Source organism: Pinus tabuliformis, chromosome 8, assembly GCF_031772625.1.
Source record: "Pinus tabuliformis cultivar Carrire ecotype Pingquan chromosome 8, CPIR1, whole genome shotgun sequence".
Classification (NCBI taxonomy): domain Eukaryota; kingdom Viridiplantae; phylum Streptophyta; class Pinopsida; order Pinales; family Pinaceae; genus Pinus; species Pinus tabuliformis.
Window position 1 is genome coordinate 419,470,651 of NC_142294.1, and position 288,358 is coordinate 419,759,008.

The 288,358-nt window shown below is 38.7% G+C and overlaps 1 protein-coding gene across 3 annotated transcripts; it reads left to right on the top strand.

The window, feature by feature from the left end:
- Positions 1-6,732: 6,732 nt before the first annotated feature.
- Positions 6,733-184,020, top strand: LOC149235846 (FAD synthetase, chloroplastic-like). Of its 3 annotated transcripts, none has more exons than XM_089372253.1 (6): positions 6,733-7,009; positions 59,844-59,923; positions 135,707-135,882; positions 137,488-137,670; positions 182,762-182,937; positions 183,170-184,020. In XM_089372253.1, exons 3-6 carry the CDS (start codon positions 135,872-135,874, stop codon positions 183,697-183,699), a joined length of 900 nt encoding a protein of 299 aa, XP_089228379.1. In that variant the 5' UTR covers positions 6,733-7,009; positions 59,844-59,923; positions 135,707-135,871; the 3' UTR covers positions 183,700-184,020. The 3 variants fall into 3 exon arrangements, with proteins under 3 accessions (XP_089228379.1, XP_089228378.1, XP_089228377.1); XM_089372252.1 differs by having other exon boundaries at positions 6,734-7,009; positions 137,535-137,670; XM_089372251.1 differs by having other exon boundaries at positions 6,734-7,009; positions 59,844-59,904; positions 137,535-137,670.
- Positions 184,021-288,358: the final 104,338 nt, after the last annotated feature.

A 288,358-nucleotide genomic window follows, 5' to 3' on the forward strand; every position in this document is an offset into this window, starting at 1 on the left:
AATAAGGCTCTACGTCCGAGGCTTAGAGAAACCTGGCTTCTTAAAGAGCTAGTGTATGTACGAGATGATGATAGACTCTCCCATTTAAAAAATTTTGTTATATAAAAAAATAATTAATTAATAGTTATTAGGCAAAGGGCATGATCAAATATCATGCCCATTCACCAAGAGGCACCCAAGGCAGTATAAAGTCAAGGGCCTCCTACAAATTGTAATCATCTTCTATCTTTTCTAATAATAATAAATATGAATTTTCCGAATATTTAAGTTGTTTGTGCCATCTGGTATCAGAGCCATCGAATCCTCCCTGCGTTGGTTTCACTCACCATGGGAAGCTCTGTGTTTCACTCACCACCTGTCCTTCTTAATTGATTCATTTCTCCTTATTGATCTGTTGCTTCCTGTCCTCAACCCTGTCCACTGTGTAACCCCATCCCTGTGTGTCACGTGCCTTCCGTCCTCCCAAGAATCGTTGAACATCACTCTGTCCCACCACCATCCCACATCACACCTGTCCCTGCAGCCCTATCCGTAGCCCCGCACCTATCACATTCCTTCCGTCGTTTCACCGTTCTCTGATAGGCTCCAACTCCATCGCATTCCTTCTGTTGTTCCACCACCGTCTGACAGGCTCCGACTCTACGTGCCTTATTCCGTTCATCCATTTGTTTCGTTGACTTCGATAAGTCACGTCCCATTAAAAATCGATTCGGCAACGTATATTTATTTGATTTTCATGGTGGCTTATATATTAGTGACTTATATAATTGATATACGGGTATATTAAGTTTGTTATACAGTTGCTATATATAAAATAAAATTAAAAAAGAAACAATCAAATTCATCTATATATATATATATATAGTTCAAGGAAATAAAGTTAAGCTGGCAGATAAATATACACCCCCACAAACCTATTCAATGTCGTCGATGACAATGACCAATTTCAACAAAAAATTGATTGATCTTGAGAATATGATTACTAGCCACTCCGATGATTTCAACCAAAAATTAGTCGATCTTGAGAGTAAGGTTATCGAACATTCTGACGATATCAAAAAGCTTCAGGATACGACAAATCGGATAGAACAACAGCTCGGGCAGAACCATATCAAATCTGAAATTAATCATAATCAGACAATGTCAATGTTGAGCATTTTGTGTGACAGGATGAAGGTTACACCCGAACAACTACTCCAAGATGATGGAAATAATCAACAGCACAATTCATCAGATTCAACAAATTCTATAGATTCTCATGAAAAAACGGAGTCTCCAAAAAAATCATCCACACACCATCAAGGAAATATTAATGTGACTTTTTGAAATAAGCAGCTTTGGAATACATTCACCAATCAATACCCACTTTTCGCTCCACTGTTGGAGACGTATCAACGAAGAGCAAAAATTGAGCTACCCAAATTCGATGGTAATGAATAATGCAGCGTTGCGTGGCTGAATAAAGAAGAAGAATATTTCGAGATTTACGATATTGACAATGATGACGAAAAGATTAGACACGCTTCCATGAAAATGGAAGGCAAAGCATATAATTGGTATATGTGGTGGAAGAAGATGACACTCGCTATTAGTTGGAGAAAATTTAAGGATGCATTCTTTAAAAGATTCCAAGGTGTAAAGGAAGAAGAGTTCTTTTCAACATTCATCAACTTGTGACAAAAGGAAATGTGGATGAATACACTCGAGAATGGGAGACCTTAGCAACATGAGTACCTGGGTTATCAGAATCTCATCTAATTCAATCATACATCTCCGGACTTAAAACTCATCTACGAGTAGAACTTAAGCTTCATGACATTACGTCAATAGAAGTAGCAAGACAAAAAGAAAAAGCTGCTAGAAAGAAATTTGAACAGATGCTGTGGTCAAAACCGAAAAAAGTATATTCGAGACGAAGAATTCCCCAGTCTGTGGATACAGATAATACAAGATTTGTTCCACCACATCTTTGTGAAGGCGAAAAATCCAACGTGGAAATACAAAGGATAAAATAAGGCAAGTGCAAATGTTGTGGCAAGAAATGGGACCCTAAAAATAGGTGTGCTAAAGGAAAAGAGTCAAAGAACCTATATAACTGTGAAGCAACTAATGATTCAAACATTGATGAATCATACATAGAAGGAATAGAAGATACCCCTGAATTCTCTCCAAAATTAGATGACATAAGTATTCTGCAAGTGTCACTATTAGCTATGACAGGTGTATCACAACCACAGACTTTAAAATTAAAATGACATATAAAAGAACAACGTAGTGGTTCTTATCGACTCCGGTAGCACCCACAATTTTTTAGATGCAGCCATGGCAAAGAGACTCAACATTTTCACATTCCCCTTGCCCAACATGAAGGTAATGGTAGCCGACGGTGAGAAGATTGAAAAGGTAGGGAAATGCCATAAGGTTAATTTGCAGATTCAAGACTTTAATTTAGAATCCCTATTCTACACTATACCATTAGAAGGAGTAGATGTGGTCTTAGGTATCCAATGGCTACAAACCCTAGGCACTTACTTTGCCAAGAATCAAGAGTAGTTCATAAGCTTTAACTGGGAAGGGTAGAGGTACAAGTTATATGGATTCTAAGCACCAAAAAATCAAATCGTGTCATCATCCCAGATGATGAAAATGATTCAAAAAGGAGCACCAACTTATGTAGTACAAGTCACCAATTAGAAATGTTATCTGCAAAAGTGATTAGCGAAGAGTCACTAGAAGTACAAGAGCAAATTCAGAAGCATGAAAAAGTATTCCAAGACTTGCCCATGAAAATGCCTTCTAATAGGGAAATCGAGCATACAATATAAGTCAAAGCAGGATCAGAGCCCGTCAACGTCAAGCCATATCAATATCCACATCACCAAAAGATCGAAATTGAGAGATTAATCCAAGACCTTTTAAAATGTGGGATCATCTCGAAAAGTAAGAGTCTGTATGCTGCTCCAGTGGTATTAGTAAGGAAGAAGGATGAATCATTCAAGCTATGGCATTGATTATAGAGGATTAAAAAAAAATGATTAAGAACAAATTCCCAATTCCCTTTATCGATGAAATGTTGGATGAACTACATGGCGCAAAATACTTCTCAAAACTGGACTTAAGGTCAGGCTATTACCAAATCCGAATCAGGTTGGAAGACATACCAAAAACTGTGTTCCGAACACACGAAGGTCACTACGAATTTAAAGTAATGCCCTTTGTGTTAACCAATGCACCAACAACATTCCAAGCCACTATAAACGCGTTATTCCGTCTATATCTTAGGAAGTTTGTATTAGTATTCTTTGATGATATTTTAATTTACAATAAAACTTGGAAGGAGCACCCACAACATCTGGATAAAGTTCTTACACTATTGAAAGAGCATCAGTTCTACGCCAAAAAATCCAAATGAACCTTTGGGAAGGAAGAAGTAGAATATCTCAGACACATAATATCCCATGAAGGAGTAAAAGTGGACCCTAACAAAATCAAAGCTATAAAGAAATGGACCAAACCAATTAATATATCCAAGCTAAGAGGGTTCTTAGGATTGATTGGATATTACCGAAGATTTATTAAAAACTATGTACATATAGCTGCACCTCTAACAAACCTTTTAAAGAAGAACTAATTTCAATGGAATGAGGAAGCCAAAAGGTGTTTTGAAGAATTGAAGGAAGTTATGTCTAACGCCCCGGTATTGGCAACTCTAAATTTCTCTAAACCATTTATCATTGAGTGTGATGCTTACGGATTCGGTATAGGTGCAACGTTAATGCAAGAAGGGAATCCAATAGTTTTTGAAAGTAGGAAGCTCAATAAAAGAGAACGTCTTAAGTCCACATACAACAAGGAAACGCTCGCTATTATGCACGCACTGGCTAAGTGGAGACAATATCTTTTGGGAAAAGTTCTCCATTCGAACAGACCATAACAGTCTCCAACACCTCCTTCAACAAAAAACACTTTTCGAAGAACAATAAAAATGGATTGAAAAAATTGCCTCCTTTGACATGGAGATACTACATAAAAGGGGAAAGGACAATGTAGTAGCAAATGCCCTATCTAGGAAGGACGAAGAACCAGCGTTATTTGTAGTCTCGGTTGTTGTTCTTGAATGGCTTAATGAGATTCGTAGTGAGTATGCCAAGGATCTAGAAATAACTGCGATAATCAATAACCTTCCAAACAACTCAAAATTTGAATGGAAGAATGATATTCTATGGTACAAAGGAAGAATCTATCTAAATTCAAACTCCAAGTTTAAATCCAAGGTACTCAAGGAGTCACATGATTCACTGTCAGCTAGACATGTAAGGTTCTTTAAAACTTATTACAATGCATGACAATCATTCTTCTAGAAGGGGATGAGTTGGGATATTCAGAAATATGTAGCAGAATGCGACAAATGTCAAAGAAATAAAAGTGAAAATATTACAACACCTAGATTACTTCCCCCCTTAAACATTTCGAATAAAAAATGGGAAGAAATATTGATGGAATTTATTGAGCGATTACCTATATCTGAAGGCAAGGATAAAATTTTCGTAGTAGTCGACAGGCTCACCAAGTCGCTGAGATATTTTGCAAAAATATTTATAAATTACACGGTTTTCCGAAAGTCGTTGTGAGTGATAGAGATGCCAAATTTAAGGGTAATTTTTGGAAGGAATTGTTCAACCATATAGGAACCTACCTAAATATGAGTTCCGCTTACCACCCTCAAATAGATGGACAAACAGAAGTTGTCAATAAATGTTTGGAAGCCTACCTACGTTGTTATGCTACAAAAAAACAAAATAAGTGGGTTCAATGGTTGCATCTCGCTGAATAGTGGTATAATTCTACTTATCATATGACATCAAAAATGACTCCATTCCAAGCTTTGTATGGGTATGAACCTCCAAAATGGAAGGATCTAGCTACCCTCCAAACAAATTCACCGGCTGTTAAAAACCAACTAGAAGAAGCCCAAAAAATCATCTAAACCCTAAAAGAAAATTTAAATAATGCAAGAAACCATATGAAACAACAAGCTGACCGAAACAAAACCGAGAGAGAATTTGAGGTTGAAGAACGGGTATTTGTCAAGCTCCAACCATACAAACAGTTGTCCTTGAAACAAAAAGGAAAAAATAAATTGACATCGAAGTTCTATGGAACATACCAAATCAACAAAAAGATCAACGAAGTTGCATACAGTTTAAGCCTTCCGGATAAAAGTCGGGTTCACAACGTCTTCCAAGTATCTTGCCTTAAAAGGGAACTTGGTGACCACCAATCAACACAAACAATGCTTCCATCCTTAGATGATGAAGGAAGGGTCATTTTAGAACCAGAATGTATCATATCCACGAGGAAAAGAAGCTTCGATCTTGTGTAATCAAGGAATACTTGATCAAGGGGAAGGATTTACCAGAAGAAGAAGCTTCTTGGGAGACTGAAGCATTTTGTCAACAACATCTGTCGTTACGTATGCTTTAAGGATAAAGCATTTTTTTGGGAAGAAGGCAATGTTATATAAAAAAAAATAATTAATTAATAGTTATTAGGCAAAGGCCATTCACCAAGAGGCACCCAAGGCAGTATAAAGGGAAGGGCCTCCCACAAATTGTAATCATCTTCTATCTTTTCTAATAATAATAAATATGAATTTGCCGAATATTTAAGTTGTTTGTGCCAATTTTTAGCTTGGTAGCCTTTAATGTCCTTAGCTTTTCCATTAACAAGTTGTTTAACCCCAAACTCAACGTCTTCTAAATAAAAGATGTCATCCTCTACAAGGACATTCAAAATCATGTCCATGGCATTAGGAGATTATTAAGATAAGTATTCAAATTCTTCAAGGGAATCAAATAATTTTCTTATAATTTTCTTTAGCCTTACGGATCAAAATTTTCTAGAGTCAACTTTGAGAAGTGCACTATCTTTTTTTTCTTCTAATAAAAACTTTATACATATTTATTTTATAAAATTTTATTTGAAACATTCCTAATTACTTTTCTAACAAATTCACAATGAATATAATAAGAGTTAATAATTCTATAATTCTTTTCATACGACACTTTGTTAGAGAATTGACTAATAATTACAATATTTTTTATAATATAGTAAAATTATAATACAAATACATAAACTAAAAAAACCCATTTTCTCCGTACAAAACAAAAATAAAAAAATAAAAATGCTTCCATTATATATATTTAATTTTTTTCCATTAACGTATTAAAATAAAATAAAATATATATTATCATAAATTTTCTATAAATAAAGCCACGAAAATAATTAATTTGATAAAGCTATATCTTATATTATCGTTGTACTCGCAATAAAAAAACGAAATTGTACTCGCCTTCAACATCGTAAACATTGACTTTAATTTTGAGGGATAATAATTATTGCTCGACGTAAAATAAAATATTAAAAATGTTTTTAATAAGTAAATAAAATATGTGTAACAATCATTTATTTCAAAACATATATTTAAAAAATTATTTTTTTTCCTTTAATTGAAAATTAATAAAAAAAACGAAATTGTACTCGCCTTCAACATCGTAAATTGACTTTAATTTTGAGGGATAATAATTTATGGTCAACATAAAATAAAATATTAAAAATGTTTTTAATAAATAAAAATGTGTAATAATCATTTATTTCAAAACATATATTTGAAAAATTATATTTTAATTATATTTTTCCCTTTAATTGAAAATTAATGATCCGAGTGAACAATCATGTCCACAAAATTGAGACTTGAACCTCAAAGGATCCACGATTCACTTCAGGTCTATCACTGGAATATGCCTTTTTTTGGGGTCGATTACAGTAACGGGTCTCTTTGAAAGCCATCGCCGGTTCTGTTTTGTCATCAGATGAATTCCTGCACACCAGGAGTTTACTTTTAATGATGAAAATTTAAGTGCTGGTTGATCCTATAACAGGAAACGGGAAACCCTGTCTAGCCAATGCCGATGATTGCTACCCGGAGGTGATTTTGGAGGGAGCCAAGGTACTGTATCACTGTTAATTCTTCTGGTTTTCCTTCCATTTTGTTGATTTTCTGAAACGTATGTTCATCTTCAAATTTATGTATTAAGATGTTTAAGCGATGGATTCCTGCGGTTTTTGTAATATATTTATATCAGGGTTAGTTTTTGGAACACTGAGTCAAAATTCTGATATCGTGGAATTTGGATTTTATAAAATGGTTTGTTAATTCAATAGTGAAATCACTTTTTTTCTTGTTCTTTTAGATTCAGATATTAGAAAACTCATTATTGAGAATCAGAATATTCCATAGTTTCGAGAAACAATAAAACAATAGAATTTTGCTCTCGCTTGGATTGTGGTCTAGCAGCAAGTTGGAGCACTTATTGTAAAGAATGATTTAGGTTTGGCCAGGTTTTGGTCAAAAGATAGAGTCTTTGCACTCTTTGGGTTGTGGTCAAAAGCTAAAGTCTTTGCACTGCTTTGGGTTGTGGTCTACTAGCAAAGGTGGAACACTCGTTATAAAGATGATTTAGCTTTGAACAGGCTTATCCTTATTTAGGTTTGGGCAGGCTTTGGTAGAGAATTACATAATTGAAAATCCGTGTACTTTAAAGTCTTTGCAGTCCTCTGGTTGTGGTCTACCAGCAAGGTGGAACACTCTTTGTAAAGACGATTTAGGTTTGAACAGGCTTATCCTTATTTAGGTTTGGGCAGGCTTTGGTAGAGAATTACATAATTGAAAATCCTTGTACTCCTTTGGTCTGTGGCCTAGCTACAACTTGGAATACTCGCTGTAAAGTTGATTTAGATTTGAGCAGGCTTTGGTAGAAAACTACATAAGTGAAAGTCCTATTGACCTTGACGTTCCACACATGGAACACATTAAATGTAACGAGGCCCTGTTTACCGGTGTGGTTGTCCAAATTTTGTTCTTAGAAAACATAGAAAAAATACACTTCTCCAGAGTAACAAAGTAGCAGAAAAACAACTAAATTGATTACCGTGGGAAAATTGATGGGTCGTGTGACGCTCAGAGAAGAACTTGGTCAGTGGTCTTATTAATGAAGATGCTTTTACTGCGACTTGACAAGCTTGTTTGATATCCAGTTGACATGTGCAGTTGTTTATGTAGCTGTCAACATGTTATTTATGAGCTTGCTGGTTTAATGCTTGACTGTTGCTCAACAACAAATTAACAGCGCCGACGAGATTATGTGAGAATTTCTTCCTTTGTTTTGAAAGAGTGGTGCTCCCTCAGAGTTTACAGCCCAAGTAAAAGTGGAACTCTATGCACTGAAAACCCTCTTGTGATTGTAAACTAATGACTCATAAACATACCCTTATTCTTTGGGTAGCACATATATGAGCCATGTCATGGAAACATTGAAAGGTGTATCATTCATCTCACAGAAAAGAACAGAACTGAAGGGACTTGTAGGAAATAAAATGCTACAAACATTTCTTCCTAATGGACAATGAAACGGAAGTGCTCACATCAAATAAGTGTGCAGAAAGTAACCATCCTACGTACAATAACGTTATAGAGACCCGATGAATTAAACATGAATTCAACCATTGTTTATATTTGGGAGTGATAACAAAAGAATGAGGAAGATACAAGTAAGACATATGTAACAGATATGAATTTAACAATTTGAAAAAAAAGTTTTCATTAATAATGGAATAAGTCCCATGCAGTAGCAATTCATCTGGCATCCTCTTCAAAACAAAGGAGCAATTTTGTTTCATATCTATAAATGATAATCTTATAAGATGAAAGCAAATGAAACAAAATGTATCTCCTAAACGTCTTAAAGATTTTGTTAAATTATGGCATGTTCTATGCTTAGAGCAGTTTACTTATTTTATTTAATATTATCCAATCATATGTGCATAAAGTAAAGTGCAGATAGAACACTAAACGATCAACAGAAAACAAGCCAAGGCAAGAGACAAAAAATGCGGTGGCTAGCCAGGGACAAACCCCAATATGGGGAAACCCTTTGATCAAATCTTCTTTTATCTTCAATAGTTCAGCAGAGAGAAATAGTACAAAATCTGATTTCTGAAATTTTATATCAGCAGCAGCAAACCCTAGATCAGCAAAGTCAAACTTAGTCAAATGAGTGGAAATTGACCTCCAATATGCTTGGTCAATTTCCAGTCAACTTGCCCTTGAACAGCCTGAAGAAGCAGCCCTAGAACAGCCCCAAAAATTCAGTCAAAGTGCAGATTTCTGAAGTTGACTGCAGCCCTAAACTAGGGCAGTCAATACCGGTCAAATCTGAGGTCAGATCACCTCGATTTTTGTGCCAAAAATTGCGGCCTGCCTAGGAGAGGCAACCACACCTAATCCGCACTCCTTGGAGGGTCAATGCTGGTCAACGCTGGTCAAAGATGCTTGCTGTCCTATTTCTATGTCCTTTTTGCCCTAGAATGACTTCCTTTTCATCCACACGTGTGAGAGAGAGAGACTCTTTCTGCGTAGGAGAGAGAGAGAGATGTGTGTAAGAGTGAAGTGTCCAAATGAGGAAAAGAGCTCCTTGTATTTATATGCAAAACGTTGAGGTTGAATAGACATGACTGTTGGGCTTCTGAGCCTACATAAGTCGCTGGCTGACTTTGACAATTTTTCCATAATCAAAATAAATTCATATCTCCATAAATACTTATCAGAATCGGATAATATTTAAATCAATCCTACACCTCTCGATAAGAGGAATCTAGGAAAAATATCAGTAGTCACAAATAAGATGATCCACATGGAGTTTGGCCCTAGTTGCCAATTTTAACACTCCCTCTCAACTAGGGATAACTGCATCAACAATCCATCTGATTGTTGCTACTAATCATCCATCAAATGCACTGCCCTGTACAGCTTGTTCCTTGCTCTGCTTTGTTCTGTTTTGCTCTGCTCTGCTTTGCTCTGCTCGGCTCTTGCTCGATCTATGAAGAAGAAGAAATGACCGAGGATGTATCATACCATCCTCCACTGACCCAAAGTCAGTTTCAAAGTGTGTACCACTCACTGATCCCAGATCAGTATCATTGATCCCAGATCAATGGAGCTCATCCTAGCATAGGGAGTACGGTAGATACAGCGATGCGTCCGTCGATAGTACTACTATGGTCCCTATCCTCATTTCCCTGCTCATTGATCAGATGAGAGGTACTTCCCATGAGTCCCAGGCTGCATGGGTAGGATGCATCGATAGGAGAACGAATCATCCTGTCAGTGTATGCCACAGAGAACGAATCATCCCGGCCCACAAGAGAACGAATCATCCTGGCCCACAGGAGAACGAATCATCCTGTTCCACAGTCGCCATGGAGAACGAATCATCCTGGCCCACAGGAGAACGAATCATCATGTTCCACAATCACCACGGGGTGTCATAGGGGAAGGTTGACCCTTTACCTTGTACATAGTGCACCACCAAGGGATGGAGAGTCGCCCTGTGGTTACATGTTGCTCCAAGAAGTACCCTGCGCCCCCCCTGGAGCTCTCAGAGCTCAATTCATCATACTCGACCCTCATCAGAAGGTCTCTGAATGACACCAAGTCGTTCTCGGCAAGTCAGGAATTTGACCTTTCCTAGGGGCTTTGTCAGAATGTCGGCAACCTATTCATCTGTACCGATATGTTGGAGCCTTATTGCTCCTCGCTCCACCATATCTCGAATATAATGATACCTGATATCGATATGCTTGGAGCGATCATGGAATACGGGATTCTTTGATAAACGAATCCTGCTCTGGTTGTTACGCAGGATCACGGTGGTATCCAATGTAAATCCAAACAGCTCACTGAAGAGCTTTCGCAACCAGACTGCCTTGCAGGAGGCCATACTGGCAGCAATGTACTCTGCCTCGGCGGTGCTCAAAGCTACCGACTTCTGCTTCCTGCTCATCCAGGATATCGAGGCAGATCCCAAAGAGAAACAGCACCCGGAGGTGCTCTTACGGTCCACCACACTGCCTGCCCAATCAACATCAGTATATCCAAGTAGTCTCACATTTCCGGCAGTGTATCTTAACCCATGAGTAATTGTGCCATGAAGATATCTCAACAGATTCTTGGCACCAATCCAATGTATGTGGTGAGGTTCAACCATATGTTGACTCAATGTGTTGACTACAAAGCATATATTCGGACGGGAGTTCACCAAGAACATTAATGCTCCGATGAGTTGACGATACTCGGTAGCATTTCGTAACACAGGTCCAACAACACTAGCGCTTAACTTCTTGAAGTCAAGTTCCATTGGGGTAGTTACGGGCTTGCAGTCCACCATACCAAATCTTTCCAATATCTTCACCACATATTTTCCTTGAGATAGGAAAATCTCCCCTGGCTTCTGCCAGACTTCTAGTCCTAGGAAGTAGTGCATAAGTCCTAGGTCTTTCATCTCGAACTCAAAAGCTAGCTCCCTCTTACATTTGTGAATGAGAGGGTTTGCACCTGTTAGAAAGAGGTCATCAACATAAAGCACCAGTATGAGAGGCTTGTCATCTTCAACCTTAAAGTAAAGGTTAGGGTTGGCTTCACTCCTAGTGAATCCTAGCTTCATCAAGTAGCTATCGATCCTCTCATACCATGCTCGGGGTGCTCGCTTCAGCCCATAGAGGTCCTTCTTCAACCTGCACACATGAGATTCTCGATCATGAATCTCAAATCCTTTGGGTTGCTCCACATAGACTTCCTCTTTGATCGAACCATGTAAGAATGCAGTCTTGACATCCATTTGATGTAGATTCCATCCTTGCGAAGCAACAAGGGCTATGATGGAGTGGATGGTGGTATATCGGGCAACAGGTGCAAATATTTCGTCATAGTCTATACCCTCCTTCTGGGAGAAGCCACGAGTGACAAAACGAGCCTTATATTTTTCTGCACTTCCATCAACTGCATGCTTTATCTTGTAAAGCCATTTTGAGGTGACAACAACTTTGTCCAGAGGTTGGGGGACCACATCCCAAACATCGTTTTTCATGATGGACTCATATTCTTCGGTCATAGCATCCTTCCATACTTGATGCTTGACGACATCAGTGAATGATGAAGGCTCATTTTGGATGATCATGCTCATGATGGTCAGGTATCCCTGATACCTGTTCGGCTTCTTACTTTCACGGAAGGTTCCTCGGGGTGCAATGTGTCCTTCAGCATCATCAAGTGTCCCCCCAAGCCATGAAGGCCTCTTCCTAGAAGAGGAAGGTTCAGGCAGAGGGAGATCAATAGGATCCATAGGTTCTTCCACATCGGGCATTGTCTCATCTTCCTTTTCCTTTGGTTCCCTGTTGTCAGCTTCTTTAGATCCCCTTAGAGTAGGAAGATTGTCAACTTTGCTAAGAGCCATATCTTCGTCAAAGGTGACACCATGGCTAATCTCGACTTCCCTTTGACAAGCCACATAGATTCTATAGCCCTTAATATTTTCGCTATAGCCCACGAAGATTCCTTTCTTTCCAGATGCACCCAATTTATTCCTTTTCTCCTTGGGCACATGAAAATATACAGGACTTCCAAAAATTCTAAAATGAGATACGTCAGGTTTCTTACCAGTGAACATTTCTTCAGGAGTCTTGGAACCCAATGCTTGATGAGGGCATCGGTTTTGTACATATATGGCGATGTTTGTAGCTTCGGCCCATAGAAACTTCGGAAGTCTTTGATCATGGAGCATAGCACGAACAACTTCCACAATTGTGCGATTCTTCCTTTCCGCCACACCATTTTGCTCAGGAGTATATGGTGTAGTAGTCTCCCTCTTAATGCCAGCCTCTTTACAAAAGTCATGAAACTCATTGGATTCATATTCAGTCCCATTATCAGTTCTTAAGACCTTGATCTTCTTCTCGGTTTGATTTTCGATCAAGGCTTTGAAGTGTCGAAACCAGGAGAACACTTCATCCTTCTTTTTCAAGAAGTATATCCAAGACTTGCGAGAATAATCATCTGTAAAAGTGAGATAATATGAATATCCTCCCAAGGAGTTCACAGTGAACCAACTGCAATATATTGGAGGTCTTGCTTTGGCTTGAGGGGAATGGTCCCCTTTTGAGCTTTCCTTCGACACATCCCGGACATACACCTTCTTGTTCTACTCGGAATTCGGGCATCCCTGTCACCATCTTTCTTACATCGGGTAGAGCTTTATAATGAAGGTGAGCAAACCTCTGATGCCATAGTTCGGACTGAAGAGTTGTGTCACAAGACATGACACCTAGCGGACTTCCTCCGACCTGATATAATGAATCAACTCGAAACCCAAGAGTGAAAGCATCTTTAATATTCTTTTTCCATACATGTACCTTACCATCGCTGAAGGTCACCTTGTAGCCTTTGTCTTCCATTGCCGAAATGGACACCAGGTTCTTTTTGAGATCAGGTACATATAACACATCTTGTAGATGAATTGTATTTCCCTGATTCAATTGAAGAGTGACATTTCCAACGCCTTTCATGGGATATTTTGTATTATCTCCAAGAACAATTTCCAGGTTGGTTTCCTTCTCTATCAGATCATGGAGAGCTTCTTTGTAACCAGTGAAGTGCCTTGAGGCACCACTATCAATAAGCCAATTTCCCAGCGAGTCCAGGGGAGCAGTAGTAGATAGAGCTACTGGTAGATAATATTCATCTTGCTTATTGTTCACGATGTTAGATTCATACCTAGAATTTCTTGCCTTCTTGAATGGTTGTCCTCTTCCTTGATTTCCGACACTTCTTTTACCTCTTCCTTTCGTCCTGTCATTCCTTTGATTACCTTGAGAGGGATTTTGATCATCGTCCCGATGAGAGTCCCTTTTATCAGGGCACTCCCTTGAATAGTGACCTATTTTATTGCAATTATAACATCGTCCTTTTCTTCCACCCTTTGGTCCAACCTTTCCTTTGAATTTAGCCCCGGAATTGTTTCTTCTTTTAGTATGAGAAGAAAAGGCAGAGGGATGACCCTTAAGTATGGGCATTTCTTGTTCTTCCATCCTTGTTTCTTCTTGAACGCATATGGCCATTAATTCCTCGAATCCAAGAATTACGTTGTTGTTGAGGGGAGTAGTCCTGAATACATACCATTTGGATGGTAGTCCTCCAAGAGTTGTGAGTGTCATCTCCCTGTCAGGAATTACTTCCCCAATAGATAGGAGATCATTCTTGATCTCGGTGATCCTTAAGAAGTATGCTTGCATACTCTCATCTTTGCCCTTCTTAATTTCTTTCAGCTTATTTCTAAGAAACAAGACTTGATTTGCATCATTAACTTTAAATAAACTCACCAGTCTATCTTAGATTTCCTTGGAGGTGTTCAGGTCGGAAACATAGGCCACCAAGCGCTTGTTGATAGGCTCCCGGATGATCTTCCTTGCTTTGACTTCTCCCTTGGTCCATTTGTTCCTAGCAGCAGTGGATGCATTTGATGGAGGCTCAACAATTTTGCCTCTCACATGGTCCAACACTTTCTGTTCTTCTAATGTTAGATCGAGAGACATCTTCCATCCGTGGTAGTCAGACTTCTCATGGAGTTTGTCTTCAGCAGGGAAGTGTGTTGAGGACCCCATGATTTCTTTCAGATAGCCTTGCCAACCTTCTCTTCGGTGATTGCTCTTGCTCTTGCTTGGGCTTTGTCTTCACCTCAGCTCTGATACCATGTTAAATTATGATATGTTCTATGTTTAGAGCAGTTTACTTATTTTCTTTAATATTATCCAATCACATGTGCATAAAGTAAAGTGCAGATAGAACATCAAACGATCAACAGAAAACAAGCCAAGACAAGAGACACAAGACGTGGCGGCTAGCCAGGGACAAACCCCAATATGGGGAAACCCTTTGATCAAATCTTTTTTTATCTTCAATACTTCAGTAGAGAGAAATAGTACAAAATCTGATTTCTGAAATTTTATATCGGCAGCAGTGAACCCTAGATCAACAAAGTCAAACTTAGTCAAATGAGTGGAAATTGACCTCCAATATGCTTGGTCAATTTCCAGTCAACTTGCCCTTGAACAGCCTGAAGAAGCAGCCTTAGAACAGCCTCAAAAATTCAGTCAAAATGCAGATTTCTGAAGTTGACTGCAGCCCTAAACTAGGGCAGTCAATACCGGTCAAATCTGAGGTCAGATCACCTCGATTTTTGTGCCAAAATTTGCGGCCTGCCTAGGAGAGTCATCCACACTAATCTGCACTCCTTGGAAGGTTAATGTTGGTCAACGCTGGTCAAAGATGCTTGCTGTCCTGTTTCTGCGTCCTTTTTGCCCTAGAATGACTTCCTTTTCATCCACACGTGTGAGAGAGAGAGAGACTCTTTCTGTGCAGGAGAGAGAGAGAGATGTGTGTGAGAGTGAAGTGTCCAAATGAGGAAAAGAGCTCCTTGTATTTATATGCAAAACGTTGAGGTTGAATAGACATGACTGTTGGGCTTCTGAGCCTACATAAGTTGCTGGCCGACTTTGACAATTTTTCCATAATCAAAATAAATTCATATCTCCATAAATACTTATCGGAATCGGATGATCTTTAGATCAATCCTACACCTCTCGATGAGAGGAATCTAGGAAAAATATCAGTAGTCACAAATAAGGTGATCCACATGGAGTTTGGTCCTAGTTGCCAATTTTAACAGATTTTTGCTCCATCAGTCCACAAGAAGGGAAATGAATGGCATTTGTGCACAAACTAAATATCACTTAACAAAATCACTGTCAAAAGCAGATATCTTCTCTCTGGAATTGATAGTGTTATTGATCAATTGCAAGAAGCTAATTTTGAGTAAAAGCGACCTTGCTTTTGGCTACCATCTAATCAGAATAAAGCTTTCCAACTTGGGAAAACTGCTTTTAAGACTAAATATGGCATTTTTGAATGGCTGGGATTGCCTTTCAGCTTGATCAATGCTTTTGCTACTTTTATGATAATCATTAATGTCATTTTTTGAACCTACCTAAGCAAATCTGGTGTAGTTTATCTTGATGACATCTTGATCTTGTTAACAATAAGACAACGGAGGATCTTTTGTAGCAAGTTTAGGTTGTGCTATAATTTTCTTCGAAAGAATAAATGACTGGCAAACTCAATAAATTTTCCTTCAGGTAAAAATCCATGTCCTATCTTAGATTTGTTATATATTTTGAGGCGGTGCATGTTGATTATACAAGAACACGGGTGGGACTACTTGCAAATCGATTCCAAACACCAAAACTCTAGAGGTCAGAGTTGTTGATGGGACTTGCTTTCATATTGTTTAGAATTCTCATTGAGGAGATGGTGTTATGGATGATTTTGCTACTTTTATGGATTTTCATGGCTAGGGTTTATGATTGATCTTGATTTCTTGAGTAAGTGGTCTCTATAATCTTGTTGGATTTGTTTATGGATGATTATTAAGTGTAATTGTAGTTTTATAGTGGAGAGGGTGCATTCTCTTGGTTTCTTCTTGGATAAATCCCTTTTTGAAAACCCTAGGAACATTTTTAGTGGAGAGTCTTCTCTTGAATTTCTTGGATTTTGTAAGATACTAGGTGGATCTTCTAGGGTTAGTAGTGGACATCCCTAGGTATTACCCTAGACCCACTTACACTCTCGCAAGGGAGTTCTTAGTTGATCCATATGCCCAATGGAAAGACACTAGTCTCTCATCCTCCCATCAAATTCCAAATTCTAAAACTCTTTCAAAACCATTTTGTTGGATTTACTCTTCTTATCACCTTGAAACTTATTGCTCTAAATCCCAACAATGTGAACCTAGGGAAGTCCCCCTTGAGTTGGAGGAGAGCTAGCCTGAAGTGAAGAAGAGGGTTGATGAGGTGACAATGGCCTCCTCTTAGTTGCACTCAAACCGCACTTGAGATTTTGGACTTTATCTCAAGAAGTTTGAGTTTGTGTGATTAACATTTTGGCATTGTTGCTGAGGATAAAGTCCATTTCCCTGAATACATTTGTAGAGAAGCTATAACTTTGATGAAGGTTTCATTATTGAAGATTTATTCTCATATTGTTGATTCCTTTGGGAGAACGAAGATCTCAGCTTTTACAGATTTTGAAGACTTTGTGCTTGTGAGGTGGGACAAGCATAATTGTGAAGGCATTGGTGGCTCACCTTGGTGACTCTATTGTAATAAGGCACAAAATTACATTTATTATCAAATTTGAGCCTTCATATTGGGAAATTGTATGCGATAAAGGATGGTCCCATGGAATTTCATGAAATATATAAAGCTCTTGATGTGAAGAGTATCATGGGTACCCTAATTAGTGTCCACCACATTGGTGGGAAGATTGTCCAAAATTTGATGGCAACCAATCATTGGCCATTTTTCATGTGGTAGATGTCTTGAAGTATGTTTCAAAACTCAATGTGGTACACGAAGATGTGATGATGAGGTCTTTTTGCTTGTTGTTTGGAGGCAAAAAGGGATTGGCTTAAATATTCTCTCAAACCAAAGAGTATATCATCCATTGCAGTTTTCATTGAAGAATTTCTCAAGCGTTGGGGTCCCAGATTTCAAAGGTATGAAGATACCTATGTGGACTTGATGACAGCTCTACAACATGAAGCCCTTCTTGACCCCCCTCACATTGATCAAGATCACACAGAAGATCATGGGCTTCTTGATGAAGAGTTTTCCCATGCTCCCATGCTGAAGCTAGAACCATCTCAAAATTGCTTTGAAGAACAAGAATTGGATGAAGATAGTGAGTTTTGTGAGCATCTGGTTGAAGCCTGCTGCGATGTGAATTTCTTGATTGGGCTTTGTATTGAAAGAAGAAAGGAATTTGATGTTGTATTGCAAGCTTATCAAAGTGATCCTATGGATGTGCTTATCTTAGAGCTTGCTAAAAGGTACAAGGCAGTGAATTTTCCATGTGCTGTTATAGAAAGAAGTATGGCAGTAAGAAAGACTCCCCAAGCTTGGATCAACCCTTCATCTTGTCTAGGGAACTGCTGGAGCTTGACATAGCAGAAGAAGAATGGGGAGACGTTGAGAAAAATGTCCAAACACACTAAAAGAGCAACCCTATGCCCTTGTTGTGGAAGCTGATCAGGAAAGCATGCTGGATCAGTCCTTTGATGAAGTGTTTGATGAAAAGCCTGACCTCATAACATAGCCAAAGCTTCATCAGTCAGAGTTTCTTTGGAGGAAGATGTTTGTGCCTTAAAAGAACAAAGTGAAAGCCATTTATCTCAGATTGAGTCTCAAAAAATTGACGTCCAGAAACTTCATGACCATTTGCAGAGACAATTCCACCATAAAGTGTAATATCCAAGTGATGCAAAAATTCTTTTGAGGGTGGGATTCTTGGAATAGAATGATGAAGTGCACATGGTATTAACCTGTAGTGTATTAAGAAGAATTATCAATTTTTAAACCATTTAATATATTATTTAATTTGTTTTTGGTGTGTTATAACAATTAAACAAATATTTCTGTTTCAAATGGACATAAGCAAAATTTTTCAAAATATTTCAGAATGCGCAATCACTTTAAAATGACAATACCATAATCAAAGGTGTGTGTTAATTTCTAATTGTTTTCCAGACAATAAGGAATCTGTCATGAAGTAGAAACTCAAGATCCTGAATTAGATATTCCTACAACATGTCAATCTGTAAATGAGGAAAAAGAAAATAATTGGTTAGTACTCAAGATCCTGAATTAGATATTCCTACAACATGTCAATCTGTAAATGAGGAAAAATAAAATAATCGGTTAGTTAAAGATTAGTGCCAGGACAGAATTAAGAAACTCTATGATGCCCCAGCCAGATTAGAGGATACAAAAAATGATAAAATGCAGTAGCCGGATAACCTTTGTCCTTGAAATAGAGCAGAAGTATTTGAAAATTTCATCTTGCTAATTATTCTACTGAAGTTTGAAGTCCTGTTCTGGAGCAATGAGAAATTGTCAACCCCTGTGATTCCAAATATCACTCTATTGAAATCCCAGGTGAAAACACTGATATTTCAGAATAAATTTGTTGCACTAAGTCTGGACAGGATAGATCGTTCCCTCGAACCCTCACATTGGCTCCCTACAACATCAGTATTTTGTATTTTCTGGAAAGGCCATTAATTCATTTGGTGAGGGTGATCCACTGTGTCTCCAAGAGAAGAGGAAGAATTCATAGCTAAAACTTTGAATTTTGTTGGCAGTATGTGGAGCCAGAGAAAGGATACATGTTATATCATTCCTACATCAAAGGCTCAGTCTTTTGCCTTAGGACGTGGACCAGATTTTTAGCAACAGATACATGGACAGTTTCATACACTCACAGGTGGTAGTAAGGGTTAGATTTCAGATCTGGAGGATGCTCTTGATGATATTTTTGGTCTGCAAATGCCTAGAATTTATTTTAGACTAGCAACAAAGGAAGTTCTAGCCTACTAGCATCGTGATTTCGATGTCACTGTTTTGCATGATGGTCAGGCACAGAGGAAAGGGTCACTGTACTTGTCAGCTTTGATGGTGTTTTAACTGGTAAAGTGGTCATTCTCACGATTACATGATGAGATGCTGGAGTTCTCATGCACTCTCATGAGAAGCACATGTCCCCAAGTAGGAGCCTAATGTTACCCATTAACCTAGCATAGGGGGGATATATATGCCAGATTCAATTCTAGACTTTTTGGGAAGAAATTGTTTTTAGAACAGATAGAGTGAGGAAGAGAACATTCGAGTAATTGCACACCAGAAACCAGCATCATTTGTTGCTTGGAGCCCTGATGATAAACTGTTGCTTACATGTGGTATTGAGGAGGTTGTTAAGCTTAGGAATGTTGAGGCTGGTGAATGTAAACTGACCTATGGTGAAGCCAACAGTGGGTTCATTTCCTGTGGTTGGTTTCAGAGGATAAACAGTTTATGTTTCACTGAGTTGATAATGCACCCACATATGGAATCTTAAGGGAAAGGACAGGAATGCTAAAAATGGTCTAATCTGGGTATCACATTTGGTGGCAAAGATATAATCAACATTTATGGGGACAATGCTATTGTCATGTACAACTCGTATACAAAAAATGAGAGGTTAATTAATAGAAAGAATCATGTTGGTGTCTTTTACTGAAGGCAAAGGGGTTGGACAGACTGTTCAGAAGGCAGTCTATGCAAGATTTGGGAGATGTTTACTTGAGCTTAATGGACACAATGCCATTATAGTTATGGAAGATGAAGTGTTAGCCATGGATGAGTAAGCTCTTTTGTTTGTTGCAGTTGATACTGCAGGATAAAGGTGCACTAGCTGTGAAAGAAGAATCTTTTAAGCTTGTTACCCCTCTTGTTAGCAGGGGTACATACATTTTTCAGTGCAACATTCATCACCATTGTAAACCCAAGGTCACAAGTCTGAAGCCGTGTAAAAACCATGTGAGGCTCTGTATTAGGCATCCTAGACCAATGTCTTGTTACTTTTGAGTCTATATTCAGTGGTTTGGTTGGAACATGCCCTGTCTCTTGAAAGCTTCACCTAAGTACTCTCGTCCCTAACTGGATTGGATGGCTTCATATGGACTCTCTTAAGGACTCATGGTTTTATGGGAGCCTACATTTGTAGGGGTGATCACTGGTGTAAGGGCCAGTCCAACTTGCATCAAGGTGCATCTATGTCATTCCACATGGTTAGGGCCTTATCGAGTCTATAGGTGACCTTGGCCTTGGTGCAGTATCCCTCATGACAACTCTCATAGCATAGCGGTCTCATATGACAATTTTCACATTTCTCAAGGTAGTTCATAGTTCCCTATTCAAAGTGGTCCCAGTGGTCAAAAGGTCAATCCAGTCTCATATTGTATAGCATGATGAGAGGATTCCATACCATGTGGAATTTTTCCGATTTGTGCATTTGGTGGCTAGTTACAGCTTGATCAAACTTGGTCAATAGGTCAAAACAAGTTTCCAGGTGATGAAACAGGGGCAACATTGGGTGGTTTGTAACATGCATTATGTTAAAAGTGGTCAACTCAATGAGAGGAACAAAACTCATGTTTCATATTTTGCAAATCCTCAAGGGCATTAGAGATCATGCACTTGGGCGTGATGATGTGGTAGGGCAAGTTTCCAAGAGGCTTAATAGGGGTAAATATTGACATGTAATATGTCAAAATTGGTCTATAGAACGAGAGGAAGAAAACCCATGTATCAATTTCTCTAAATTTCCAAGGGTTAGAGCTCTGACAAGGCATGATGATGTGGCAAACAGGGATGATGTGGTAACATTGGGCAAGATATGAAGATTCTAAGAGATACCTAGTTTAGATTCAGGTTGGTTTCAACATACCTAGGTAACATAATTGTCAGAAAGTCAAGGGTGTTGGAGATCCAACTTCCATGTGGCTAAGTCGAATTACTAAAGGGAAATTCAAGTAAAAAATAGCCATTGGTGAAGTCAACTAGCCGTTGGAGACTTGATGGACCAATTAGTTGAGCAATGGACCATGAGCAAAGATAATCTTGAGCTAAATTGTGGAAATTTGTCCAAGTCAACCCCTAGTGGGTGAATTAAAAATTATATTGTAATATTTTATGAATTAATTTACTAAGTCTCCAACATGTGGATGACTAGTAAATATTTTATTGAGGAAGAGTCAAACTAGCCATTAGCTAGTTGTTAGAAAATTTTCTATAAAGGCTAGGCTCTCCTCATTTGCAAATTGTTGTTGTTCATTTGAGACAAGTGTTATCACAAATAAAGAGCTCATTTTCATTGCAAACACTTGTATAATTTCTTGTGCATTGGTGGAGTGGCTTTTGTTCTATTTTTTTTTCTTGCTATATGTATTGAGCATTATAATTCTAATTCTTATTGTTGATGATTAAAATTATCTTGAGACCTAAGTCACCTTGTTCGTGTTCATGTTCAAGTTTGACAGTTAGATAAAGTTCGACATACAAAAAAATTTGAACACACACACATATATATATATATATATTTTGAAGGAAACCATCCTCTCATTCAACACAAGGGTGAGAGTGAGGGTCTATACAACACTATTCATAGGCTCCAAGCCATTATAACTATATTTCTCATCATCATGTCACTTGTAGGGAATTGAACCTGGGTGGTGCAGAATCTAGATAACAACCATTCTACCCAACCACCCGAGATAACCCCAATTGATATATATATATATATATATATATATATATATATATATATATATATATATATATATATATATATATATATATATGAGATTAAAATTGAAATTTTTTAAGATTAAAATATTTTTTTAGATATAATTTAATATACATATGTTTCATTAATATTTTGTTTCTATATTTTATTGAAATGTTTATACAAATATAAATTTATATGGTTAAATTTTGTATTAGATATATAAATTTATATAATATAAGTATGTATGATATGAATAAAAAAATAATATATCAAAATAGTGAAGTTAAAGATAAATTTAAATAAATAGAGATGAAAAATATTATAAAAAATAAGTTGTGTTCTATGTAAAATGACAATAATAACAATTTATAAGTTGCGTAGCTCATTTTTATTCCGATTGTTGCTCAGGTTCTACAAACACGACTCTTGGCATCACACGAAGTGTCCTTAATAGGAATACAAGTGATAACAAGAAAATAATACATGCAACAAATTACAAAAACGAAATATTAAGCAAACACCCATATAAAAGCTGCAAATGGAGAACTTTTGAGCCATTTTATTATATTTATGCAAGTCAAATACAATAGATGATGGAATGGTGCACTTGGGCTTGTCTAAAAGGACAAGCAGGACCAAACCCAGGTAGGAAAATGGCTGAGCTGAAGGCTGCCCAGCTGTTGCACCAATCTGCATTACGCTGCCCAGAAACCACTGCTTTGCTGAAGTTCGAATGGATGGAAGGTGCACTGAAACTGTTCGGAAATTTATATGCTTTTAACCCCGGACTCCTTGGCCAAAACCCTCAAAAACCCAGAAATGGTTTGGCTCGATTTGGACTTCCCAAAATCAAGCCCCAAAGGTACTATTCAATCCCCAACAATTCTACACTGCCTGCTGCAAAGATACGACTTAAAACCCCACCTCTGGTGCTCATAAAATTATGAAACTTTAGATTTGAGATCCTTGTCAAAAACCCAGAAAAACCCAGAAGGGAATTTCTCTGGTTTTGACTTTGGATTTTCGGCCTCCTTGGAGCCTCTCCCCAGCTGCTACAACCAAATTCGACTTGCAGGAAATAGCTTGCCAAGCCCTCTGAAAATACCCCTAGAACGCTGGGTCCACCTGTACTGACTAACTCCTTGCTTCCTGGATGACCCTTGGTCTGGATGACTGCTCTCCCAGCACCACGAGTTTGCTGCTACAGTGGCCTCTGCGCTGACTGCTGCGCTGGTCTAGCTGGCTGCTACTCCAGCAGAGTTGCCCTTTCTATGCTGCCTCCTCAACTCCCGGCTCTCCCAACAAGCTGTGAATCCCTTTGTTGGTCTATTCCTGACTCTCCCAGCAAGCTGTGAATCCCCCTTGTTGATTTCTAACCCTTCCTGCGTGTTCTCTGGCTGCCCAGGAATACGCAGTTCCTCCCTGTGCTGATGACTGAAGTGTGTGACTGTACCAGACTCCCTGGAAACTCCTGTGTAATAACCTCCCTAGGGCGGGCACGGATGGTCCCCCGAAGAAGAGGTTGAATCTTCCCTGCGGAAGACTCGTGGCTAAACAACCGGTAGACTCGCTGAACAATAGAGCGTACAAAATGAGTTTGTTTGTCAAAATAATCAGAATGCTCGAAAATGAGAGCTCCATCCCCTTTTATCACCTTGGGCTCCCTTAGCCTCTTGTGGGCCCCTCCTTCCACTAACTCGAATTCCCTCCAACGTCCTCCTTGGCCAAATTCGAATTATGCATGGGTGGCCTCCACATTCCACTAGCTGCCAAAAATAATTCGAACTGCCTATAGTTCCTAAGTTTCTGTGTGTGGGGTTCTCCTCTTAAACCAAAATTGCTGCCAAAATTGTGTAGCAACACCCTGTTACAAATGGGTTTGAGAAGGGACATGACAGTCCTCCCCTCCCAAATGTTGCTTGCCCTCAAGCAACCTCAAAGCTGGGTGCTCCAATATGGGCTCACCCTCCCAGGTGGCATCCTCATCCGGCAAGTTCTTCCAACACCCCAAAAATTGCTTGTCCTCAAGCAATGCCTGAACGAGCATCCTCTCTAATTGTTGCTCCCCACTGTCACTGTAACATGTGCCAGGGTCCCAGATGTGCCACTGAATCGTCCCTGGCCTCAACACTGTCATGATATGAAAGAATCCTTCAATACCAGGATCCCAGGCCATCCTGTCCAACATGAAGCTCCCCTCGCTCCACTCACTATCTTACCCGGTGCAAGTACTAGAAGTCCCTTGCTCCATCAGTGACTCGCTAAATCCAAATGGAAGATCTGTATGATCTCCCCCTGCAGTATCCGGTGCATCCCTAAAGGTTATTGAGCTGTGAAGAGTTGTGATGCCCCAGTTCCCTGCTAGTCCCAGAGTGGTGCCACCATGCTGATGTTGCGCTACTTTGACTATGTCATACTCCCCATCATGCGCAGACAGTATCCTACTCTCCTGGAACTCGATGGTGGAATACTGAAAGATGCGAGACACATCCTTCCTGGGCATCTCCATGGCACCAAGGCCTACCCATCCAAATCTAACTCTGAACCTGTGCAGCAATAGAGAATGTCTGCCTCCCCATATGATGAAACCCTCTATGAACCCCCATGTGTCATCCCAAGAGCGAACTATATCACTCTCTGCCACGACTCCGCTCATCATGAGTGATCTATCGATCAACTGAATCCCTGCATACCATAGGCAAACCTGCTGTGGCATAGCCCTGACAACCGATGGAATCCCTTTGGCCCTCATCTCTAGTCCATGCATGCCACCCATATATAGGCTCCATACATCATGAACTAATCTGAGGCATGCTAAATTGTTCGGTGCCTACCATTGTGTAGTACTGATGACCACTAGAAACCATGTGTGCCAAATAGCTACCCCCTGAATGCAACCAATAGATGGGTATCTGATACGCACAATCGACTCAGTGTATGTGGATCCATCCTGCTCCTGCCAACCATTGCCACTGGTTCAACTACCCGCCCCCTGGAGAATATGTCGATACAATGTCGGGATCCTGGATACATGATGGACAACTATCTCAGCTGCACACAGTATCCTCTGCTCATGCATGGTCCAAACATGCCCTATGGAAAGAGTGAAACATGTTTCCCCCGTGACCATCTCCCCAGGCATAGGATCAATGATGAATGATATGCCATCCCTATCGGTGATCACCTCATCCCTCGACCTGTGGCTGTCAACTTGCGCAATGAATCGATGCCCCCTATGAGAAGTCTCCCCTCTATCGCACCAAGTGTCATCCAAATATCTTGGGTAAGCTTCCCGTCCCCTGCTGCTCGTGCCCAAAGTGTTAAAGGACAACAAGCAGATTGCCCATTCCTGTAAGTGTTGTAGAAGAGGGTCAGGAGTGTGAGTCCCCGTGGATACCATCAAGTATTGCTCATCTGTGTCCCCATCGATCCTGGGTGAACTACACCCAAAGGTATGCCTGGTATCTCCATCCATGGGTGTCCTTGGAGGCAGCACTCCAAGACCTCATTGTGCAGCACCATATGCCTCTGCATACCACCAATCATCCTAGTACTCCTGGACATGCCACTGTACACTGCGGCCTACCCCTGTACACTGCGGGATACCCTTGGCTGCAACTATGCCATCTTGTATCGTCCTACTTCCTACCTATGTCATTGCACCTATCACTCCCTGCATGTACTCACTGCGATGTGAGGCACTCCCACTCCGCAACGCAGTGCAACACACTACAACACACCACCATGCATCTCCATGCCCACCTGTAGACCATTGCTTAACATTATATGCTCCCACACATCCCTGGATATGATGGCCTAGATCTATGTCTGTATGTGTCAGGCCACACCCGATCAGTATCATCACCTCCACCATCGCATCATTATCCCCGCCGATGAATGGATCTTCCCTCCAAATCCCCCCTGAGGGATCCGAGAAGTGACTCTCCCTATGTGTCAGCAATGATGCCACCACTGCTCCACTCCTCTGTGTCCTCTGTGCCCTGCACAAAAGTGAAGAGCCCCCAGCTCCATGCAAGGCATTGTCTGGTGGCCTGCCAATGCCACCTCCTCCAACAAACTCCTGCCAGAGTATGCTGATCACCTAGTGATCCTGTGTACAAATGCCATACCAAGAAAACCAAAAGAATCTGTCCATAAATTGGTCGGCCACTGGTGTTGACTGAGACTACCCTAGCAAAAGTGCATGCTCAATTACTAGGTCAACTGCACCAACCTGTTTGTAGTCTACCGACATACATGGGAAATGATAGGTAGTCCCTCTCGGATCCCAATGCCAGTCGCAGCTTCCAGCATCTCTAGCGCCTGGAAACTCCTGTTGAGCTCCACTTGGGTCCAATACCATCTCCATAGTCCACTCCACTAGGTACCAACTCAGAATCTCTCGCCATCTAACCCTAAGAGAGGGATCGAATGCACGAACTCCCGCACATAGAACAACCCCACCATGAGGGTGTTTCACCTTGTGCAACTCAAGTCATCTCATCTCGCTATCCTGGTCAATACTTACAATTTGATTAGGTAGCTCTGTCTCCCTCTGCCCAATGGGCCATGGTAACCTAACAGTGTTGCCAGCCCCGTCTATGTATGTCCGAAGAGGGCTGCTCTCACACTCCAACATGCACTCTAGCTGCACTAGTAGGGAATCCAACTTCTCCCCAATGTGAGTCAATTTGGTCATGGACTCGGCACAAACTGCTCTCATGCCCTCCAACTCCTCGTTCTGCTGCAGAATCGCCTCTCGCACTAACGCGGCCTTCCTTTTTAATGCTAGAAGGTCGACCTGAAACTGATGGAACTATCGTGGGCATCTATCACCTGTAAACTCGGTCACGACTCCAGATACCTCAGCAACTGTTGGTATCTTGTCCAGGGATGGCACCCCCTCAACAAATGGTTCTATGTGAGTAGGCTCTATCCTCTCCACTAGGGTGTCAACTGGGGCTATCAAAGAGGTCTCTAATAAAGGTGACTCCTGCGCCACACCAGGTATATCGATGTGCTCCTCACCATCCTGTGGGCTCTCAGCATCATGCTCAACCTCCTCCTTAGGCTCCTGATATCTAAAGCCAAGTCTCCGCCAGCAAAAGCGCCCCTTGGTCTCACCCTCTAATCGTCTTTGTCCTATCTACTCCTTTTCAGGAGATCTGGTGCCCTGATCTGGTCGAATTTCCCCACACGATGCAGATGGCTGCACCCCCACGACCTGCTCACCTCTAACGTCTTTGTTGTAAGGGTGAGGATGGGTTTGGTCTGTCACCCTCCTCAACTAGGCCAACCTCTCATTGTCCCAATGAATTCTACCCCAAAATTTTTGCATACTGGATTTCCCTTGAGCCATGGGTTTGTCTCCGGTTTCACCCGTCACTGTGCACTCATACCCAAAGCTTCCATGATCTTCTGGCTAATTTCCCACAACTAGGCCAAGATCATGCTCTGATACCACTGTAATGATCCTTAATAGGAATACAAGTGATAACAAGCAAATAATACATGTAGCAAATTACAAAAACGAAATATTCAGCAAACACCCATATAAAAGCTGCAAATGGAGAACTTCTGAGCCATTTTATTATATTTATGCAAGTCAAATACAATAGATGATGGAATGGTGCACCTGGGCTTGTTTAAAAGGATAAGCAGGACCAAACCTAGGTAGGAAAATGGCTGAGCTGAAGGCTGCCCAGCTGTTGCACCAATCTGCACTGTGTTGCTTAGAAACCACTGCTTTGCTGAAGTTCGAATGGATGGAAGGTGCACTGAAACTGCCCAAAAATTTATATGCTTTTAACCTTGGACTCCTTGGCTGAAACCCACAAAAACCCAGAAATGGTTTGGCCCGATTTAGACTTCCCAAAATCAACCTCCAAAGGCATTATTCAATCCCCAACAATTCTACACTGCCTGCTGCAAAGATACGACTTAAAACCCCACCTTTGGTGCTCAGAAAATTATGATACTTTAGATTTGGGATCCTTGTCAAAAATCCAGAAAAACCCAGAAGGGAATTTCTTTGGTTTTGACTTTGGATTTTCGGCCTCCTTGGAGCCTCTCCCCAACTGCTACAACCAAATTCGACTTGCAGGAAATAGCTTGCCAAACCCTCTGAAAATGCCCCTAGAACACTGGGTACACCTGTACTGACTAACTCCTTGCTTCTCGGATGACCTTTGGTTCGGATGACTGCTCTCCCAGCACCACGAGTTTGCTACTACATTGGCCTCTGCACTAACTACTGCGCTGGTCTAGTTGGCCGCTACTCCAGTAGAGTTTCCCTTTCTACGCTGCCTACTTAACTCCCGGCTCTCACAGCAAGCTGTGAATCCCTTTGTTGGTCTATTACTGACTCTCCCAGCAAGCTGTGAATCCCCCTTGCTTATTTCTAATCCTTCCTGCGTGTTCTCTGGCTGCCCAAGAATACACAGTTCCTCCCTGCGCTCATGACTGAAGTGTGTGACTGTACTAGACTCCCTGTAAACTCTTGTGTAACAGCCTCCCTAGGGTGGGCATGGATGGTCCCTCGAAGAAGAGGTTGAATCTTCCCTGCGGAAGACTCGTGGCTAAACAGCCGGTAGACTCACTGAACAACAGAGCGTACAAAATGAGTTTGTTTGTCAAAATAATCAGAATGCTCGAAAATGAGAGCTCCATCCCCTTTTATCACCTTGGGCTCCCTTAGCCTCTTGTGAGCCCCTCCTTCCACTAACTCGAATTCCCTCCAACGTCCTCCTTGGCCAAATTCGAATGACACATGGGTGGTCTGCACATTCCATTAGCTGCTAAAAATAATTCGAACTGCCTATATTTCCTAAGTTTCTGCGTGCGGGGTTCTCCTCTTAAACCAAAATTGCTGCCAAAATTGTGTAGCAACACCCTGTTACAAATGGGTTTGAGAAGGGATATGACACGAAGCTAACGTAACCCATCTCTCCCATGTGGTCATAGTTTGACATTCAGAGACAACATCCCCATTAGTGTAGGGCACCTTGGATATATATATTTTTTAAAGTGGGTAGGTTTTAAGGTTTTCATTGTTTTTTATTTATTTTTGTTATGAACCCTCTTGCGTTTCTTGTGATTCGAGACGGACTTCAAACAAATTTTAATAAAATTTTAGGTGAATTTTATTGCTCCGTTTGTGTTCGACTTGAGGTGCAGCAACACTCATCGAATAAATTTGGCTAGCAATGAAATTTGGCGAACTTCTAATTTAATTGATTTTGTTCGCAGAACCTGGTGACTTAGCTTGAGACTAATGTCCTTTGCCATTGAGGAACTACATAGTTACATGGAAGAGAACAATTAGGGGGAGAACCCCACTTGTTTTTTGTTTTTGTTTTGCAGGTATAATCAATCTGAGGTCTTGGACTACTTCATGAGAAGGCTTCTTTGCGATTTTGTATTTTATTGCACGTAGAGGATGAAGGTTGGGGACACCACCAAGTGAAGAGGCTGCTCCTAGGGGGATTCGAAAATCTTCAACAAGATTATGCAAAAGTGAGGGCGATCTATGGAAGGACCAAACCCATTCCCTTGACCAAAGCCATGTATAGCGATTTAAGAGAATAACACGTCACACTCTAGCAAGAGGTGATACTCCAAGGGCATGGATATTATTGCAACAACCATAAAATTAAAAAGTATTTCAATTTATTTATTTTTTGTAGTTAGTTTAGGAAAAATCACTTGTTGGTTTTTATTTCCATATCTATTTAGCAAGTTATAATCTTGAGAAAAGTGCCAAAATTGTTAGATCTAGTTAAGATTTGATACAAGTCCCTATCACTCTATACTTTACACTTGTATTTAGCCATTTATGTTGCAGACTTACACATTTACAAAGTTGTACTTCATTAGATCTGCAATTTATGGCCACTTACAACAAGTTCTACAAACTTCCAAGTAAGTCATCATACCCTAGAACTTAGCAAATAGCTCTAAATTTTTTCAGAATTCATATTTTATCACCTAGATCCATTTTTATTTGATTTCCATCCATTATTAATAACATAAATCAAATTTGGAATTTTCTGGGTGTACAAACATATTTTATTTAACCCAGAATTCTGAAATTCAATCTTTTCAATTATATTGGTGGAGGGGTGGCCCTAAAAGGCCTCTACATAAATCCTCTTACCATTCCACCCCCTAGATTAATTGTATGGGAGCATTCTAACACTAGTTGGGTGACTGTTTGGATTAAATGAGGTTGTTGTCCCTGCATTTTACGTAGACTTTACGGTTGCTAGGGGATGGAGAGGCTCCAATCCAGCGTGATCAGACTTAGATTTCTCCAGTGACAGGGTGAGAGCATCTCACTATTTGTTTTGTCCAGTTTCTCTCTGTATTAGATTGCTAGTTGAGCATCCAAGGAATTGTACTCAAATTTACCACTGCGTAATAATAAAACGCTCAGATCTGTTGCACCAATTTTCCTTCATTGGGTTTTTTTAGGGACATTTGTCCAAGAATAACGATGTCCTGTGTGATGTTTTTTTTATGCTTAGTTTCTTGTTTCCGCATATAATTTAATAAAGTGAAGGTTGCAATGTAGGTATTTCGATATTTGCCGTAGGAAATTGCAAGTAATTTGTTTAAAGGAATTTAACAAATAGGAGAAATATCATTAGTTGCTGCAGTAGGGATTCCGGTTTAGGAATTTTCACATGGTATCAGAGCAGTGCAGGTGAAACAAGAAGAGCAGTGCCAGAGAACCCAGCGCTGAGCAGAGAAGGAGATCGAATAGCTGCAGGAGGCAGCAGTTCGAATCCCCAGAGGGATTGCGCAGTCCAAGCCAAGAGGGCTGAATTTTCGAGGAAAGTCTCTCTCTAAGTGAGTCGATAGAGAGGAAGGGCTTCTAGTATGAAATCTTGCCTTGCTAGAGCGAGCAATGCAGCAACCTCAGTGTGAGGAAAGAGCTCGTGGGACACAATTTTTTAGCAGGCAGATTGCTGTGCTGAAAATACAATAGAAGAAAGAGGAGAAGCACGGTGAGGGAATTTTTCCTCAGTAGACTTCCTGCCAACATGTCTGTTTTCTAATTGGTTGAGCAACAATAGTAAGTAACAAAGAGGAGTAGTTCGACATTTTTGTGGTAGAGATGGCGACTAGTGGGTTGAGAGATCAGGATAGGTTGGATGGGGCATCCAACTATGTCATCTGGAAGGCAAGGATGTCGTTTCTTCTAGATGAGCATTCTCTCAAGACCTATGTCGATAGCATGGTGGTTGAGCCTGCAGATGCAGATTCGCTAAAGAAGTACAAGGCAGAAATGGCGAAGGCCAAGAGGAGGATCCTTGATGGAGTAAAGCATCACGTGGTTTGTGACATCGTTAGCAGAGGGACCGCTAAGGAGATGTGGGATGCCTTGGCAACACTATATCAAGGATCTTCCGAGCCACTGAAGATGTACTTAGAGCAGAAACTGAGATCTGCACAGATGCAGAAGGGGGAGCGCATAGATCCATTCCTCACGAGGCTTCAGGAAACTCGGGATGAGTTAGCAGTTGTGGGGTCTACACCTCAAGGTTCCGAGATAGTGAGACTGGCCCTAAACTTAGTCTCAGAAGAGTGGAAAGTCTTTGTCTAGAGCATCTTAGGTAGGGCAACTTTACCAGACTGGGATAGTATGTGGGCAGCGCTCAAGCAGGAAGAGTTGAGGAGAGATCTAGTCAAGTGCAAGCTTGACGGAAGCAATTGCAGTGGGTCGAAGCCCAAGGAGGATAAGAATGCAACCCTTGCTTAAAAGGGGCGACAGGAGCAGCGGAGGCGGAAGAAGGATGTCTCGAAGATCAAATGCTTCAGGTGTGGTGAAATGGGTCACTACGCAACACAGTGTCCTCTGAGGAAGAAGGGCAAAGATGAGAAGCATGATCCGAAGGCTTCACCCACGAAGATCGAGGAGGAGTTCGTCATGACAGTCGAGATACCTCCAGGAGGGAGGTGGGTTGGTCTAGAGCTGTAGTTCGAAAGGACTACAGATGGGCTGGATCCTTGAGGAGTCCACCTCTCGGATCAATACCTTGTTATGGGAGCCGAGATCAGAAGTAGCAGGATGGACCAGTGTCAGTTGGTGCAGAGGAGTGTTGGAGCGACAGATGCAGTGGCTAGAACGCCAAGTCTGAGTAGCGTAGTGCAAAGTTGTAGCAATGCAAGGAGGCACAATGCAGTAGAAGCAACAACGCAGTGGCTTCAGAGGGATATCATGGGACTAGCAGCAGTCAAATATTCAACATTGAGGTGCATCTATGCTGAACACTTGTTCAGTAATTTGGGATGTTTTTACGTTGATGATGCAGTAGCAGCAACAGTTTGCAGTGCAGGAGAAGTAGGTAGTGGCAGTGCTAGCAGCAACACAGGTGCAAAAATTCAGAGGGAGTTGTATTACAGATGCAATGTTGACAGTGGCAGTGTTAGCAACAGTACAGTTGCAGCAACAACAACGTAGTAGTTGGTGGACAACATATCAGACATCAATAACGCAGAGGACGATGTTATGAAGTCAAGGTGATGCTTCAGTGGGAGGCATTGCTAGAGCACATTCCTTGCTAAGAGGGAGTGTTGATTTCTAGTAGCATCAGATGTGCTCTAAGTCTCAAATTTTGCAGGGAGGCTTGGGCACATGTATTCCAATGAACCTAGAAAGCGTTTTGGGAAATTCCACCCGAAGACAGTTTTTAATTATTTTTAATGGGACCCTAAGTCTAAACTTTGGAAATTAAAATAATTAATGGGTATTAATCTAATTGTGGGTGTAACTTCTAGAAGAAGATGAGGATCAAGCAGAAATGATCTTAGCCATTGATTAGCTTTTAATCTGGGCTGTTGAATGTCAATGAGAAGATTATCTAAGGAGGCTTGAGGGTCATTTGTAAGCCACACCGAGAGAGATCAAGAAGATCAAATTTCTCAGAGAGGGTAGTGTAACAGTTGCTAGAGGAGTGATCGAAGTGATCTTTTGCAGTGAGAGGCAGAGATAGTATTCGAAAAAGGGAAGTTTTCCTGGGCCGGAGAGTACAAGGCAGAGAGGGCAGAATGACGTCTAGAGAGAGGCAGACGTTGGCCCACGTAGAGCTGACGCAGTGGCAATGCAAGCCTTAGAGGGACATCGAATTCCTGTTGAGGAAATCGAGTTTCAGAAGCTGGGAGCCAAAAATTTGGAATTTCCAGCCAACAGAGGGTCAGAAGGAGCAACGTGATTCCCAACAGGGGTGATGCAGAGACTGTGTGAGGCTTATGCAGTTCTGCGCAGAGGCCACATAGAGGGGACGCAGAGGCTTCAGTCCAGTGTGATTAGACTTAAATTCTTCCAGTGACAGGGTGAGAGCATCTCACTATTTGTTTTGTCTAGTTTCTCTCTGTATCAGATTGCTAGTTGAGCATCCAAGGAATTGTACTCAGATTTACTACTGCATAATAATAAAACCCTCAGATCTGTTGCACTGGTTTTCCCGCATTGGGTTTTTTCGGGGACATTTGTCCAAAAATAACGGGTGTCCTGTGTGATTTTTTTCTCTTATGCTCAGTTTCTTGTTTCCGCATATAATTTAATTAAGTGAAGTCTGCAGTGTATGTATTTCGATATTTGCCATGGGAAACTGCAAGTAATTTGTTTAAAGGAATTTACCAAATAGGAGAAATATCATCAGTTGCTGCAGTAGGGATTCCGGTTTAGGAATTTTCATAGTTTGAAATATTAATATGCCCTCAACATATAACTTTGGTCCACTTAGATGCTTATATGATCTTAGTCTCTAATGAATGGTTGCTTTCTTTGGAGTTTAAGTTGGTATTGCAAGGTGGCCCATAGTAACATAGGCGTTGAGGACCCCCACTCCACAGGTACCCAGGCCTTACAACGAGGTTAATGACTTTAGCAAATGCAACATTGCCCATCTACATTAGATCGTTGGGTAGCATGATGACTTGAGCAGCTGATACACATCCCATAGTACCTCCAAGACCCAAGATGCTGATCTTCTTTAGCCTAGCACAAAGGATTCTTGATGATTGCACCATTGGACTCAACATGCCCCCAAGCTATCCTTGACACTACCTGATGGGCAAGCCATGATTCAAAGCGCAGATGAGGATGGTCTTGCATGAGAGGACAAGGGAGGGCTTGTTGCACTTGATGGAACACTAACGCTGGAGGAAGAAAGCAATACGTTGACCATTGGAAACCCATGGACATGACTTGGGGGCACCCCAACTTGATTTGGGACCCTTGGAGCTGCTTTGAAGTTGGATTTGAGGACTATTGCTCAAACAATGGATGATCATGATGCTTGGAGACACCTTTAGCCTTCTCTTCATCATCACCTGGCATTTGGAGCCCAAAAAGGGCATGGCGCCATCATACTAGAGGCTTACGGCTCACACATGTGGCTATATTTTGGCATTATTTTGTGTTGAGCTAGTGGGTTGGCTTGTAACCCAAGGTTACTTGTTTTTATTCATTATCAAACTTGTTTGAGGGGCTTCTTAGCTAAAATTAGGTGAGGTAGACCTCATAGAAATCGAAGGTTACCTCAATCTTCATTTCATCATCACTTGTGGACTCGTTCTTTGTATCTCGCTACTCTTGTGTGGATGTGATATTTGTGGATATTTTTCTATTGGAGACTAGTCCTTGTTGTGGAAGTGTCATCTTGGGATAATAAAGGATTGTTCATTGATATCTTGTGAGTACTTTTATTGTTGAATATCTTTTATGGTTATTATTGTAGAAATTTACAGGGTAAGTTCCTCAGAAAGAACACCAAAAGGACACCGCTCACAACCAGATCTCAAATCAATACACCAGTATTTTTGACGTGGTTAAAACCCTCAAAGTGCAAGGAGGGAAACAGTCCATGGCCTGTCCCAACGTGGGTACTACAGGCAATTTATTAATCAAAGAATGAAAATTTACATAAGCTTCTCTCATGCACGGATTACCCGAACAAAGACCCTCCATGCGCTTTAAATAGAACTCATGGACCAATCGGGTGTCAAGCCACGGATCAAGTGTCGGTAATACCGAGGAGAGAATGAACCGTCGGATCACTACATATCGTGACCGTCGGATTGTAAGTTACAAAATGTACAACGGTAAAGAAACACACTTTACCTAACTCTATACCTAACTCTACACTAGACCAAGTTGAACTTAACTATATCTTATGTGTCGGAATATCCTAACATCCCCCCTTAAGAACAACTTGGGATAGGATTGAAGGATTTACAAATATGACACAATAGGAGAAGGAAGGAGGCACTAGAGCCTATCCCCCCTTAGTGACAACTTCCTGAACTCCAAGCATATATCGAAGTTTAGTGAACTTCGCCTCTGTGAGAGCCTTTGTGAAGATGTCTGCAACCTGATCATCTGTTGGACAATATTGCACTTCAAGAACATGGTCATGAATGAGCTTTCTGATGAAGTGCATGTGTAGTTCAATGTGTTTGCTGCGTTGATGCTGGACTGGATCTTTGCATAGCTGAATGGCACTTTGATTATCACACCAAAGTGTGGTTGGATGCTGCTGCTCAAAGCCAAACTCTGATAGGATCTGACGAAGCCACAAGGCTTCCTTACTAGCTTCCACGGCACCACGATACTCTGCTTCTGCTGACGAAAGAGAAATGGCAGCCTGTTTCTTACAAGCCCATGTAATAGGTCCTGAACCAAGAGTGAAGACATAACCGACAGTAGACTTCCGATCATCAGGGTCACCAGCCCAATCAGAATCAGTGAAACCAACTAATAGAGGAGCTGCTTTGGCACTGTAATGAATCCCAAACTGAACTGTACCTCGAACATAACGAAGTATTCTTTTAGCTGCTTTCCAATGACTTTCACGGGGGTTTTGCATAAAACGAGCAACAAGGCCAACAGCAAAGGAAAGATCAGGACGAGTATGGGTTAAATACAAGAGTTTTCCTACAAGTTGACGGTATAAGGTAGCATCAACTTCAGGAGAAGTACAAGAGACTGAAAGTTTGACTCCAGACTGAAAGGGAGAAGGGGCTGGCTTACAGTCTTCCATGTGAAAATGACGAAGAATATCACAAGCATACTTGGACTGGAAAGGAAAATACCCTCCGTGGATTGCAAGACTTGAAGACCGAGAAAATAGTGTAAGTGTCCTAAGTCTGTCATTTCAAATTTCTTTTTAAGGCTGGTTTTCACATGGTTTATAAGGTTGGGATCACTACCAGTAAGAATAAGATCATCAACATAAAGAACAAGGATGATAAGAGAGTTGCCCACTTTCTTGGTGTAGACAGTATTGTCAGAATGACACCTAGAAAAGCCAGATTCTAAAAGAAAGCTATCCATTTTGGCATACCAAGCCCGAGGAGCTTGCTTGAGGCCATAAAGGGATTTCTTAAGTCGACAAACAAGGCTGGAGTCTGTTTGTATGAAGCCAATGGGTTGTTCCATATAGATTTCTTCCTGCAAGTCCCCATGCAAGAAGGCAGATTTAACATCCATCTGATGGACTTCCCATTTTAAAGAGGCAGCAAGGGAAAGAACAAGGCGGATAGAGTTCATTTTGGCAACAGGGGAGAAGGTTTCAGTGTAGTCAATGCCTTCAACCTGTGAAAAGCCCTTAGCAACGAGACGAGCTTTATGTTTATCAACTTTCCCATCTGGTCCATACTTGGTTCTGTAAACCCATTTACATCTAACAAGTTTGCGTCCCTTTGGTAGAGGAACAAGATCCCATGTATCATTTGTCATCAATGAATGATATTCTTCATTCATAGCTGCTTCCCAATGTGGATGGCCTGAAGCTTCTGCAAAAGTGTCAGGATCATGATTTACTGGAGCTTGAGCCAGTAAAGAAGAGGCTCTTTCAAACTGAGAACGTGTACGTCGCTGATCTGTAGGATCACCGGCAAGATCACCTGCTGCATCCCGAGTAGCACGGACCCATCTTGGAAGTTGAGGATCCTGAGAAGGTGGGGGAGGATTATCATCCTCGCTTTCATCATCTGAAGAAGAAATGTTTTCAAAAGTAGAAGAGATAGGAAGAGGTGGCACATCCGCCGGACTAGGCTCGCAGGCCGATTTATTTTCATCAAATTTTACATCTCTTCTAATGATAACATTTTTGGACTTAAATGGAATAAGTCTATAACCTTTTACATCTTCAGAATATCCAACAAAAGTACATTTCTCACTCTTAGGTTCTAAAGCTTTATGCTTTTCATCTGGAATATGGGCCCATGCTTCACTTCCAAACACACGAAAGTGACTTACATCTGGTTTAATGGAACTCCAAGCTTCTTCTGGAGTGATATTCTCTAGAACCTTAGTAGGAGTGCGATTGATTATATAATTTGCACAATTAATTGCTTCGGCCCAAAAACTAAGACTGAGTCCTTTAGATTGCAGCATACAATTAGCCATTTCCTTTAAGGTGCGATTTTTCCTTTCAGCTACACCATTTTGTTGTGGAGTGTATGGAACAGTATGTTGCATTTGAATTCCATTTTCGGTGCAAAAGTTGATGAATGTGTTTTTAACATATTCTCCACCATTATCAGTTCTTAGCTTAAGAATTTGATGTCCAGATTGTTTTTCAACAAAGGCTTTGAAGGCCAAAAATGTGTTAAATACTTCGCTCTTGAGTTTTAAGAAGTATACCCAAGTGCGTCTGGAGAAATCATCAATGAAAGTTAAGAAGTACTTGCAGCCAGAGAATGAAGCAACAGGAAGAGGACCACATAAATCACTGTGCACAAGCTGTAAAGGGGCTGAGGCGTGCCAAGAGGCACGTTTGTCAAAACTGTCCCGATGATGTTTTCCGAGTACACATCCGGAACAAACACCATCTCTGCAAGATACCATAGGAAGACCTGTCACCATATTTTCTTTACATAGATGCTGAAGGGAGCGATAGTTTAAGTGACCAAATCGCTCATGCCAAAGTTTGCTCACTTCATCATTATGAGCAACAAATACTGAGGGAAGATTTGATGACCCAAAGTTGTGAAACTTATACAACCTTGTGGAATCATCAGCAAGACCAGTAGCTAGAATCTGTTTAGGATCTTTTAGATCCTTGATTACAACATCATGAGGTGAAAATTCAACAATTTTACCTTCACCTGAATGAGTTATCTGATAGACAGATAGAAGGTTGCAGGATAAGGTTGGAACACATAATACATCATTAAACTGACCATTGTCTAGATGAACAGTTCCAGTCCCTACAACATTAAGAGATCTATCATCACCAACATATATATTTTTGGTGTTACAATCATTTAAAGAAGAAAACATGGCTTGGTTTTTGGCCATGTGATAAGAGGCTCCAGAATCAATGAGCCACTCATGAGAATGAGAAGAAGAAGAAGATACATTTAATGCATAACCAGACTGAGATGATTGACAACGACATGCAGAAAGTGCCATTCCGGAAGTTGAAGTTGAAGTAGGCTCCACATGGATGTTATGTTTCTTCATTGCGGCTTCCAAGGCTTCCATCTTCTTAAAGCATTTAGATTCTAAGTGGCCATCTCGATTACAAAAGTTACAATGTCTATCAGTCTTCTTCCATTTGTTTTTATTGGTCTTATCATTTTGCTGAAATGATCTTTCATTTTGAGGCTGAGTTGGTTTAGGACCATTCTTTTGAGGATATGACTTCTTAGGATTCTTTGAATTTGGTTGCTGCTGGGCGGCTAACGCTTTCGTGGAAGAGTTTCCAAGATTAAGAAGACCAAGGTGTAAGAGTTTTTCTTGTTCTCTTATTAAGGAATCACAAAAGGAGTCAAAGGAAGGGGCCTTGTAGTCTTTTCCTTGACAAATGAAAGCTTCCCTTGTAGAATGGAAAGTGGAAACAAATACAGAGTAGGTTGGTCCCAACTTAGTAAGGATGGAATAAATAAGGTTACCATCTTCTTTCTTAACTTTAACACCTTCCAAGAGATATCTAAGGGTCTTGAATTTGGACAAGAAATCTTCAATGCAAGAAAAATTATTAGGATCCAAAGTAAGCAATTCATTTTCAAGTTGATGGGCTCTAATTTCATTTTTAATCCCAAAAACTTTAGCGAGTTTTTCTAATGCTTCATGAGGAGTCTCAAGGTCTGCAATGTGGAATCTAAGATCAGGAGAAATAGACATCCCTATCAAACCACGTGCTTGATCTTGTCTATTTTCCCATTTTGCAACCTTGTCTTCATCTTTTGGTTTCTTCTCTTGGTCTGTGGCTATTCTGAAGAGACCTTTACTTCTAAGTAAATCTTCCATGTAGGCTACCCATTGGAAGTAGTTAGTGCTGTCAAGAATGACTTGGCATGGAATTTCCATTTTTAAAAAAACTGAAGCTGAAGATGCTGAAAGTAAGTGTTCCAATGGATAGATCTCGAAAAAATAGGCGGTTTTAAAAAAAACGGCTCTAAAAAAGGCTTCCGGATGAAGAAGTTATGGCTTTTTGAAAAAAAAATTGTTGAAGTTGCCGGCAAAATGCGCGAATGTGCGGGAATGAAAAAATCCGCCCCCACAAAATGGAGACTTGAACCCAAGACCTCTACTCTCTTAAAATAGCTTTGAACCAATTGAACTATACAAAAAATTTGAGAGAGAGAGAGAGAGAGAGAGAGAGGGGGGGGGGCCTTGGTTTGCGTGCTTGCCTTGAGAAATCTCTTTTTCCCTACAAAACACAAAACCCAACACGAATATGCAAAGAAAAACGAACCTTGCGGCTCGAAGTTAGCTTTAGCCAAAAAACTAGAAATTTAAAAAAAAAAATCTCAAAGTTAGCTTTAGCCAAAAAACTAAATATTTTTCTCAATGTTTCTGATTTTCCGAGATCACACTAAGGTGCAGGGAAAAGAGCATACGCATGAGAAAAATCCTTCCTTTCTGTTTCTGATTTGCCCAGATCGCACAGAGTCGCAGGGCAAAGAGCATACGCAGAAATGAAAGGTATAGATCCGGTTAAAAAAAGGGCTAAATAAACCGAAACCGAAATAAGCAGAGAGAAAATAACAGTAAACTGCAAAAAAAACACTGTATACCTTCCGATCTGAAAAATGACGCAGCTAGGGCTACCGGAAACCTTTTCGCGTGAAACGAAAGGGGTTCCTCACTGGAACAGATGCTCCGAACGCAACAGAGCAGTCCTCTCGGCCCGAAAGCAGTCAGAAACAGCAGATCTAGGAAACGACAGCCGCATGCAGTTCTACCGGCTTCAGATTTGGATCACCAACGGACACGGCCCTCAAATAGCTCCGATACCATGTAGAAATTTACAGGGTAAGTTCCTCAGAAAGAAAACCAAAAGGACACCGCTCACAACCAGATCTCAAATCAATACACCAGTATTTTTGACGTGGTTAAAACCCTCAAAGTGCAAGGAGGGAAACAGTCCACGGCCTGTCCCAACGTGGGTACTACAGGCAATTTATTAATCAAAGAATGAAAATTTACATAAGCTTCTCTCATGCACGGATTACCCGAACAAAGACCCTCCATGCGCTTTAAATAGAACTCATGGACCAATCGGGTGTCAAGCCACGGATCAAGTGTCGGTAATACTGAGGAGAGAATGAACCGTCGGATCACTACATATCGTGACCGTCGGATTGTAAGTTACAAAATGTACAACGGTAAAGAAACACACTTTACCTAACTCTATACCTAACTCTACACTAGACCAAGTTGAACTTAACTATATCCTATGTGTCGGAATATCCTAACATCCCCCCTAAGAACAACTTGGGATAGGATTGAAGGATTTACAAATATGACACAATAGGAGAAGGAAGGAGGCACTAGAGCCTATTATGCAATATTTTGCTAGGGTTTCTATATTCCATGTCTAAATGCATATCTTTATATGAAATTTTTGGGGAAATGTTGCATGGTTTAATTAAGAATTTTTAACATCCCTTGAGAACCTCCTAGAGAGCTTTCTCTTTCTTTTATCCTTGTATTGAATGATAGCTAGGGTTTTAAATGTGGAAACCTGGGGTTTCCCCCCTTACTCCTATCAAGGGTTTGATATTTCCATAGTAATTTTCCTTAGACTACATCACCCAAGTAGTTAGTAGGCACTGGCATCCATGTAGATTGTCAAAACCATAAAATTTTTATTTTTCTCTTTCCTCTCACCTAATTTGGCTCTTTAAGGCAAGCCGCTAGGGCTAGGGCATAGGGCCTAATTCAACTAAGGTTGAAATGTTAGCTTGTTTTTAGGTTTTTCTTGTTGATTGGACCTTATCACATCAAAATATTCCATTTTGCAAGGTTGGAGTAGCCTCCATAGGGCTGACGTCACCAACCCTGGGCAATTCTAGCCTATGAACCCCCAAACAACATTAAGGATTCAACTTAGGGTTTGTTGAAGGCTTTTTGCTCCTCCTTGTTGATCATATCTTTCTTGCAAGCCTTTTCTTGGTCTTGTGTGCTTAAGTGTGCTATTTGTGTATCATATTACCCAAACCCTGGGCTATAAACACTTCCTTTGTAGGTTCTTAGTAGGGTACACTATTCCTTGTTGGATTGAGCCTTGTTCTTAGCTTGATTTCCCTATTTGAGCCTATTGAAGTTGTCACCTTTGAGCTATCGACGTAGAATGTCCTTTAGGTGACTTATACCAGGAAGCCTCTCTTGTGATGAAATTCCCCTAAAGAGTAGGAGGTGGAGTGCTGAGGTGGTAGTGGCCTCCACCTCCACCCCATTGTTGTATCTTGTTCCAACCCTTGTCTTGCAAGGCCTCTCACAAGCCTGCTAGATTTTGAGGCAACATGGACTATACCTAATGTTAAGGGCACAAAAATACCTCGCAAAAACCTCCCCTTCAAATGTCTAACTAGATCAAGTCCCTTAAATAAGTTAGCTCCTGATATTAGGGATAATTAGGTCAATAACCCTATTAGGTGTTTCCAGAATCCAGCCCCCAAAGAGATGTGACTTGTCCAAGGTTAGCCCATCTATTTGTAGGTGTGTGTGAAAAGTGATGGTTGCAGAGTGGGAAGGACTTCCGGGCAAAGTGCCATAGCTATGTGACCAACTAATGGAGGTCCAACGTCTTGAGTGTATAGATATAAGGAGGGAGCAATCATGGAGGCATGAGTTAGCCCTTTCCTCCACTTGCTTTTTCCACCTCTCTAGTGTGCGTTTACTTCTTTATGATTTGCCTTTATTTGGGTGCATAACTCAGGGGCTCGAGCTTGCTTTTGATATTCTCCACTAGCCCTTTAAGATGAGTCAGTTTATCGTTGATCAAGGTTGGGACAATACAAGAGTTCCTTGTTACGGGTGAAGCATCATGTGCTTGAGGAACTAGGTGATGACTAATGAGTGGGGTAGAGCTCATGCTAGGCTTTTCCTTTCATGCTAAACAAATGTCCCAACCATTTTTTCCATTTTATCTTTTTCTTTCGTTGTGGCTTTCTTATGCTTTTATATTTCTTTTCGCTGCATCAACCTCCAAGGCTAAGTTTTTTGGGCCAAGACTCTAGGATGAGGATGAAAAAGGTGCCAATGCCAATGACCAATGATCACTATCTTGAAGAATGGAAATGAATAATAGGGAAAGAGGGAAAGTGGCAAGTATGTAATATCTTGGACACGCTACTTCAATCAGTGCCTCCCTAGTAATGCCCTTCCTAAAACCCTAAGGCCTCAGAGGAGGTCCCACTAGAATAGAGTGAAAGACTAACCTCCTAGGTGAAGTGAGAGAACAAGAATACAATCAAGATCAGTCAGTTATGCATTTTCCCCTTGATCCATATTAGTATGCCCATAACATTAAGTGAAAGCACATGGTTGCAAAATGGTTGAAGTAATTGCTGATAGATGACCCACATTCCTTTAACAAGGAATGTAAGATGGGAGAGAGAAATCTGGTCAGAGCAAGAAGTGGAGGATCATGGGATTTTAGTATGTGCTGATCATATAGGGTTGTTGGTTGGCTGGTTGTCCAAGGAGGAGAAAAGTTTTCTTATGTGTTACCCACATTTTTATGGATAACGGGGGGGATGAGATTTTAGGAAAGGTGGCATGGCTTAAGCTTTATAATATGCAATTTTGACTTTTTATTTGATTGCATCAACCTTGAGCTTTCTAGCTCTTTTGATTTGTTTAGGGTTTTCATACATGGGATCTTTCCTTTCTTTGCTTTGGACCTAGATGACATACAATAAGTCAACCATGAGCGGGAAAATGATGAATGAGTATGGAAATGATGGGAAGATGATAAAGTGTGAACATAATGGTTAGGGAAGCTGGGCATGCTACACCTACCTAGGTATATAGCAGTATGACTTGACTCAAAAAGTGACAACATTTATCTAAAGGAGAATTATGACCCACCAGTGTATCACTAAGCAAAAGAGATGATTAGAGTGTTATGAAAAGTTATTAGATTACATCAATTTTCACAACGGTCATGGCCAATATAGAAAACAATATCATCACACACAAGCAAGAACCAATACATAAAGCATCATCATGAAATCATAGTAAGCAACTGAAACAATGAGGTGCTATCATCATGTGTGAGCTCTTAATGTACCTTTTGCATGTCACATAATCAATAGAACTGTGCACAAAATCTCTGGTGACAATCTGATATATCATTGTGGAGTCAACTGGGCAAGTCCATTGTGTGAAGGAGAACATGCTGTAGCAAAAATCTTTGAAAGATGCCATCAACCATGTGTTCTAAACAATGTTGCACGAAGCAGAGACAAAACGGGGACGCGGAAGCGTCATTTTCCAAAAATCTAGGAAGCAAAGGGTCTGCGGAAGCGTCTGCTATATATATATATATATATTTTAATATTTTTTTGCATTTATACTCAAAACAAACATCCCAAATACCAAATTAGTTGTAGAAGACATGAAAACATGCATATTTTTGCATAAATCAAGATAGATATGGCATCCATGATTCCATTGTAGTTACCAGTATGTACATCAATGAATTATTCGAACATCAACCATCTATATTCTAGCAATTACAAACATACATCAAATTTTTAAGCATATTATAAAACATAAAACATTTAAGCATATTAAAAAACATAAAACATAGAGCATATTATGATTTATCTAGCAAGTGAGCAACTGTCAACATTTGTCATGTCCAAAATTCAAATAATAATGTTTACAAAATATGTCACTTGGTCACGGCCAAGACAAAAAAGGTTCAAATTCACAATCCTACAAGTCTAATGATTAATCTATGACAAAAGTAGTAAATTGTGAATATATCTACTAATCTCTCCTCCTTCCACCACGAAGAGAATGTGGCAGCGGGCCTCCACGTGGTGGCAATGAAGAAGATGGTGCCTGTGGAAGTTGTGGCACTGAAATTGATGAAGACGAACCCCCTGCTGTTGGTGTTGAACCATGGAACCTAAGAACTAAGGGACCAGATGGGGGTGGCATCTCAACACGATCATCATCATCCTGGAATCACTCAAAAAATTCATGCAAAAAAAAAACACTGGTTAACAAAAAAAAAGTAAAAACATGAATTAGAGAAATGCTTTATAAGGAAAATTGATACCACAATGGACATACCTGGATAAGAGCATCCTCTAATTGCTCTATTCGCAACACTCCATCCTCCAAATTGGGCTCCTCTAGATTCTGTCACAAATCTTAAGGTCTTTATTAGTCTTTGCATCATCATAGTAATGGGACAACAATTGCAAGTTGTAATGAACATAAACCAAGCTCTTTGCTCGGTCTAAACTCAACCTGTTCCTTTTAACACTGTGGATGAAAGAATAAGAGCTCCAATACCTCTCTGCAGAAGAAGTGTTTACCACCTATGATAGCATCTGCAATGCCAAAGTCTGTAGAAGTGGAGTAGCCCCTCCATGCATGTTCCACCACTCAAGAGAAGAAAAAGTCTCTCAATCTCTAATTAAATGCATGCTCCCAAATGGACCAATGTTAAGCGTATAGTTGCTCAACTGTTTCCGTACCATGGCAGCCTCCTCCTCATTAGGGACTAATTTACTCAATGCAATCATATATTTTTTGTGAACCTCTTGATCTTGGTGTGGTTTTCTCCTGCTTCCCCCCCAGGTGCTGGTGTTGAAACCCATGATGGATGATTGTATTTAGGTGTCAAAACATATGCTAATGCATGCAATGGAACATTTAGCATTTCCCATCGGTTTTCCACCTCCGCACGAATATAATTGTACAAGGTGATATCTCTAGGCTCAACAATGTCTTTAATCTGCCCCAACATGCTATCCATTTGCTCATACACCTCCCCAATTATTGGTTGATCTAAATCTCCAAACTTGATCATGTAATAAATTGGTTTGGTGAATTGCAAAACATACTTCACCTGTGACCAAAAGTACATGTCAAGAATAGTGTCCTTGGCTGCATTAGCACCATCTCTATCAGTGTTAATTCCATCCCATGTTTCAGCATACACCATATTAGTTAAAGCTTGTCTCACCTTCACTAGCCACTTAAAGGTGAGGTAATAACTGGCAAATCTTGTCTTTGCAAGTTTAAGCAACTGCAACTTGGAGCAAGTGCCATAGAAGTAGTTTACCCTTGTATGCCTTGTGATGAATTAATGAGTTGCTTCCCTCTCCTGTAAAGCTCATTAATCCACCCACATTATTTATGCTTCACAATATCATGCATCAAAAGGTTCAATGTGTGAACTAGGCACCTAGACCAAAAGATGTGTGGATGAGTATGCTTAATAATTTTTCCTGCTGCCTTACAATTTGTTGCATTATCTGTGATCACTTGAACCACATTATTTGGACCAACATCTTTGATTGATTGGAATAGGAGATCTGCACCACTAGCAGAAACACCAAGAACATTTATCAGATGTTGGTTTCTAATATTTGTCCACCCATCTGATACAATGGATACCCCACAATCTACCCACTCATTTGTAAAACGTGTCAAAGCTCTTTGAACCTTCGCTTTTTCTCTTTCTAATAACACTGTTCTAGCTTTCTCATAGTTGGGGGACTTGTATCCTTTTGGGGCTTCATTGGTGGCCTTTACCATTTCATGCCAATAGGGAGAGCGAAGCACATTGAATGGTACACCGCAAGCACAAAGAAATCGGACTATCTTTCTATCCACATCATCCCTCCCAGCAACATTAAGGAAATCCCCTATTGTTCTTTTACCTCCAGAGCTTCTAGAAGTACCATGAGGAGATGAGCTACCAAATCTAGAGGTTGCACTTGATTCAGAATGAGTTTTTTGTTTCTTGCTTTTTTGTTGTGCAACCTCCTCTATTTGGATGTATTTTCTTCTTTGTTCAGAAGAAACGTTTGGGCAAATTTGTATCCCCACAACACCCTTTTTATCATCACTGTCCATCACCCCACAAAGATGCCTCCTCACACGGGTATATGAACCACTAAATGGTTTTCCTCCATGACAACCATGAGGGCACAAAAATTTGTAGCTTCCACCACCCTTTCCCCCTTCAAGTTTGGTCACATAGTTCCACAAGGGTGTTAATGCAGCTTTCCCCTCTAGTGTTTCAGTTTCCCCTTCAGGTTCAACTTCATCCCCTTCCTCTTCAAACCCTTCCTCCTCATCATACATTGGGTCACTCATATTGGGACCACTGTCCTCTTGTGCTTCTTCCCTTCTATTCCTACTCCCCCTTGCCATCATTAAAACCAAAAGTGGAATGATACATAGAAGCCAAAAGAACACCATCTTGGAATATGGATATAGGTGGTGGACAACCTGCAATTAAATGAGCAAGTAGAAACAATGGGAAAGAGTAGGAGAGGGAGGAGAAAAATACAAAAAAAAATGTCAAAAAAATAAGGGAGTTTGGGGTTTGCACTTACCTCTTTAGCTCTTGTAGATGAAGTCCTCCAAGCTCCTACTCCAAGCTCCTCCTCCTTCACTCTCTTCTCTTCTCCAACTTTCATAAACTCAAAGTGAGAAAATGAGAGATGAATGGGGGCTTAAATTCCTTCATTCCTCACCCTAACCCAAGGTGGACCCACCCCCAACAAGTCAAAATACAAAAAAATAAAAAACATTAAAAAAATTAAAAAAACAACGTTTTTTTGGCCACATGGCGGAAATGGAGGAAGCGTGTATGGAATCATACGTGATCTGTACGCTTCGTACTCCGAAGCGCGGCACTTCGTATGGCCGAAGCACGACACTTCATACGGCCGAAGCGCAGTTTTTTCCGAAATGCATTTCGGTCACACGCTTCTTGAATTTCCAGGAAGCGTGTTTATCAGTTCGAAACACGTTTCGGTTTTTTTGAAGCGCGTTTTGGACGACGCTTCCCCCATGCATCCGTACAGATTGCGGATTGCGGTTTAGATCCTGGGGGGGGCGTTTCCTGCAACACTGGTTCTAAATGACCAAATAGAAGAGTTCACATCAAGAGTGAAGTAGAACATCATGCCATTGGAAGAGTGGTGCTTGTATTGAAAGTCCTGTCATATGATGAGAATCATGAGAATACCCTTCATATCAAGAGTGAATGAGAACATCATGCCATTAGAAGAGTGGTACTTGTATTGAAAGTCCTGTCTTGTGATGAGAATCATTGTAGTACTCCTCATACAATATGAGGGGTAACAAGTGTCAATACTCATACTCTTGGCTACCATCTTCTTCCTCAAGTAATGGGGTAAGCACATGTGAAACTAAGGTGATTTTCTACACAATCTGTTGATTTTTCATAGTGTCTTATATACTGATAATTACTTCTAATGATCTAATTCTTTTTCACTTTCTTATCCATTATTCCATCATTAAGCAATTACATAGAAGATCTTGCCCATATGTAGCTCTTTCAAACTACAACTGTAAATTAGCCCACCTCCCACCTGGAGGTATCTCGGCTGTCATGTCGAACTCCTCCTCGATCTTTGCGAGTGCAGCCTTCAGATCGTGCTTCTCATCTTTATCCTTCTTTCCGAGAGGACACTGTGTTGCGTAGTGACCCATCTTACCACACCTGAAGCATTTTATCTTCGAGACGTCCTTCTGCCTCCGCTGCTCCTGCTGCCTCTTGGATGCAAGGGCTACATTCTCATCCTCCTCCTTGGGCTTCGACCCACTGTTGTTGCTTTCGTCAAGCTTGCACTTGACTAGATCTCTCCTCAAATCTTCTTGCTTAAGAGCTGCCTACATACTATCCTAGTCTGGCAAAGCTGCCCTGCCTAGGATACTCTGGACAAAGACTTGCCGCTCTTCTGAGACTGAGTTTAGGGCCAGTCTCACCATCTCGGAACCTTGAGGTGTAGACCCCATAACTTCTAACTCATCCCGGTCTCTTGAAGCTTCGTGAGGAACTGATCTATGCGCTCCCCCTTCTGCATCTGTGCAGATCTCAGTTTCTGCTCTAGGTACATCTTCCGTTGCTCGAAAGATCCCTGATATAACGTAGACAACGCATCCCACATCTCCTTAGTAGTCCCTCTGCTAGCGATGTGACAAACTACATGATCCTTCACTCCATTGAGGATCATTCTCTTTGCCTTCGCCATTTGTGCCTTGTACTTCTTCAACGGATCTAGATCTACAAGTTCAGCCACCACGCTATCGACATATGTCTTGAGGGAATGCTCATCTAGAAGGAATGACATTCTTGCCTTCCAGATGACATAGTTGGATGCTCCATCCAATCTATCCTGATCCCTCAAACCATTGGTTGTTATCTCTGCCACGAAAAAACTGTCGAATTGCTGCTCTCTGCTCTTACTGCGGCTGCTCAGCCAATAAGAGAACGAACTTCTTGGCGAGAAGTCTACTGAGGAAAAATTCCCTCACTGTGCTTCTCCTCTCTCTTTTGATGTCTTTTAGCCCAGCAATTTGCCTGCTAAAAATCTGCGTCCCACTAGCTCTTCCTCACGCTGAGGCTCAATGCTGCTCCCTCGACCATGTCAAGATTTTGATCTGGAAGCCCTTCCTCTCTGTCGACTCACTCAGAGAGAGACTTCACCTGCACTGCTCTGATACCATGTGAAAATTCCTTAAACCTGGGAATTCCCACTGCATCACTGATGATATTTCTTCTACTTGTTAGATTTACATGAACAAGTTATTTGCAGTTTCCTATGACAAACATTGAAATACATACACTGCAGCCTACACCATTTAAATATTATGTTGAAACAAGAAACTGAACAATAGAGAAAGATACACACAAATGACACAGTTGTTTTTGGACAAATGTCCTCAGAAAAACCCAATGCGGGAAAACCGGTGCAACAGATTTGAGGGTTTTTATTATTAAGCTTAATTATTTCTTAATACAACTACTGGATGCCCTCTCAACAATCCAGTTACAAAGAAAATCACTTAGCATAAGAAACTAGCAAGATTACCTCACTCTACACTGCAAGTCCCCGCTGATCCCGCAGCTGAACCACGAGTTCCCTAGCTACTTTTGCGCTGCCCTTGCGTGGGCCTTGTCAGCCTCTAAGTGTTGGAAATAATATTGAGAGGGGGGGTGAATCAATATTATTTAGTCAATTATTTTTCATTTCACAATCATATTTGTATATGCTACTTCAGTTAGTGAAAACTGTGTATATACGCAACTGCAGTTAAGGAAACTCGTGTATAACCTGCAGACTTATAATTTAATTTATTCTTTAGATGTTGATCATTAATCTGTGTGTCAGAACCATATAAACAATAACCAGGAATAGTAAAACAGAGCAGACAATCACACACAAGAACACAAGATATAAGGTGGAAACCCAATTTGGGTGAAAACCACCTGCTGCAATTCGTCTCTATCTTCTTTCAATTAGAAACTTCTTTTTACAATGTTTCTGTACTGGTGCAGTCTTATACCAGTACGCAGGCTTCTACCTGCAGAAGGCTACAACCTTCTTTTGTTCTCCAGCTTCTCCTGGAAGGGAGTTACAACCCCCTTAGCTCTTGTACTAGCTGAAGTACTGGTACATAGGTGCTGACCTACAGAAGGCTACAACCTTCTCTTTTCTTCTAGGGACCACGTTTCATAAATTTTCAGACTGGATCCATCAATAACATTAATCAAGCATCAAATACATCTGCATCAACCAATCTCCTTTGCACCAACCAAAACTGAATCAAACAATCACTTCTTTGAATGCTGTAACCAGAATACATTAACAGTAACCAGAAACCAATCCTGAACCTAGAACACTGCAGCAATAAACAGAAGTACCTAAAACATATTTCATGAGACGTATGCTACTTCAATATGCAGAACTTGCGTGCATACGCCGCTGTATTAAGGCCAACCTACGTATACGCTATTTTGAATTATTGAACCAGCGTGTATACGCGCCTTTGCTACGCTGAACCTGCGTACAGATCTATAAAAGATAATCTTACCCTTTTCAGTTATTCAGACATCAATAATACCCAGATCATCACTTTTATAGATCAAGACATGCGCCAAATATAACAGATCAAAATCACACAAAGATACTTCTCTTCAAACCTTAAGATCTTGACCCATCAATAGAACTTATCCTTCTCCTTGCGCTTAGGTTCCTCCTTGATTCAGCTCCAGCTATGCGCCATAACCCGATGACCAGTATTCTAGATCTTTCTTTTCATAAGATATTCAATCCTTGAGTGAATGCATTTGCCTAATGATCTCCTTCCCCTTTTATAGTCTTAGGCCTTACTCAATACCATGGTCCAAAACCATAGAGAATCAATACCATGGGCCTAATACCTGGGTTCAACACTTCGGACGAGATACCATGGTCCAAAACCATAGGTCCAAATACCATGGACCAAAAAATAAGTTTTCCCACATGTACGCACTTTTCCTTGCATGAAAGTGTGTGCATATGTATACGCGCCTTTTGATTGTAGATCCCGCGTGTATACGCAACCTAGTTAAGAGGAACCTGCGTATATCTCTTTTTCCTTCATTCTGAGAGCCTAAACTGTGATCTGTCATTTGAGTGAGTTGCCATCAAGGACAACATCTGTGTCATAGCGCCAAACTTGTGTCATAATGCCAACACTAGGGCCCTGCGTCAGCTCAACTGGGAATCGATTTGCCTTGAAAAGCCTTTTCCTGCGCTCTCGGCTTAGAAACATCAGCCTCCTCAACAAACTCAGACTTCTGCGTTGGAGGCCTCCACCCTGCTCTACGTGGGGCCTACGTGAGGCCTTCCTGGCTTTGCGTCACCCTCTCTGCCCTCTGCGTTGCCTCCTTTGTGTGTCTCTCTGCCTCTCTGCTGAGTATTCTTGGCTCCAGAGAAGATCCTCTAGCCAAAACTTCATTTGCTTCTCTCTGCGTGATCACTACAAATCACTACGCTGCCTATAGCTTCAACAATTCGATCTGACTGATCAACTCTCTGTATGTCTTCCAAATGACCCTCAAGCCTCCTTAAATAATCTTCTCGTTGACATTCAATGACCCATATTAGAAGCCAATAAATGGCTAAGATCATTTCTGCTTGATCCTCGTCTTCTTCTAGAAGTTACACCCACAGTTAGATTAGTACCCATTAATTATTTTATTTTCCTAAGTTTAGACTTAGGGCCCTATTAAAAATAATTAATTATTTTAATAAAACTGTTTCTGGTTGGAGTTTCCCAAAACGCTTTCTGGGTTCTTTGGAATACATGTGCCTAAGCCTCCTTGCAAAGTTTGAGACTTAGAGCACATTCGATGCTACCAGAAATCAAGATAATGTTCCACTATTGGGCCTAGTGGCTGTCAATGGTGTATGTATGGATGGAACTTTCACTTAATAATATAACTGAGCCATCACGTTTTCATGCATATGTTGTTATTGTAGTTCGACTATTCTGGTTACTTTAGCAATGTATGTTATTTCACTTACGCATTTGTGTATGAACTATTTTGTATACGATTGTACAAATCTTGTTGAAGACGTGTTGTTGTATTAACCCGTCACTTTGGATTGTGGACTATTCCGCTTCCATCTTGTGATGTCATTCCACTCGTGTGTTCCTTTTAGGCTGTGTACTATTACAGGCTTCTAAGGGGCACACTTTCCTTTTCCCCTCTGCGTTAGAACCCCCATGCATCTCACTTGACTCGCTGCAAGATCACACACTTGCTTCCGACAAAGTTATCATACTTACCTCTGCATGCTACCGCAGTCAAGGCACTACTGTACTACCCATTGCAGGGACTTCTACTCCAAACGGTCTGAGGTCTAGTTGGAACTTCTTACCGGGGAGATCCCCTGACATGTTGGTGGGTCCAACACCGTCAACATATAAAACGAGGCTCTCTGACTACTCCATTTGATACAGAGGCAATTCCTTCTACAACAATTGCTCCCTCTGAGTCCTTCAGCTTTTGTCAGAGACAAATCAAATAAGATCAACCAAGCCCAATGTGTCTGCTTGTGATAGCCTTCTTTAATCATGAGACTTCTTCTCATGTACCTCAAAGCCCTGAGGTAGCTTCATGTACACTTCTTTTTCTTCACTGAGAGAAACAATCTCTACATCCACTTGGTACAATTTCAAAGCAATGAGAATAATTCTAACATAAGTGTACCTTACAATTGGAGCAAATACTTTGTCATGATCCTCCCCCTCTTTCTGGGAGAACCTTCTATTCTTAATTCTTACTTTGTATTTGTCTATACTGTTAACTGCTGCATGCAAGATCTTGAAGATCCATTTGGAAGTTACTACTGACTTCCCTTTGACACAATCCTGGTATACTTCAAACTTGCTGATCTACTTGCTCCCTCTAAGCTCAAATCTCATCTAGTACAATATCTCTCAACACAAAACAAGATTCTGGGAAAGTCCTCTTGTCGCACGCTTTGCTTTGTTCTTCCACTTCTTCCATTTGGCACCAGAGCCTTGACAACCTTCAACACGTACCTGCAATCCTCACTAGGAGGCCATGGAAGAACAATTACGACCAAGCAAAGGATACAAAGACGAGATTAACTAAGGGTAAAAACAATAACAATAGTAATAATCAATGAAGAGAGATATATAATACTTATCTTTTGAGGGGTATAGGGAAATGTTAGCTCCCTCTTGATCCTAGCTTTCTTGCATCCATCTTGCAACTTTATGATGTCATTCCTTCCTTGCATAGGCTAGGGTTTCTTCTTCCAACGGAAACATTGATTTATTTCTAGGGTTTTGTCCAGAAACCCTAAAGCTTTCTTATTCAAGCACTTTTTAACTAGCTGGGGTTTTCAAACCCTAGATATCCAAATGTCCAAAACCCTAGAATTTTCACATTCAAGACTCTCAGTCTTTCAAACCCTAACTTTTCACAAATCCATTTTACACCTCTTGTGAATTCAACAGACTTTGCATTGTGTAAAATTCTTCTTCCCATATGCCATTGTTCAATCATACTTGAGCACTACTAGCAATTCAGCTAAACATTGATTTTTGAGCCTTTCAACCCAAGTAGCCTATACACATCGAGCTCTGCAAATCATTCATCTTCCTTGAGAGAACTTTTACTCAACAAATGGCTTCACAATGCCCTGCTTCCGAATATACACTGCAACATCTTCAAAGAAAAGCACAGGTTCGTGACATATATTCCAAACATTCAGCATGTGTATAGATCACATATTTCCTTTGAGTGGCTTTGTCTTGCCACAATCCGAATTGATACTGTCATTACTCCTTGAAGTATCAAGATTACTTTTTATGCTTTGGATTTCTTGAAAAAGGATTCCTTTAACATTCACAGTTATTATGACTGTCTTTCTTTAAGAATTTGTTTATGACTGTTGTAAGACAACAGACAAGATCTTTGCACAGTCCCATGGATTGATTGAGAAGTAGATTATAGTTACTGATCCTTGTATTCCAAGCATTTGAACCACAGACTTCTAGCTTCGCTGGTCTCTGTGTTCCAACTCATTGTTGTAGTGTGCTTGTATAGAAACAAATGCTTGCTTAGATCTCCAATGCTTGCTTAGATCAGTCCAATCCCTTCATTTTAGTACAGTGCCTTCCACAGTCCAAAGATTAAAAGTAGATCTCATGCTTATCTTTCAAAAACTTCCTTTTGGTTGCTTCCTTCAAGGTGACACTGCCTTGGCTACCATGTTGTCTTCTTAAGAAACCAGGAGATTGTTTATGACTTCTTCAGCCCTGTCTCAAAGCAATAATGGCTTTTGCAATTGTCTTATTCCTCATCATGTCAAGTTTTGCTTGACCACCTTCTTAGACCTTTTAGAACCACAGTATTAATTAGTACAATGATATTTCCAGTTCTGAGATAACTCGATTAAAGGGATCATCACAATTTTGAACCTAAGAAAAATGAATCTTCAAATGCTTCGGCCCTGATCAATCTTTCTGAGGATAATTCAGAGATTTTTCGGCCTCATGTACCCAAATATATTCTCTGAAGTATTTTAGTCATTCTAAGATAACTAGATTTGTCCACGAGGATTACAAACTCAATTAAGTTGCTAGGTATTCTGGCAAACAACATGACTTCTTTTAGGGCCTCCTTCAGATTCTACAAGAACTGTAGCTAATCCGAGGTGCTTCAACCCTTCCGGAATTTCGACAACCAGTCCAGAGACAAGAAAGGGTGGTCTAAGGTCATTCAATCCTATGACACAGGCTTCAGCCTTTTTAACAAGGTTTAAACTTCTTCTAAACAAGGTATATTCCAATGCTGGTCTTTGATCAAATCACAAACGCATCAAAACAAAATGTAGTTAGGCCTTTCAAGTGACTGAATTAATTCAGGATTCTCTGAGATCATTTGTGAAGTTACTTGGCCTCTATCATTAGCTCTAAGGTCTTTGGTCGTTTAATAAATGGTCTGAGGCTTTTCGGCCTATCTGAGGCAGACCTTAGGCCTTTTCGGATCTCCTTAAAAAAATGACCTTGACCTTCTTCAGAATTTCGGATTAGGGCTTATGCCTTCTCCATAGATGTAAAATAAAAATGCTTTGACCTTAAAAGCTGGATCACGGTCCTTCCTTCTATGAAGCTTGGCTTCATAAACAGAGGTATTATTTCCAGCATAGATGAACTTGGTCCATCTGAGATTAGGGCTTCTTTTAAAATCATGGACAATACGGCAGATCTAGGTTTCTTTTTAAGGCTGCTCTCTCACCCATGCTCTGATACCATGTTGATTTTTCACAATGTCTTCTATACTGATAATTACTTCTAATGATTTAGTTCTTTTTCACATTCTTATCCATTATTCCATCATTACGCAATTACACAGAAGATATCAACAATCACGAAGAGACAGTCAAACAAAGAACAATAGAGTTTAGCTTGGGAAAACCCACATGGGGGAAAAACCCAGCAATCTTTTCCTTAGAGAAATTGTTCACTTTAACAAGAGACACACCTAGACATTCTAGTCATTTACAAGGTCAAACTGACCAACAGAATAAGCATGGTCAAACCTGGTCCATCAGCCTCCTAGTCAAGTCAACTGGCTGCCCAACAACTTCGGTCTGGTCTGCTCTGCTAGGGCATAATTTTGGCCTCATAACCCTGGATAAACTCAGTCCTGCTGCCTTTCACAGAGATTTCTTCCTCAGAAATTCGGTATTTCCACAGAGATTGCTTCCTCAGAAATTTGGTTTTTTCACAGAGTATTACTTCAGAGATTCAGTCCTCCAACAGAGATTTGTTCTTCAACAGAAATTCGTCCTTCAACAGAATGCTACCACAAAGATTCTGTACTTAAACAAGAGTTAGATTTGTCGTTCTTTCTCCTTAGATTCTTCCGTATCTTCTTGCCTCAGACTCGACTTTTGCCTTAGAAGGTCTTGAACAGATGATCCGAATTGTGTACTTGGAGGGAGGTCGAATGCCTCATACATATAGTCTTTTGCTGGGCCGAATGGGTGCCTCTTAGGTTGGAGCCGACTTGACTGGGAGGAGGGCCGAGATGGCTAATTTGGAGCCAATAAATTTAATTTTCAAAATTCAAACTTTTCTCTTTTACAAAGGAAATGAAGAACATGCCTTTAATATTTCTTTTGACATGAGCATGAAGAACATGCTTTACATTCATCATTATATATATATATATATATATATATATATATATATATATATATATCAAGACCAAAAATATAAATTATGAAGACCGACCATAGCTATAAAATTCAACACAATCAACCCTCTACATCATTAAACTCATAATTGTGAAGAGGCAAACAACTTAACAACCCTTGCCTTTAAAAGAGGGTGAAATGGATGCTTGAGTGCCTTGATTTCACCTTTCATCTTTTTCATGGGAATGTGCAGTAAGATTTTCAGTGGCTTCTTCCTTTGGATCTGAAATATATCCTTGATTCCACCATTTCTCATTTGCAAAATCTAGCTCTAACAAGTCTGTCAATAAAATAATAAGTTGGTCATCATCATGTAATTCATCTCCTAGCTTCTCTTGGCTTAACATATTCAAAAAACAAAAATAATGCTTCCCTTTTATCATTCATTTTATCTAAGAGAGCCCGTGAAATATTCTTTTCATATGCAAGCATACAAATCTCAGCCCAAACATATGCATCATATGAGCCTATAAAGCATTTTTCTTCACTGAAACCACAAACCCAAAATTCATGAAAGCCTTGATGAAATGCAGAAAGGAAGATATCCCTTTTGGGGTGTGGTTACAAAACCATGTCTATGTTTTTTTCCTCTATAAAAATGCAAATATCCTCAAGGACAATATGTTAAAGTCTGCGATAAACTCAATGAATGATTTTATATGCTGTTAAGCTAGATAAGAATGCCCATAAAATACTGGAACATGTTTCAGCACCTTTTGATCAGGGACCTCGTGGATATCCGTCAATATATGCTAAATCCAAACATCTTTCCCATGGACCAAGTAAGCTTTGACCATGCAAAGCAACTTCTTGTGCCATGATTCTTGTTTCAAATCTGCAATACAAAAAGCTGATATGAAATCTAGAATACACAATCATCATACTTGACAGCAATATTGTCGAGTTGCCAAGGTGAGCCTTCAAATGCCTTCAATCTTGCAGAATGTCCTCACATTTACAAACAGCAATATCTTCAATAATCTTCAAGGAACAAGGGATTCATTCCTTCATGGAGTTGCCAGGTGAGCATGAAATTTTTAATTATACACTCCCATATAGTAGTGTGCCCCAGAGGAGTGTGCCATAGTGGTAAGAGCCTCACATCAACAAAAAGCTGCTATAACCAACCAGGAGGAGTGGAATGATCTCAATAAATGTCCCAAAGTGGCTAGGTCTTGTCAATAGATGTGCCAAACATAGATCAATATGCATGCATATCCAACCAAACCAACTCCCAAATAATAGTGTGTTAATTTTAGATAACAATGGTATGTTCCATGTATGCTTAAGAGCAATTTACTTCAATTTTTCTTATTAGCCCAATATCAATTTCCAGATTAACCATCACATTAACATGACAGTAAATGCAGATAGAACATAAATAAAAACAGTAGAAGACAAGCCAAGGCAAGAGGACACAAGATGTGGCGCATGCCAGGGACAAACCCCAATGTGGGGAACCCCTTTGATCAATTCTTCTTATTATTCTTCAAAAGTTCAGCAGAGAGAGAGTACAATATACAAAATTCACTTGCCCAATCACAGTCAAATCTGTCCAGTCAAACTGCAGTCAACAGGATGCCCTAACCAGAAAGTCAACGCTGGTCAAATCAGCAGAATTACACCTCCAAATCAGCTCGGTCAAACCCAGTCAAATTGGCCTCCAACAGCAGTCCAAATCAGCCCAAAACAGTCCCGAAAATATCAGTCAAACTCGGTCAACGCAGAGTCAAACCTGCGGTCAACTTCCCTGCAGTCAATGCTGGTCAAACAGCTCAGATTGCCTCAATTTCTGTGCCCATAAATGCGGCCTGCCCAAACAGAATTTCTCCAAGGAAAAACGCAGTCAAACAATGTCAACTGCTTGGTCAACGCTGGTCAACCCTTCTGCAATTTGGTCAACCCAGACAACTGACAATTACAGATTTGTCCTTTGCATGCGTGGAGGAGAGAGGCTGCCCAGAAATTCATACACCCAATCAGATGAGGAGAGAGAGAGAAATGTGTGTGATGAATGATGTCCAAAAGAGATAGATGCTCCTTCTATTTATATGCAACATTGAGGGTGAAGAGACGTGTCTGTTGGGCTTCTGAGCCTACATTAGATTGCTGGCCGACCTTGACAATTTTTCCATAGAAGAAATAAATTCATAATTCCATTTATACATGTCAGAATGAGATGATCCTACACCTCTCAGAAAGAGGAATCCAATAAAAATATTAGCTGCATCATATGAACTGTCCCAGGTGGAGTTTGGCCCTAGTTGCCAAATTTAACATAGTGCAACCTAGAGAAGTGTGCCAAAGTGGTTAGAGCTTCACATCAACAAATAATATAATAGCCCCCAAATAGAGTGCACCCTAGATAAATGTGCCAAGGTAGTTGCATCAACGAATGTGACAAGATACCAACAAGGGGAGTGCACTACCACTTAATGAGACAATCACTTCAATAAACATGTCCAAGATGGTTAAATGCACATAGACCAACACCATACCTCCAAATATTTGCCAGAAATAGGATGAAGAGTGGGCACAATCACCAAGACTTTCAAGCTTGCCCATCAAGAGAAATCCATATAAACACATACAAAGAGGTCCACATGGATGCTAAAACCTCCTTAAAGAAGTGGGCAACCTCAATCAACGTGCTAGGGTATAGATGTGTATGTGAATACCAACACCCTCTCCCAAGATAGTGTCATGAAGAGTACGCCCTAGGAAGATTTACGAAGGAGGTGGGAGAATCTTATATGAAGATAAGGAGGTCTCCAAACCACATGCAACCTTATGAAACTCCGTGAATAAAGGCATGCACAATCTTATGAAACCTAAGTGTGTGAATAAAGCGAACACTCTTTGAGAAAATAAGCATATTATTTCCATGGTGCAAGATTAGGAGATATATAAATGATAGTTTCCCATGTAAAGTACAAGTGAAGTGTACTTTAAAGATGGCCCATGAATGCAAATGCATTTGGTGGATGGGCAAGTAGATAATCATCTCTGTTTGAAACTCCAAATTAAAACCCGAAGGAATGCATGGGAGGTATGCAATTCCATCAAACTATGTAATATATTAATCTATCTCTAAATGTTAGTTCTGGAAAAGGCGTTTGGGTATCTTGAACTTTGTGTCATTTAATTGATTAGGTCTCATGGAATTCAGCTGCTTTTTGGTGGATTTGGTTGGTTTTTCTCTCAAGTGAGAAGCTTCCTCCTTTGTAGCTAGTGTTGCCTTCCTGTAAAATCTATGTGATGGATACTATATATGCTTATTTGCAGTGTTCAAGTTTTCTCCCATAAACAGGCCTTTCTGTAAAATGGTAATTTATTACGACTTTTATCTGTCTTTGGTAACTTGAATGGTCTGGAAGAATAGGCTTTGAATTCATCACATGTTCTCCTAATAAGGGGTAATGGCAGAAGCAAGCAAGTCTTATTTGAATTTCGAAAATATAAAATGGTTTACACCTAAAAGCTTTAACAATTTCCTTGAACTACATATCCAGTTCAAAAATGAATTCTGACATAGTGTTATTCCTGGACTGTTCTTAAAATTACTACATGCAAATTTTCCTTGGTATTTGCCCATTGGGTCATTCCAAATGTATGGTTAGTAGGAGCTTAAGAAATTATGCTTTGCAAAAAGGGGTAGTGTTTGAACTTTGCCACTGACTGCTTGCTTCCAATGCAGCAATGGGGATTGCATTTCAATCATTGACAGCACTGACAGAACTGCTTGGTTGGGAAAAGCAGTAAGTCACAATTTCATTGGTTAGTTCCATGCACTTTTGTTATTTTATTTTATTGTACTTGCTGTTGGTATATTTCACTCGTACTAATATAAACCTACATATCATGGTGAGCCAAGGCAACTGGATGGTTAAAGTCATGTTCATCCAAACTCCAAACTTTAGAAGTGACAACATATAAAATTCTTGGTAATGAGGGTGCTCTCAAATAAAATATTACCTTATAATTGTCATTCATCTTAGAGCAGGAAAAATTGGGAGATGAAGTTACACATGATATTATTCAGAAAGGAATCAGTTGACTGTAGTGCGGACTTATAAGTTCAAGATGTAGATTTGTGTTTAGCAGTGACCTTATCTACTTGAAATTTTTTCCAGATCCAAACTGTCACAAGATTCATGCACATTCCCTATGGGTGATTTCATCGAAGGGAAGTTAGAAACCAATTTGTCCATTTGAGTAAAGAACATTATCAAATTCATGAATATATATGGTTGTTTAAACATCAATGGTTGTCTTAATCAAGGTGAAAAACAGCTTTGGTTCACTTATTTGGTACAGGGAAATATAAAGCATTTTATTGGCCTTTAAGGGAAGGAACTCTGTATTGAGGGGCCTATTGTTAGAATATGGCTGCACAGGTTCACCTTATTATCAGAGTGTAGGTCATTTTAAATGTATGGTTGATGATGTGCCAGATTTTAAAGATACCTGGTTGCATGGTAGCTAGTCTCCTTCAGCAGCATGCTTCAGTAGTCCTCATAATATTGATCTATGTGTAGCAGAGATAGAGTTGGGATAGGGGCTTCTTCAGTTCCTGTCTCATTTCTTACAGTTACATGGAGACTAAGGTTGTAGAGCCTATTGATCCTGTGTGGTTGGCAGAATATAACAAGATGTCCAAGAAAGAGGGAGTAGACTATGAGGAGACCTTTGCTAAGTTTCTAGCTAGATGGAATCATTATTTCTTTAGCATCAATATTTGATTGGTCTTTATATCATGGATTTAAGAAAACTTTTCATAATGGTTTGATTGAGGAAGAAGTATACATTAATCATCCAAGAGGTTTTGAGGTGCATGGTGGGGATACCCATTTGTGCAAGTTGAATAAGGCCTTTTATGTACTGAAGTAGGCACCACGTGTTTGGTGCTCACGAATTGATGAGTACCCATGGAGTTTGGGCTTTACTAAGATTGTCAGAGTTCCTAACTTGTATTATCTGTTTGACAAATTTTTTCTACTTATCTTAGTGTTGTATGTTGATGACTTGGTCTTGAAAGTTAGTTTAGAAAAACTCATAGCATGTTGTAAGAAAAAACTGGCAGTTCTTGTCTCGTATCTTAAAGTTAAGATTCATAAATGCCTCTTTTAGGTGCTATTTTTATCCTTTAATTGTTGTTCTTAATTTAGAGGAAAAGTGCATGGTAAATGAGGTTTCTAGTTTTAGAATAGGGTACGATGACCTATTCTAAACTCTAGGCAAGTTCTACATGTAGCATGGGAGTACTTCCCTACAATAGAATTAGGGTTTTTATTAAGTAGGATGCACTAGGAGAGGAGTCTTGCTTTTGTTGTTCATTCAATTTATGAGATTATGTTCATTGTGCTTGGTTTACTTTCCTTATTTAATAAAGAAAACATAGATGATTTTCTGTTCATTTTCTTGCGAACCTAGCACCCATCAATTCATTGACCTAGAAGATTACAAATATACTGAATGAAAGCACGACTATGTTTTTAACTTAACTAGCAGAAGCAAATTTCACATTAGCCAATCTTAATCACAATGACACAAACAGATTTTGCCCAATCAAAAGCTCTTCATTAACTTCAAAACTTACTTGGGCTCTCATATTGGGATAATGGCCCAACTAAAAAAATTACATATTGCAATATACCTTGGATCTGATACGATAGATCAAGCCCTAGATCGGTTCTTGATTCCGTTGGCTGATCTGGATCTCCAAGTTGCCTTGCTGCACTTCCTCAGACCTGGCACACTAGAGTATCGCACTCGTCACTGAGGTGCCTCTCTCAATATCTCATGTTGTTGTACGATCTGTCTTCTCCTCTCCTTAGCCTTGCTTTTATAACTTTACATTAAGATAAATCCCTAATCCTAATCTCCAAAGTGATTGATGACTGAGATTATATCTTGTCTCACTTGAGATCAAGGGCTAACATTAAAATATAATCATTAAAGTAATTATTTCACTTTTCATAAGTTTACTTTATCTCAACTAGCCAACATAATAATTGTGTGCTTTTCCCAAGTCAAAACTTAGGCTAAGTTACAAAAACAATCTTACTCACACTAGAGCACGCTTAGACACTTAGGCCTGTGCAAAAGTGCTTTTCTGAGCTACAAACTTCAACACTCCCTCTTAGCAAGGGAGCTACTTCTCCCCCTAGAACTGACTTTGATCCCGGAACTGCATCCGTTGCATTCGTTGCTCGCTTTGAACTGGAAGCTTTCCCTGCCACTTGTACTAGAAGCATCCTCAAAGTCCTGCTCCCCATGGACTGGTTCCCAGATGCCTCTTGCTCCTTTAATCGTTTTATTTGCATCTGCGCATTGTCTTGATGTGCTCTGTACTAAATAATCTGCCACATCATGGACAACATAAATTGCATTTTTTTTGAATATATGTATATCCAATTTCGTCTAGACAACTTGGACATTTAGTCCAAAATAATGATTGTTGCGTGGGACTCATCTTGACTACTTCTTTCATTATTTTCGAATTAGGCTCCATTTTCCCTGACTTGATAACCTTCCTTGGTAATTTAATTTAATTTTTCAATTTTTATTTTATTTATATATATATATATATATATATATATATATTATTTTTTTGTTTTTTTATATTCAACAACTCTCTTCTTTTCTTTATAAATTTCTTTTTCTTTTTCTTTATTTTTGTTTTATAAACTTTTTTTCTTTTTTCTTTTTGAAAAGTTACAACCCTAGTGAAACGTGGCTTTCACCACTTTGGAGTATAATATAAAATATATGTCCCTTTATGTGCCTTTGACTCGGCTAATTTTCTCCACGTAAAAAGTAAAGATTACCATTTACATAAAGATATTTTGTATACCTTTTGTTTTTCTTTTACCTTGAAAATACCATGGGCAATTACCATGGGTTGCTAAAACCACGAGCTTGTAAACGACTTAATGAAGAATCAAGATAATCTTATCTACTCTTCCTTCTCTTACGTATAGTTCTAAAAATATTTGGAAAGTTTTCCTTTTGACTTTATCATGTAATTTTTATCAATAATGTAGAACCTTTTTATATATATGAATGTTCTCCTTCAAAATTTACATCTGACTATTTTTTTTACTAGAATCATTGAAATGTCAATGGCCAAAGGCCTTTTTTTAAATGAAATATATATTTTTTTAAACTCTTTTATTCTATAACTTTTTTTTCCAATTTTTTTTAACACTTTTTTTTTAAGTGGCCAAGGGCTTGACCGAAAATGAAGAAACATCAAACTCTGAGCGAAACACTTCAATTACACAACAACAAAGTTGACAAGAGGTTGATGGCCAAGGGCTTGGTAATCAGCCAATGTGGCTCTCACAACAATGTAACAAACAAAGTTCGTATACTTAGAGGAATTCTCTGATACCAATGTAACGAACAATGTTTGTATACTCAAACAAATGTTTTGATACCAATGTAATGAATAAGGTTCATATATTTTAGTGGTATGCTCTGATACCAATGTAACAACCAAAAGTCATATACGCAGCGAAAATCTTTAGAATACTTCAAAGACGTAAATGTCCATTGTAAGACATGTAACTGTATATTGAATTGATGTAAGATATGAGATGATTACAAATGAGAATGAGGGCCTGCTTATATACCCTAGGCAGGTGCCCTTTCATGAATGGTCATGCCTCTAAAACATGCCTCTTCATTACTAACTAACTAACCATTAGTTAATTAATTATTAATTATTATTATTATATTTATATTTATTATTTTTATATGAATTATATTCATAACAGAGATCTTCTTGACAGACATGGAAGAATTTTTCGACTACTCCCCCCCACCTAAACCTAAAGGTTGACTCCCTCTAAGTTGCTCAACCTTCAGAGCTTCTCGCTCCTTGTTCTCTATCATTGCTTTTCTTGTTTCTTTTGCTCGAATACGCTGGCCCTTTATCCTATATAGGTTGCTCTCTCTAACTCCTATGACCTGGCCCTCATTAAAGCTAGATCCAATGGGTCTGATCAATGTCTGTCCATCTAGGAACACTAGACACAACCCCTTCTTTTCAATCATAGAGATTGAAAGCAAACTCCACCTGAGTTTTGGCACCTATAACACGAGCTTTACTTCTAGCCTACCTCCTCACTCACGCTGGAATATCACTATTCCAACCCCTTCACTGCATCTTTGGAATCAACTCCAAACTCTACATGCAGTTCTAAGTCCTAATCGATTAAGTTGTCAAATAGCTCACGCGCCTTTGTCATATGTCATGTGGCTCCACTATTTAGGAACCATGCACCGACTGGTAATTTGCCTGAGGTAAGTTAGGAAATAAGTGAGAACTCAATTTCAAAATTCTTGACAAATTCCTCTCGAGCTTTTGTCGATGTAACAACTGTTGACTCTGTGTCCTTTCCCCCTTGCTTCTGTCGATGCAACAAATTCCTCTCGAGCTTCTGTCGATGCAACAACTGTTGACTCTGTGTCCTTTCCCCCTTGCTTCCTCTCTGGATACTATGAAGCATACTGTCCTGTGTTATGACAGACAAAGCACTTGACCTTGGTTAAGCACTTGACCTTGGTCAAGCCCTTGACCTTCTTTTTCTTGGGTTGTGAGTTTCACTTCTCACCCCTGCTACTCAAACCTTTTCTCCTCGTTTCCTGACTGAACCAAGCAAGATTCTCATCATCGCCACTCTTTTTTTGTCCTGCAAACAATGATTTCTCCTAGATCTCCTTCCAAGTGAAGTCATCCCACAATTTGCTCCAATCTGGTAGTTTTTATCATGCTAGAACACCTGTCACAAATGTAGCCCAAGGTTTTGTGAACTCGCTCAAGGCTATCTTACAAGCTCCTCATCTAACATGACTACCCCATAGCTCCAAGCTCATCTTTAACTTGCGAATCATAGTGAGCTATGATGCCACTGTGTCTGATTCAATCATCTTACTGTTCTTGAGCTTTTCCCTCAACATCATATTATGATTATGGCTATCACTCTGATATAGGTTCATAAGAGCGACCAACAACTCATGGGCACTATTCTTTCTTGAGGTGTGAGGGATCACATGATCCTTCACCCCATCCATGATGATATGTCTAGCTTTCACATCTTTCAAATTGTGGGCTATTAGAGCTGTAGCATCTGAAGGAGCTGTAACTTGGGTTTTTACAAAATCCCACAAGTCATTCTCCATGGGAACCAACACTATTCTCTCCTTCCATGGACTGAAACTATAAGCACCCTCCAACCTGTTCTCGAACATTGGACTAGTTCCCGCCATCTCAAAATCAGAAATCAGTTGAAAAATTTGATTAGTACAATCTTCCTCTCTACCTTGAAAGACTGTTGTAATCATGTAACTTTGTAGGAAAATCTAGTAGCCTTAACACGTTGTACTCTGTTGACTATGCGTTGTTGGGGTGATATGTGGTATTGCACGGCCATGTATAGACACCCCTGCGCTTCTTTAGCTGACTGTACTTGCGGCTTTGACGCCACTGTAATCTAATCTATGCCTTTTTTCACTTGTGTCAGCCATCACCTTTGCCCTTGTTGTCTCAACTGCCCTACATGTTCTGTACTAGCATTCTGCTTCGTGTAAGTGGTCTCCTCTAGAAATAATGCCCATCGACTTTTAAGTGGTTAGTTAATACGATCTGTCTTGGCCACTGCCTTCTCCGTCTTGTCGTTAGCTACAATGCTTGATCTTGCTGCCACCCTTGCTTTCTTCATCGCTGATCCCTGGGTTTTGGCTGGTTGACATTCTGAGTGCTTTGTGACCTTTTTGTCATTGTTTTCTTGTAGTCTTCTCGACCCCTGTGGCCTATAGCCTGCTTAACAAAATTGTGCTTATTGTCTGTTGGCCGCCTTCGTTTAGTCTTTGTCGCTGTTGTTGGCCTCTACCTTGTTGTCACCCTCTTGATAGATCCCTACTGCTGCCGGTCGCTCTGAGTGCTTCCACCATTGGTCGACCTACTTTTCTCCTTGTCGCGGCTATACTCTATTTATGCTGGTGGCATGCCCGACTTCTCTGTCGCTCCCTATAACTAGTCTTTACTCTGAGGCCCTAGATTATTCTACTTGTGCACGACCAATTAGCCACTGTTGTGTCTCGTTTGCTGTTGCCAATAACCTCAGATTGTCACTTATCAACTTTTGCAAGTGACTTGTCTACTGTGTGTGGCTGTGTGGTCGGGCTAGCGATTGGGTTGTTGGCCACCACCAATTGTTACCTTTTTGTTGTTGTTGTTTTATTTCCTTAAAAATTCGGGCAATACTTTTTTTTATATTCGGCCCTCGTGCAAACTAATTAAGTTCTCATCCACACGACCAAATTTTTTTCGCCTTTTTAAAAAAATTCCTTCTCCTATGATTGCAATCGAACTTGGCCATAACGATCCTGTACGAACTTGGCTTCTGCATGATTCAAAGATTAGTTTTCAAAGTTTCTTGCTTTGATACCATGTTAATTTCCTTACAAACCTAGCACCTGACAATTCATTGACCTAGTAGATTACATATTTATTGAATGAAAGCACATCTAGATTCTTAACTTAATTAGCGGAAGCAAATTTCACGTTAGCCAATCTCAATCACAATGACACAAATAGATTTTAACCAATCAACAACTATTCATTAACTTTAAAACTTACTTGGGCTCCCGTCTTGGGATAATGTTTGTTGCCCCCTGAATCCACACCTGGGATATCGTGGAGAAAATCTTTAACTCCACTTGGTGTGGGCTTGGGGGCAAGTTTCGAGTTGAATTGGTGTCACTCATATCTCAACTCCTTTGTCGAGGTTAACTCCTAGTGAAGCCAAGGGGGATGGACCCTATACAAATAAGTTAATAACTAAGGCTTAACAAATCTATGTTAGACAAGTTAAGTTCTAGGATTTAATTATAATGATCAAAGATACATCGAAATCAAATTAATATATAAATTGCAGCAAATGAATTCAAAGCATCAATTTCATGAGCATGATAACAATAATCATTCACAAGTAGAGATATTGCAATAATGGACAAGATGGAGCAAAAGAGACCAGCGCCAAATATAAAGTACTTGCAAAAGTAATTATTCCAAATGAAGAAGATGATTTGAAAGTAATGCTTGGAAGTAGATACTCAAAAGATAAATGCCCAAATGTAAATGCTTTAAAAGTAGACATGGCAATAAAATACAAGTAATTACAAGAATGCATAATATGGAGTGCTTAGAAATGTAAATACTTGAAAGGAAGAATACTTGTAACAATATGTTTTTTTAAACAAAATGTATGTACTTGAAATAATGACAATCACCCAAAATAGATAAACTTTGTAAAATAAGAGGGCAAATGAGATACAAATCCAAGTGCCATTGTTACAAGATAAATGTAGATGAATGTATCCTTGGTTTATTTAAAGTTAAGTTAGTTTGCAAATTAGTTAGTTGCAAGATTGAACAAATTTTAATTCAACTCTTTCCTCAGGCCTTATCCTCGGCGAGACCCCGATTTCAGAATAAGAAGTCTTAGGGGAAGAGGGTCCCAAAGTTACTACTTCAACAACAAAGCTATAGGTAGATTAATTATTGCAAAAGACAAATCTAACTGTTGAGAAATTAAATCTAATCTAGAGAATTGATTGAAATGAAAATCAACCAACTATTTTAGTGTGATTAGGCTACTCTACTTTAGTTTAGCAAAAATTGAAAATCATTCAAGCAGCACAAGAGACTCCCCCAAATGTGGAAGGGGGGATGCTTAGGGGAAAAATCCCAACTCCCCAAAAAATAATCTATTTATTAGATCCCTCTTATAGAATGAGGCATGGAGAAAAAGAGAAGTTACAATGGATCCCTTTGGAAAAGGAACTGAAACATGTTTTGGAGAGATCTTACAAGAAGATTTCCTCAAAGGGATCAAATGATCTTCCCCAAACATTGCATGTTAAGAGAAATTTTGACTTGTTACAAGGGATCTTTTGGCAAACCCAAAAGAGAACCTCCTTTACAAAATTAAAATGGTTTGCTTGGAAAATCCTTGGGTGAACAAAGCCCTTTGAATGGGTTTTACAAGGCACAAATGGTGGTTTTAAAATCATCGATCCAAAGGTATTCTTTTTTAGGTTTTGTAGCATCGGATGTGTTCTAGCCTTGAAATTTTGGTGGAGAGGCTAGAATGCATGAGATCTCCAAAACCCAGAACTCGTTTTTGGAAATTCAGCATAGAAATGACTTAATTAGATTATTAGTCAGTTTTTAAATATTTCCCAAGTCTAAACTTAGGGAATATGACTAATTAATCAGAAATAATTAAGTTATTGTGTGAATATTCTAGAAACTCACACTGATTGAATTCAAGTTAATCCTAGCCATCAATTAAGATCTAATCTTGGCTGTTGAAGTCTCAATAGAGAATTATAAGAGGAATTCGATGGGGCTTAGAGAAATCACTTGTGCAGTTCGATTTCATGAGCAGATCGATTTCCTGAGTAGCAGCATTTAGTTGTCGGAGAGAGAGCTAGAGAAATCAAAGTAGTGAGAGAGGGGCAGGGACAGTGAAGTTAGAGGAAGGATTCCAGTTCCAGTGAGTGCATTTGTAGAGAGGTAGAGATGCCATAGTGAGGCTGATGCAGAGTGATGCAGTAGCCTCTAGAGGCAAAGTCAAATTGCTGGGGAGAAGCAAAATTTCAGTGCCAGAAGCTAGGCAGAGGTTCTAGAGGCTAGGAGAGATGTTTTCCCAGACAACAACTAGTCAGACGGCTTGAGGAGAAGATGTTCCAAGCTAAGAGTAGCAACAACTGCGCTAGGGTGACATAGTGACTGCGTAGAGGCAATTTGGACGGCTCAATTTGAGCTGAGGTCAGTGCTGAGATTTGCCTGTGGAGTGAAGAATTTCTCCTCACTGGATTTTTCTTGCCAATATTTCTATGTAGGATTCCCAGTTTCAACATCTAGTTGTACTCAATTTATTTCATTGCTGAATAATAATAAAACCCTCAGCTGCTACACTGGTTTTCCCAATTTGGGTTTTTCTGGGGACATTAGTCCAAAAATAACTGTGTCATTTTATGTGTGTGTGCTAGTATTTCTTCCGCAATTTATTTGTGTAGGTTGTAGTGTGATTGATTCAGTATTTACTGTAGTAAACAATAAATAAATTGTTAAGAATTAATTTAACAATTAAGAGAATTATTTCCAGCTGCTGCTATAGGATTCGGGTTTCCAAATTTTCACATGGTATCAAAGGGCAGATGAGCCGCTGGAGAACTCAGTAGTGAAGGAAGAGGGAGTTTCACTATTCATTGAGGGGCATCATATCGAAACCCCTAAGGCAGCGCAATCACCTTGGCCAAGAGGTCGAATTCTTGAGGAGAATCGATTTTTCTGAGAGGGACATAAAAATTCGATTTCTCCAGATTGAGGGATTCCAGAGGCGGATGGAGCATCTAGTATTTTTTCGGGCAGTAGGTCTCTAGTTGGACGCAACAATTTTGCAGCAACAGAACTAGCAACGGGTGGAAGAACACACACTGAGGGAAAATTTTCCTCAGGGAATTTCTAGTCTCAAGAAGTTTGAATTCCCTTGCAGATTAGCAGTCGTTGTGAGAAGTTTTTCTCACTCCAGAAGGGAGTGCAAATAACCTAGCAACAGCTAAGTAGAAGGGAAGAGGAGATTTTCGACAATATCTGAGATGGCCACTGTCGAACTACGAGATCAGGACAGGTTGGATGGTTCTTCCAACTATGTCATCTGGAAGGGAAGGATGTCCTTCCTTCTGGATGAAAATGGCCTGAAGCCATACATAGATGTAGCGGTAGCTATCCCCACAGATGTAGATCAGCTGAAGGAGTACAAAAAGGAGATGGCGTGGGCAAAGAGATTGATCTTAGATGGTGTTCGGGATGATGTTGTATCACACATAGCGGCCAAGGGAACGACCAAAGAGATGTGGGATACACTTTCCACGTTGTACCAGGGCACTTTCGAGTAGTGGAAGATGTACTTGGAGGGGAAGCTGAGATGCACTAGGATGTAAAAAGGGGAACGCATAAACCCCTTCCTCATTAGGATTCAGGAGATTCAGGACCAGTGGTTAGCTGTTGGGGCAGTGCCTCAACCCACAGAGCTAGTGCGATTGGCATGAAACAGTGTCTCTGAGGAGTGGCAGGTATTCGTCCAAAGCATTTTGGGTAGAGAAACCTTGCCAAGGTGGGACAGGATGTGGGCCGATTTGCAATAGGAGTTGATGTGAAAATTCCTAAACCGTAATCCCTACTGCAACAATTGATGATATTTCTCCTACTTATTAGATTTACACGAACAAGTTATTTGCAGTTTCCTACGACAAATATTGAAATACATACACTGTGACCTTCACTTAATTAATTTATATGCGGAAATAAGAGACTGAGCAAGAAAGAAAATACAACACAATAACACTGTTCTTTTGGACAAATGTCCCTGAAAAACCCAATGTGGGAAAACCAGTGCAACAAATCTGAGGGTTTATTATTATTAAGCAGTAGCAAATTCTGAATACATCTTTGAATGCCTTAAGGGTTATTCAGTTACAGAGAGTGAAATACTGGCAAAAATATTTGTGAGATTACCTCACACAATCACTGAGAAAAATCCCGGCTGATTCGGTCACTGGATGAGGTGCCTTTGGTAGGCCTTGTGCTGCCTCTGCGCAGTCCTCATGCAGTCCCTGCGTCAGTACCTCTAGGCACTGCGTTACCCAACCAACTGATTGATTTGTTGCTCGGAGTCACTGCTCTCAGCCTCTTAGTCTCACACCCCGATTCTCGGCTTCTGAAACTAACTCTGCTGCAAAATTTAGGACTTTCTTTCACCCTCTGCGTTGCCTCTGTGTAGCCCTGCGTCAGCCTCTGCGTGAGAGCTGTTGGATCACAACACTCTGCCTCTCTCTGCTGATGATTCTCTGGCTGAGAAAATCTCTCTCTCTTCGGATGCTATCTCTGCCCCTCAACTGTAAGAAATCTACTCAATCATAATTTCCTCCTGAGAACTTCTCATTTCAGAAATTTGATCTCTTGATCTCTTGGTGTGTCTTCCAAATGACCCTCAAGCTTCCTTAAATAATCTTCTCGTTGACATTCAACCACCCAGATTAAAAGCTAATCAATGGCTAAGATCATTTTAGCTTGATCCTCGTTTTCTTCTATAAGTTACACCCACAATTAGATTAATACCCATCAATATTTTTAATTTCCTAAGTTTAGACTTAGGGGCTCTTTAAAAAATATTAATTATTTTAATAAAATTGTTTTTGGGTGGAATTTCCCAAAACGCTTTATGGGTTCTTTGGAATACATGTGCCCAAGCCTCCCTGCAAAATTTGAGGCCTAGAGCACATCTGATGCTACCTCAAATCAACACTTCCTCTTAGTGAAAATGTGCTCTAGCAATATACGCTGCTACATACGACTTTGACTCTGAAGCATCGTCCTCTGCGCTGTGAATGTCTGACATGCTGTCCACCAACCACTACGCTGCGGCTGCAACTGTACTATTGCTTACACTGTCACTGTTAACACTGCATTCGTACTACAACTCCCTCTCAAGTGCTGCATCTGTGCTGCTGCTAGCATTGCCACTGCCAACTGCCACTGCACTGTAAACTGTTGCTGCTACTCCATGTTGATTTGGGGTAGCATCGGATGTGCTCTAGCCTTAAAAATTGGTGGAGAGGCTAAAGCACATGAGATCTCCAAGACCTAGAAATGGTTTGGGTAGATTCTAACCGGTATGGGAGATATTAAAATAATTAGTATTTTTAATGGAGTTCCTAAGTCTAAACTTATTAGGGAAAATAAAATATTAATGGGTATTAGTATAAAATTGGGTTAGAAGGTTCCAAAAGTCATGGGTCAAGCCAAATCTAATCTTAGCCGTTGATTAGAGATTTAATCTCGGCCGTTGAAGGAGCAACAGGAAAAGTATAAGAGGAGGCTTGATGGTTAGTTGCTAGATACACCAGAGTGATCAGTGATTCATTTTGCTAGAGCGGGGTTGCTAAGCAAAGTTGAATCAATGATCAACAGCGAGGGGCAGTGAGTACGAGGCAGAGAGGTAGGGACAATATTGGGAGACCAACACAAAAGCGGAGTGTTGATTTGGGGTAGCATCATATGTGCTCTGGCCTCGAAACTTGGTGGAGAGGCTGAAGCACATGAGATCTCCAATACCTAGAAATGGTTTGGGTAGATTCTTAACAGTTTGAGAGATATTAAAATAATTAATATTTTTAATGGAGTCCCTAAGTCTAAACTTAGGGAAAATAAAATATTAATGTGAATTAATATAAAACTGTGTTAGAAGGGTCCAAAAGTCATGGATCAAGCTAGAGTTAATCTTAGCCATTGATTAGGGACTTAATCTCGGCCGTTGAATTGTCAACGAGAAAAGTATAAGAGGAGGCTTGAGGGTCACTTGGAGAACACATTGAGTTGATCAAGATTTTGATTCGCTGGGGTAAGGTTTGCTGAGGAAGTCGGAAGAGTGATCAAAGTTGCAACTGAGGGGCAGTGAATACAGAAGCAGAGAGGCAGAGATAGTACCAGGAGGATCAGCAAGAAGCCGGGAGAGAGGGACGTAGAGCCAGCCAGAGGTTCACGCAGAGGCAGCCATTTGCTGCGCAGTGCCTCAGAGAGCCAGCGTGGGTGACACGGAGGCTTTAAGGGTTGACGTAGTGCCTCCAGAGGTTGACACAGGGCAAGCTAGGGTGACGTTGGGCAGACGCTGGGGTTTCCTGGGGAAGATTGGAGTTGGGAGCTGTCGGAGTGTTTATCCAGGGTTTTAGACGGAACATCTGTCTCCGACTGAGAGGTACTACTGTCGAGATTATTCTCTGTTGGGTGAGTTGGTTTTGGCACCCAGATTGTATTCTGAAACTGCTTAATAATTAAAACCCTCAGATAGCTGCACCAGTTTTCCTGCATTGGGTTTTTCCGGGGACATTGGTCCAAAAACAACAGTGTCACTTGTGTGCTTGTTTTGTTTACTTCAGTTGATGATTTGTAATGTGTTAAACATGTACTTGTATTTATTTTCAGTATACATGGTAAATAACTTGTTAGTTAATCAGAACAAGTAGGAAGAAATAAATAAGAAAAATACATGAAGGGTTTCTAACAGTTAGACTTAGAAATTCCAACACGGAGAGAGCTAGAGCAGCAGTCAGTCCAAGCTATGCAGATCCTAGAGAGACTGCGTCATCTACGTAGAGGGCAGAGAGAGTGACGCAGAGGCTCCCAGAGGCTTCACAGTGCCTCGGAGGGCTGACGCAAAGGCCAAGAGGGCCAATGCTGAGCTTTAGTTGTGCCGGAGAGGGTTTCGTGGGACAGGTTTTTTGAATACCTATTTCCGGATATGGAGGTATTGTTGCCGTGTATTTTTCTCTGTCGGGTGAGTCGGTTTAGGCACCCAGTTGTACTCAGATAAATTGCATAATAATATATCCCTCTGAATAACTGCACCGGTTTTCCGCATTGTGTTTTCTGGGGACATTGGTCCAAATTAACGGTGTCGCTTGTGTGCTTGTTTTCTTTCAGTCGATGATTTGTAGATGTTGATACTGTACTTGTGTTTATTTTCAGTATTTACATGGTAAATAACTTGTTAAGTAATTAAACAAGTTGGTGAAATAAACCAGATAGTACAGGAAGAATTTCTAACGGGTTAGATTTAGAAATTCCAACACTCCATCAGCAACGAAAAAACATCCCAAATTACTGAACTAACTATGTTCAGTATGATACCACGTGAATGCTGAAGCTTGATTGTTGCTAGTCTCTGCGCTGACCCTCTGAATCTACAGCGTTGCTGCCGACCTTTGCTTTATGCCATCTGCACTGCTGCCAACTCTGCTCTGTGCTGCTCAGACTCTGGTGCTCCTTGCCACTGCAACTCTCTTCGACACTCCTCGGCACCATCCGACACTAGTCTATCTTGCTACTTCTGATCTGGGCTCCTGTAGCAAGGAATGATCCAAGAGGTGGGCTCCTCAAGCATCTTGCCCATCTGTAGCTCCTTTGAACTACAACTCCAAGTTAGCCCACCTCCCTCTTGGAGGTATCTCGACTGTCATGGCGAACTCCTCTTCGATCTTCGCGGTTGCAGCCTTTGGATCATGTTTCTCATCCTTGTCCTTCTTCCTGAGAGGACATTGTGTAGCATAGTGACCCATCTCACCGCACTTGAAACACTTGATCTTAGAGAAGTCCTTCTTACGTCTCCTCTGCTTCTGCTGTCCCTTCGATGCAAGGGATGCATTCTCCTCCTCCTCCTTCGGCTTCGACCCATTGCTGCTGCTTTCGTCAATTTTAACCTTGACTAAGTCTCTCCTCAGCTCCTCTTGTTTTAGAGCTGACCACATCTCATCCCAAATCGACAAAGTTGCTCTGCCCAGGTTACTCTGGACAAAGACTTGCCACTCATCTGAGACAAAATTGAGGGCCAGTCTAACAAACTCTTGAGGTGTATGCCCCACAACAAACAATTCATCACAGGTCTCCTGAAGCTTCGTGAGGAATGGATCCAGATGCTCCCCCTTCTGCATCTGAGCAGATCTTAGCTTCTGTTCAAGGTATATCTTTTGCTGCTCGGAAGATCCCTGATACAACATAGACAATGTGTCCCACATCTCCTTAGCAACCCCTCTACTAGCGATGTGACAGACCACATGATCCTTCACTTCGTCGAGGATCATCCTTTTTGCCTTCACCATTTCAGCCTTGTATTTCTTCAACGGATTTGCATTTGCAGGCACAACTGTGAACAAATTATGCTATAGTGGTTGATTTATTTCTGCTACTTATTTACAATAATAAGTTATTTGCCAATGCTTTAGCTAATATCAAAATAAATTCAATTACAGACTTCACAAATTATGAACTGAGAAAAGCAAGAGAAACACCAGCACATGAACAATCACATTGACACTTGTTTTTGGACAATAGTCCCTGGAAAAACCCAATGCGGGAAAACCGGTGCAACAAATCTGAGGGTTTCTATTATTGGCAGTAAATTTCTGAATACAATCTGGATGCCCCAGAGAAATGTCAATCCACTCAGAGAAGATAACTCTTAGAAAAATAGTGAGAATTTTCTCACATTGAATGTGGAGATTTTGCACTGGCCCTAGCTCCTGGTTGACCCACTGCGCAGTCTTTGTGTGGAGACTCCCTCTGATTGCGTCACCCTTGCTGTTGCTGCATTTGTTTCTGAGAATTCGAGATTTCATTTGTCAATCACCCACAGTGATTCTTGACACTGATCTCTAATATCCCCTAGCAGTTCTGTGTCAACCTCCTACAGTTGCTGCGCTATCCCTCCTTGGCACTACACTGCCTCTCTGATCCTTCACTGTCTTCTGTGAAGTATAGTCACTAGAACTGGAAATTGCTTCCTTCCAGTACTGCCTCTGATCCTCACTGCATGATCACTTGTTTGAACTCCTTAGCCAACCCTGCCCTAGGAATATCGAATTGACTGATCAACCCTCTGTGTATTTTCAAATGAACCCCAAGCCTCCTTCTTATACTTCTCTGATTGAGACTTTAACAGTCGAGATTAAGTCTCTAATCAACGGCTAAGATAAAACTTGACTTGATCTGTCTTCTAGAACATTCTCACCCATATTTTGATTAATACTCATTAATATTTTAATTTATTAAAAATATTAATTATTTTAATAAAATACAATTTGGCTGGAATTTTACCAAACGGTTTCTGGGTTCTTTAGAACTCATGTGCTTTAGCCTCTCCACCAATTTTCATGGCTAGAGCACATCCGATGCTACCAAAAACTAACTATAGCCACCACGTTGTCGACATATGTCTTGAGGGCATGCTCATCTAGAAGGAGTGTCATCCTTGCCTTTCCAGATGACATAGTTAGATGCCCCATCCAACCTATCTTGATCCCTCAAGCCACTGGTTGCCATTTTTGCCACAAATGTTGAAAATATCCTCTCTCCTTTGCACTGCTGTTGGGCTAGCATATGCACTCCTTGCTAGAGCTAGTAAAACTGCTACCCCTTGCTGTTGCTCAGCTCTAGAGAATTCAAATTCCTTGGCTAGGAATTCTTTGAGGAAGAAATTCCCTCAACCGTGCTTCTCCTCTCTCTTCTGACGATTTTCTGCCTAGCAAACTGCCTGCAGAAAAATCTGCATCCCACCAGCTCTCCTCACGCTGAGGCTTTTGTGCTGCTCCCTCTGCCCTGACAAAAATTCGATCTGGAAGCCCTTCTCTCTGTCGACTCACTTGGAGAGAGACTGCCTCGAAATTTCAGCCCTCCAGCTAAGAACTGCGCAAACCTTCTTGGATTTCGAATTGCTGTCTCCTGCAGCTTTTTGATTTCCCTCTTTTGCTCAGCACTAGGTTCTTTGGCACTGCTCTTCTTGTTCCACCTACAACTCTGATACCATGTGAAAATTCCTAAATTGGAATCCCTACTGCAACAACTGATGATATTTCTCCTACTTGTTAGATTTACATGAACAAGTTATTTGCAGTTTCCTACGACAAATATTGAAATACATACATTGCAGCCTTCACTTAATTAATTTATATGTGGAAACAAGAGATTGAGCAAGAAAGAAAATACAACACAATAACACTGTTATTTTTGGATAAATATCCCCAAAAAAACCCAATGTGGGAAAACTAATGCAACAGATTTGAGGGTTTATTATTATTAAGCAGTAGCAAATTCTGAATACATCTCCGAATACCTCAAGGGTTATTTAGTTACAGAGAGTGAAATAGTGGCAGAAAGATCTGTGAGATTACCTCACACAATCATTGAGAAAAATCCCGTCTGATCCTGTCACTAGGTGAGGTGCCTCTGGCAGACCTTCCGCTGCCTTTGCGCAGTCCTCACGTAGTCCCAGCGTCAGCCCCTCTAGGCACTGCATCACCCAACCAACTGATCGTTTTGCTGCTCGGAGTCACTGCTCTCACCCTCCTGGTAGCACACCCGGGCTCTCGGCTTCTGAAACTGACTTCGCTGCCAAATTTCGGACCCTCTGTCACCCTCTGTGTTGCCTCTGCGTGAGAGCTTTTGGATCACTGTCTGCCTATCTGCTGACGATTCTCCGATTGGGAAAAAACTCTCTCTGGATGCTATATCTACCCCTCAACTGCAAGAAATCTACTCGATTAGAATTTCCTCCTGAGAACTTCTCACTTCAAAAATTCGATCTCTTGATCTCTCGGTGTGTCTTCCAAATGACCCTCAAGCTTCCTTAAATGATCTTCTCATTGACATTCAACCACCCAGATTAAAAGCTAATCAATGGCTAAGATCATTTTAGCTTGATCCTCGTCTTATTTTAGAAGTTACTGTTGGAATTTCTAATTCTAACCCATTAGAAATTCTTCCTGTACTATCTGGTTTATTTCACCTACTTGTTTAATTACTTAACAAGTTATTTAACCATATAAATACTGAAAATAAACACAAGTACAGTCTCAACATCTACAGATCATCAACTAAAAGAAAACAAGCACACAAGTGACACCGTTATTTTTGGACAAATGTCCTCGGAAAAACCTAATACGGGAAAATCAGTGCAGCTATTCAGAGGGTTATATTATTATGTAGTCTTTCTGAGTACAACTGGGTGTCTAACTGGCTCACTCGACAGAGAAAAATACACGGCAACAATACCTCTATATTGAAAAACAGGTATTCAGAAAACTTGTCCCACGAAACCCTCTGGCCTCTGTGTCAGCCTTTCGCTGACATGTGTCAGCCCCAAGACCCTTTGTGTCAGCCTTCTGAGGCACTGCGTAGCCTCTCGGACCCTTTGCGTCACTCCAACAGCCTTTGCGTGGATGACGCAATCTCTCTAGGCTCTCCGCTGCCTCTGTTGGGCTTTGCGTGGCCTGGACTGACTGCTGCTCTGGCTCTCACCGCTTCTGTGCTGGTCTCCCAATATTGTCCCTGCCTCTCTGCATCGTACTCACTGCCCCTCGCTGTTGATAACTGATTTACTTTTGCTTAGCAACCCTGCTCTAGCAAAATGAATGACTGATCATTCTAGTGTATCTTCCAACTGACCCTCAAGCCTCCTCTTATACTTTTCTCGTTGGTCCTTCAACGACCGAGATTAAATTTCTAATCAATGGCTAATATTAGATTTGGCTTGATCCATGAATTTTGGAACCTTTTAACCCAGTTTTATATTAATACCTATTAATATTTTATTTTTCCTAAGTTTAGACTTAGGAACTCCATTAAAAATATTAATTATTTTAATATTTCCCAAACCGAGTACAATCTGTCCAAACCATTTATGGGTCTTGGAGATCTCACGTGTTTTAGCCTCTCCATCAATTTTCATGGTTAGAGCACATCCGATGCTACCCCAAATCAACAGTTACACCCACAATTAGATTAATACCCATTAATATTTTTAATTTCCTAAGTTTAGACTTTGGGACCCATTAAAAAATATTAATTATTTTAATAAAATTGTTTCTGGGTGTAATTTCCCAAAACGTTTTCTGGGTTCTTTGGAATACATGAGCCCAAGCCTCCTCGCAAAATTTGAGGCCTAGAGCACATTTGATGTTATCCCAAATCAATAGTTGAGATGAGACCTAGTGAAGAACTCCATCAGTGGTAGCAACAACAAATCAAAGTAGGTAAACGAGGAGGAGGATGTGGCCCCTCGCATCGAAGGGTCCCAATCAGGGACCGGGGGAGCAACGAAAGAAGAAGAAGGACCTGTCAAAGGTCAAGTGCTTTAGATATGGTGAGTTTGGTCACTACAGTACCTAGTGTCCTCTTAGGAAGAAGGACAAGGAGGAGAAGTAGGTAGCAAGAAAGATCGATAGGTTGTTCTTCAGGGTGGATATACCCCCGTGAGTTAAGTGATGTGACTTGGTGCTGTAACCCTAGAGTGCTATAGATGGGAAGGGTTCTTGAGGAGGTCCACCTCTTGAATTAATACCTTGCTACAGGGGCCCATAGTATTTTGTAGCAAGGTGGATCAGTGACAATAGATGCAGTTAGATGCCAAAGTGACAGATGCAGAGTCTAGTTGCAGTGAAATGCTGGGGAGCGTAGTGCAGTGTTGGCAACAGTGCAGAGTTAGCAGCAACACAAATGCCTCAGTGACAACGCAAATACTAGCAATAGTCAGAGACTCAGGCGACAGATGCATTATACTTATCACAGTTGATTCAATATTTAGGATGCTTTTCAGTTGCAACAATAATAGATGAAAAGGGAGTTGCAGTGCAGATGCGGTGTTGGCGGCAGTTCAGTAGCAGCATAGATGCCTCGGATATCGGAGTTGCGCAGTGGTTGGTGGGCAGTAGTAGCTAGACATCAACAACATGATAGGAGATGATGCAGAGACAAGGTGTTGCTACTGGAGGCAGCAACTCTAGAACACATTCCTCGCTAAGAGGGAGTGTTAGTTTTTTAAGCATCAGATGTGTTCTAGCCTTGAAATTTTGTGGAGAAGCTAGAATGCATGAGATCTCCAAAACCCAGAAATCGTTTATGGAAATTCCACCTAGAAATGACTTAATTAGATTATTAGTCAATTTTTAAATATTTCCTAAGTCTAAACTTAGGGAATATGACTAATTAATCAGAATTAATTAAGTTATGGTGTGAATATTCTAGAAACTCACACGGATTGACTTCAAGTTAATCCTAGCCATCGATTAAGATCTAACCTTGGCCGATGAAGTCACAACGAAGGATTATAAGAAGAAGTCGATGGGGCTTGGAGAAATCACTTGTGCAGTTCGATTTCATGAGCAGATCGATTTCCTGAGTAGCAACATTCAGTTGCTGGAGAGAGAGATAGAGAAATCGAAGCAGTGAGAGAGGGGCAGGGACAGTGAAGCCGAAGGAAGGATTCCAGTTTCGGTGAGTGCATTTGCAAAGAGGCAGAGAAGCCACCGTGACGTTGACATAGAGCAACGCAGTAGCCTCTAGAGGCAAAGTCAAATTGCTGGGGAGAAGCAGAATTTCAGTGCCAGAAGCTGGGCAGAGGTTCCAAAGGCCAGGAGAGACGTTTTCCCAGACAACAACTGGTTAGATGGCTTGAGGAGAAGTTGTTCGAAGCTGAGAGCAATAACAGTTGTGCTAGGGTGATGCAGTGACTACACAAAGGCTGTTTGGATGGCTCAATTTGAGCTGAGGTCAGTGTTGGGATTTCCCTATGGAGTGAGAATTTCTCCTCACTAGATTTTTCTTGCCAATAATTCTTTGTAGGATTGCCAGTTTCGGCATTCAGTTGTGCTCGGTTTATTTCACTGCTGCATAATAATAAAACTCTCAGCTGTTGCACCGTTTTCCCAAGTTGGGTTTTTTTGGGGACATTGGTCCAAAAATAACTGTCATTTTATGTGTGTGTGCTAGTATTTCTTCCAACGTTTATTTCTTCTGTAGTTTATTTGTGTAGGTTGCAGTGTGATTGATTCAGTGTTTATTGTAGCAAACAGTAACTAAATTGTTAAGAATTAATTTAACAATTAAGAGAATTATTTCTAGTTGCTGCAATAGGATTTGGGTTTCCGAATTTTCATAGTCTTTTGGGTTTTTAATCTTCGACCAATACTCCTCTTAGACTGTCACATGTTTGCAAGAGATCAGCAATATAATCAGTTTGGAAAATGTTCAAAAATGATGAAAACTACTTAAGGTCACTACCATATAAAAAAGAAAAAAATTCTAAGTTTAAAAGATTAGATTCCTATGATATTTTGCGAAGGAATGACCAAGTAAAATTGGTCTTTCTTAGCAAAATGGATTTTTGTTAAGACAACAATCCAAGTAGAGGCCTAATTGCTTGATTTTCAATGAAGGGCAAAGAGAAAAATCAAGAAATTTGAAGTTGTAGGTGAAGGAAAGAATGGTGAGTCTTGGTGACTCTTGAATTAATTTTTTTTTCTTGCACTCTATGGGCCTGCAAAACAATTCAATAAACATACAAAATGAATGATGCCAAAACAAACTTTGGACATTCGTAATGTTCACACAAAATCATGATAAAAAATTTCAAAGCAAATCTGAAATTAAATAAATGAAATTCCTACTCTAAAACAGCCAAAAAGAGCTGATATCAATCAGCTCTTTTTGGCTGATTTGTGACTGTTAGGACAACTAACAATACAAGCCTTTAGTTTGTTAAATTAAACAATACAGGACTTGAGAATGGAACCAAGAATGATAATAGAATTTTATGAGAAAGAAGTGAGAGATAGGGTGTTCTTTGAAAGCCCTTTTTGAAGCCTTTGAGAGTCCTTGGTCCAAGTGGGACTAATGCCTCTTAGGATGGCTGAAAGTGGATGGTTCAACCAAGAAACTTTCCCACTTCAAGCTTTGAGGTACTTGTAAACCACACTTAAGATCTTGCCCACAAGATTAGCAAAATAGGTGAAATTTTGCACAATGATCAATTAAACATGTTATTCAACCTAGAAAGACATGTAATAGTTAATCTAGAATGCAAAAAATTCAAGAGAATAGCAAGCAATTGCTATTCTCTCCCTTTCGACAACAAGGTCCTTATCAAGGCTCTTTAAAGGACATCTTTGAAATCTTTTGAAGGTTCTTGAAAGCTTCAAAATAGTTGAAGGCATCATCTAGAAGGACACTCATTTGACAAGTAAGTACCATATTGTTCTCCATGTCTCAGTCTACAAATCAAATGACTTCATTTTGCAAGGAAAGAAACAAGCTCGTTGGATCAACAAACTTCATAGCATGGAAGAAAAGGATTGATTTGGTGCTCACAAAAAATGAAGTCATGGAATATGTTCTTGGAGAAATTACTCAACCAGACAAAGAGAAGACTCAAGAATTAGCAAGATACAAGAAGGGAGAAGTGAGGGCACAAAGGATTCTTATTGAATCCATAAAAGATCATCTCATTCCCTTTGTTGCTGATTTGAGTACATCTAAAGCAATCTATGATAAGTTGGTGAAATTGTACTCCATAAGTACATCAGGTCAAAAAATATCCTTGAGGAATCAACTATATAAAATAAGGATGTCAAAGGATGAAGATATGTCCACATATCTTATGAAGATCTCACAATTAAGGGACCAGTTGCAAGGGCTTGGGGAAGTCATTTCTGATTCAGAAATGACCACTTGTGTACTAAATGCTTTGCCACTTGAATGGAGTAGTTTTGCAACTAGTGTCTACTCAAGAAAAGATACTACTCCCTTTGATGAACTATGGGCTCAATGTATCTTGGAAGAAACAAGGATAAAGGCAAAGGATGACATCGAATCAAATGAAAAGTCTCAAGCTTTTGTTGTAAAATCCAAGAAGAAGAAAGGGAAGTTTGGAAAGTCTAAAGGAAAACTAGATATGTCCAAGATACAATGCTTTGGATGCAATGAGTATGGACATTTCAAGAGGGATTGCCCAAACAAGAAAAACATCAAAAGGAAGGAATGGAGTGGAGCTCAAATAGTCGAGAAAAAGGAAGAACCTGAGAAGAAGCCAAAAAATGAAGATACCAAGGATCTATACTACTGAAGGAAGCTCTGTCTCTATCAGGTTCATTTGCAGTTTGTCTTTCTTTTATTAGAAAGTAGAAGTTAGAGTAGCATGCATTGTTGCATTCTCTTGAAGAGTCTTGGCTTTTGTGGCATCATGATGTTAGTTTTTGTAGCATTGGATGTGTTCTAGCCTTGAAATTTGGTGGAGAGGCTAGAATACATGAGATCTCCAAAACCCAAAAATTGTTTCTGGAAATTCCGCCTAGAAATGACTTAATTAGATTATTAACCAATCTTTTAATGTTTCTTAAGTCTAAACTTAGGAAAGCTGCTTAATTAATTAGTATTAATTAAGTCAAGGCGAGAATCATCTAGAAACTCACACGGATCGATCTAGAGATGATCTTAGCCATTGATTAAGTTTTAATCTTGGATGTTGGTGCTCCAATAGAGGATTATAAGAGGAGGTCGATGTGGTGATGGAGGATACAGTTGAGAGGTTCGACTTCTGAGCAGATTGATTTCCATAGTAGTAGCAGTCAGTTGTCGGAGAGAGAGGTAGAGATCGAAGCTGTGTGAGAGGGGCAGGGACAGTGATCCGGAGGAAAGATTTCCAGATCCAGAGAGGTAGTAGCAAGAGGGCCGAGTTATCTTAGAGAGGCAGTGCGGAGGATCTGTGCAGTAGCTTCAATAGGTAGATCGATTTGCTAGTGAGCAAAATCGTTCTCAGTTCCAGAGGCTAGGCAGAGGTTCCAAAAGCCTGGAGTGACGATTTCCTCAGTGGCTAGAGGCAGAACGACTTCATCAGTGGCAGTTTCAAGCCACATGTGTGGTAGACAACGGAGAGGCAATGCAGAAGAGGCTCACACTGAGGTTTGGACGACCAATTTTCTGAAGGCAAGTCGTGCCAGTGATTGCCTATGGGAGAAGGGAAATGCCCTTCAGTGTTTTGCCCAGATTTTCTTGTTGTGGATTGCCAGTTTCAGGCATCCAGATTGCACTCAATTTTTTCACTATTGCATAATAATAAAACCTCATTTGCTGCACTAGTTTTCCCAAGTTGGGTTTTTCCGGGGACTTATGTCCAAAAACAACTATGTTATTTTTTATGTGTGTGCTAGCATTTTTGAGTTTTAGCGTTTATTCTTCCGCAGTTTATTTGTGTAGGTTTCAGTGTGAGTTATTCATTTTGTGTTTGCTATAGGAAATAATAAATAAATTGTTAAATTAACATAACAATTAGGAGAATAATTTCTAGTCACTGCAATAGGGTTCCAGTTTGGAATTTTCACATGGTATCATAGCGCAGTTGATCAATCAGGGAGCTCAGAGGCGAAAAGAGAAGGAATTTCGCTGCTCATTGTGGGCAGCAGGCCAAAATTCCCAAGAGCAACACAGTCATTCTGCAAGGAGGCTGAGCTGCTTGTGGAGGTTCAATTTTTCTGAGTGGGGCAGAAAAATTCGATCTTACCAGATCGAGTGATTCCAGAAGTAGAGGGAGCAACCCAAATTTTTTCATTGAGCAAATCTCTAGCTGGATGTAGTGGCTTTTGCATAAGGTTGCTAGAGCAAAGCCAACGTCGGGTGGAAGGAAGAAGAGCACACATGGAGGGAAATTTTTCCTCGCGGAACTTCTAGTCTCAAGAAGTTCAATTTTTCCTTGTAGATCAACATTTGTTGTGAGCAGATCTTCTCACTCCAGAAAGGAGTGTGAATAGCAGAGCAACAATTGAGTAGAAGGAAATAGGAAGTTTTCGACATTTTGTTGAGATGGCCACTGTTGGGCTTTGTGATCAGGACAGGTTGGATGGAGCTTCCAACTATGTCATCTGGAAGGCAAGGATGCCCTTCCTTCTAGATGAATATGGCCTGAAGACATATATTGATGCTGTGGTAGCAATTCCCACAGATGCGGATCAACAAAAGGAGTACAAGAAGGAGATGGCATAGGCGACGAGGTTGATCCTAGACGGAGTTCAGGATTGTTGATTTTGGGTAGCATCGAATGTGCTCTAGCTTCGAAATTTTGTGGAGGGGCTAGAACACATGAGATCTCCAAAACCCAGAAATCATTTGGAGAAATTCCACCTGGATGAGGAGTTATTAAAATAATTAATATTTTTAATGGGTTCCTAAGTCTAAACTTTGGAAAATAAAAATATTAATGGGTACTAATAAGAATATGGGTGAGAAACTTCTAAATGACTAGGATCAAGTCTGTTTTAATCTTAGCCGTTGATTAGGGACTTAATCTCCGTCGTTGATTCATCAACAAGAAAAGTATAAGAGGAGGCTTGAGGGTTAGTTGGAGATACACTTGAGAGATCAGTCAGTGCGATTTTCGTGGGGCGAGGTTTGCTGAGAAAATCGAACAAGTGATCTATTGCAGCAGAGGGGCACGGATAGTTGAGGTTGGAGGCTCTTTTGCAGGATCTCGAATACACAACATAGAGAGGCAGAGAGACACTAGAGGAGGCAGCGCAGACCCAGGGAGACTGACGCTGGGCTAGGAAGGGCCCACGCATTTCCAGTGTTGGGGTAGAGCCACCCTCTAACAGAAATCCGAATTCAGCCGGGGAGCAGTAGGATCAGTCGAGAAGGCTGATGTCAGAGCTCCAGGAGGCAGTGCAGTGCTGACGCAGTGTCCCAGTGTGCTCCATGTAGGCCCACACATCTAATGCGAAGGGGTAGTGTAGTTGTAGCCGGGGACAACCAATCCAATTGCTGGAACAGAGAGATTTTGCTGGGTGAAGTGAGATGATCTCACTTAGGTTTCTGCCAGTATATTTTATCTCTGTAACTGGATTGTTGAGAGGGCATCCAGAGTTGTATTCAGAACTACTGCTTAATAATAGAAAACCCTTAGAGTTGCTGCACCAATGTTCCTGCATTGGGTTTTTCTGGGGATGTTTGTCCAAAAATAACAGTGTCCCTTGTGTATTTGTCTCGTTCTATTTTCAGTTCATGATTTGTATGGATGTGTAGTCTGAAATAGTGTTTTTCATCGCTGTTTAATAATTAAATAACTTGTTGAATGTAAAAACAAGTAGGAGATGATAAACCAGTGATTGCAGTAGGATTTCTGATGTGTAGATTCAGAAATTTTCACATGGTATCAGAGCATTGCAGATCATAGGAGACTGAAGACACCAGCCAGGAGATCTAGAGAATTTGCTACAGAAAAACAACTGTCCCGAGTGACAGCGCTGTTTCAGAGGTAGAGGACAAGCTGCAGGAGTGATGCATAGGCTCACACACTACTTGCGTAAGCATTCTAAGCCTGTAGAAGATGACGCAGTACCCGAGAGGAGCTCACGTAGTGGTTGCGTCAGCTCTCTGGGCTAGTGCAGAGCCTGAGAGGCTCAATTCTGTCAATTGTCGGGGTTGGAGAAGCAGTGCAGATTCAATCAGTGGACTTGGTGGGACGTTGTTGCTATTGGTGCAGAACAGTGTTTGTGGAGACAAAGCCGAGGTAGAGGGAGTCACACTGCCTTGACAGATTTCTAGCCAAAGAAATATAGATTTGGGTTGCAACAACAAAGGAGGATTGGAGAGGAGTGATTCGACATTTGGCCAGAGGATTTCCGTGAAGGAAATCAGGACTCAAACGGAGTCTAGAGGAGCTTATTCCTTAGAGGGTTTCTTGCGCCAAAGAAATCTAGATCCAAGTCTTGTTGGATTAGCAGCAGGATAGGGAGAAGAGAACCAATCCTATTTTTTGAGCAGATATGGCGGTCAATGCACTAAGGGATCAAGACAGATTGGATGGAGCATCCAATTTTGTCATTTGGAAGGCCAGGATCCTGGCAATCCTAGACAAACATTGCATCAAGGACTATGCCTTGAAAGTAGTTGCTGTTCTGGTCGACGCTGATCCGTTAAAGAAGTACGAGGAGGCCCAGGCGAAGGCTAAGTGCATGATCCTAAATGGGGTCAAAGATCATGTAGTACCACACATTGCTGAGAAGGAAACAACAAGGGAGATGTGGGAGGCGCTGACCACCTTGTACCAGGGCACTTCTGTCCAATGGAAGATGCTATTAGAAAATCAACTGAGACAGTACCAGATGCAGAAGGGAGAAGAGATCGATCCCTTCCTCCTCAGGTTGCAAGGGATTTGCGACCAGTTGACTTTCGTGGGGTCTACACTAGATCCTGAGTTCATGGTTAGGACTGCCCTGAATGTAGTCACCGAGGACTGGGAGACATTTTTCCAAAGTATCTTGGGCAGAGTGACTCTCCCCAGTTGGGAGGAGATGTGGGCAGCTCTTCGACAAGAAGAGATCAAGAGGTTGACCAAGGCAGGGAGTAGCGACAAAGGAGCCCGGGTCAAGGAGGAGGAGGAGGATGCAACTCTTGCATCATCGAGACAACAAGGGCAGCAAAAGAGAAAGAAGAAGGATATTTCCAAGGTCAAATGCTTCAAGTGTGGGGAACTTGGACATTTCACCACTCAGTGGCCCCGGAAGATGGGCAAGGAGGAGGTTTTTGACTCGAAGGCTGCTCCAACGAAAGCTGAGAGGGAAGGCGAGGATGATGATTGTGCCATGTGCTCATGCGCCTCTGGAGAGGAGGTGGGGCGACATGGAGTTATAGTCGAGAGGACTACATGAAGGGTAGGATCCTTGAGGTTCCCAAACTTTTGGATCACATACGGCTACAGGAGCCCTTAACGACAGTGGCAAAATGACGGGTGTCGGTTGGAGCAAGGTGTGATGGAGTGATAGTGGCAGAGCTAGAGTCCCAAAGTCTGAGGCAACACAATGCATGTTGTAGTAGTGCAAGAGGCATAGAGCAATTTGCAGCAGTGCAGTAGCAGCAGAGGGTCAGCACAGATTAGCAGCAGAGGTATCTTCAGCATCACGAGGCGTCCAAACTGACCAACATGTCAGTTTTTGGGTGAAGTTTCAGTTGCTTACTTCTCAGCAGCTGAGTTGTAGTGCATCAGTTAGCAGTGGCAGTGTTATGCGCAACATGAGGCAACGTTTTGAGAGGGAGTTGTAGTACAGATGTAGCAGTGACGGTGGCAGTGTCATGGCAACAGTACAGGTTGCAGCAGTGCAGTGGATGAAGGGCATCAGGCCAAGCATTAGCAACACAGAGGACATATGCAGTGGATCAGTGTAGTACTTATGTTGAGAAGTGTTACTAGAGCACATTCCTTGGTAAGAGGGAGTGTTGATTTTGGGTAGCATCGGATGTGCTCTAGCTCCAAAATTTTGTGGAGGGGCTAGAACACATGAGACCTCCAAAACCCAGAAATCATTTGGAGAAATTCCACTCGGATGAGGTGTTATTAAAATAATTAATATTTTTAATGGGTTCCTATGTTTAAACTTAGGAAAATAAAAATATTAACAGGTATTAATAAGAATATGGGTGAGAAACTTGTAAATGACGAGGATCAAGTCTGTTTTAATCTTAGTCGTTGATTAGGGACTTAATCTCAGCCGTTGATTCATGAAAAGGAAAAGTATAAGAGGAGGCTTGAGGGTCAGTTGAAGATACACTTGAGAGATCAGTCAGTTCGATTTTTTTGGGGTGAGGTTTGTTGAGAAAATCGAACAAGTGATTTGTTGCAGCAGAGTGGCAGGGATAGTTGAGGTTGGAGGATCTTTTTTAGGACCTCGAATACACAGCAGAGAGAGGCAGAGAGACGCCAGAGGAGGCAACGCAGACCCAGGGAGACTGACGTTGGACCAGGAAGGGCCCACACATTTCTAGTGCTAGGGTAGAGCTACCATTCAGCAGAAATCCAAATTCAGCCGGGGAGCAGCAGGATTAGCCGAGAAGGTTGACGTCAGAGCTCCAGGAGGCAGTGCAGTGCTGATGCAGTGTCCCAGTGTGCTCCACGCAGCTACTGCGAAGGGGCAGCACAGTTGTAGCCGGGGACAGCTAGTCCAGTTGCTAGAACGGAGAGAATTTGTCGGGGTGAAGTGAGATAATCTCATTTAGGTTTCTGCCAGAATATTTTATCTCTGTAACTAGATTGCTGTGCAGGCATCCAGATTTTTATTCAGAACTACTGCTTAATAATAGAAAACCCTTAGAGTTGTTGCATCGGTTTTCCTACATTGGGTTTTTTCGGGGATGCTTGTCCAAAAATAACAGTGTCCCTTGTGTATTTGTCTTGTTCTTTTTTCAGTTCACGATCTGTATGGATGTGTAGTCTGCAATATTGTTTTTCATCACTATTTAATAATTAAATAACTTGTTGAATGTAAAAACAAGTAGGAGATGATAAACCAGTGGTTGCAGTAGGATTTCTGATGTGTAGATTCATAAATTTTCACAAGGATCATATCGTCTCACATATCGCAGCCAAGGGAACGACCAAAGAGATGTGGGAGACTCTTTCCATGCTATACCAGGGTACTTCTGAGCAGCGGAAGATGTACTTAGAGGAGAAGCTGAGATGCACTAGGATGCAGAAAGGGGAAGGCATAAACCTCTTCCTCACCAAGATTTAGGAGATCCGGGACCAGTTGTCAACTGTTGGGGCAGTGCCTCAACCTACAGAGCTTGTGAGATTGGCACTCAATAGTGTCTCTGAGGACTCACAATTCTTTGTCCAAAGCATATTGGGCAGAGACAAGTTACCAGAATGGGACAAAATGTGGGTTGACTTGCAGAAGGAGGAATTGAGGCAAGCTCTACTAAAGAGCTCCAATAGTAGTAGCGGACCGAATGAAGTGAAGGAGGAGGAGAATGTAGCCCTTACATCTAAGGGTCCCAGTTAGGGACATGGGGAACATAAGAAGAAGAAGAAGGACCTATAGAAGCTCAGGTGCTTTAGGTGTTGTGAAGTCTGTCACTACAGTACCTAGTGTCCTCTCAAAAAGAAGGACAAAGAGGAGAAGCAGGACCAAGCTGCAACACATGCTGAGATCGATAGACTATCCTCTAGGTTGGAGGAAGACTTCGCTATGATTGCCGACATACCTCCAGGTGTGAGGTGGGGTGATTTAGAGTTGTAGCCCCAGAGCTACAAATGCGCAAAATGCTTGAGAAGTCCACCTCATGGATCAATACCTTGCTACGGGGGCCCACAATTTTCAGTAATATGATGGATCAGTGACAATTGATGCAGTCAAATGGCAGAGAGACAGTTACAGAGACTAGTAGCAGTGAGAAGCTGGGGAGCGCAGTGCAGAGTTGGTAGCAATGGAGTTGGCGCAGTGCAGATACTAGCAGCAGCGAGAGACTTGGGTGACAGATGCATTATACTAATCACAATTGATTCAATATTTTGGATGCTTTTCAATTGCAGATGTTGCAGCTGCAGCAACAACAGATGAAGAGGGAGTTGTAGTACATATGCAGTAATGGTAGTGTCAACAACAACACAGAATCAACGTATATCAAAGTTGCGTAGTGGTTAGTGGGTAGTATGGCAAGACATCAGCAACGTGACAGGAGATGATGCAGAGAGGGTTTGTAGTAGCACTAGAACACATTCCTCGCTAAGAGGGAGTGTTAGTTTTTGTAGCATCGGATGTGTTCTAACCTTGAAATTTGGTGGAGAGGTTAGAATACATGAGATCTCAAAAACCCATAAATTGTTTCTGGAAATTTCGCCTAGAAATGACTTAATTAGGTTATTAATGATTTTTTTAATGTTTCTTAAGTCTAAACTTAGGAAAATTGGTTAATTAATCAGTATTAATTAAGTCAAGGCAAGAATAATCTAGAAACTTACACAGATCGATCAAGAGATGATCCTAGCCATTGATTAAGTTTTAATCTTGGCTATTAGTGCTCCAACAGAGGAATATAAGAGGAGGTCGATGTGGTGATGGAGGATACACTTGAGAGGTTCGATTTTTGAGCAGATCGATTTCCAGAGTAGTAGTAGTTAGTTGCCGGAGAGAGAGCTAGAGATCAAAGTAGTGTGAGAGGGGCAGGGACAGTGATCCGGAGGAAAGATTTCTAGATCCAAAGAGGCAGCAACAAGAGGGCTGAGTTATCCCAGAGAGGCAGTGTAGAGGCTCTGCGCAGTAGCTTCAACAAGCGGATCTGATTTGTTGGTGAGGAAAATCGTTCTTAGTTCTAGAGGCCAGGCAGAGGTTCCAGAAGGCCAGAGAGACGATTTCCTCAGCAGCTGGAGGCAGAATGACTTCATTAGTGGTAGTTTCGAGCCACACGTGTGGCAGACAGCACAGAGGCAACGCAGAAGAGGCTCACGCTGGGGTTTGGATGGCCAGTTTTTTGAAGGCAAGTTGTGCCAGAGATTGCCTGTGGGAGAAGGGAAATTCCCTTCAGTATTTTGCCCAGATTTTCTTGTTGTGGATTGCCAGTTTCAGGCATCTAGATTGTACTCATATTTTTCACTGCTGCATAATATTAAAACCCTCATCTGCTACACCAGTTTTCCCAAGTTGGGTTTTTCCCGGGGACTTTTGTCCAAAAACTACTGTGTTATTTTTTGTGTGTGTGCTAGCATTTTTGAGTTTCCAGCATTTATTCTTCCACAATTTTATTTGTGTAAGTTACAAGATGAATTGTTAAGTATTTGTTGTAGGAAACAATAAATAAATTATTAAATTAAAATAACAATTAGGAGAATAATTTCCAATTGCTGCAATAGGGTTCCAGTTTGGAATTTTCACATATGAAAGGAAGCATGGCATCATAGAAGGAAGCATATGATAGTGGAAGAATTAGAGTCTACATGATCAAATTGGTTTGGAAAGAAGTCATCTAGCTAACAAGAATGAAAAGATTTGGAACATCTTGCACATCATAGTTCATCCAAGTATTTTCTAACATAATGTTAAAAGTAGTCGTCTTGTAGAAAGGATCATCAAGATCCTCCAATAAGATTTATCATTTAGGGAAGGTTATTTGAAAGATGCATTATGACATGACTGATATATGTTCCATTTAGTATGGAAACAATAGTATTGAAGGATGAAGGCATGTAGATGGCCGAGTTGCAGTATGAAAGGCATAAGAGAATTCTTTCTCCTCTTAAAAGGGAACCTTATCTTCGATAAGGATAGAAGCAAGCTCATTCAAAGGAAGGATGGCTAGATGGTTATACGAAAGAAAAGGTATGCATGTCTTTAGTAACTCTTCTCTAGAAGGTAGAATTCATGTCTACAAGAATCTTGCAGAAAGAGTTGGTTGTAAGAATGTGCTTAGTAACATGAGCATAAGAGGTCTTCCATGTGGTTACTCGATGTTTGGAAAAAGAAGTTTTGGTATGCTTTGGAAAGGATCAAGACTCTTCCATAAGATAGCATGACTTAGACATGATGATATTGATCAACATCAAATATGGTCTCCTGAAGAAAGAAAGAGAGTTGACAATGACAACTCCAAGGAAGAAGATATTGTAGTTTGCAGATTATTTCCATGGGCACTTTGGTTAAAAGTGAAAACATTGAAAGGGATTCTTGTACAATATGGAGATAGACCATACAGAAGGATGCTGATCTGAAAAAGAACAAGTAAGCAAAATCTGACAAAAGGCCATCATGTTGAGGTAATTATGATATTAATGTTTTGGTATTGGTTATCTAGTTGGTATATGGTTTTGCTACTTGGAAGAATGTTGCAGAAATGCATAATGGCAATTGAGGCTAGTGTATCTACAACTATTTGTTTTGAACTCAATTCGAAGTGTACATGGATTGAGTGGATGACTTTGGTAATTTTTGGAGGATTATATGGCCAAGATGTCTACACCATCCTGGGATTGAAAGGTAACAATACAAAAGGATAACCTGATGTTTATGTTTTGATGAAAATGAAGATCACTTTCATGATTAGAGGGAGCTATGATTAGCTCTATTTCAATTGGCTCAATATAATGCCTTTGTTGATGATGACTAGAGGAAAGTGATATGAAAGGTTGATGGCCTGAACCTTGTCACAGACTGAAGAAAGTTTGGCTCCATTACAAAAGCTCAATATGATGAGATGCAAAGGGAAGGAGGAGCCATGCAACTACTACTTGAAGATCTCCATGAAAAAACAGTGGTTGATAAAGACATGATTATGACTTCCCAATTGAAAGGAAGTAAGGAATCTCCTCTATGTTTGAGAGGGAATAAGAAGTCTCCTTAAAATGTTTAAGAAGGAGCAAGGATCTATTCCCTGATCAAGAGGGAATGAGGATCTCTTCTCTGGTTGAGAGGGAGTTGTTGAGAAATCTAAGTGGGGGAGGCAAGTGAAGGTGATTTCTCTTTCTTTGATAACTCTTTGTGATGTATTTTTTCTTTACTTGATTAATTTCTTCTTTCCTTTATTATTATTAGTGTTCTCTATCATCAAATAGCTACCAAATCATAAAGAACAATGAGACAATAAGACACAAGATATAGGTGATTATCCAGGGACAAAACCTCTCAAACTGAGAGGAAAACCCACCATAGTTCTTTTCTTCTTATATAACTTCAATTAACGAATTCCAAGACCTATGACCCTTGACCAATACCCTCCAAGACCAAGTCAACTTTCCTTCTTGAACAACTTCCAACAACAAACTTCGACCTTCCAGCAACTTCGACCCCAACAACAATTTTTGCAACTTCGACCCCAAGAACAATTTCTGCAACTTCGACCTAGCAGCTTCACCAACTTTGACCTAGCAACTTCACAACTTCGACCTTGCAGCTTCACAACTTCGATGCAACTTCACAGCTTCGACCTTGCAGCTACACAACTTCGATGCAACTTCAAAACTTCGTCTTGCCCAATAATTGTAGAAACCCTAACCAAAGAGAGAAAGAGAGAGGCCCAAAAACTTCGAACTTGTTCTTCTTCTCCTTCTTCGTCCTTTTCTAGCTTCTTTCTTGAGGAGATCGAACTTGCTTGAGAGTATGTCAAAATGAGGTCGAATTCCTTATTATATATATAGGATTCTAAGGGGTACGAATTGCTATCTTTAGGCCGACTTGATCTTTGTGCCACGACGAAGTCTTGGAGGGTCTTTTGACTTGATTTTGACTCAATAAATTTTTCTTTACAATATGTAATATGCCCAAATGGGTCTTCAATACATGACAATGACTCAATTGACTTTATGACAAACCTAGAAGCACTCATTGGGTGCTTGACCTATAAATAAATTTCCTTGAGCATGAAACCCATGTGTCAAGAATAACAATAATAAATTTACTCCTCTTTCCATTAAACACATAAAATCATGATTACGTATGTCATTATGCAGACCGAACCTAGTTATGTATTTCAACACTCCCTCTTAACTAAGGAGGTATTCATAATTCATACAAGGTACTTGGACGTTCTCAATATGAAGAATTATCATAAGAAGAGTCGGATTGGTAATCCATATCTTTAACATCATATCATCTAGCATTGTCACATAGCAAGGCCTTGACTAACAACTCTATCTCTCGACAAGATTAGAGCACAATGCTGGCGAGACCAATGATTTATAGACACCATCATCATTGTCTCTCAAGGAACATACCCCACTCGAGTGTTCACAGGGTATGTCCTTCCAGTACTATTCTTTGGATTCCTAGTCCTCAAAGAATATCGGTCCTCTACAACTACTCTTATCTTGGATGCCCTTCCACATACTCAACGAGTATTAGATGCTAGATGCTTACCCAATCCTCCATTCTTTTTTCCCAAAGTGAGGACAAGAATGATGTGTCTATCTCTCCCTCTCAACTAAAGAGGATATGCCCATTCCTATTAGAGAGGATGTACCCATTACTAAAAAAGGAATGTACCCAAGTTCACTCTTATCCAAGGACTTGTCCAAGCTCCCTCTTAACCAGGGACTTCTTTCTAGCAAAAAAAATCTTCTTTATTTGAGATCATGGGACCTTTCACTACTTGTTGAGCTCCTCCTTTCGATGTCATGAATTTCATCTTCATTATTATGGAGCCTTCATTTTGTAGGGCATCGGCCATCCATCACTTTCCTCAAGTCAGTCATGTCGTCCTTCCCCTTATCAGAAAGTGATCTTCTAATCCACATCTGGCTTTCCTTCATACAACTACCTCTTCCACGTCATGTTTCCTTCAGGATCTTCCATCCAACCACATGAGTGCTTAGTTGTAGATGACATCTACAACTTTCTTCCGGTAGCCCTGTATCAATCCATCCAGATGTTTTTCAAAAATTAGAAATGAACATCAAATCAAAGTTACCTTTTGTGATGGCCTTTCATCATGACATCTTGTTTGTAGCAACATCAACATCCTGCATACATATTGACACATCTCCAAGATATTCAATGTCAAGGGTCTCCTTTCTTTCCAGACTTCATCAGAGTCTTCAAACCTTTTCTAGGGAGATGTCATGGTCAATTCTCCTAGTCATCGGATGTTGATTTCCTTTTTCTACGTGCTCATAGTTGCATCTTTCACGATCTCTTCTTTCTTTCTTCACATATTTCTCCTCAGAAACTCTCATCCATAGTTCCTTTGTCTTTGTCAACCACCTCATATTCCATAGAAAGACATATTATGTTGATTTCATCTAGTCAATATGTGAACCATGCCCTCATGCATCATTCCAAAAGAGGAGTCATATCCTAATTGGGCCAAAAAATTGTTTGTGGATATTTAAACAAAATAGGTTATTGATGGAATTCGACATAATAGGAGAAACGGAAAAGGGGACAAGAATATCCATTCATTGATCATTTTCTATTAGATTGGGTAAAATATTGTATGTATGAAAGAATCATCCCTTCCAACCTTAAGTCTGGTCAAACTTGCTGATCCATTTTCTTTGATCATGCTTATGAGATAGAACATTTACCCATGCAACTATATGATGACATGACTCAATTAAATACATGCATACATACCTCTTTCCTTCTTTTGGTCATCTAGGCTTCCTTCAACAACTTCCTTTCCTTGATTGAGAGTACTTCAACCATCTTGACATGTTGCATTCCTTTGTCATCATACCATCATTCTTCCAAACAATGAATCCCATACAAGGTGGAATTCTCAGCAAGGCACTTGCTTCTTCCAAGAGGTGAACCTTCAAATGAAGATTCCAATAGAGGATCTTGATTATCCTCATCCTGCAAATGCTTCTTCCTAATGATGTATGATGAGCTCTACACTAGATGAATTTCTTCTAACCATAAGTACTACTTATGTTTTTCAATGAGGTTACCAAGAGCTACTTCCTTCTATGATGACTGCTACAACCATGTAGACTTCTACTTCAGCTATCTTTCAAGATTTTATAAGGATGTCTCAAGCTCTTGCTTTAATCGTATGCTTCTAATATGATGCCATCTTCTACTAAGATGCATCTCGTCATAATGCTTCTCATCTTGACTGCCATGGTGGAAGTCTTTTCACCTTCCACTTCTCCTTGCTATGTATTGGAGAAACCCTAATAGTGAAGATCTATCCCTTTGGATTTCTTCTCATCAAGTTCTTCCACTTCTTTAGTGATATGAGCCTCATTTCTTTCTTTCCTCTTGTTGTCCTTCTTAAACTTTGACAATCTCTCTTGTAGTGCCCATATTCTTGACAACCATAGCATTGGATCTTTTCCATATTCTTCTTCTTTTTCTGAGGACCAAACTTCCCAAACTTTCCTTTTCTCTTAGCCATGGCAGCAAATGCTTGAACTTGTTCATTTGATCCCACATCACTTTTTGCCTTCAATCTGGTTTCTTCAATCTTACATAATGACCAAAGTTCATTGAACATAGATGCATGTTGTAAAGTTGCCCCATTCCTCTGGTAGTGCATTGAGCACTGTGGTGGTCATTTCTTTATTGGACATTTGTTCTCCCAACTCTTGTAGTTAGTCTCTTATTTTTGATACCCTCATAAAGTATGAGGCTATTCCATCTTCCTTTGATATCTTCATCTTGTAGAGTTCTTGTCTTAATGATATCACTTCTCCAGCAGTACTTACGAAGAACAATTCTACTAGCTTCTCGTATATTTCTTTTGATGTCTCCAACTTTGATACATATGGTATGAGGGGATCTTTGATGGATTCTATAAGGATCCTTTGAGCCCTTACTTCCCCTTTCATGTACTTCGCTAGAGCTTGAGCTTCTTCCTTTGGAGGTTTAGTGATTGAACCCTTAACATGATCAATGACTTCGTTTTCTATGAGGATCAAATCTGTCCTCTTCTTCCATGCAAGAAAGTTTGATGACCCAACCAATTTGTTGCTTTCCTTGCAAAATGAAGTCATTTTGATAGATTCAAATGTGGACATAAAGATACTTGTGAAGATACTTCTTGATGACAATATCTTCAACTTGATGCCTTCTTGATTTTGATGATGATGTTGATAGTAGAAGATGTCTTCCTTCAAAAGTGATCCTTCAAAGAGAGGGAGATCACCTTGGTTCCTTGATGATGATGACAACGCCTTCTCCTTGATGAGCTTCCCTTTCTCAAAGTCAACTTCAGTCAATTTTTCCTTCCAATAGTTGCAGCTTCTTATTTGACCTCTTTTTCGACCCCTGCAATTTGACTGCAATTTTTGGTCACTGCAGAAACCCTAGTTTCTGCACGTGTGGGAGAAAGACAGAGATTTTATCCTTCTCTCTTCTTCGCTTGGATAAAGGCTTCTTCTTTTGCAACTCAGATTGTAAGATGGCTTTGTGAAAATTCCTAAACCGGAATCCCTTCTGCAGCAACTGATGATATTTCTCCTACTTGTTAGATTTACATGAACAAGTTATTTGTAGTTTCCTACTGCAAACATTGAAATATATACACTGCAACCTAGACCATTTAAAATAATATGCCGAAACAAGAAACTGAACAATAGAGAGATACAACACAAATGACAATTATTTTTGGACAAATGTCCCAGGAAAAACCCAATGCGGGAAAACCGGTGCAGCAACTCTAAGGGTTTTACTATTATGTATTAGTAAATCTGAGTACAATTCGTTGGAAGCCCAACTGGCTATCCGATACAGAGAGAAACTGGACAAAACAAATAGTGAGATGGTCTCACCCTGTCACTGGAAGAATCTAACCCTGATCCCATTAGAAGGAGGCTCTATGCCCCTTCTGCGTCAGCCTTTGCGCAGATCTGCGTCAACCCTATGCAGTCTCTGTGTCACCTTAGCTGGGGATTGCACTGCTCTTCCTCCGGATCCTCTGCTACCCAGAAACTTCGATTTCCAGCCTCCCGGTCTCACACCTCGATTCCCGGCTTCTAAAACTCGATTTCCTTAGCAGGAATTCGATAGCTTTGCGCTGCCACTGTGTTAGCTTTGCATGGGCTAGTGTCAGCCTCTCTCTGGATGTCGTTCTGCCCTCTCTGCCTTGTACTCTCCAGCACAGGAAAACTTCCCTCTTCTGGATACTATCTCTGCCCCTCACTGCAAAAGATTACTATCAAAAATCTCTCCTGCCGTTGCTCTACTTCAGAAAATCGAACTTCTGGTCTCTCTCTGTGTGTCTTCCAAATGACCCTCAAGCCTCCTTAAATAATCTTCTCGTTGACATTCAATGACCTAGATTAGAAGCTAATGAATGGCTAATATCATTTATGCTTGATCCTCGTCTTCTTCTAGAAGTTACAACCATAGTTAGATTAATACTCATTAATTTGTTTTAATTTCCTAAGTTTAGACTTAGGGTCCTATTAAAAATAATTAGTTATTTTAATAAAATTGTCTCCGGGTGGAATTTCCCAAAACGCTTTTTGGGTTCTTTGGAATACATGTTTTTAAGCCTCCCTACAAAATTTGAGATTTAGAGCACATCCATTGCTACCAGAAAGCAACACTCCCTCTTAGCAAGGAATGTGCTCTAGCAATGCCTCCCACTGAAGCTTCACCTTGACTTCATTTCATCGTCCTTTGCGTTGCTAATGTCTGACATGCTGTCCACCAACTACTGCGTTGCTGCTGACACTACCACTATCAACACTGCAACCATACTACAACTCCTTCTTAAGTGCTGCATCTGTGCTGCTACTGGCACTGCCACTTCCAACTGCTCTTGCACTGCAAACTACTGCTGCTCCTGCAACAACGACGGTAAAAACATCCAAATTATTGAACAAGTGTTCAACGTAGATGCATCTTGATGCTGAAGATTTGACTTCTGCTAGTCCTACGCTATCCTTATGAAGCCACTGCACTGCTGTTGCTACTGCACTGTGCCTCCCTGCATTGCTGCAACTTTGCACTACGCTGCTCAGACTTGGCGTTATAGCCACTGCATCTGTCGCTCCAACACTCCTCTGCACCATCTGACACTTAGTCCATCCTGTTACTACTAATCTGGGCTTCTGTAGCAAGGTATTGATCCAAGAGGTGGACTCCTCAAGGATCCTGCCCATTTATAGCTCTTTCGAACTACAACTCCAAATCAGCCCACCTCCCTCCTAGAGGTATCTTGGCTGTCATGGCAAATTCCTCCTCCTCGATCTCGCAGGTGCAGCCTTCAGATCATGCTTCTCATCTTTGTCCTTCTTTTTGAGAGGACACTGTGTTGCGTAGTGACCCATTTCATCACACCTGAAGCATTTGACCTTTGAGATGTCCTCCTTTCGCTTCCACTGCGCCTGCTGCCCCTTGGATGCAAGGGCTGCATTCTCATCCTCCTCCTTGGGCTTCGACCCACTGCTGTTGCTTTTGTCAAGCTTACACTTGACTAGATCTCTCCTCAACTCTTCCTGCTTGAGAGCTGCCCACATACTATCCTAGTCTGGAAAAGCTTCCCTGCCCAGGATGCTCTGGACAAAGACTTGCCACTCTTCTGAGACTGAGTTTAGGGCCAGTATCACCATCTCGGAACCTTGAGGTGTAGACCCCACAACTGCTAACTCATCCCGGGTCCCCTGAAGCGTTGTAAAGAACGGATTTATGCTTTCCCCCTTTTGCATCTGTGCATATCTCATTTTCTGCTCTATGTACATCTTCTGCTGCTCGGAAGATCCTTGATACAACATTGCCAAGGCATCCCACATCTCTTTAATAGTCCCTCTGTTAGCGACGTGACAGACCACGTGATCCTTTACTCCATCAAGGATCATCCTCTTGGCCTTCACCATTTCTGCCTAGTACTTCTTCAGTGGATCTGCATCTGCGAGCACAACCACCACGTTGTCAACATAGGTCTTGAGGGAATGCTCATCTAGAATGAATGACATCCTTGCCTTCCAAATGACATAGATGGATGCCCCATCCAACCTGTCCTGATCTCTCAGCCCACTGGTTGCCATCTCTGCCACAAAAATGTCGAACTGCTCCTTTTTGTTTCTTACTATTGCTGCTAAGCCAATAAGAAAATGGACTTCATGGCAGGAAGTCTACTGAAGAAAAATTTCCTCACTGTGCTTCTCCTCTCTCTTATGACGTCTTTTAGCACAACAATCTACCTCTGAAAAAATTGCGTCCCACCAGCTCTTCCTCACTGTGAGGCTCCTACTGCGCTGCTCCCTCTGCCGTTGATAGATTTTGATCTGGAAATCTTACCTCTCTGTTGACTCACTCAGAGAGAGACTTTCTTCGAAAATTCAGCCGTCCTGGCTTGGAGTGCGCAATACCTCTAGGGATTCGAACTGTTGCCACTTGCAGCTATTCGATCTCCTTCTTTGCTCAGCGCTGGGTTCTCTGGCATTGCTCTTCTTGTTTTACTTGCTGCTTTGATACCATATGAAAATTCCTAAACCAGAATCCCTACTACAACAATTAATGATATTTCTCCTACTTGTTAGATTTACACGAACAAGTTATTTGCAGTTTCCTACGACAAACATTGAAATACATACACTGCAACTTACACCATTTAAAATAATATGCCGAAACAAGAAACCGAACAATAGAGAGATACAACACAAATGACACAGTTATTTTTGGACAAATGTCCTTGGAAAAACCTAGTGCGAGAAAACCGGTGCAGCAACTTTGAGGGTTTTTGTTACTATGCAATAGTGAATCTTAGTACAATTCGTTGGAAGCCTAACTGACTATCCGATATAGAGAGAAACTGGACAAAACAAACAGTGAGATGATCTCACCCTGTCACTGGAAGAATCTGACCCTGATCTCGTTGGAAGGAGGCTCTGCATCCCTTCTGCGTTAGCCTCTGCGCAGATCTGCATCAACCCTACACATTCTCTACATCACCTTAGCTGGGGACTACGCTCCTCTTCCTTCGGATCTTCTGCTCTCAATAAACTTCAATTTCCAGCCTCCCGTTCTCACACCCCGGCTCTCGGCTTCTGAAACTCGATTTCCTTAGCAGGAATTCGATCTTCCTCTAGGCTCTGCGTGGGCACTGCGCCAGCTTTGCGTGGGCCAACGTCAGCCTCTCTCTGGACGTCGTTCTGCCCTCTCTGCCTTGTACTCTTCGGCCCAGGAAAACTTCCCTCTTCTAGATACTATCTTTGCCCCTCACTGCAAAAGATCACTATCGAAAATCTCTCTGGCAGCTGCTCTGCTTCAGAAAATTGAACTTCTGATATCTCTCTGTGTCTTCCAAATGACCCTCAAGCCTTCTTAAATAATTTTCTCGTTGACATTCAACGACCCAGATTAGAAGTTAATGAATGGCTGAGATCATTTCTGCTTGATCCTCATCTTCTTCTAAAAGTTACACCCATAGTTAGATTAATACTAATTAATTATTTTAATTTCCTAAGTTTAGGCTTAGGGTCCCATTAAAAATAATTAATTATTTTAATAAAACTGTCTCCGGGTGGAATTTCCCAAAACACTTTCTGGGTTCTTTGGAATACATGTGCCCAAGCCTCCCTGCAAAATTTGAGACTTAGAGCACATTTGATGCTACCAGAAATCAACAGGCTTGTCTTCCCCTTATTTTCGACCTCCTCAGGTGACTGTAATAATTTTGTTTCTACTGCAACAAATGAGCCCTAATCTCATCATAAGTGTGAACAAGAATAGCCCAAAACAGACCCAAAATTACTTCGATCCTTTTATCTTTGAGATGTGATGATCCTTAATATGAATGGTCCTTCTTGATGATTGATACTCTTGATGATCTTTTAGTACTTCGGCCCTCGAGTGTCCTTTTTTTAAGCTGCCTTTCCTTGCCTTGTTACCTTAGCTCTGATACCATGTTGAGAATTCTGGGGGGGGGCAACAAGTGAAGGTGATTTCTCTTACTTTGATAACTGCTTCTGATGTATTTTTACTTTACTTGATTAACTTCTTCTTTCCTTTATTATTACTAGTGTTCTCTACCATCAAACATCTGCAAAATTATAAAGAACAATGAGACAATAAGACACAAGATATAGGCAATCAACTCGGGCCAAAACCTCTTAAACTGAGAGGGAAACCCACCAGGATTCTTCTCTTCTTATAGAACTTCAATTGATGAATTTTAAAACCTATGACCCTTTGACCAAGACCCCCAAAGACCAAGTCAACTTTCCTTCTTGAACAACTTCTAGCAACAAACTTTGACTTTCCAACAACTTCGATCCCATCAACAATTTCTGCAACTTCGACCTAGCAACTTTAGCTACTTTGACCTTGATGCAACTTCAACAACTTTGACCTAGCAACTTCACAACTTCGACCTAGAAGCAGCTTCACAACTCTGACCTAGAAGCAGCTTCACAACTTCGACCTTGCAGCTTCACAACTTTGATGCAGCTTCACAACTTCGATGCTACTTCAAAATTTCGTCTTGCCCAGTAACTGTAGAAATCCTAACAAAAGAGAGAAAGAGAGAGGCCCAAAACTTCGAACTTGTTCTTCTTCTCCTTCTTCGTCTTTTTCCAGCTTCTATCTTGAGGATATCGAACTTGCTTGAGAGTATGTCCAAATGAGGTCGAGTTCCTTCTTATATATAGGCTTTTGAGGGGTACAAATTGCTATCTTTAAGCCAACTTGTCCCTTCATGTAGGCCAACTTGATGTTTGTGCCATGATGAGGTCTTGGAAGGTCTTTTGACTCTATTTTGACTCAATAAATTTTTCTTTACTATATGTAACATGCCCAAATGGGTCTTCAATGTATGACAATGGCTCAATTGATTTTATGATAAACCTAGAAGAACTCAATGGGTGATTGACCTATAAAATAAATTTCCTTGAGCATGAAATCCATGCCTCAAGAATAACAATAATAAATATATTTTTCTCTTTCCATTAAACACATAAAATCATGATTACATATGTCATTATGAAGACCAAACCTAGTTGCATATTTCAACAGGAGTGATGTTAAACATGAAATTCCCCATGTATTAAAATTGGCAACTAGGGCCAAATTCCACTTTAGACAGCTCATTTGATGGAGATGATGGTTGCTTGAAATTCCTCTTTTCAAGAGGACCAAAATCGACCTAAAGATCAGCAAATTTCGTTAAGGAAAAATTATGGTTTTGAAATTAAACCCACACATGTGCTAATTGTCAAGGTCGGCTTGGGGTAAATTAATCAATTGGAACCCCTCTCCAAATCCTATAAAAGGAAGTGCCCTCCAACCTCATTGGACACATCTAATCACACATTTCTCTCTCTGAAATGGCCACAGAAGGAAGGATAGCTCCAACAAAGGAGGAAGGGAAAGATTGATGTCTTGGTTGGGCTACTTGATGGACTGAGTTTCTTAGTCAGGAGGCCGAGCCTCTTAAAGGCAAGTTTGGGCTTGTTTGAGTACTGTTCTAGTCTCTTCTATCTCTTATTGGAGGTCTGAGTTATCATAGAGGTTGACCACAAGCATAAGGAGGGTTTGGGTGTGAGTTTGTGGTGTGAAAATTCTCTTGCTGGGCCGCATCTTTAAGGATCCTACCTCATGCTAGCCGCAGGCATTAGCTTGTGGATCAATGGGCCGAGAGGATAAACATCCAGGTTGGCCGCAAACCAGTGTTACTTGGGAGCGGGAGTGGCATTTTGAAAAGCTCCCGGTTTGGGAGCGAATCTCGGAGCGTTTTTACTATAATATATATATATATATATATATTGATACATATATGTCAACAAAAACATGTAGATAATGAATTAGATATAAAAAACATAAAAAAACATAGATTGAGCCATATAAAAACAATCATCTAGAAGTTATAATCTTCATCAACCACGTCCACAAGTTAGTAACATAGTAACATACAACATATTGAGTCTCATGATTCATCAATCTTAAAGTTTCAAGCTTTCAAAATTCAATATATAACATTTATCATCATTGATCACCAAAGTTGTACTTGTAAGCTAAGTGTAACCATTACAACAAATAATATCTAACATGAAATGAAATGTTATAAAATGAAATGAAATGAAACAACTTTCAACTTTCAAGAAGCATCATATTCATAATTCATTACTAATGAGTTATAATTGCCAACTTCAAACTTAAATTGTCATATATATTGTTTCAAAAAATATCATAATAAATATGAAAGAGTCAATAGTTATAAAAGCTACTAGAAACTAGAAAAGAGAAGTAAATCTATCATCTATTTCTTATGTTTGGGCCTCTTGCCACCACGAGAAATGTCTAATTTTTTAGTCTTGTTGGAAAATCAGGATCTTTGTGATTAATATCACCCTCTAAGCATTAATATCCAGAGGTATCTTTGTCATTACCTATGTATCTGTATAAGGATCTTTGTCATTAATATCACCCTCTAAGCATTAACATAAGATAGAAAAAACATAGCATGTCAAGTCAAGATTTTGTTTGAGTGATGCGTACATTTTTAGGAGGGTCATGATAGAGGAGTTCGACAACCATTGTCACTAACATCAAGGTACATAGAGGGATTGGTGCTCTTGATTAAATACGAGTTCCATACCCTAATACATGACAAAATTCAATGGAAACATTGCAATCCCCCAATCTTGAAATCCCGAAAAACTGATAAGTCTGCTGGATTTTGAATGAAATCTAAAATTCTACTTTCTCCATATGAAATCCAATGAAGCCGGAACCACTCTCAAACATCTTGAGTCATTTGATGGTAATGTTAAGAATTTAAGTAAAAGGATGAAAATGAAGATTAAGGAGAATTACCATGAATAACATATCAATACTAGGGCCTAGACTTGATCATCAAGCTGCCCCACTCAAAAATTATTTGTTTCTTTCAAAACAAATTGCATTTCGAACATTACTACAAAAAAAAATTGCAAAAAAGGCAAAACGCTCCCGAAAAGGCAGGGAGTGAAAATTCTTTTCGGGAGCGATTTCGGGAGTGTGCTCTTGACCCGCTCCCGAGTCGCTCCCACTCGGAGCGCGGATTGGGAGTGGGATCGAGGGGGGAGGGGTGCTCCCCCGCAACACTGCTGCAGACCCATCTTGATGAAGGCAGGTTGGTATGAAGGCCTGTTTGAGGTCTGAATTAAGTGCAAATTTGTACCAGAGGGAAGTCAAATTATCTTGAAGAGAGGCCGCAACAATGGAAGGATGTTTTGGATGTATTTGTGAGGGCTGTTGCAGTATGTCACATGCCCTAACCAGGAGCAGTAAACAACAAAAATAATCTCCAACAATTGTGATTATAAGGCATGTGCAGAGATGATGTGTTTGGATAGTTTTGATGTTTGTTGGATGGTTGTCTAAATTGGACAACTTTCAGTAGATCCTTGATGATTTGCAAGTAACCCTAACCAGTCCAAGCCTCTTCAGTTGTATGACATCAGGAACAACTTGACTGCTCCAGAATTTCAATTTCGATTGGGGCATCTACTTATCTAAGGGCTGTGCTTCCGGATGTTCAAATTGGCAAGTCAATCTTGACCTTGAATTATTGTACTCTCTCATTGCTGAACATTTGATATTAATAATAAGAAGAATTGATCAAGGGTTTTGCCCATATTGGGGTTTTTCCCTGGCTTGAGCCATATGCTTGTGTTCTCTTGTCTTGGCTTGTCTTCAGCATTTATCATTTATGTTCTTTCTTCAGTTATTGTCAGTCTGATAATGATTTATGTGATTGCTTATGGAAATAATATGGATTGTTAAAAGGGCTATTATGGAACATCGATGTAACTGTCCTATGCAAAGACATGTTAACAAATTTAACATGGTATCAGAGCTAGGAGAGGACATGCCCAAGCAAGAGTAAAAGAAAAAGCAATCACAGGAGAAGTTTATTGACAAGTCTCCTCCCTCTGCCAGTCTGAAAATAAGACAACATGAAATGGACTATGAGTGCACATTTGCTGTGTCTATGTTGCTAGAAGAAAAGGGCCTCGAAATCTTCAAAATAGGAAGAATGGAAGCAGAGGGAGATACCTTTTGGGAAGCCCGAACCAGTAAAGATCAAAGTACCCATGATCTATGTGCTAGAAGTCGAAGAGGATAGTCAAATTGCCATTTAAGGTTGAGCATCTTATCAATGGAAGGATCTAAGGTCATCTCTTTGAAAAAGATACGAATGTATGTTTATGGGATCGTTTGACTACAAGATCATGTCTATTTCTTTTGTGCTTACGTTACAGTGGCCCATGGATCTTATGGTTCGCTTTACACTTGGGAATCACGCTTGTGATTCACATATCTCTCTTTTGATCATATTTTGGATCTCCGCAGTTCACAGTTCAATTAGTTACTATATGATCTGATATCGCATCACATTAGTTTGTCACTTACTATTGAGATCAGTGTTGCGGGGGAGCGCCCCCCCCCCCTCGCTCCCGCTCCCGATCCGCGCTCCGGGCGGGAGCGGGTCGGGAGCGCGCTCCCTAAAAAAAATTTCGCTCCCTGCCTTTTCGGGAGCGTTTTCGGGAGCGTTTTGCCTTTTTTGCATTTTTTTTTTTGTAGTAATGTTCGAAATGCAATTTTTTTTGAAAGAAACAAATAGTTTTTAAGTGGGGCAACTTAATGATCAAGTCTAGGCCCTAGTATTGATATGCTATTCATGGTAATGTTAAATTCTTAAAGTAAAAGTGACATTTTCTTTAATTTTCATTTTCATCCTTTTACTTAAATTTTTAACATTACCATGAAATGACTCAGGATGTTTGAGAGTGGTTTCGTCCTCATTGGATTTCATATGGAGAAAGTAGAATTTTAGATTTCATTCAAAATCCAGCAGACTTATCAGTTTTTCAGGATTTCAGGATTGGGGGATTGCAATGTTTCCATTGAATTTTGTCATGTATTAGGGTATGGAACTCATATTTAATCAAGAGTACCAATCCCTCTATGTACCTTGATGTTAGTGACATTGGTTGTCGAACTCCTCTATCATGACCCTTCTAAAAATGTACGCATCACTCAAACAAAATCTTGACTTGACATGCTATGCTTTTTCTATCTTATGTTAATGCTTAGAGGGTGATCTTAATGACAAAGATCCCTATACAGATACAAAGGTAATGACAAAGATACCTCTGGATATTAATGCTTGGAGGGTGATATTAATGACAAAGATCCTGATTTTGCAACAAGACTAAAAAATTAGACATTTCTCGTGGTGGCAAGAGGCCCAAGCATAAGAAATAGATAATAGATTTACTTCTCTTCTCTAGTTTCTAGTAGCTTTTATAACTATTGACTCTTTCATATTTATTATGATATTTTTTTAAACAATATATGACAATTTAAGTTTGAAGTTGGCAATTATAACTCATTAGTAATGAATTATGAATATGATGCTTCATGAAAGTTGAAAGTTGTTTCATTTCGTTTCATTTTATAACATTTCATTTCATGTTAGATATTATTTGTTGTAATGGTTACACTTAGCTTACAAGTACAACTTTGGTGATCAATGATGATAAATGTTATATATTGAATTTTGAAAGCTTGAAACTTTAAGATTGATGAATCATGAGACTCAATATGTTGTATGTTACTATGTTACTAACTTGCGGACGTGGTTGATGAAGATTATAACTTCTAGATGATTGTTGTTATATGGTTCAATCTATGCTTTTTTATGTTTTTTATATCTAATTCATCATTCTACATGTTTTTGTTGACATATATGTATCAAAAATTAAAAAATATAAAAAATATATATATTTTTAAAAAATCGCTCCGGGATTCGCTCCCAAACCGGGAGCTTCTGAAAATGGTCGCTCCCGCTCCCGCTTCCGCTCCCGCTCCCCGCTTCCGCTCCCCGCTTCCGCTCCCGCTCCCAAGTAACATTGATTGAGATTAAAGGCAATATATTTATATCTAAGGCATTGCTCCATGCAGCAGTGACATGGTTCATATCACAGTGGCATTAACTACAGTAGCATTGAGGGTATTAATACAATATGGGCATCACTTCAGTGAGGGGATGCTTCAAATAAGCATCACTCAGTATGGGCATTATTACACACAGTCAGTCACCACTTTACTGTGACTCGTATTGACATTTCAGTATTATATTATGATTTGCGCTCCATTATGGTATGATTTTGCCCTCTCTGTACGGTCTCTCATAATTCAGTGATCATCTATTATTACAATATGTGATAACCCGTTAGGGTTCTTCAGAATCATTAACCCTTGACATTACTATAAATTTAATATCACAGTAAGTTTGTTGTATGTCAATATTTAATAGGCCATTTTCAGATTTGATGTCTCTGACTCGGTCTAGAGATCAGTCTTGGTACACTTCATTCTCAAAGATCATTTAGGGTTTGAAAGTAATATTTGTGAAAGTCATCCTTTATTAGTAACAACAGACCTGCAAACATCTCTTGGTCTTGACATCTTACGAAGATTCTCTCCAAGCAGTGAACCTGAGGCAACGAGCATTGGAAGAATTTTTCTCTTTCAGTTTTGAGAAGAAACGTTTTGCTCAATCCTCGTGTTATATCTACAGCCTGAGAAATCTCAGTGATCTTAACATGCCTCTATGATCTCGTGCACAGGGATCATAAGAAGAGTTAGGGCTCATTTTATTTTAAGGTTCATCTACTAATCACCTTGTAAGAAGATCGAAGGTTCAATGAAGTCCTGTCTATGGAAAAGCAAAGGTTTGGAGAATGCCAAATACAAGCTCTTCACTGACAGACACTCGGTCCTTATCCATCATCAAATACTTCAGATCAATTTGGTTGATAGAGTAAAAGCCTGTTCCGGAGTAGTTACATCTGCAGCATATTCATCTCAGTTCTCTATGTAATGACTGGGTTAATTCTGAGCATAAACCTACAAAATCTATCCAATTACGGAACCTCTATGAATCATCTCAGACCTGCATATAATCAATTCTTCAAGGTGAAAATTCATGACTTTTGAGGTGCATCAAACAATGATGGCTCTATCCATATTCATATACGTATGAGCTCTTTTGAAGCCGACCTGATTCAAGAATTGTAAGGTGTATTATGCTGCAAGAAAATTACCAACATTCAAGGAATTTTTCTCTTACAAAGATTTGATAGTGGTCCATTGTTTTGATATACAGTCATCAAGAGTTGTTAACAGTATTATCACCTGCTGTAGAAGAACAGGGTCATAATCAAGAAAGTGTGACAGTAAAGGTTTCGCTTATTGACAATTAACCTACTTCCTTAGAAATAGTTTCAAATAGAAACAATGTATGTCATCTTCTCTTATAGCAGGCATCAAATCTATTGATATACTATTTTTGAAGTTTGTCAGTTGAACAGGCAGACTATGTAATTAGAAATTTATTGAAACAAGATTTCAGAGGGAGCTATAGAATCCATGTCAAAATAACTAGATGACCTTGCCTCGATGGACGAGATATTGTAAATATGCAGTTATTGGAGATATCTGCCTAACAGATGATAACCCTCTCATTTATCAAAGTAAGAGGAAGTTGACTTTTAAAGTCAAGATGGAAGACCTAGCCTTGATGCACTTAAAGGTTTGATGAGATGGAGAAGTTGCTGGTCTGCATATGTATATCTTATGAGGATCCCTGGTGTTCTTGATAAACTCCCTATCAATCATATGCCTCGCTATGAAGGCTCTGGGTCAATCCAGGGATAAGCTTCATATTTTGGTTAACTGTTCATTGAGATATCCCTGTGATACAAGTACACTGCTAAGAATTCAGGATTCCATGAATAATCTGATACTGGTTCGGATGGCAGTATGATAGATGGAAAATAGCACATTCAGTGCTATGTCTCTTGATTCAGTTGCTCTGGAAGCACTATTGAGGCTGAATGTATATAGCAGCAAGTATGGCTTATTATGAAGCCAGTTGGTTGAGGAAGCTCTTCTATAAGCCATTTGAGCACGTGTTGGAAACAGCTGTTGTATATCGCAATATTCTTGAGTGGGATTCATTTTTGAGAATTCATGCTCCCTGACAGCTCCAAGTATTGGGTAGTTCCTTGGATATGGTACAACAGAGAGCAATCAAACTCTATCATTTCTGGTTGGAAGTGCAGATCACTGACATCCGTGCATAGCCTCTTTGTAAGGTCAAGATTATTCTTCTTTAGAAAAACGCTGGGAGTCATGGATAGACTTTATCAAGAAGGTCCCAGTTGAGCATTGAACTCTGGGAGTTCTTGGGGGCTTGGGGTGCTTCTTGGAGCTATGAGCGACCATAGGGTGAGTGGTTCACCTTCATCTATAGATGTGTGGTATACAAGGTGAGTGGTTCACCTTCCCATGTGATACCCCATGATGGTTGACAGGTGTGTAGGGTGAGTGGTTCACCTTCCCCTACGATTGATGACACGTGTGTAGGGTGAGTGGTTCACCTTCCCCTACTATTGATGACATATGCATACGATGAGTAGTTCACCTTCTCCTATGGATACCCCATTGAGAGATGTATATAGGCATCTGCTGGTTATCACATGTGGACATGTTAGTGGGATGTGGTTCATCCTTTCCCCACTTGTAGGATGATCATTCCCTATGTTTGGTGGTTAACATGTCAGTGGGATGTGTTTCATCTTTTCCCCACGTGTAGGATCTTTCCTACAATTGTTAGTTGGCATGCATGTAGGACATGGTTCATCCTTTTCCTACTCTCGGTGATTTGCATGCGCGTAGGATGTGGTTTATTCTTTCCCTACAATGGTTGTGACATGTGACTATAGGATGTGGTTCATCCTTTCCCTATGTGTGGTTGTAAGCAATATCTGAAATACTCTTTCCCTGCTGCTGCCCCAATATCATCCTACCCATGTAGTCAGTGACATATGGGAAGTACCTCTCATCTAGCCAATGAGTTGGGAAAAGTGGATAGGGACCATAGCACTACCGATGGATGTGAAAATTCTATTACTGCAGCAACTGATTTATTTTACGTACTTATTTTCCAATAAGTTATTTATAAAAGCCCTTTAGTAAATATTAAAATAAATTCTACTGCAGATATCACACCATAATACATAAACAAATACATGCACAAGAATCAAACACATCAACATAGATATTTTTGGACAATTGTCCCCGGAAAAACCCAATGCGGGAAAACCGGTGCAACAGAGGAGGATTTTATTATTAAGCTTTTCTCGAGTACAACTAGGGTGCCAAACTGGCTCACCCAATAGAGACAAATCCTCCAGTGCCTCCCCTAGGCTCAGCGTCTGTCCAGCTAGCCTCTGCGCAGCTCCTAGACCCTCTGCGTCAGCATCTACCTCACTGCGTCAGCACTTGGGCTCTCTGTGTCACCCACGCAGGCCCTCTAGTGACTGTGCAGTCCAGCTGCCTCTGCGTCTTCCTAAGTAGCTCTGCGTCTGCCTCTCTGAACTCTGCGTTGGTCCTCCGGCACTGTTCCTGCCTCTCTGTTATGTACTCGCTACCTCTTGCTGCAATCCAGACCTCTAGTTCGAATTTCTCAGCAAGCCCCGCTCCAGAAATCGAACTGACTGGTCTCCCTCAGTATATCTCCAACTGACCCTCAAGCCTTCTCTTATACTTTTCCTGTTGATGAATCAACGGCCGAGATTAAGTCCCTAATCAACGGCTAAGATTAAAATAGACTTGATCTTCGTCTCTTAGAAGCTTCTCATCCTTATCTTTATTAATACCCATTAATATTTTTATTTTCCTAAGTTTAGACTTAGGAACTCATTAAAAATATTAATTATTTTAATAACTCTTCATCTAGATGGAATTTTCCAAAACGATTTTTGGGTCTTGGAGATCTCATGTGCTTTAGCCTCTCCACCAATTTTCATGGCTAGAGCACATCCAATGCTACCCCAAATCAACACTCCCTCTTAGCGAGGAATGTGCTCTAGTAATACTCCACAACTGAGCATCACCCTAATCATCTGACACTAGTACCTGTGCTGATGTTTGGCCTTCCTGCCCAACATCCTCTGCACTGTTGCATCCTGTACTGTTGCCCATGGCTCTACCACTGCCACTGCTACATCTGTACTGCAACTCCCTCTGCATCTGTGTTGCTGCTGGTCCTTCCTACCAACACTACATCTGCGCTGCAACATCCTACCCATTTCTGATATTGAAATGGATTCGTTATCATCCCAATCTTTTCCCTGAAATAATCAAACTTTGTTCTTCCAAGGGCCTTGGTAAGGATGTCTGCCACCTGTTCTCCTATAGGAGTGTAGCTCAACTGTACAATTCCTCGTTGGACACAGTCTCTGACAAAGTGACATCGAATATCAATGTGATTTGACTGATCATGAAATACTGGATTCTCAGAGAGCTTGATACAACTCTGATTATCACACATGATCCTGGTCGCTTCCATCCTTCCTCTAAATAGGTTCACAAGCAGTTTTCTAAGCCATATGGCTTCACATGAAGTTGTGCTAGCGGCCATATATTCTGCTTTAGCTGAACTCAGAGCTACGGATTTCTGTTTCTTACTGTACCAGGAGGTCATTCCTGACCCAATGTTGAAACAGTACCCGGAGGTACTTTTCCTATCCACTGAACTTCCAGCCCAATCTACATCAGTAAACCAACTCAATCTGATATCCTTACTTCTGGTGTACAAGAGTCCATAATCGACTATTCCTTGTAAATATCTAAGAACATGTTTGGCTGCTACCCAATGAGCGCTCTTTGGTTCCACCATGAACTAACTGAGGGTGTTGACAACGTACAAATGTCTGGCCTGGTATTGACCATATACATCAGGGACCTTATGAGCTGTCTGTATAAGGTGGGATCAACATCTTTGTCTTCTGATGCATCAATTTTCTTCCGGTTGGTGATCATTGGAGTAGCCATCGGCCTATAGTCCTGCATCTTGAATCTCTTCAAGATCTCTGTAGCATATCTCCCTTGTCCAAGGAAGATTTTATCCTTCTGCTGCCAAACTTCCAACCCTAGGAAATAATGCATCTGTCCCAAATCCTTCATGTCAAATTCTGTGGCTAGATTCTTCTTGCAGTCCTCGATGAGCCTAGATGACCCTGTCAGAAAGAGATCATCCACATATAATTTTAGTATTAGAGGCTCACCTTCTACAACCGGATAATAGAGATTAGGATCAACATCACTCTTGACGAACCCCATTTTTTGCAAGTAGCCATCAATTTGACCATACCACGCTCTAGGTGCCTGTTTGAGCTCATACAAGGCTTTCTTTAATCTGCATACATGAGACTTCTTCTCATGTGTCTCAAAGCCTTCTGACTATTCAATGTATGCTTCCTCTTCTATTACCCCGTTCAAGTATGTCGTTTTGACATCCATCTGATGAATCTCCCATCCCATCTGAGCTGCAAGAGATATCACGGTTCTAATAGATGTATAGCTGGCTACTGGGGCGAATGTCTCTTCGTAATCAATTCCTTCTGTCTCTTCGTAATCAATTCCTTCCTTCTTAGCATACCCCTTAGTCACAAACATAACTTTGTATTTTTCTACACTGCCGTCTGCAGTGTATTTAATCTTGTAGATCCATCTCAAACCTACCACTGATATGTCTTGAGGCCTAGGCACTACTTCCCATACATCATTCACCATTATAAAGTTGTATTCCTCTACCATCGCATCCAACCAAAATTGATGTTGAGCGGCCTCTCGAAGACTGGAAGGCTCCCCATCCTGAGCTACTAATGCCTGATATCTGTCTGGCTGTTTTCGCTCCCTTTTATTGTTTCTTGGTGCACTAATGAAATCTTTTGTATCCCGTAGAATCTGTCGAAGTTCCCTGCTATTTCTTCCTCTGGCAGCAGGTGCTTCTGTTAGCTCCTCCTCTTCGTGTGATTTTTCTTGTTTTGAGGAAGAATTCATGGCGTTCGTTGGTTGAAGTGGTTTGATCAACGACTCATCTTTTGACTGCTTCTTGGAAGACATTTCTCGAGATTTTCTGAAGGCCCTATCTTCTATGAACTTCACATCTCGTCAAACTACTACCTTCCTGCTCCCTGGAAGATAGATTCTATATGCCTTAGCGTTCTCGCTATATCCCACTAGATATCCTTTCTTTGTAGTTTGATCTAACTTCTTCCTTTTCTCCTTGGGTATACGACAATATGCTAAATTCCCAAATATCTTGAAATGGCTGACTTCAGGAGTCTTTCTTGTGAAGACTTTCTCTAGAGTAATCTTGCCCAATGCCTTATGAGGAGTTCTATTCTGGACATAGACTGCTGTGTTGCATGCTTCTGCCCATGAGAATTTTGGCATATCCTGATCATACATCATGGCCCTAGCTGCTTCCATGATAGTCCTGTTCTTCCTTTCTGCTACTCCATTCTGCTCCGGATTGTATGGAGCTGTCCACTTTCTTCTAATGCCCTCGTTAGTGCAAAAATCAGTGATGTCCTTATCGACATATTCTCCAACATTATCTGAGCGCAAAATTTTAATTTTCTTCCCCCTCAGGTTCTCCACTAGAGCCTTGAACTCTTTGAATTGACATAAAACCTCATCCTTGGTTTTTAGAAAATAAATCCAAGTTTTCCTTGAGTGGTCATCAATGAAGGTGACAAAGTATTCGGCACCACTAAGAGCTTTAGTGGACATAGGTTTGCAGATATCTGAGCGTATCAATCCTAGTACACTCTTGGCCTTGTTTTTACTTCTAGGAAATGTTGCCTTGGCATACTTGCCCAGAGCACATCCTCTGCATACATCATCTCGTTTTGTACTAAGATTTGGAAGTCCTGTTACCGTTTTCCTGAGAATTCTCAGAGCCCCATGGTGCAAATGTCCCATTCTTCTGTGCCATAGTTCATTCAAATCCTTGTCTCCATTACTGCCTATCAGTGCCATTGGTGATTCTAGCTGTAACCTGTACAACCAGTTACTTTTGATTCCAATTTGTACTTTCTTTTTCCAGCTCGGGTTTTTGACGTATACTTTCTCCTTAATGAAGAAAACGTCATAACCCTTGCCTTGAAGTTGCGATACGGAAAGTAAGTTCATCCCTAGTCCTGGCACATGCAACACATTGGTAGCACGGAACCGCTCTCCTGTTTCTGTTTGAAAAACTATGGTACCTTTCCCTACTGGAGTACACTGTCTTATTCCCTATGGTGATTTGAAAATTCATCCTTTCCTCCTGATAATTTGAGAAACATTCTCGTATTCCTGTCATATGCCAGGAGGGTCCACTGTCTATATACCAATCTCTGATGGTGCAGAGCTCGTCTCACAAGCGACTTCTTCTTCCAATCTGGAAGCCAGCATAGAGAAATCGAAATTACTATCTCTTGTGCAATTTTCTGAAAATTTGCGCGAGTCTCCTGACGTGGATGTCTCTGCATCATGATCTCAACCCATAATTGATTTTCCCTTCCTGTCTCTGATTACTTGCTCTGATACCATATGAAAATTCTATTACTGCAACAATTGATTTATTTTACCTACTTATTTTCTAATAAGTTATTTACGAAAACCATTCAGTAAATATTAAAATAAATTCTATTGTAGATATCACACCATAATACAGAAACAAATACATGCACAAGAATCAAACACATCAGTGCATATATTTTTTGGACAATTGTCCCATTAAAAACCCAATGCGGGAAAACCGGTGCAGTAGAGGAGGATTTTATTATTAAGCTTTTCTCGAGTACAACTAGGGTGCCAAACTGGCTCACCCAACAGAGACAAATCCTCCGATGCCTCCCTTAGGCTCAACGTCTGTCCATCTAGCCTTTGCGCAACTCCTAGACCCTCTACATCAACCTCTACCTCACTGCGTCAACACTCGGGCTCTCTGCGTCACCCACGCAGGCCCTCCAGTGACTGCGTAGTCCAGCTAACTCTGCGTCTTCCTAAGTAGCTCTGCGTTTGCCTCTTTGAACTCTACGCGGGTCCTTCGGCACTGTTCCTGCCTCTTTGTTATGTACTCGCTACCTCTTGCTGCAATCCATACCTCTAGTTCGAATTTCTCAGCAAGCCCCGCTCCAGAAATCGAACTAACTGGTCTCCCTCAGTATATCTCCAACTGACCCTCAAGTCTTCTCTTATACTTTTCCTGTTGATGAATCAACGACCGAGATTAAGTCCCTAATCAACGGCTAAAATTAAAATAGACTTGATCTTCGTCTCTTAGAAGCTTCTCATCCTTATCTTTATTAATACCCATTAATATTTTTATTTTCCTAAATTTAGATTTAGGAACTCATTAAAAATATTAATTATTTTAATAACTCTTCATCTGGATGGAATTTTCCAAAATGATTTCTGGGTCTTGCAGATCTCATGTGCTTTAGCCTCTCCACCAAATTTCATGGCTAGAGCACATTCGATGCTACCCCAAATCAACAATGGATGTATTATGTACTGTCGTACTTCCTATGTCTAGGATGCATGGTGTTCAACAACTTGATCACTTAGGATCAAGTCTGATTACGGTTCTACACCTGGTTATGTGGTCTGACTTTTGTCACTGGAGAGTGGCAAGGTCTTGTGACTCACTATCAAACAATTCTTCTTCATTATTCATATCAGTGTTCAAGAGAGCAAAGAGGAGATGAGATACATAGATGGTACATGATGACAAGATGGCATGATGATCGATGATGATGGATGGATTGGCAGGTGGAATCCTCCCTAGTTGAGAGGGAGTGTTAAAATTGGCAACTAGAGCCAAATTCCACGTTAGACAACACATTTGATGGAGATGATGATTGCATTAAATTTCTCTTTTCAAGAGGACCAAAATCGACCTAAAGATCATCAAATTTGGTCAAGGAAAAATATGGTTTTGAATTTAAACCCGCACATGTGCTAATTGTCAAGGTCGGCTTGGGGTAAATTAATCAATTGGAACCCCTCTCCAAATCCTATAAAAGGAAGTGTCCTCCAACCTCATTAGACACATCTAATCACACATTTCTCTATTTGAAATGGTTGCAGAAGGAAGGATAGCTCCAACGAAGGAGGAAGGGAAAGATTGACATCTTGGTTGGGCTACTTGATGTACCGATTTCCTTAAGTAGGAGGCCGAGCCTATTAAAGGCAAGTTTGGGCTTGTTTGAGGATTGTTATGGGCTCTTCTATCTCCTATTGTAGGTCCGAGCTATCATACAGGCTGACCGCAAGCATATAGAGGGTTTGGGTGTATGTTTGTTGTGTGAAAACCCTCTCCTTGGCGGGACACATCTTCAAGGATCCTACCTCATACTAGCTACATGGATTAGCTTGTTGATCAATGGGCCGTGTTGGTTGCAGACCCGTCTTAACGAAGGTAGGTTGGTATGAAGGCCTGTTTGAGCTCTGAATTAAGTGTAGACTTGTACCAGAGGGAGGTCAGATTATCTTGAAGAGAGGCCATATCAATAGAAGGATGTTTTGGATGTATTTGTGAGGGTTGTTGCAGTATGTCACGTGCCCAAACCAGGAGCAACAAACAACAACAATAAACTCCAACAATTGTGATTATAAGGCATGCGCAGAGATGATGTGATTGGATAGTTTTGATGTTTGTTGGATGGTTGTCTAGATTGGACAACTTTCAGTAGCTCCTTGATGGTTTGCAAGTAACCCTAACCAGTCCAAGCCTCTTTAGTTGTATGAGATCAGGAACAACTTGACTGCTCCAAAATTTCAATTTTTATTGGGCCATCTATTTATATAAGGGCTGTGCTTCTAAATGTTCAAATTGGCAAGTCAATATTGACCTTGAATAATTGTACTCTCTCATTGCTGAGCATTTGATATTAATAATAAGAAGAATTCATCCAGGGTTTTGCCCATCTTGGGGTTTTTTTTCCCTAACTTGAGCCATATGCTTGTGTTCTCTTGTCTTGGCTTGTCTTCAGCATTTATCATTTATGTTCTTTCTTCAGTTACCGCTAATTTGATAATGATTTATGTGATTGCTTATGGGAATAATATGGATTGTTAAAAGGGCTAATATGGAACATCGATGTAACCCCCTCATTTGACTAATTTGGCAACTATTTTGGTGGGATTTGGTCCCCCTAACTACTAATTGAAGGCAATAATTTGCCCTTAGCTTAAGTGGCCTCCCAATCAACAATTAACTCAGCGTTTTGATGTGACATCACTCAAGTGCTAGTCACACTCCTTTTACTTGGTACATGACTTTAATATGCCCCCACTCATTAATTTTTACAATTTTCTTGCCTTTTTATCCTCAATTTTTGGTAAAAGTGGGTTTTCATGGGGAAATAACTATTTTTTGACCCCCAAAGTGGGTACGAGGATAATGTTGGTGCTTTGAGCTTGAATATTCAGCACCCACATGCCACCAACATTTCCTACTATCACTTATTTACATTATTACATAGAAAATTAATTAAAATCTTGTCTCGCAGGAATTTTTAATCATTTACAAAATCCTAGAAAGACTTAGTCAAATTCCGTAAGACTTTGGATATGACTTAGCATGGTAATATACATTGACCCTAGACATTAGGACATATCCAAGGCTTAGTTATTAAGTCACACTCCAGCTTTGGAGGTATATGAGTGAAAAAACTCGACTAGTTATTTATTGCTAAAAAGCAAAAATAATTAGTCAAGTGAAAAAAACACTCTAGAGTGGACTCACTTAGTAACCAGGCCCCAAGTTGCCTAAGATTGTTAGATAAGTTCATCATGCTAGCATTCATTTATACAATTCCCTCGTGAAGGTATAAAATTTAAGAGAAGAAGTAGAAGAGGAGAGAAAAGAAGGGGTAGAAATGCCCTGTTGGACTTCTAATCTTCAAAAGATTTGATAAGTGCCTCGTCCATTGGGCAATGGGATCTTTGTTCGCTGAATTGTGCATATGAGTAGGTAACAATGGTCTAATTGATAAATTTACAGATTACATATAACTTGGATCTGATGTAATAGATCAGGCTTTAGATCGGTCCTCGATCCCCTTGGTTGATCTGGATCGCCAAGCTCCCCTTCTGCACTTCCTCGGACTTGACACACTAGAGTATTGTTATCGCTCAAATTAGCAAGGGGCCCTATGAGAGGATCCTAAAGGGACAACTACTAGGTTGTGAGGTAACATTTTGACGTCGTTGTTGGGGACACGAGACATGTGTTCTAGTTCTTCATTGAACTTTAAGGTCGATGCTTGTAGTGTGAATCAAGCATTTTTTAGGCATCTTTAAATTCACCCTGGCGACCCCTACATAATTTAAATGCATATCTCAAATAGGTCGTCTTTCTTTGATGATTATCCCACTTTGGACATTGCTAGTGTGCCTGGCTACCCTAATCATGTCTTAGGAAGGATGGTATGTGGGGTACCCGTGTTTGATGGTGATCCACTTTACGCAATAGACCATGTAGAAAGATTTAATGCACATGCTTCAAAAGAGAAAGTGGTTCACTAGGATGTCCTTATGTTGTTATTCATGGGATCCCTTGGTGGTCATAACTCATGGTTGCATGATCATGAACCTGAGAGCATCTCATCTATTGAGGAGTTTGTTGATGGCTTTCTTAGACACTTTCAAGTATACCTTGCATTACGCATCCAAGAGGAAGCCTTCATCGAGCATCATCAAGACATTGAGAATCTAAGTAATGAGCAGGAAGACAAGTCATCATTGGGTCCACACAATGAAAAAGATGATTCTAACAACATGTGTGTAGGAAAGAATGAGTCTATGGAAAGTGAAGTTGAGACTAACCTTACCTTTCTCAAGGATAGTACTCTTGATGATTCTCCTTTTGAGAACCTTGAGGAAGGTGATCCCATTAGCCCCTTGGAAAGTGACATTGGAGATTATTTCTATATTGAAAAGGAGAAATGGGAAATTGTTGGTCCTCAATTTGACTGTGCTCCCATTTATGACACCGACAAGGAGGATGAGGTTGAGAGTGGTCCTCCCTTTCTCCCGGCATTGTTTATGATGACATATCCATTGATACCCTTGGGAAGGAGAATTATCATTTTCCCTTGCATGAAAGGGAGCAATTGGAGATGATTAATTCTCCTTTTTGGGAAGACCCTATCTTTGATACCAACAATGATAGGATTGATAAGGCCCTTGCTCATACCTACCTCCCTTGTGATTCTGGGAGTATATTCAAATCTCTAGAGTTGGATTTTCAGGAAAAGGATCTTGTTGAGACTTCACGTTCCCCTTTGCCCTTTCCTATTGTTTATCATCTTGAGTCTTCATCAAATGATTCACTCACCCCTTGTCATATGATCGCGAGTGACCGCGAGCCCTTCCCCCTTCCGAGTATAGTGTCAAGGAAGAGCCCATCATTGATTATACTTTACCTCCTTGGAAACGCCCTCAATGTTTTGATCACTCCATGACCTCCCCTCTCTAATGTGACCAACGCCTTGAGCAACCTATTTGTTGCACTCCTTTCCCTCACCCTTCGTTCCCCTCTCATCACAACCTTGTGGCAACTACAAAGCACAATATTATGAGTAATGATCGCGATAAAAGGTTCTTAGGGATAATCATTCATTCCACCATTGTGTACTTAGAGGGAAGGCTCCACATTTCTAGATTGACTCGTGTTCCTTCTCTTAGGGATTCCTCTTACCTCACATGGAAACCATATTTTCCCACCTCCCGCCCACAACATCCTCCATGTGTTTGGGTTTGCATTCGCTTTGGGATTTGCTGCATGAGTAATCATATAGGCAAACATATTTAGATTGATTTTATGATATGTCGGTTGCACTGACTTTATATGTTAGGGTAGGATGCGTTGCATGCTCATTTTCTCATTAGTACTAATATCATATGATATTTTTCATGGTAGATTAGATGCATTTAGATTAAATTTGCATTATATTTACATTCTTGTTGATTTTATGGCCTAACACTATGCATGGGTGATCATAAGACACCATAGAAACATGCTGCCCCGTGCTTTTAGCCTTTGATTTGTGCAGATAACAGGTCTACGATAACCAAGAGATTGCTGGTGTTCTCATGATCTCTCGTTAGAGTAGCTTTGCCCATTTGTCCGAGAGCTCATGTCCCAGTTGGAGCCCGATGTTATCCACCATTTTGTGGGTGATATCCCTAGGAGAAAATTTTTCTCCATGATGGTCCTCCGCCAATAACCAACATCGCCTTACCAGCTGGCTCATTGTGTGATTTCTTCGCCATCGAAGCCAGCCATGTGGTCCCTCACCCATCTGTCATGATCGCATGTTTGAAGGTGGGCCTCCCAAACCTTCAGGTATGCCTTGTCATTTGGTGATTGAGTATTTTAGTTTACTTATCATGGAAACTCTTGGCCATGGATTATTGGGGGGATTTGGCGAAAATAGTGGACTAGGTCTGTGCTCTTGTCCCTTAGGTCTCTTTTGGATGTTAACCTTGGACTCTAGTCTCGTGGAATCTCTTTTACTGACCTTTGGGCTTTAGGGATGGTACTACATGGGAAACCCTGATTTTGGTTTCGTGGAACCACTCCCCGATCCACATATATCACCCCCTTCCACTCATTATAATCCCATTCATCACTCCTCCCCTTTGCCCACACCTTTGATTGGGCCTGGAACGATGCTCGAAGGTTGATGCAAAAGAAAAGAAAAGAAAAAGAAAAATCGGCCACATTCAATGGGAAATTGTACCACAAAATACAAAAGGTAGCCGAGACAAACACATTTAGCACGTGGGAAAAAGCCAATACATGAGCTCTACCCCCTTCCATGGCCATCACCCTGGTTCCTATAGGCCTTAGATGAGCCTCCTCTATCATTTAGGAACCCATGATTGTCCCAACCCTTGGTGGGCAATGAACTGCCCCACCTTAAAGGGGGTATCCACGGTTGTACTTTACACATCATCCTCTCATTCCCTTCAGCCTTGAGCAGTTAACCAAAGAAAAATCATAAAAGGCAAAAGGCATATGAAGAAGGGTGGAAAAATCAAGGCCGGGGTAACTCATGTACCACGATTGCTCCCTCCTACACATCATTTACCCAAGTATGGGCTTCCCTTTCATTAGCTACCCTTGTACCATGGCATGTGACCCAAGTTTTCCCCTTCATCCCCTACTCTGTTCCATCACTTTATCACATGCCACCACCATTTGAAGGATGTACCATGGACATACCACCCCCTTTAGAAGCAAAACCCCTAATAGGGTGCTTGGTTAACCCCCCTTTGAGCTTGGAGACATTTGCACATGCCAAAGCCCACTATGGAAGGGCATGCCATTATGAAGTGCCCACCTATTTTCCATGGTTTGTAAACTCTTTTACTTGATTTCTTTAATGACTTGGTGTACTAGAGGGCAAGGGGATGCATTGGATCTTATGCAGGATTACAGATGGTCTCCATTTTGGGTTTGGTCTCCCTATATGGGGTCCTAACCCTCTAGAGGGCTACATTGGCACATGTAGAGTGTGTGTAGAGAGTCATGGGTCTCCACAACAACAGGCAACATTCCATGGACCCCCAAAGTCATTCAGATATTGCTCGTGGTTCACCCATTGGAAAAAGAAAATGCACCCGGTTCATCATGCCGAGCCGACTCCACAGTTGCACCATACACTTGGTAGATGATCCAGGATCTATATGATGATGTTATATCATCATCCTAGCCCTTGCAGATGGTCTACAAGCATCTTCGATCTGTTTTGGGGACCCATGAGGACATTTGTGTGCCCCCACATCCATTTGGGAGCACCAAAGGTTTATTACTTGGAGGACAAGGGGCCAACCCCTTGTCCACTATTTTTGGAGTCCTATTTCACATTATGGCACGTATGGACTTCATTAGGCCTTCTCTAAGGCCCAACGACACCTCTTGAGAGGCTGACTCCTTTGTTATTGAGCTAGTTTGGTGGGCTTGTCACCAAAGGTACTTGTTATTTTGCACATTATTTTATTCTCAGGGCTAAATTAGGCCAAAATAAGCTAAATCAAATTCATTAGACATTGTATAAATAGATGACGAGTTGATTCATTCTCTCATCATCACTTGGATTGGATCATATCTTCTTGTGAGATTTTTGCTATCTTTTGAGGATGATATTTTTGGGATGAATGGATGAATTTTGATGTTTGGATAATCTTATTTGTCTTGGAGCTTCTATGATTGGCATATCTTGGTGATTGGATATATTCTTCTTACATGTAAGTACTATTTCGATGCTATTCTTGTTATTTATTGTGTTACATTCATGATGCTAGGATTTTCGCTATTCTAGGGTTAATTTGTTGTTTTTCTTGGAACGAAATTGTGGAAATTGAATCTCTAAATAGTGTTGTATCATGTATGGGCCATGTTTGAATGAATGAATGTTCCTAGAGACAATCTTGTTGAATTTGTCTTGATAAGTCACCAAATATTCCTAAACGAAGTGTAAATGACCTTGAAGTTGCTTCCATTAAGCCCTAATGCCTAGCGAAGTTGCTTTTTAGGCCTCCTTGACAAGTGGAAATCAATCCAAACTCTAAATCTTCCATGACTCCATCTCTCCCAAAGGACAAAGCACTGGTCCTCCTCTGGTGATCACTTTAAAGTTCATTTTTCTTTTTCACCTCCCTCCTTTTCTAGGTCTAGCCCCATTAGGTCTCCTAGGGCGTCAATTTACCAATGTTCCACCAAGACTCCGAGACGGGGAGACGCACAAAGGGGACGTGCGGGAGTACCCTCAAATTTTAGGGAAATTTAGGGGGGACGGGGGGACATTGGGGTATATAATTTTTTTCCTTTTTAATATATATATATCAAATTCATATTCTATAATGAAAGCATAAATACAATAATACATACATATTTGAATTAAATAATGAAATACATTGATCCATACTCATCATCCTTACTAATACATACATGATTCATCCATAGACCACGAGATTCAATAATGAAATACTCTGATCCATATTCATTATTCATTATTCACCATTCTAGAATCTACATTGATTTAAAAATTAAATTCATCATTCTAGATTCTAAATTGATTTAAAATTTAAATTCATCATTCATCATTCTAGAATCTAATTAGTACTAAGAAAAATAGACTATAATAGATACTGAAATCTAAAGTCTGGAATAGTAAATTGATATAGCTAAAACTCAAAAACAATGGAGTGATGAGTCTAAAAGTCACTCTAAAATACACAAAGGGCTTGGTGCTCTTGATTAAATACTAATTCCATACCCTTGTACATGAAAAAATGCAATGGAAACATTGCAATCCATCGAATCCTGAATTCCTGAAAAACTGTTAAGTCTGTTGGATTTTGAGTGAGATCTAAAATTCTACTTTCTCCATATGAAATCCAATGAGGTCGGAACCACTCTCAAACATCCTGAGTCATTTCATGGTAATGTTAAAAATTTAAGTAAAAGGATGAAAATGAAAGATAAAGGAGAATGTCACTTTTACTTTAAGAATTTAACATTACCATGAATTGCATAGCATTAGTAGGGAAATATGGTCAAATACTAGGTTTTCCCTGTCATAAATCATTGTTTACAAGCAAATTTAAGGGGGGACGCATAGCCCATTTTGAGGGGGGACGCCTAGGCATGGGGAGTTGCGTCCCCCACACTGGGGAAACGTCCCCCTTGTGTCTCCCCGCGTCTCCCCAAAAGGGGGATGTGGGGAAACGTTTCCCCAGACATTCCCTCATCCCAGGTGCGTGGGGTGCGAGGGGTGTGTGCACCCGACCCTGGGGGACGCGTCCCCATGGGACACTGTAATTTACTTGCAAACCATGCACTCAAAAAATTCGATCTCTTGGCAACTATTGTGCTTGTGAGTCTCCTAGGTGTCCTCCAAATTTAAAGCCATTCTGATGGTTAGATCCTGAGGCATCCCAAGCCTTAGTCCTGAGACCAAATGTTACCTTTGGTTTCCTTAGGCTAGTAACCTCATTGGGATCATTGAATTGACTTTCATTGAAAATTCTTTCTTTGATCCCCTTCTCCTCCCTAATTAGGTCAAGTACATAATTGGTTGCTCAAACCTATCCCCTTGACCTAACCTGGGGTCCACTTGGTCTTGTGTGGTCCCATAACTTTTGGAAGGTGATTCTTCAAAGACCATTGGGAAACCAAGTCTTCATAAGGGTTTGTAGGACTAGGTCCCTCCTTAAGAAGTTTCATTCCCAAAACCTAGCCCCTAGGACCCTCTTGGCCCTTCTTAGAGATCCTTTCATCTTGCCTCTTAGGCAAGAAAGCCATATAATGAGGCTCTCTTGTGAATAGGCCTCTTCAGGAGTCACTCTTTTCCCTTTATTGACCCACTTATCTAGGTGATTCCCTTCATACCGGGTCTCCTCCCATCAGTGAAAGTTTGTAAAGAGTAGGGAGCTTTGGCTGAGGTGAGAGTGGACTATTGCTCCATTATTGCCCTTGACCTAGCAGTTGCCCTTCTAGGATCTCCTTCTAGGACCCTTACTAGTTTGAGTGGTAACAAGTATCACACTCATTGAGATGCCTCTCTCAATGTGTTGTGCTGCTGTATGGTGTGTCTTCTCCTCTTCTTAGCCTTGCTTTTATAACTTTACACTGAGCTAAATCCCTAGCCCCCTCTTCTCCAAAGTGATTGACAGTCAAGATTAGATCTCACCTCAATTGAGATTAAGGGCTGATATTAAAACATAAACATTAAAGTAATTATTTCACTTTTCCTCAATTTACTTTAACTCAATTAGCGAACATAATAATTATGTGCTTTTCCCAAGTCAAACTTAGGCTAAGTTACGAAAGCAATCTTTCTCACACTAGAGCAAGTGTCCTGAGGACATCTATGGGTGACTTTTGCATGCCTAAAGACTTAGGCCTGTATAGAAGTACTTGGTTGAGCTACAAACATCATCATTGTCTAAGTGCGTATTAGTTTTTGTCCGTTAGCTTATGTGTGTTTGAATTTAGCTAATAGAAGTAGTTTTATGAGATTCTTAAGTTTTCCTAGTTTTCTAAGTTTAACAATTTGTAGGTGTGTTAAGGATGTATTGAAATTTAACACCGGATCCAAAATGGAGATACGACCTTTGTAATACCACTAGTAGTGTAAAAGTGGTCCTACAAAGAAATTCTAATTCCTTTGTATTTCTCTCTGAGGTTTCAATCTTTGCTACTATTTCACTACCTATAGTTGAAAAAGTCTTTGAGTCATTTGACTATTCCCAAGCCAAACTTTGCTTGATAGGTTAAGTCAGTCCCAAGTCCAACTATTTGTTGGCAAGTTGAAATAACTAGCAGTGAGTCAAACCCACAAGTAGTCATGGGTCTATGCCTGACCTGCGAGAAACTTGTTGGTTATTCACTATTTGACAAGTGCAACTCTTTGACAAATGAGAAAACCTACAAATGTCAAATCGAAATGCGAAAAATCAAAGTAAAAATCCTCATTTTGAATAATTTATGTTGCCAAGTTCGAGTTTTTACCAAGTCTGAGTTGAAGTCTTACACTCTTGCCTCGCTGATTGATTTGCCATTTTTTTTTCAATTGAAGAAATCGTGCATGGAGCAACCCTTAGGCGTGCATAATCTTTCCCGAGATTGGACCGTGGGACTTGTGGGGACCAAACCTCAACATGTAACCGTTGGACCACAACCTCGAGATTGTGCCAAGCCATTTGTTTGCTAACCCAAGTTTTAACATTCTCAACATTGCTCTATAGAGATGTCATGGTTAGTACTTTATGGTATGTTGGAGATATTGACAATGTGAAAATTACTTGAAATGCAACAACTGGAATTAATTTTCATAACTGATTATTCAATTTATTAATTTTTTGGTTAATACCGAATTAATCACATTGCAATTTCTTCACAAATAAAAATAAACGCCGTCGAAATAAAAATGTTGGAAACTGAGAAATGGTAGCACACAAAAAAATTACGACACCGTTATTTTTGGACAAATGTCCCCAGAAAAACACAATGTGGGAAAACCAGTGCAACAATGAGAGTTTTTATTATTATGCAGCAACAAAATTTCTTAGTACAATAAAATGTCGCCAAATTGGTGATTCTACTCAAGAGAAATACTAGCAAAAATATACTAAGTGATTTTACCCTCTCTCCGAGCAATCCTGACACCTGACTACCTTTGAAAATCTAGCCGTCCAACCTGCTCTGCACAGGCCCTGCGTCACTCTTGCACAGACCCTCTCACATCCAGCCTAGAACTTCTGCAAATCAAGCCTTCCTACCTGCTGCTCACTGGGAAACTGTCTCTCCAGCACTGGAAAATATTCCCGACCTCTAGAATTGAAAACAAGCTTCTCCACAACTAAATCGAATTGCTCTGCTGAAGCAACTACGCAGTCCATGCGCTACTTCCTAGAGAAAATTTTGACCTCCTCTTTCTCACTCTCCAGAACTAGAAACTCCTCCGGAATACTGCTATGTTGCCCGTCTGCCACCTGCCACTGACCCACTGGCTCCGACTCCACTGCTGAATCACTCCTCCTACTAGGAATTCAAACTTCCTAGGGAACTGAGTATTTGCACTTGGCGTGTTCTCCATCTACCCATCAACCTCTTCTTATAATTTCCAATTGGGACTCCAATGACCAAGTTTAAAACTTAATCAATGGCTGAGATCATCTCCAAGTCGATCCGTGTGAGTTTCTAGAGAATTTTCACCTTTCTCAATTAATTACTATTAATTAACCATTTTCCTAAGTTAGATTTAAGAGTTTTTTAATTATGGTCAATTAATTTAATTGAGTCATCTCTAGGTGGAATTTCTAGAAAAAATTTCTGGGTTTTGGAGAACTCATGTATTTTAGCATCTCCATAAAGGTTCGAGACTAGAACACCATCCGATGCTACAAAAACTAGCACTCCCTCTTAGCGAGGAAGGTGTTCTCTCCAACTAGTGCTGCATAACTGTCACAACATCCTGTCTTTGCAACATCCTCTAACCACGCTGCTGATGTCTGACAATTGTAGTTGCCTTCCACTGTCCTCCAACTACAGTGCTAACTCTGATTCATCTACCACTGACTGTAGCTGAACAAGACTACTACATTTGTGCTGCTGCTGACGCTGCACTGTACATCTTGTACTGCTGTTGACGCTGCGATGTACATCCTATACTACTGTTGACGCTGCACTCTACATCCTGTACTGCTGCCAACTCTGCATTTGCATTGCAATTCAACGCAATGACTGCAACTGAGAAGCATCCAAAATACTGAATCAACTGTATCTTTGTGTTGCAACTGTCTCCTGAGCATCTGACTGCTACTAGCCTCTGCACTGTCAACTGAGAAATCTGCGTCGCTGCTGATTCTGCATTGAGCCTCTTGATCTGCTACCAACACTACTCTGTGCTTCTCAGCATCTGATTGCCACTAGTTTGCAACTATCACTCTGGAATTTGACTGCATCAACTGACACTCATCCTCTTGCTACTGAATATTGTATTGTTGATTTGGGGTAGCATCGGATGTGCTTTAGCCACGAAATTTGGTGGAGAGGTTGGGGCACATGAGATCTCCAATACCCAAAAAGGGTTTGGGCAGATTCTAAACAGTTCAGGAGATAGTAAAATAATTAATATTTTTAATGGAGTCGCTAAGTCTAAACTTAGGGAAAATAAAATATTAATGTGTATTAATATGAAACTGTGTTAGAATGGTCCAAAAGACATGGATCAAGCCAGATCTAATCTTAGCCGTTGATTAGGGACTTAATCTTGGCTGTTGATATGTCAACAGGAAAAGTATAAGAGGAGGCTTGAGGGTCACTTGGAGAACACACCAGAGTGATCAGTCATTCTATTCTCTAGAGCGGGGTTTGCTAAGAGTGATAGAATTAGTGATCGAGAGATGCAGTTGAGGGGCATTTGAGTACAGAGAGACAGAGAGGTGTGAAAATTCTATCACTGCAGCAACTGATTTACTTTTCCTACTTATTTCACCATAAGTTATTCATGAAATTATTTCAATAAACATTAAAATAAATACTGTTGCAGATATCACACCGTAATACAGAAACAAATATATGCAGAAGAATCAACACATTGACACAGTTATTTTGGACTAATGTCCCCGGAAAAACCCAATGTGGGAAAACTGGTGCAGCAAGGGAGGATTTTATTATTCAGCAATTTTCTGGTACAACAGGGTGCCAAATTGGCTTACACACAGATAGACAAATTTTCCAGCACTTCTTTTGAACCCAACGTCAGCTCTACTGACCTTTGCGTGACCTGAAACCAGTGTTGCACTAATCGTGATTATATCGTAAAATCGCGAGTTTTTGAAATCGGCGATATTATCGGCCGATAAATACATGTATTTTTTTCAGTGATTTTTATGAAAAAAATCGCGAAAAAATAAAATAAAATTATTATTATTATTATTTTTTTTATGAGGAGGAGGTGATACAGCCTGCCCAAGCTACCCTTATCACCAGTAGAGGACGTGGTCTACCTCCTGTAGCTCCTAGTTCTTCAGCTTCTAGAGCACAGCAGAGTCCATTGCCAACTCCACCGGCATCTACATCTAGAAGGGAAAAGGAAATCAATAGTATTAGACTTTAGTTATTTGGTTCATTTCATTGTATATGACATTATGACTCATGATATGAAATACATTATTATATTTTTGTTGATATTTTGAGGCTGAGTTGGGAGTCATGAGTCAGGACTTACTATTTAGGACATGATTCACTGTTATGTGTGATTTGGCACTAGAAATGATATTAAACATCTTATATATTAGTTCTTTTATCATATTTATGTGTCAATGTATTTATTTTATGTTGTAGATGCTTTAGATATTAAAAAAATTGAAAAAAAATGAAATTTTTGTATGTTACGATTTTTTCCCGATTTTTACCCTTTTTTTCTCGATTTTTACGATTTTTTCCTATTTTTTCTCTGCACCAATTTAATCCCGATAACGATTAATGCAACATCGCCTGAAACCCTCTGCGTTAGCTTGTTGAGACTCCGCGCAGCCTCTTTGGCCTCTTGTGTCACTCCTGCAGCCTCTGCGTGGATGACGCAGGCCTTGCTGGCTCTGCGTAGTCTCTGCTGCCTTTGTGTGGCTTCCTCTGGTCCTGCGTCTGCCTTTTCTGCCTCTGTGCTGATCTCCCATCTCTCTGTTCCTTACTTGCTGCCTCCTGACTGCTCTCCAGACCACTGGTTCAATTTTTCAGCTAACCTCGCTCTAGAAATTGAACTGACTGGTCTCCCTCAGTATGTTCTCCAAGTGACCCTCAAGCGTCCTCTTATACTTTTCTCGTTGACAAATCAACGGCCAAGATTAAGTCCCTAATCAACGGCTAAGATTAGATCTGGCTTGATCCGTGACTTTTGGACCCTTCTAACACAGTTTTATATTAATACACATTAATATTTTATTTTCCCTAAGTTTAGACTTAGGGACTCAATTAAAAATATTAATTATTTTAATATCTCCCAAACTATTTAGAATCTGCCAAAACCCTTTTTGGGTATTGGAGATCTCATGTGCTTTAGCCTCTCTACCAATTTTCGTGGCTAGAGCACATCCGATGCTACCCCAAATCAACAAGAGGCGGAGATAGTGCCGGGAGAGTAGCGCAGTAGCCAAGGAGAGTGATGCAGAGCTAGCCAGGGCTCACGCAGGGCCACGCAAAGGCAGCTGGGAGCTGCGCAGAGCCTCAGAGAGATTAGCGTTGCTGATGCAGAGGGCCAGAGGGCTGACGCAGTGCCTCCCAGGGCTGACACAGACCCATCCGGGGTGACGCAAGGCAATCGTGAGGCAGAGAGGGGTTGACGCAGTCCAGAGAGAGGTTGATGCTAGGGTTTCTGGGACAGATTTGTGCTGAGTAGCTGCTGGAAGGATTATCCGAGTTTTCAGCTAGAAGATTTGTCAGAAACTAAGAGGTATTACTGCCAAGGAAATTCTCTGTTGGGTAGGCCAGTTTCGGCACCCAGATTGTACTCTGATATTGCTTAATAAGAAAACCCTCAGATAGCTGCACCGATTTTCCTACATTGTGTTTTTCCGGGGACATTAGTCCAAAGATAATGGTGTCATATGGTGTGTTTGTTTCTGTTTCTTTTAGTTGTTGATCTGTAGTATGTTGAGCATGCACTAGTGTTTATTTTCAGTATTTACATTGTAAATAATTTGTTAAGGAAAATAACAAGTAGGTAGGAATAAATCAGATAAAGTGCATGGAGGGTTTCTAACTAAGTAAACTTAGAAACTTTAACATGTATGCCCCCGTAGCAAGGTAATGATCCATGAGGAAACACCATTCGATGCTAGCCTCACTAGACCCTACCCAAATCTTTGCGCTACTCTGGGACTAAAGCTCTATGTTGCCCACCTCACTCTTGGAGGTATAGTTGCAAACATGGCGAAATCTTCCTCCAGCCTGGAGGACAACTTGTCTATCTTTGCAGACGCTGCTGCTTGATCCTGCTTCTCCTGCCTGTCCTTTTTCCTTTGAGGACATTGAGTACTGTAGTGGCCAAACTCGCCACACCTGAAGCACTTGATCTTAGATAGATCCTTTTTCTTCTTCTCTCCCTACGAGCCTTGTCCCTTATTGGGACCTCTTGCTTTCCCCTTTGATGCAAGGGCCATATTGTCTTCCTCCTTCACACCTTTCGATCCCTAGTTGCTACTGCCGCTGATGGAGATCTTTGCTAAGGTTTGCCTCATCCCTTCCTGATGGAGGTCTGACCACACTCTGTCCCATCCTGGTAATGTATCTTGTCTCAAAATGCCTTGGATGAATATTTCCCATTCCTCAGACACACTGTTCAAGGCCAAATGTACTAGCTCTGTGTCTTGAGGTGCTTCTCCTATTGTTGCAAGCTCATTCCAGATATCTTGAACTCTGGTGAGAAAGGGATCAATGCCTTCACCCTTCTGCATCCAGGTGTTCCTCAGCTTTTCCTTCAGGAACATCTTTTGCTGCTCGGAAGGATTCCGATATAGCCATGCGAGAGCATCCCACATTTCTTTGGCTGAATTATTGGCTGATATGTGTGAGACTATATGGTCCCGAACTCCATCTAGGATCATTTGCCTTGCCTTGGCTATTTCTTTCCTATATTCTTTCACTGACCTACATTAGTAGGTACAACCACAACGTTATTTGCCTAGGTCTTCAGGCCTTGTTGATGTAGCAGGAAGGACATCCTAACCTTCCAGATGATATAGTTGGAAGCTCCCTCCAACCTATCCTGATCTCTAAGCTCGATTATGGCCATTTCTGCAAAAAATTGAACTGGGATGGAAATCTCCTTTCTCCTGCTCGGCTGCTAGCTCTACTATTTGCACCCCCTTTTGGAATGAGAAAAACTCCCTGTTGCTACTGCCCGCTGCAATTGGAAATATTGGATTTTTGAACTAGAAACCCTCAGAGAGAAATCTCCTTCTGTGTGTGCACTTTCTCTTCCACCCGATGCTGATTCTACTCCAGCAATCTACTGAAAAACTCTTCTGCACCCAAGCAAGAAATCTGCTAAGTGAAAATACTGATTTGCTTCACCGGAATTGCTTCTTGGCTTCACTATTGCCTACTAGAACTGCTACTGAGCTCTGCGAATTTTTCTACCACTTGCACTAGAAAAATCGAACCCTCTGCCTAGTAGTTCGAACTGGCTGGCCAACCTCAGCGCAAATATGGAAATCGAACTACAGACTCCCTCTGAGGTGCTTCTCCTATGGTTGCAAGCTCATTCCAGATATCTTGAACTCCGGTGAGAAAGAGATCAATGCCTTCACCCTTCTGCATCGTTGTGTTCCTCAACTTTTCCTTAAGGAACATTTTCTGCTGCTCGGAATTCTGATATAGCCATGCGAGAGCATCCCACATCTCTTTGGCCAAATTATTGGCTGATATGTGTGAGACTATATGGTCCTGAACTCCATCTAGGATCATCCGCTTTGCCTTGGCCATCTCTTTCCTATATTCTTTCAGCTGACTTGCATTAGTAGGTACAACCACAATGTTATCTGCATAGGTCTTCAGGCCTTGCTGATGTAATAGGAAGGACATCCTAACCTTCCAGATGATATAGTTGGAAGCTCCCTCCAACCTATGTTGATCTCTAAGCCCGATTATGGTCATTTCTGCAAAAAATTGAACTGGGATGGAAATCTCCTTTCTCCTGCTCGGCTGCTAGCTCTGCTATTCGCACCCCCTTTTGGAGTGAGAAAAACTACCTGTTGCTACTGCCCGCTGCAACTGGAAATATTGGATTTTTGAACTAGAAACCCTCTGAGAGAAATCTTCCTCTTTGTGTGCACTTTCTCTTCCACCGGACACTGATTCCACTCTAGCAATCTACTGAAAAACTCTTCTGCACCCGGCAAGAAATCTGCTAAGAGAAAATACTGATCTGCTTCACCGAAATTGCTTCTCGGCTTCACTATTGCCTGCTAGAACTGCTACTGAGCTCTGCGAATTTTTCTACCACCTGCACTAGAAAAATCGAACCCTCTGCCTAGCAGTTCGGATTGGCTGGCCAACCTCAGTGCAAATATGGAAATCAAACTACAGACTCCCTCTGAATTTGGAATATTTCTTCCTTCTGCTTCTGAGCTTTCTATTTGATCAAACTTGCTCTAATTCCATGTGAAAATTCCTTGAAATGCAGCAACTGGAATTAATTCTCCTAACTAATTATTCAGTTTATTAATTTTCTGATTAATACTGAATTAATCACACTGTAACTTCTTCACAAATAAAAATAAATGTTGCAGAAATAAAAATGTTGGAAATTGAGAAATGCTAACACACAAAAATTATGAGCCGATCTGTAGCTTCTTGCTGACGTGAGAAATGGGCACCATGTAATTGCTAGTAGAATTTTATGATGTAAACTGTATACAGAGCCTACATAAGAAAGTGGCACTTGAAGCTTGAAACAGAGCATTCCTGTCCCTTCCCTTTCCTTTTTTTTTTTAAACAGTAACTGATGGATTATACTAGTAAAATCTGTGCAAATACACAGCAGAGTTACAGATTGGAGTCTGCAGCACCAACTTTTCCAAAAGCTTTCTTATAGAGGGCCTGTATTTGACATGCTCTCTTATCCAGGACAAAAAACAAAATAATGTAGAGGTCTATGGTACACTCATTTTGACTATTCATGTTGATACATCTCGTGCATTTGAGAGTTATATCTTGCTGGTTGTAAGTTTTTTCTGCATTTTTTAACACACAAACCAGTGGGTCAAGTTACAACAAATAATTAAGTCCTCCACCTCATCCATAGACTTCATTTATAGCACTAGTCTTCATTTGGTTGGGTAAGGTATTAAATTGGAATCCTTCCATATCCTTTTTGGAGGAAGTTGGGCTTAAAGAGTGGGGATTTGGGCTATGATGACAGTGTGCCCTCATCCTGTGTATGGCAATCATAGTAGGTTGCACGTGCCTTAACAATCCTGCTAAATTGATAGGTAATAGGTAGGATCATATCATCAATGCTTTTTGACTTCATGGTTAACCACCATTGTCCAGGCTTTGATTGTCGTCAATGGCTTTTGACTGTAGCCGACCAGGGAAATTATGTAAATATCTGATTGTGGATTTTTTTTTTTTGTTTTTTGTTTAACTAGGCTATTTTTGGTCATATGTAACTTCAAATGTGAAACAAATTCAAGTCAAGAAAATGGTTCACAAATGTGTGCAAATAATAATAATAATAATCTAATTTTAAGGTCACGGCCAAGCTAGGCACCAAGTTGGTGTATGCGATTGTCTTGTTTGTGGGACAAGGGACCTGCCTCCATGCAGCGATTTGACTGCTAAAGTCTACGAATCAGTGTGCTCAAATTAGGATTATAATAATAATGGTAATAATAATAATAATCTAATTTTAAGGTGATGGCCAAGCTTGACACCAAGTTGGTGTATGAGACCCCCTTCTTTGTGGGACAAGGGACCTGTTTCCGCACAACGATTTGACTGCTAAAGTCTATGAAGGTGTACATACTCTACATCCTCTAGATTTGAACATGTGACCTTATATGAGGGAACACATGTTCTTAACTATTAGGTCCACTCAAGCTATTGAGTGAAAAATGTATGCTTGTTAGAAAGGTAATTGTTATATTAATATATTACCATCGTTTTGATTAGCGAATATTAGTTAAGTTAGCATGCTAATAACTTATTTAACAAATATATTGCAATTAATTTTATAGTGGAATTTACAATGTCTAGACTCTTTAAAGGTTCTAAAACATATTTATGGCTCTGAATACAAATTGGATGATTCCAAACTGCATGAAATCAAGTCATTTTGGCCCCTTTAAAGGTTCAATTTTTTAGGTTCAGAGAGTTCAAGCCAGTAGATATGTTTGAGTCAAAATTCTGGTTTATTTTCAAATGCTCAATCAGAGACAGTAAATGATTTTGAGATGAAGTTGCAACTTCCTTCTTACACGGGTTTTTAGCAGATAGGAAAATTATTACTCTAGTTGGAGGGCATTAAACCACCTTTTACTGAAGGCATGTGTTGACAATATAGTCAAACTTAGATTTTTCAGCAAACTCTGCACTGGTGGCTGCATTCCCTCATGATTCATGAATGTTCAATCGTAGTATCATTTGAGGGCTGAAAGTAGCCTTAATCTCCTGCTTGCATTGTTGATTGGCATGCACCTTACCCACTTACTTTTATCCTTCATTATTGTGTTATATTATCGTTTTGTGCTGGGAGTATTTGAAATTGAAAAATATAGGATTAAAAAAATAGTTATTACAGGGAATGGGTGCACATCCAGTGGACTGCATTTAAATACAATAACCTTTTGTGGATTTTATTCCAATTGTTTAATGCAGTATCATATGCCCAAAGACAGAAACAAAAGAAAAACAGCTGTACTAAAATCTGATTTCATGTCTTTGCCATTGTTTTGGGTTTAATTTGTGTTATCTTGTTGCTGACATCATGAGCTTCATCATATTTGTTATTACCTAAAGTCCCTTTTCTTCTTTTTTAGGGCTCACTACAATTTACATTGGCAAAGACCTGTTCGAGTCTCAAAAACCTTGAAAGGGTCATGCAATATCACAAAAGTAAGAAATTCATCTGGAGCACAAGAAGCAAATATGGAGACAAAAGTTGGTAAAGAAAAATTTCTCGTTGACTGTGGACCTGATCAGCAATGTGTCCTTGGTAGGTTTTGGAAATATTCTACTATTATGATTCCTCTTTCTTACAGTTTCTTTGTAGTTTATATTGCAATGTAAAGAACATTTCATCATCATTTGTTGCCAGAAACGACAAGCTCTGGATTTATTTGAGAAAATAATGTTCTTATGATGTCTCTGTTTGAGATTTTGAAGAAGAATCGCCTCCTGAACTTTGAATTGTTTTAATAGTCATGACCCATTCTTTTAGCAATTCTCTACTGCGATCTTGGGGTGTGTTCTTTTCATCTGTGTTCTGCAACCCATAACGCCTTAACACTATATTATTTTCCTATAATATGCACTGAGGAAGTGGATAGGAGGAATGTGCAGTAAATCTTATCCTAACTGCACAGCTCATATTCTTGGTTGTTTATTATCCTCTGACAGGTTTGCATTTGATCAACAGAGGAGGAGATTTCCTGCCATCCCTCATCTGCTGTTTCTGTCCCCGAGTTTTCTTCCTTCTCTTCATTTCCAAGTTTCAATTTAGCATTTGTTTTGAATATTGTAACATTATTAATCAGAACAATATGAATGGAATTATTATAAGCCATGCCCTACACAATCAACTAAGCTCATTTAACGTCTGTATTGCAATGCATGCCCCATTCAATCCGTCAAGGTCATTGAACGTCTCTATTGCAATACATGCCCCATTCAATCAGTCAAGGTCATTTATATTTCTTTCCTGCAATCTTTATCCCATGCACTATGCAGTTGAGGAAACTAGACAGGCTGCCATTATGATGATGTCATGAATGCAATACTTTGCATCTGTCTTTGCACACTTGCATGGTGAAGTTATCGCCCAGATAAGATAAGATAATTATAATAAGCACAACCACGTTAGAAATTGGGGTTAATGTATGCCTATCAATTTATTTTCCCCCTTTTAAAATTAATGGCTCTAGCACAACCATTCATTTTATAAACGCACGTATTCACACGATGCCATTTGTTATTTGATAATTTGCATGCTAATTTCATAACTATATTAGGCAAATGCAAAAAGGTAAACATTTATTGACATGATACCATTGGTTACTTGATAATTTGCATGGTAATTTCATAATTGTATTAGGTAAATGTGAAAAGGTAAACATATATTTAGAGATGCAAGCTAGTTAATATTTGAAATTCCATCCATTTATGTAGAGGAGACGACAATAATATGCGAGCATCTTTGATTTATGACCATAAGATAAAAATTTGGATTAAGAGAGAGATTAATCTGTCAATGTTCAATAGGAGGGACGCCTATTGGCATAATTAATGTCTGATGAATGACCACAAAAGTAGGTCAATTGGATTGAAGAATACACCTAGTATGAATACAATGTGGGAGTGCAAGCACAACTCGTGGAACTGTTGAAAATATATAAAGAAGGAAACTGACATAGCTAATCTATAAAATAATTCACGACAGACAGATCTTAGTTCAGAAAAGCTTTCAGTAGATATCTAGTCTTCAGGCCACTTCATCCAAACTTTGTTTGATAGAGCACATAAAAAAAATACCTATTTCCTAAAAAGAAGGTTTCACCTTAACTTGCAGAGTTCTGATTGTATTTGCTGTATATATGTACAGGTTTATTGTTCTGGTTATAACAAGTGGACAGACTCTAATATTGGCAGGGGGTATTGTGGCACTTGGAAAATTTGATGCTCTGCACGTTGGCCACCGTGAACTGGCAATACAGGCTGCAAAAATAGGGGTGCCTTTCCTTTTGTCTTTTGTAGGAATTGCTGAAGTGCTTGGCTGGGAGAATAGGTAATCGTCATGCCTGTTTGATGTGTTTTATTTTTATTTTTGAAATTCATTCAGTCTGTTTTGAATTCCATAGAATACAATGTGCCAATTTCATATAACAGAAACTAAGAAAATTTTTCAATGCCTATTGATAAAATATATCAATGCCCATGGATGATGAAGTGCAGTCAATGCTCCATGTTGAATTTCCACGACCTTGGGTCTAGGTTAGAGTCTTAAAACCACTGATGCTACCAAACCAAGAATCTCAACCATAAACTACTTTGCACAGCAGAAATGTAAAGCAGTAAATCACATGTGCACAAGTATACACAATTTATTAACAAAATTGTACAATTACCAATTTTCGTTATATAAAACCAAATCTGAATAATACAACAGTCTATGGTATACAAGATACAATGACAAACTTCGCTGCAGCTTCTATGTTGTATCTTGTCCTGCGGATTCTTCGCTTCCGTACTGCTCACTAGCTGCCCCTTAGCCCCATCGAGACTCCAGGAGGGCTGCCACCTAACACTGCTGCATGTCACTTCTGCTGCATGTACACGGACTCATAAATATCCTCTCTGGGTGGGCCTCATTCCCGAGCTTCAATCTGCCTTCTAGTAGCCTCTTTCGTCCATCAAAGAGCTACTCATAAGGCTACAATCTTCACCCAATCACGCACCAAACAACATCCTTCTTGTATGCTGCTCTAGGGCTACTTTGGATAGCCAACACACTGCCCTCCAATCAGATCAATGACACCCAATCCAATTGTTGGAATTTCTAAGTCTGACTCGTTGGAAACCCTTCATGCACTTTCTGATTTATTCCTACCTACTTGTTTTGTTAATTAACAAGTTATTTACCATGTAAATACTGGAAATAAATACAAGTACATGATCAACACATTACAGATCATCAACCGAAGGAAACATAAACAAGCACACAAGTGACACTGTTGTTTTTGGACTAATGTCCCCGGAAATACCCAATGCGAGAAAACCGGTGCAACTATCTGAGGGTTTGATTTATTAAGCAGTTTTAGAATACAATCTGGGTGCCAAATCCGCTCACTCAACAGAGAAAAATCTTGGCAGTGGTACCTCTCTACTTGAAAGCATATATTCCGGCTGAAACCTCGGATAAACACTCCGGCAGCTCCACAACTCCAATCTGCTCCACAAAACTCCAGTGTCAGCCTCTCTCCGGCCCAACATTAGCCCAACATCACTCTGGCTTCGCCTGCGTCAGCCTCTGGAGGCATTGCGTCAGTGCTCTGGCCCTTTGCATCACCCACGTTGGCCCTCTGAGGCACTGCGCAGCTCCTGGCTAGCTCTACGTGAGCCCTGGCTAGCTCTGCATGAACCCTTGGCTGCTTTTGCGTCCCTCTCTCTGGCTATTGCGCTGATCCTCCCGATGCTATCTCTGCCTCTCTGCTTTTGTATTCACTACCCCTCAGCTACAACTCTAATTACTCTCTCAACTTTCTCAGCAAACCCAGCCCCAAAAAGTTGAAATCTTGATCTCTTGGTGTGTTCTCCAAGTGACCCTCAAGCCTCCTCTTATACCTTTCTCGTTGACAATTCAACGACTGAGATTAAGTGCCTAATCAACGACTAATATTAACTCTGGTTTGATCCATGACTTTTGGATCCTTCTAACACAGTTTTATATTAATTCACATTAATACTTTATTTTCCCTAAGTTTAGACTTAGGGACTCCATTAAAAATATTAATTATTTTAATATCTCCTAAACTGTTTAGAATTTGCCCAAACCATTTCTGAGTATTGAAGATCTTACGTGCTTTAGCCTCTCCACCAATTTTCGTGGCTAGAGCACATCCGATGCTACCCCAAATCAACACTCCCTCTTAGTGAGGATTGTGCTCTAGTAATACTCTTTACTAAGCATCACCTTGATCATTCGGCATTGGTTCCTGTGCTAATGCTAGGCCTGCTGCCCAACATCCCCTGCACTGCTGCATCATGTACAGCTACCCATGGCCCTGCCATTGATACTGTTGCATCTGTACGACATCCCCTCTCATCATATGCTGCCCATAGCACTGCCACTGCTAACTGCTACACTGCAGCTCAGTTACTGAGAATTAAGTCACTGATCTATCAACTCTGACATCTCTGTCAGGCTAGAGACACCCTCGATGCTGAAACTCCCTCTGTCGCTGACAAGTGCCCCTTCTCTGACCTCTGCGCTGCTGCAACAACTCCATTCATCTCGCACTGCTGCCTCACGCTGTCCTGGGACTCCTGCACTGTAGCTCCCTCTGTCGCTCCATTCGCATCCGTCTCTACCGACATCCACTAGTCCTACTACTCCTCTTCGGGGCTCCCATAGCAAGGTATAATCCAAGAGGTTGGGTACCTCAAGGATCCTACCCCTCATCGCCTATAGTGCATCTGATTACAACTCGATTTCTGCCCACTTTCGCTCAAGTGACGTGTGAGCACTCATGGCACAGTCATCATCTGTCTCCACTTCCTTCTCCGCCCTTGCTGGTGGTGCAACCTTGGTTTCGGAAGCCTCTCCCTTGCTCTTCTTCCTTGGACACTAGGTCGCATAATGACCCAGTTCCCCACAGTGGAAGCATTTGAACTTGGAGAGGTCCTTCTTCTTTTGTTTCTCCTGCTTTCCCTCATATGCTAGGGCAACATCCACCTCCTCCTTCTTGATTTTGACCCCCTTGCCACTGCTTCCTGCCTTGGTCAGCCTTCTGATCTCTTCTTGGTGAAAATCCACCCACATTTCCTCCCAATCTGGAAGGGTTGCCCTACCCAGTATGCTCTGGGCAAACACCTCCCAGTCTTCAGAGACTACGTTCAGGGTTGTTCTCACCATCAATTCTTGATCCGACATGGCCCCTATGGAAGTTAGCTGATCCCGGATCTCCTTTAATCGACCGCGGAAGGCGCTGATTTGTTCTCCCTTCTGCATTTGGTATGACCACAACTGATTTTCTAGTAGCATCTTCCTCTGCACGGAAGTATGCTGATACAATTTCTTTAGGGCCTCCCACCTCTCATTTGCGGTGTCCTTTTCAACAAATATGTGGTACTACATGGTCCTTGACCTCGTCAAGGTTGATGCTCTTGGCCCTCGCCATTGCCTCCTTGTACTTGTCTTTCTCAGCTGGGTCAACTGAGATCGCTATCGTCTTCAAGGTGAAGTGCTTGACACGATTCCTGTCTTGAACGAACAAGATTCTGGCCTTCCAGACTATGAAGTTTGAGGCTCTGTCTAGTCTGTCTTGGTCTCTTACTCCGTTCACTACCATCTCGCTGCTCCTCTACTTCCCTCCTGAAAGTTTTCAGTGTGAGTCCCTCTGAGCCTCGATTTCCCTCTTGGAAACCCCTTTGCCAATGTCGAGATGCCCCCACTCCGATCTTTAATGTAGCTGCACCACTGATCTAGATTTCTTGGCTAGAAATCCTTGGTAGCAACTCCCTCCTCCTTGGTCTTGCCCTGTTAGGTATTGTTCTGACTACAGTACCCCACAAGCTTCACTCTGCAACTTACCCAAAGCCTCCTAAGCTCCAACAAACTGAAGGTTAGAGCTTCTAGGCTCTGCGCAATCCTGGCACCATCAAAATCCGCACCTCCTGGCCACAGGCGTCAATCCTTCCTGACTAAGAAAGATGACCGGGCACTGCGTAGGTCGAGTCTACTCCCCTCTGCCACTGTGCTGATCCTCTTCCCAGCTCAAACTGGATGGCGCAAGCACTGCATCACCCCTTCCTTGTTGCTTCTCTTCTATAGGAACAACTTCTGTCACTCGGGACAATTGTTTTTTGCTACTGCTGCTTTGCTCGGTTGATGTCCTCAGTTCTCTTGTGATCTGCAACCATGCTTCGATACCATGTTGGAATTTCTAAGTCTGAATCGTTAGAAACCCTTCATGCACTTTCTGATTTATTCCTACCTACTTGTTCTGTTAATTAACAAGTTATTTACCATGTAAATACTGGAAATAAATACAAGTACATGTTCAACACATTAAAAATCATCAACTGAAGGAAACAGAAACAAGCACACAAGTGACACCGTTGTTTTTGGACTAATATCCCCGGAAAAACCCAATGCGGGAAAACTGGTGCAGCTATTTGAGGGTTTGATTTATTAAGCAGTTTCAAATACAATCTGGGTGCCAAATCCGGCTAACCCAACAAAGAAAAATCTCGGCAGTAATACCTCTTTATTTGAAAGCAAATATTTTCGCTGAAACCCCATATAAACACTCCGACAGCTCCACAGCTCCAATCTGCCCCACTAAACCCTAACGTCAGCCTCTCTCTGGCCCAGCGTTAGCCCAACGTCACTTTGGCTTGGCCTGCGTCAGCCTCTAGAGGCACTACGTTAGTCCTCTGGCCCTCTACGTCACCCACGCTGGCCCTCTAAAGCACTGCGGAGCTCCTGGCTGGCTCTGCGTGAGCTCTCGCTGGCTCTACATGAACCCTTCGCTGCTTCTGCGTCCCTCTCTCCGGCTACTGTGCTGATCTTCTCGGTGCTATCTCTGCCTCTCTGCTTCTGTATTCACTGCCCCTCAGCTGCAACTCTGATCACTCTCTCAACTTTCTCAACAAAACCAGCCCCAGAAAGTCGAAATCTTGTTCTCTTGGTGTGTTCTCCAAGTGACCCTCAAGCCTCCTCTTATACCTTTCTCGTTGACAATTCAACGGCCAAGATTAAGTCCCTAATCAACGACTAAGATTAACTTTGGCTTGATCCATGACTTTTTGATCCTTCTAACGCAGTTTTATGTTAATTCACATTAATACATTATTTTCCCTAAGTTTAGACTTAGGGACTCCATTAAAAATATTATTTATTTTAATATCTCCCAAACTGTTTAGAATCTGCCCAAACCATTTTTGGGTATTGGAGATTTCATGTGCTTTAGCCTCTCCACCAATTTTCGTGGCTAGAGCACATCCGATGCAACCCCAAATCAACACCAATCACTGCAAGATTTGCTCCTAGTTGGAGTTTCTTCACATCCAAGACAACTCTAACACTTGGCTCACACAGGCTGCTAGAAAAACCGATCCAAAACAAGTCAAATCTTTGACCCAACACAAGACACAAATGCTGCTCCAAGTCTGTAGTATTGTTGTTATGACAATGACTAGTTAGGGCATCATAGGCACACTGCAACAACCCTAATCAAGCACCCAAACAACCCTTAATCTCTGCGGCCCTACTAAGGAAGAGTCCTCCACATACGTACTGCTGTTCTAGGCACAAATCTGCCCCAAAACTTCTCCACGTTGTCCCTATTTTGAAGTGGTTAGGCCTGCGGCCTACCACAGTCCCATGCTGTCACCTACAACCCACTCAAAACAAAGTTCCCTTACCTCGTTTGTTGCCCAACAAACCTGCGTTGACCTCTGTTGAAACTCGACCCTCTAATAGCAGCTCGGATGCCCTTGAACGAGCCCTAAAACAGTGCCCAACTGCCTCGCTGTCCTTGCCTCTTTGCTGCGTCCTCAACAAAACCTGTTGCTCCCTTGACCGAGTTCTTGTTCACCTTAAACAAGCTCTTGTATTGCACTTTTGGATGCTAAAAGGAATCTCATTCACCCTTTATTTATACACCAATAAAGGGGCTCCACGAATTCATGAAGATGTGAAAATTCTATCACTGTAACAACTGATTTATTTTACCTACTTATTTCCCGATGAGTTATTTATGAAAATCCTTCAGTAAGCATTAAAATAAATTCTGCTGCAGATATCACATCATAATACAGAAACAAACACAATGACACATGCACAAGAGTTAACACATCAACACAAATATTTTGGACAATCAGTTCTCGGAAAAACCCAATGTGGAAAAACCGGTGCAACAAGGGAGAATTTTATTATTCATCAATTCTTCAGTACAACTGGGTGCCAAACTGGCTTACCCAACAGAGAGAAAGTTCTTCAGCACTTCCCCCAGTCTCAACATCAGCCTGGCTGACCTCTGTGTAGCTCGCAGACCCTCTGCATCAACCCCTGCCTCTCTACATCAGCACTGGTTCTCTCTGCGTCACCCACATAGGCCCTCCAGTGACTGCGCAGTCTGCAGCCTCGGCCTCTGCTTGAGAGGCTCTGCGTCTTCCTCTCCAACCTCTGCACTGTTCCCCTGGTGCTGTTCCTGACTCTCTATTCTGTACTTTCTGCCTCCTGCTGCTCTCTAGACCACTAGTTCAAATTTTTCAACTAACCCCGCTCCAGAAATCGAACTGACTTGTCTCCCTCAGTATGTTCTCCAACTGACCCTCAAGCCTCTTCTTATACTTTTCTTGTTGGTCCTTCAACGATCGAGATTAAATCTCTAATCAACGGTTAAGATTAGATTTGGCTTAATGCATGACTTTTGGAACTTTCTAACCCAGTTTTATATTAATACCCATTAACCCATTAATATTTTATTTTTCCTAAGTTGAGACTTAGGAACTCCTTTAAAAATATTAATTATTTTAATATCTCCCAAACTGGTTAGAATCTACCCAAACCATTTATGGGCCTTGGATATCTCATGTGCTTTAGCCTCTCCACCAATTTTCATGGTTAGAGCACATCCGATGCTACCCCAAATCAACACTACCTCTTACCAAGGACTGTGCTCTACTAATACTCCACATTGAGCATTACTTTGATCATACGACATCGGTACCTGTGCTGATGCTAAGCCTCCCTACCCAACATCCCTGCACTGTTGCATCCTGTACTGTTGCCCATGGCCCTGCCACTGCCACTGCTGCATCTGTACGGCAGTTCCCTCTGCATCCGTGCTGCTACTGGTCCTTCTTTCCAACAATGCATCTGCACTGCAAACTCCTCATCATTTGCATCGTGCTACTGTTGACTGCTACTGCACTGCAACATCATACCCATTTTTGCTACTGAAATGGATTCTTTATCATCCCCATCTTCTCCCTGAAATAATCAAACTTGGTTCTTCCAAGGGCCTTGGTAAGGATGTCTGCCACTTGTTCTCCTGTAGGAGTGTAGCTCAACTGTATAGCCCCTCGTTGGACACAGTCTCTGAAAAAGTGACACCAGATATCAATATGCTTTGACCGATTGTGAAACACTGGATTCTTAGAGAGCTTGATGCAACTCTGATTATCACACATGATCTTGGTCGCCTCCATCTTTCTTCTGAATAGGTTCACAAGCAGTTTTCTAAGACATATGGCCTTGCACGAAGCTGTGCTGGCAGCCATATATTCTGCCTCAGTTGAGCTCAGAGCCACGGATTTCTGTTTCCTACTACACCAGGAGGTCATTCCTGATCCAATGTTGAAATAGTACCCAGAGGTACTTTTCCGATCCACTGAACTTCCTGCCCAATCTCCATCAGTAAACCCACTCAATTTGATATCCTTACCCCTGGTGTACAAGAGTCCATAATCGACTGTTCCTTGTAAATAACTGAGAACATGTTTGGCTACTGCACAATGTGCCCTCTTCGACTCCACCATGAACTGACTAAGGGTGTTGACATTGTAGCAAATGTTTGGCCTGGTATTGACCAGATACATCAGGGACCCTATGAGCTGCTTGTATAAGTTGGAATCAACATCTTTGTCTTCTGATGCATCAATCTTCTTCCATTTGGTTATCATTGGAGTAGCCATAGGTCTACAGTGCTCCATCCTGAATCTCTTCAGGATTTTTGTAGCATATCTCCCACGCCTAAGGAAGATCTCCCCCTTTTGTTGCCAAACTTCCAACCCCAAGAAATAATGCATTCGTCCCAAATCCTTCATGTTGAACTCCGTGGCTAGGTTCTTTTTGCAGTCTCCTATGAGCCTGGATGATCCTATCAGGAAGAGATCATCCACATATAATACTAAGATTAGAGGCTCATCCTCTACAACCACATAGTAGAGATTTGGATCTGCGTCACTCTTGACAAATCCCATTTTCTGCAAGTAGCCATCGATTCGCCCATACCATGCTCTAGGTGCTTGTTTCAGCCCATACAAGGCTTTCTTCAATTTGCATACATGAGACTTCTTCTCATGTGTCTCAAAGCCCTCTGGTTGTTCAATGTATACCTCTTTTTCTATCACACCATTCGGAAATGCTGTTTTGACATCTATCTGATGAATCTCCCACCCCATCTGTGCTGCAAGGGATAGCCACAAACCCGACTTTATATTTCTCAACACTGCCGTCTGCAATGTATTTAATCTTGTAGATCCATTTCGAACCTACCACTGATCTGTCTTGAGGCCTTGGCACTACCTCCCAGACATCATTCACCATTATGGAGTTGTACTCCTCTACCATCGCATCCAACCAAACCTGATGTTGAGCTGCCTCTTGAAAACTGACAGGCTCCCCATCCTGAGCTACTAATGCCTAATATCTATCTGGCTGTTTTCACTCCCTCTTATTGTTCCTTGGCACACCGATGAAGTCCTTTGCATCTCTTAGACTCTGACGAAGTTCCCTGCTCGTTCTTCCTCTGCCAACAGGTGCTTCTGTTAGCTCCTCCTCATCCTGTGATTCTTCCTGACTCGAGGAAGAATTCTTTTCTTCTGTTGGTTGAAGAGGTTTGACCAACGGTTCCTCTTTTGGTTGCTCCTCGGAAGGCATTTCTTGAGATTTTCTGAAAGCCCTGTCTTCCATGAACTTCACATCTTGTCAAACTACTACCTTCCTGCTCCCTGGAAGATAGATTATGTATGCCTTAGCGTTCTCGCTATATCCCACTAGATATCCTTTCTTTGCAGTTTGATCCAGCTTCTTCCTCTTTTCCTCGGGTATGCGGCAATATGCTAAGCTCCCAAATATCCTAGAATGATTGACTTCAGGCGTCTTCCCTGTGAAGACTTCCTCTGGAGTAATCTTGCCGAATGCCCAATGAGGAGTTCTATTTTGAACATAGATCACTGTGTTGCATGCTTTTGCCCACAAGAATTTTGGCATATCCTGATCATACATCATGGCACTAGCTGCTTCTACAATAGTTCTGTTCTTTCTTTTTGCTACACCCTTCTGCTTCGGATTGTAAGGAGCTGTCCACTCTCTTCTGATGCCCTCCTTAGCGTAAAAATCAGTGAAGTCCTTATTGACATACTCTCCACCATTATCTGAGCGCAAAACTTTTATTTTCTTGCTAGTCAGATTCTCCACTAGAGCCTTGAACTCTTTGAATCGATAGAAAACCTCGTCCTTGGTTTTCAGAAAATAAATCCAAGTTTTCCTTGAGTGGTCATCAATGAAGGTAAGGAAGTACTCGACACCACTAAGAGCTTTAGTGGACATGGGTCTGCAAATATCTGAGTGTATCAATCCTAGTACACTCTTGGCCCTGTTTTTACTTCTAGGAAATGCTACCTTGGCATACTTTCCTAGAGCACATCCTCTGCATACATCATCTCGTTCCATACTAAGATCCGGAACTCTTGTTACAATGCTCCTGAGAATTCTCAGAGCCCCATGGTGCAAATGTCCCATTCTTCTGTGTCATAGTTCGTTCAAATCCTTGTCTCCATGACTACCTATTAGTGCCATTGGTGATTCTAGTTGTAGTCTGTACAACCTGTTACTTTTGATCCCGATCTGCACTTTCTTTTTCCAGCTCGGGTGTTTGACGTATACTTTCTCCTTGATGAAGAAAACGTCATAGCCTTTGCCTTGAAGTTGCGACACGGAAAGTAAGTTCATCCCCAATCCTGGTACATGCAGCACATTGGTAGCACAGACCGCTCTCCCATTTCTGTTTGAAAAACTATGGTACCCCTCCCTACTGGAGTACATTTTGTCTTGTTCCCCATGGTGATCTGAAAGTTCATATTCTCCTCCCGATAATCTGAGAAACATTCCCGGATTCCCGTCATATGCCAAGAGGTCCCACTGTCTATATACCATACCTCTGATGATGCAGAGCTAGTCACACAAGCCACTTCTTCTTCCAGCCTGGAAGCCAACATAGAGAAATCGAAATCACTTTCTCTTGTGCAATTTTCTGAAAATCTATGCGAGTCTCCTGACATAGATGCCTCTGCATCATGGTCTCAACCCATAATTGATTTTCCCTTCCTGTCTCTGATTATTTGCTCTGATACCATGTGAAAATTCTATCACTACAACAACTGATTTATTTTACCGACTTATTTCCCGATAAGTTATTTATGAAAATCCTTCAGTAAACATTAAAATAAATTCTATGACAGATATCACATCATAATACAAAAACAAACACATGCACCATAATTAACACATCGACACAAATATTTTGGACAATCAGTCCCCAGAAAAACCCAATGTGGGAGAACTGGTGCAGCAAGGGAGGATTTTATTATTTAGCAATTCTTCAGTACAACTGGGTGCCAAACTGGCTTACCCAATAGAGAGAAAATTCTTTAGCACTTCCCCCAGTCTCAATGTCAACTTGGCTGACCTCTTCGTAGCTCCTATACCCTCTGCGTCAGCGCTTGCCTCTCTACGTCAGCATTGGGCCTCTCTGCATCACCCATGCAGGCCCTCCAATGATTGCACAGTCTGCAGCCTCTACGTCTGCCTGAGAGGCTCTATGTCTGCCTTTACAACCTTTGCGCTATTCCCTTGGTGTTGTTCCCGACTCTCTATTCCGTGCTTTCTACCTCCAGTTGCTCTCCAGACCACTAGTTCAAATTTCTCAGCTATCCCCGCTCCAAAAATCGAGCTAACTGGTCTCCCTTAGTGTGTTCTCCAACTGATCCTCAAGCCTCTTCTTATACTTTTCTTGTTGGTCCTTCAACCGCTGAGATTAAATCTCTAATCAACGACTAAGATTATATTTGGCTTGATCCATGACTTTTGGAACCTTCTAATCCAGTTTTATATTAATACTCATTAATATTTTATTTTTCCTAAGTTTAGATTTAGGAACTCCATTAAAAATATTAATTATTTTAATATCTCCCAAACTGGCTAGAATCTGCCCAAACCATTTCTGGGTCTTGGAGATCTCATGTGCTTTAGCCTCTCCACCAATTATCATGGCTAGAGCACATCCGATTCTACCCCAAATTAACAGAAGAGACACATCTATTTGATAATTTTTTTCAAGCCTACATGACTTGAATACCAACAATCAATTGTCAACTTCAAAAGTTCATTTCTCCACTTGTACAACTCGAAATTCGATGATTCTCGAAGTGTTGGATTCTCCTTTCTACCCTCTATCGTCTCATGCCATCACATGTAGAAATGTGCTCCCGGAAATGCCCAAAACACGATTTGGCACAAAACCCCATACTTGGGTTCCAAGCCCACAAGTGACCCTTGTGGTGATTTGCCATCCAAACCCCAAACACTAGGGCTTGGAGTACCTCCCAAGCTACACAAATCAACACTCCAGTGTAAGTCTAAAGCAAAGTCATCAGGTCGGTGAACATTATTTTCGATGTTTGAAAATCCTCGAACCTAATCAGGATTCTAACAAATTTGTTAAGGTTCGATCCATTTTTTTAATAAAGGTTAAAACACCTGTTAGAGTCGGTCTGTTCAGCCCTCCGTCAGAGATCAAAATCTCTTTTGTTGCATTTCATTTTAGGTGTCTCATTCAGCTCGATCATCTGCATTCCATTAGGAGCATTGATCTTCTGACGAAAGGGTCTTGTCTCCATACTTCCCTCATGTCATGTACCTGCTGGTTTGTGTCTGATCATCAAAGTTCATCAAATCAATTTTACAGTGATTATGGATGGTCTTTTGGTCAGCCAAGAGTCATTTCAGTGATTAGGTCTAGGGTTTCGCAAATTTTGTCTTCAAAGTGTCCAATAATGCCATCAGGATGTCTCCAATAAGTTTTCATTCCAAAATTTTCATTATCAATAATGCTTGAGAATGATTCTTCTTCAAAACTCTGTTTTGAAGAAGAAATCGTCAAATGTATTTTTTCTAATAAATATGTAATTTTTAAGGTTTTTCAAGTTCTACAGTTCTTCAGTGTAGCCTTGGTCATCCTTTGCCGAAATCCAAGGCCATCATCCCTGCAAAAAATTGCCAAGAGTTTCATCATTTCAGTCAAAAGTTAAAGGAAACAACAAAAAACAGATTTTGTATTAAAAAGTGGAAAGTGCCAAATTCCAAACATAAGAAAGTGGGTTTTTGCAAAATAAAAATCAAATCCATGACTATACAAGATATTTTCACCATTCAAATGTCATTTGCACACAAGAGGTTGTCAAAGACCCAAAGGAAAATCGTGGAGGAGCGAATTTTGTGTTTGAGGCCGGGACTGTGTGTTGGAATGTTGCGCGGCACATTGGGAGGTCGTCGCGGCGCACTAGGAGGTCGCGGCGCATAGAGCCGCTGTTCACAGTGTTGTTTTGAACATATACGGGTCGCGACGCACAGAGCCAACAACTGAAATTTATCATGCCTTCAATGAAAATTCAACTCTTTCCTCCCATTTGCATAGAGTAAGTCTGATTAACGTTGCACTTGTTGTTGAAGAGTGTTTGGTATGGTTCTAAACTTGATTTGGAGAAATTTGAGTGTTAAAATTTAAACCCTATCCTCTCATGAAACACTGCTCTTAAGGTTTGAATTTGAGTATTAAAAATTGCCTTTGGTGTTGCAATAATCTAAACCCTGTTTCCCTTTCCCATCACTGTAATCACATCGTCATTTCAATCCCCTATTCCCCCATTTATTCCTATCCCTATCCCTAAACCCTACAATATCCTATCCCTATCACTTTCCATGTCATTTGCAAAATCCCTAAATCCCCAATTCCCAACAGTTAAGTGATTGTTATTGCGCACCTTAATTTCACTTGACAAACTCCACTTTTCCCACTGTTTCATATTCTTCACAGTCCTTCATTTCCCTTTGGCACAGTTGGCATTGAAAACAAAGGCACCAATTAGTCATTCTCAACAAACCAAACATACACCTTGCTTGAAACATTATGGAAATGAAGACTGATTCATCATATGAACAAGAAAATGATTCTACCACAGAGCTTCATGCACCGAGGAGGCCTCGTAAGGGTGGCAGACATGTTAGAGAAGAGCCCACCTCTTTGACTGAACTGCAAGCCTGCCCACTTGCCATGGCATGTTTCCAACAATAGTCATGCTTTCAGTATTGCGAAATGATTGCTCAGATTCAGCATCATCAGGAGTTGGCTCGGTTATTTGTTTTGCATTTGCATGATGGTCAGGTAACTCTTGCTAGTGTAAATTTCACCTTGACACCAGAGACCATTTCTCAAGCAACAGGAATAGCGAATGTAGGTGAGGAGTGGGACAAAGAATGCAGGTAGAAAGAGTACATTATGAACCATATATCAGGCCTAGCTATGTGAGATAGCTCAGCAGGGTGTTCCCATTCCGGTTTTTGAAAGAATCCTATGCGCCGTTGATGAGACTCATTATCAGATATTTCAGTTGTGAAGGCCGCTTCTCACGCCTCTATGCATACCATATCAGGTTATTGATGCATTTCACGAGAGTGAAGATGATGAACATTCCATATTTCATGTGCCGAAACATCGAGAGGATGACTACTCTTGTGCAAAAGAAGACTCCTGAACAGCAGTACAACAACATTTATCACTATGCGCTCATCAAGATCATTGTTGTGCATCAGCTTGGTTTGCAGGGTATCACATGGGAAGACTTCATTTCCCGTGAGTTCTTCACAGCTTCAGTAGCTCATCAGGAGGTTGTCCATCATACAGGTGAACCTTCATATCAGCATGGAGGTCGGGAGGCAGAGACTACTAGTGTGCCGACATATGTCACCTATCAGAGAGGCATGAGAGGATTGTTTGCAGCAGCCCGATGAGTACTATCTCCACCTGGGGTGGAAGGGGTCTCGTTGTCGTCATTAGCAGCATAGGTACAGGTACAGGACAGAGGCAAGAGGCCTATGCAGGATGAGGGCCCTTCAGGAGGCCTAGACACTGATTTCATACTCATCGATGATGATGTGAGCTCTCCTAGCTCAAAGCTGAGGGAGGTCATTCAGGAGCAGAAAGCCGAGATAGATGCATTGACCAACAAGTTGCAGAGAGCTCAATGGGTCATAAACTATTTGGAGCAGCGAAACAAACAACTGGAGGATCAGCATACAATCATGGAGTTACAAAACATTCGGCAAAACCGCCAAGTTGCCCAAAGGAGGAGGATAGAGTTCACTTCATTGGAGCAGGAGATAGAGGCTGATCAAGAGACTTGGCTTGAGAGGGTCAATATTCATCTTGAGAAGCTGTTGGTGAAGGCAAACAAAGACAAGGACATGCTCAGGCACATGAAAAATCATTATTGGGCACGAACTCATGTTTGCAACGCAAGGATCAAAATCCTGAAGGCAAGACTAAGGAGGGCACTAAAACGACGCAAAAGGCATGATAGGCTCCAAATCTTGGCTGAAGCTTCTTTGGCTGAGCATGATACTTGATGATGGACCTTCAGTCCAAATTTCAACAAATTTGGAGAAAATTTTGTCAATTTTGATTTTTTTTGGCTTCAAAACAGATTTTTCTGCCCAACGCGTAGCGCCACTTGGCGCACTCTTATAATTGGGAGATCCTATGGAGGAAAACTTTGCATTTCTGGATTTGTTATGAAAAGTTATGCATGCTTATGAATTACCTAAGGATTTCATCAAGTTCTGGGTTGCCTAAAGGGTCAAAAACACATAAAAAATGACCTCTTTGCCACCTTTTGCACCCACAGGAAGCAGTCTTGGGAGATTGAAGTTTTGGAGGGGCAAATGACATCCAAATCCAGAAATTCCACTTGGGTTGGAAAGTAGATAGGCAGGGCTTTCCAACGAGCTATCATGAGCTCAATTTGGACTTCGGGAAGGGCCTCAAAATCAGCCTCAAAGTTGTGCTACGCATACAGGTTTTGGGCGCGGCGCATAGAGAATTTTGGCTTATTTTTCACTCTTCAGCTCAGAATTTCGGCCAGTTTTAACTAGTTTTACTTTTTGATGTTACTCTTGATCTAACTTGATGTAATTTCATGACCATGATGTAATTTTGGCACATTTTTACTTGTCTTAGTAGATTCATTCACCAAAAGGTGAAATGTGAGTGAATGAATCAGTTTCCTAACATATAGAGGCAAGTTGTTTCATTGCCTATTTTTCAGTTCCTTGTTTAGATATGGTTGAAACAACTCCTAGAATGATGAGCTCGACCCCTAGAGGCATGGGAAGGAGTTAGGCTTGTCTATATCATGTAATTTCTCAGTCATTTTCAGGGTTGGACACTTGGGATTGCTTGGCACTCCATTGTAAATTTGATTTCTGCATTTTTGCAAAGGAAAGACCAGGGTTTGCAATGCTTTTTTGGATTCCTGTGGCTCTGTGTTTTGATGGTGTTCCTCTCTATGTAATTTGTGAGTTCACTGATATTTATGTGCATCATTTCCTTTTCTCTTTGTTTCTGAAATTAAACAAATGAGTGATAAAGGTAGAATTCATTAGCTTGCTATGCTCTGCCTGTTAGTTTTGTTTAATTTTCAATTTTTTCTTCAGTTTGAAGAGGATTCTTGGTACCCTCTCGCCCTTTTCAACTTCTCACCAGTCTGAGCCCTCCATCTTTACAAATCAAAGCATCAAAACGATTGCCTTTCTTGCCCCAATCAGAACTCTGCAAAACTGGCCTTCATCCCCAGACCCAAATTTGCCTTTCCCTTGATTCCAACAAAACTCCAAAAAAATCAAATCAAATCCTTGCACTTCATACCTAGCCTAATATTAGAAGATATTTCAGTGATCTCAAGCTCCATAGATCATCATTTGCTGAGATTGACCCGAAGAGAGCCCTCTCCTGTCCTCGTAGGGCTAGCTGCGAGGCTGAGCATGGTTTGGTGTTGGCCTTGGATCCTACCTTTTCAGCCTGAGGTAAATTTAGGCACTAACAACACCAAAGTCATGACTGTCGACGTTCATTCTGCATGTTGAGTGGCTCCAACTGTTGGTAACTTTAAATGATAGATAACAATGGCATGTTCTATGCTTTAGCACAATGTACTTCAATGTTCTTTATTAGCCCAATGACAATTTCCAATTATTTCCAATAGCAATCACATTAACTTAAACACATTGATAATAAATGCAGATAGAACATAAAAACATGTCAAAACATTAACTTAAACACATTGATAGTAAATGCAGATAGAATATAAAAGCATGTGCAAAAGACAAGCCAAGACAAGAGGACACAAGATTTGGTGGATGTCAGGGAAAAACCCCAATGTGGGGAAAACCCTTTGATCAAATCTTCTTATTATTATTCAATAGTTCAACGGAGAGAGAGTACAAATATCAAATTTACTTGCCCAAAACGGCCCTGTCAAAATTAGTAGTCAACTGCTGCTGTAACCAGAAAGTCAACGCTGGGAAAAGCAACACTAAAATGTCCTCTAAGTAGCTCAACAATAGTCCAATTCGGCCTTCTAGGAGAGTCAAAGTCAACCCAAAACAGTTTGGTCAAACCCAGTCAAAAGAGAGAAACACTGCTGTAATTTTTGCGGTCAAACCTGAAGTCAACACTAGTCAAACTGTCCCAATCACCTTGATTTTTGTGCCAATAAATGTGGCCTCCAAAGATCAAACTTTTGTCTTCAAAATCGAAGTCAATGGAGGTCAAATGAGCCCTGGTCAACGCTGGTCTGTTTTCCTGAAATTCGACTTGTTCTAGACCCCAACCAAGGTCAAAATGGCACAGGAAGAATGTTAGTCTGTCGGACCATTCTTCAACCAAGGTCTAAAAGAAACAAGAAGAATATTAGTCCATGATGCTATCTAATCTGTCAAACCATTCTCCAACCAAGGGCATAATGACATAGGGAGAATGTGGGACCATTCTCCAACCAAGGACACAAGGAGAATCTCTGTCCAAGATGGTGTCTCATCAACTCATTGAGAGGGGCATACTCCACAAGTCTAAGCTTGTCCTTGAAGTACACGAACTTCACTTTGGACAAAGGCTTCGTAAGAATATCATCTGCTCATCAATGGTGATATACTGGAACTTCTCTGCTCCCTTCTGCACCATGTCTTGAATGAAGTGGTACTTGATCCCAATTTGCTCCAACTTGTCATCATGGTCGTCGCCTACACTTGATCAGGATAATCTTGCAAGTAGCCTTAGAAGCCATACTACTTCTGAACTTGTTAAACCAACTGCAATATACTCGATCACTGAGTGCAACAGATGTCTGCTTCCAGGTCATCCAATGAAATCATAACAGAGCCCAAACTTAAGCGATATCTTCGTAAACTCTTTCTGTCTTTAGCACCCCTAGCCCAATCTGAATTTGTAGTTGTGCATCATTGTTTGAGACAAATCTCAAATCATGATCGAGTTTGCCATAACCAACTGTACCATACCGATACTCCAACACATGTTGAGCAACATATCTTGGCTCAATCATAAAGTGATATGCTCCCTTCATTATATCATAGACGCTTTCCGGTCACCCTGACTGGGTGCTCAATCTAAGACATATTCTGTTGTGGTAACTCAGACTGCTCCCTTTGCCACTGTTATCTTTCAGTGTATCAGCGACCAGTGATAGTCCATCATCTCAAACACAGAGGTCAGCTCCCTCTGAAGTTAACATAGGATTCCTGAGGAAGTTTTGACTTCTCCCTCTAAAGCAATTCTTTTGGTCAATGCTACTCCTTCTGACACATGAGTTCTTCTATTTTTGTCAAAAAACAAATCATATAGGATCACCTTGATTCACCAATCCAAGTGTATCAAATCCAAGGATCTTGTACAAAACCTTCTTTTTGCTTGCAAGTATAAGACTTCTTCATGTACCTCACAAGCTTGAGGTAGCTCATATGTACACTTCTTTCATCGAGGAAGATGATCTTTGCATCCAACAAAAATTATAGAAATAGATTTTAATAGAAGTGTACTTGATTTCATTATCTTCTCCCTCTTACTGAGATAATCCTTTGCTTTATACTTCTTGTCATCTATTCAAACTCGACTTGGATGTCATCACTGACTTTTTAGCATAGATCAAAGGCATACTTCAATCTTTGTTGATCTCTCTGCTCCTTCTGAGCTCATATTTCATCTAATACAACATCTCTCAACATAAACCATGATTTTGGGAAAGTCCTCTTGTCACATGCTTTGGTTTGTTCTTCCATTTCTTCCATCTCCTTCTAGAGCATCAACAACCTTCAACACGTAACTGCAATCCTCATTAGGAGGCCATGGAAGAACAATTATAACCACACAAAAGATACAAAGACAAGAGACTAGTTGCTAGTAAAAACAACAATAGTAATAATCAAGGAAGAAAGATATAAAATACTTATCTTTTGAGAAAAATGTTAGCTCCCTCTTGATCTAATCCTTCTCACAACTATGTGCTTATGATGTCATTACTTCCTTTCACGAGCTAGGGTTACTTCTTTCAGCAGAAACGTTGATATAGGTCTAATTCTAGGGTTTTGTCCACAAATGCTAAGGCTTCCTTATCAAGAATTCTATATTTCTAGGGTGTACAAATAATTTCTAACAAGGGCTCAATACATAAGCGATATGATTTCTCTTTTTATGTGAGAGACCCCTTCAACTCCCTCTTGCTTCTAGCTTGGAGCAATTCTAGTAAAAGAAGTCCTTATCATGAGTTGCTAAAGCTTTTGTAGTATCATTCTTGGATTTCTTTTGATGAGGATGCTCATCATCATCATTGCCCTTCCTCTTCTTATCATTTGATGCTTCAGGACAATTATTTCTATAATGTCCAAATTTGTGACATCCAAAACATTGGACTTTTGACAAGTCTCTCTTTCCTTGTGAATTGGGTCTTCTATTTGCATTTTTATTTTGAGAGCCAAACTTCTTCCTTCCATTATTCCTTCTAGATCTTGCAGCAAAAGCTTGAGATTCTTCTTCATCAGGACTTTGGATCTTTCCTTTAGCTATAAGCCTAGATTCCTCTTGAGAACAAGAGGTCCACAATTCTTCAAAACTTGGAGTATCCTTTCTAGCATAGATGCCAATGACAAATGCATCCCATAATTCTGGTAGTCCATTGATTGTTGTAGTGATCAATTCAGATTCAGAAATGACTTCACCAATGCTTTGGAGCTGATCTCTTATGTGTGCTATCTTCATGAAGTAGGAGGCCATAGGTTCATATTTTGACCAATGTTGTTGATTGAATACAAATTAACAAGAACATCATAGACCAATGTGGCACGAAGCAGGGACATTTTTTGGAAGCAGGGACACGGAAGCGTAATTTTCCAAAAATCTAGGAAGCGAAGCATCTACTATATATATATATATATTTATATTTTTTTTGCATTTATATTCAAAACAAACATCCCAAATACCAAACTAGTTGTAGAAGACATGAAAACATGCATATTTTTACATAAATCAAGATAGATATGGCATCCATGATTCCATTGTACATCAATGATTAATTATTCAGGCATCAACCATTTATATTATAGCAATTACAAACATACATCAAATTTTTAAGCATATTATAAAACAAAAATCATAGAGCATATTATGATTTATCTAGCAAGTGAGCAATTGTCAACATTTGTCATGTCCAAAATTCAAATAATAATGTTTACAAAATAGGTCACTTGGTCACCGCCAAGACAAAAAGGTTCAAATTCACAACAAGCCTACAAAGTCTAATGATTAATCTATGACAAAAGTAGTAAATTGTGAATATATCTACTAAACTCTCCTCCTTCCACCACAAAGAGAACGTGGCGTTGGGTCTCCACGAGGTGGCAATGAAGAAGATGGTGCTCGTGGAAGTTGTGGCATTGAAACTGATGAAGACGAACTCCCTGCTGTTGGTGTTGAACCATGGAACCTAGGAACCAAGGGACCAGTGGGGGTGGCATTCTCAACTCGATCATCATCATCCTGGAATCGCTCAAAAAATTCGTACCAAAAAAAACCACTAGTTAGCAAAAAAAATTAAAAATGGGAATTAGAGAAATGCTTTATAAGAAAAATTCATACCACAATGGACATGCCTGGATAAGAGCATCCTCTAATTGCTCTAATCGCAACACTCCATCATCCAAATTGGGCTCCTCTGGATTCTTGTCCCAAACCTTAAGGTCTTTATTAGTCTTTGCATCATCGCCGTAATGGGACATCAATCGCAAGTTGTAATGAACATAAACCTAGCTCTCTGCCTAGTGTAAACTCAACCTATTCCTTTTAACACAATGGATGGAAGAATAAGATCTCCAGCACCTCTCTGCAAAAGAAGTGTTTACCACTTTTGATAGCACCCACAATGCCAAAGTCTGTAGAAGTGGAGTAGCACCTCCATGCATGTTCCACCACTCAAGAGAAGAAAAAGTCTGTCGATCTCTAATTGCATGCATGCTCCCAAATGGTCCAGTGCTAAGCGTATAGTTGCTCAACTGTCTCCGTACCATGGCAATCTCCTCCTCATCAGGGACTAATTTACTCAATGCAATCATATATTTTTTGTGAACCTCTTGATCTTGGTGTGGTTTTCTCCTGCGCCCCTCCCCAGGTGCTGGTGTTGAAAGCCATGATGGATGATAGTATTTAGGTGTCAAAACATATGCTAATGCATGCAATAGAACGTTTAGCATTTCCCATCAGTTTTCCACCTTTGCACGAATATAATTGTACAAGGTGATATCTCTAGGCTCAACAATGTCTTTAATCTGCCCCAACATGCTATCCATTTGCTCATACACCTCCCCAATTATTGGTCGATCTGAATCTCCAAACTTGATCATGTAATAAATTGGTTTGTTGAATTGCAAAACATATTTAACCTATGACCAAAATTACATGTCAAGAATAGTGTCCTTGGCTACATTAGCACCATCTCTATCAGTGTTAATTTCCTCCCATGATTCGACGCATACCATATTAGTTAAAGCTTGTCTCACCTTCACTAGCCGCCTAAAGGTGAGGTAATAACTGACAAATCTTGTTTTTGCAAGTTTAAGCAATTGCAGCTTGGAGTAAGTGCCATAGAAGTAGTTTACCCTTGTATGCCCTGTGATGAATTTAATGAGTTGCTTCCCTCTTCTGTAAAACTCATTAATCCACCCACATTCTTTATGCTTCACAATATCATGCATCAAAAGGTTCAATGTGTGAACTAGACACCCAAACCAAAAGATGTGTAGATGAGTACGCTCCAACCTTTTCTGCTGCCTTACAATTTGCTGCATTATTTGTGATCACTTGAACCACATTATTCGGACCAACATTTCTGATTGATTGCAATAGGGGATTTGCAATGTTTTGGGAAGATGCATTGATGGAGGAGACATGACATGTAATAAATACTGCACCACTAGCAGAAACACCAAGAACATATATCAATTGTTGGTTTCTAATATTTGTCCACCCATCTGATATAATGGACACCACACAATCTATCCACTCATCTGTAAAATGTGTCAAAGCTCTTTGAAACTTTGCTTTTTCACTTTCTAATAACATTGTTCTAGCTTTCTCATAGTTGGGGGACTTGTATCCTTTCGGGGCTTCATTGATGGCCTTTAACATTTCATGCCAATAGGGAGAGCGAAGCAAATTGAATGGTACACTGCAAGCACAAAGAAATCAGACTATCTTTCCATACACATCATCCCTCCCAGCAACATTCAACAAATCTCCTATTGTTCTTTTACCTCCAGAGCTTGCAGAAATACCATGAGGACATGAGCTACCAAATCTAGAGGTTGCACTCGATTCAAAAGGAGTTTTTTGTTTCTTGCTTTTTTGTTGTGCAACCTCCTCTATTTGGATGTATTTTCTTCTTTGTTCAGCTGAAATGTTTGGGCAAATTTGTATCCCAACAACACCCTTTTTATCATCACTGTCCTTCACCCCACAAAGATGCCTTCTCACACCAGTATTTGAACCACTAAATGGTTTTCCTCCATGACAACCATGAGGGCACAAAAAGCTGTAGCTTCCACCACCCTTTCCCCCTTAAAGTTTGGTCACATAGTTCCACAAGGGTGTTAATGCAGCTTTCCCTTCTAGTGTTTTAGTGTTCCCTTCAGGTTCATCCCCTTCCTCTTCAAACCCTTCCTCCTCATCATACATTGGGTCACTCATATGGGAACCACTATCCACTTGTTCTTCTTCCCTTCTATTCCTACTCTCCCTTGCCATCATTAAAACCAAAAGTGGAATGATACATAGAAGCCAAAATAACACCATCTTGGAATATGGATTAGGTGGTGGACAACTTGCAATTAAATGAGCAAGTAGAAAGAATGAGAAAGAGTAGGAGAGGGAGGAGAAAAATACAAAAAACAATGTGAAAAACATAAGGGAGTTTGGGGTTTGCACTTACCTCTTTAGCTCTTGTAGATGGAAGTCCTCTAAGCTCCTCCTTCTCCTAGCTCTTCTTCCTTCACTTCTTGAAGCTCTCCTCTCTTTTTCCTCTCTTCTCCTCTCCTCTCTTCTCCAAGTTCTCTGCGATTCATACGAATCTGACCTGGAAACGCTGTGGATTGTACAACCGATCCACTGTACGAAACACGTTTCGAAAAAACCGAAATGTGGATCGGGCTGTACGGTTCCGAAATGGCGGGAACCGTATTTTCAGCCCAATCCGCATTTCGGTTTTCCCGAAATGCGTTTCGGAGGACGGATCACCCACGGATCCGTACAAATCGCATTTTGGGCTTTTCATCTGGGGACCGAAACGCGTTTCAGAGGGCAGATCACCCACAGATCTGTACAGATCGCGTTTCGGGCTTTTGATCCGGGGGACGGGGGGGGACGTTTCCTGCAACACTATCATAGACTTCCTTTGATGTAGCTTGTTCTGAAACAAATGGGATTAAATGGTCCTTGAGAGATTCAAATTGAATTCTTTGAGCCTTGACCTTACCCTTCCTAAACTTTGATTTTTCTTCATCATCATCTTTATCTGGTTGAGCCTTGAGGTACTTTGCCTTGGACATATTGCAAAATGTCATGTTCTTCCTGGACAGGATCAATCCTTTTTTTCCGTGCCTTGAAGTTAGATGCTCTTTCAAGTTTGTTGCATTCCTTGCAAGTGGGAGCCATTTGCTCAGAAGTCTTGGACATAGAGATAAAAGATTTCTTCCTTGAGAGAGATAGAAATTCAACAAGGTGTGATCTTCAACTTTCTTTCTTCACCAAACTTTGATACTAGCACTTGTTTCTGAACATTGATAATTATTTGTGATGATTATATATCTTCTTTTACCATTTACAACTACTTCGTCAAGCAATTATACTTCATAAATTCAACCATACAAGAATAAGAAAAGCAGAGATCACAATGTACATAATCAACACAATGTTTACCTTGGGAAAACCCACTTGTGGTAAAAGCCCAACAATTCTTTCCTTAGAGAATCAATTCAATAGGAGATATCAAAGTCATAGAGAAACTGACCAGCATGATTGCAAGATGATAGGTCAACAAATACCGAGTCGATCCTCCACAAAATTTCAAGTCAAATCGTCCACAAACTGTCCACTAAAGCTCTTGGTCAAGGTCAGCTACAGGTCTGTACTAGGGTCAGATTTCGACTTCTTTCTCTGCCACAGAAAGCTTTCACGTCACATCAGAAACTTCGGATTCCACCTCAGAAAATCAACACAGAAACTCAGACTGATCTCGGTCTTCTGTAGTCACTTGAGCGAGGGCAGATAGATGACTTGTTCTTCTTCTTTTTGGCCTCCTTATCTTCTAGTCTTCCTTTGCTAGAGAACAAAGATATGCTAGTAATGCTTTTGATCTGAAGTGCCTCTTGGATGGAGGACAAATGAGCTACCTATAGGCTTCTTGAAGGACGAATGGATGTCTCCTTGGGCAGGCCGACATGATCATAGGAGGGCCGACTTGTACAACTTGCGGAGCCATAAATCATCAATGATAAATTCAAATTTTCTTTTCTTTTGATAAATACATGAATAATATAATTTTATTTTGAGCACGAAGAACATGCTTTACATAAACAAGTACGACAATGATAAAAATATTTTAATACGAAGACCGACCATAGCTACAAACTTCAACATAAATACTGTGTACATGTGTGTTGATGCTTGTTTGTCTTCAGATTTATTTACCTTCTACTGTGCATGCAAGTTAGGAAACTCAACATAACATCGAATTAAGTTAAAGTTTTAGTTTCAGTTGCTTTACCTTGGAAATTCAGTGTTTAGGTTCTGGGATTTAAAAACTAATAATCATTTTTGTCAAGCTCAATAAGTTTCTCAGTTTCTTGCTGTTAGGGGTTTAATGCTTATACACAAATGCATTCAAAAACTGAATTTATGAAAGAATACACATTGAATCATTTACTGCAAATGCTGAGCAGAAGCTAGGGAAACCAAGCACATTAAATGACACAATTTTTTGGGAAATGTCGCTAGAAAAATTTCGAAGTGAAAACCAGCAGAGATAATTTTTGTGATGAACCCACAGAAAAATAAAATGAGTTTACAACAAATTTCTTTTCCAACAACAATTGACTGTACTTATTTCAAATTCTGAGCCACTTCACTACCTCGAAAACTATGCCAAGACTTGATTTCTGTGCAGAAGAATCTTGAAATCAGTGTCAAAACCCTTGATTTTTGTGCAGAAAATGCTACCTCGAAATTTGTGCCAAAACCCTTTATTTTTGTGCAAAAATATTGCCTCAAAATCTGTGCCAAAACCCTTGAATTTTGTGCAAAAATATTGCCTCAAAATATGTACCCAACTTCCTCGTTTTATGTGTAGAAATACTGCCTTAAAATCTATGCCAAACTTTCCCGATTTATGTGTAGAAATACTGCCTTGAAATCTATGCCAAACTTTCACGATTTTCTGTGCAGAAATACTGCCTCAAACTATGCCAAACTTTCTCGATTTCTATGCAAAAATACTGCCTTGAAATCTATGCATTGACCCTTGATTTCCTGCCTCAAAATCTATGCAATGACTACAATAAATGCCGTGCATTCTCCTTGGTTTGTGTGCTCCTTCTCTCCTCTTTCTTCAACTCTTCTTCTTCTCTCTCTCTCTCTCCCGTTCAAAAAAAATGAATTGAATAATAATGTGTCTTTCCCTAGACACTCCTTTTATGTCTCATCATAACGAATTTTACCTAACCCGTATATTGGCTCAGATTAAATTCTTGGCCAATGAGATCTATGGTTGTGATATAATCTCTCATTGTCACTACTTAAGTAATTTTAAAAACATTTTATTCATTAATAATGCACAAAAGTTACTTTAACTTTATAAGATAAAGTTAATGTCATAGGGACCACTTTTGGACATTCTCCCACATGCTAGACACCAAGCCAATGTGGAAGACACTTGTCCGAGCTAAAAACTTGAACACTCCCTCTTAGTGAGGAAGGTGTTCTTCACCACCCCCAACTTGTCTCTGGAAAACAAAAACTTGCCTTTCACCTAAGTTGCACGAAACGGGGAAACGGGAAGCGATACGAAACGCGACCTCCCCAAATTTTGGAAACGGGGAAATGCGAATATATATATATATATATATATCTATATATATATATATATATATTGAAAATATTTAAATATATATATGTGCAATCATAAAGCATAAATGATACATTATAATTTATTACACTTAAACATTAAGATTTAATTTACATCACATTTACTCATGAATGATCACATAATGAAAATAAAAATATCGGAATATCCAAAAGCAACGTTTATTATATATCCAAATCTCAAAATCAGCCTTTATTTATATTAATATATGAGGCTGCAAGTACAATAAAGACTATAAGGCTGCAAGAGAGAGATCCAAATCGGGATTTTCTACATCCACATCCCATTCTTTAGAAGGACCACTGTTGTATTGGGAGTTTCCTCCTACATAGTTGAACGACCTTAGTGCTCTTGATTAAATACACGTTTCATACCCTAGTACCCTACATGATCTTGATTATTGGGAGTTTCCCCTGCATAGAGGGCTTGATTCTCTTGATTAAATACAAGTTCCATACCTTAGTACATGATAAAATCCAATGGAAACATTGCAATCCCCCCAATCCTGAAATCCTGAAAAACAAATAAGTCTGCTGGATTTTGAGTGAGATCTAAAATTCTACTTTCTCCATATGAAATCCAATGAGGGCGAAACCACTCTCAAACATCCTGAGTCATTTCATGGTAATGTTAAAAATTTAAGTAAAAGGATGAAAATGAAAAATAAAGGAGAATATCACTTTTACTTTAAGAATTTAACATTACCATGAACTGCATATGCCTCAAACTTCCTGATGAACTGCATATCAACACTAGGGAAAAAATTCACTTTTATAACTTTAGACACACATCTAGAAGTCACTAACATACCCTAAAAGTAAATTAAAAAACAAATTAAAAAATAAAAAAACACAAGTTAATGAGGAAACGTGGGTCGTACGGCCCTGAAACGCGTTTCCGGCCGTACTGGCCACGTTTCCGTTTCGGGAAACGTGGCAGTACGGCCGGAAACGCGTTTCACGGCCGTACCAAACGCGTTTCCGCGTTTCGTACCCGTTTCCATACGGAAACGGACCTCTATGCCACGTTTCCTGCAACATAGCCTTTCACCAACGACTTCGTAAGAATTTCCGCAACTTGCTCATCTGTGGATATGTATCGAAGCTCAACTGCCCCTCTTTGAACATAATCCTGGATGAAGTGGTATCTAATCTCAATATATTTTGACCTGTCATGAAATACCAGATTTTTTGAGAGTTTAATGCAACTTTGATTATCACAGTAAGTCACCGTAGGCTACCATTGCTGACGAAATAAGCCAACTAGTAACTTGCGAAGCCATATGGCCTCACAATTTGCATAAATAGTTGACATATACTTTGCTTTTGTAGAACTCTGTCCTACTACCTTTTGTTTCCTGTTGAGCCATGAGACAATTGCCGAGCCCAAACTGAAACAACACCCTGAACTTCCTTTCCTATCCACTACACTGCCTACCTAGTTTGAGTCTGTGTAACTAGTCAAATTGATTCCATCTCCTCTCACATAGCCCATTTGAAAATCCACTGTACCTCGTAGATACCTGAGCACATGTTTTGCCACCACCTAGTGCACTCTTCTTGGCTCAACCATATAATGGCTGAGAGTGTTGACAACAAAACACAACTCTGGCTTGGTGTTGACTAGATACATCAATTATCCTATCAACTGACAATACAAGGTGGGATCCACCAACTCACCCTCATAAGCATTCAACTTCTTCCAATTAGTTATCATTGGTATTGACATAGGCTTGCAATCCTCCATCTGAAATCTCTTCAAGATGTCAAATGCATACTTCCCTTGTCCCATAAAAATATGTCCTGGTTCTTGCCAAACCTCTAATCCCAAAAATTAATGCATCAACCCGATATGTTTCATTTTAAACTTTGAAGTAAGATCTTGCTTGCAACTAGCTACGATCCTCTCTAACCCTGTAATAAAGAGATCATCCACATATAGCACGAGAACAAGAGAATCTACACCAACCACTATGTAGTGTAGGTTGGGATCCACCTCACTCTTCTCAAAACCCATCTGCTGCAAGTAGGTATCAATCCTTGAGTACTAAGCTTTGGGAGCTTGCTTCAGTCCATATAAGGCCTTTTTCACCCTGGACACATGAGACTCTCTCCCATGTACCTCAAAGTCCTGTGGCTGCTCGATGTACACTTTCTCCTATATAATTTCATTCAAAAAAGCTATCATTACATACAGTTGGTGTATCCTCTAACCCATCTCTGCTGCAATGGAAATGATTGCGCCTAAGTCACCTGACACGGGGATTCGGGACACGTAGGATTCGAGATTCGTGGTGTCGGATTCGGACACGCTGACCCCTCGGAACAGGACACGTTATATATTATTTTATTAAATATATATATATATATATATATTAAAAATTAGATATTATCATATTTCTTACACAAATTTTAATTAATGATACAAATTTATTGATTTCAAACAAAGATCTTCATCTATAGCTATTAGCATGCATAGTACATACAAAATTCAAATAAATGTCAGTGGTACTGGTCACATAAATGATAAATATATTAAAAATTTAAATCATGATTCGTAATTCATAACTGAAAGACAACTTACAACTACAAGATAGTAAGATAAACACACTGACAACTGTAGTTTTCTCATTAAGTCATCAAATCAAAATGTGTTACATAGGTAGTGTTGGTGCAATGCCAATGGCAAATAGAAATAGAAAATATAAAACAACTACAGCCTACAGGTATACAAGCCTCAAGGCATCAATCAACATCAGAATCAGCATCACTGTCCCCATCATCATGGTCCCCACTGCTCTCCTCTGCATCCTCCTCCTCCCCTGTATCCATAGTCGCCTCTGCATCTGCTGGTATGGAGGTTGACCCCTCTAAGTCATCAAAACTAACAGGGTCTAGCACTGGATCACTGAGATCCATGTTGGCCAATGCCAACTCAACAGTGGTGTGCAGACCCATATCATCAGGAAAGACATCCCATATCTTTGTCTTTCCCCTCAACCACTCTTCCCTCTGCCTGTAAATAAGACGAAGGTTGGTGTGCAAATACACCATTGTCTCTGCCCTGGACTGCTCAAGCCTGCTCTTCTTCACATTATGCAAATTCCCATATGTGCTCCAATTCCTCTCGCAACAAGAGGATGAAGTCACCTGAGAGAGGACCCTCATGGCTAACTGCTGAAGAGGAGGGCTTGTTGCTCCATGATTTGCCCACCAAGAATAGGGTTTCTTAAGCCCCCTGTCTCTAATCACATCATAACCTCCAAATCGACCAGTGCCAGTGGAAAACTCTGCAAAGGCATCCTCCACCTCAGCAAGCAATGCATTATCCTGATAAATCCGCCTGAATGCCTCTTTCCTCCCCTGTGAGATTTCACCATCCATGTGAGGAGGGAATTTGCGGGAAGGTCCACCATTCAGCCACTCATGGCTGTAGTATTTGGGGTTCAATGAGTGAGCCAAACAATGTAAATGTGTACAATTCTTGTCCCATTTGCTGACAAGAATATCATGTATGGTATCGCAGAAGGCCTCTGGTGATGTCTCATACTCGGGGCACTCACTCTATAGAATAATGCTCCTCACAGACTCAATCATGGAATCCCATCCCTCATAAACCTCTCCTAGGATGGGTTTGTCTGTATCTGCAACTCGAAGCAAAGAAATGATAGGGTCCATGATCTGAATAATTAGATCTACCCTCTCCCACCAAGCATCATCTAGTACCGTGTCCTTCACTCTTTTAGAGGCTGCCTGATCTGTCTTTCTCCAAAAAGACCAAAACTCAGAAATAACCATGGACCCAAGAGCGGTCTTGACCTCCCTCAACCTCTTCAACATCATGAATGAAGATGCAAACCGTGTATCAACAATCTTCAACAATGATAGATTGCTGTACTCCTTGTAGATAGTGAGGGCATTTGTATGATTTTGCACAAAGTTACGGATATGTCTCGCATCCTCAATAATGCTTACAATCCAAAGCACATCAGAAGCAATGGATTTCAGTGCTAAGTTCAATGAATGGACAATGCAAGGTGTCCAAAACACTTGTGGATATTTAGCTTCCACAATCATGCCAGCAGCCTTGCAAACAGGTGCATTATTTGTAATGATTTGCACACAAGATTCAACACCTACATCGTCAACAACTTTAATAAATAACTCACCCATAAATTGTGCATCCTTGTATTCGCCAAGTGTATCCATTGCTTTCATGAAAACTGGACCATTCAAGGAAGACACCATGAAGTTGATGATTGGGTGTCGTGCTGGATCTGTCCATCCATCAGAAACAATGCTAACCCTAGATGTTGGCCATGATGCCATAATAGGCTCAAGCATTTTTTGCACCTCTTTTTTTGCCTTCGTCAACAATGTGGTTCTCAGCTTCTCTGACCCAAGAGGCACTTACCCCTGCTGGAGCCCCTTGAGTTAGAGCTCGGCACATCTCAACAAATAAAGGTGAACGTGCAACATTAAATGATATGAAGTTTTGATAGAAGAAGAAGGCAATGGTGAGATCAAGCTCTTCCCGTCTCTCTTTTTGGAAAATCTTGTCCATTGGACCAAGTGATCTTCTTTTTGATGCTTGTCCCCCAGTAGAAGTAGAACTCTCAAATGGAAATTTGGTGGTGGCTTTCCTCAAAAATGGAAGGGGGTCTTCATTCTTGGGTTTTTTTGATTTTGAAGCCAGTGCCACATGTTCCATACCAACATTGGCCTCCTTTTCCAATTCTTTTCTCTTTTGTGAAGTAATAGCTCTACAAGATCCAATCCCACAACCAGGTAAAGCCAACAAATGTGTTTTCACACGGTAATATGTGCTTTTGAAAAAAATGTTACAAGAGTTGCATTTCCATTGCACATTGCCTCCTCCCTTTCCCTTGTTGTTTGGCCCATCCTCTCTTGTGACATATTTCCACAATGGATATTTATCATTGTCTTTAAGTCCTCTTCCCTCAACATTACTTGCAGCAGACTCTGATGATATTGGGGGAGGAAGGGCATCTCTACCCATGACATTCTTGCCCTTCCTTTGCCCCCTAACTGCTGCCTTTGATTGAGCCATGAACACTGTTACCTCAACCTGTAAAAAAAATGAACAAACTGCTGTAAAAAATTTAAAAATGCAAAAAAATGAACAAACTGCTGTAAAAAATGAACAAACTGCTGAAATGCCAGTCTTAGAACAGAGACAATACACATAAATTCAAGGTTACAATACACATAATTTCATAAATTATAATTAAATTATTAAATAGATTCCACTGTTCACCTAACAGAGGGTTGGCCTCACACATCTCATTGCTACGTTTCCATTAAAATTTAAAAATAATCTGAAGAGTGAAGACTGAAGGGTTAATAAATCCTCTATGTTGCATTTAAAGTTTCAACTTTCAAGCCAACTTTCAACATGACCTTGATAGAAGAGATATCCATGGTCATTGGTGGGTATCCTTGTAAGTTGTAATATGAATACATCACTGCCAACTGGAGGGTTGGATTTCAGATTTATCATTTAAGTCATCCTCTAGTGAACTGTGAAACTGAAATAGCTTCCAGTTCCACGGTTTCTCCAACCTTCAACAGTGAACAGTGAACACTAATTTGAAAGTCTAGTACCAATAAACATAAATTTATGCTTTAAAAATTAAATCAAACAGCCAAGCAAGCTCCATCTCCTAAGAGTCCAACTAATGAAGTTCAACCAACTCCATGTAATCTTGTCAATGGAAGGATGGACATTGGATAGACATCTGTCATCTATGAAACTCTGAATAAACTACGTTCTTCCTTGAGATGAAATTCCAAAGATGAAGTTCAATGAAGGACCAAGGTAGAAGAATAATAAGTTGAGAAAAGCAAGGCCACATAAAGAGGTTTATCAGTTTATGTAAATATTCAAAAGAAGAGGGAGTATATTTTCAAGATAGAGATGAATGTAACTGCAAAACATTATTATTCAGGACCCCTCGTATGACTACGCACGTCAATAATCATTTCATCAAACAGTGGCACATTTCATCAAACAGTTTATAAACACACTGCTGTAGGTGCTCTTCTTGTATTTATTTCAATGTATTACACGCAGTACCACAAGAATGAAGCGTGTTTGTCACTGACTCACTCCGTTTTATGACTCCATTTTATGAGTTACCTGTCAGTCCGTTTTATGACACTGTTCTGCTACATATACAATATTCACATGCTATTGCTAACTTAGGGTGAGAATATATGAGAAACGGATTTATTATTAAGTTATTAACACATAAAATAGGCACAGTCGCACACATTATGAACTCCCAACATGTATAATACTGATACATAAGTTACGGCGTCCGTTTCAGATGTAATAGAAAGGGACATCCTTGCTGTAGCAGTGTAGCGTAATAGGTAGGTTACGTAGGTAAACAGTGAACAATACCAACTTACCTGGTGGACTGTGGACAATGCAACGGTGTTCTGAGAGTCTGCTCCTCGCTGCTACAGCACAATCGCTTGCCAATCACTTGCAAAATGAAACTATCAAGCAGCAAACACGCCCTTTTAACCCGCGCTGGGCGCTTAGCGAGTCCTGGAAACAGGACTCGTTTTTCAAAATCGTGACACGCTCAGCCAAATTGTGACACGTGCCAAGACACGACGTGTCATAAAGGGACACGATGTGTCATAAAAATTGGACATGAATCCGTACCGAATCGTGTCGGATTCGCTGGATTCGCGATTCGAGGGGCCTTTAGGGCGAATCTGGTGATCTAGGTTGCACCCAATCATCATGATGGACCTCATTACCATGCTGCACACATCATACTGCTGCACCTTATCATCATGCTGCACTTCCCTGTACTGCATCATCATGCTGTACCTATGCTGCACCTTCCTGTACTGCATCATCAAGCTGTACCTTACTGTGCCCATCATGTTGCATCTCATTGTAGCATTTATTATCACTGTGCTGCACTTTGTAACCAAGTGCTGCACACAACATGCTATACTACACTTCATCATGATGCCCATCATTATGTAGCAGCATTCAACATCATGCTGCACCTTGCTGTCACATCTTATCATGGACTGCATTAGTTCACTGTTTAGGGTCTCTATTTGCTGCATTGGATGGTAGATTGGACAGCCTTCATCATGGACTGTTTAGGCCATCAAGACAGTCCTACCAACCCTCACACATTGGCAGCAATATCAAACTGATCCATGCTGCTCCAACCTTGTTTGCTATGACTGTTTGTGACTGTCTGGTTAGGGCATATTGCTGTAGCCTTAGACTTCTCCAACAGACTCCCAAACAGCCCTTGAAAGACTGCGGCATACTTTAGGATAGCCCCTCCTTTGCTACGTTGCTACCTTTGGACATATGACAGTCCTTAGCTTCCCTACGCAAGCCCAGCTGTGGTGCTATGGCCTGCGGCCTAGCACAACAGCAACTTAACATGTCCAAAACAACAACGTTTAGCCTTCCTACTACAGCTCTCCTCCTGTACCTACGGCCCACACAAACACATAGATAACCTACCTTAAAACTGCCCCACAGACCTGCGTTATCCTCTGTTGAAACTCGGCCCTCAAGCCAGCTCTGTGGCCATCTAAACAACAGCTTGGATATCCTTCAGTGTGCACTAAAACAGTCCCCAAACTGCCTTGCTGTCTTTGCCTCTTTGCTGCATCTAAGGGCTGTCCTCCATGACAGTGTAGAGTATTAGGAACCCTTCCATAACAGCGTATAGGATTAGGGCATTCCTTCCATGACTGTGTTTTAGGTGGCATCTTCATGACTGCGTTTTAGGGCATCATCTCCAAGACTGCGTTTAGCTAGGGCATCCTCTCCATAGCTGCGTTTTAGGGCATCATCTCCAAGACTGTGTTTAGCTAGGGCATCCTCTCCATAGCTGCATAGTCTCTTAGGATCTCTTCCCTTCCACTAAAACCTAAACAGTGGAGAGAAGATATCACAAGAGGCGAGTGCTAAATGACTTTCAAGGCACCTCTATTTATGCTAAAACGTGGAGGACAAGTGGGGTTTATTTGGTCGCTGGCCGACCTTGACGAATTGTCCCATAACACAAATAAATTCATATCTCCATGAATACTTGTCAGAATTGGATGATCTTTAGATCAATCCTACACCTTTCAATGAGAGGAATCCAATAAAAATATCAGCTGCGACAAATAGGATGACCCACATGGAGTTTGGCCCTAGTTGCCAATTTTAACATAAAGTAATGGGCCAGCTTTTAGTGCTGGCAGGATGGCATAAAGCCGTAAAGGTTATAGATATTTTTTGCCATTTGTAGATTGTTTTGGACTCCATTATTTTGTATTTTTAAATTGATTTAAACCCAATTTTTTTTTGGAACAACCTTAAAAGCCAGAGGAAACATTGGTTGAGATTCCATCTCCATTCTGGCCAAATCATCCTGTTTTTGCAGGTTATTAACCTCTAAACAAACTTGTTTTTAAGTATAACCATAACCGTATTTATCTGGCTTTTTGCTACAGCTGAACATAGATAAACGTTAATGTTTTAACTTTTCATAGGTTCATCTCCAAGCAGTGCCCAAGAATAAAAGTTTTTATGAAAGTACATTATGAGGCTCAGGTCATTCTGCAATAGATGAATCTGATTCAGCTTAAGATTTCAGAGTAGTTAACTAGCTAGTAGTTGCCAGCATCATTTGCTCGACCTATTAATTATTGTATAAATTTTCCTTATCAAGTATTAGTTGGAAGAAAAAGAAAGTAGATGCCTTCTGGTTGCTTGATATTGACTTGGTGCATCCTGTGTCTATTTAGTATTGATCCATTGCACTTGGCTCCCATTTTACAAACTGAGATAGTGGTCATAGACTATCTTGGATTATGAAGTGTTCATGCATTAAGAGGAGGAACATCAAACAGTCACCACCTTTCATAACCTGGACATCTTAATCCTCAAACTACACCACCTCATTCACACTCAGGCATCTCATCATATAAAAGATGCGATTGTAAGATTGTAAGTTCCATCATATAATTGATAACTGAAATGGAAAAGATTCTACATTGTAAGATTGTAAGTTCCATCATATAATTGATAACTGAAATGGAAAAGATTCTACATTTAGGCAACCCTGAATAGTATAGTGCACATAATTTTTCATATAATTATACGAAACAAACAAGTCTTGCTATGATAAGATCTCAAATGTAGTAATCAGCATGTATGGCTGCAGTATTATAACAATGAATGTAAGGACCTCCAGCTTGGTACTGTAAGGTAGATTTCACAGATCAAATTCCTAAAGATCGAATAAATAAATTGACAATGCCTTTAGCATTTCACCATTCTTATTTAATGCTTAATTCGACATGCACATCCACAGTTTTGAATAATCTTAATGATTATTCTTTTTCTCTTGGTATTTGACCAAATTTATGGGCCAATTCCTAATGTTTATACTAATTTTTACAAGAAGCATGTACGAGTAAGCTCATGAATCTACTAGAAGGTGAAATGCATAAAAAGGGCATGTAGTTTCATCCTTGACACAACTGACATGATATGGTGAATACTTTGTAGTGACAAAAGAACTGAAATACCATCTATTGTATCATATTGCTAATAGAAGTTCTAAATTGTATTAAATATGCCATGTTGATAATTCAAGTTACAATTTTGTTAACAACGTGAACTTGTTGATTTGTGGTAGCATCGGATGTGCTCTAGCCATGAAAATTGGTGGAGAAGCTAAAACACATGAGATTTCCAAGACCCAGAAATGGCTTGGACAGATTGTCCCCGGTTTGAGAGATTTTAAAATAATTAATATTTTTAATGGAGTTCCTAAGTCTAAACTTAGGAAAAATAAAATATTAATGGGTATTAATCTAGATCATTGGATTCGCCCTAAAGGCCCCTCGAATCGCGAATCCAACGAATCCGACACGATTCGGTACGGATTCGTGTCCAATTTTTATGACACGTCGTGTCCCTTTATGACACGTCGTGTCCTGGCACGTGTCACAATTTGGCTGAGCGTGTCACGATTTTGAAAAACGAGTCCTGTTTCCAGGACTCGCTAAGCGCCCAGTGCGGGTTAAAAGGGCATGTTCGCTGCTTGATAGTTTCATTTTGCAAGTGATTGTGCTGTAGCAGCGAGGAGCAGACTCTCAGACCACCGTTGCATTGTCCACAGTCCACCAGGTAAGTTGGTATTGTTCACTGTTTACCTACGTAACCTACCTATTACGCTACACTGCTACAGCAAGGATGTCCCTTTCTATTACATCTGAAACGGACGCCGTAACTTATGTATCAGTATTATACATGTTGGGAGTTCATAATGTATGCGGCTGTGCCTATTTTATGTGTTAATAACTTAATAATATATCCGTTTCTCATATATTCTCACCCTAAGTTAGCAATAGCATGTGAATATTGTATATGTAGCAGAACAGTGTCATAAAACGGACTGACAGGTAACTCATAAAACGGAGTGAGTCAGTGACAAACACGCTTCATTCTTGTGGTACTGTGTGTAATACATTGAAATAAATACAAGAAGAGCACCTACAGCAGTGTGTTTATAAACTGTTTGATGAAATGTGCCACTGTTTGATGAAATGATTATTGACGTGCGTAGTAATACGAAGGGTCCTGAATAATAATGTTTTGCAGTTACATTAATCTCTATCTTGAAAATATACCCCCTCTTCTTTTGAATATTTACATAAACTGATAAACCTCTTTATGTGGCCTTGCTTTTCTCAACTTATTATTCTTCTACCTTGGTCCTTCATTGAACTTCATCTTTGGAATTTCATCTCAAGGAAGAACGTAGTTTATTCAGAGTTTCATAGATGACAGATGTCTATCCAATGTCCATCCTTCCATTGACAAGATTACATGGAGTTGGTTGAACTTCATTAGTTGGACTCTTAGGAGATGGAGCTTGCTTGGCTGTTTGATTTAATTTTTAAAGCATAAATTTATGTTTATTGGTACTGGACTTTCAAATTAGTGTTCACTGTTCACTGTTGAAGGTTGGAGAAACTGTGGAACTGGAAGCTATTTCAGTTTCACAGTTCACTAGAGGATGACTTAAATGATAAATCTGAAATCCAACCCTCCAGTTGGCAATGATGTATTCATATTACAACTTACAAGGATACCCACCAATGACCATGGATATCTCTTCTATCAAGGTCATGTTGAAAGTTGGCTTGAAAGTTGAAACTTTAAATGCAACATAGAGGATTTATTAACCCTTCAGTCTTCACTCTTCAGATTATTTTTAAATTTTAATGGAAACGTAGCAATGAGATGTGTGAGGCCAACCCTCTGTTAGGTGAACAGTGGAATCTATTTAATAATTTAATTATAATTTATGAAATTATGTGTATTGTAACCTTGAATTTATGTGTATTGTCTCTGTTCTAAGACTGGCATTTCAGCAGTTTGTTCATTTTTTACTGCAGTTTGTTCATTTTTTTGCATTTTTAATTTTTTTACAGCAGTTTGTTCATTTTTTTTACAGGTTGAGGTAACAGTGTTCATGGCTCAATCAAAGGCAGCAGTTAGGGGGCAAAGGAAGGGCAAGAATGTCATGGGTAGAGATGCCCTTCCTCCCCCAATATCATCAGAGTCTGCTGCAAGTAATGTTGAGGGAAGAGGACTTAAAGACAATGATAAATATCCATTGTGGAAATATGTCAGAAGAGAGGATGGGCCAAACAACAAGGGAAAGGGAGGAGGCAATGTGCAATGGAAATGCAACTTTTGTAACATTTCTTTCAAAAGCACATATTACCGTGTGAAATCACATTTGTTGGCTTTATCTGGTTGTGGGATTGGATCTTGTAGAGCTATTACTTCACAAAAGAGAAAAGAATTGGAAAAGGAGGCCAATGTTGGTATGGAACATGTGGCACTGGCTTCAAAATAAAAAAAACCCAAGAATGAAGACCCCCTTCCATTTTTGAGGAAAACCACCACCAAATTTCCATTTGAGAGTTCTACTTCTACTGGGGGACAAGCATAAAAAAGAAGATCACTTGGTCCAATGGAAAAGATTTTCCAAAAAGAGAGACAGGAAGAGCTTGATCTCACCATTGCCTTCTTCTTCTATCAAAACTTCATATCATTTAATGTTGCACGTTCACCTTTATTTGTTGAGGTGTGCCGAGCTCTAACTCAAGGGGCTCCAACAGGGGTATGTGCCTCTTGGGTCAAAGAAGTTGAGAACCACATTGTTGACGAAGGCAAAAAAAGAGGTGCAAAAAATGCTTGAGCCTATTATGGCATCATGGCCAACATCTGGGGTTAGCATTGTTTCTGATGGATGGACAGATCCGACACGTCACACGACACCCAATCATCAACTTCATGGTGTTTTCCTTGAATGGTCCAGTTTTCAAAAGCAATGGATACACTTGGCGAATACAAGGATGCACAATTTATGGGTGAGTTATTTATTAAAGTTGTTGAAGATGTAGGTGTTGAATCTTGTGTGCAAATCATTACAAATAATGCACCTGTTTGCAAGGCTGCTAGCATGATTGTGGAAGCTAAATATCCACAAGTGTTTTGGACACCTTGCATTGTCCATTCATTGAACTTAGCACTGAAATCCATTGCTTCTGATGTGCTTTGGATTGGAAGCATTATTGAGGATGCAAGACATATCTGTAACTTTGTGCAAAATCATACAAATGCCCTTACTATCTAAAAGGAGTACAACAATCTATCATTGTTGAAGATTGCTGATACATGGTTTGCATCTTCATTCATGATGTTGAAGAGGTTGAGGGAGGTCAAGACCGCTCTTGGGTCCATGGTTATTTCTGAGTTTTGGTCTTTTTGGAGAAAGACAGATCAGGCAGCCTCTAAAAGAGTGAAGGACACGGTACTAGATGATGCTTGGTGGGAGAGGGTAGATCTAATTATTCGGATCATGGACCCTATCATTTCTTTGCTTCGAGTTGCAGATACAGACAAATCCATCCTAGGGGAGGTTTATGAGGGATGGGATTCCATGATTGAGTCTGTGAGGAGCATTATTCTATAGAGTGAGTGCCTCGAGTATGAGACATCACCAGAGGCCTTCTGCGATACCATACATGATATTCTTGTCAGCAGATGGGACAAGAATTGTACACCTTTACAATGTTTGGCTCACTCATTGAACCCCAAATACTACAGCCATGAGTGGCTGAATGGTGGACCTTCCCGCAGATTCCCTCCTCACATGGATGGTGAAATCTCACAGGGGAGGAAAGAGGCATTCAGGCGGATTTATTAGGATAATGCATTGCTTGCTGAGGTGGAGGATGCCTTTGCAGAGTTTTCCACTGGCACTGGTCGATTTGGAGGTTATGATGTGATTAGAGACAGGGGGCTTAAGAAGCCCTATTCTTGGTGGGCAAATCATGGGGCAACAAGCCCTCCTCTTCAGCAGTTAGCCATGAGGGTCCTCTCTCAGGTGACTTCATCCTCTTGTTGCGAGAGGAATTGGAGCACATATGGGAATTTGCATAATGTGAAGAAGAGCAGGCTTGAGCAGTCTAGGGTAGAGACAATGGTGTATGTGCACACCAACCTTCGTCTTATTTACAGGCAGAGGGAAGAGTGGTTGAGGGGAAAGACAAAGATGTGGGATGTCTTTCCTGATGATATGGGTCTGGACACCACTGTTGAGTTGGCATTGGCCAACATGGATCTCAGTGATCCAGTGCTAGACCCTGTTAGTTTTGATGACTTAGAGGGGTCAACCTCCATACCAGCAGATGCAGAGGCGACTATGGATACAGGGGAGGAGGAGGATGCAGAGGAGAGCAGTGGGGACCATGATGATGGGGACAGTGATGCTGATTCTGATGCTGATTGATGCCTTGAGGCTTGTATACCTGTAGGTTGTAGTTGTTTTATATTTTCTATTTCTATTTGCCATTGGCATTGCACCAACAGTAGCTATGTAACACATTTTGATTTGATGACTTAATGAGAAAACTACAGTTGTCAGTGTGTTTATCTTACTATCTTGTAGTTGTAAGTTGTCTTTCAGTTATGAATTACGAATCATGATTTAAATTTTTAACAGATTTATCATTTATGTGACCAGTACCACTGACATTTATTTGAATTTTGTATGTACTATGCATGCTAATAGGTATAGATGAAGATCTATGTTTGAAATCAATAAATTTGTGTCGTTAATTAAAATTTGTGTAAGAAATATGATAATCTCTAATTTTTAATATATATATATATATATATATATATATATATATTTTTTTTTTTTAATAAAATAATATATAACGTGTCCTAACGTGCCCTGTTCCGGGGGGTCAGTGTGTCCGAATCCGACACCACGAATCTCGAATCCTACGTGTCCCGAATCCCCGTGTCAGGTGACTTAGGTATTAATATAAAGCTGGGTTAGAAGGTTCCAAAGTCATGGATCAAGCCAAACCTAATCTTAGCCATTGATTAGAGATTTAATCTCGGCTGTTGAAGGACCAACGAGAAAAGTATAAGAAGAGGCTTGAGGGTTAGTTGAAGAATACACCAGAATGATCAGTCATTTGATTTGCTAGAGCGGGGTTGCTAAGCAAAGTCGAATCAATGATCAGTAGCGAGGGGCAGTGAGTACTAGGCAAAGAGACAGAGACAGTACCAAGAGACCAGCGCAGAAGCAGAGAGCGGGATGCAGCAACTGGTTCAAGCCATGTAGAGTCCAGCAGAGACAACGAAGAGGCCAGAGGGACTGCGTCATCCACACAGAGGATGCAGGAGTGACGCAGAGGGTTCGAGAGGCTGCGCAGTCTCTCAGAGGGCTGACACAGAGAGGTTTGATGCTGACGCAAGGTAGCAAGAGGCTGACGCAGAGGCCAGAAGGGCCAGCACAGAGCTTCAGAGACGCTGGAGAGGGTTTCGTGGGACAGGTTTTCTGAATACCTGTTTCCGAATAGAGAGGTATTGCTGCCGTGTATTTTTTCTCTGTCGGGTGAGCCGGTTAGGCACTCAGTTGTACTCAAGGAAATACCGCATAATAATAAACCCTCAAAATAACTGCACTGGTTTTCCCGCATTGAGTTTTTCCGGGGACATTTGTCCAAAAATAACGGTGTCACTTGTGTGTTTGTTTTCTTTCAGTTGATGATTTATAGATTTTGTTACTGTATTGTGTTTATTTTGGTGTTTAAATGTTTTAAATTACTTGTTCAGAATTTACAATTAGAAGAAATAAACTAGCAGAATACAGATTAATTTTCTAACAGATAGACTTAGAAAATTCAACATGGTATCAGAGTGTGGTTGCAGATTACAGGGACGCTAAAGGCATCAGTTGAGCAGAGCATTTGCAGTAGATTCAACTGTCCCGAGTGACAGATATGATCATTGCAGAAATCGACAGAGGAAGGGTTGACGCAGAGGGATGGCGTCATCAGTTCGGGCCTGAGAGAGGCCAGCGCAGAGGCTGAGGAGGGCAGAAACAAGCTCATGCAGAGGCTAGGAGGGTTGACGCAGTTGGCTGAGGGAGCTGTTTTGCTAGTGCTAGGATTGCGCAGAGCCAGGAGGCTCAATCCTTCAGTGGTTGGGGCAAAGGAAGCTGTGGGCAGTTTGCGGGAGCGAAGCTGGTGGGGTACTGTGGTCAGAATAGTACCTAGCAGGGCAAAACCAAGGTAGAGGGAGTTGCTATCGAGACAGATTTCTAGGTAAGGAATTTAGATCAATGTTGTAGTTGCATAGACGATCAGAGAGGGGCAACTTGACGGTTGGCAGAAGGATTTCCAGGAGGGAAATTGGGACTCAGAGGGAGTCCAGAAGAGAACTTCCAGACGGGAAGTAGAGAGACTTGGAGGAGTCGAACCGAGAACTTCCAGACGGGAAGTAGAGAGACTCAGCAGGAGTCGAACCGAGAACTTCCAGGAAGTAGAGAGACTCGGAGGAGTTGACAGAGAAGAGCAGGGAGATGACCGTGAATGCGCTAAGGGATTAGGATAGGCTGGACGGAGTGTCCAACTTTGTGGTCTGGAAGGCCAGTATCTTGTCCATTCTATACAGACGTCGCATCAAGGGCTTCGCTTTGAGAGTAATGGCTATCCCAGTTGACCCGATAGCTAATGAAAGGTACGAGGAGGCAGTGGCCAAGGCAAAATGCATCATCCTTGATGGGGTCAAGGATCATGTGGTCCAACATATTGCCGAGAAGGAGACGACAAAGGAAATGTGGGATACCTTGAAGATGTTGTACCAGCATACTTCTGTGTAGAGGAAGATGCTACTTAAGAATCGGCTACGGTCATACCAGATGCAGAAGGGAGAGCAGATAGATCTCTTCCTCGGTCGTTTGAAGGAGATCCAAGACCAATTGATTTCCATAGGGGCCACGTTGGATCAGGTGTTGAGGGTAAAAACTGCACTAAATGCAGTCTCCGAGGAGTGGGAGACATTTGTCCAGAGCATACTGGGCAGGGCGATTTCCATAGGGGTCATGTCGGATCAGGTGTTGAGGGTAAAAACTGCACTAAATGCAGTCTCCGAGGAGTGGGAGACATTTGTCCAGAGCATACTGGGCAGGGCGAATCTTCCAGATTGGGAAGAATTGTGTGTGACTCTTCGTCAAGAAGAGATCAAACGGCTGACCAAGACGGGAAGTAGCAGCAAAGGAGTCTGAATCAAGAAAGAAGAAGAAGAGGATGCAGCTCTGGCATCTGCGGGAAAGCAGGAGAAGAGGAAGAAGAAGGACCTCTCCAAGGTCAAGTGCTTCCATTGTGGGGAACTGGGTCATTATGCGAACCAGTGTTCGAGGAAGAAGAACAAGGGAGAGGTGTCTGAGTCTAAGGCAACGCCAACGAAAGTGGAGAAAGAAGTCAAGGAGGATGACGATTGTGCCATGAGTACTCATGTGTCACTAGAGAAGAAGTGGGGAGACATCGAGCTGTAGTCAGGAGGACTACAGGCGATGAGGGGCAGGATCCTTGAAGTACCCAACCTCTTGGATTATACCTTGCTACAGGAGCCCTGAAGAAAGAGTAGCAAGACTGGCGGATGTCGGTAGAGACAGATGCAGATGAAGCGACATAGAGTGCTACAGTGCAGGAGTCCCTAGACAACGCAAGGCTAGTAGGTTGCAATAGTGTGACAAGCACGGGAGTGTTGCAACGGTGCGAGATGCAGGGAGTTGTTGCAGCAGCGCAGAGGTCAGTAGAGGGAGCACTTATTAGTGGCAGAGAGAGCTTCAGCATTGGGTGTGTTTCTAGCTTGACAGGGATGTCAGAAGTTGGGTGGATCAGTTACTTACTTCTCAGTAACTGAGTTGCTGTGCAGTAGTAGTTTGTAGTAGCACGATGCAACATGATGAGAGGGGGATGCAGTGCAGATGCAGTGTTGGGAGGATGGACTAGCAGCAGCGCAGATGCAGTGTTGGGAGGATGGACTAGCAGCAGTGCAGATGCAGTGTTGGGAGGATGGACTAGCAGCAGCGCAGATGCAGAGGGAGCTGTCGTACGAATGCAACAGTGGTAGTGGGAGGGCCATGGGCAGTAGTACAGGATGCAACAATGCAGAGGATGTTGGGCGGGGAGGCCTAGCATCAGCATAGGTACCGGTGCCAGATAATCAGAGTGATGCTTAGTGAGGAGTATTACTAGAGCACAATCCTTGCTAAGAGGGAGTGTTGATTTGTGTAGCATCAAATGTGCTCTAGCCATGAAAATTGGTGGAGAGGCTAAAGCACATGAGATCTCCAAGACTTAGAAATGGTTTGGACAGATTGTATCCGGTTTGGGAGATATTAAAATAATTAATATTTTTAATGGAGTTCCTATGTCTAAACTTAGGAAAAATAAAATATTAATGGGTATTAATATAAAACTGGGTTAGAAGGTTCCAAAAGTCATGGATCAAGCCAAATCTAATCTTCGTTGTTGATTAGAGATTTAATCTCGGTCGTTGAAGGACCAATGAGAAAAGTATAAGAAGAGGCTTGAGGGTTAGTTAGAGAATACACTAGAGTGATCAGTCATTCGATTTGCTAGAGTGGGGTTGCTAAGCAAAGTCGAATTAGTGATCAACAATGAGGGGCAGTGAGTACTGGGTAGAGAGGCAGAGACAGTGCCAAGAGACCAGCGCAGAAGCAGAGAGCAAGAGGCAGTAGCCTGTTTAGGCCACACAAAGTCCAACAGAGACAGCGCAGAGGCTAGAGGGACTGCGTCATCCACACAGAGGTTGCAGGAGTGACGTAGAGGGTCCCAGAGGCTGCGCAGTGCCTTAGAGGGCTGACATAGAGAGGTTTGAGGCTAACGCAGAGGCCAGAAGGGCTAGCGCAGAGCTTTAGAGACGCTGGAGAGGGTTTCGTGGGATAGGTTTTTTGAATACCTGTTTCCGAATAGAGAGTTATTGTTACCGTGTATTTTTTCTCTGTCAGGTGAGCCGTTTAGACACCCAATTGTACTTAAGGAAATACTGCATAATAATAAACCCTCAGAATAGCTGCACCAGTTTTCCCGCATTGGGGTTTTCCGGGGACATTTGTTCAAAAATAACGGTGTCACTTGTGTGTTTGTTTTCTTTCAACTGATGATTTGTAGATGTTTTGACTTTATTGTGTTTATTTTGGTATTTAAATGTTTTAAATAACTTGTTCAGAATTTACAAGTAGAAGAAATAAACCAGCAGAATACAGATTAATTTTTTAACGGATAGACTAAGAAAATTCAACAGAGCTTGGCTTCAACATATTGATATGATTGCCTTCGTAAGATTCCTAATTGAAGTTTATGTTGTGTTTTTACTTTTAATCAGCCTCTTGGAAATAGATTCATTTTAGTATCTAGTATCTACTGAAGAGGTTACATCATCAATCGTCTACTACTACAAATTTTTGTCCGTTCCTCTTAAACATTGTGTTCCATTTGTAACTGCTGCTTATTCGTTCAAGGGCATCATTACCACCTAGATGATCAGACATCCAACTCATAATTGAAACGACCCAATTGCAAGAGCAAAGCTCTGCCAACTGAGCTATATCCCCGTACCCAGACCAAGTGTAGCATACATGAACAAATAAGATGCTTTTGCTTTTTCTTCCTAAGATTTTCCTGGCACATCTGGGCTGTCCTGGACTTGAACCAGAGACCTCGCCTGTGAAATAAATCCTCGCAGCTGTGATACTATGCAATCAACTAATTGGAGAAAATCAATAGATTCTTCTTTAACGTGTCATTCAGCAGGTTTTGTAAGATATGCTTATTTGTATAGGGTACAATAAAGTTTGAGAATCGGATACACAGTTTCCATATTGATACTTGAGCAACACATAGTGAAGCCCTATTGAAGCATTCCATTTTCTGTGCAGATAAGTACTTTATATTGACATGAAATACCACAATTGTGTGTATATTATTAACAGCAGCTTTTCATGATTTCTCCCGGTACCTTTGTTCTATATGTCTGCGTTTGTTTAAATTGAATATCTTCTGTCATCTGTTCCATCTAGTTGGCAGTACTGTTAGTTGAGTTTTTGTTTCTGTGAGGTTTATTGTTACTTATTTATGCAGGTTGCCGATTGTTGCCAAATGTGATAGAAAGCGTGTACTTTCTCTGTGGGCACCTTTATGTGGTGGTGTGGTTCCACATGAATACCATGTTCAGTTTTCTCAAGTGCGTTATTTGAGTCCTCGCCAATTTGTAGAGAGACTATCAAAGGAATTAGGAGTAGAGGGAGTGGTAGCAGGTAAGTTTTGTCCTCACGTTTATGCTATTTGCAAAGCAGATTGTTCTCTTTTTTTAAATTTGGATCAGTTATTTGACAATGCTATGGTCCAGAGAAAGTGCAAACTTGCCTTTTATTCTGCAGTGCAGCAGTACACTTAAAAGAATAATTTATACTCTCTCTTGGTTCCATTGTTACAGCCGTTGCATGTACAGTATATATTTTTAAAGTGGCTTAAGTTGCAACTTTGCAGGTGCAAATTACAGATTTGGGTACAAGGCTTCGGGTGATGCATCCGATTTGGTCCATTTGTGTGGGGAATATGGTCTTAAGGCTTACATTGTAGATCCTGTTATGGATAAGTTTGATAGATCAAGTTTGGAACAAGGAAATACAGGAACAGATTTGCGAGAGAAAGGGCAGGTCTCTTCAACTCTTGTCCGTAAAGCTCTAGCTGCTGGCAATATCAAACGCGTTGAACAATTACTCGGTAGGAAGCATCGATTGGTGTTAACAACAGATAATTGCATTGTTAGAAAAAACACAATCGTTTCTGGCAGGTCAAGTGTGCTCAATCAACCACCTAGGGAGGGACAATATGGTTGCATGATAATGATCCGAGGAAATGATGATGTGGACAGAAACAGTAATGGCAATGAAAATATTATAGGCTATGGTGATTTAAAAATAAATTCTACACAAATAGAAGTCACATTACATGAAGGTAGCTTTTGGGCACACTTAAATGGAAAGTCTTTTATTGACCTTGAATTTGAATGCTGAAGATAATGTTGAGTTGGATGCTTTTGAAAATTATGTTTATTGTGTTCATCTCATTCCGAGGAAATGATATGAATGTCTGATAAGCATGGAATTACGTTTGAGCCTTGAGTTTCTCCAGCTCAATAAATAAATAAATAAATGCCTTAGTAGTCAGCATCCTTTAGGGTCTATATTACAATATATAGGAGTCTGATTTAGGGGAATTTATATTTTCCATGGGTACATTTAACAAATGAGCAATTGAATGGATGCCAAGAATATACATTACCTGCATTCGAGCCAAATTATTTGAGTTTACAGTATGTCGTGGCTTTCTTTTTCCTCCGTTTCATCTCTTAATTTGGATTTGTGATGATAGTTCATTCTTAAAAGTTAAGGTAGGATGACCATTTTGAAAGTTTAGATGATTGAATTTGCAGAAAGAAAGAAAGAACTTTGTAGGATAAACCTTCAATAGTTCATTTTTCAAAGACCCATAATTTGTGTGTGTATGTTAATATGAACTTGTAAAATAACACTTGGAAAACTTCATTGGGAATCTTGGGAAATTATGTTCTTATTAGGTACCATCGTTTTCAATGTGGCTTGGGAACCCTGTATTGACCTACCTCTTGCATTTTATTTTAAAATATCATTAGCACTTAACATTTTCTCACAGCAGTCTTAGTGAGCTAAGATATTGTTCAAATCACCTCACCTCCCCTTATACAAGGGAGTGAATGATAAAATCCCATATTTAAAGCTCAAAATGACTTTTACATAATTCAAGTGTTCAAATTGTTTCCTCTTACACAAGGGAGTGAATGATAAAATCCCATATTTAAAGCTCAAAATGACTTTTATATAATTCAAGAGTTCAACTTGTTTCAATTGAGCAACGTTTCATTAACTATAAAGTTAGAAAGACAAATACATCACAACTCTATTATCTATATATTATGATCCGCTTTGTCATGGATATTATGTTACAACATAAAAGGAACTTGTTTGAACTTTCAAAATCCGTGTAAACTTTTTAATACTTAAAATGACCAATGAATATAAGGAAATGTTTATTAAATCCACATTCTCTGTTCTGCAAAAATGTTAATGTCCAGGTATAGTAAACCTCACATGTTTTCACTTTACATTAATGTTTTGCTGAAAATGTTATATATATATATATATATATATTTTGAGGTTTACAGGTTCCTAAGATCAGTGACCACTACGTCTACAAAATATTTGTTCTAGGCAGATCTATCGAAGGGATCACTTCATGTTGGCTCAACCACAGAGCTTAACCTTGAAAGTGTCGAGAGAATTGAACCCGTGACCTCTCAATAGCAAAGGTGCTTTAACAACAAGGATTCGACCAATTGAGCTAACCTTCAGAGGCTACATTTCTTCTAATATATTTAATAGAGCAATAGGGTTTATTTTATTAACTTATAATTATCTTCATTGGAAGCTCCCTTAATGTTTAATAGATCTTTAACCAAATATATTTTCAATCAAAATATATATTTATGCTTAAAACAATAACTTTGTGAAAAGAAACTTTCATCAAATTTGGGACAATAAATTAATTTATAAAGATAGTTATAATGCTCCTAATTTTATAGCCATTGACATTCTCTACCCTAACTCATTTTATTTACATGAAAGTTTTATGAAATATCATTTTTTTGGATCTTTTACCATAGAAATATACTGTCTTGCACATCTGTAGAATCAAATAAATGTACTTTTTTTTTGGGTCAAAGGTGTTTTAAATTTTACTTATAAAATCTTTACCCAGAACGATTATATTTCTAACTGCTATTTAGTAATTGTGTAACTATAAGTATCCTGTTTCCCTTGGATGGGCATATTCTATTGGCTATCTTTGTATGTATTTTGTCGTCTTTGTGAAAATTACATTAACACGTTGCTTGTGTTTGTATCCATTTTACTGCTTTGGTGTTTGATAATTATTCTCCAGCCACTCCTATGATTTTACCTCTTTCTAGCGAATAAAACTACAATCCTATTCCTAAGTTTCATGCTATCTAGCATCAATAACCATTTGAAGGCTTGAATTGTCCCTCAAAAAAGTATTCAATGTATGATATGATGGAGAGTATTTTAGTAAAGTTAGTACATATTGAGATTTTGGGATTTTCCAATCATCACTTATGATTAGTTGATAATTTAAATATAGTTACAATTCTATGCTCATTAATATTACTGCTTTTAATGTTTTTTAACAATTGGAGTTGCGCGTGGATGTATTTAAATTCAAAAGCAGTCTTTTCAAATTTGTTAATAGAGTATTCCAAGATTACCTCTCAATTTACAATTGAGCATGTCCAACAATATTAGGTTTGAAGTGAAATTCAATTAATGGACATCTGAGTCACATGACATGAGGACACATGACATGGAAGACACACGACATGGAAGACACGAAAATACGAGTATCTGGCACATGACACAATGATTATGTGGAACATGACATAGGGGACATGTTATGTATCATATATTAAAAAATATTACAAATTAGTAAATTACACAAAGTATGAAATATGTAAAGCATTTACATGATGATGATACAAATTCAATCATACTGCTAACACATATAACCAAAATAACATTGAATGTAATCCATCTTTGAACAAAAAATACATCAACAAAGATGCCCAAAATGGCTTGTAGAGTCCATAAAAAATCACACTACAACAAATGACTAGTACCACATGTCATCAATATCATTGCATATATTGGGATTCTCATCATCAATATCACCCTCTAAGCATTAAAATAAGAGAAAAAATTAACATGTCAAATAGAGATTTTGTTTGAGAGATGGGTACATTTTTACGAGGGTCATGATAGAGGAGTTCAACAATCAATGCCACCAACATCGAGGTATATAGAGGGCGTGGTCCTCTTTATTAAATGCTAGTTCCATAACTTCATACATTATAAATTCCAATAGAAAAATTGCAATCCCCCCAATCTTGAAATATTGAAAACTGTTAAGTTTGTTGGATTTTGAGTGGGATATAAAATTCTAATTTCTTCATATGAAATCTGAAGAGGTTGGAACCACTCTTAAAAATCTAGAGTAATGATAATGTTAAAAATTTAAGTAAAGGGATGAAAATGAAAGATGAAGGAAAATGCCACTTTTACTTTAAGAATTTAATATTACCATTAAATGCATAACATTAGTATAGCTTGGACAAATCCACTTACCAATGCTTGGAATCCTTCTAACATTGCTTAATTGCCCTTAACTACTCTCCAAATCCTTTTAGAGCTCCAAACCCGTGACTAAATTATGTGAGAATGAGACAATAATTCAATTTTAAAATGTTTTTCATTAGACATGTGTCCAAATTTCATGACACCATTAGGGCTTGTGTTTGACACGAGTCAAACTTGTGTTGGACATGTGTCACCCATGTGTCGTATTTGACACTTGAAATATGTGACACTGGGGGGAGAGGGGGTGAGATGTGTCATGTGACTTAGATGGACATGCATTTTTCTCTCGTTTTTGTCAAGCCTTAAAACCTTAATTTTTTGGTATTAGATTTTGTTTTTTCTTGTAATTGACAATGATTATGCTATATGCACTTTCTCCATTCAAAATTATATCCATTTTCGTTCTTACATGGCAACTCTTTTCCATCAAGGTGTTCACAATCTTAGCCATCTTTTTTGCTTGAGAGCTCCACAACTATACTTTGTATGCTAGTGGCAAGTATATCTATATTTTCTACAAAAAAATATTTTTTAACAACCATAGGTTGCCTACAATCTCATAATTTTGCTTTCCCTAGATTGAGAATTTCATCTCAGTTATACAATTTCATTAAGATTCATTATGTTCCTAGTGCGTTTATATGATAAAGGGACAATTTTAGAAATAAATGAATGCAACATGTGCATGTACAAAGACAAAAAAAATCATCGCAAACATTGAGGCCCCTCCCTTGCCATTGCCAAAGGTATACCCAAAGACAATGTTCTCCTTTCTTTTGCTTGAGGATGATATTGATTGTATAGATTGCAAAGAGAGATAATAATTTGAGATGATAAAAGAACCCTTAAGTATATGCATTTTTGTTTGATTTTAGTAAATCCTACAAATTAAAATACTATTAGGAATAATATAAACTCATATATTTGATGAGGATTCTCTTGGAGAGTGTGTCCTCTTAATTGCAATGTTTTATTTGATCGTAGACCCTATATGTTTCAAACAAGCATTTAATATTTAATTAGGATGATAAACTAAATTTAATTTTTGAAATCAATAGTGTCTTATACTTTTTGATTCCCCCAAGGAAAAATGGTGAAATATAAGAGATTGGGTCTCTTGGTTTTGTATAAGATTTGTGTACTTAACATCCCACTGCAATTGATCCTCGACAATATATTTCTTAGAGGAAACAAATTGTTTATATATATATATATATATATATATATATATATATATATATATAACCCCTATCGAAGTAGGAGGTGAATGTCTAGTGATAGACTATAATGATGTGTCAAACCTATTATATTCACATAAAACCATGAAAAACAACCATAACAAGGATAACTTATTGTCAGTGAACCAAATTAACTTGCCACAATACTTGAGTGTGGAGCATACAAAAAACTTATCATATATACTACATTGATAGTGGTAGATTTTGTTGTTGGAATCATGATTGTTGTTAGTCCAAAACCCACAGGCATTAGTCTCTTCTACATTCACTAGAGTTAAAATCCACGAGAAGCGGTTAGTCCATGTTGTGAAACACACAGGCAGCATTGAAACCAATGTCCAACAATCTCCCCCCAGAACAAGCCGGGGGAGTTTCGAACTCGGGACCTGTTTCTCTGATGCCACTTGTTGGAATCACGATTGCCATTAGACCAAAACCCATAGGCACTAGTCTTTGCTACAATTGCTAGAGTTAGGATCCATGAGAGGCAGTTCGTCCATGTCACAAAATACACAAGGAGCACTAAACCCAATATCCAATAATGGCAAACAATATATGTAACCTTGATAGAGGTGAAATATGAGGGTCTCCAGTGATTGATGTAAACATGAATTTCAAACCACTAAGATATAAAATAATGAAAAAATAACCATAATATAAATGCACTATCATCATTAAGCTAAATTAATCTTCCACAATACTTTGAGTCCAAGGCATGCCAAAAAAATATGTTACATAAAGCACTACATTCACTTTAGTAGAGGCAACAAAGGATATTTGCAACTTTGGTGAAGGTGGTGCATGAAGGTTCTAGAAACATACAATGATTAAACTAGTTTGATTCAAATAAACCACAATAAGAATAACTTATTATCATTACACCATAAAAATATTGAAATAATACTAGAATGTGAGGCGTGTTGATAGAACATTCAACTTTGACTCCTATGTTAGTAAAGGGAAACATTGTCACATTTTTTTTGATATAAAGTATAAACTTGAAGCATCTAGCATGCAAACAATTAGTTAATTAAAAACCATATCAAGTAATTCTATATAAACCATCTGTTCAAATTACATAAAATTAATGAAAATATAAAAGTAGATTTCAACTTTCATCTACAAGGAAGTGATCATAAACAATTTCCCACACAAACACATAACTTGTCTTCTTGTAACTTGAACATCGATGAGGAGATCAAAATATGTGCCCAATACATTGTACCTTTCCAAAGGTCATTGCATATCTATAATCTACTTCCTATATAGAAGAATACCCTCTCATGCTCAAGTTGCACATTATTTGATGTAGTGGTTCATTGCAACAAACATTCCATGATACAACAAATTATGGGTCAAGGTCAGTAAAGCAATTTGGGTCTAGAGAACATGCTAAGAAATATGAGTAAACGATGTAGGGAAATTAGGCCAATACCTAAGAAGGAATTTGACATGTTATTTTTAACACATGATGCCATGTTGGTCTTGTGTCAATCTCTCACATGCCTCCTATAATTTCCTCTAATTATGTAATTGACAACGACACAATAAAACAAAATCAACATATAATATCTAGAAAAATTATATTGGAACCTTCTTCTTATTGACATTTATTCAAAAACCATAAATCACATACAACCCATTGTAGATAAATGTTGGGTCCCTATAATACTAGTGATTACCCCATTACTATTGTAGTTATACCCCTTATTTATATTGTTGTGCCCCTATTACCCCCATATTGTTATTTCTGTGCCCCATAGAATCCCTCTATTGTTATTTTTGTGGCTTTATATTATTATTGTTAGCTCGGCTGGATTATATTGTGACTCCTTAGACTCCTATATATAGAAAGGAGGTTTTGTCATTTGTATCATCCAAGAATTGTTCATTTATGTAATGTAAAGGAGGTTGCCCCCTCGAAGAGGTTGAATTCTAAGGCGTTGATCTTTCTTTTCTATCTTTTCTTGAGCTGGTTTCATAACATTTGGTATCAGAGCTTTGGATTCTAGGGTTTCGCTGCTCCAAACAGGTCATCGTGGCATTTTCGCTATAACTTTTTTTTTCTGTGACGTTTCAGAAGTCGCAAAAAAAACCCATTTGAGACGAAATCGCGCTAAACCTTGGGTCCGAATTTCAGATCTTTTCGCGCGATATTTGCGGAGATATGCTCTGAGGAAGTTGGTCTTTTTGCAGACTCCTGAATTACATTCAAAACAAGCGACCTAGGGAAAATCGTCATAACTTTCTCTCTGGGGATCGGATTGAAATTTCGTAAGAAGGTACAGAAAGAGGACGGACTGTAGTTTCTTGTATATGTTTTTCAGAACCAAAGGTCGAAAATTGTACACGTGGCACTTCATACAAGTTCACTCTTCTGGAAAGGTCTATAATCAGGTAATCTTGGGAGATTGTGCATAACTCTTTCTTGGAGAATCCAATTTGGATCAGACTGGTGGCATTGGAAAGAGGACACAGAGAGCTACTACAGGTCACAATTTAAGAACTAGATGATTGGAAAGTACAAAGATACATCAGAGGCAATATCAAGCTCCTACAAAGTGAAAAAAGGTGTGTAGATTTTTTTAAATTTTTGCTTAAGCTTGGTTTGAAAATTTATTTTGAAGGAATTCAAAGGGCATAGTAGAGCATTATTATCGGTAACTGATGCCCCGAGGAAAGAAAATGCAAACACCTAGTAAGGAACCTGAAAGCTCTAGCATGACTCATGAAGAAGAGGAAGAAATGCAACATGATATATCAAAATTACAAGACCAAGTGCAACAACTGTCCCTTGCACAAAAAGGAACAGAATCTAAGATGGATGGTTTAAAGAAAGATGTAGAAGCTAAGATGGATGGTTTAAAGAAAGGTGTAGAAGCTAAGATGGACTTTTTAAAGAAAGGCGTAGAAGCTAAGATGGATGGCATGGAAGTTAAGGTGAATGGCATGGACGCTAAAATTGATGGCATGGATGATAAGATGGAAGAATTGAAGATAAATATGAATAAGTTGCTACAAGAAATGGTCACTAAGGGTGAAAGAGTACTAAAGGAAACTCATGATGAGAACAAAAGAAATGTTAATCATGATTCCATAGACTCTAATGTTGGATCGAAGACTCACCATGTTCCAAAAATCGATATGAGGAAGTTTGATGGCAAGGATCCCGCCACATGGATATTACAGATGGAGCAATTCTTCGATCTCAATAATGTGCAAAACACACAAAAGGTACGTATGGCAACTTTATATTTGGAACCAAATCAGTTTGTATGGTATCAATGGCTTTGTTCTCGTAAACAATTTATCACTTGGGCAATTTTTACGGAAGAATTGATAGCACATTATGAGGATACAAAAAGCAACACTTTTTTTAGCCAATTGATAAGTCTCAAACAAAAGGGTTCAATAATGGAGCACATTGAGGAGTTCCAAAAATTGAACATAAGGGTAAAAGATATTCCAGAGGAGCATAGGATTGATGTGTTCATAGGGTCTTTAAAGGATAATATCCAACATGATGTGCGCCTTTGGGAACCTGATTCATTAGAGAAGGCATTCAGGTTAGCAAGAAAAATGGAAAGCAAAATTATGGCAACTAGGAAGCATACCATTCACAACTATAAAGACGGAAGTGTTGTTGCCCATAGTCTTCCACAACCTACAAGGTTGACACCACAACAATTGGAAGAAAAAAGAGCAAAAGGGCTTTGTTACAATTGTGATAGCAAATACACAAAGGGTCATAAGTGTGCTGAGAAGAAATTATTCTACATAGATTGTGAAGAGGAAGAAGAAAAGGAGCAAGAAAGGTCAAAAGAAGAGGATATATTCCAGGAACAAAGCCTAGATGAAGAACAAATAAATCCGACCATATCTTGTAATGCATTGGCGGGAATTACCACTCCTCAAACCATCAAGATAGAAGGACAAATCAAGAAGAAAAAGGTAATAGTGTTGATTGATTCAGGAAGCACCCACAATTTTATTCATTGTAGGGTAGCAAAAGAATTGAATTGCTTCCTATATCCAGCACCAGAGTGTCAAGTGATGATTGCAAATGGAGGAACAATAAATTGTTCTGGAAAGTGCCATAATATCAAGCTATCCATGGGAGAATATGTATTGACTAGCCCAATGCTTTCCATTCCAATGGGAGGTGCTGATGTTGTACTAGGAGTCCAATGGCTACAATCCTTGGGTACAATAGCTTTTAATTTTCAAGAACTTTTCATGAAATTTTCTGTGGAAGGAAAGGAAGTTGAATTAAGGGGTATTGCAGGGAAACCAGGAAAGATAATCAGCTCTAATGGCATGACAAAGCTTCTAAAAAAGGAGCAAAGAGGTGTAATTGCACAATTATGTTCGCTAGATGTTTCCACATTGGAATCATCTATTTCTCCAGATCTCCAAAAAGTCTTGGACAATCATTCCAAGGTATTTGAGACTCCCAAAGGTCTCCCACCTATGCGTGATCATGATCATGCTATTCATCTGATTCCAGGAAGTGTTCCTCCAAACATCAGGCCGTACAGATATCCCTATGTCCAAAAAAGTGAAATTGAACGTATGGTTGCAGAAATGCTAGAGGCTGGTATAATTCAACCGAGTCAAAGTTCTTTCTCTGCTCCAGTAGTATTGGTGCACAAGAAGGATGGATCATGGCGCATGTGTCCGGATTATAGGGAGCTCAACAAGCTCACTATTAAAGATAAGTTCCCCATTCCTGTCATTGATGAATTACTGGATGAATTGCATGGATCAATTTACTTCACCAAGTTGGATCTTCGTTCGGGATATCATCAAATCAGAATGAAGATTGAAGACATTCCGAAAACGGCATTTAGAACTCATGAGGGTCATTATGAATTTTTGGTCATGCCTTTTGGCCTTACCAATGCACCTTCAACATTTCAAGGTTTGATGAATTCAATTTTCAAACCATTCCTTAGAAAATTTGTGTTAGTATTTTTTGATGATATACTAATCTACAACAAGTCTTGGAAGGATCATGTTGAACATGTTGACAAGGTGCTACAACTATTGGAGGAGAAACAATTATATGCAAAAAGATCCAAATGTTTCTTTGGAGTCCAGGAGGTGGAATATTTGGGTCATATTGTATCTCATGAAGGAGTTAAGGTAGACCCTAGCAAAATTAAAGCCATTAAGGAATGGAAAATCCCCACATCCATAAAGCATCTGCGAGGATTTCTTGGGTTGACAGGGTATTATCGCAAGTTTGTTAAGAATTATGGGAGAATAGCAGCACCTCTAACAACATTATTGAAGAAAGATTCATTTTCATGGACTCCGGAAGCAACAAAGGCCTTTAAACATCTTAAAGAGGCAATGTGCCAAGCACCGGTCTTAGCTACACCGGACTTCACAAAAACCTTTATTGTGGAATGTGATGCTTCAGGAAATGGAATTGGTGCTGTTCTAATGCAAGATGAAAGACCCATTGCTTTTGAAAGTCGTCCAATCAAGGGAAAGTTTTTAAGCAAAGCTATTTATGAGAAGGAAATGTTGGCAATACTCCATGCACTTAAGAAATGGCGACCCTACCTAATGGGAAGACACTTCAAGGTAAAAACGGATCATGATAGCCTTAAATACTTTTTAGAACAAAGATTATCCTCTGAAGAGCAACAAAAGTGGGTCACAAAGATGTTGGGTTATGACTTTGAAATCATCTACAAAAAAGGGAAGCAAAATGTGGTGGCAGATGCACTCTCAAGAAAGGATGAGGATGTGGAAGCATTGTTGTGTGCCATTTCTATTATCCAACCAGATTGGATAAACGAAGCAAAGGAGGAATGGAAGAATGACGAAGAAGTGTGGGCACTTATTCGAAAGCTACAACAAGATTCCAGTACTTCTGATACATTTAGCTGGCAAAATGATTCGTTATGGTACAAAGATCGCTTATACCTCTGTAAGAATTCCCAGCTAAAACAAAAGATTCTTATGGAATTGCACACTTCTCCCTTAGGAGGGCACTCAGGATTTTTAAAAACTTACCACAGGGTTAAGAAGGAATTTTTTTGGGATGGCCTTAAATCAGATATTCAAAAGTTTGTGGCGGAATGTTTGGTTTGCCAACAAAATAAAGTTGAAACAATTAAGACACCGGGTCTATTACAACCTTTATCCATTCCAAGCCAACGTTGGGAGGAGGTTTCAATGGATTTTATCACAGGTTTACCCAAGTCTGAGGGAAAGAGTGTCATCATGGTGGTAGTTGACAGACTTACCAAGTATGCACACTTTTGTGCATTATCACATCCATTTAAAGCCAGTACAGTTTCTACTGCATTTATGGAAACATTTCAAAAGCTACATGGAAACCCAAAGATTATTGTAAGTGACAGAGATCCCATTTTCACTGGAAATTTTTGGACAAAATTATTTTCTTGTCTTGGTACTCAGTTAGCTCATAGCTCATCTTATCATCCTCAATCTGATGGGCAAACTGAGATAGTAAACAAATGTTTGGAAGGATATCTTCGTTGCTTTGTATCTGATAAACAGACACAATGGGTCAAATGGTTGCCTCTGGCTGAATGGTGGTATAACACTTCCTTCCATACAGCAACAAAAATGACCCCATTTATGGCACTTTATGGGTATCAACCACCATCAATCACATCATATTTAAGAGAAAATTCTAAGGTTCAGGCAGTGGAACATCACATCGAACATCAACAACAAGTCCTCCAACTCTTAAAGGATAACCTCGTGTTGGCACAAAATAGAATGAAACAACAGGCAGATCAACATCGCAGTGAAAGAAGTTTTGATGTAGGTGATTGGGTATTCCTACGGCTACAACCATATAAGCAAATGTCCCTAAAGCAAGCTAAGAAGGATAATAAATTATCACCAAAGTATTATGGTCCGTACAAGGTGTTGGAAAAGATTGGTACTATGGCATACAAATTGGAGCTTCCTGCAGCTTCTCGATTGCACCCAGTTTTCCATGTTTCATGTTTAAAGAAGGTTATAGGCGACAAGCTCCCAGTTCAAACAATATTGCCAGAACTTGACGAGGAAGGAAAAATTATATTGGAACCAGAAGCAGTCACAGAAACAAGAACTCGACAGCTACGAAATCGATCAATTTCAGAGTATCTTATCAAGTGGAAGAACTTATCCGCTGAAGATTCCACATGGGAGGATGAGAATTTTATGCAGAAGTATCCAGAACTGCTCAAGCATTGAGGACAACACTTTTTTGAAGGAGAGGGGCATGTTGGGTCCCTATAATACTAGTGATTACCCCATTACTATTGTAGTTATACCCCTTATTTATATTGTTGTGCCCCTATTACCCCCATATTGTTATTTCTGTGCCCCATAGAATCCCTCTATTGTTATTTTTGTGGCTTTATATTATTATTGTTAGGTCGGCTGGATTATATTGTGACTCCTTAGACTCCTATATATAGAAAGGAGGTTTTGTCATTTGTATCATCCAAGAATTGTTCATTTATGTAATGTAAAGGAGGTTGCCCCCTCGAAGAGGTTGAATTCTAAGGCGTTATTCTTTCTTTTCTTGAGCTGGTTTCATAACAATAAATGGTTGATTTTTGTACCAATAAATACAAATTCATTTATTGTGGGGAAAATGATGCTAATTAGTTGTAGGGTTGACAAACATTCTCATGAGAATTTATTTTCTTCAAATATTTGACTTGGTCATAACTTAAACTCATTTTTCAATCCTGCATATATGTCATTAGTGGTCATATTAGTGAATTGGTTGTGTGCTAAGGTAAATAATAATTGTCTCCTCTTATGTGCTATGGGAAGGATATGCATTCTACATCTAGTGTACAAATGAAATGTACCCTATTTAGACCATTGACAATCTCTATGTTTGCATCTGGAGGTGGTGCAACATCTAGTTTGGGATTCGAGTTTAGATTATCTACAACTAGTTGTGGATTCATGTTTATATTATCTTCAATTGGTTGGAAATTTAGGTTTGGAAATGGAGGTTGTTTCATATAAATAAAACTATGTGTATTTAGTTACATTAAATAATTAAAAAAATATTCCATAAATAAAAATAAGTTTTTTAAAATTTAACAAAAATAAATAAAAACCCAACCTAGGTACTAAATGATATAATGAATAAAAATACCCATGAAACTTGACTTCTAGAGATTTCTAGTCTACTATGATTCCAAACTTCCACATCCTCAATTAAATGAATTCTATTGACTATGGAGATGACATATGTGAGAAAATAATGCTTGGTGAATAGTAAAACATATGCATATTATATAACATGTGCACAGGTTGGAAGAGGGCGATCTTGTTTGCTAGGGTTTTCTTGTGCAAAGCTATGCAAAGTGTCATTGTCGCACACATGCAAGATTCATGCATTAATGGAGTTTTTTAGTGTGAGGTTGCATGGATCTGTTCTATTCATGGAGGAGATTGTCGATTGTATCTATTTTTGCAGGACGCAAATTTCCCTATTCGCAACTCTGTGCTTTGGGCTCATGATTGTAGTAGATCTTCATTCATAGAGAGGTTATGGCGGGATCAAAATCATGGATGACTGGCAAAACCTTTTTTTCGATAAGGTCTAGCCCATGACATGATCACTGTAATGATGGGAAGTTGGATCGAGGAGGAGTCACAATTTTCATGTGTTGAGAGGGTTTCATGACATGCGAAGCCATGACAACTTGATCCTTTCTCTATCCCAGATCTAGTTGAGGAAAGAGTCGAGAAGGTTTCGTGGAATGTGATGTCATGGTGGCTCGAACTTTTCACCCTTGCAGATATGGACAAATTTTGCTAGGGGGATAAATGTGATTCTTTTCTAGCTCCGTGCCTTCTTTCCCCATAATTCCTAGATCCCTTTAGATATGATCGAAAGGAAGGTGAAGAGGGATATTGTCAGATATTTTTAAAGAATCTAAATAGGGAGAACTGTTAGTCCCTGGATTGGGGGCGCATGTATAGTTTGAGATCTGAAACAAAGAATTCAAAAAATCCTTGGAATAATAGCTCCTCAAAATCTATTATTTGAGGGGAAAATATTATAGGACGTTATGACAACGAATGAATATGTTATTGTATGAGATTGCACCATTTAATCTTAAATATGAGGTTATGAGGTGGAGTACAAAGTTTCATAAACCTTAGTGGATCAACGTCATAAAGGATGTTGTTTGATCCAAAATCCCTAGTGGATCAGGGTCTTCCCAAGAAGCATCACATGGGAAGACAAAGTTCATCTCAGTTCATCTATGCAAATCCAAAATATCCCAAGCCCTTACATTGTTGAACACATGGAACAAGCTGCAACTATGACATCTAATCTTCTAGAGGTTAATGATCTTTTCAATGTCCTCCAATTTCAAGCTATTATTTGTAGATTTAATGGGTTCAGGCCCAAATCATAGGACCTACATCAATGGGTATTCTCCACCTGTACCCTCAACTGCAATATTCACTCATGTTCCAAGGGATTTTTATTGTACAATTTGATATACAAAAGGATATGGACTTCAACTTAAATGAGGGGCTATGGTTTTGGTGTAGAGAAACTCTTTTCATAACCCCATGGTTTCTGGGTTTTGACACCAACACAATATTGGTTTCCAAAATGTTGGTTTGGGTGAGATTACATAACCTCCCTCTTCCTTTTTGGCACTACCAAATATTAGAGGGAATTGGAAATACACTAGGAAAGTTCATGAAGACTAATCTGGAAAGACCTGAAAAAGGAATTTTCATCTTTTCCATAATATGTGTAGAGGTGTACCTTATTAAAGGTTTACTTGATCACATTCATTTGATTCATGACAATTTTAGTGATCCCAACCATTAGATTTTGAAAACATGATATTCAGGTGCCATATTTGTTTTCAAACAGGGCATTTACAAAACACATGTCCACAAGCAAAGAAAGCTCCAAAAAAGGAAAAATAAACAACCTCGAAAGCCAAAGGGATGACAGGTTTCAACTCCGCATCTCTTAGAAGAAGAGGACAAAGAAACAATGGAGACTCATATAAACGTGGATGTTCAAAATCAATAAGGCACATCCGTGGGCATAGGGGTAGAGCAAGTAGGAACAATAGTTTAAAGCTAGAGGGGTATTGAATAAGCAAAGACTATAGTTACAACACAATAGACAGATGAAACACGCCGAAAATGAGTTAGGGAGCATAAAAGATCCCATGTATTAGAGAGCTGAGACTCAAATAGAAAAGTCCCCTTGAAGGCAAATGACAATCAACTAACAATTGTAACCGCCGCTCCCATCCAAGGAGTTTGGTACAAAGTTGAAAAAAAGAAAGGTAGAATGGGGTAGCTAAGTGACTTTTATCACACTTAGCCCTGAAAAATATAATTTTTAGAGTTCATTTCTTTTATATGTGCATTAGTTGATAGACTGGCATGACCAAATACTTATTAGTAAATGCAAAATGTAATTTTATTCTTTATTTTATGGTCGAATAAAATTACAATTTTTCCTTTGGAATAAAAAAAAACACATACATATTTTAGAACACATTTCATGAAATAAACATGCAGTGCCACATTTGTACTTAAATGTCCATAAAAATAAGTAATTGTTTTCAAATTAGCACTATAAGGTTATTTAAACTTATTATATAAATAATTTTTGTAAATAAATAATAAAAATATATTTATAAATTTATCTTCTCATCAATTTTTTTATAATTAAATAATTATAATAAATTTGTTGAAAATTACAACAAAGCCTCAAAAGGCACATGAAATATGTGGCAAAGCCTCAAAAGGCACATAGAATATGTGGCAAAGGCTACATAATTGGGCCCTAAGCTCGATAACAATAAACTCTGCACTTTGTTTTGAAGTTTGTGTGAGAGAGAGTAATTAGGCAAATTGTAATATCACCTTATACAATATAAAACCTTAGCTTGCTTAGATATTTACCGACAAAATTTTAAGTAAATAGAGTAACTATTTTTTAAATGCATATATTATGCTCAATGATTGCAAATAATTTAGTAAGATTTTAAAAACTATATATTTATTAATATTTATATTTTATAATTATACATTTTAAATTATTATTATTTATGTAATATAATTCGGAGAAAATTCCATTCCATTTTATTTTTAAATGTCATTATTTATTAATTTATATTTTATAATTATACATTTTAAATTATTATTATTCAGGTAATATAGTTGGGAGAAAATTCTATTTCATTTTATTTTGAAAATGACATTATAAAGTAAATCTTACTTAAGTTAAATGATTACACATAATTTAATAAAATTTTAAAAACATATATTTTTAAATATTAATATTTTATAAATATATATTTTAAATTATTATTATTTATTATAAATATATTTTAAATTATTATTATTTATGTAATATAATTTGGAGATTTTTTTTAGCATTTTATTTTAAAAATAACATTTAAAGTAGATTTTAAAAATTTATAAAGATATCCGTTACAACAATATATTCATTATAAACTCAATACTCAATATGTTATAGGAATAGAATATGAGTGATAAAGATAAGTTACAACATCTTATAATTATTCGAGCTAGACCTGCGATACAATTATAAATTTTAAATGTTATATATTTTATTGTCAATAAAGTTTAAATTAATTTCATAAAGGTAATATTTTGACCAAACGTTCATCTAAAACATATGAAAGAAAATTTAACCTTGAACTCTTACAATGAATATTTGAACTTGATATTGAAAAACATAAACAATACATTACTAACACAATTTTTTTTCACACAAAAATAATGTCCTGCTATATATTGTTGGTGAGTGTTGAATCACATTGAACCTTTATAATGAAAATTTGAACATGACATTGAAGAGCATAATCAATTTGAGTGTATAGCTAACACGAATAATTCAGTTTCACACAGAATTAAAGTGATGCTATGTGTTGTTGGAGATTGATTAAATCACCTTGAACTCTTACAATGAATATTTTAACACGACATTGAAAAGCATAAGTAGTTTGAGTGTACAACTAACATGAAGATTTAAATTTTCATATAGAAGTAGTATCATCCTATGTATTGTTGGAGATTGATTAAACCTCTTAATCAATTGATCCCTACTACAACAAAATTTAAGGCAAAGCCTTACTAGGTGAGCTAGACAAGGAGCAACAATGAGAGTGTCATCATTATAACCTTAGCAACTAATCCCATAATTTTAAGTGTGTTAATAAGAATAATTCTACTAGGGTTTCTCCAACCAAGTTCATCCTAAGTTACACAAAGGTTTGTGGCTTTCACTGTCAAGGCCTTTCTTTTGTGATCAACTAAGTGAGGGACACATGATAAAGTTTTTAAGTAATAAACAATCTCAATGTACCAATCATAATTCTACAATTCACATAAGGTAGCACAAATATGATCACTTTGTTCTAATTCAAAGACCTTTTCATTTCCTTCAGTTAACATTTTAGCTAATCCTTTCCCTTTGATAATGTTCTTTTTGTCTAATATCAAGGTCATATTCTTGGATCTTAGAGATCTACTTCCCCTAGTACCCAAACAATCTTGTTGAGTTAGGACATCTTTAATGGTGAGATAACGGATATGTGCCATTATTTTGTTATAGCCAATATAGGCCCGAAAATGTTTGAGACTTTACAAGGGCATAGGATTGTTTTCCAACAATTGTGTATCTTAGTTTTGAATCTGGAAGGACTTTGCTCATGAATGCAATATATTTCACATTTTCATCCATGTATTTTTTTAAGAATATAATGGCAACTGTTTATTCCAAAGTAAATGAGTAAATGATAAATCTTTTAGAAAAATATGGGATAACTAGAACGAGTGCATATAAAGTTTTGTCTTTTATATCATCAAATAACTTCTTACTTTGTTCATACCATACAAGCAAAACCTTCACTGGTTTAAAAGTTTCTACAAAATTTGGGATGAATTTTCTTATGAAAATTATCTTACCACAGAAAGACAATAATAATTTCTTATCTTTGGGGAGACATGTCATTTTGATAGATTTAATTATGTTTGGATCTATGAAAATACCATATTTAGAAACATTATATCCAAGCAACTTCCCACGATCTACCCTGAAGATGAATCCTTTCGGATTAAGGGAAATCCCATACTTCCTACATAAATAAAAAATCTAAAATGTTGCATATGGGCATCTCTCTCTTTAGAGACTATAGTCATGTAATCTTGGTATATCTCAACTATTTTGCAATGAAGTCTTGAAAATCAAAATCCATTGCTCTCTAAAGGGTTGAGACGACATTTAAAATACCAAGAGACATCCTTAATTATTGATAGGTTCCCCAGGGGGTGGTGAAGGATGTATTTAGTTTATGTTATTCCTTAACCAAGACTTGATTATATCTACATAAGCCATTAACATAAACAATATTCCATCCCTAGGAACTCTTTGCAAATTATTTTTCATGTTGGAAAAGGGGTATTTATCCTTTAGGAAAACTTGGTTCAAATCCCTGAAGTCAACACACAATCTAAAATCACCTCTTTTTTTTTGAATCACCATGTAGGTTTTAACCTTGTACATAAATTACCTGCAAATGAATTCTTAAAAAACATAAAAATATACAATGGTGAGTGTCAGACCAGGAGGTAACTCCTAAAATGTAATCATATTATTCATTCAGGTTGTTTATTATTATATACAAGAGGGAGTGACTGTTCTGTTCATCTCCCGATGACTCTCCATTTCCATTATTATTTATTTCCACTAATTATAGTTGTTCACCCAATCCCTATGATTAGGTGTCAACATTACCCCCCTTAATTTGAAGGGATATTGGTGAGTCCAAGCATTGTTCTAAATCTTTCAAGCTTTTCTCTTCCAAGCACTTTGGTGAGGATGTCTGCAATCGGCTCATTAGTGGAACAATGGTGAAGATGGATTGTTTTGGCCTCAACATGATGTCGAATCAGATGATATTTTGTATTGATGTGCTTCGTTCTATCATGGAACGTTGGGTTCTTAGCCAACTTTATTGCCGAGGTATTGTCAATCATGAGTGGAGTCGATTATACTTGTTTTACTTGCAAATATTCAAGAATTTTCCTAAACCACACAATTCCTTTTGTTCCCTTAGCTGCTGCCACATATTCTGCCTCTATTGTGGAATATGTTGGAACTGATTTTTTGCGCGATCTCTAGGAGACAGCTCCTGATCCAAGACTCATAGCATAACCCAAAGTAGATACACCAGTTTCTTTGTCTCCATCGAAGTCTGAATCAGAGTATCCAATCAAGCTGAAGTCGCCCACTTGTGTATACTTGATTCCAAAGTCTTGAGTTCCCTTCAAGTACTTTAGAACTCTTTTTGCAGCAGACCAATTTCCCTCATAAGGCTTTTTTCATAAACCTGGAGAGGATTCAAACAACAAACGAAATATCTAGTCTGGTAGTAGTTAGGTAGTTGAGACTTCCTACAAGCTGTCTATACTTTGTTGCATCCTCAAATTCTTTTCCTTCAATGGATGTGAGCTTTAAGTTTTGTTCCATTGGAGTAGTCAGAGGGTTGCATTCAGTCATGCCAAATCTGTTCAACGGATCTCCAATGTACTTCTTTTGAGAAAGGAATATGGACTTCGGATGTTGAGTTACTTCAATACCAAGATAGTAATGAACATAGCCCAAATCAGTCATTTCAAAACCTTTCCTCAATTCCTTCTTTATGGATGCAATGTAGCTCTCATTATTCCCTGTCATCAAAAGATCATCTACATATACCACAAGATATACAACTATTTTTCCAACCTTCTTGATAAACAAAGTTGCATCATCAAGATCATAATGTTTGAAATTGAGTTTCAGAAGATGCTCAGTTAGTTTTTCATACTAGGCTCGCGGTGTTTGTTTGAGGCCGTACAAGGATTTCACAAGTTTGCATACTTTATGTTCATGTCCTTTTACAACAAATCCTTCAGGATGGGACATAAAAACATTCTCTTTTAGATCTCCATTCAAGAAAGCATTTTTTACATCCATTTGATGGACTTTCCAACTGTTCTGAGCTGCCAGGGCAAAGAGTGTCTGGATGGTAGCCCATTTTGCTGTGGGGGCAAAAGTATCTTCATAATCGACCCCTTTCTTTTGTGCAAAACCTTTTGCCACAAGCCTGGCTTTGTGCTTTTCAAGTGAGCCATCAGCTTTATAATTGTTCTTGTAGACCCACTTGCAGCCAATTGGTTTGGTTCCCAATGGAGGATCAACTAGCTTCCAAGTGCCATTCTTTATCAAGGCATCATACTCCTTTCTCATTGCTTCTTTCCATTCATCACAAGAAGCAACTTCTTTGAAGGAAGTTGGTTCAAAATCTATAGACAAATTAAACTCACAATCATAAGAAACATCCATATCAACAGGTGAATCAGAGTCATCTACATCACCTCCATTTTGCCGGGTTGAATTTCTAGTTCCTGTCTTTCCAACCTCATCAGGATGAACACTTTCAAGTGTCTTTGTCAGCCACTTTGGGGGACCTTTTTGAGATGGTGCAGGCTACTTCGTTGATTGAGTTGGGACTGAATCAAGATTGAGTCTCCCAATTCTGTCAATCACATCACTCAAAGTATCATATGTTGTTGGAGTTTCATGCAGGGGAGAGAGTGCTTCAGAAGAGGATTCCATAGGTTGATATAGTATAGGAATCCTCCCTTCAAGATGTGGAATCTGATTATCAAATTCTTGAAATTATTTTTCATTTGCGAATCTATCCAAGCGATCAAGTTGTTGCTCAACAACATTGTCAGTTTTGGATGATTCAAGAAATATTACATCTCTAGATACAACAAAATTTTTATTGACTTCATCATATAGACGGTATGCTTTGGAGGTGTTTGAATACCCCAGGAAGATACACTTACGACTTCTTGCACCAAGTTTGTTTCTATGTACCTTTGGTATCAAGGCATAACATGTGGAACCAAAGACCGTGAGATGCTTTACCGAAGGAATGTGCCCATACCAAATTTCATAAGGAGTCTTGTTTCTAATAGCATTAGATGGACATTTATTCTTTACATATACAGCACATAGAATTACATTAGCCCAAGACATCAATTTTACATTTTTGAAAAACATCACGGAGCACACCATATTTAAGATTGTCCTATTCATTCTTTCAGCTACTCTGTTTTGTTGGGGATTATAAGGCACAATTGTTTGATGTTTGATCCCATTTTGGCAAAGATAGTTTTCAAGTTCATTTGAAGTGTATTCTTTTCCATTATCAGTGCGAATAGAGCCAATATGAGATTGTGCATCATTTTCAATCCATGTATGAAAGTTCTTGAATGTTTTAAAAGCATCGGATTTGTTCTTCAATAAATAAACCCAACACATTCTGGTGTAGTCATCAATAAATGTCATCATATATTTATTTCCATTTGTAGAAGGAATAGGCATTGGACCACATAAATCTAAATGAATGAGTTCAAGTTTTCTATGTGCTCTAGAATGCGAATCATGAAAAGATTGTTTGCTATGCTTTCCTAGAATGAAAGCATCACATCGCTTAAGTTTCTTAGGAATTGTAGGCAAACTAGTAACACCATTTTTCTCCAACAAGCAGAGGCTGTCATAGTTCAAGTGTCCAAATCTAGCATGCCATAATAAACTTGATGGAAATGTACCTTCTTCATAATGAGAACTATATGAGAAATTTTGTGCACGAGCAGAGGTACCCTGTAGCTTGAGAAGCCTTTCTTCTTCTATCCCCATCATGACAAGTGAGTGGTCTGATGCTTTTCTCACCTCAAGATTGCCATCAAACATATGAATGAAGTGTCCTTGCTGGTAGATGTGGACCAAGGGCAACAAGTTTCTCCTCAGCTGTGGGAGATATAAAACATGATGCAGAAGAAAGTCTGGAAGACCAGGCAATTTAAGCCTGATTGTACCAAGCCTTGATGGCTTGAGTTTTGATTTGTCGACAAAGTATACTACTCCATCAACATTGTCAGTAAATTCTTCAAAAGAATCTCTTCTAAAAGTCATGTGGCAAGTTGCTCCTGAATCAAGCAATCGATCACTTTTCCAAGAAGCAAGTGAAACATTAAATAAGTCTTCATTTACTCTAATATTATAGTGTGCCACAACATAGTGAGCGGATTCAGGTGATTTACCTTTCTATTTGTCATTAGTTTTACCTTTGGGTTGGTTTCTTTCATGCTCAATTTTGTCCCAAGGTAACTTGCATGTGGATGCATCATGTGATCCATCTCTTTTGCAGCGCATGCAGTGCAAATATGACTTTTCTCCTTGAAAGTGTCTGCCCCCCCTGCCTCTAAAATTTCTTCCTCTTCCTCTTCGACCACCTCTTCCTTTGGAAGAATATTGAGTAAGATTCTTCTCTCTATGTGCAAGGCACACAACCTCTTCAGAAGATTGAGGAGCTGTCTTCTTCCCAAAAGCTTTCTCTCTTTCAACAAATTTTTTCACAAGGGAGTCAAAGGTAATATCTTTGAGGTTTCCATTTTCTTGCAATGACTCAAGATAATTTGAGTAAGTGGGATAAAGTGCCTTCAGAAAAGTTATAAGAGGAATGTCCAGTTCAACATTAGTGACTTTGATATCATGCATAACAAATTTTACTTATGATGCAAGAGCAAGAGGATCATCATTTTGTAATTCAAGGGTGAACAATTTAATCATGAGTTGAACAACTTCAAGTGCAGAGTGTGAGTCATAGAGTTCCTTCAGTTTTTGTAAGGCTTCGAAAGCATTTGAAAATGGCAAAATATGGTGACTCACCTCTTCATTTACTGATGCTGCAATCAATGCATAAGCCTTTCTATTCTTATTTTCCCAAATGCTGAATTCCTTGTCTGAGGTAGGCTATTCTGGCTCTTTATCTCCTTTTCCAACACACACTCCTTTCCACAACTCATTAAAAATGAGAGTGTGTTTGATTTTCCGAGACCACTCAGGATAATTTTCCTTCCCATTGAGGACCACTCCCACAATAGATATTAATGAGTGCATTTAATATATATATATATATATATATATATATATATATATATATATATATATATATATATATATATATATATATATATATCTATATATATCTATATATATATATATATATATACTTCTACTGCCAATAAGCTGTAAGAAATTGCACTTCTGCTTGTAAAAAAAGCTACAATTTTAATGTATATAATAGAGGTATGGATATGCTAACAAAACCTAATAGGTGAGTACAAATGTAAGGCTTCCACTTCAGAAGGTTCGATTTAGAGATGGCCCTCACAAAAATTGAACCTCAATGTCTAACTATCAACAAAGCACACATTCAGGACCTGTATCTCTCATGAAAACAAGCACATTTTTGACAAAATAAAATTTCCCTTTCAAAATTCACCATTTAATCCCACTTAAAAACATCATATACAAGAAATAAAATTCCTCTTTCAAAATTCACCAGTACATCCCACTTAAAAACGTACTAGAATAGATAATAAGGCATGTAATCTACAGGTTTTCTTCACGGTCAATCTAAGAGTCACAGTCTAAAACCCTGTGTCAAAGAAAGTACCCATGAATTATTTTTAGGGAAGGCGAAGGGCCAATACCATGGAGCATTTTCCTCACATAACCAGCCAAACGTCTACAACAGTTTCCAGAGAGGGGAAAACCTGCAGAACAATTATCAAATTCTTGACAGAGGCACACCTGTGGAGTGGTTGCAAGAGGTCAGTTCTGCAAAATAGGCAGAACATAGGCAAAATAGGAAGAAGGGAGTTACAAAGTAGAGAGGGAAGCCAAAAATGGCGCTGGCTCTGATACCATGTCAGACCAGGAGGTAACTCCTCAAATGTAATCGTATTATTCATTCAGGTTGTTTATTATTATATACAAGAGGGAGTGACTATTCAGTTCATCTCTCGATGACTCTCCATTTCCTCTATTATTTATTTACACTAATTACAGTTGTTCACCCAATCCCTATGATTAGGTGTCAACAATGAGAACATAAAAATATACACAAAGATTTTCCCCTGGAACCCAAAATCAGGAAAACGAAATTGATTTTTCATTATATTCCTTTCAATTGATTCCCTTTTCTCCTACATTTTTTACTTTTATATTAAAAAAGGGTAAAAGATAATTGTGATCCCTTAGGATTGGGAGATCCTGAGGGATTCACAACTGAATGCTATCTTTTGACATTCTTCTTGTTTAGCATTGATCCTCCTGATTCGTCCTCTGGCCTGACTGCAACTGACGTGCCTTATTCCTCCTTTGTTAGTTTACATTGTTCTGTATCTAGGGAACAAAAACTGTTCCTTTCGTCGTTTTTCTGCATAAAAAGGATTAAGAGTTATTTATGGTGGCTAAATCTTAATCAACAATAGTTCATTCATTTCTTATCATAATCCATCAATATGTTAGCGTATCAAGGTATGAAAGAGATAAGAAAAGAGGAAAAAGGCACTGTAATTGAGAGTAAATACATACCCATTGCATAACTCAACATACTCCCCTACTTACCCTATTTCATGTCCTCATGAAAAGTAAATAGTTCTTATGCAATGCAGTTAAAGAGTAGGCTGGAGAGAAAGCTTCAAAAATTGGCCTAAAGCCATGATGTTGAGCCAGGAGTGCAAAGGCAGGCCTTTCTTTTCCTTTAGGCAACTCGTAGTTAGATCGATACCCTTCAGGAGGATACCAAATAATGGGACTCTGAAACCGGCATCCCAACCAATAAGGTCCTTCTCTCAAAATAAGATTGTTGTAGGTGATCATCCGGGCCGCAACAACTTTAAAATTCCTGTAATTAAATGGTTCCCTTTCTTTCACACTAATAGTGGAGGTCATCCATCTGAGCTTAGATGCAATCAGGGATCTTTCTTGAATGGAGAGGAAATATGTTATTCCTTTCCACACAATCTCCTTATGTATGGGCCCTAAAGTTTTAATCACGCCCTCTTGTGTCATCGGCTTTTTATGGTTGGAAAACATTTGCAAAGGGTTTTTAGGTTCACTCCTCACCCAAAGATCCAATCCATGTTCCTATCTTTGAAATGATTATAAGCTTTAAACCATTTGAGTTGGTTAACTGCAAACGAGATAAAAGGTTGGAATTGAACGTCTCCAACAAAAGGATTAAGGTTCCTTTCCACCTCGTTTTCTAATATGAAATTGTGTAGGTAGAACTCACAAAGAAGCCTCTGGACCTTTACACCATTTTTCTTGCAACAATTTATAAAATCTTCAGTTGTCCCTGATTCAATTGGTTTACCAGCTCTTACAACTTTGATTTTCAATAACAGGTACCATTCTAATAAAGAAAAGGCATAATTGGTGGCGGGAGACCTACATGTCAGGACATCTGAATACAGTGAGAAGATGGTGTTTGCCTAACTCATGACTCTGTCTAGCTTGAATTTTTCCTTCTCCAACCTTTTTTCCGCCTTTCTATACCTGTCAAAGGTCTCCCTCTCTGTTATAGTTAGTTCCCTAAGCTGTTTCTGCAGCTCTTGATATCTATGTAGGGAAATTGTTTCTTGTTCATATCGTTCCAAAGTGTGCCAGGCTTGTGCCAACTCCTCCTGAAGGTTTAGTAAAATAAGGTCGTGGTGCGTCAGAATGTCTTTGGCTTGTATGTCCATCTGAGTGCCTATGCTACAAGAGGGGATATCCCGTGTCTACACTTCTTTATTGTGGGAGGTCCAAACCTCCGTTTGAGCGGCTACATCTACTAAATCTACCTACAATCCTGCTTGAGTGGCGAGTGCTCGAGTAGGTATGAGATTAGTTTGAGTCCCTGTAGCCCTACCTTCGCATAATTCCGTTTGCACGACCACATTGGCTACCTCAGGGGTATTTTTCGGAGTTTTTCCCATTGTAATTTCCTTTATCTCTCGTCAGAGCCTCTTGACCGTCTTACGAAGCTTCTGGTGTTCTTTTCTTAGCTTCTTCAATTTCGTTCTGGCTCCGTGCTTCTTCTAAGGAGTAACTGGTCTACTACTAGTCTCGTTAATAGCCTTTGTCTCTAAAGAGCCTGGTTGTTCACCCTGGCTTTGCTCCAATAAGACCGTGTCTCCAGATTGATTATCGGACTCCCGAATAACCTCTGTGTCTACTTCCTCTTCTTGGCCTGTGACCTCTGCGTCTAGACCTTCTTGTTGTTGATCATGGTTGCTTTCCACTGGGAGTGTGTCACCAGATTGGTTCTCTGACCCCTGAATGGCCTCCGTATCTTCCTCTTCCTGGTTCGCATATTTTGGGGAAGGCAAAATTCTGGTATAACCAAAATTCCTTGGAGATTGGGCTTCTCCTAAGTTAGGATTAAGCGGTTCTTTAGGCTGCATGTAGATGTTCATATTGGCCAGGACCTGGGCCATCCCTGCCTCGAAGTCCTGCAAAAGATCGTCTTGAGAACTCATATTTGGTGTTGGAGGAGGGCCCCCTTCATTTTCTCGTTCATCATCGGAATGCCTTGCTCCTTCTTGCACTGAGTCGGGTCTATCTCCTCCCTCAGGTTCTGATTCAGGCTTATTTTGTCTTTCTGACTCTGGTTGCAAGTCCTGCATATTTATCGGGCTAGATGATTCTGTCGGTTGACTAGCATTGCCTTGAGGATTTTCAGACGTTCCCTTGTCTGGATTCAACCTTGCAGATCATCTACGCTTGTGAGGTCTGCTACCTGATGGGGCAGTCCTTTTTCTTTTTGGAATAGGGTTAGGTGCTGGCAGGTTTTCACCTCTTTCGAGGGCCGAAATGAGATCCTCCCATGTTGATTGTTGTTGGGCAAGGTTGTGAATAACTATTAATATGATCAAACAATGGTGGCTAACTACTGCCTCTAGGTGTTTAGATCATCTCAGCCTCTCGGCAATGTCATGAAATAATGAATTCAGCAGTGGAGGCAAATTAACAGAGCATTTTTGTTTTAATACTACTAAAAGTTTGAGTTGTTGCGGCCTTACCACGTCTCGACACCCATCGCAGGTAATATAGTTCTGGAAAATTCGTGCCAATTATCCCCATGGTGCTCTGAGAGAAGATGGCCAAATGCCTTTGCCTTTCTTGATTAGCTCTTTTCCTTCATCCCTAAAAATATCCATAGTGTCGTGCAACTTTAGTTGCTTGTCAGCCCATACAAGTCCTTCTGCCGGCAGACTAGACACTTCTGCTATCACAACATCTGTTACGATGACTTGTCTACCTCTCACCAAGGATTTTACATTATGTAGATGCTGTAGAAATTCAATGGCGATTTCCTCATTGGGGGTTGAAATCCTGTAAAATATGCTGTCCATCCTACATGAGCTAGAATTTCCCTGGCTCCATCGGAGATAGTGAGTATTAAAGGTTCTCGTCACACTGTTTGACCTCCCATGATGCTTGAGTTCTTCCTACTCCTATAAACGATTAGTGTAGTGGAGAAAACACAACAACGAGTAGAGCTGAGAGATGGAACAACAAGTAGTTGTAACAACTCTTTTAGATGATGTTTTATAAAAATAAATACCGTTAAATCGAGGACTGTTATAATGCCACATGCTCTATGATTATGGGATGTCGTATTATCCTAAAACATCCAATAAAAGGATGACAACGCATGCATGAGTGTACTGGAGGTCCATGCCCCCTCTTGAAATTACAGGTCGCCTACGACCGAATGGACGAAAAGATGACGTTCTTGCGGTGAAGTACAGGGGTGATGGATTGGGTAGTAAAGGTGGCAGAGTACATATATTAATGAAAGGACCATAAACGGATATTGGAGTAATGAAGATGAGGCATGTAATGAGAATTATTAATGAGTGATAAGATGTTGTGAGGTGATGCGATAAGCAAAAAGGACATCATGCAATGTTGGGTTGTGTTATATTCTTTCCACGTAGTTAACAGGGGGTTTGAAGGGCACCCATAACCCCACTTTATGGGGTCCAGGGCAAAATTTTGGTTTTGGATCCTATGTTAGGTTGGGCGGACCCACCTATGGTTTTGTGCATGATTTTCACACATGTTTTTTGGAAGTGATGGTTTGCGGTCCATGGTATTGAATGCGATGGTTTTCGGTCCATGGTATTGGACACGATGGATTTCGGTCCATGGTATTGGATGCTTTGGCATGTATAAATATGCATTGTAACATTGAAAGGAACATAATGAAAAATCAAGCTGGTAGTCCCAGTTTTGGGATCCAAGGGAAAAATCTTTGTGTATATGTGTTTTATGTGTTCTGCTCTTGCATTATTTATTTTCTGTGTTTTAGAATTCATATGCAGGTAATTTTTGTACAGGGTTAAAACCTACATTTGGTATCAGAGCATATTTGGCTTCAAGGGGATGCCTTTGTTGGTGAGGGGTTTCACTCGGGCCTGTGGTAGACCCCGTTCAATGGGATATCTGCGAGATCGATTCTGGTGGTGAAAGAAGATGGTGATCAATGGAAAGATATAGATCGAGAAATTTAATGGTCAGAGTTTTTAGTTGTGGAAACTCAAGATGGAGGATCTGTTGGTGGATAAAGATCAGTGGATCGCGGTAGATCTAGGTACTAAACCAATAGGAGTGTCCGATGAAGAATGGAAGAAGTTGGATCGGAAGGCAAAGAGAACAATATGATTGTGTGTCTCAGATTCAGTATTGCTGAATGTATGAGGGGAAGCTACAACAAAGGCTTTGTGGGACAAGTTAGGGACTTTGTAACAATCTAAGTCTCTGGTGAATAAACTGTTCCTGCGGAAAAAGCTGTATAACCTGAGGATGAAAGATGGAGACTCGGTGACAGAGCATCTGAACGCATTTAATACTGTGGTAAGTCAGTTAGCATCTGTTGATATTAAAATTTCAGATGAAGATAAGTGCATCAGTTTGTTGTGTTCTCTACCAGATTCATGGGATAGTCTGGTTATTGCAATAGGTAGCAATGAAACTGCCTTGCAGTTTGATGAAATAATCTCAGCCTTGCTGACGGAGGAGATGAGACGGAAAAATATGGAGAGCCAAAATGGTGATGCCTTGTTTGTATGAGGACGGTCCCAGAAAAGAAATAAAAATAAGTCATCGAGTGGGAGATCTAAATCTAGAGGGAGATCTAAATCTCTAGGAAAACTTTTAAAGGTGGTGTGTTGGAAATGCGGAAAGGAAGGCCACTTCAAAAGGGACTGTAAATCTAAAGCTCCTGACAAAGGAAAGGGGTCTGATGAGGCTCCTTTTGCAGAGGCGAAAACCACCTCAGATGAAGGTGGGGATGTGTACTTGGCTTCTTCAAGTACACATGTAGATCATGAGGCATGGTTGATTGACTCAGGTGCATCCTTTCACTTCACTCCCCATAGAGAGTGGTTCTGTGAGTATGAGAAATATGATGGTGGTGATGTCTTCTTGGGGGATGACAGGAAGGCTAGAATCATTGGTTGTGGAAAAGTAAAGTTGAAGCTGCAAGGCGAAAGGGTTAGAAAACTTCCGGGTGTTCTGCGTATTCCTGCATTAGCCATAAATCTGATTTCTGTTAGTAAGCTGGATGATGCAGGTGTAAAAACAGTGTTCGAAAAGGATACCTACAAGATGGTTTGGGAAGAACTGGTATTGATGCGGGGAGTTCGGGTTGGAACTCTGTACAACTTGCAAGGTAGCACTGTTGTTGATGGATGCAATAGTTTCGTGGTTCCTGAAAGTGGAGCAGAAAATCTAGTGGTCTCTGGAGAAAAGTCCATGCTGTGGCATCAATGGCTTGGACATATTGGAGAGAAGGGCCTTCAAATACTTCATGGTAAATGTATGGTAGAAGGTATGAGTAATAGCTCTCTGGATTTTGATTTCTGTGAAAATTGTGTATACAGGAAGCAGAATCAGGTGAGTTTCCCTTCTGGTGGTAAGAGGGCGAAACATATATTAGAGCTTGTGCATAGTGATGTGTTTGGACCTGTGAAGGTTCCATCATTGGGTAAGTCTGTGTACTATGTATCATTTATTGATGAATTCTCAAAGAATACATGGATATATGTCCTTAAGAAGAAATCTGAAGTTTTTGAGGGGTTTAAAGAATTTAAGGCTCTAGTGGAAAACCAGACAGAGAAAAAGATAAAGGTGCTGCAGACAAATAATGGTGGAGAGTTTTGCAGTAAGGAATTTGAAGAATTCTGCAAGAAGTGTGGTATAGCATGGCAGAAGACTACTCCATATACACCTCAACAAAATGGAGTTGCAGAAAGAATGAACAAGACGTTGATGGAAAGGGCAAGAAGCATGCTCAGTGGTGCCAGGTTAGGACATGAATTCTGGGAAGAGGCGGTGGATACTGCATGTTACCTGGTCAACAAGTCACCTTCATCAGCGTTGGAGGATAAGACTCCACAAGAGGTATAGACTGGTAAGAAACCCTCTCTTTCACATCTGAGGGTATTTGGATGTGATGCATATGTACATGTTCCAAAGGAGAAAAGAACAAAGTTGGATAGTAAATCTGAAAAGTGCATCTTTATTGGGTATAAGGATGGTTTAAAGGGTTATAAGCTTTGGAACCCAGTAACAAGGAAGGTTATGTACAACTGCGATGTGGTGTTCAGAGAGGTGAAAGATGTTATTAAACATGAAGTCCAACCAAAGGAACTTGAGAAGATAGAGTTTGAGATAAAGGAGGAAGAATCAAAATCTACAATAGACGAGGAATCAAAAGATGAAGAGCCTTAAACTCTAGCTGTGAGAAGATCAGTTCGAGAAAGAAGGTAGCTAGAAAGGTATAGTCCATTTGCTTTCTGTTCAAATTTTGCTTTGTCTGTTACTGATGATGATCCCAGAACTATGAAGGAAGCAGTGGATTCAGAGAATGGAAAACTCTGGAAAGAGGCCATGGTTGATGAAATGGCATATTTGCACAAAAATGAGGCTTGGGATCTGGTGGAGTTGCCAACTAGAAGGAAACCCATTGGCAGCAAATGGGTGTTCAAAAAGAAGACAAATGCAGAAGGAAAAGTGGAGAAATACAAAGCTCGGTTGGTAGCAAAAGGTTATTCCCAAGTTCCGGGAATTAATTTTGGTGATATTTTTTATCCTGTTGCTAAGGTGGCTTCTATTAGATTACTTTTATTTGTTGCTGTTTCTTTTGATTTTGAGGTAGAACAGATGGATGTGATGACAACATTTCTTCACGGGGATCTGGAAGACGAGATCTACATGAAGCAACCTGAAGGCTTTGCGGTAAAGGGTAAGAAAGAACCGGTATGCAAGTTAAAGAAGTCTCTGTATGGGTTAAAACAGTCACCAAGGATGTGGTATCAGAAATTTGATACATTTATACGGGGACTTGGATTCACCAGAAGCAAAGCAGATCATTATGTGTATTTTAAATTAATTGGTGACCGTTTTATTTATCTGGTCTTGTATGTGGATGGTATGTTGCTGGTTGGAAATGACAAAGAAGTTATCTAGGATTTGAAGACCCAATTGTCCTCCAAATTCGACATGAAAGATCTTGGTGTTCCAAACTATATTTTGGGCCTAGAAATTAAAACAGATCGGGCAAAGAGGAAGCTCTGGTTAAACTAGAGGAAGTATGTCGAGACAATACTGCAGAGGTTTAATATGTAGGATAGTAAATCGGTGAAGGTTCCTATTCCTGTAGGTGTGAGGTTATTTGCTGAACAGTGTCCCAAGACACAAGAAGAGGAAGAGGACATGTCATGTGTTCCATATGCAAGTGCAGTCGATAGCCTGATGTATTCAATGGTCTGTACTAGACCAAACATTGCACATGCAGTGGGAGTATTGAGCAGGTTTATGTCAAAACCAGGAAAGGAGCATTGGACAGCAATGAAGCGGGTTTTCAGGTATTTGTGTGGCACTAGTGATTATGGTTTGTGCTACCAAGAAAGACCAGGATTGAACAGAGTGTTGGATATTCATGGCTTTGTTGATGCAGACTGGGCTGGAGATCTGGATCAGAGAAGATCTACAAGTGGGTATGTGTTTAACCTATTTGGAGGTGCAGTCAGTTGGATGAGTAAGAAACAATCTGTAGTGGCACTATCAACTACAGAGGTAGAATACATGGCAGCCATTCATGTAAGCAAGGAAGCAGTTTGGTTTCAAAGATTGTGTTCAAGTATGGGGTTAGTATAGGAAGCTATAAGGATAGACTGTGACAGCCAAAGTGCAATTTTCTTGGCAAAGAACCCTGCATATCATTCAATGACAAAGCACATTGATGTTCGGTATCACTTTGTGAGGGATATGATAGAAGACAAAAAGGTGTTGCTGGTAAAGGTGGACACTTTGAAGAATACTGCAGATGCATTGATAAAATATGTGAGCTCTGAGAAGTTCTCTTGGTGTAGAGAGACAATGGGCATTTCAGGGCTGGGAAAATGACTAATCTCTCTTGTGGCCCCCTGTGGAAAGAAAGCAACAAGTGGGAGAATGTTGGGTTGTGTTATATTCTTTCCACGTAGTTAGCAGGGGGTTTGAAGGGCACCCATAACCCCACTTTATGGGGTCCGGGGCAGCGCCCCAAAAAATTTTGTTTTTGGACCCAATGTTAGGTTTGGCGGACCCACCTATGGTTTTGTGCATGATATTCGTACATGTTTTTTGGACGCGATGGTTTTCGGTCCATGGTATTGGACACAATGGTTTTTGGTCCATGGTATTGGACACGATGGTTTTCGGTCCATGGTATTGGACACGATGGTTTTCGGTCCATGGTATTGGATGCTGCGGCATGTATAAATATGTATTGTAACATTGAAAGGAACATAATGAAAAATCAAGCTGGTAGTCCTAGTTTTGGGATCCAGGGGAAAAATCTTTGTGTATATGTGTTTTATGTGTTCCGCTCTCACATTATTTATTTTCTGTTTTTTAGAATTCATATGCAGGTAATTTCTGTACGGGGTTAAAACCTACATGCATAAGAGATGATACATTACTGCTGTTATTCCACTTGAAAATGATGTGATTGATTTAGAAAAAATTAACTCATGCATCAAGGTTCAAGGTAAGGTAAGTTAGGGAAATAATCTCTCTGTAGAAAAATAAAAAATTAAGAATATGGCATTGTAATAATAATTGATGTAGGAAATAAAACTTCAATACCATAAGTAGAGCTGCTGCTGCCTGCAGGCATCCAGAGCCTCAAAAAAGTTGCTTTCTAACCCTTGGGAACCAGGATCCTCTACGTATAGTTGGGGAAGTGTATTATGATGTATAGAGTAGAGATCAATGTGCTGGCATGGTGACCAGATGCACACATTGCCATTCACTAGGAAGTAGCAAAAGTGTTCAGGCTGGCTCGTGATGAGACCTCCTGTTCCAAGGATTTTGTTTCTTGATGCATCCATTGGATCATATCCCTGGTGTGGTGGCCATAGTGGGAATGCCACTTCGCCCCATCCCTATGAACATGGTAGGCTGGCTCATGATGAGACCCCCTATCCTCCATCTGTAGATCAAAAACATAAAATTGTTAGTGATTTTTTTTTTTTTTTAACACTCCCCATTTATATATAGAGGGTGGCTCAGTACTCCTTAAGAGTAGGGATGGCAGAAGAAGTTTAAAAATATCAAATAGAATAAATATACCCATAATCTTATTGATAATAAGTAGAGAGAATTATACTAGAGGGAGTAGAACCAACATGGTGAAGATAATCAATCAATATCATTTATAACAGAAATGAGGACAGTAAAGTGATATAGATAATTGTGTCCTTTCTCTTTCGTTCATTTCAAAGCAATCTTGTTAAGGATATTCGCTTGCTTCGATAGACTCCATACTTGTTGTCCTGATATATGTATTTTACTCTATGCCATAAAGAGGGGAAAAAAATGAGCCGGGGTGGCTGGGAATGATCATGCAAGGGGAAGAAAGGGTTGTTCTAAAAAATAGTCACAAAGTGTTGTTCCCTTTAGGGAACAACAATTATTCCTTGGAGGAAACAACAACACACTAGAAAAAGTGTTATTCCCTTTAGGGAACAACAGCTGTTCCTTGTAGGGAACAACAAAAAATTACTCGCAGAAAGTGTTGTTCCTTGTTAGGGAATAACAACTATTCCCTGTAGGGAACAACAAATGAACACATCCGAAAAAGTGATGTTCCCTTTAGGGAACAAAAACTGTTCCCTATAGGGAACAAAAAAAGAATACACATGAAAAAGTGCTGGAAACACACTCGAAAAAGTGTTGTTCCCTGTAGGGAATAGTAAAAGAAAGTAGACAAACAGTGTTGTTCACTTTAGGGAACAACAACTGTTCCCTGTAGGGAATAACAAAAGAACACAGGGGGAGAGAAAAAAACACAGACAATAATCATCCTTACTTCTCTAATAACAGAAGGGCTATGATATAGAAAAAAAAGAAAAACAAAAAAACAAACAAAAAAACAATTGTATTTACAAGTCTAAAAAAAATCTCTTTTTACAGGACTGGTGCTGCCAAAGAGTTGCCTTCTGCAACAAGAATTTATATCATAGAATCTTTGCGTATCTATTTGCAAAAGGATTCCCTTGTAAGCGGTTTATGGTAGAGGCGTACCCGATGCCCATTTTCTTTAAAGGAGTAGCCAGACCCATCAATGGTGGCCAATGTAAGGGTGCCATTATCATGTACTTCTTTTATCTTGTAGGGACCTAACCACGTAATTTGGAGTTTCCTCGGGAAGTCTTGGAACCTGGAATCGTAGAGAAGTGCCCAGTCACCCTCATGGAATGTCTTTTTCTTGATGAGGGCATCATGCCATTTTTCTCTTTATTGTTGAATAATTGCAGTATGCTAAAGAGCCAATAGTTGGATTTCATCTAATTCATTTATTAGCTGTAATCTGTTAACCTGTGCTTCATTCAAATCCAACCCCACTTCTTTGGCTATCCTTACTGTCTGAATTTCAAATTCTATGGGGAAGATAGGTTCCTTACCAGACACCAGCTGATATGGGGAGTATCCTGTTGTATTCCTCGAGGTTGTGTGATATGCCCACAGGGATTTTGGAAATCGAGTAGTCCAGTCGCGTCTATGCGAGGTGACTTTCTTTGTTAGAATGGCCTCGATTACCTTGTTGGTACTTTCTACCTGGCTGTTTGCCTGCGGGTGGTATGGAGAGGTGATTCTGTGCAAAATGTGATGATTTTTTAGTGTAGCAGCAATCTTATGGTCTGCAAATTGTGGCCCTCCATTTGTAATTATTTCTCTGGGCAAACCATATCGCACAAAAATTTCAAAGAGAAAATTGATTACTGTTTCCTTTGTTGCTCTTGGTAACACTACTGCCTCCACCCATTTAGTCATGTATTCTATTGCAACCAATATATATGATTTTTGATTAGATGGTGGATTTATTGGGCTGACAAAATCTAGCGCCCAACGTTCAAAGGGTTCGATGATTAGCTGTGGATGTAGGGTCATCTCATCAGACTGGCTAGGGCGACCCATTCTTTGGCAGCTATCACATGCCTGGACAAATTTCTTAGCGTCCTTGAAAATTGTGGGCCAAAAATAGCCCATCTGTAAAATTTTATGTCCAGTCCTACAGTCTGTAAAATGTCCACCGCAAGGTCCATCGTGGCAGGCTTTTAGGATATCATAAATTTCATCTTCTCTGACACACCTGCGGATATGCATATCAGCTCCTGTGTGAAAGAGGTATCCTCCGATCCAGGAGAACCGAGTGCTGCGTTGCACTATCAATTTCCTTTCTCTGGGTGTCAGGTGTTTGGGTAGTTTCCCCACTACTAAGTAATTCACCACATCCACATACCACGGTGTTTTCACTGTCACAGCGAACAGGTGCTCATCAGGGAACTGGTCTTCTACCACCACTGCGTCATCTATTCTTGGCACTCGGGAGAGGAAGTCTGCCACCAGATTTTCCTTTCCTAGTCGATCCTTGATTTTTATGTCAAATTCTTGCAAAAGGATTAACCATCGTGTCACTCTTCCATTTGTAATAGGTTTATTAGCTAAATATTTTATAATAGAGTGATCAGTATACAAGACTACAGGGTATCCTGTTATATAGTGTCTGAATTTATTAATAGTGTAGATTACAGCTAGAAACTCCTTCTCTGTTACTATGTAATTTAACTTAGCAGGAGTTAAATTTTTGCTGATGTAGTATATTGCATAGGGTTTCTTGTCTTCTTCTTGGCTAAGAACTACTCCAATGGCTGTATCTGATGCGTCTGATGAAATCTAGAATGGTATATCCCAGTTCAGGCCTCATAATACTGGTGCTATTGATACTAACCGTTTTAATTCTGCAAAGGCAATGTCACATTTGTCAGTTCATATAAAATCAATATTTCCGGTCCGCAATTTGTGAATTTTTTTTTATAAATCTCTTATAATATCCAGAAAATCCAAAAAAACTACATACCTCTGTTTGAGTGCACGGGGTAGCTAGTAAGAGGATTACCTGTATTTTTGCTGGATCTACCTGAATTCCTGCTGTAGAGATCCAATGGCCCATGATCAGACCCCCTGTCATCATCATATGGCATTTCTTGTGGCTCAAGTAGAGTCTAGTAGCAATGAATCTTTACAGGACTTTCTCCAATGTCTGTAATGCCTGCTCGAAGTCATCTCCATAGGGTGTGAAATCATCCATGTATACCTCTAATCCCTCGTTTATCAAGTCTGCAAAAATACTGAGTATGGCTCTTTGGAATGTAGCAGGTGCGTTGCACAGTCCAAAAGGTAATACCCTATAAGCAAATGTCCCCTAGGGGCAGGTGAAGGTAGTCTTATCTTGGTCTTCGGGGGCAATTTGGATTTGGTTGTAGCCACTGAAGCCATCCAAAAAAGAGAATAATTTTTTACCTGCCAATGTCTCTAGAACCTGGTTGATAAATGGAAGGGGAAAATGGTCTTTTTGCGTTGCTTTGTTAAGCTCTTTGTAATCGACACATATACACCATTTCCTATTATTTTTGGGAACCACAACTAATGGAGAGACCCATTTACTGTCAGATATAGGATAGATAAAATTCACATCTAACAGTTTCTACAGTTCGTCTTTAACGATATCCTTTAGGTGAGGGTTCAATCTACGCTGAGGTTGTCGAATGGGTCTTGCATCTTTTTCAGTGTAGATGTGGTGCATACATAGTTGAGGGTCAATCCCTTTCATATCTGGGTAATCCCAAGCAAAAGATGTTTTATATTTCCTAAGGATTTGAATAAGCTTCTACTGCTGGTCATCACTCAAGTTTTTGTTAATGTTAAGGATCTTCCCTGGCTCAATTTCAATAGGTTTACTATTATAGAAAATTGTTGTTGGTATTGTTTGGTCATTGATATCTTTTAAAGGTTCTTCTTCAATTTCATTATCAAGGACTGTTTCAATCATGTGACATTTTAGATTAGATATGACAGCAGGGTGGTTAATGTAAGTGTTAATAATGTCGTCTTCTCTTTGGTTTTTAAATTCAAGAGCATCTGCTATAGTTAATGGTGATCGAATATTTTCGGTTAAATATGTTACAGGCTACTTCCTAGTTTTTATTATGGTTAGGCTTGGCTGAGCTAGAGGGTATAAATCTAAGTTCTTCACATCATTCCCTCTAGTTATAGTCATACTTCCTATTCGACAGCTTATATAAGCATCTGTAGTCGCTAGTCAAGGTCTTCCTAATATTAGAGGATGTCCATCCAACCAGTTTCTAGGATTAATAATTAAAAAATATGCTGGGTATTCCCAAGAATATACAAACACCATCACATCCTGTAATGTCCCTTCTGGTTTAATAACTGAATGGTTAGCAAGTTCCAGCAAGGTCGTAGTTGGATCTAAGGTTGTGATGCCAAGTCTCTCATAGGTTGTTGTTGTGAGAATATTAATGGCTACCCCTAAATCGACTAACGCATTGGGAAAGGAGCATCCATTTATTTATACTGTGACAATAGGGTTTCTTGGATCTTCATATTTCACCGGTTCCTCTTTGCCTAATAATAGATAAGACAAAGTTCCAACTACATGGACAGTTGGTGTTGGCTTTATTTTCCTCATAGAATTTTTGGCACACAATTCCTTAATGGTTTTTGCATAGAATGGAATGCCTTGAATAGCTTGGAGGAGGGGTATTTTTACGCAAAGATTTTTTAGTTCTCCTGGGAGATTGAAGTCAGGATATACGATTGGGTGAGGTATAATCAATCTTTCTGGGAATGGTGGAGAAGAGGTAATGATCTGTTCGTGACTTTTCTACTTGACTGTATTTTCCCTTTGAGGTGTTTTTTCTATAGTCAATGGATTATTTGGGTAAGGTTCTTCAAGTTGGAGAGTTTTATCATCCTCTGGTGTGATTATTCGTCCAGACCTCAATTTGAGTTCATTACATTCTCTCAACTCAGTTTTCAGATCCAAACCTTCAATGATTTACATTGACTGGACTGGTTTGTTGTTAGGATTTGGGTTTGGCTGGGCTGGGAGTTGCAGTCGTAGATTGGATTAAGGATTCTGCTACAACGTATAAGGTGCTGGTAGCGTGGGTTGAGGTAGAGGGACTGTCCCTACTGGCTGGTTCGTGGGTCTTTGTTAGCTTGATTTCCAGTTTTGGTTTTGTGAAGTAGAGGGGGACCATTGAGATGGATATGGGTTGTTCTGCCAGGATGATGGAAGGTAAGAGGGATTTGGACAACTATTGTTTGGGTTTGACTGATTGGACCAAGGTGGAATGGAGAATGCTTGTGGTGGCCAATTAGGAAAAGGTGGCTAGTTCTGCCATGTTGCTCCTGTACATTGCTGGGAATTATATTGTGAAGGCTGAAAGAATGAAGATGGATCAGTAAGCATACTTGTTTGCTGTGCTTGCCATTGGAGACGTTGGTTTAACAGGTATACTGGTTTTGTTTCTTCCTCTGATTCCTTGAAGACCGCTTTGAATCCTGGGAGTGATGGGCAACTTTCTGTGGCATGTTCCTTAGTGCATATGGCATAGGTTTGTACCATATCCAACGGGAATTATTTATGACTATGTTTCTTTCTGCATCAGGGGCAAAAAGTAACCAAGTTCTTCTCTGCTTCAACCTGCTTCTTCTTGGCTTGCATAATGTCTAACTGTGTTATGTCAAGGTTCCCAGGATATCTGTTTTGAAAACTTCCAGTAGGTTGTCGATTTCAGCACGAGTAACGCTTCCCCCAGAGACTTTCTTGTCGCTGGTGATCGCATCGCGCCCAGTTGGTTTCAGTCTTGTACTGCCCCTCAAGCACCTGATACACAAACCAATAATATTAGCATAGTCTTCTTAATAAATATCACCTTTACCCATGATATTTAGTGTCTCTATCCACTGGTCTTTCATCCCTTTAATCATCGTGGTTTTTAGAACATTATCAGGTAGGTTTGCATAAGGATACCTTTGGAGGTTATATTGGAAACGCTCCACATATTCTTCCAAAGTTTTGCTAGGCCTTGCTACCATTTGGAATATCTCATCTTTTAGTTCTCTAGATCTGAAATAATCTTGATATTTTTTAAGGAAGGCAGTTTTCATTTGGTCCCAATCGTTGATGGTGCCTCCACCTAGTCCCATAAACCAATGCAGGGTTGCTCCCTTTAAAGTGGAGGGGAACAACTTCAGTTTTTGGGGGTCGGTGGTGTAATCATAACCCCTACATAGGACATCGAATTCAAATAGGAATGCATCTAGATCTTCTGAAGTGAGTCCATGAACAGTGGGAATTTTTTGTAATGGGATAACTTTCATGGGGGCGTTGATAGTTGTGTCAATAATAGGATACTGTAGTGTAGAGGTTTAGGGTGGTTGTGGATTATTGGCCATTTGGTCAAAAATATGCCAGTATCCTTCTGGGATCTCTAGAGTTGGAGAGTTGTTTCTAGGATGTCCAGAAGAGGCGAGAATGATTTTAACAACACTCCCTTGATCTGGGACACTAGGTGTCCTCTGCTTAATTACTACCTTAGGAGATCTTGGTTCTGCTGATTTAACCTTAGATTTACCTGTTTCTCCTTCTCCTTCACGGAGGTTGCAAGAATTCCCTTCTTGTGAGGGAATTGATCGTGAATTTTCAATATCTTGAAAACTCTGTTCAGTCCCTTTAGTTTTACTGTGAACCTCAGCGTAGGCTACAGATGGTGATCCTGTGGCCTGAAGGGAGACAGTAGGGTGTCTAGAAGCAACAGTTCGGGGTCCTACTGATGGATGAGACTTAGTTTTCCTTATGATTTCGTCGATAAAAGTTGATCGTCCAAGGGTCACCGGTCCCTTATATTTTTGAGGTTTGGGATGTTGGATTATATCATTTTCTGGTCTTTTCTTCTTAGTCATTCATGCAAAAATTCAAATGTTTATTTCTACCTTAAATTCCTAGAAATTCTGCTGGAAAGTGGGCAAGGGAGCAGGCATTTTATTTGCTCCTTATGTAGGTTCTTACCTTCCATTTTTAATACCCAGTTCTCCCTTAGCAGACAAACATCAAACACCTACTTCACTTCTATGCAATTGTGCTGAAAAGTGGGTGGAGTAGCAAGCACTTTACTTGCTCGTTACGTAGGTTCTTACCTCCCGTTTTCAATACCCAATTCTTTCCTAGCAGCAATTATCAAGTAGACATCACACTTTGTAAAATGGCAACACTCTCCCCGGCAACAACGCCAAAATGTTGGGTGCTAATAGGTGTCTTTTAAAACTCCTAACTGCCTCACATTAATGATCAACCTAGGAAATTCATTTTATTCCAAGAGTGTACACAATATGTGCAAGCTATGAATCGAAAGAGTAATGCTTTTTACAATGAAGTATAAATATTTGACACAAGAATAAATGGATGCATTTATAAAACTCAACTTGCAACTGTTAAAGGAAATACTACATCTAAGCATTAAGATTTAATCTTCAATGGAAATCGTAATCAAATCTCACACAAGCAATTAAATTAACAATAAGATCAACCGAGAGCGTAGTAGCATTAACCAATCTCTTCTAGCTGATTCTATCACACTCAATCTCAATTAAGCGATTCAAATGGAAATAATGTCAACCGAGAGTTTAATAGTATTAACCAATCGCTTTCAGCTGATTCTATAATAACCACACTCAACAAGATTCAATGCGTTTACTGATAATAAATTTAATCTACAGTAAGCATGAATGGAATCAAATGACAAAGCTACGAATCAGATAAGGAAAGCAAACTAGCTTCAATATAGGAAATCGGCGAATAACAAATAAGATAAACTTACAGAGAATGGAAAACATCAAACCACTCAAACTTGCATAAATTAAAAAATATAACACAAAGGGTAGCAGTCTGATCCACCAGAGGCCGGGCCCTTAGCCACCAACAAATACTGCTGAGCTACTTCAGAGAATGTGAATGAACAATAACGTAAATTATGTATTAACCATTGAACTCAATCCTCATTACAATACAATCATGCTCCTCAAAAGCACCAGTCTATAGATTAAAATTACAATTTGAAAATAAACAAGGATCGATTGATTCCCTTTCCTCCTACAATTTTTACTTTTATAGTAAAAAAGGGTAAAAGATAAATGTGATCCCTCAGGATTGGGAGATCCTGAGGGATTCACAACTGAATGCTATCTTCTGAAATTCTTCTTGTTTAGCATTGATCCTCCTGATTCGTCCTCCAGCCTGACTGCAACCGACGCGCCTTATTCCTCCTTTGTTAGTTTACGTTGTTCCGTATCTAGGGAACAACAACTGTTCCTTTCGTCATTTTTCTGCATAAAAAGGATTAAGAGTTAGTTATGGTGGCTAAATCTTAATCAAGAGTAGTTCATTCATTTCTTATCATAATCCATCAATATGTTAGCGTATCAAGGTATGAAAGAGATAAGAAAAGAGGAAAAAGGCACTGTAATTGAGAGTAAATACATACCCATTACATAACTCAACAACTGTAAGCCTTCAAATTCTGATAATACCATTTAATCACATCCTCATATTGTCAAAGAAGTTTCTCAAAATATATTCTTTCCTTAGGAGTAGTGTTCATGCATATTTGGATCATTCTCAAGATAGACACAAAAACAAAGTTGATTTAAAAAATCTCATTGAACTGATAATATATGGGTTTCTTATTACATATATCATATCTATCAAATATATTTTCTAAGGGAACCACTTCTTTAGGAAGGGATTCATTTGGTAATTCTTCCAACTTAGACTTCCAAAATTTATATATTCTTATGAAAAATCCTTTGCATTATGCATGAATGAAGGATTTGAGCATCATCATTAAAACATTGTCAATGCTCAAGGTTATCCAACACTAATGATTTAAAAATTACTTCCAAATTATGTTTCCCATTTATAAAATTATTTGAAGGTTGCAAGGTAGACACTATCAAGGCATTACATTCCCTAGGGATGAATTCTATCGAAAACTAATCAAAAAATACAATGGTATCCCATATTGAATTTCCATATCTTCAAATTATGTCATTTTTTATGTTAAAATATTCTTAATTTTAGAGACAACCAAATGTGATTCCCCAATAACATTTAAACACTTAACCTTCCTATCTAAGGTAAGATCTAATCCTAAGGTTAGAGATTTGTATTCAATGATATTATTGGTACACTCAAATTCAATCCTATATGAAAATAACCAACAATGTTTATTTGGTTAACTATAATAATCCTTGCATCAAAATCTATTTTAGAACAAATTCCATCAAAATAGATGGTCCAAACTCCATCCTTATCATCTTGAGGTATTATTGAATTAGCAAGAACATAAAAATTTCCAAATTCTTCTGTTGAAAATTGCAACAAGAAATATGGAAAATAACATCAAGAAAATCCTAATTTAATTTTGTCCTTGAATTAAATTGGGATAAAATTGTAATTCCATATCACAAGACAACTTGTATGAGTTAACTAACTTAATTTGACTTATTTGGCTTAGTTAATTCGAGTTAAGGGTCTAACTAGAGTCATGTAGAGTGTCTCCTACAATTAGGAGCTCTGGTTGAGTTTATTTTGAGTTGTAATTAATTAATTTAGTCTAACTGAGTTAAAGTTAGTTAAACTAGTTCCAATTGATGGAGGAACTAGTGGGAGGTCTAGTAATGTGGTGCTACTTGCAGTTAAGTGTGTTGATGCCTGAAGTACAGTGTGGTGCTTCCTAAAGTGCAGTGTGGTGCTGCTTGAAGTGCAATGTGGTGCTGCCTGAAGTGCAATGTGGTACTACCTACAGTGCTCAACTAGTAAACTGAAGATTCACTCATAAATAACTCATGCATGTCATATTTGAGAAAGGCCTAGTTGAAATTGGAGTTCAGGGACAATGTACTTAGATCAATTGTATAATTGGCCGAATTGTACAGATGGTGCATGCAATCAGAGGAAGATCCTAAAGGAACTGCACAATCCAATGGAGGAAAATTATTAATAAATATGAGCCTAATTCCTCATTGAGCAACGCAAGGAAATAGGGACTTAGGGAAGCTAGAAATTGGTTAAGTATTGGCGAAAGCTTGTCTAGGAAGTAGTGAGACAGATAGAGATAGTACAAAGGTTGATTGGGCTTGAGCAAAGAATTGAAATCTTCTCATATTTTCTGACTAATGCAATATACAGATAGCAGGGGTTTTTAGTTGCGGCTTTCCCTAGAAAATCATTGTGTTATGTGTGATTGGATTATTTCTCTTTTATTCTTTGTTATTTCACAATCATTTAATTATTTCCGTTGATGAGTAGATTATATTCAAGTCTATTTGTTTTAGTAAATTACAATTAGCAATTTGAATCTACAAGGAATTTCTACACGGTATCAGAGCTAGATTTGTAGAAATTTCTACATGGTATCAGAGTTAGATTTGTAGAAATATCTACATCTTTATATTTATAGCTCAACTTATTCCAAGGGTCATAATAATCTTCAACTTGAGGTATTATAGTTGGCTCCCTATATTAGATAACAAGGGTTCCTTCTTGCACATGAATTTTAGCGCAAGATAATTCCATTTGATTATATTACCTCCCATATTAGTAGACCATTTTTTTTGGATAAGAGCATACTGCAAGAACCAAGAATATCCACCATAGCTATATCCATTTAGAGGGATATAGTAGGGTGGTTTTCCAAACTCACTTATAAGTCTTTAATGATACCACAAACCTTGATACCACAATTTTTTTATAAGGCATTATTATTTCCAATCCTGACTTACCATTAACTTTTAAAGACATACTGCTAGTAGAGGCACCTAAGTCCAACATACAACCGTGGAGAAGGAAGTTGTTTAGTATCAAGGTAATAAAGAAAACAAGATGTACTTTGGCATGGTTAATAGTATGCAGTACAATTGGAAGATAAATATCCTCAATATTTGGAATAGAATGATGCCCTTCTAGGTTGATTTCATTAGAAGATGGATTCCCAAATCTTTGACATAAGGAGGAAAAGGTTGTTGCATATTCTCAACTTCCAAAACATGATTTCTTTTTGCAATGGAATCACATGTTTGAAGTATTTGAGGAGTTACTTTTTCAAAGGTTTGGGTTACACTTGTTACAAATTCATCAACTGAATTGATCACATTTTCCATCTTAGTGTCAAACGAATCTATCATTAAATTTCCTTTGTTTTGGAGATGCACTTTTTGGTTTGATCAAAGTTATTAGGAGATTTATCTTTGAGGAGGAAGGAAAATTGTCCCTGAAAAGAATCAATGTACTTTAGGAGGATAAGATCATCCCTATGTCTTCAGTTTTTAGGAATAGACTTTATAAAATGATCAAGTCTTTGATTAAAACTCCTAACATCCTTTAAATATTCTTTAAGAACATGCTAGATTTGAGCCAACAAGAGTCTCACACCCTTTTTAATATCCCATCTTTTGGTGATTCGTCAACCAAATGATTTTCCTCCTTGAGCTTCCAGTCTAACACCTTTTAATTCTTGAGGTAATCATTCACATTAATGTGAAAAAATTCCTTTCCAGCTTAATGAATTTCCTCCCTGAGTTCCTAGCTCAATGATTTACAACTTTAAATACTAGATTAGGCAATTAAACCTAGCCTAGGGTTGTGAAAGCATGATAAATCAAGTGGTGATGCACTCATTACTCTGTACCTATCATTGTCAAGTGTTAGAGTCATGACCTTTAATCAACCTTTCTCCTATTATTGAGTATTAATCATGATGCTATGGATATCTCCATATTTAGGGATGCTCTCTTTAGAATGGTAGCATTAGGAATTATAGATAGTGTTTCACTACCCATTATTTTCACATTGTCAAGAATGGGAAGTGAATGCCATATTACGTGCCTATTGAGTGAATGAATTGTAATAGGGAATGATATGTTGCATGAACTAGTTGATCAAGCATGGCTTAGACTATTCAATTTTTCCTAAGTTGATCTCTATACCTAATGGGTTGATGCTTGTGATCCCAAAAAAACATTTTTTCCTTTTGTAACACTTAGTTACTACCTTATCATTTTGAGTTATGGGCTCATAAACATAGTGGGAAACCTTCTCCTCCATTATTCTATGCCATTCTCTTGGAGTGAGCTGAGTGTTTCTCAAGGAGAACTTTAGGGTTTAAATTTATTCCATGGACAAATATTGTGGTTTCCAATTTTAAAAAGGTAATTTTTTATTACTATACACTTTACCATGATTCTCCCCAAGAAAACCTACACTATATTTTATACATTAATTCATTAGCACATTGAAATGTTGGAATTATGGCTCAGTTGTTGGTTGACATTGATGTCAACCTAGTAGCATTGGTGTGTTGTTTGTTGGAATTGATATAAAACTAGTAGCATGAGTTGCTGGTAGCATGTGTTGTAGATGTTTTTTCATGCACACGTTTGATTAGTACATGTACTTGGATTGGTGATTGGTTGTAGGTGCTAGTGAGATGGTACTGAGCTTATGCCTTGGTTTTAGATATTAGTGCAGTGGTTGTAGATGTTAGTGCAAGTAGTTGACTTGTGTGTGGATGTTTTTGACAGGTTGTGGAGCAGCTACAACTAGTTGACAGTGGTTGGAGGTTGTCAAGTCATGTTTGTTGGGATGTCTTATGTTAGATGAGTGTGTGGATATTTTTTGTCTAGTATGATCAATTTCAGGGCTTATCATTGATGATTTGAAGGTTGTGCAGGTGCTGAAGAAGTTGTGGAGCAGTTTGATGGCTCAAGTGTTAGTGCAGTTGTTGGTTGGAATTCAAGTCAACCTAGTTTGACTTGTGATGATGTTGGTGATGTGGAAATAGTTTTCTAAAGTGTTGCAGAGGTTATGGTGGCTTCCTAAAGACTTACTGATGATGATCAAGCTATGGAAGAAGTTTGGGCAAGTTCTTCGTTGAATTAACTAAGTTTTCCTATCCCCTGCCACTGTTGCATGGATGAAAGCCTTGCATGCAATTGGAGGTCCTTGACCATTGGGAGAAAGGCTTGTGCATGAAGCTAGGAGCCTTCCAGCCAAAACTTGATAGTTTTTTGGGTGTGGCTGTGTCTATAGGTGAATTTTTTCTTCGGATTCCTTACACATCTTGAGTGTATTAAGTGTTTTCTGACAGGACTTGTTTGGGAATTTTGTAATAAAGGTCAAGGAAGGTTGGCTAACTTCTATAAGGTGGTTAAAAGGAGGAGTATATATTATTAAGTGAAGTTAGTGGCTAGATTAAGTCAAAGAGTAATGGACCGTACCACTTCCACCATATGAATGAAACTCCACTACAAAAATGTAATTATTGATTTAACCACTACAAAAGATTACAAATAGGAGGAAATCATGAAGTTATTTGGCTAGTTCCTTTGTGAAGGAAAATGAATGGATGATTGAATAAGAAGAGGGTGTGTGAGAGAAGAGTAGTGTGTGTAGGTTGTGCATGGAATTATGTAAAATATCTACAACAATTGATAATAGTTGCAGGTGATAGCAGACGTATGATTCAACCAACATTTCATGCAATAGTGAGAAGAAGGAGCAAGGAATGATTGTAGATAATTTATTGTATGATTTCTCATAGTATTTCCATCAGATTATGATTTGTGTATGCAACATATTTTATTGATGGGGTTTTGCAGTGATTGAGTGTGTTACAAGGTTTTTATCAGTTTGCTTGTTATGTTGATTTGAGCTAACAAGAAGAGAAATTGTTGTGTTGTTCTAGTTGAGTAGTTCACATTGGCTCCAGTTTGAAATATTCATGAAACGAGGGTCACATAGAAGAGTGGAGTGGGGGCTCTAGAAAAATCAGTATAGAGAACATATTTCTTCATAGTCCAATGAGTGTTGGGCGAGGCTCGTTGGTCATGGTGGGTTCTAGCGGATAGTTGTTCATAGAGTCATGAGATGAGGATCAAAGTTCTTTTTTGATAGTAGCTATTTGTATATTCTATGTATTGAATTGCTTGATGAATAATAAAATTATTTGAGCAACGTAGTAGCAAGAAGGGTGGTTTTTGAACTGAAGAGGTTTTTCCACCAGAAATATTTTGTGTCATCTTGTGCATGTTTATTTGGTTGTTTTATGGTTCTCATGTGATGATCATGGTGTAGCTACATATTCATATATGCTATTTAATAATTTGTTTAATGCATTATATGATATGATCTACTAATGGTTTAATGCATGTTGTAATTCAATATCCAAGAAAAATAATTGAAAAGTTTTATAATTCCTATCACTACTGATTTACCCCCCAGCAGTGAGCTTGCTTCCAACATGAAAAATATACAATATGTCCACAATAACTTGGTTCATCCTTCACACTTCCTAATGTATCCCTAAATTTTCCTAGAACTCTTGAATTCAAGGTTTTATGAGAATTATTTCACCTTGGAATTCTTAAAATCAAGGGTTTATGGAAACACTTTCACCTTTCACAAGTTGAAAAGTAGTTTTATTTTTATATATTTTTATATTTTTACCTTTTTACCTCAAAAATGGTGAATCATCTCCCATGGTTTAAATCATCATATTGAATCTTATTGGTTCTTACAAAGTTGATTTTTTTCGTACTTTTTTGTTTTGAGGCCCATTTTTGACCTCAAAATTTATCTAATATGATATAACATCCTTGGCCATAAAAAGGTCATCTTTCTTCAAAATCCATGGAAAATCACATTCTTTAAAATAAAAAGAGGGACCAACCTCTCTACTTTATTTCCTTGGCCAATGTATTTTAGTGTTATAATAATTAAAATCTCTCCTAACAACTAATGTGTCACTTTTATTTGATTATATGTGCCTCCATAAAGAAGATGAAACATTTTTGAATATATGCATGTGATCTGACAAGTGGGAAATATTAAGATGTTCCCAATATGAAAGCTCATAAAGTCCATATTTCCATTTTATCCTCATTAGTATTTTTTCAACATAAGTTTCAAAAGGATCATCAAATATAGGTTCTCCATTTGTATTGAACAATTATGCATGTTCCTTCTCTTTATTTGTGTCATATTCCTTGATCTAATCTACCATTGTCATTATTTCAAGTCCCCAAGATCTCTTTGGATTACCATTGAAAGTTGATGCGAGTATTTTATAAGGGTGGTATTGTGGTAGGAATACAATTGAGTAGTCATAGACTAAATTTCATAGGTAGTTGGACCACCTAGCATTTATAAAGGTCCACAATATTTATATCCATGATACCTTTTTGTTAAAATACCTACGATGTTATTGTATATATAGTACATCATTAAAAATATACTTTCACCAAATTAAGTATGCCAAAATAACATTATAGATACAAAGAAATCAATCAACACGCTTAAAAAAACAAACTCCTAGTCCTGGATAATTGTGCATGGCATAAACAGATATGCCACACAACATAAAATATCTATCCATTAGGATGGGTCTTGATGAGGTAAAAAAAGATGTTCATTCTTAACAAACAACCATGGGGGGATATTTTTATTGATCAATGCCACTGGCTAAACATAATAGTTGGTGTTTTGGAGGGAATATGGCTTAACTCCATTTGTGGCTATGTTATGGAACCAACTCACAAAAAGATAGAAAAGATAGATCAAAGACTTCAAAATCAGCCTCTTCGAGGGGGCAACCCCCTTTACATTATACAAATGAAAACTTCTTGGATGATACAAATGACAAAACCTCCTTTCTATATATAGAAGTATAAGGGGTCACAATATAATCAAAGATGACATAACAATAATAATATAAGGGCACAACAATAACAATAGTGGGCTTCTATGTGGCACAATACTAACAATATGGGGACAATAGGGGCACAATAATAACAACAAGGGCTACAATGACAATAGTAATAGGGGAATCACTAGTATTATAAGGACTTAACATGCCCCTATCCTTCAAAAAAAGTGTTGTCCTCAATGCTTGAGTAGTTATGAATGCTTCAGTATAAAATTTTCATCCTCCCTTGTGGAATCTTCAGCAGGTAAGTTCTTCCACTTGATGAGATACTCCGAAATTGATCGATTTCATAGCCGTTGAGTTCTGGTTTCTGTGATTGCTTCAGGTTCTAATTATTTTTCCTTCCTCATCAAGTTCTAGCAATATTGTTTGAACTTGGAGCTTGTCACCTATAACCTTCTTTAAGCATGAAACATGGAAAACTGGGTGCACTTGGGAAGCTGCAAGAGGCTCCAATTTGTATGCCATAGTACCAATATTTTGCAACACCTTGTATGGACCATAATACTTTGGTGATAATTTATTATCCTTCTTAGCTTGCTTGAGGAACATTTATTTATATGGTTGTAGACGTAGGAATACCCAGTCACCTACATCAAAACTTCTTTCGCTGCGATGTTGATCTGCCTGTTGTTTCATTCTATTCTGCGCCAAAGTGAGGTTATCCTTTAAGAGTTGGATAACTTGTTGTTGATGCTTGATGTGATCTTCCACTACTTGAACTTTAGAATTTTCTCTTAAATATGATGTGATGGATGGTGGATAATATCCATAAAGTGCCATAAATGGTGTCATTTTTGCTGCAATATGGAAGGAAGTGTTATACCATCTTTCAGCCAAAGGCAACCATTTGAACCATCGTGTCTGTTTATCAGAGACAAAGCAACGAAGATATCCTTCCAAACATTTGTTTACTGTTTCAGTTTTCCAATCAGATTGAGGATGATAATATAAGCTATGAGCTAACTGAGTACCAAGACAAGAAAACAATTCTGTCCAAAAATTTCTAGTGAAAATGGGATCTCTGTCGCTTATAATAATCTTTGGGTTTCCATGTAGCTTTTAAGTTGTTTCCATAAATGTAGTATAAACTGTACTGGCTTTAAATGGATGAGATAATGCACAAAAATGTGCATACTTGGTAAGTCTATCAACTACCACCATGATGACACTCTTTCCTTCGGACTTGGGTAAACCTATGATAAAATACATTGAAACCTCCTCCCAACATTGGCTTGGAATGGACAAAGGTTGTAATAGACCTGGGGTCTTAATTGTTTCAACTTTATTTTGTTGGCAAACCAAACATTCCGCCACAAACTTTTGAATATCTAATTTAAGGCCATCCCAAAAAATTCCTTCTTAACCCTGTGGTAAGTTTTTAAAAATCTTGAGTGCTCTCCTAAGGGAGAAAGTGTGCAATTCCATAAGAATCTTTTGTTTGAATTGGGAATTATTACCTTGGTATAAGAGATCTTTGTACGATAACGAGTAATTTTTCCAACAAAATGTATTAGATTTACTAGGATCTTGTTGTAAATTTTGAATGCGTGCCCACACTTCTTTGTCATTCTTCCATTCATACCTTGCTTCATTTATCCAATTCGGTTGGATAATAGAAATGGCACAAAACAATGCTTCCACATCCTCATCCTTTCTTGAGAGTGCATCTTCCACAACATTTTGCTTCCCTTTTTTGTAGATGATTTCAAAGTCATAACCCAACATCTTTGTGACCCATTTTTTCTCTTATTCTGAAGATAATCTTTGTTCTAAAAAGTATTTAAGACTATTATGATCCGTTTTTACCTTGAAGTGTCTTCCCATTAGGTAGGGTTGCCATTTCTTAAGCCCATGTAGTATTGCCAACATTTCCTTCTCATAAATATCTTTGTGTAAATACTTTCCTTTGATTGGATGAATTTCGAAAGCAATGGGTCTTTCTTCTTGCATTAAAACAACACCAATTACATTTACTGAGGCATCACATTCCACAATAAAGGTTTTTTTGAAGTCTGACATAGCTAAGATCGGTGCTTGGCACATTGCCTCTTTAAGATGTTGAAAGGCCTTCGTTGCTTCTCGAGTCCATGAAAATGAATATTTATTCAATAATGTTATTAGAGGCGTTGCTATTTTCCCATAATTATTAACAAACTTGCGATAATACCTTGTCAATCCAAGAAATCATCGCAGATGCTTTATGGATGTGGGGATTTTCAATTCGTTAATGGATTTAATTTTGCTAGGGTCTACCTTAACACCTTCATGAGATACAATATGACCCAGATATTCCACCTCTTGTACTCCAAAGAAGCATTTGGAGCTTTTTGCATATAAATGTTTCTCCTCCAATAGTTTGAGAACCCAGTCAACATGCTGTACATGATCGTTCCAAGACTTGCTGTAGATTGGTATATCATCCAAAAATACTAACACAAATTTTCTAAGGAACGGTTTGAAAATGGAATTCAACAAACCTTGAAATGTAGAAGGTGCATTGGTAAGGCCAAAAGGCATAAACAAAAATTCATAATGACCCTCATGAGTTCTAAATGCTGTTTTTGGAATGTCTTCAGTCTTAATTATGATTTGATGATATCCTAAATGAAGGTCCAACTTGGTGAAGTAAAATGATCCATGAAATTCATCCAATAATTCATCAATGACAAGAATGGGAAATTTATCTTTAATAGTCAGCTTGTTGAGATCCCTGTAATCAGGAAACATGCGCCATGATCCATCCTTATTGTGCACCAATACTACTGGAGCAGAGAAATAACTTTGACTAGGTTGAATTATACCAGCCTCTAGCATTTCTGAAACCATACATTCAATTTCACTCTTTTGGGCATAGGGTTATCTGCAAGGCATGATGTTTGGAGGAACACTTCCTGGAAGCAAATGAATAGCATGATCATGATCAAAAATAGGTGGGAGGCCTTTGGGAGCCTCAAATACCTTAGAATGATTGTCCAAGACTTTTTGGAGATTTGGAGAAATAGATGATTTCGATGTGGGAACCTATAGCAAACATAATTGTTCAATTATACCTCGTTGTTATTTATTTAGAAGCTTTGTCATTCCGTTAGAGCTGATTATCTTTCTCAGTTTTCCAGCAATGCCCCTTAATTCAACTTCCTTTCCTTCCGAAAAAAAATTCATGAAAAGTTTTTGAAAATTAAAAGATATTGTACCCAAGGATTGTAGCCATTGGACTCCTAGTCCAACATCAACATCACCCATTGGAATAGAAATCATTGGGCTATTCAATACATATTATCCCATGGATAACTTGATATTATGGCACTTTCTAGAGCAATTTATGGTTTCTCCACTTGCAACCATCACTTGAAACTCTGGTGTTGGATATAGGAAGCAATCAATTCCTTGGCTATCTTACAATGAATAAAATTATGGGTACTTCCCGAATCAATCAACACTATTACCTTTTTCTTCTTGATATGTCCTTCTATCTTGATAGTTTTAGGAGTGGTAATTCTGACCAATGCATTACAAGATATGGTCGGGTTCATTTCTTCTTTATCTAGGGTTTGTTCTTGGTGTATATGCTCTTCTTTTGACATTTCTTGTTCCTTTTCTTCATCCTCTTCACAATCTATGTAAAATAATTTCTTCTCAGCACAGTTATGACCTTTAGTGTATTTTCTATCATAACTGTAACAAAGCCCTTTTGCTCTTTTTTCTTCCAATTGTTCTGGTGTTAACCTTGTAGGTTGTAGAAGGCTAGGAGAAACAACACTTCCATATTTATAGTTATGAGTGGTAGGCTTCCTTGTTTCCATAATTTTGATTTCCATTTTTCTTGCCAACCTGAATGCTTTCTCCAATGAATCAGGTTCCCAAAGGCGAACCTCATGTTGGATGTTATCTTTTAAATTCCCTATGAACACATCAATCCTATGTTCCTCTGGAATATCTTTTACCCTTATATTCAATTTTTGGAAGTCCACAATGTGCTCCATCATTGAACCCTTTTTTTTGAGATTTATGATTTGGATAAAAAAAGTGTTGCTTTTTGTATCCTCATAATGTGCTATCATTTCTTTCATAATTTCCCAAGTGACAATTTGTTTCGAGAGAAAAGCCATCGATACCATACAAACTGATATGGTTACAAATATAAAGTTGCAATGCGTACTTTTTGTGTGTTTTGCACATTATGGAGATAAAAATATTGCTCCATCTATAGTATCCATGTTACGAGATCCTTTCCATCAAACTTCCTCATACTGATCTTTGGAACATGGTGGGTCTTTAACCCAACAGAGTCTATGAAATCATTATTAACATTTCTTTTGTTCTCATCATGATTTTCCTTTACTACCCTTTCGCCATTAGTAAGAATTTCTTGTAGCAACTTTGTCAAATATGTCTTCAAATCTTCCATGTTGCCTTTAAGTTTTCTTCTATACTATCCATCTTAGCTTCCACATCATTCTTCAAACCATCCATATTAGCTTCCACATCATTCATCTTAGCTTCCATGCCTTTCTTTAAACCATCCATCTTAGCTTCCACGCCTTTCTTTAAACCATCCATCTTAGCTTCTGTTACTATTTGTGAGAGTGAATTTTGTTGCACTTGGTCTCGTAATTTTGATATATCATGTTGCATTTCTTCCTCTTCTTCATGAGTAATGTTTGAGATTTCAGGTTGTTTACTAGGTGTTTCTATTTTCTTTCTTTGTGGCATCAATTAATGATAATTATTCTTCACTATTCCCTTTGAATTCCTTCAAACTAATTTTTCAAACCAAACTTATGCAAACATTTAAAAAAAACTACACGCATTTTTTCACTTTGTAGGAGGTTGATATTGTATCTGATGTATCTATGATATTTCAGATCTCCAAGGTCTGAAATTGCGATCTACATTAACCCTCCGAGTCCTCCTTCCAACGTCATCAGTCTGATTGAAAATGGATTCTTCAAGAAAGAGTTATGCCCAATCTCCTAAGATGACCTGATTATCCACTTTTTCAGTAGAGCGAACTTGTACGAAGTGCCATGTGTCATTGTTTCAACATTCGAACCTGAAAACAATTAAAAGGAAACTACAGTTCATCTTATTTTTGTAAATTCTTACGGAATTTCAATCTGATACTCAGAGTGAAAGTTATGATGATTTTCCCAAGGTCACCTGTTTGGGATGTAATTCAGGAGCTTGCAAAACTATAACTTCCTTGGATCATATCTCCTAAAATATAGTGAGAAAAGATATGAAATTTGGATATGAGGTTCACTGATACTTCGGCTCAAATGGGTTTTTTTTGTAGCTTCTGAAACATCAGATAAAAAAAGTTATAATGAAAATTCCACGATGACCTGTTTGGAACCACGAAACCCTAGAATCCAAATATCAGATACCAAATGTTATGAAACCAGCTCACAAAAAGATAGAAAAGATAGATCAACAACTTCAAAATCAGCCTCTTCGAGGGGGAAACCTCCTTTACATTACACACATGAACAATTCTTGGATGATACAAATGACAAAACCTTCTTTCTATATATAGGAATCTAAGGGGTTACAATATAATCAAAGCCAACATAACAATAATAATATAAGGGCATAAAAATAACAATAGTGGGCTTCTATGAGGCACAATACTAACAATATAAGGACAATAGGGGCACAATAATAACAATAAGGACTATAATGACTAGTAATGGGGGAATCACTAGTATTATAGGGACCTAACAGGTAATGATCAATAAAAGGATTTGTACTTCATCCTTGAATTTGTCAGGAAATGTATCCTATATATGCTTCATGGCTGTTGAATATGGTAGGATTCACATAACTCCTAGCTCACTTGAATGTGAGATGTGCCACCCATGCAATGTGGATAATAGTATGTGACAAAAAATCCATTGAATCCTTGGAATTATAGGTATGTCCCTCAACATTTTATGAGAAGGAACATGTGTGTTACCCTTGATATTTTTATCTTTTAAATTTTTTGTACTTGTCATTTCCATGTTTTGGACATATCTCTTTGTCCAAATATTTGTCTCGGTATAGAATACATGCATTCATTAATGCATATTATGATATGTACCCAACACCCAATATTTTCAACATTTTCTTTTCCTCTACGCAATTTTCCGGAAATACATTATCACTTGGAAGTACCTTATATTTGAGTAATCTGCAATTAGTGGGAAATAAGAATGTACCTAATCACCAAGCATCCATAAAATCAACTGTATTGTCATTGTGTGACAAGTTGTAAAAAAAATATGGGACTTGAGGGCCAATTACCTCAAAAGTGGCGAGAAACATGTCTCTGACATACCATTTATTGCTTTCAAGTTGTATAGTAACATTGTTGTCCCTAGTTGGGTAGACTTGAGCCTTGTCCAAAGAGAGGTGTAGTGGAGGTAGATGTCATGTTTTTGAAGAAGGTATCAATAACATCAACATCATTTTGATGGAATGCATATAAAACATTCCCTCAGTGGCATGGGTATCCCATAAAAAACATCCATACCAACCCTTATATCATCACCTTCAACCCCAACATGTGAAGAACTGGTATTATTGTAGATGTTTTGAATTGGTGACTTAGGACATAGTGGAAATTGAATAGGTGGTTGATTCAACCATTCTTGGAATGCTTCCCCTCCAAACTAGGCTCAATAAGAAATAATATCTTGATTTGATGTCATATTGGAGTACAACAATAGATGGTAGAGAGGTCGCTTGCCATCAAAATCCTGATTGTAAAAATATTGAACATTACATCAATAATATATGTAACAAAATGCATCTAGCATGTTCCAACATCATATTAGATATTTATCAAAAGAATGGAATTTTTTCCCAACAATAACATGCAACCAACCACTTTATCAAACAAATGTGAAGTTAAGTAGTACATTTACATTAATTCCATTGAAAATCCAAAAACAAAATGTCTTAATCATCTTTTTCTTATGCCCCAATGGTGTCTAAAGGTATACCCAATATAAGGCATTTTTGACAAGTGATTGGTGGTCTATGAAAGTTATAGTTTATGAACAATTTGTCACTAGGAAAAAAAACTACATATTGCATGCAAAACAAAAATATGGATGCCTTCGTTTTCATAAACAACTCTTTGTCATTGGAGTGTTCCTCAAAGGGACAATTTGCACTAATTAATGAGGACCTACAACTATTTTCGAACCTTGCAATGTTCCCATGAATTCATAGAAGACATTCAATGTATAACATGTTCTTCCTCTTAAGGTTTATAGAAACATAACTATTTGTCCACATACTATACATGGAAATTATATGTTTCTATTTAACAACATTCAAGTGATCATACCAACTACAAGGAGGACCAAAAAATGGAAAAAGTTCCATTAATTGTTTGGAGGGAATGGATATATGTGAAAGGATAAACAATACAAGATTTGGAACACCTATTTTAGATTTGACAATCATATAACTATTGCCACAAAAGCATAATTTAGTTCCAACATTAGGCACAAACATGGAAGATGGCCAATTACCATGCAAAGAGTGGTTGTGATGGGTTTAGTATTTACTTTGTAGATGGATAGGAAGAGGGAAGTCATCACTACCTTCCAGCAAGTAAATCAACTTTGGTGCGTACTTGGACCTTTTTTCTTTAAGCTCATACAACTTTTTACATCTCCTAGTAGATATGTTTTGGGAGTATTTATATCATACTTTAGCTCACTAGAAATTTTTGTTGACTTAAAAAAAGGAGATGGGTTGTTCAATTTAGGATGGAACTTAGTTGATATAGCTTTCAAGTTTTCGAAAAAGGGATCATATGGGAGTGTTCTACGTGTCTTTTTTATATCACATATTGGATTCTTGATGGAGGTGGGAGGTATTAGATTGTTAACTTTGGGTACTCAATCATTAATATAATGGGATAGTGTGGCACATTGAGGGTTTTCCTTTAACTATTTACATTTTGAATAACCACATACTACTGAGTTGTTGTAAAAGAAATCCAATTCACAATGTAATACCATTGACCCAGGTTGATTGCTAGAAGATATAATGTTATAATTGAAAAGGTAAGGAAGTTGTCAAATTTCATCTGCATATGGTACCTTTATCTTGATACGAATTTGTGAAATTTTGGGATTGGTGGAAAATCTTGTGCATTCGAACGTGATCCTAAATCATGATCTTATATATTTCCATGCAATTATTCAAATGAATATGCATAAATAGCATGATTTAAATCAGATAAATGAATCATAAATAAAATCTAGACTTACTACAAATCACAGGGGAGAACTTGAAAGTGTTCCAATGATATGGAATAACTAGACTTTGAAGAATTTTCCATATGATATTATAACATTTTTTTTGTTGGATTGTAGACAAAACCATCATCAATTAAACTCTTAATAGAAAATAGAATCTGAATGGATTTTAAAAGTATTCGGTGCTCTTAATTATGTTTTGGTGCCCTGATGCTTCTATATAAAACCAAAGCACCAATGCACTAAATTGTAATACACATCGACAAGTGACCTCTTTTCGTCCTCTGCAAAGCAAAATCTTAACAAAATGTTATTTGCATAGGTTCTCATTCGTATTTTTTCAAAAGTAAATTCTATATTAGTGCATTTTTATTGCACATAAATGTCTTTAGTGCGCTTTATATATTAAGTGAACATTATAGTAAGTTAAAAAAAAATGTCAATGCATTGAAATATACAACAAAAAAATAACCAGTATTTCATTTTTCAAAATTTATGTGTTTATAAATGAAAACCTGATACTTGTTTCATTCTTTTGTTAAAAAAATATAGGAAAAATTTGTGCAAGAGAGACTTACCAACAAATGCTTTGGACTACGTAATTTTTTTTAAAGAGCCAAATTTGTTAGCGATTATCATAACTCACATCCAAAATTTCAAATCCAAAATTTTACATAAGAAAAATTTTAGATATGAGTTTTTGTGCTATTCGTTATCTCAATATTTCGACCCTATTCGATTCAATGCACTCTCAAAATGATAAAATTTAGCAATGGAACCCTTGGCTTTATCATTGATTTTCTTAATTTTCTTCTCAAAATTTCACAATAATTTTTTTTATTAAAAAAAAACATTTTATTAAAGTTTTTTTTACTTGTATATGGGGCATTTGATATATATTGTAATGGGACCATTCATTGCACCGAATACCAAACCTTGTCATCTTAAGTTTTTTTTTAATAAAAATGTTTTCATAGTTAGTGGTGCTTAATATATAGCAATAGAGCACCAATGCATAAGTTTATGTTAACAACACTGTTTAGTTTAAAATATAAATACTAATATTTTTTAATGCCAAAAATGTTATGTTTAAATTTTTTTTCACTGGTACAATAATGCAAAAAAATATAATATTGAGGTATAAGTCAATAATGCAAAAAAATATAATATTGAGGTATAAGTAAACAACACTGTTTAGTTTAAAATATAAATAATAATATTTTTTAATGCCAAAAATGTTATGTTTAAATTTTGTTTTCACTGGTACAATAATGCAAAAAAATATAATATTGAAGTATAAGTACAATTATTATTTTATAGAGCACCACATGAATCTAAAAATTTGGTTCGCATAACATGTTTTATATATATATATATATAAAAGTGAAAGTATGGAGTTTACTTATACTTTTTGGTGAAAGAGGGTGCATTTGGGTGGAAAAACTAATGGCTTTATTGATCAAGCTCCTTGGGTACTAAAAAGGTAGCTCAATCAAGGGTTAAAAAATAAACCTTGACCGAGCCCTTTTATTTTTATATATACCGATCTTGCGTTTTGCGTGCGCCATTTACATAGACCTCAGGTAAACTAGGAGCTCGATTGAGAGTGCGATAGTAGGTCGACCGTGAGTATTGGAGCTTAATCGAGCAATGGAACGTTCAAATCAATCTCGTCAACCACCCCGCCAATGTCCCAGAGGATGAAACAAAGGTAGGAATTCTATCCCTTGTCTTTCTTATTTAATTTTATTTTTGAAAAATTAAACAAATTAATTTAAAAAAATAGCCATGTACAAAAACCATGAAAACCAATTAATTAAAAAAAACCATACAAAAACTACGAAAACCACAAAAAAACCCTTCAAAAAAGCTTAGAAAATCACAAAACCAACCAAGAAAACCATAAAATAAAACCCTTTAAAACAATTTAGAAAACCACAAAACCAACCTAGAAAACCATTAAAAAAACCCTTCAAAACAACCTAGAAAATGCTTCCAAACCACCCACAAAACTATAATTTAGGTTTAAATATATTTTTTACTTCCAATGTTTTGTTCATTAAATGCATATTTTCTGATTTTGAATGGTAAAAATATATATATTTTTTTCTAATTATTTTAGGTTTTAAAGTTTTTCTTTAGGAATTTTGTGAAATATATATTTTTTTTGTCATTTAAAATGCATTTTAAATTTCAAGTAAATTTGACTAAAAATATACCCTCAAAAAACTCCAAAAATAGAAAACAACGAAACTATAACTAATAAATAAATAAATTAGGAGCTTGAGATTGACACGATGAATCTAGTTGCTCATGGTGAACCTCTATAAAATAAGAAATTTTATTTTATTTTATTAATTTAAATTTAAATTAATTTATATTTTAAATATTTTTTTAATAATAAATATAGTATGATTCTAGTTTTAAAAATAAAATATTAATCTTTAAAATTAAAAATCTAAAAAAGAAAATTTTGTTATATATATATATATATATATAAAACATTTAACTTAGTTATATATAATATTTAACTCTATATAATTATAACATTTAACGTAACATATATATAATTATAGCATTTAACGTAACATACCATATAATTATATTTAACTATTATTAAACTATAACATCACATAGCTATATATTATAGTTCTATAGATAAAATATATTACATAACATAATTTTACACACACACACACACACACACACACACACACACACATATATATATATATAATATGTTACAACATAACCATCACTATCGTTTATAACATAATTATATAATTATATATATTTAACAAAATTATAACTTAGTTATAACATCACACAACTATATATTATAGTTCTCTCTCTATATATATTGTTTATAACATAATATAGTTCTATCACTATTTAATTCATAACATAAAGTTATAACATATAAATCTATAATTATTTAACATGTATAACATAAAGTAATTTAACCTAACACATATATAACATAGCATGTAATATATTATAACTATTTCATAACTATGTAACTATATAATTATTTAAACATAACTATATATATTTAACTAGATTATAAAATTATAACATATCACATAGCTATCTATCTATCTATATATATATATAGATATATAAAATTCTATAACTATTTAACATAACATAAATTGTTATTTAACATTTAAAACTTAATATAAAATTAGTTAACATAACATAATATAGTTCTATAATTATTTAACATAGAATGTAACATAACTATAACTCATAATTATACAATTATAAATATAACTATTATAGATATTTAATTATCATAAAGTTATAACATCTCTCTCACACATATATATAAAGTTGTAACGTGACATAGCTATCTCATATATATATTAATTATAACATAATATATTTCTATAACTATTTAAAATACACATACACACATATATAACTAATTCATAACATAATTATATAACTAGAGATATAATTTAACTATTATAACTATAACATCATACATATAAAAGGTAATTCTAGAATTATTTATCATAACATAAAGTTATTTGACATAACACACACACATACACACACATATATATAGTAACATAACATAATTTACAATCTAACATAATGTAACATAACATAACATAGTGTAACATGTATTGTGCATAACTATAGCATAATATAACTATAACATTTAACATAACATAATTATTTAAACATAACACACACACACACACACACATATATAGAATTTAACATATACCTATATATATAAGTTTATGTTCCAACAATGCATCACTAATAGATACATTAAATCCATCATGAAAAGTGCATTTGGTCTAGTGAATAGAAGCATTTATACTCTTTTCTAATTTGTACCATATTGTTTCATTATGTAGTGTGTTGTACATGATGTAGGAATTTACAGGGTAAGTTCCTCAGACAGAACACCAAAGGACACCGCTCATAACCAGATCGCAGATCAATACACCAATATTTTTGACGTGGTTAAAACCCTCAAAGAGGGAAATAGTCCATGGCCTGAGCCAATGCGGCCACTTTAGGCAATTTATTAATAAAAGAATGAAAATTTACATAAGCTTCTCTCATAGACGGATTACCCTACAAATGATCCTCCCTGCGCTTTAAATAGAAATCATGGACCAATCGGGTGTCAAGCCACGGATCAAGTGTCGGCAATACCGAGGAGAGAATGAACCGTCGGATCACTAGATATTGTGACCGTCAGATTGTAAGTTACAAAATGTACAAGGTAAAGAAACACACTTTACCTAACTCTATACCTAACTCTATACTAGACCAAGTTGTACTTAACTATTTCATATGTGTCGGAATATCCTAACATCCCCCCTTAAGAACAACTTGGGATAGGATTGAAGGATTTACAAATATGACACAATAGGAGAAGGAAGGAGGCACTAGAGCCTATCCCCCCATAGTGACAACTTCCTGAACTCCAACCATAAATCGAAGTTTAGTGAACTTCGCCTCTGTGAGAGCCTTTGTAAAGATGTTTGCAACTTGATCATCTGTTGAACAATATTTCACTTCAAGAACATGGTCATGGATGAGCTTTCTGATGAAGTGCATGTGTAGTTCAATGTGTTTGCTACGCTGATGTTGGACTGGATCTTTGCATAGCTGAATGGCACTTTGATTATCACACCAAAGTGTAGTCGGATGCTGCCGCTGAAAGCCAAACTCTGACAAGATCTGACGAAGCCACAAGGCTTCCTTACTAGCTTCTATGGCACCACGATACTCTGCTTCTGCTGAAGAAAGAGAAATGGCACCTTGTTTCTTGCAGGCCCATGTAATAGGTCTTGAACCAAGAGTGAACACATAACCTGCAGTAGACTTCCGATCATCAGGGTCACCAGCCCAATCGGAATTAGTGAAACCAACCAATAGAGGAGATGCTTCTGCACTGTAATGAATCCCAAACTGAACTGTACCTCGAACATAACGAAGTATTCTTTTAGCTGCTTTCCAATGAATTTCACGTGGGTTTTGCATAAACCGAGCAACAAGGCCAACAGAAAAGGAAAGGTCAGGTCGAGTATGGGTTAGATACAGAAGTTTTCCTACAAGTTGACGGTATAAGGTAGCATCAACTTCAGGAGAAGTACAAGTGACTGAAAGTTTGACTCCAGACTGGAAGGGAGAAGGGGCTGGCTTATAGTCTTCCATGTGAAAATGCGTAGAATATCACAGGCATACTTGGACTGGGAAAGGGAAATACCCTCAGTGGATTGCAAGACTTGAAGACCGAGAAAATAATGTAAGTGTCCTAAGTCTGTCATTTCAAATTTCTTTTTAAGGATGGACTTCACATGGTTTATAAGGTTGGGATCACTACCGGTAAGGATAAGATCATCAAAATAAAGAACAAGAATGATAAGAGACTTGCCCACTTTCTTGGTGTAGACAGTATTGTCAGAATGACACCTAGAAAAGCCAGATTCTAAAAGAAAGCTATCCATTTTGGCATACCAAGCTCGAGGAGCTTGCTTGAGACCATAAAGGGATTTCTTAAGCCGACATACAAGGCTGGAGTCTGTTTGTATAAAGCCAATAGGTTATTCCATATAGATTTCTTCATGCAAGTCCCCATGCAAGAATGCAGATTTAACATCCATATGATGGACTTCCCATTTGAACGAGGCAGCAAGGGAAAGAACAAGGCGGATAGAGTTCATTTTGGCAACAGGGGAGAAGGTTTCAGTGTAGTCAATGCCTTCAACCTGTCAAAAACCTTTAGCAACAAGACGAGCTTTATGTTTATCAACTTTCCCATCTGGTCCATACTTGGTTCTGTAAACCCATTTGCATCTAACAAGTTTTCGTCCCTTTGGTAGAGGAACAAGATCCCATGTATCATTTGCCAATAATGAATGATATTCTTCATTCATAGCTGCTTCCCAATCTGGATGGCCTGAAGCTTCTGCAAAGGTGTCAGGATCATAATTTACTGGAGCTTGAGACAGTAAAGAAGAGGCTCTGTCAAACTAAGAACGTGTGCGTCGCTGATCTGTAGGATCACCGACAAGATCACTTGCTGCATCTCAAGTAGCACGAACCCATTTTGGAAGCTGAGGAGTTGAAGGAGGATCCTGAGATGGTGGGGGAGGATTGTCATCCTCACTTTCATCATCTGAAGAAGAAATGTTTTCAAAAGTAGAAGAGATAGGGAGAGGTGGCACATCCGCCAGACTAGGCTCGCAGGCCGATATATTTTCATCAAATTTTACATCTCTTCTAATGATAACATTTTTGGACTTAAATGGAATAAGTATATAGCCTTTGACATCTTCAGAATATCCAACAAAAGAACATTTTTCACTCTTAGGTTCTAAAGCTTTATGCTTTTCATCTGGAATATGGGCCCACGCTTCACTTCCAAAAACACGAAAGTGACTTACATCTGGTTTGATTGAGCTCCATGCTTCTTCTGGAGTGATATTCTTTAAAGCCTTAGTAGGAGTGCGATTTATTATGTAATTTGCACAGTTAATTGCTTCTGCCCAAAAACTAAGACCAAGTCCTTTAGATTGTAGCATACAATTAGCCATTTCCTTTAAGGTGCGATTCTTCCTTTCAGCTACACCATTTTGTTGTGGAGTATATGGAACAGTATGTTGCATTTGAATTCCATTTTCAGTGCAAAAGTTGATTAATGTGTTTTTAACATATTCTCTGCCATTATTAGATCTTAGCTTAAGAATTTGATGTCCAGATTGTTTTTCAACAAAGGCCTTGAAGGCCAAAAATGTGTTAAATACTTCACTCTTGAGTTTTAAGAAGTATACCCAAGTGTGTTTGGAGAAATCATCAATGAAAGTTAAGAAATACTTGCAACCAGAGAATGAAACAACTGGAAATGAACCACATAAATCACTATGCACAAGCTGTAAAGGGGCTGAGGCGTGCCAAGAGGCACGTTTTTCAAAACTGTCCCGATGATGTTTTCCGAGTACACATCCGGAACAAACACCATCTCTGCAAGATACCATAGGAAGACCTGTCACCATATTTTCTTTACATAGATGCTGAACGGAGCGATAGTTTAAGTGACCAAATCGCTCATGCCAAAGTTTGCTCACTTCATCGTTATGAGCAACAAATACTGAGGGAAGATTTGATGACCCAAAGTTGTGAAACTTATACAACCTTGTAGAATCATCAGCAATGCCAGTAGCTAAAATCTGTTTAGGATATCTTAGGTCCTTGATTACAACATCATGAGGTGAAAATTCAACGATTTTACCTTCACCTGAATGAGTTATCTGATATACAGATAGAAGGTTGCAGGATAAGGTTGGAACACATAATACATCATTAAACTGACCATTGTCTAGATGAACAGTTCCAGTCCCTACAACACTAAGAGATCTATCATCACCAACATATATATTTTTGGTGTTACAATCATTTAAAGAAGAAAACATGGCTTTGTTTTTGGCCATGTGATAAGAAGCTCCAGAATCAATGAGCCACTCATGAGAATGAGAAGAAGAAGATACATTTAGTGCATAGCCAGACCGAGATGCTTGACAACCACATGCAGAAAGTGCCATTCCTGAAGATGAAGTTGAAGTTGAAGATTGCTCCAAATGGATGTTATGTTTCTTCATCGCTGCTTCCAAGGCTTCCATCTTCTTAAAGCATTTGGATTCTAAGTGGCCATCTCGATTACAAAAGTTGCAATGTCTATCAGTCTTCTTCCATTTGTTTTTATTTGTCTTATCATTTTGTTGAAATGATTTTTCATTTTGAGGCTGAGATTGCTTAGGACCCTTGTTTGGTTTAGGACCATTCTATTTAGGATATGGCTTCTTAGGATTCTTTGAATTTGGTTGCTGCTGGGTGGCTAACGCTTTCTTGGAAGAGTTTCCAACATTAAGAAGACCAAGGTGTAAGAGTTTTTCTTGTTCTCTTATTAAAGAATCACAAAAAGAGTCAAAGGAAGGGGACTTGTAGTCTGTTCCTTGAGAAATGAAGGCTTCTCTTGTAGAATGGAAGGTGGAAACAAACACAGAGTAGGCTGGTCCCAACTTAGTAAGAATGGAATAGATAAGGTTACTATCTTTTTTCTTAACCTTAACACCTTCCAATAGATATCTAAGGGTCTTGAACTTGGAAAAGAAATCTTCAATGCAAGAAAAATTATTAGGGTCCAATGTAAGAAACTCATTTTCAAGTTGATGGGCTCTAAGTTCATTTTTAATCCCAAAAACTTTATTGATTTGTTTCATTGCTTCATCAGGAGTATCAAGTTCTGCAATACGGAATCTAAGATCTGGAGAAATAGACATCCCTATCAATCCACGTGCTTGATCTTGCCTATTTTCCCATTTAGCAGCCTTATCTTCATCCTTCGGTTTCTTTTCTTGGCCTGAGGCTATTCTTTAGAGACCTTTACTTCTAAGTAAATCCTCAATGTAGGGCAACCATTGGAAGTAGTTGGTGCTGTCAAGGGTAACTTGGTATTGACTTTCCATTTCAACGGAAACTAAAGCTAAAGATGCTGAAACTAAGTGTTCCAATGGATATATCTCGAAAAATCAGGCTGGTTTAAAAAAAATGGTTCTGAAAACGACTTCCGGATGAAGAAGTTATGGCTTTTTGAAGAAAATTTGATGAAGTCACCGACGAAGTGCGGGAATGTGCGGAAATGAAAAATCCGCCCTCACAAAAAGGAGATTTGAACCCAAGACCTCTACTCTCATAAATTAGCTTTGCACCAAGTGAGCTATACAAAAAGTTTGAGAGAGAGAGAGAGAGGGGAGGGGGTTTGATGCTTTGGGTTGCGTGCTTGCTTTGAGAAGGCTCTTTTTCCCTACAAAACAAAAAACACAAAACCCAACACGGACATACAAAAAAACCGAACCTTGTGGCTCGAAGTTAGCTTTAGCCAAAAAACCAAATATTTTAAAAAATGAACCTTGCGGCTCAAAGTTAGCTTTAGCCGGAAACTAAATATTTTCCTCAATGTTTCTGATTTTTCGAGATCACACTAAGGCGCAGCAGAAAAGAGCATACGCATGAGAAAAATCCTTCCTTTCTATTTCTGATTTGCCTAGATCGCACAGAGTCACAGGGCAAAGAGCATACGCAGAAATGAAAGGTATAGATCCAGTAATAAAAAAGCTAAATAAACCGAAACCGAAATAAACAGAGAGAAAATAACTGTAAACTGCAAATAAACACTGTATACCTCCAAATCTTAAAAATGACGCAGCTAGGGCTACCGGAAACCTTTTCGCGTGAAACGAAAGGGGTTCCTCACTGGAATAGATGCTCCCAACACAACAGAGCATTCCTCTTGGCCTGAAAGCAGTCAGAAACAATAGATCTAGAAAACGGCAGTCGGATGCAGTTCTACCGGCTTCAGATTTGGATCACCAACAGACGCGGCCCTCAAATAGCTCCGATACCATGTAGGAATTTACAGGGTAAGTTCCTCAGACAGAACACCAAAGGACACTGCTCACAACCAGATCACAGATCAATACACCAGTATTTTTGACGTGGTTAAAACCCTCAAAGAGGGAAACAGTCCACGACCTGAGCCAACGCGGCCACTTCAAGCAATTTATTAATAAAAGAATGAAAATTTACAGAAGCTTCTCTCATAGACGGATTACCCTACAAATGACCCTCCATGCGCTTTAAATAGAAATCATGGACCAATCGGGTGTTAAGCCACGGATCAAGTGTCGGTAATACCGAGGAGAGAATGAATCGTCGGATCACTACATATCGTGACCGTCGGATTGTAAGTTACAAAATGTACAAGGTAAAGAAACACACTTTACCTAACTCTATACCAAACTCTATACTAGACCAAGTTGTACTTAACTATTTCTTATGTGTCGGAATATCCTAACACATGAAACATTGTCTTCATGTGCTTGCACCTAGTACATATCATGTGTCAAAGACAAACATTAAGAACTTACAGTCTATTGTAGTATTTTGTTGGCATGAAATTTTATTAGTTTTGTAAATAGGTTTATTTCATTTTTTTACATATATATTTACATATTTATGCTCTATGAATAAAATGCATTATTTAGAAATGAGAAAAAGTGCGAAGGTATATTTGATCGCTTCTTTTGATTGTGTTTACATGGAACTCAATAATTTGGTTGATAAATTATCAACAAATAGACTCTAAAGTTTATGACTTCAGGTTAGATTATCCTACTTGAGATTAGAAATGGTTTTTTTGTCAACCTATTTTGGATTAGTTTATACATATTATATGTAATATGCTAAGGAATCCCATATACAAGCCCCAATTACAGGCCATCACAGTGTGAGAGATTCTATTGTATGTGGTCGGGCTTGTGATAGATCATGTAGCCCACCGAGAGTTCATGTTCCCCTCATAGATCCTGCCTCTGATGCCAGTCAAAATGTCAGAGGCAGTGTTTCTGTCTCCATTGATGATCATGCTACATCTAGTGGAACTTCTTCACTTATTTCAGGTACACCTCCTGCATTTTTAAATCCTCTTTAAACTTTGTGTTTATGTCTTAAAATTGCCTTTAATATTTAAATTTCCTTCAACCGATGTGTTTGAATTTAATATATATGTTATTATGCTTCTAGTTTCTTAATTATATATATGTTAAATTATGTTTATGATTTACAGGCCCTCAACAGTACGAAGTTGAGGATCAAAGTGCGACATCGATCCCTCTGTGGGATTATTCTACATCTCATATCACATTAGAGGATGTTATGACCCATAATAAGCAGATCACAACAGAGATAGAGAATATCCCTGCCAATTCACATACTCATCTTGCATTGTATTTGATGCTGGATAACATCAATAGGCTGATCAAGACATACCGAGGTCAGACCCACATAGCTACATATTACAGTCCATACAGAGGATCAGGAGGCATGAGCTTAGAGGCCCAAATTCTTGGTAGGTGGGGAAAGAGGCCACCAAGAACATTGATGTTGGTGGGGGTTGTTTGAAATCCTTACGGATCACCCTGCCAGACATAAAGGTCTGATTCCACTGAAATATTTTAGGAATGTTAATGAAACCCCTTTTGTGTATGGTAGATTCATTGGAGCTTGGGGCTAACTCCCCCACCATGACTAGGTCATAATTTATTTTGCCAAGCATTTATATACAAAGTTCATGCTACATATGAGATTGGATTACACTGATACCAGATCTCATTATTATGTACCTGACTTGGGATGTACTTATGAGTGCGAGGGGGCTGATAGGGACCCTAGGCATGTACCACCACCTCCGAGATTATTACCGCTATCGTCTTGAACCTTGGTATTACCGACATAGCTAGAGGAGTTGTCGCAGCTTGGTGGTGAGATGCAGGAGACTATTGCACACAAAATGAGTACGTCATTGGCTAGTGCACATGTTGCATTAGATGGAGAGATTAGGAGACCACCACCATTTTCTTGTGACCCACCAGTGCCCTTATATGATGATGCATTTTTCATGAGTTTACCCTTTAACCAACTTTTAACATATACATGTATGTATCATGATGCCATTCATGAGAATTGGAGGATGCACAACCTATGTGACACAGTCCAAATACAGATATATATATATATATATATATATATATATATATATATATATATATATATACAAAACTTTTGACTCTTTTTGTCAAATTATCCATAATTATTTATATTAAAATTTCTAGTTCATATTAGGTTGAATTTATATTAACAAGCTCATGATAACATGTAAACACATCCCAGCTACATGGATGAGCTTATGCAGTCATCTAGGGGGGAAGTTGATCAACCATGCCATCCTCAACTAGAGCATGTTTCCATGTTTTATCCTCCATCTCCACCTTATATGTTCACTAATGTGGAGGAGAGTCACTATGTACAAGCACATGGACCAACAATTGAGGTAAACTTTTTTATTCCTAATATTTCAACATTTTCTTTGTTTAAGTTACACATATATGCTAATTAATTTGTAAACTGATTATAATTTGTCCTTTCCATTGTGTACACAGTCCCATATGCAGAGTGTTGTTGATGCCACTGTTATGAAGAGACATGAGTGAGATGATGGGTTTAGAGGCATTGGTGATGCAAGTTCGTTGATGCAGGCCCACTCACTGAGCCACAAACATGGGAGCACCAAACCCAAATTTATGATCAAACCCCCATACTATCTGACTTGCATTTGGACTCAAATGAGGTTAGTAGATTCATGTATATGTAATTAAAAATATGGTTTAAAATCGTTTATTTCCATATTGTTTATTTTGTACAAATAATGATCTAATTAGTTTTAATTTGAATGTGTTATATTGCAGTACTAGTATGGACACTGACTTTGCACGATAGAACTCATATAGGAGTTTTGGTGGTACTTAGAGTGTCATAGTTTGTATATTTTCATGCTTATTTCATAGATCACATTCACATGTGTGACATAGACTTTGTATATTTCCATACATGGACAGTTTATGGATGTACATAATGGAAATTATTTTAGATTATGTATGCTTATTATTTCAGTTTATGGATGTTCATGTGATATTTGTAATTTGCATATATTTTCATATGGATAATTTATTGATACATGTATTCACTATTTCAATTTATGGATTTGTATTAATCTTATTTATTAATTCTCATTAATTTTTGAAGTTTATGGACCTATTAAAATGGTTTTGCTAATTTAATATTTTTTCTAATACTATAACTTTTATTAGTAAAAAAAGATGTTCACTTTTTATTTCTAGTTTCATAGACTAAGAAACTAAGCACAATCTTAAGTTATGATGCAAGTCACTTTGATACTTAAAATGAACTACAATATTTCATGTATCAATTTAATGTTGAACATGGAAATAATTCCAATCATGCTTCATATTGGCTTGTAGAAAGTGTCTTTTAGTGCAATCAACATGTATGCTATTACAATTCAATTTTAAAAATAAATTATTTGAGTTATAAGCCATCCGTGTATATATATACATATATATCAAAATTTTTGTGACCCACCCATATACCATTGCATGTGTTAGCACTCTGTAAATTCCTCTAGGCTAAAAAAAGGAATGTAGAGGTAACCATTGACCACTTTTAGGCTAGAATCCAACCCTACTAGCCTTGGAGAGGGCTCTCTCACTGTGTTCTTCTCTCAATCAACTAAATGACTGAAATTTTCTAGATCTTAGCCTAGTTGTGATGATCAAAGGTTAGTTTTAGGCTTGATGTCTGAAGGTAAGTGTAGGAAAGTAAAGCTACTCTAGATCAGATCATTTTAGGCATACTTATTGATATAAAATCAAATTTCATTGCAGTGAATGAGTGAGTGGAGCATAAGGAAAGAGGAAAAATTTAACATCAAAACACTGATGAGTTCATATTTCCATAGAGGAAAAAGATAACACATATGATCAGCTGATTTAAATTAGAGCACTAAGTGAATTATGAAAATATTTCCTTTCAAACTAAGCATGAGGAATGTTTACACCATGAAAATATATATTATAAATAGATCATAAGGAAACACATAAATAGATCATAAGGAAACACATATACCAATAATTACTGACACAAGTATATTTGTCAAAACTGCTCCTACCTTCTTCTATTCACTTGGGAGGATGATACAAATTTAAATTTTAGAAAATGTAGACTAGCTTCCTTTCCACCCTAACCAAAACCCATTTTTCATGTTTTACATTATTATATACAATATAGAATTCGAATTACCACTCTAGGTGGTCGAATTTTCTTCATAGAAGTCAAACTAAGCTAGATACAATGCATTCTTACTTAGCTGAAAAATAGGAGCAGTTTCACTATTGACCAATACATTTTCAAAACACTAACTAAAAGGAATATTTTCTTAAGAACTTAAATTACATGATTTAATGCTACTAGACACCTATTCAACTACTCAAAATTGCTTCTAGAAGTTCAAAAATTTGAATTTGCAAAGAAAATAGCTGACTTCCTAATTGCACAATAGATGTGTAGTAGACCTTAACGGTTCATATGCTTGCAGATGCTTCCTTGAGAAACAAAGAAAATGGGTATGTTTAGAATGGCAGTGTGATGGTGTAGAACCCATGAAGTAGTTTTTCCAATGCTTGCAAACATCTTAGATGGATGATTTCCACTTGCGCAATAGATTCTTGGCAAGTCCAACATATCGAGCTTATGATGACCTTTCTGATACAAAACGACTGAGGAACACTCTTACTACATACAAACTCCTTATAACACCTAACCAATATTTGAAAACTACAAAAATTCCATCACTTCATTAAAAAGTGGTACTATGCAACTTGTGTAGCAAGACCTTGTTGCGCAAGTGCAACTTCAACAAAAACTTGAATAAATAGGGCATATGAGCAATTTTTCAAAGAAAAAAACTGATAACTTTTCTCCTATTGCAAAATTTATTTTTGGGTAGCTTCAGCCATAATATCAAGTCCGGTCCTCCTTCTTTTTCTTCTAGATTCCTTGGCCTCAATGAGATTTTGCTTAATCAATCCAAGTCTTCTTTTTAATACCAAATTCTATACATAGAAAAATTTCACTTTCCTATGTAGAGGCAAGGTCCACTTCAGCTTATGCTTAGCCTTGTCCGGTGTGGGTCCAATGACTTGTTTCTGCCTAAATAAATTCAGTATATCCTTTTTTTCTTTGCAAACTAATCTACCTACTATTGAATTCCTTCAAGTTATTCCAATAAATTCTCATATTCCTTTTGCTCATCAAATACTGCCTTTTTCTCTAGAGGAAGAGTGTCTTTCATCTGCTCTTCTATTCTATCTTTTGACCTTGTTTTGGGATTCCTTGGTTGTTCAATTGTCTCCTTTATCTCTTCAACATCAATAATTTGTTTACTTTTTCCTTTTGCAACATGTACCAATGTTTTCCCTGATGGTTCTCCTTCACTGGGCTGAACAATTCCTTGGGATACTTTATGCCTGAGTTCTATGTTTTTCTACTGCAAATATGCCACCATGAGATGAGGTTTGTCAAGTTGGTCTTGCAACTCCATGATTCTCAGATCCTTGTCTTCCATTTCAACCTCTTGGTCACCCACTTCAAACTCCTCTAGTACATCATTTGATGGATCTATGGTCTTTTTAGGAGTAGGCTCCTCAATTATCTTCTTTACTGCATATCTAGTTCTCAGTTTGTGAGTCACTTTCTCTTCCTCATGTGGAAACTGCAGTTTCTTTCCTTTCTTTTGATGTGTTTTCCTTTCTTTCATGATAGGCTTCTTAATTGATTCTTTTGTTGTTGGTGAAACTTCTTGTGTTGCCACAAAAGGAGTGATCCTTTCTATCTTAGGACTATCAAATTGAGCCAAAAGGCCCGAAGCTACTAAGAAACGATCCCAAGTCCTCTTCCTCTTCTCAAGCTCCTTCAAAACTAACAAATTGACTAAAGAAAAATGGAATAATATGGGCACACGATTTTATCCCTTTGACTGGACCTTGTATGCCATCTTACATAGGCTCTTAAACATATAATGAGGAAAATTTAAACTTCTCTTTCCAGTAAAATGCATCAGGAGCCTTATGTGATATTGATATACCCTGCTGAAATGTCCCTCACAAGTGAAGTACCTCTATATGAATTTAAGGAGTTGGCTGTAATGATCTAACAGGTAGCTTCTTGGAAATGTAGGCTCAAATTTGTTTTGATACTGAGGTTTGAGGAAGTCTTTGTAATGTGACACATCCAATTCCATGCCCTTAAACTAGATTTCTCTCGTCAAGGGTATATCTGTTGCTTGTGAGATGGTTTCTTTTGAAAAAATGAACTAAAGATCTCCCACCCTTAGTTCAATACCCTTGAAACTAAATGAAAATAGTCTAGTGAGTTGAAAATGATGACCTGTGGCTTGAACTCTCTCACAAAAAGTAATGCAACCTATTTGTTCAAAAGCAATCCGAATAGCTGGGTCTGCATTGACTAGATCAAGATTTTGTGGTTCATAATGCACTACATCTCCTTTGATGAAATTATTTTTGTTTTCTGTAGTCTCTGTATCAACTGCGCAGGATTAACCCCCCACCACCCCCAAGACAAAATTTTGCACAGGAAAATGGAAAACAAAGTCTCGGTGAAATATGGTATTTTGTGTAGGAAATGCACAACAAGATTATGGAGGGTTTCAGATGGGGGGACCTGCCTTCACTCTTAGCTACGAGCAAGGGCTTGGAGTTTTAAAATATGATATTTAAATTACAAACTAATGAAAAAGACGACTGAAAAAAGCACTACATGCATAGACAAATAATGCACAGGCGCAACAAATGCGTAGCAGAAGAAAAAATCATATACCCAGCTTATTTCTATCTCTACGGGTTGTTGGAATGTGTTATACTAGGTTCAAGCAACATGAAATATTGAACATAAAAGAGAAAAAAACCTTACTCAGAAACATAAGAGTATTTTCACCTCCTCATGCAACAGTTGCGTAACACTGGTTATTTACACAAGAGTTGCAAAACGACTATTTCCCTTAAGATTTAAATCTTCTTTTTCAGCTTCTGAAACCTTCTTGCACCTTGAAACTACTCCAACGCTTAGAATAAATCACATATGAGGGAGAATTGGAGAGTTTCAAGGAAATTTGAATTTTATGCAATTGAAAACCACTTTCTTGTCATGATGGTGGTTTTGAATGATGAAAGTGAAGTGACATGAGAGGGTATTTTTACAATCATGAGTAGGAAATGAAACTAACTGACTCATAACTAACCCTAAACTGATTCATATGACTTCCATGACCTCTAGAAATGACTTATAATGAAAAGATTCCTTATGACATGACCCCTTTCGCTCACATAATAACCCTTTTCCCTCCATGATCTCAAACTTCAAATATGACCCCTCATGGACTCTTTATGAATTTGCAAATTCGAATTAGGGTTAATACACTCTTTTATGACAAAAATAGTTTCAATGACTTTGACCAATTTGATTCTTTTGTACAAATACACTTCATAGGATAAATTTTTACAACAAGACCCCCAAATGAATAGTAAGACAAAAAAGCTACGATCCCTATATTATAGGACCCTAACATTGGCTGCAATGGGGATGACAACATCCCTGTGAGGTGCCAAGAATATCATAGACTAGTAGCCTTATCCATTTGGTGCTTTATTGACTCTTGACAAACTAAAATTGACTTGGCTAACTGTAACTTTTATTACATATGGCAGCAGATCACAAGAACATTAAGGCGTTCTCTTTGGGCTCCAATTTCCAATGATAGCTACCCACACTTGTAGTACATGGAAAGTAAAATGGTACGTAAAATGGAATGTTGAGATCAACTCAATCTCAAGAGAAATAATGTTTTAGCAGCTTGCCATTAACAGGCCCTCCTGGCAGAAATTCCCTTGACAATTCTTCCAATATGTAGGCATTGCATCCCTTGTAAGTTCTGATTTTGAAAGGTCCCTTCCATAAATTTTCAAATTTCTCATGTTTACCTTTATCCTCATTCATGACACCCCACATTAGCACTAAGTCTTCAATTTGGAAATCATCTTATTTATTTCTCTTGTCATAAATCTTCTTAATCCTATCTTGTATCACCTGAGTATTCTTGAAAACTTCCTCCCTAGTTTGCTGCAATTGGATCATTTGATTGATCCTCCTTTGTACATAATTGGGTTCCACTTCAGCCTCCTGTAGAAAAATCATCACTGGAACTCCTAATGAAGAAGGAAAAATAACATCTACTCCATACACTAACTGGAAAGGAGGCATACCAAATTATTTTTTAGTGCTCACCCTGTCAGCCTATAATGCATTTACCGGCTTCTTATGCCAATTTTTCTTGTTTTCTTGCAACAAATTTTTAATGATATTGACGAGGATTTTTGTTTGAGGATTCAACTAAGCCATTGTCTTGAGGTTAATAGGATGTGGAATGACCAATAACAATATGGTATTTGTTGTAGAAATCCACCATTCTTTGAGATTTGAAAGCAACAACATTGTTAGTAATAATCTTTTGAGGGCATCCAAACCTAGATAAAATGTTATTTTCCAAGAATTGAATGATGAATGCATCAATAGCTTGTCTAGTTGGGACTTCCTCAATCCATTTGGTAAAATAGTCAGTGGCTATAAAAATACACTAATGTTGTCCAGACGAGACTTGGAGAATTTCACCTATAAAGTTAAGACCCCACTACTGAAAAGGTGACTCAACTACAATAGGCTTTAGGGGCAATGGTAGCAACTTTTTTTTCCCTTAAATTTTTTGACATTCATAATAGATGGAAACCCTTTTGTAGACATCACCGAACAATGTCATCTAATAAAAACCAACCCTCAAAATATTATTAACAATTGCCTTCCAAAATAAGTGCCCTCCACAATCTCCTTTATGAAACTCCTCCATAATTTTCTATGCCTCATCTTCAAGCAAACAATTTAATAACATGCCCCCTACATCTTTCCAACATAGGGATTGATCTAAAATACAAAACCTGACAACTTTGAATTTTAGGAACCTTACCTTCATTTTAGTCAAGCCTGGTGGGGCTTGTAGGTGTTGCAAGACATATATAATATCTATATACCAAGGAGAAAACACAAACCTCTCTGATACTTGTTGTACTGACCCTGAATCATCATCATCTGACAAAGCAGGCAAAATTTTTATGTCAAGAGCATGCAGATTTGATTCTTCCATCATCTTAGCCAATCTTTTCCCTTTAATCAACTTGGTGGGCTTGATTTCCACATCATACTTGAGAATGACAATGATCCATTTACCCCTCCTACCCTCCAGATCATTCTGAGTGAGGATATATTTTACAACGATGCTTGGTACATTAGTAATGACATGGGAGTGTAGAATGTACACCTGGAAATCCTTTAGGGATTTTACTAAGGAAAAATCATGCTTCTCCATAATATTGTATTTTAGAGAAACATCTCTAAGACTTCGATTGAAAAATGCTATTGGCTGCTCTAGACCCTCCTATTTTTTCTACATTAAAATTGCTGCTATACTATGTTTGGAAGCAAAAAAAACAATAAAATCTTGAGTATAATCCGGGTTGATAAGAACAAGGGAACGAGACAAAGCATATTTTACCTCATTGAAGGAATTTCTTGCTTCCTCTGTCCACTTGATTTCATTGTCTTTCTTTAGCATATTAGTGATAGCCCTAATGATTTCAGCCAAATTAGGAATGAACCTCCTTAATAAATTAATCCTTCCAAGGAAAGACCAAATTTATTTTTTGTTTCTTGGAATGTCAAATTTATGAATTTCTTCTATCCTGCTAGGGTCTATTCTAATTCCATATTTGGAGATTATATGTCCTAGCAACTTTCCCTCCTCCATTCCAAAAAGTGACTTTTTCGGATTCAAGGAGATGCCATATTTCCTACATTTCTAAAAAACAATTCTTAGATGCTGCAAATGATCCTCATCAAACTTTGAATACATAGTGATATCATCAAGATAGATAACCAAAAATATGTCCTTTTCATCAGCAAAATCTATGTCCATAGCTCGCTGGAAAGTGGCCCCCGTGTTGATTAAACCAAAGGGATTTTTTGGCATACATAAATGTCCCCCACGGTGTGGTGAAGGCAGTATTATCTTGATCCTCTAGATGAACAAGTATCTGGTTGTACCCAGAAAAACCATCCAACAATTATATCCTCCTTGAACCCACCACCCTTTTCAAAATGTGGTCCATCTTTGACAAGGGATAATTGTCCTTGAGGGACACCTTGTTTAAATTTATGAAATCCACCCACAACCTAATTTATCATGTCTTCTTTCTAACTAGAACTAGATTGGATAACCACTTAGAAAATCTCAAAGGCACAATAATTTTTTCATCAAATAATTTTCTTACCTCCTTCTCGATTAAGGGAAAAAATACATGGTTTATCCTCCGCATCTTTTGCTTGAATGGCTTTTGGTTTTCTTTGATATGGATTATATGTTAAATGCTACTGTTATCATAGACCTTTAAATATTCATACCCCCAAGCAAATACATCAAAATTCTCCCTCAGGAGATCTATTCACTTCTGTTTCATTTCTATATCTAAGGATTTGGAAAACTTACCCATTTTTTTTTCTGTCTTCCGTACCCATGTTACACTCCTCTACCCCTGTTTAAGTAGACATCATCTTTAGTGTTTGAGCTACATCATTTTGGTCGAATAATTCTTTAAGTGGAACTACCCCTCTCGGAATGACATTGTCCTTCAGCTGCAACACCCTCAAGTCTACTACATGTTTATCCAAGTTCTCCCTGATTTGGTTTATGAAATTTTCCTTTTCATTTTCTTCCCAACCACTATCATCATCAATCTGCATCTTCGAAAATTCCTCCATAAGCATAAAATTTTCTAACTCATTAGGTGAGTTTTGAGGTCTAAAATGGGCCTCCTAAGGAAATTATAAAATAATAGTGGAAATAATAAAATTAGATTTGATTACATCATCAAGTTTTAGAGGGAAAAATAAAAACTATTTTTTCAACTCGTATTTTCAACTTATCACCTTATGGGTTTACTCAAATTTCGAGCGGAAAGACTCGGTGGATGCATAATTTGATTCCTCATCCAAGGAGTACCCATGTTGCATACTTTCAATGGACCCTACTACACGAAAAATGAGAAATATATGAAAAAAGTGATTGCAATCACGTTTTTTCATGTATTTCTCATTTTTCTTATAGCAGATTCCATCGAAAGTATGCAACATGGGTACTCCTTCAATATGGAATTAAATTTTGCATCTAATGAGTACTCCCACTCGAAATTTAAGTAAAATATTAGGGAGATAAGTTGAAAACCAGTTTTATTATTTTATTATTTTTTAATCTTTTTACCTTTTTACTCCAAAAATGTTGAATCATCCCCCATGGTTGACATCATCATATTGAATCATATTGGCTCTTATAAAGTTTATTTTGGTTGTAATTTTTTCTTAGGAGGCTCATTTTAGACCTCAAAATTCCCCTAATGAATTGTCATTTTCAACAACTTGCTAATATCTTATATTGTCTAGGACAACAAACGATGTTTAACCTCAATTTCATACCTCTTATTTGGATGAATATGAATATTAAAAGTGCTCGCTGAGGTGGCCAAGGCATCGAAAATTTCATTATGATCTGTAGGAATCATTGACAAATTGTATTTTGGAAAATATTACAGGAAATATAAAAAACATTTCTATATGCCCTCATTTTAGGATGCTTAGTTGAATACTCACCTTTAGTTTTCTTTATGATCATTTTTGAGTCCCCATGGATTGAAATTATTTTGGCTCCCACATTTTTCAACAACTACAACCCCAAAATCAATGCCCCATATTCAACAACATTGTTTGTGCATTCGAAAGCAAGTTTGTCAGAGCAAGTCTTTGACTTGCATACTTTTGGGCTCATAATCCACACGCAAGCTCCAACCCCCTCCTTACTAATTGCACCATCAAATTCCATGTTCCACATACCTTCTTCATCATCATTAGACTCTGATTTTTCTTCCAATAGTTCACCTCCATTATTTTCTACTTTTCCATGCCTGTTTTGAGCATCTCTTCCAAACATATATCATTGTATAGAATGAATGAATCCATATACGAATTCATGGAATAAACAAGATAATTAACTAGTTTGTCTTGACTGCTTACCATGTATTTAATGAGATTTTCCATTTACAACTTCCTTGGGTGTCTGAACACTGTGATAGTGGCATATGTCATGTCGAACAATAGAGTGTTTACATTATGATACACGTGTTGTCCTTGATGGAAACTCACTCACAAGTCAGCTCAGATTTGATAAAAGGAAACTCACAATGTAATAGGTCAATTCAGAGGTAACAGGGCATTGGTACAGAAGAACAAGAATTTGAAACAAATGTCTACTGATAAGATTCAAGAAGTTGAAGGAAAAGGATGTTTTCAGATAGTTTAAGTTGTATACGCAGGTTCAGCTTAACAAAGCGGCATATACATGCAAGTTCACAGAAAAAAGAGCATATACATATGCATGCACTTTCATAAGAGGAAAACGTATGTGTTGGAAAATAAAGAAAATTCAAGAGTAAAGAATACTAAGGGTTAATACCATGGTATTAGCCCACAATTTTGAGTGGAGTAATGACTATTTGATCTGTCCAAGAATACCACATGCTCTAAGTGTTGTTTTGGTCCGAGGTATTGAGGAAGGCCAAAACCTATATAAGGAGGAGAAGATCAAAGGGACAAGTGTGCAAGTGAAATGGTTTCTCAAGAATACTTCTATTTGAAGTATATTTTATGTTGCAGGGGCTATGAATATGATATGATTTGAAATATTTTGTGCACCTTGGATACAATGTTGGATCAGGATCATGAGACTTGAAATGACTTATCATTGTATGATCTGATATTGATTGGGCTAGATCTAATTTCTTACAATGTATGTTTTATTATTTAAATGTCATGATCTGGGTATGTCTGAAGTCTGGAATAGCAGTGAAGTTGTAAGTTAATATTTGTAGATCTATATGTTGGTTCACCTTGGTAAAGGCGCGTATACACACAATTTCAACTCTTACAAGCAGTGTATGACAAAGAAAATCCTGTTGTTCAGAAATGACTGATCTATCTGAACAATGCTACTATTTTACTGCTGTCTATCAATGAAGTCTTCTTAGATCTGAAAGTAAAACTCAATGCATAAGGAGTTTGTGTCTAATTGATTGATTAAGTGAGAAGGGTTATCTTTGCTACTGACTGTCTAGATCTCTGCAATTGATAGTAGATGTTCAGAATATTACTGGTTGGTATAGATTTGATTCAGAAGTTTTTATGATTCAGTTGTTTTGGAGGTATACGTAAGTTTTGTTGTAGGAAGTAGCACATACACGTAGGTTGGGTTCATTAAAGTAGCGTATACATTTTGATGTATGATTCTTGAGGTTGCAGCTAGTTCTGAATGATGATGCAGGTTTCTGGGTTCAACAAAGTGTTCTGGTGACCATGATTTGAGTGTTCATATTAACTTATTGATTGGTTGATGCAATTTGAGTTTCTAAGTTTTTGATGGGTCCAATGTGAAAATTTGCTGAAACGAGGCCTTCAGATTGTATTGTTGTGTACCAGGAGCATCCAAAATGAAAATTAATGAAACGTGGTCCTTGGAGGAAGAGAGAAGGTCGTAGCCTTTTGTAGGCTGGCGTCTATGTACTAGTAAACATATCGGCTAGTACAAGAGCTAGGGGATTGTAGCTCCCTTCCAGTAGAAGGTGGAAAACGAGAGAAGGTTGTAGCCTTATGCAGGCAGGTGCCTATGTACTGGTATAAGTCTGCAGTAGTACAAGATTGTAAACATATTTTCTTTATATTAAAAGAAGACAGAGACAACAACAACAGGTGGTTTTTCTCCCGCATTGAGTTTCCATCTTAAAAATTGGTGTTCATGTGTGTTGCTTATGTGTGATGGTTTATTATGTTATTTTTCTATATAATAAGTTACTGATGAACTGATTAAAGATCAACACATGATAAATTGACTAAATCATAAGTTCTCTGGGTATACACTGGTTTATGTAATCACAGTAGCGTGCACACACAAGTTCACTTCACTGAAGTAGCGTATATAAATCTATTTGGGAAATGAAAGATTGTTGAATTGTAAATACTGATTCACCCGCCCCTCAGTATTATTTCCAACACATAGAGCCCTTTAATTTTGCACCCCAAGATCTCGATAACAACATACCATACTTTGGTGGGATGTCAGCAACAACCACATCCATAACCACACTCTTGGCTGGAATTTGTGTGATAGTGACACATAAATCTTTGATCAAACCAAGCCACTTTACCTTGCTTGAGTCAAAATAAAAGATGTCCCCATATGGTATGGTTATATCCAAGCCAAACTTGTCCATGATCACTTTAGGATTAGGTTGTGTGAAGCACCCGAATCTAGCATGGAATTATGTAATATCAAATCATGAATATTAAGGCTGACATAGAATGATGGCACATTACCTTCCAGAGAACCTCCTTCAACTTCTGTACCAAAAAGAAATTCTAGGTGATCATCATCTAAATTGTTAGTGTCTAACACTTCTCCTACTTTCAATGCCTTTGGAATTTGACCTTTATATGCATCCTTATTCATCAATTCAACTAATGGAACAAAAATTTTAATCTTTGATATCTCATTTTCAAGATTAAAATATGATGGAATTCTTTCTACCTCCTTAATAGTTGTATGTTAATTTTGAGGAACTTCTTTGGGAGGATCAACCTTTGTTTGACTAGTAGAAGGTATATCAGCCTGGACATTTTTAGGAGAATTTATTGGGACTTTCCTATTCCTCAAATTATACTGTTTGTGGACTTCCATAATAGCATTCTGATAACCTTTTTTGTAGTCTTTTGATTCTACAGGCATGATATCTTGTTGTGATTGTAAGAAAAAATCATGTTCTTCCTTTGTCAAGAAAATATTATCTACTTCTCCCTCACCAAAGAGATTAATCTGATCCTATTCTTGTTCTTCTGCTACTTCTTTCTCTTCTTCTACATAATTATGTTGAAAAGGAGGTATGATCTGTTGTTGGTCTGCTGGATTTATTTGGCCTATTTGTTTAATTTAGATTTGATGCCTTCTAAAAATCAAATTTCTAATTTGCAGACCTCCCTTTGGTTCTCTTGCAACAACTCTATCTGACAAAGTCATTTTCTCCATCATTTTCTCCATAGTTTTCACTAAAGTTTCCACCTTAATGTTTGATGATGTAGAAGTTTCCTCCTTGATGGTTACCCTCTTTTTAGTCTTCAACATAGCTTTCTTGGCTAGTAGGTTTGCTTCTACAATGAAAACATTCTTCTACATGTCATGCAAGGTAGCTGGGTTTCTTTCTTTTAGTTGGTATTCCATGTCAGCATCGAATCATCTGGATAGCAAGTAAGGAAAAACTTGGTGGAGGTTTTATTTCTGTAGGGATAGAATTATAAACATTATTGAATCCGTCTAAATAATCTTGGACTGACTTCCTTGGAGCCCTCTTCAAGTTTTCATATTATGCAAGAATTTGAAGTCGATCTCTCTTCTTGCAAACTGGAGACAATGAACTACTTGACACAGCTTGCTTGCTGGCTAGAACCCGTGAGGCTAGAACCCGTTACGCTAGAACGTGAGGCAAGAAAGAACGTTACGCTAGAACGTGTGGCGAGACAAAACTACCCAACGAGAGAGATTATGCTTCGCTTTACTTACGAGATTATGCTTCAACAGACCAGGCTTCTTTTTTACCTCCCAATGAGAAAGAAAAAGTTGATGAAATTATTGAAGAGTTGTAATTATGCCTGCTGCCAAGCCTATGTACCATTTTATAACTTCTCTTGCCAAGCTTTGGGCAAAACGCCTTAGCTTAACATCATCATCATCAACTTCTTCAAGGTCTGTAAAATCATTCAATTTGTCTATGTTTTGCTGTGATGTAGTAGGCACAGTGCCATAAAATTGAGGTATGAGCTGGACATATTTCTATGGCATAAACTTTAGTGGTGCTTGAAAGGTCAATGGGCCATAACAAGCTGCCATGATTGTGGTCTGAGATGTAGATGTACTCACTACTGTGCTTGATGATGAGAGTGGAAGAGGTGGTGAAACTATGATATGCTAAGTTGTTCTAAAGGGAGGAGTATAGACAAAAAATGTAATAGGAGAAGAACAATGTGAAGGGATCAAAGGGAAAGTAAATGAAGGAAAAAAATATGAAGTAACAATCTGCTAAAGTATGGATGATTTTTCAGTAGCCTTATGCAACTGATTGACCACATTCTCAAGTTTATGAAACTACTGTAAATTGTCTTTACCAGACTTTGAAATGCCAAGATTCTATACTGGGATATATGGTATTAACTTTGAATCATCAATGATAGTCTCAGAAACAAAAGTTTCAGATTTGGATGTAAAAATCCTATTCTTAAACGACAGATCAAATTCAATGTCCTCAACTATTACAAAGATTTAAGGAAGGGTGGAATATCTCTGTAAAGGACTGTTACTGGCTTAACCTTCTTCAAACTTCTTCTTTCTAATCAGTTTCTCAGGATCACCTACAATTTCAAGGGGATCATGATCTGGATGTGATGTTGTATGGATCTTCCTAGAAGCCATATTTGCAAGAAAACTTATCACAACTAGGCTTAAACACAATTTTTAGGTGAAAATTTTAGCCTAATGATTCCTAACTCACTGTCACCCACATGAACTAGGTATAATATTTTCAAATCAAGGTTTTACCAGGGAATATTTAGCTTTCAGTCCATGACAACGACACCACTATGTTAGCACAATGTAAATTTCTCTAGGCTGAACAGAGAAATGCTGAGGTATCCACTGACCACTCTTAGGCTAGAATCTGACCCTACTAGCCTTGGAGGGGGCTCTATCACTGTGTTTTTCTCTCAATCAGCTAAATGAAAGAATGTTTCTAGATCTTAGGTTGGCTATGATGATAAAAGAGTAGTTTTAGGCTTGATGTCTGAAGGTAAGTGTAGGAAAGTAAAGCTACTCTAGATCAGATCATTGTTTTAGATCCAAGTGAATAAGGGATATGATGAAATTCAAACAGAGGAAAGATAGGAAAACTTATTGATATCAAATCAAATTTCATTGCAGTGAATGGGTGAGTGGAGCATGAGGAAAGAGGACAAATTGAGCATCAAAACACTAATGAGTTCATATTTCCATAGAGGAAAAAGATAACACATATGATCAACTGATTTAAATCAGAGCACTAAGTGAATTATGAAAATATTTCCTTTCAAACTGAGCATGAGGAATGTTTATACCATGAAAGAATATATTATAAATAGATTAGAAGGAAAAACATAAATAGATCATAAGGAAAAACATATAATAGATCATAAGGAAACACACATACCAATAAGTACTGACACAAGTATCTTTGTCAAAACTGCACCTGCCTTCTTCTATTCACTTGGGAAAATGATACAAAAATTTCAGAAAATGTAGACTAGCTTCCTTTCCACCCTAACCAAAACTCCCTTTTCATGTTTTACATTATTATATACAATATAGAATTTGAATTACCACTCTACGTGGTCTATTTTTCTTCATAGAAGTTAAACTAAGCTAGATACAATGTATTCTTACTTACTTAGCTGAAAAATAGTAGCAATTTCCCTATTGACCAATACATTTTTAAAACAATAATTAAAAGGAATATTTTCTTAGCGACTTGAATGACATGATTTAATGCTACTAGAAACCTATTCAACTACTCGAAATCGCTTCTAGAAGTTCAAAATTTTGAATTTTTAAAGAAAATATATGATTGTGTACTTGTGCAGCAGATGCATAGCAAAGTGTAGCATACTTTTATGGTTGATATGGTTGTAGATGCTTCCTAAAAAAAAGAGAATGGGCATGTTTGAAATGATAGTGTGATGGTGTAGAACCCATAAAGTAGTTTTTCCAATGCTTGCAGATCTCATAGATGGTTGATTTCGACTTGCACATCAAATTTGTAACAAGTCCAACATTTCAAGCTTATGATGACCTTTATGCTTCAAAATGGCCAAGGAACACTCTTACTACATACAAACTCCTTATAAAACCTCATCAATCTTTGCAAACTACAAAAATTCCATCACTTAATCAAAAAATGGCACTATGCAACTTGCATAGCGGGACCTTGCTGCGCAAGTTTAGCTTCAGCAAAAACTTGAATGAATAGGGCATAGGAGAAAAATTTCAAAGAACAAAAGGTGATAACTTTTCTCCTATTGCAAAATTTTTTTTTGGGCAACTTCGACCAAAATATAAAGTTTGCTCCTCCTTTTTCTTCCAGATTCCTTGGCCTCAATGAGCTTTTTATTAACCAATCCAAGTTTTCTTTTTAGTGCCAAATTCTGTACATACAAACTTTTCACTTACCTATCGAGAGGCAAGGTCCACTTTAGCTTATGCTTAACCTTGTCTAGAGTGGGTGCAACAACTTTTACCTACCTGAATAAATTCAGTTTATCCCGCAAGCTGATCTACCTGCTGTTGAACTCCTTCAAGTTGTTCCAATAACTTCTCATATTCCTTATGCTCATCAAATAATGCCTTTTGGTCTGGAGGAAGAGTGTCTTTCATCTTCTCTTCTATTCTAGATTTTGACCTTGTTCTGGTCTTCATTGGTTGTTCAGTTGTCTCCTTTATCTCTTTGTAGTGTCTAAGGATTGTCTTACCTTGACACCCTTTTTTCCTATACTTCTTCCTTTTTCCCTATACCTATCACCTAAATAATGCAATAGACACAAGGTTTTGTTAAAGGTAAGCATTTAAATGTCTTCTTCTTCATATTTGTCTATATAACTTATTGTTTTGTTAAAGTATGCATTTGGCTATGGAATTGGCCTATTTCTGTAGCTAATCCAGATTTCCGCAACTATCTCCTTTGTTAATAGGGTTCAGATGCTCCAGCTCAGCCAAGGAAGATATGGATGGATGAGGAATGATTCCCTCGTGGATTCTTTCCTATTCTCTCGAGCCAATCCTTCAAGAAGATCACATGACAACACAGTCAACCTCAAAGTCAACTGCAAGATTATCGTCAGGACAGAGACCGAGTTTTCTCGAAATCTTATCGATTTTCTTTTCCAAATAGAAAATTGATTATTTAGTGATATAGTTTGATTTAGTAGGATCAAAGTAAATATATATAGGCTTGAAACTCTCGTAATGTTATACAGAGAAGTATTATAAAAGTAATGGCCGCTCTATGTTTTAGGTGCACATCCATATATGTAAATTTTAAGAACATCTTGATACACTTGTTTGTGAGTAATAGACTTGGTTTATGTTTTCCATACTGTGTTGATTGGATATTGTCGACTGTTTCGTGGAGGGCCCCTACGACCAATACATGTCTTTAACCAATTGCACATAGATTTCCTTAATTTCTTTAGTGTAGATGCTCTGTTCTGTGTTTGAAATGTAGTATGATGGAATTCATGATTGAATCGTTGTCTACATAACCAATTCCCTTTGTTTTATACCTAGCTTAATTCTGTAATTTCATTTTCTTTTTATCTAGTAAAGTTTGATCATTTTCCTTGCTTTTTACCTAGTGTAATCAACTATTTCATTTTCATAGTGTAGTTGCTTTTCAATTTATTAGATTTATGACTTGTTTGGATGAAGTTGAATGAGTAAAAGAGTCACAATCATTTTCTTGACAATTAAATCCAAACATCATTCATTTACAATCTGATAGAATAGATCTCTTTAGCACATAGTAATTTAGGTTTGGTTGTAGCATAAAATTCAAAGATAAAATCCAAAATAGTATAACAAGAGTAAATCTTAGATAGAAAATTTTCCCGAGAAATCACATCAAATAATTTATTGGAGCCAATGTTTCGAACCCTCCACTGTGGTTCATCATCAGGGCAAAGGTGGAGCATCTAATCTAACATTAACCATATATATAGGTGGAGATGCTTCAAAATATAAATTGGTCCGTTAGAAAGTCAAAAATAAAAATTGATTAAATAAAAATTAAACGTTATAAAGTCAAAGAAGTTACAAACGTTTAAAAACATCCTCATAAAAAAATAAAAAATAAAGAAAATGAAATAAAATAAAATAGGTAGATAATAATAAATTATAAAATAAGTAAATAAGCATTAAGAAGGAATAATTAAGAATCAAACAAATTTTCAAAAAAAAAAAAAAATAATTTTTTTTTTTAAAATGTAAATTAAATAAATAATAATATTAAATCAATAAAAATTAAGAATGATAAAAAAAATAAATAAAGAGAAAAGCATTAAGAATGAATAATTACGAATCAAACAAATTTTCAAAAAACAAATTAAAAAAAAATCATATTTTTTAGATAAAAATAAGCATAAGAGATCAAGAATTAAGAATTATACTTATAAAAAATTAATAGAAAAATAAACAAATGTAAAATGTAAATTAAATCAATAATAATATTAAATTAGTAAAAATTAAGAATGATAAAAAATTATATATGTGTGTGTGTGTGATTGGAGGGAAAAATCAAAATCCAGATAAACGGAGAAATTTCAAGGAATAAATAAAAACTAGGAATGAAGAGCAGGGATCCAGTTGTTGCTAATTTTCGAACCTTCATCCCTATTCAGATTGTTGCCATCTCAATTTCTAACACCTCTCTGAACTTCCTATGATGGAAGTGATTAGTTTTGGCTAAAACCCTGGAATCCTCAATACATATGTGGTGTTTAGTATTAGACGCATGTTCAGTTAAGGTAGATGAGTGGGACCTGTTATGTCTAATATCTGCCGCATGCTTTTGAATCCTCTGCTTGATTCAAGTAAAGCTTAGAATCACACTTAAGGCACAATTCTTTAATATAATAAGTAATACCATCTTCATATTAATTCTAAATTTAGACTTTAATAAGAACATAGATATCTTAACAAAATCAATGAACTTCTAGCACATATAGTGCACTTGTTCTTCATCAGTATACCTACCCTGGTCGATAATTAAAGTTGACATTTTAAGGACATTAAATTGGCTAAACATTTTGGTGCCTTTGCCAGGGAAGTACAAATAGAAGTTAAAAAAAATTATTAACATGATATGTGTAGGGATAGAGACTTTGGAGGTAGATTTGTAGGACGAGGAAGAAGTTTAATTCCCACAAATCCACTCACTTCACCTCAATTTCGAAATTCCACACCACCTACTCAAACCCAGATTCCATTTGTAGGTCGAAAAAGACTTTCTGAAGTCTCAAGATCAGAAATCCAATCCAGAACTTCACCTACTTCATCTGCTGAAGCTATAATTGAAGAAAATCCTATATCCCCAACTACAGGAGTAGTTTTTCTATCCTCCACTGGTGAACAAATTTTGGGAGAAGAATTAGAAGTTCCTAGAGAAGAAGAGGAACAGGAAAATTATTTTGAAAAACCATTGATAGAAGAACCAAAAGAATTAGAAGAACCCTATATTGATTCTGAAGAATTTGTCATGGTTGAGGAAGGTGGAGGAAAGGTACACAATTTCAATGGTGAGGAAAATAGGATAGGAGGAGGTATAGGAGGAGGTGGAGATATGAATAGAGGAGGGGGTAGAGGTAGAGGAAACCAAGATCTTTTTGGATTTCCTATTCTCGATGAAGATACAACTCTCACAATGAAGAATATATCACCCTCAATTTTTCCTAATTTCCACGGAAAAGGAAATGAATACCCAGAGACATTTCTCTTCTAATTTGAAGTATTATGCAGATCATATGACTATTGGCATGATGCTCAAAAACTAAAATTGTTCCCTGCTACCTTAAAGGATTCAACATTAAAATGGTTCATGAGTCTAGGGATGCATTCTATAAGAACATGGGAACAAATGAAAGAGGCTTTCCTAGGCAAATATAGAGATTATTGTATTCCTAGTAACCTTAAAGATGAAGTCTTCAAAATGACACTAAAGGAAGATGAAAATCTTGAAGACTTAGTAGAGAGATTTGTCTACAATATTAAAAGAGAAAAAATGGACAATTTTGATGAGGGAACTCTAAAATCCCTCCTGCTTAAAGCTATTAAAGATGAATGGATCGATCTCCTTAACTTAACTGGGAAAGGAGATATTTCTCAATTACCATTTATAGATATTTGTGATTTATGTGTACATATCTCAAGGGGTAAAGCACAAGTTGGAAATAGTCCTAGAGACCCTCTCTTATCAAGAATTAATAAATCTGCAGCTGGGACAGTCAGCAGGGAAGAATTAGGAATTTTGCTTAATACCTTCAAGACAGATATTTTAGGGAGTCTAAGTGAACAAATAGACACCCTTAAAATAAAGAACAAGCAAAAATCTGAAAATGTTGCATTATTTATCTTTTGTCCTAGATGTCGAAAGAAACACACACTAAGAGAGTGTCCCTTAGATTCAAAGGACATAGAAACTTGTGTTATATGCGTAAATAATCATGATACTAAGGAATGTACTTCCTTACCAGGTCTCAAGGCTTTATTTAATGAGGAAGGAATACCAGAGCAATTAGACCCTCTCTACTTTATAGCCAAGAGACCATGGAAAAACTCTCAACCAAATCAACCACAAGGATTTAGACCACAACAATTTTCTCAGTCTTCACAAAATAATTAAAATCCATCTTGGTAGCATTGGGCTCAACCACAATCACAATCTTGGAATCAAGGATGGAAAAGTCCTTATGGGGCTTATGGTCAATATTAACACTATTCAACATCCTATCTTCCACCGCAATTTCTACCCCAATCTAATCAAATTCCCCAAGCTAATCAATTACCTCAAATCGAATTTCAAAATCAAAATCCACAGCTCTCCCTACCATTTCCACAAAAGCCAAATCAACTACCCACTCAACCACTTCTGAAACCTAATAATAAAATACCAAAACAACCTGTGCACAACATGGAAGGGCAAAATCCTCAAACTTATGTAATAACTCCACTAGATCTAAATAATGTCCAATTAAGGTCTGGAAGAGTGTTACAAAGAAAACACCTTGTTGTTATGTAGGAAACAAGATCAAATCTTCAAAAAGATAAAAATAAATTTGAAGAAGGAGAGACCTCTCTCCCTCAAAAATAAAATAATCAAACAAAAAATGTTCCAATAAATACTCCTATCATAGAACAACCCTTGGTATCAATTAGGCCACCTTTCCCTGAATGGTTGAAAATTGATGAAGGAGTAGAAAAACAAATTACATTGCCTGATTATGATACGTTGGATGAATTAAGAAATGTTTGTATCAAAATTCCTTTGTTACAAGCCATAAAATAAATACCAATCTTTGCAAAAACAATCAAGGAATTAAGTACTCAAAGATCAGGAAGAAAAAGAAAGGACATAAAAATAATTCAATTAGTCAGAAAAATTGCAGACATCATGATGGGGAAAACGACATTCAAAAATATTTAGATCTAGGAAGCCCCATTGTAAAAATTCACATCAATGGAACTGAAATCCCAAACACACTGATTTATCTAGGAGCAACCATAAACATAATGAGTAAACAAGTTATGGACTCACTTAGGCTTCCTAACCTGAAATACACACCAACACTATTACAATTAGCAGATAGGTCTGTGATCAAACCTGATGGTGTATTGGAGGATTTTTGTGTATCCTTAGATTCTTGGGAATATCCTGTTCATTTCATGGTCTTAACACCCAAGAATAATCTAGGAGGACATCCATTAATCCTAGGAAGACCTTGTTTAGCTACAGCTGTTGCTTTCATTGGTTGTCGATCAGGTGACATGTTTATTTCAGATGGAAATCCTATAATGAAATTTACATTATACCCTCCAGCAAGAACAATAATAGAAACAAAAAATGAAGAATGGATAGATGATGAAGATGATATACAACCTGTTTTTACTACTAAACAAGTAAGAGAGGAAGACCAAATTTTAAATCTATTGGAAAATAATGAATCTTCCTCACATTATGACTGTATTTGAAATGAATATCTCTCATCTAGACAAGTATCATTTCTTTCTATGGAAAAATTTGGGAATTATTTAATAGAAATCTTTCTAGGCAAAACTTTGAATGTTAATGAAAACTTGGAAGAACTACAAAAGAATCAGTTGGTGGAAATCTTACAGAAAAATTCTTCTGCTTTTGCATGGGAATACACTGATATGAGAGGAAATGATCCTAAAACTTGTATACAACATATCTACAATGAACAAAGTGTAAGACCAATTAGACAACCACAATGAAGAATGAATCCAAATCTAAAAGAAATTATTGAGGAATTGCAAAAGCTATTAAATCTAAATTTCATTTATCCGATATCAGACAGTTAGTGGGTTTCACCCTTAGTAATCATTCCGAAGAAAAATGGAAAATGGAGAGTATGCATCTATTATGAGGAATTAAATAAAGAAACATTAAAATACCACTTTCCACTACCTTAAATAGATAAAGTCCTAGACACATTAGTAGGGAAAAAGTATTTTACATTTTTGGATGGTTTTAGTGGATATAACCAGATTCAGGTAGCACCTGAAGATCAGGATAAAACCACATTCACCTATCCATGGGGAAATTATGCTTACCAAGTACTTCCCTTTGGATTATGCAACGCTCCAACAACATTCCAAAGAGCAGCCGTTAGAAATTTCTCTGATCTTATTCATGATTGTGTGGAAGTATACATGGATGATTTCACAGTTTATGGTGTTTCTTTTATTGAAGCACTTGGAAATTTAGAGAAAGTGTTAATAAGATGTAAAGAAACAAATCTTTCGTTAAGTCATGAGAAATGTTTCATGATGTTTAACGAAGGAATTGTTTTAGGTCACCATATTTCAAAAATGGAATTAAGGTGGACTCATCGAAAGTCGAAGTCATTTCTAAGATATCAATGCCAAACTGCCAACGAGATGTTAGAAGTTTTCTAGGTTTTACTGGATACTATAGAAGATTTACAGAAAAATTCACAAAAATTGCATCTCCACTCTTTAAACTTCTTACCAAGGATTGTGAATTCAAATTGGATTCTAAATGTCAAACTGCCTTTGAAACTTTGAAAAAGAGAATTTCTGAAGCACCTATTTTAAAAGGACCTAATTGGAAATTACCTTTACATATCTCAACTGATGTTCTAGATTCAGCCTTAGGAGCCGTGTTAGGGAAAAAAGATCTTACTCATGCAATCTATTATACTAGTAAAAATTTAACTCCTGCAGAGTTAAATTATATTGTAACTGAGAAGGAGTTTTTAGCTGTAGTTCATGCCATTAACAAATTCAGACATTATATATATAGCTATGAAACTTTCATTCACATAGACCATTCTACCATTAGATACCTAATGAATAAACCAATCACTAATGGGAGAATAACCAGATGGCTCTTATTATTACAAGAATTTAACATCACCATTCTAGATAGGCCCAAAAAACAGAACACAATTGCTGACTTTTTATCTAGAATTCAAAATGATAATAATGATCAACCTGTAGAGGATAAATTTCTTGATGAATATATTTTTTTAGTATCTACTAAATCACCTTGGTATGCAGATATTGCTAACTATTTAGCTACAGGGAAAATGCCATTTCATTTGTCTCCTAGAGAAAAGAGGAGAATAGTCCACAATAGCACATATTATTCATGGATAAATGAAGAGTTATACAAAACATGACCATATCTCATCATCAGAAGATGTGTTCGTGAGGATGAAATACCAGAAATACTTAAAGCTTGCCATGATGAACCATGTGGAGGACATTTTTCTGACAAAAAAACTTCTTATAAAGTCTTACTTTTAGGATATTATTGGCCTTCCATTTTTAGGGATACTAAGGAATATGTTTAAATATGTGATAGTTTTCAGAGAATGGGCAAACCCACACTTTCAAAATGAAATGCCATTACAACCACAGGTATTAATTGAACCATTTGAAAAGTGGGCACTAGAATTTGTTGGACCAATCAACCCACCTTCAAAGCAAAAGAGGTATATTCTGGTATGTACTGATTATGTAAATAAATGGGTAGAAACTAAAGACTTCCTTTTGCTATTGAAAATGATGTAGTTTCATTTCTTTTTGAGGATATTTTCACTCTTTTGGTGTTCGAAGAGAAATTTTAATAGATCAGGGAACACAATTCACATCCAAATTAGTGCAGAAGCTTGTGGAGCAATACAAAATTAAACATCGGAAGTCTAATCCATACCATCCACAAGCCAATCGACAAGTTGAGTCTACAAATAAGGTGATTGAAACAATCCTTACCAAGACTGTACACTTACACAGGAAGGACTGGGCAGAAAAGCTTCTAGAAGCTTTCCGAGCTTATAGAACTACATGGAGAAGTACTACTGGACATACTCCCTACGAACTTGTGTATGGGAAGAAAGTCTTACTTCCAATAGAGTTCCAGATCCAGACTTACAAAACAACATTCCAGCCAGACCTTGACCTATCAGAAGCACAAAAAAGCAAAGGATGAAATAATTTAATGATCTTGATGAAATAAGACAAGAAGCCCTCCAGAGAACCAACCTAGTTCAACAACAGAGATCCAGATGGCATAATAGGTACATTAAAGAAATAAATTTTCATCCAGGATATTGGGCATTACTCTTTGACTCAAAGTTAAAAAATTTTCAAGGGAAATTCCAAACCCACTGGCTTGGAGCTTATGAAGTTGAAAGTGTCTTTGAAAATGGTGCAGTTAGAATCAGGACTATTGATGAAGAGAAAATTCCTCTTTTACTAAATGGACAACCACTCAAACTTTATCAGAAGCCATTGAAAAAAGAAGAATTTGTCAAAATTTTCCAAGATAATTCAAAATTGAAGATGGTTGAAAAGAGTTCTCCTTCTTTTCCACCTTAGAAATTTTACTCAAATATATATATATATATATATATATATATATATATATATATATAATATTTAAAAAATAAAATAAAATAATAATAATAATAATAAAAGGTATAAACATGAAAACCAACTCTTTTTGGCACCTTAAATTTTATTTTCAAAATAAAGTTCCTTTCTTAATGTTTTTATTTTCAGCTACAGAATCAACAACTTTTTGCAGCTAGGACAAGTTTCTGCAGCCCTAATAAATCTTTGAAGCCACTTGACGGGAACACTTGGGGATTCGAATTGAAGGATAATTGACAGCGAAAAGCACCTGCAAGAGATATCAAAGAACAATTAAGGTTATCAAAGTTAATTAAAGGTATGTGATACTTTAATTTAACAATGAGGATTAATATATCACATATATGAACTATGAGGACATAGCATTGCCAAAATAAAATGAAATCATTGCAAACTAGGGTGAAGGTTGGCTATCAAAATCATCATAAACCACCACTTAAAACCTTTGTCTTGTCCTTATTCTGAATCGGTTGAAGTAAATCACCAAATCATTATTTTGAATGCACTCCAACGGTCAAATTCATTCCCACATCCTTCATTATAATTCATACATTCTTCCATTTCTCCAAATTCATATAACCCTTCTATCTCTCTACAACTAACCAAAACCCTACCCACACCATTTCTATTATCAAAATAAGCAGTCCTTGAGACAAAGCATCCTTCATAACGGGTGTTATTTTCTGAACCGAGCTAGTAGGAAGGAAATTCTTAGAAGGATATCCTTAGACCAGGGAGCTGTTGCAAAAGAAATAATGGTTACAATTCATAGATAAATTCAAAGGTTTCCATAGGGAAGCGATGAAGACTTTTGCACACTCATTTGATGGAACAGAAGTTGAGGTAGGAGACATTAAGTTCACTATAATGGAGTCTCTAGTCATAGAAGCTACTGAATTTCCCAGAAGCAGAGATAAATGGTTCAAAAATAGGGGAATCAATGAAGAAGATTGGAGAGTCTTCTTGAAAAATCCAAACATGGACACCACAGTCTTCAAGAAAGGTATTCCTAGTACAACCCTTAAGAATAAATGGAGGAATTTACTTCTTGTACCTCATAAATTTATTACTTGTGAGGGTTGGTTTGGATATATGTATTTCTACCACATTAGGATAATGGTAGATTTTCTTGAGGAACACCAGATGAATCTTCCTTATTTCCTCTTGCATAGTCTTAAGAAAATGTCCATGAATGTTCAAAATAAGATTCAATTCATAGATAGTACCATGTATCATCATGGATTGGTAAAGATCTTGGTTGAATTCCACCTTCTGAGTGTAGGGGATAATTGGGAAAATTTCTTGGTAAGAAACCATTTTGAAGAAAAAGATCTTAAACAACCTAGTAGTAGTAGAACCCTTAGGGGAAAGATGAGAACAATGGAAACAATAAACGAACCCTAGTCTCAACAGGAATTATCAGAAGATGAACTACCCATAGTTGATATTTTGCATAAATGAAAAGGGGAAATCTTAGAAGGAAGAAAGCTAGCAAAAGAACATAATATTTACCACAAACTGAGACCCTTCCTCAGGAAGAAATGTCAAAAGCCAAAGAAATAAAGCACATAGGTTAGAAAACACAGGACTAAGGAGGAGTACCAAGTTGAACACAATGCAAAAAACAGTCTCAGGAGCTACGAAATATATTGATCTCGAGGAAAATGAGACAACTGAAAACCCTAAAGGTTCCCAAGGAGTACCAAAACTATCACCAAGAGTGTCATCACCACCCTGCAGTTCACCACCGAAAAGTCTAGAGCACAGTCGAGGTGTTGACCCTATTCAATAAGAGATTTATGACTACATAGAGTCATTAGAAAGAAAGGAAGCAACAACTAAAGAATCAATCCAAAGTCCTAGAGAAGGAAGCAATCAATTTAATGAGCCACAAGAACCTTCAACATCCAATGTTTTAAAGTAATAAATTTTTGAGCTGGAGACATTAAACAGATGTCTCAAGAATGAAAATCAGACATTGAAATCACAAAATAGGATTCAAATTGAAATAAGTGACAACCTTACCCTTCATTTGAGTTTGTGGTACAAAAATAACAAAAAGCTGAAGAAAGAGAACATGGCAATGCAAAGAGAAATTATCAACCTAAAATACAAAATCCTGATGAGGAAACCAAGGATGTAGGTGGTTGCCATAAAGAAGAAAAAAGTGAATATTGAAGGTGATAATAAGAAGGAACAAGAGAATCACAATGATGAATTGTATGAGGACATACAAAACCTCCACCGTGGGGGAATGTAGAGTCCAAGGACTGTCTTACCTTGACACCCTTTTTGCCTATACTTTCTTTCTTTTTCCCTATACCTATCACCTAAATAATGCAATAGACATAAGGTTTTGTTAAAGGTAAGAATTTAAATGTATTATTTTTCATATTTGTCTATATACCATATTGTTTTGTTAAAGTATGCATTTAGCTATGGAATTGGTCTATTTCTCCAACTATTCCATATTTACGTAACTATCTCCTTTGTTAACAGGGTTCAGATGCTCCAGCTTAGCCAAGGAAGATATGGATGGATGATGAATGATTCCCTTGTGGATTCTTTCCTATTCTCTTGAGCCAATCCTTCAAGAAGATCGCATGACAACACGATCAACCTCAAAGTCAACTGCAAGATTATCGCCGAGACAGAGACCAAGTTTTCTCGAAATCTTATCGATTTTCTTTTCCAAATAGCAAATCGATTATTTAGCGATATAGTTTGATTTAGTAGGATTAGAATAAAGATATATAGGCTTGAAACTCTCGTATTGTTATACAAAGAAGTATTATAAAAGCAATGGCCGCTCTGTGTTTTGGGTGCACGCCGATATATGTAAATTTTAAGAACATCTTGATACACTTGTTTGCGAGTAATATACTTGGTTTATGTTTTCCATACTGCGTTGATCAAGATTGTCCACTGTTTCGTGGAGGGCCCCTATGAACAGTACAGGTCTTTAACCAATTGCACATAGATTTCCTTAATTTTAGTGTAGATGCTCTGTTCTGTGTTTGAAATGCAGTATGATGGAATTCATGATTGAATCATTGTCTACATAAGAAATTCCCTTTACTTTATACCTAGCTTAATTCTGTAATTTCATTTTCTTTTTATCTGGTACAATTTGATCATTTTCCTTACTTTCTACCTAGTGTAATCAATTGTTTCTTTTTCATAGTGTAGTTTCTTTTCAGTTGATTAGATTTATGACTTGTTTGGATGAAGTTGAATGAGTAAAAGAGTCACAATCATTTTCTTGATAATTAAATCCAAACTTCATTCATTTACAATTTGATAGAATAAATCTCTTTAGCACATAGTAATTTAGGGTTGGCTGTAGCATAAAATTCAGAGATAAAATCCAAAACAGTCTAACAAGAGTAAAGCTTAGAATCACACTTAAACCATCCATAAACTGATTAAATAGGAATTAATTTCTAAGATAAGTAGCTAACAACTTTAAGGCACAATTCTTTAATATAATCAGTAATACCATCTTCATATTAATTATAAATTTAGACTTTAACAAGAACATAGATATCTTAACGACATCAATTAACTTCTAGCACATATAGTGCACTTGTGCTTCATTAGTATACTTGCCCTGGTCGATAATTTATGTTGACAATTTAAGGACATTAAATTGGCTAAACACTCTTCAACATAATTAGCCTGTTTAATTTTTCCTTTTGCAGCATGTACCAATGTTTTCCATGATGGTTATCCTTCACTAGGATGAACAGTTTCTTGAGATAATTTATGCCCGAGTTCTCTGTTTTTCTATTGCAAATATGCCACTCTGAGATGAGGTTTGTTAAGTTAGTATTGCAACTCCATGATTCTCAAATCTTTGTCTTCCATTTCAACCTCTTGATCACCCACTTCAAACTGCTTTGGTACATCATTTGATGGTTCCATGGTATTTTTAGGACTAGTCTCCTCAATTATCTTCTTTTCTGCAGATCTAATTCTTTGTTTTTGAGTCACTTTTTGTTCCTCATGTGCATACTATAGTTTCTTGCCTTTCTTCGTATGTGTTGTTCTCTCTTTCATCATAGTCTTCTAAACTGATTCTTTTGCTGCTCGTGAAACTTCATGTGTTGCCACAGAAGGTGTGCTCCTTTCTTTCTTAGGACTATCAAAGTGAGCCAAAAGGCCTGAGGCTGCTAAGAAACTATCCCAAGTCCTCTTCCTCTTATCAAGCTCCTTCAAAACTAACAATTTGACTAAAGAAAAATGGAATAAGTTGGGCACATGATTTTCTCCCTTTGACTGGACCCTGTCTGCCATCTTACACAGGCTCTTAAACAAATAATGAGGAAAATTTAGACTTCTCTTTCCAGTAAAATGCATCAGGAGCCTTATGTGATATTGATATGCTCTGTTGAAATGCCCCTCACAAGTGAAGTAACTCTGTATGACTTTAAGGAGTTGGTTGTAATGATCTAACCAGTACCTTCTTGGAAATTTAGGCTCAAATTTGTTTTGATATTGAGGTTTGTGGAAGTATTTGTAATGTGACACATCCAATTCCATGCCCTTAAACCAATTTTCTCCTGTCAAGGGTATATCTGTTGCTTGCGAGATGGTTTCTTCTGAAACAGTGAACTCAAGATCTCCCACCTTTACTTCATTACCATTGAAACTAAATGTAAATAGTCTAGTGAGTTGAAAATGATGACCCGTGGCTTTAATTCTCTCACAAAAAGTAATGCAGGATGTTTGTTCGAAAGCAATTTGAATGGTGGGTCTGCATTGACTAGATCAAGATTTTTTGGTTCATAACGCACTACATCTCCTCCTGTGGACTTTTTTTTATTTTCTGGAGTCTCCATCTCAACTATGTAGTATTAAGAAAAACCTCCCCAAGACAAAATTGTGCAAAGGAAAATGGAAATCAAAGTCTCGGTGAAACAAGGTATTTTTCATAGAAAATGCACAAAAAGATGATGGATGGTTTCATATGGGGGACCTGACTTCAATCTCAGCCACAGGTAGGGACTTGGAGTTTAAAAATATGATATTAAAAGTACAAACTACCACAAAGATGGCCCAAAAAATAATTACATGCACAGATAAATGATGCACAAGTGCAACGAATGTGTAGCAGAAGAAAAAATTGATATACCTAGCTTATTTCTGACTCTGCGGGTGGTTGGAATGTGTTATTCTAGGTTCAAGAGATTTGAAATATTGAAAAAAAAGAGAAATAAACCTTACTCAGAAACCTGATAGCATTTTCACCTCCTCATTCAATAGTTGCGCAACCCTCAATATTTAAATATTCTTTTTCGGCTTCTGAAACCTTATTACACCTTGACACTACTCCAATGTTTAGAATGAATCACATATGAGGGAGAATGGGAGAGTTTCAAGAAAATTTGAATTTTATGCCATTGAAAACCTCTTTCTTGTCATGATGGTGGTTTTGAATGATGAAAGTGAAGTGACATGAGAGGGTATTTTTACAATCATGAGTAGGACATGACACTAACTAACTCATAACTAACCCTATACTGACTCATATGATTGACATGACCTCTAAAAATGACTTATAATGAACAAATTCCTTATGACATGACCTATTTCACTCTCATAATAACCCGTTTCCCTCCATGACCTCAAACTTCAAATTATGACCACTCATGGACTCTTTATGAATTTACAAATTTGAATTAGGGTTAATAGACACTTTTATGACACAAATATTTACAATGAATTTGACCAATTTGATTATTTTGTGCAAAGACCCTTCATAGGCTAAATTTTTACAACAAGAAACCCAAATTAAGAATAAGACAGAAAAACTATCATCCCTATATTATAGTACCCTAACAACATGGACAACTTTTTAAAGTATTTCAATAAGTTTCTTATCTAAGGTTCAATTAAAAGACACAAATAGGTTTGGAATAAGTTCTATTCAATTTTAATATTAAAAGATGTCATGTAAACAACAAATAGGTTTTATTCAACATTATTTATTTTGAGATTATCTACAAGAGCTTAGTCATAACATGATATAAGTCAATCATATTAAAATTTAATATATAGGTCAAAAAACAATATATGGAAACATTTCTATAATTTTATATAATGTTATCAACTTTCTTAAATTTACAAGTAGTTATCCAAGTATTTCAATCAATTCCTTATGATGGAAATACGTTTTATTCAATTTTTAAAAACTCAAATATGATTGAAATAAGTTATATATTCAATTTTAAAAGATGTGGAGATGTAAAAGATATGTTGGGAATGGAATCCCCCCAAGGCATGTTTTGGGGCTTAAAGCCCAAGTTTTGAGCAAGTCTTTTGTAAAAGCTCCGCGAATTGCAGGCGCAGAGCGTGAAGTCATAATAGAGTCACAGGGTTGTTCACCCTAGTTTTGTAATGTAATGTTGGCTGGATAGACCTACCCATGGTTCGCGAACCATGGGATTGTATAAATAGAGCGAGGCTCTAAGTGTAGAAAATAACGAATAACTAAGAGAGATGAGAGGAGGAGAAGTCTAAGTGATTGAGTCAAAGCGTAAAGTGTGTTTGTGGGTCATAGAGTAGGAGAAGGCTCTGCATTTGTGTGCGTAGAGGCCTAGTAGTCCATAGTTGAGTGCGCGGACCCCTGTAGCTGAGTGCGCAGGGCAGGTCAAGTCTGTAATCATTGGGAAAATCAATAAAGAGAAGTTTTACTACATTTCTGTGTATCTTTTCTGGGGTTAATGCATGATTGAATATAATTTGCAAGTATATTGTTTCTTTACTGCACGAACCTGTATGAATATTTTGTATAACTAATTATTACTTAAAGAATTCAAGTAGGCAAAGATAATTAACTAATATTGGAATATAAGAAAGATCTTGGGTAATAGCGCAGAGCGCGACGCACAACCCCTAGGTAGGGATGTGCGAAGGTAGCATATCAGGCTGCGAGGAATAGTAAAGTGCGTGAAGAAACCTGCACATAGGGACAAATAGTGGACCAGTCGAACTCATCAGACATCTCCAGGGTGTGGAAACCTGGTTCTAGCACCCTCCCATACTACTTCAAGTGAGACCTTAGTCCACACTCCACATACTGTTGTCGAAAGGGCCAGTAGTACCAGGATTTGTTCAGCTAATTAATTCTGAACCTGGGTCAAGCCCCAACAAGCCAACAAATGGTTCCATTGTCAGGACCATGATCTGCATAGAGATGGTTGATGTCGTACCATTGGAATTCGATAAAGAAAGGAATTGAAGATTGGTTGGACAGAAAAATTCACGAGTTCGCGGTGCAGGAAAACAGGAACCCATGACTATCAAAGGAAGAGTGGTTAGACTGCTACTTATACACAAAGATCCATGAAATTTTCTTTGCATCCTTCCCTACTAAGTTGTACGAGTGGATCATGAAGCTAGCAGACAGTCGAGGAAGGTGTAAGCTCGACATACCTATTGTGTGGACTCCAGAATTGGTGTGTAGACTGGAAGCATCAGAGGATAAGATTGCGCACGTTGTTGACCATTGGCTCGATCAAATTATCGGAGGATTCATCACCAAGTTCACGGTAGATACTTCAGTCAGCTATAGCGAAGTAGAACGATGCTTCCTCAAAGGACTGCGAGGTAAGTACATTAAATATTTGAACACTTGGATTAAAATGCTATTGTGTGAAAATTGGATTATGCGAATAAATTGATGTTTGGGGCTAAGCAGAGTGGGAGAATCTAAAGAAACGAAGGTAGCAAAAAACTAGAAACTAGCCTCTTTATTTCACCTCTGCAAGGGAGTGAGGAAGAGCTCGCGAAGGTCTCACCAAGAAGTGCAATGAGTTTGATAAGGTAGAGAATTCCGTGCATACGACCCCCACCCACACCATCGCTAGTTTCACCATCTTCACCCCATCTTCACCCATACCACCCCCGCCACCACCGCAATTCAATATGGCGAGTGCGATAAAGTTTCCTGTGTTCAAAGGAGCAGTGAATGAAGATCTGGACTAGTTTTGGTTTGTGATAAGCGCTGTATGGGAAGTGCAGGGAGTCACGGATGACAATGTAAAGAAAGTGATTTTGGTTAGTGCTCTGCAGGATCGTGCGCTGACTTGGTACATTAAGCATTCTAATGACAATTCGAACGCGGGGATCGTGGATATCCAAGCTACGTTGAACAAAGAATTTAACAGGCCAAAGGCAGAGACACAGTCGATCATTGGGTTCAAGGAATTCACCATGCTTCTAGGTGAGACCCCTTGGGAGTTGGATTCGAGACTGAAGTGTACAATTCATGAAGCTAATATGACTTTGATGGATGGGCAACACTGCACATGGTTTGTAGCATCGCTAATGTCACATCTAATAAATGCGTTGTCACAAAAAAGGCTAACCACTCAGGCCGAGGCCTTGGAGATCGCGATGAGGCTGTATGAGACCCTGATACAAGATTCTAACTTCGGAGTTCAGTAGATTGATGCGCAGTTGAAAAACTTATGCCTTGAGATGCAGTGTTTGAAACAAGATAGGACAGCTCGCCCAGAAGTGCGCGAGGAGGTATGGTGCGTAAAGTGCAAAGGTTAGGGACATGAAAAGGACCACTGCCCAATGTTTGTGAATTACCTTGCGGGAGGAGGACCAATTCCATTAATATCGGAGGCACAAGAAGGACCAAGCGCGGTGCCTGCATTATGGTGCACGATTTGTCAAATAGGAGGAAAACATGCTACAGATAACTGCCATCTACTACAGAAGTATACGTAGAATTCACAGTAGTTGTTCTGTAATTTCTATAGGTTGGTAGGACATGATGAGCACACCTGTAGAAGTTATGAGCTGATGATGGATCAAACTCCTACCTACAGAGTTCAGGCCAAAACCCGGCCCCTCGATCAAAATGCAGGAATGGCGCGCACTGGATTTCAGGGGCACGGATGAGGCCGAGGTGGAGGGGGACTAGGAAGAGGTCGCAGATAGCTGATATGTTACAATTACGGAGCGTTGGGGCATTATACCAGCGGTTGTCCAAATCCAACGAGACCATCATGATTATATTGTACACAGTTTCATCAGGAGACAGAGGACTGTCCCACACTGATAGTGAGGTTGCGCGATAAAGGAGCACTCTAGCCTCCCCCAACTCAGAACCTACAAATGATGAGGTCTATGCCACATGAGGAAGACCCTAATGTAAATATTATGCTCCAGAGTGGTATTACGATAGGGGATGACAAAATCAAGTAGCCTGAAGAAAGTACCTGGGTTCACAAGGCTCCAACGAAGGAACCATAATTTGATTTAGAGCGCGCTAAGGAGACCTTCATGGAAGCTAAGAGGAGCTTCACGGATGCCTCCACTTCAGGAAGTAAAGAAAAACTAGAGGCGAAAATGGACCCATCGATGCTCACTACATTATTATAGACATGCATGAAGCTACCGCACGACAGCAAGGCTGTAAAGGGGCTGCAAGAACTCATAACTAGATGTGCTAGGACCGCGCTAGAGAACCGCATGTAGTCCAGAAGCTCGGGAAGCACACAATGCGAACAGGAAGGGAGATGAGATTGACCACGTAGATCAGGGAATATGAGATGGATCAAGTGATTCTGGATCTAGGATCGGACGTGAACGTCCTGCCAAAATAGACATGGGAGCACATGGGCAAGCCTGCGTTGTAATGGCCTCCTATCCAACTACGAACGACAAACCAACAAAAGATCCTACGTATGGGTATACTGTAGGGAATCATAGTAGATATCGAAGGAGCAAGAATGCTAGAAGATTTCGAAGTGATAGAGATTGTTGATGACAATAATCCCTACCCCGTGCAACTAGGAATAGATTGGACCACTGACATGAGTGGAGTGATAAATCTAATGAAGAACAAGATCATTTTTGAGAAAAAGTCACTGCGCATAGTGGTACCTTTAGACCCTGTGCAAGGATCGCGCTACACAGAGCCAGTGCACGATTATGACAGTGACGATGATCTAGACTGCATTTACAAGATAACTATGCACGAGCAAGACTGGGTAAATCCAACTGCGGATGGCCTAATCTCATGGGAGTGCAAAAGCTCTTGTACATTATATTCACAAAGAGATAGAATGATGGCAGAACTGCTTACACGAGGTAACCACACTCAACTGTAACATGATGACGAGATCATTGCGCTGTGTAACAAAAGAGATAAGAGATCTGCATACGTATGACGGGTTGGGTAAAGTGGAGTTCCTGAACAAATTTGAAAGAAAAGTGTCAGAACAACAATGTTTCGACGCTCTGAAATGGGTATTGTGCACTACATCTGCAAGGTGGTGGGGTACACACAGAAGAGTTTTGAGGACTGGCGTGACCGCCGAAGGATGATGCGTCTATGTTTTGGGAAGCTTCAGATGCAGTTAAAAGACAAGTACGACAGATGAAACGGCCCACGCGCCCACCTTTCCAGGTGGATACAAGCACATGGTACGAAACTTGCTAGAATGCGCATAATGCTTGTGGTAGGAGACATGATTGGTAAGTAGGTGCAGACAAGCCAATGGCGCAAATGACCCCTTCGGCTACGACCACGAAGTATGGAAAGACCAGGTGCGTAGAAGGATATCCACATAGAAGCCTTTAACCAAGTATGTGAAGCAAAGAATAAGGTCCACAATATGAAGTGAACTGATTGGGACTTGTGCATACCAGCGGTTCTATGGGCTTATACGACTATGTGCAAGCACCTGAACCCGCAGGCACCCCTAATGTTTGAGTATCAAGGAACCACTGTAAATGCTATAATACAGGGAAATGTTGGACTGCACATACTAGCACCAATAGATACGGTGGTTCGCGAAACCCTGGAAGAAGAAATCCAACTGGGAAACTCTAGGCTCCAGGAACTTGAAAAAGAAAGGGTATGATTAAGAAAGAAAAGCACTCTGGTGGATGTGGAAGTCAAGAAGCTGGAGGATGAAATAAGGGAAGATTTCCTCGATAAAAAGGCCAGGATGATAAGGTAGGGTGTGCATGATCACACTGACAAGTTTGAGGACTTTTGCCGCAGATTGATCAATTTGATGCCTTGGCTTGGACCACATATTACTAAGCAAAGTAACTAGGGTGGCACACTGCAGATGATAAGGTATGCGATGCTGCCAGTAACAGAGAAAGTTGGGTATTTCCCAGGGAGAATGATGGATGACCGGAGGAAACCATACCTGGGTGGCATGGCCACTTGACTAGCCAGGAGAAGTAATGTCTTAGCGCTCCAAGTAGTTGAAAGGAAGCGTGGGACTATAAACTACTTTGCCCGGGAGCTGCGCGATGTT

Coding starts and splice junctions, on each gene's coding strand:
- LOC149235846 (XM_089372251.1), top strand. CDS start 59,846: ATGGGGATTGCATTTCAATCATTGACAGCACTGACAGAACTGCTTGGT. Junction 59,905..135,706: donor CTGCTTGGTTGGGAAAAGCA/GTAAGTCACAAT, acceptor CTTCTTTTTTAG/GGCTCACTACAATTTACATT. Junction 182,938..183,169: donor AGTAGAGGGAGTGGTAGCAG/GTAAGTTTTGTC, acceptor GCAACTTTGCAG/GTGCAAATTACAGATTTGGG.